The sequence below is a fragment of the Eleginops maclovinus genome, chromosome 10, assembly GCF_036324505.1.
Source record: "Eleginops maclovinus isolate JMC-PN-2008 ecotype Puerto Natales chromosome 10, JC_Emac_rtc_rv5, whole genome shotgun sequence".
Classification (NCBI taxonomy): Eukaryota; Metazoa; Chordata; class Actinopteri; order Perciformes; family Eleginopidae; genus Eleginops; species Eleginops maclovinus.
In genome coordinates this window covers 4,359,233-4,645,927 of record NC_086358.1, presented here as the reverse complement: position 1 = coordinate 4,645,927, position 286,695 = coordinate 4,359,233, and the positions used below count along the sequence as shown (strand labels likewise).

Sequence of the window (286,695 nt, the reverse complement as noted above, 5' to 3'; positions counted from 1 at the left end):
GACACTTTCTCATTTCAGCTACTGCCCTATGTGTGGAGGGGCATGTTTTGACTTGTTCTGAAGCAGAATCTCATTATTTAACTCAAATTTGTCTGGACCTTACATCCTCACAATGTCATTAGACCTGTGCAAATGTATTTGACAACCAGGACTTTGTATAAGATAATGGGTAAAGGGGCATTCGTTGTATTGTAATATATTAAATGTTGTCTTTACCTGTTTATAAAGGTTGCATTACGATAATGTACTTTTTGATAAATACCAGACTGTTCTAGCAGTTTTATTATTTGCTTTTACATGCTTAATCATTAAATGCACACTAGTGATGATTATATTTAAAAATTGTGTCATTATTTTGTAAAAGCATCAATGGTCAAACCCTGCAAAAATATATAATGAAAAAGAGGAGAGGGGTTTATAGTCATTGAAATCACGTGGCCTTTAATACTATAAATACGCCCCTGCATGTTCTTAAAATAAAAAAGTATTTAACTACTCATAATTTGACATTTTATTGAGGTATCATTGTGTCAGGTAATGTGGGATGACCATGCCAAGCTACCAAGGATCAACATTGCACAACATATGTCAGCTACATGAAGTAACATGAGGAAAAGCTGCTTACTGTCAAACTGGACTTCATCGTCCTCCTCGCTTGCCAGATTTAACAGACTAACGTTTATGTCCACCTCATGTCTCTGCAGGATCAACAAGTTACTGCTGCTTCCAGAACAATCCTCCGACCTCAGGTGCCCTTTTGATGACGAACTGTACATTATTGTGTGTGTGTAAAAAAAGATGGTGACTTGTCAAAATAAAGTACTTATTTTAAAACGCTGGTCACAGTCAATTCAACTATGTTATGTCTGCAGTAAGCGACGTTAAAATACTTGATCAATTCCGTGTTTAGATCATCTGAATGTTACATAAAACACAGTAAATGATTTCTCTATGAATTAGCAAACCGTCTTCATGTCCATAGACGGCCATGATTCAACAGCCGGTAAGGAACCGTCTGACAATGTATGCGATTCGGGTACAACAATAATAACTGATATAAAAAAAGTGAACATCAAAATCAAAGCACATACTTATTTTTGTGTTTTATAAAATACAATATTAATAATTCAGCCTCAAACTGGGGGGAAAGACCCTGCAACAAAAAGTTATTTGTTCGTTATTTACTATATGAGGTAAATGCACACGCTCTCTAACTCCCAACAGATTCCGGTAGATTAGGTGATGAAATGCTACAAAATCTGAGGCAATGGTTTGAACATAAGTTATTTATGTTCACGGATATTGATTTTGACAAGTTTTTCCTGCTTCAACTTGTGTTTGTTATGAGAGGTAAATATTTTGCACACTTTTCTTTATATTATTGCTTTTAGAAGTCGACATGCGCTGTTTTTGCGCACGTCTGAAGCTCGCGAGACGGTCTGCGCATTGGGCGCGATACAACCTTTGTGTTTACAACATTTGAAGCGGTTGCACTAACAGTTTTAGCACTACAAGATAGTAAAAAACGAACTTGTTTTATTTGCATGATATGTAGTTGGTGTCTCTTCCTTCTCTGTTTCCGTTGAAGTCACATTTCAGAATTTGAATGAGTTCCTCCTGAAGCTTGTCAGTCATTGAAGATGTCTGATGCTTGGTAAGTTAGCTGCCAAATTGTTGTTGTTTTTTTAACTTGCTGCTGAAGATGCATGTTATTTACATCATGCACATCTCAATGTAAGACACTTGTTTCATTTTAAGCACATTCGTTTCCGTTTTCATGTAGGTTTACGTGAACCTGTACCAAACGTCATTGAAACATCTTTACATTTATTTCTAATTATGTATATGTTTACATCCAAACAAACAAATATGCGAAGAAATACATATGCATGAAAACAAAGGATATACTGCACAATTCGGTATTGCAGCAAACTCTTCAACTTGCATAAAATTAATTAAAACTGTAAAACTGTAAGTTCACCTGACCCACATGTTTTCACCAGAGAGCACTCAGGGTCTAAGCAGCTTTTAACATGTTTGAATGTATGTGTTGTGCATGCATAGGTCTCTGCAATATGCATTTAGTTATACCATATCATTGTCACGGTGGGATTGTTTCTTTCTCAGCACTGCTGAACCTGCAGGAGCCATCAAGGCCATTGACAAGCAATCAGTGCATCAGATCTGCTCAGGACAGGTGGTGCTGACTTTGGCCACTGCTGTCAAAGAGCTGGTGGAGAACAGCATCGATGCAGGGGCCACCAACGTTGGTTAGAATTGATGCACATTGCCCATTCTTTCATATGTCTTTCTTAAAAAGCTGACACAATTTTAGGAAAAAATGTGGAATGAAATGATTCCGATACCGTGTTTCTGCCACTTGTTTCAGATGTCAGGCTGAAGGAGTGTGGAGCTGAACTAGTGGAAGTGTCAGACAATGGCAAAGGAGTAGAAGAGGCAAACTTTGAGGGATTGAGTAAGTGCCAGCTTTGATTATCTCCACCCTATGACTCCAAGCCTAATATTTTTGCTCAAGTGCAACCTATTCTATCTGTTCTGCAGCATTGAAGCATCACACGTCTAAGCTGAGGGACTTCTCCGATCTCATCCATGTGGAAACATTTGGCTTCAGAGGTGAAGCCCTCAGCTCTTTATGTGCTCTGAGGTAAAACTGCAACATTCATTCGGCACATACACATATTTGACCATCTCTCCGTCATATAAACGTACCTTTGACCCCCTGTTTTAGTGGCCTGAGTGTGGTGACATGCCATGAGTCCAGCCAGGTGGGCACCAAGCTGGTGTTTGATCTCAAAGGCCACCTGGTGCAGCAATCCCCTCATCCCCGGCAGCATGGCACCACCGTCAGTCTGCAGCAGCTCTTCTACACCCTGCCTGTTCGGTACAAGGAGTTCCAGCGCAATATTAAGAAGGTCAGTCATCAGAGGCGCGGTCTTATATTTCTGCTCCTTTATATTTACTATAACAAGTTTCTAGTCTTTGGGATTAGATTGTTATACCAAACATGGACCAAAATAGAGACTAGGTGAATAAAAAAATGTAACACTGTAAAAACTGAAACCCGGAGAGAACGTAATACAACTGGAATCCTAACTTTTATATTTTTTTATATATCTTTAACTTCTTGTTTTCGAGCTATAATCAGCTAATTCAATTCCCATCATATATAATCACTAATATTTCATTGTTCTGTATTTTCAGGAGTATGCCAAGATGATACATGTCCTACAGTCCTACTGTATCATCTCTACAGGAGTGCGGATCACCTGCTCCAACCAAAATGGGCAGGGGAAGCGTAGCACGGTGCTCAGCACCACTGGCAGCCAGAGTATGAGGGACAACATAGGGGCCATATTTGGACCAAAACAGGTTGGAACACTGGCGTGAATCAAGAAAATTAAAAGATCGTTCTTGCTTTTTGTGGAGCTGTGCAGTTGAAGTTTTAATCCAAATAGTTTTGTCAAATTAACCCTATTCGTTTTGCTAAATCTTTTCATTTGTCCCGTGTGTAGCTGCAGAGTCTTCTACCTTTTCAGCAAGTGTCTCCTGCAGAAAATATCATTGAGGAATATGGACTGACAGAGGCAGATCTACCCAAACAGCTTTTTACGTGAGTGACACCATCGCATGCAATACCTGTGCATGCTTTTCAAAAAATGCAGTTGATTTATTTTTCTTTCATGCTTTGTTTTGGCAGCATGTCAGGCTTTGTGTCCCGAGCGGACCATGGAGTTGGGAGGAGTTCGACAGACAGGCAGTTCTTTTTCATCAACAACCGGCCGTGTGATCCTGTTAAGGTAATTTAGGTTTAAATCCACCTATTTAGCATTTATAAGCAGTACACCATCATTGAATAACAATGTCATTTCGGCTGAAGGTGCATCCCTAGTCTCAAACACGCCATAGCCTCACGTCTGTTTTGTTTTTCTGGCAGGTGACCAAACTTGTGAATGAAGTGTATCACATGTACAACAGACATCAATATCCCTTTGTTGCCTTGAACATAGCTGTAGCCTCAGGTAGGTAAACAAATGTCTAGTTCTTCCTGAATCCCAGTGGTTACTATCAGTTCTAATGTGTGTTTTTGTGGTTTTACTTCAGAGTGTGTGGATGTGAACGTAACCCCAGACAAACGACAGATTTTCCTTCAGGAGGAGAAACTCCTGCTGGCTATTCTCAAGACCTCTCTCATCAACATGTATGAGTCCGGAGTCAATAAGATCAGCCTGAACTACACACTGAAAAGCATGAGTAAGAACATACGTTAAGCCTGCATAACAAAACATAATATATATTGATATAATAGTTAAGTTGTGTCCCAAAGAGAGATTTTTCAGCCCTTTTATTGACTGCTTTTCTATTTCTAGATACAAAGTCTGCGTCTGAAATCTGTCAGGTTTTCCCATCTAATGAGAACACGCCAGAGCCTGCAGAAGAGAAGGAACATGTGACTCGATGCCCAAAGTCGTCTGTAAACTTTGCCGGTCTAAAAGCTGCTTTTTCAAGTAATCACACATCAAGTCATGGGAACAAGACAAGTGTGGCCAAAGCTGCCAACAGTGGCCCGACACAAAAAACCCTGCAGACTTTTTTCAAGGACACAGTCAGACCTCCTACCTGCAACTCGAAAGCATCTCCTTTGAAAGCCACTAGAGATTTAGCTGAATTCTCCCCGGTGGGAAAGTCAGTGCTAGATGGGTTCAGGTACGGAAAAATGTCATGCAGTGATGCAGACTCTGAAAAAGACAGCACTGTCACTGTGCCATCAGCAGATATTCAGGTTTCTGGACTGGAGATCAGAACTTCTGAGCCAGACACTGACTGTGTTAAACACGAAGAAGAGTCAGATGATATTGACACTGTTCCTGAGCACCTAAAGACTGAGCCTCACACTTCCAATGAGGACTGTCCTGTTAGCCCAGATGCTAAGAGAGCCAGGAAAGAGAAACCAGATTCCCAAATAGAAGACAAATCCAACACTTTTTCAGAATCGGCCTCTACGGTGGATGCTCCAATGTCTCTACCGAAGAGGGCAGTGACCCTCCAGCTTCTCTTTACAAGATCTGTCGGGGAGGGTGAAGAGGTTACAGGACCTGCAGAGACAGAGGGACAGTGACGAGCTGCGCTATCGACGCTTCAGGGCCAAGATCAACCCCGGAGAAAACAACAGTGCAGAGGAAGAGCTGAAGAAAGAGATCAGGTGGGATTTTACTTCAATAGTTTTTGCATAAATGGCCGATATTAAAGCGTGATTGCTACAACATGACGCTTTTTATTTCCTCCCTTCAGTAAAGACATGTTTAAAGAGATGGAGATCATCGGTCAGTTTAACCTGGGCTTCATTATCGCCAAACTGAACTCTGACATCTTCATGATCGACCAGCACGCCACAGATGAGAAATACAACTTTGAGATGCTGCAGCAGCACACTGTGCTCCAGGGACAGAAACTCATAGTGTGAGAATCTGAATCCATTGATGAATTCTGCCTTGTGTTGTTTTACAAATCACTCTTTGACTGATCTATTTTTGTGTTCTCTTTATGTTTGCAGCCCTCAGAAGCTTCACCTCACTGCTGTCAGTGAAAATGTGCTCATGGAAAACATTGAGATTTTCAGGAAGAATGGCTTTGAGTTTCTTATTGATGAGGACGGTATGAACATTTACCTCAAAATGAAAGAGGTTAAACATTTATCTCAGACTCACAACAATTAAGAATGCTTCAAAAAACTAAACCAGCATGTTTCTATTGTGCCTGCAGGTCAGGTGATGGAGAGGGTAAAGCTGGTATCTCTGCCCACCAGTAAAAACTGGACCTTTGGCCCTGGCGACATAGAAGAGCTGATCTTCATGTTGAGTGACAGCCCGGGGGTCATGTGTCGACCGTCCCGCGTCAGGCAGATGTTTGCCTCCCGAGCTTGTCGGAAATCTGTGAGTTAATGCACTTTTAAGTATTAACAGATATTTACACAAACCAGGTCTTGGCTTTGAATCATCCCTATTCTATTATTTCCCTCCTTGGTCATTGGTAAGTAAATTATGCACACATTGTTGAATGTTTAGGCAATTTAGAACAACATTTTTATACCTATTACTTTAAAAAGAATAACATGTCTTTGCCTTTTTTTGTTTTCCAGTAGCGAATGGTTTCTCTTGATTTCCTTGTACTATTAAAAAGACAGAAGAACAGAAAGAAACAGAAATTATTTTCAGAGGCGCTGGATTAACTTGTATATAGACACATTAGATAACATTGCTATTTTCTTGGCACATTGTGTATTGTTTTGTTTGTGTCCATATTCAGGTGATGATCGGCACTGCTCTGAGCGTCACTGAGATGAAGAAGCTCCTGGTTCATATGGGGGAGATCGAGCAACCCTGGAACTGTCCTCACGGCAGGCCCACCATGAGACACCTCGCCAACCTGGACATCATCTCACAAGACTGACAACGAAACCACACTGGCTTAAAATGACTAGAACCCAGATCATTTCTGCTAAACATCACCCTTGCCCTTATTCACACAAGTGCAAACCATAGCTGCTGTATTTCTGTATGGTTCAAATTCTTGCTTTTTATAATGTTTTTCTCATTTTTGTTCTGATTGTATTTGTTATTGGCGTTAATAAACATAATGTGTCACTATTAGTGTTATTAGTTGTGTTCATTTAAGATTTGTACCTTCCGCTCTTTTGCCCTTTTTGACTGATATCTCTTGCCGTAGTTTGTGAGCGTTCGTTACCGTTGCTATGGTGAGGATCCTGGCTTGCGCGACAGACAGGTAAATAAACAGCGCAAAATGAAACGAGGGAAAGAAAACATAAATAAAAGTACGATAAAAAACACAAAGCAGAGCGGAAACGCAGACCTACCTCGCACAGCGGAAGAGACAAACATAAGGAAAGTAGTGCGCTGTCCCGCTCGTTTACCAGTGAATTCAGCGGATGTGGACCTCAAAGATGACGATATTTATGAACTTCCCACGTTTATTAACTTAATTGTACAAAGGTAAATCACTCTTACCATTCATGACTTTATTACTGTTTTAGTTCAATTATTTCGGTTGTCCAAACCCAGCTGGGAATTCATTTGTAGCATGTTGCTTTTGACAGATATGAAGGGGAAACCTGTGATGGCCCCTTTCATGGAGAAGGGGTTGCTTGTTTTGAAGGAGGCCATATGTACAAGGTACTGTTTTAAATAACGTCACATTTCTTCTTTGTGTAGTTTATTTCCGAGAAAGCTTCCTAAAGTAGATCAAAGCAAAAGCAATGGGACGCAATATGTTACAGAGCAGTCAATGAATACTTCAGCCTATTGATAAACATGTATAAATTGTCCATTCACTTCCATACACATACAGTATATTTGCAACCACTGCAAATATACTGTATTTTCATGAGGAAAGGGTTTATAATATGTTTCTTTAGTTGTATTATCTGTCACTCTCAAATCCCTAGTTATGTATAGTATTATTATGTATGTTTATCTATGCTCCAGTGTCTATAACTTCACATAAAAACTATTATAACTAACATATTTTTCGACTGAAGGGTATGTTTTCCAATGGACATATGGATGGACTTGGTGTCTTTACACAGGCAGGCGGATTAAAATATGAGGTATGGAAAACAATATTATTTAAAGTCGGTCAGTATGCAATTGCCATTCAAACTTTAAATAAAACTGAGTCTGGGAGCATACAACAATCAGTAGCTGACAGGGGATAATCACATTTTTTCATCTAAATTTATAATCCAAAAGGGACAATTTGTACACAACATGCTGGTGGGACAGGGCACCTTCACCTGGCAGGATGGCAGCTCCTATGTGGGGGAAGTACAAAATGCTATAAGACATGGGACTGGAACCTACACATGTCCAACCAATGGAGTGTCGTACACAGGGCAGTGGGACCAGGGCAAGAGGCACGGAAAGGTATGAACCACAAACTCAAATCAGGCATAGTCTTTTGAGATTTCCCCTCTGTGATTGGTTCTCTTTTTGTTAGGGTGAAGTGTATTATAACCAGGATAAGACATCTTGGTACAAAGGAGACTGGGTGAAGAACAACAGAGAAGGATGGGGAACAAGATGGTATGTATGCAGAACAGAGTTTAATATTTACCTCAGTGATATTTAAACCCGCTATAGATCATATCTGTGATTTTACAGCTACCCCTCTGGTAACACTTATTCCGGTGAGTGGAAGAACAACCTGAGACATGGAAAAGGCACCATGAGCTGGCTTAAACTCGGACAGCAGTATGTTGGGATGTGGCAGAATGGAGTCCAGGTATGACAGCGAACCATAACCTTTCCATATTGCACACATTTCAATATTTTTTTAACTTTTAAAAGAAGTAATCCTGTTAATGTTTTTGTTCTTGTAGCATGGGAGAGGCACGCAGGTCTGGATCCTGAGGCGCACGGATGCATCCCAGTATTCCCAGAGAAATCAGTACACTGGGGATTTCGATCTGGGTCAGAGGAGCGGTCAGGGTACCTTTAACTACGCTGGGGGTGCGATCTATGAAGGAGAATGGAGGAATAATAAAAAACATGGGAAGGTAAATCAATACAATATGATATATTTCCCCCCAAATCAGTAAAATGAAAAAAAGATTGGAAAAGTAGAAAATATTGTAAATGCTTTAAGAGTGCATTCGAAATAGGAGAACATACTCGTGGTACACAGTATTTAATAGTGTTTTTAAAAGAGACTTTATGCTTCATAGGGAATATTCACCTTTGAGGATGGACATGTTTTTGAAGGAGAGTTTGTGGACAATCAGATGGTGACAAACAACCTGAACGGAAACACAGCTCCCACTCCTCGACCTGGTGAAACACCTACAGCTATACAGTAATTAACCATGTGGTAGAATCTGAAATCCACAATTGCACAATTGCTGTTTTCTATCTTGTCACAGGCTCATCTATCTTAGGACCAGACATGGCTCTAAACATCGAATGTCTCCTGGAGAAAATCCCTGAGAGAAATCGTGACACCGAGCGCAGAGAGGTCGGGAGCCAATTCAGCTTTCAACATCCCCACACCTCCTCATTATTATCCCTGATACTGTGTCTCGTGTGTACCAGGTGGAGTGTGTGGTGCTGAGGCAGGCCAGAGAGCTGAGGTCCGTCTATAGTTTCTACAGCCGACTGGGCCATGCCCCCTCCCCAGATAACAGCTTCCTGATGTCGCGCCTGCAGCTCTGGCGCCTGCTCAAAGACTGCAACGTCCACCATCACGGCGTCACTCTCACACAGATAGACCATTTCATCAGAGGTGAAATCTCACTGACATACCATATAACATCAGTAGCTTTACAACTCGAGTAGTAGTTATGCTTGATGTGTGTTCTGTGTGTCTCAGGGGATGCTACAACAGCAGAGATCCACTCTCCTTTCACTCCCATGCTTCTGCGCAGGACCCTCAGCTGTCTAGTTGTTGTGGCCTATCACATCTACCACAAGGACATGGTGTAAGGAAGGACTTCTGACAGATGGACAGATTATTTCAGGAGTTGGAATTATCTCATTCATTTAGTAAAAAAGAGCAGATTTCTGTTTCTATTGACACTTTTCTCTTTATTCTGATATAACAGTTTGTGATCAACAAAAAAGTGAAATATTATCTACTAACAACTATCATGAACTTGCTAAATGAAAGTGTCAACTGCATTGTTTAATGAGCCTATTACCAGGCTAACATTTAGCTCAAAGCACAGTTTATCTAACCAAAAAGCAGCTCTATTGATGTTAGACATGCTAGCATTTTACTACGCAACATGGAGACTCAGAATAACTTCCCCAGCAAGGAATAAAACGGGGACACAATATCATATAAATGTTTCAATTATAAATACAAATACATTTTTATCCTTTGCAAGAGATTTTGAGCTGAACACACCAGTTCTGCTCCTCTTTTCACAGGTCACAAAACCACCTTCTGTCAGCCTGCTTTTCCAAACTGATGACGGACGACATCCTTCCTAACGCCACGAATGTGAAAGGTGCTTACAAAATAATATTAAAGACTCCACTGTACAAGTAAAGGATGATAAGGGACATGAAAACAGATTTTAACACAGCATCAGATGAGTTATTATTCTATCTGGTTATTATCAGTCTTCAGATTCCCAGACACGGGTTGCTTATATCTATATTATGCAACATATCTCATTCACTTTCTGTGTGGATCCAGGCTTCCTGTTTAGGCATCCAGATGGTGCAGTGGTGGCTGCCAGTTACTTAGAGAAGTGCTGGGAAGTCTATCAGGATTTCTGCAGAGTCAGGGCAGAACCCAGAGAGGACCGGACCGCGACCTGCCGACACCTGCTGTGGATGTTCAAGGTGCAACACACTGCAGCACAAAAATTACCAAACACATTTACCTCTTATTTCCTCTCTTAACGAGAAGACTGCAGGTGAATAGAATGGATGACCATGATCTCTCGTGTTACAAGTTTTAACAAAACACATGTAGGCCGTTTATCTACATCACATGAATAGAAAAACACATTTTAACCAGCTTCATTGTTAAAGACAGTGTGTTGATTTATTTTATTTGCCCTGCCAGGACCTCCATCTGCTGGACAGTAACCTGACCACAGGCAGATTGCTGCAGATCATCACTGCAGAGAACCAGGACCCCCTCAACCTGTCCTCCTGTCTGGATCTGGAGGTCAGATCAGGATTGGGTGCACTCATTCATTGTTTCTCTGCTCATCCTCATTGTGCATTCCTTCGCCCTCTCCTTATCGCTTTTGTTGTCCCCAATTTCAGATTACATTCCTGGAGTTTTTCGAGGTACTTCTGGGCTCTGCTGAAGTGAAGTGTCAGCAGGTTTCGCCATCCGGCGCTGAAATCAAACCAAGGAGCGATCTACCTCAGGTGGCGGTTTTCAGATGTCATTTTTTCTGATATTTTTCAACATACCATGCTATGGCATTATTTTACATAGACCCACCTTGATGTGAAAAGCTAAAACATTGTTTCCAATATTCAGTATTCTTATCAGTATTGTCTCACCCCTGTTGTTAATAAAGATGACACGTGCTGCGTGGCTGGCTGAAATCTTTAATAACAAAAAATGTCATTTATTTCTCACCGTAGACGAGTGACACGGCAGAAGTATCCACTGCTCAAGACGTGGAGGGTCAACAACAGGACAGAGAGAGACCTCAGTCTGCAGGTTGGTTTTCCTCGATTTTATTCTCTATCAAATAATGTTTTATATGTTTGTACTTGGATTTTAGTTTTGATATGAATGTACAAATCGTAGAAAAGAACATCAACACCCTTCATAGGTCCTTAGAGCGAAAGCCAGGACATTACATTCATTGCATTAACTCTATATTTAATACATCATGTGTTATATTACCTCTAGGTCCTATAGATGGAGGAAAGGGTGTTCAAACCACAGGGATGAGAGCCAAAGACCATGAGGGGGAGATCTGGAATCAGACGATACATAAATTCTTCAACCACTTCTTCTTCCCGGCTTTTGAACATTACCAGTTAGTGTCCAGAAACATGAAGCAGGAAAAGCTCCAGCAGGACTCCCAGAGACACATCGCTGTGGCCCAGGCCCGACAAACTGCCAGGTAGTACAGTATTATATAGGAAATGTCTATAAGTATAGTTTATATGTATCACCAGTGATTTTGTTCCTACCAAAGGACGATATTCTCATCTTCATGGAGCCGTTTTGGATTTCTTAACCCTTACATTGTGTGTAGAAATAGTCTGAGTGGAAAATACAATAGGAAAGATAACATGTTTTGATCGACTTAGGGAACTGCAGGTGTCAGAGCCAATAAGAGACAAGAAAACAAGCTAGGCCGGTAAGAGTAGAGATAATAAGACAGGATATATAACATCTATGTGCAAGTATGATATGTAATAAATATACATCCAATGTTGGAGTCTTTTGGGGATTTTACAAGGTGCTTTAATAAATGAAAGCCATACTTCTGATGCATAAACACAACCACCAGATGGCGCCTCATCACGCTCGCCTTTCCAGTTTTACCTCTGCCTTTTTGTCTTAAGTGATTCTGCTGCGGCTTTACTCACATTTTTGCTTTGCTATAGATATGCTAATGCTCATGTTTTGCTGTGTATTGTGTTACAGGTAGAGGAAGAGGAAGCTGATGATCGCGGCCAATAGATATAAAATATCCCAAACACAGCGAGTAAAACAATCATTGAGCCACTTCCTGGTTGTAACGAGAGCTTTATTCATTAAAGACTATTAATTTCCAGGAATCTAAAAAACAAAAAAGAATCACAGATTTTTTCTCCAAAGAGTAGAAGTCAATATATGTAAAAAGATAAAAATATAAATGTAAGTAAAATACACATTAGAGGGGAGGGGTGAAGACCATGAGGTCACTCGGACAGACCGACTGACGTATCCGGTCCTTCATGTCCGGGGTGAAGAGGAGCATGTCACACTCGGCCGCCTGCGTCTGTAGAAAAGGAACAAAAAATGCAGAATAAATATTCAGCAACGATAAAGCCGAAATAAAAAGAATGACTATTTAGAAGTATAGAAATAAAAGTACAAAAGGGGAAAATTGACCTGTGGTGACTGAAGACATAACAGTAAAGGCACCGCTGGACGTGCTGTGGTGAACATAAAACAAGTATAAGTTGGGGAGGGGGGGGGGGGACATTTTCAGATTAAATGTGCAGTTAAACAAAAACCAGAAGAGAGCACAGTGTGGTAATCCCGCACATCATAAAAACACTTCCTCTAAAAGCTGCAGCAGATATTTCAGAAGAGTGTTTTATATTTTTAGAGTCCAAAATAATTTACAATAATGATTTTATCTGGCTTATAGAAAATAGAAGTAGAAGTAGAAATCCGGCCTGCCGCAGCTTTAGTGTCCGTTAGTGTTGTTAGGGAATCAAACGCAGGTGTGCACAGCGCGAGTGCATGCACGGTACCTATGGGCATCAATCATACCTGGTTCCCCGTGAGAAAGCAGGTCCTCTGATGGACCTCCGGGACTCTCCATCTCTGCATCCACTGCCATGGGGGACACTGTCTCTATGGCAACTGAAGCCTGCGGCGACAGGCTGCATCTCAACGAGGGCTGGAGGTAACGCTCAAAGTCCAACTCGGGAATTTCCTGAAATAAAAAAAGAATAACTAGCGATTGTGCGGACGGGATTTTAGCCTCTGTAGACCATTTACATGCACAAAACATATATAACACACTACAGGGAAGCAGGAGAGGGCACCTTTAATATATAAAGAAGGAAAATGTGTTTACCTCCAAAACTGAGGCGTCAGGTGTCTGGCACACAGACTCTGGAGAAGGGAGGTCCACGTCTACGGCCTCAGCCGGTTCCTCCCGCTCCTCCACTACAGAAATGGACGGAACTGAGCATACAGGTGTGGGGGGGCTCACTTCAGGAACAGCTGTGTTTTCCTGCATGGAGACTGTTGGGGGTGCAGGGCTTTCTTCAGGCCGAGTGTCGTCTGAACGCACGTCCTGGACGGGGGAGAAACAGAGGGAGACGTCTTTGTTTTGGCTCCACGATGCCAGAGGAGTGCCGCGCTGAGACCTGGGTGTTTGTGCCGGGGTTTCTCTGAGGGTAAGACGGAGGAGGGCGGGAGTTTGGAGAGTATGAGCGGGAGAGGCGGCGGAGGGGACGGGGGTCTGTGCCAGAGCGAGGGACTGCCGAGGGACTCTTCTGGGGGTGAGGTAGTTGGAGGAGGGGGAGGCCTGAGGCTGCAAGGCGATGCTCGGGCGGCTGGATCTCCTCACTGAACCTACAGACAACATGAACATGTTTTTTTTAGCCATGGTTGTGTACTTATTGTCTTTAATGTAGGGGTAGGACTAAAAAGAATTCTGATTCTGAAAACGCTGACAAAACGACCTGAAAATCAAGTCATTTTCTCTCACCTCCTGGCGGTCGGGCCGGGCTCTCCACCTGGAAGAAACCTCCGTCGAACACCACCTGGTCGGCGGGTTTGGGCTCTGCTTCAGGCTGTGGTTCCTGAGAGTTTAAGGTTGGGCTTTCCTCATCGTTCCCAGCATCCTTTGCTGCTTTCGCGGCCTCGGCTGCCTGCTGTTTGGCTTTCATGGCCGCTTTCACAGCAGCCAGGCGAGACTTTGCTCCTGCTGCTTTGGTGCCGCCGGGTTTGGCAGGTGCAGCTGAGGGTTTCTATCAAAAACACATGAAGGGTTTAATGTCTTTCTATCCAAACAGCACACACTATTTGGTGTATATGCACAGCAAAGAGTCTTTACCTTCACTGCTTTCCTCTGTTGCGGTAATGGCTTGTGCTCCTCCACCCAGCCTCGGCTCTCTGCTGCTTTGAGAGCGTCAAACTTTTTGTACACATCCTCTACCTTGAAACAGCACAAGTACAACATATAAATAAATAGCATTCTTCTGACTTTGCTGAAATTGCTTGTGGTCTTGTGATGCACCCACCTGGTAGTACACCATGTCCCAGAATCCCTGCAGGTCGGTGCAGGTGGTGATCTTCTCGCCTCGGCCCAGGTCGCAGTCGTCCACCAGACCACCGAACTGTTTGAAACGCTCCTTCATCAGCAGCCTGGCCTGGCCTACGACTGTCCGCATACTGTCCCTCACTAACCAGGGAAGAGAAGGAAAGACACTGAATTAGAATTGCTTTTTAGGGAACAATTCTCCCAGTTAAAACCCCGACATTAAGTCACATATTCAGCCGTCACACTCACTCTCTTCTGGGATGGACTCGTCTTCCACTTTCGGCTCCCAGACGACACAGAGAGCTGTCAGTGCGTGTGTCTCTTTGGATATTTCAGATCTGAATAATACAAAAAAGAAATGTTTGACTTTGAATCACCTACAAAAATAAAATCAGAGATGCATATATTTTAAGTATTCTACCTGAAGTATGGGACGTCATGCTGTGTTTCCAGGGGGTTGCCTGGAGACGGAGGGGCCGTTGTTAGGGAGGTTTGAGGAGGAGAGAGTCGAGGGGATTTGGGGGGAGAGGGTCCGCTTAGCTCAGCCAGAGGCTCGATGTTGAAGGTGGGAACCTCTGGAATAAGGAAGCTTGGGCTAGGAAGAGACAACATGGCGTTTAGAGAGGAAACATCTCAAGGTTTTAAATCACACACATTTTTCAAGACAACTCCTAAGACAAAAGAAATCTCTGGTGCCATCAGGTTTAATATTTAATGCCATGTGCTTATATGCAAACACGTTCATGATTATTGAATGTTTAACCAACAGAGAAGAGGGAAAGCAGGCTGACCTCGGTGTGAGGAAAGCGTCTGCAGAGCGAGGAGTGAGAGGCTCGAACTTGAAGTTAGACCAGCTGGTAGGAGCCTTAAAAATAAAATCCGTCGGAGCAAAAGAAGACAAGGAGGGTGGCGCGTCGACGGGATCCTCGGCAGGGATGGAGTCGGCTGGAGCTTGGTCGACCACCATGTCTTCCTCTGGCTCCTGTTTTTCAGGCACCTACAGGCACCACACAGAAAGAGAAAACTAATTAATCAAAGTCATATCATAGTGGTAAAAACCAGGATTAAACAAGGGCTGCATCTTATTTTTTTGCATTCAGGGCTGCTACTGGTGGTTGTTAAACTAATTATCAGTCAGTTTCATTAGTGGGTAGCATTCAGAAGTTGATAGTCAAATTTTCAAACCATAAAAAAGGTACCAACTTCATTTACAGCTGTGTAAAACTCACAGAAAGGCTCACCTCGGGCACAGCAGGCTCCACAGTGTTTTCAGCTTCTGTAAATTAAAGGAGAAATACATTAAGTTAAACATTTATAGAATAAAAGAAAATTAAGCAACCGTCTGAGTAGTTCGATGGCTCTTTATCAAGATGTACTGGTACCTTTAAAGTTCTTTTCTTGGTCAGAAGGGGGGGCCACATGGTTGACAAACGCTCTGCTCCTTGTGGTTCTTACATCTGAGTGATGAGAAGAGAAATGAACATGGTTTACAGACCTCCCACCTGTAGCTCTGCTTGCTTTGATGCTCACATCTGAAGTGTTTTTAAAGTTTCAATGCCAATAAAACGTTCAGAAAATGTCCACGGCTCCGTGTTTACCTGCAGGCTTGCCCTTAGGTTTGTCTTTCACTACAGGAGCGGCTGTAACAGGAGGCCTGTTGGCTGATCTGGTCGACGTAGCTCGTACGACCGGCTCCACTACAGTAGGAATGACCGAGAGACTCAGAATGAGATGCAAATAAGGGAACACAATAGGGGGAAACCAATCCCAAAGCTGATCCTAGGGTCAGGTTTTGTGCTTTTTTTTGTATTGCTCACCTGCACAAACTTTGATCTTGGTAGCAGCCGGCGCCGGTGCAAGTGCAGGCTTGACAGGAGCGACCCGGCTCCTGGTTGATCTTTCCACAGCAGGTTGAACTAAAGGAGGAGAGGAAGGTCAGATCTTAAATACGACAAGTTACTGAAAACAATAGGTTTTAGTTAAAGCGTTGGGAGATCCGATTTATTTACCTTTCTTTGTTGCAGTGTGTGTGTTTTGCATCTTTAGAGGCTGTGGGAGATTTAGTGGGAGAAAAAGCACAACAAAGTTTATATTAGCTTCAGTTTTATGTAAGTTAATATGGGAACATATGAGAAGATATCTTATTACGTTTTGGACTTGCTGCTGCTGTTTCATTGATCGAGTGACTCTGATGCTCTGGGATGCCGTCGTGTTCAATTTTGCCTGGAATACAAGAACAGATTAGACATAGATCGCTGGGATCGTAAAAACAGCTGCCACAGGAGCTACAGTGTCGTGTACAGTTCAAGCTGGTGCTTTGATAACCCCCCCTCACCTCCTTAGCTCTGGTTGAGGCAGCTGGGACAGTGGGCAGAGGGGCGATGGTAAGACTGTCCTTTGGATGAAACAGACCCGTCTTAAAAACCCCTTTACGCTCCTTTTCCCTCATTTCCTTCTCCTTCTCGAGAGTCTTGCGCTCTTTCCAACGCTGGAGCTGTTTCAGCCTCTCTTCTACAGCCATATCTGTGAGGAAATTAAAGGGTTAGAGTCCCTTATTGTGAGCAAGTTAATATGCTTAAGTAGTAGCTATGATGATAACCAAAGCCATACTTTTAGCAGACGTTGCCTTGTTCACTGTCTTCTCCTGAATAATTGACATGCTGGTCATTGTGGTGGAGGCGTCCAGGGAAGACATCTCCAGCTCTGGGAGTTTATCCAGCTGTCTGCGTGTGTTCATGGTGCGTTGTCTGTTCTCCTTCTGGGACTGAGACCTCCTGCGCGACATTTTCACCCTAAGCATCGACACACTGGTGTCCCGCTGGCGCAGGTGAGCAAATCGAGAATCCATGTTCAGGTATCTGGAGTAAAGAGGACCAGAATACAAGGTGTTATGACAGGTATTGGAAGGGCCAACATGCACAAAAAGATTAATGATCAGGGTCTTAATAAAAACGAGAGGATTTAAAAACTAAAGATGTGTTAGCATCTGTTTTTAAACTGTGTCAAATATAATTACTCAACTGGTATAAAGAGATCAGACTAACTAAGATTAGATTGCTTTCATCACAGCAACATGTAAACAAATCATTGCACATAATGTGGTAATGAAAAATTGCTAAAAATAAACAAACAGAATATAAACATCTCAAAATATAAACTAATGTCTTGACTGACTGTGCATAGGAATTGGACACAAAATGCATGGCTTTACCTGACTATTATTCTCATATCCGATCAATTTCCTCTATGACTTTTTAGTCAGCTAAAGTCATTAACAATGAGGTGAAATGATCATCAGGATTTACCTGAAACTAGCAGCCCATTCTCAAAAAACACATGATGGTTTTTAAATCGTCTTAACGTTAACGATAAACTCCTCAGTGCTCAGCTGTCTGTTCCCTAACGTGTCTGACAGGTAACGTTGAGCTGACCTTCAAAGCTAAAGTTTACTTTAATATTAACCAAAACTAAAAACGGAAAACACAAAAGGGGAGAAAACACGTTGTAACGTTGATGTATGATGAAACCCTCTCCATGGACAAAGTACACACCAGTGTAACGTGACCTATCAAAAACCAGTGGTCCAAAATCCAACGCAAAGTAAAGTGGATTTAACCATCTTATCCCATTACCATGTGATTAATGTTACACATCCCGCACCAATTACTGTAACAGTTAACGTGAAGTTCGTTAGATGATATGGTTTAGAAAGGCAACATGTAGCTTACGTTAGCACAGTTAGCTAAAGGATCTAAACAAACGTTACCGCGGTAGTTCAGCTCGTCACGAAGAGGAGGAAATGTTCCGTTAGCAACGAAATATCTCCATACCTTTAAGGAATTATATAATAACATATCCATCTTACCTTGCTCTTCTGAAAAAAACACTTAAAAAAACTTCCTTTTCTGGTCGGCCAGTAAAAAAACTTACTGCTCAACGGACAGGCAGTCCAGTCAGAATAACACAACAAACATGGCGGGTGACTTTTTGAATTTCATCAAGGTTGATTCTGATTGGCTGAACATGGGATGGCGAGTGCTGATTGGTCCTTTCTTTGTTCCTCTTCTCTGATTTGTAAGTGTAGGATTTGCTGCCACCTATTGGAGTGGGAAGTGTCCATTTAACATGTTCTCTTTATTAGTCGTTGGGTCGAGAGGCTAAATATAAAAATAGCACTGCTCAATGGCCCGTGGAAGCAGAGTTTAAATGTGCTCCTTATTTTATTGAATCGATTATTGATTATGAAAAAATCCATTGGATTAGAATGGAACTGTAATTCTGATCTCCCCCCCAAAAATATTCAATCTGGGCCTTGAAACAGCAAATATTAATGATCCCTAGCATGTTAGAAGGGCCTTAATTCAACTAGTTTGAGACCAACCCTTTAATTATATATTTAGGTTGTTCACCTTTATTTTAGATGCATTCATTATTTGGAAATGCATAACTATGACAAATTCAAGCATATGGCCACAAAAATGTGTTCAGCGCCACACAGAGTGGCAGCCTGTTACAGCAGCTCCTACTCACCACTGAGTAATTTCCTTATATTTATATTTGTTGTATCTTGGGTGTGATATCATTAAGCTGTCTTTGGGTCTTTCTGCTGTACAAATGTGGGACAAATAAAGGAATTCTGAAAAAAACGACAACAGAGTTAATGTAAAACTTTATTTTGTCATCTGAAAATGTGTCCTATAAATAAACATGATCTCTGATGATACTACTTAACGTGAATCCTTAACTAAAATAAAGCATTACTTACACAGAGTAAATTGTGCGCAGTTGTTTGCAAACCACGATAGTTTTGAAACTATCACTGATGATCAAAGAAACCTGGGTCTGAAGTCAGTTTAATTCATTTGAGAAACTTGCATGATGTGTTCATTACAAATTACGAACAAATTGTTTTGAAAAATCCGAATGAAAATTTAACAAAATCCTTCAAGTATTTACAAAGAAAGAATGAAAGAACAGTACAACTCTGGATTTACATTTAATTACAAGAGAGATTTCATTTTTTAAGGTTAATTTAAAAAACAAACATGGTGAGAACGCGTGTAATTGTGTTTATTTTACAATGCAATTATTGCATTACGCTGATGCTGTCATGGCACCCTGCAACTCTGACAGTTTTTTAGTGTGAAACGGTCTCCGTCTTATCAGCGCCATCAGTCCAAGAAGAAGATGTTGTTGAACTGCGTCGCACAAAGCCTCTTAACCTCCTCTGTGGTGGAGAGAAGACGAAAAAGGACATTAGGGATGAGATAAAGGCAGTGTGTTTATTGTATAATGACGCAGGTTTACTCATCACAGGGGGGGGGCGGGGTGGACGACGACATACCGTTCACTTCGATCAGGTTGGCGTTCTTCTGATTCAGGATCACATACAGCTCTCTCTGGTCTGACTTCTTGCCGACTACCCAGTAGTCTGTCATCGCCTTTACGATGATTTCCTCATCCTCATCAACCCTGAGAGGGGGATAAAGAGGACAAAGCACCATCACATACACGCAACTACCACATTTAAAGCTGATTTATACGTCCAAAAAGTTCATATTTGTTATGGTTTGTCAGAAACGAGATACAGGTTCTTTTTTGAGATTCTAAAACATTGCATTTCATAATAAAATGACTTGCATTTCAATATGTTATTACAGAAATTGCACTGTATGTATGATTTTAGTGTGCTGACAAAGTAATGAGGCCTGCAGCATCCTCACAACATCTGCACTCAAAGAGGAACTGATAGTGATACTGGGATAAATACTGTGACTGAAAAGACTGAAAATGGGACCCACATGACTGCAGGCTCATGACTGCGTCAAATGGGAGCGAGTTAAAAATTAGAAGGAGCGTCACACTTCTGTATATGAAGCACACAGCTGTGGTGATATCCAAGGGAAAACATGAAGTTTTACTCATTTTATTCTTTCCTTTGTTTCCAGGGTTTGTGAAATTTGCTTTCCTTGCTAAAACTAAATGAAGTATTTCTATTCTGTGGATTCCATTGGATGCTATCAGGCTGATTTGTGGCCAGTCACTCTACAAATATACCAGTGGAGGCACATAGGGTTAATATAAATACAGCTACAGTTTGACGGTTCTCTGCTGCACCTGGCAAAGTCACAGTTGATGTCTCCCAGGATCTTCATGAGGTCGGGGTGGACAGAGGTGAGGCAGACGCTGGCCGTCTTCCTCATGTGGATGGTGCTCTTCTCCGCCAGGTTCATGTGGTTGAAGTAGATGAACTTAAACTGGGGCTCTTTCTCCGGCCTGAACACAAAACAAAAGAACATACACGTTTAAAAATGATTAAAAGCGAAGCAAAAATAAGCGCGGCAGCTTTCGTCCAATTCATGTTTACATAATCCTTTATATTTTTCTCAACCTGTGGTCTCTCTGGAGCCAAACATCCTGTAAACACACTTTATTAAAACATGATACAGTAAGCCAAATCACTTTAGATGATAACATCCAACAAAAGGCAGGCTGTGCATTTTAATTAAGCCTCCTCCATCGTCCACCCACGTGAAGGTGAGTCGAGGACACAGATATCCCCGTCCTCTCTAGAAGAGTCTATTTATGAAACAGACTACACAACTGATATATATCCTAATAATTTACTGTTCCTGCACACAAAATCAGGACACAGACCTGAAGGCCAGCTGAGGAATTTGGGACGGCTTTATTTATTCAGTGGATTCTTCACTAGGGTGATTAAAAAAGGAGCCCATCAAGTAGCCCCGGGTCAGGGACTCCAGTCTTGGATTACAGGCGGGGACGTATCTGAATCTACCTGACGGGGTTAAAGGATGCAGTCTTTAATGCTGCGCTGCTTGAGTTACCCCTAAGTAGTGCCCGACCATATCAAATGGTATTACAGTCTCCGCTGTCGTTGCCAGCGACGGAGTTAATAAAGCGTGACTGTAAAGTGCAGACTAACAACATGGCTGCTGTGACAATCGCAGCAGTACACTTTCGACTCAGGCAATAGAAGACGAACATGATAATGACTCCTGCTACTGCCTGTTCATGATGTAGCGCCAACATGACTTGATTGTTTAAATGGATTGAACAACTGATTACTCTAAAAAGTTGTAAAAAAACCCCCAAAAAACCCTCAATTCCTTTTAATAAAGACACAACAAATTAAGTAATTTAGCTAAAATTAAGTAAATTTAGCTGAAATTCTTAAATTTCATAGGCTTGTAAATATTTTGCAATTTTTCAAAAAAAAAAAGAGTAAAAAAGTGGATTATTTTCAGTCAATTTACAGAATCGTTTGTTGGACAACCGAAACATTTAGCTTTTTCCATTTTCTCGTGAACTTAAAGAGGAATTTTCCTTTTATTTTACAGTAAATTGAATTAGTGAAGGGAGGGAAATGATTGCTAATGACATCGTTAGTGTCAGCGATGATTACAGTCAGCTTGTTGACTTTCCTCAAAAATATGGGGAGGAATTTGGACAATTTGAGATTTTAACAATATGCCTTATACTGCAGGGTCTTCACAATGCTCCGTTCATTTGTAACATTCAATATTTTCTGTTGGCAAAAGTGACTATTAAAACAGAATCATACCTTCAACACATGAAAAACTTTGGACAATTTGACCAGTTAGTCGTCACGTAGAATAAACAATCTTCAGGCAGTGTGCTGAGTTGTTGAATAAAAGAGTGGTGGATGGTTAACTGACCCTGATATCCTGCGGTTCACTGTGAACTGTTCACATATATCAGACGCCAGCAGAGTAAGCTGAGGGCCCACCAAGGCGTCCAGCTGCTCGCAGAAATCCCTCGTCAGCTCCACAGAGGCTGGAAAGAGACAGGGGAGAGAAAAAGGTGAGGCATAATGGGAAGTGAGCTGAAGAAAAAGTCATATTTTAGCATTAAAACAGCTTAAAAAGCGGGAAAGTTTTCTTTATAATAGGTGCACACTCACCACTGATCATAAAACAAGCTGCCGCGCTCATCGCCTGGAAGAGAGCAGCTCATGTTTAATGCAGAGTCAAGGTCACACAGGTCAGAAATAACATTAGTGTGATGATGAGCATCGTGGGACACACCTCATCATTTTAAAACTCAGCTGTGTAATCCCAAAAAATCCTCATCATTTGACAGAGCAGCGGAATTAAAGTCACAGATTATGAAAATCATTCTGAAAAACTGCCCCCACTGTACGAATGATTAAGCCTGTCATATTTTGCTCTACCTCACCTTATAAACGATCAGGTGCAGCTCCTCATAGCCGTCCTCTGCGCTCACAAATATTTTAGGGAATCTGAATTTGGCCTCTGGATCTTTAAGATTTGTAGGTCCCGTCAGAAACCTGCAGAGAAAAGAGAGGGAGAATGTGTGAGAGGCTAAAAACTAAACGGCCAAATATTAAAGTTATTGTTGTTGGAGGACAAGCCATCAGGTGATTTAAATAAAGGTAATCCTTTCAGTAATAGATTTTACTCACTAAGTTTCATATGAATCCATCATTTTATAAAGATATCCTGTGGAAGTAGTGGATGTTTTGGCTTAACACAAGAAGAAATGCATGGAGTGGTTCCTAGGCCACACATGGGTAGTACTTAGAGACCCTACATCCACCATACCAACACCTAATGGATGGATTTGAATGGATTTAAAACCATTTATGACTTGTATACAAGTGTTGCTCACGTTGGATGATTCTGCCTGGATAGGTAAGAGGGGTTGCCAGAATGTGTACGAATAATCACCCTGAATCTTCATATTATACAGCAAAAGGGCCAGAAGTTGTTTCAATATCTGGGACCAAGGTGTAATCTGGACTGAAAATGGACCAGAACCCGTTGCCCCCGCACTCCTTCATGACTGATCCTAAAGATAAGCGACAAACTGAACAAGGGTTTTGTTGTTGTACCCTGGATTCCAAGGATGCCATTTACATTAAGTGGAACCGTTTGTCTTGCATGTGCCTCTCCTGCCTGGATCTATTCATCTTCAATATTTTACTTTTCACTAGTTGTGTTTCTTTTTCTGGCCTTCAAACATGAAAGTATTGTACTTAGAGCTTTAAAGCTGTTTCCAGTCCCATGATATGTCACCAGGAGTCAGCGTTGGACCACGCAGCAGCCCCACACTCATGCAGATGCAGAAGTTGTCAGACAGCAAACATCTGAGCAAACTTTCTGCTCGCTTGCTTAACAAGAAAAAGTGTTAGCCAAGGGAGTGACCTCCTTAAATATCGTGGTTGACTGCGAGCAGTGGGTCGAAACCACGCGTTGCTGGCACACAATAGTCTGCTTTTTGATGCCATAGTAACATTATTCCGCTGACTCAACAGACATTAAAATCCAACTGTTGTTTTTATCCTTTTCAGAGGAAGTGTGTACACAGGGACCAGGGACTCACCTCCCATAGTGCAACAGGTTCCCTGCCACCTCCGGCCTCAGAGGAGAGTCCCTGCCAGCCAGCTGAAGAGAGGAAAAGACGACAGACAGAAAGCATGATTAGTCGTGGTGAAAATGAGTGGCATAGCTTTAAAGGGAAAATCCTCAGCTCATGTTCAGGCCGGTAGCCGTGTACGCTGCGTCTGGATCATTAATATTAAGAACTGTGTAGATCACATTACATTTTGATGCCATCCATCATCAGGGAGAAGCACAGTTTTTGGAGTGCACACTATCGTCTCCCCTACTTTCTTTAGATTCCATTGGCTCTGTCCCAGATCATTTGCTACTAACCCCTCTCCGTCTCTATGGTTAAGACTATATAGTGAACTCACATACAGCTCAGGTCATTTTCTCAGGACCATTGAAGTCGTACAGTGAAAACATGCCAGAGAAACATCGGCTGGTGGATCAGCGCTTACAATCTTGCCTTCCTGTGATAAATACATGATACTGAGTGCACTTTTAGCAGGTTGTGTTGTGATACACTGCTCCAAAGTTCATGGATTTGTCTGAAAACAAAGTACCCTCTCATGGAACATGTGTGTTTTTATCTAACAGCTTCTCTTGTATGTCTGCCTCCAGCACAATGCAAAAATGCTCTTCTTTTTGAAATGCATCGTGGGATACTTTGAACCCTCTATACAGGCTATAAGAATTGTAACTCTGCTGTACATTCGGACATCACTAAGAAATAGCAAACCTGCTGTATATTGCACCATATAGTGGGTAGTGAGTGATTTTGGGCACAGTCTAAATGTGTCCTTTGTGCCTCCCCCTTCTCACCTCTGGTTCAGAGTGTCTGGGGAACAGTGAGGTGGTCAGGTACTTGTAGAGGATCCTCATATCATCTTGTTCCAGTCCGCTCCTGCAGACCCAACAAGGACAAAATGACATCATCACAACACACCTTTTAAAAAAGTATGTATGCATCAACATGGGCTAAATCATGCAACAGGCTTTAATGAACACTACAGATCAATAAAGCTTCATTTAGACAAAAATTAAATAGCTTTTCTGGATTCTCTGACACAAAGAAAGATCGCTCTGTTCTAAAGTCATTTCATTACAAATCCTGTAATCCCCCTGCGCTCACACACTGAGACAGGTGGCTGTCAGTGAAATTTAAAAGGCTTGTGACACATCAGGGAGCACAAAGAGGATTACAGGCTGTGTTTAAAGCCACCTCTGTTTACCCAGCATGCCACAATGTGCTTGTGGATGTTGCTTGTAGATACGTGAAAGGTTGTGGCCTGATTTAAACCACAGGTGGATTTAAAGCACAAGAACAAAGTCTGTACCAGATAAGCTGGTCGTTGTACAGGAAGGCCGTGTATTTGATCAGACTGAGGCTCTCCTCCACTCGGTTGACGAAGGACTGGATCTTCAGGTACGTCATCTTGTCCAGCGGGAAGAAGCTGATGCCTCCGAAAACGTCCAGCAAGTCGCAGGACTGCAAGTGGAGCGTCTGCAGATACTGGAAAACACAAAATATTGGGGCACAGCCAAGAGACACAGGAGAAAGGGGTTAGTTTACCCGCCTAATAAGTGCTTGCTTACAGTGTAATAAAGGCGGAGATATAAGAAGCTCTCGGACTGACGCGCTTTGCATCATCATGACATTCAACCTCTGATACGCACACCGCGGCCTCTCTCTTTCTCTGTCTTTGGGTTACATGGAGGGGAGGGAAGCCTGTGTTAACTTAAGAAGGGTATCCCCTAATTATAAATAAATGTTTTATACTCTTGCATAAGTGTAATGCAACACTGCACCGAGATGAAAGGAGACTGAGGCGGCCAGAAATAACCCAGGAAACGAGGCATGACTGCAAACATCTTCTCAGCACGTTTACCCAGGAGAGCATTTACAAAGAAACAATATCAATATCTCCAGCGGGGACCAGGCCTTCAGAAAACATTTACTCTCAGGCTTGACTGACTTTTTATAAATAACTATCTGTGCCATTTCAATAAAAAAGCTGTCAATGAACAGTCAACATACTGATGCAAAGTAGAGGAAATTAATTATGTGTTACCCTGTAGAAGAACTTTTCAAGCTTCTGGATGAGCAGCTCCACTCCCCCGGCCTCCATTGCTCTGCCAAACGTACCATTGAAGAGCTGCAAGACAATAATCACTGTTAAGATGATTTTTCAATAATCCCTGAAATTGATGTCATAAAGAGGTGTAATTATGAGGCTTCCACTAAGTTGGAATATGCAAAAAGAGCAAGAGATTTAAAGGGGTCATATTCTGCTCAATTTCAGGTTCATATTTGTATTTAGTGTCTTTACTGGGACATGTCTCCATGCTTTAATGTTCAAAAAGCTCTTTATTTTTCTCATCCTGCCTGTGCTGCAGCACCTCTTTTCACCCTCTGTCTGAAACCAGAGCCCAGTCTGCTCTGATTGGTTAGCTGGCCGGCTGTCCCGCCGCTTAGGCTATCACATAAAGGTGTTTGAGCGCTAGCCAATAGAAGCACCTCCAAAAAAGCATAATATGGCCCCTTTAAAACGCGATGGAACTCACCTTATACATACTGTAGCATTCTTTGACTACCGCTCCATATATAGTGTCCTGCAAAGTCAAGAGGGTATGATTAGAAACAAATTTCATCCGACCATATTCAATGAATTAAATACAGATGTTGATGAGTATCTCTCACAAGTATTTCCTCTTCCTGATATTCTACCGTTGGAGGTTTGCCATCTTTGTTTGGTTTCTCGATCATTGGGTTTCGAACCACCTGAGGAATTACCAGTGGATAAAATGGATTAGATACAAAATTCCAACAAAGTCGAGACAAACAACGTGAATACTGTGCAAGTAATGTAGTATTTGAGATTTCAAGATACCATGACCATCCAGAAATTGTCCTCTGGCTCAAAGAAAAACTGCCGGTTCTTCTGTGTGTGCAGGGATTTGGCTGGTTTTGTTGGACAGAACGTCCTGAAAGATAGAAGAAATTACCGTGAAGAGAAAGAACATGATCAACGCTCCTATTTTGTGTTTTAACAGACAGTGTATCACTGTGTATCTGACCACCTATTGCAACATTTCCCTATTTTGTGGTACTTCAGGTTCACAGAATGACTCGTTTATTTTACTTTTCTTTAACAGAGCTTGCCAAACTAAGCTATGCAATAATCTTAGACACTTTTTAATTCCATGGCAAGTCTTAATATGATGCCAAAGGGCTAAATAAACACACCAAAAATCTACCCAGTCAGTATAATTTCATGGGAAATGCTGCAGTGGCTTTAATACTCTGCTTCCGTTTCAAGTAGAGGACTGAACTCTTTACCTTGTGAACTGTACGATGGCTTCACAAAGACCCACATTACGGATCTTTTCGTTTTTCTCCACTTCACATGGGTGGTAAAACAAGATCTTCTTCTCTTCCTTTAAATGACAAATAGCCAACCTTGAATTAGCAGTAGAACTACCCGAGTAAACCGATACAGATGTAAAACATGTGCTTAGCATTTCTATATCTGCCAATCCACCTCACCTCTCCTTCCCGAGGTCCAAATGTGGGGTTGTAAACAAAGAAATTGAGCAGAGATGGCGTGAACTGTTTCTCTTGCATTCCGGAGGCCATCCTGGGACTGTAACGACACAAAGAGTGAGCTGACAGAAAGTGATACACAGATAAAGTCCACTATGTCAGCGTTGCATCATCACAATCACGTAGGCTATACTTTACCTAATCATCAACATTAGTGGAACTTGTCTCTGGATTTCCTTTGCTCCAAAGACTGTTTGGTTAGCATGCCGTGTGCCTGCAGAATGAAGAAAAATGACATCACATACCGTAACAAAACAGAGCTAGAAGATAATGACAAACCACTACTGGATAATAGGATTACAATTATTACCCTCAAATAAATTATTCAACTCATTCTTTTAGCTGCTATCAGATCTGCATTTGGTACGGGCTGATGTCTTGAACAAGAGTATTATAATTGGTGTTTCCAGACCCATGCTTCAGCGTGGAAGCGGGTTAGTAACTTGGGACTAAACATAATCCTATTTACCAGAATATTTAGTGCATAAGGGCAAAACTAAGGCAGTCTAAAATACTATAAAGTGTTTCTAATAAAGTCTAAATGTTATTAAGACGATACACCATTGTCAGTATAAGGCAAAACAATAAAGCTGCCTCACAATATGGCCTAAAAGGAAGACAACGTTGAATGTAAAACCAAATAGTGGCATAAGCATCAGGAAAGAAGGAGGTGTTATTGCAGGGCTGCTGTAATAGACTGAATTAGCTGTAGCTAAAGTTAACTGTAAATGTATTGCAGTTTTTTAGCAGTAAAATGCATCCAGGCTGCGTTAGAAATGCATTGCTACATAGGCAATATTTAAACGTTTTGCTGATCCAATCCAAATAAACCCAGTGTCAGACAACCTAACCACAACAACGAGGCTTTGTGAAGTTATTAAGGTTTTTAAATATCCACATGCAAGTAAGCTAGCAGCCATTAGACACATTAAGAGGAGGAAAGGGTTCAGTATGGTTGTCTTATGGTACAGTATCTTAATAACCACTATTCCATACGTTGTGCAACTGTATCAGATAAATGTGCTAGCTGCTTTATATTTTGCTATGGTCATTTTACTGTGAATGTAGCACCGTGACTGCTCTGGTTAAGCCTGTAACGTGTGTGCGAGCTAAGCTAAACCCTGAGGAGGAGAAACCCCTCTTTACACAGTGACTGCTTTCGTAAATTATGGCTTGAATACATTAAGTTATTTAATGTTAAATGTTTGCTTTCCTCGTATCTTGTCTGGATATTTGCCCTTGCTGAGCTGCTGTGATGCAGGTAAAATGTCAGACTTGATCTGACAATCAAACATGATTGCTGTATGTTGTATAAATACACATAAACACTCGGTAAGCGTAGTTTATGTATGTTAACAAAAACAACCAATTAACATGAACCGTTGAAAAGCAAGTTAACGGCCGTTGTTATGGCAATTCGACCGTTGAGCAGCTAGTTAGCCGGTTAGCTTCAATGCTAACATTGAGTTGTGTTTCGATGGGGGAAAACTCAGACACAGAAACACGCGGTAACACTCACCTAAAGGAGCCGAAACCCAACACCGTCAATTGCCTAAATTTAGAGCTTGCTTAAATAATAATACATAATGAGGAAGTGATATCAATGAGAAGGATGCCGCATTCTACTTTACATTCTTAACTTCCTGCTTTTGACAGCGCGGTGTCACTGGTTGTACTGTCCGGGTAGCATCGATGTAAAGATAAATAAAGGTTCCTATTGCATGTCAAGCAACATGTGTTTTTATTTCTAGTCTGTAGAGGGGAAGTCAAATGAGTTATGGGTTATACTATTTCGCCCAAATAATTTAGTATTGTATCAAAAAATGCCACAACATTTGTTCTGATTTGTCTAAAGTATTGGGGATGTATCCAACTGTATGACTTTGACATTTTGAGATCACATCAAAAATCAGACTTAATAATCAATAGTCAAAAAATAGGAAACACTTTAGCATTGTGTCAAATGTCTTGAATGATACATACATTTTCATATGAGCATAGGACCTGTTTCTTACCCTTAAATGAAATGAAATATACAGAAAAAAACAGTAGTCAAGGATGTGGTTTCATACAGTAATGTTTGGTTTAAACTGAAGCCTACCTAGCATTGGGTGTTGGTCATTCTCTTGTTTGCAAAGAGGTTGAAGTACTCACGTTACACTGTCGATTACAATGATGCTATTAACCCCTACTTAATCGTAACCAAGCTAAACATTTGTTTTGTATCGATATAACTTTGTCCTGGGCCTTTCTTGTTTGATCTTGCATTTGATTACATCTTACTGCAACTCTTCTAGTATGCTGTGTGCTGTTTGGTTGGATTTGTTAACAAAATCAATAATACTATACTTTTGAAAGGTCATGGTCATTTATTTTTAATTTCCTTGTTTAAATTATGCCACAACATACCCAGTTCGAGCATCTTGCACTGAAACATTTTATAAGTTATGTTTTATGTAGAAATGCAACACTTAAATAGCCCTAGGATGCTTTGTCCTTGCTCTCACTTTTAAGGATTATGCTCATGAGGAATCAGCTATTATTTATGGAGATTCATGCGTTATTGTTGCACATTAATGGAGTATTATAGGAGGGATGTTTCTATAATGTTAACTTGTATTACTAAGAAGAAGTAAGCACAAAGAGGTGATCTGTGTTTCCACACGTTTATTCATGTCATTCATTGATAGATGTGGGGTGTGCACAGTGTTTTCCAAGTGGAAAAACACACAATGAAAGTCTGTTGTCTTTAAATGGACAGCATGTCTGAAAAAAACAATTAGCCCACACATAATTAAGTAGAAAACAAAATAAATGACTGGGAGTGGAAGCTGGGATCAGAAGACTCCAGAGGTGGGGAGAGGCCTGCAGACCTGAAGACTTGAGCTCTTCTCATCTGTGAAACTCAGGACTGCACCATGATCTGGAATTCTAGAGGAAGAAAAGCATGTTAAAAGGGACATCAATGTTAAACACATTCAAAAATAATCATAGAATGCAATGGTCCAGATTTTTTGGATTGTCCAAATCGTTTATCCTGTTATGTAAGACAGCAGATTTTGCTGGTAACTGTATGATTGAAAAAACTAGAAGCATGGTATCATTGCAGATGTTTTCTGAAACTCATCCCCCTGATAAACACTGCTAAAGAAAGATCCACAGCATTCTGAATTACATTTTAAGTACTCACAAACGTTAAAGGAACATATACAATGAGCTCCAAAGACGGATTCTTTTTAAACAAAAACCGTTCAGAACAAACTGTGTCTTTAAACTAAATCTAATGGATCTGACTGAGGATTCAATCAGACCACAAACATTGGAGTAAAACACCCGGCTTTACGGATGTACATACTTAAACTGAACTATGCCTGTTATTCTTGGTCAGTCCTACTGTTAGTTTAGCCAACAGTGCTCAGTGTTTACATTCAATACAAACTTTTTTTTGCTTCAGGAGCAAATCCATCCCTCTCTCACCTGCATGAGTCAAGATGTCCAAAGTCTCAGTGTACTTTACTTACCAAAAGACTAGCTATATTAAACATATACATGGTTGCCTTTCCCCAGAAGTCACAGAGTTATCCTACATTTAAACCTGAGTGCTGCAGTACAGTGATGCCTAAAATGGTGTCTTTATTTTTAGTTTAGTCAATGTGAATAAAGAAAAATGTTCAAACATAAAACATACAATATCCAAGTTAATCTGCATTTTAAAAGCTGTCTCTGTTTGTTCCATTCACTGAGACTTAGTCCAATAATGAGATACTTCCTGCATGCATCATGAGTTTGTACAAATGCAATCTGAGAAATCAGACACCGACCCTCTGCTCCAATTCTGCCGTCACTGTCATCATCAGCTGCCGAGATGAAGCTCTTGGTTTCTGCCTCGGTCAGTGTCCGCGCCCCGGGGACAAACCGCTGCAGGAAGAACCTACACACACACACACACACACACACACACACACACACACACACACACACACACACACACACACACACACACACACACACACACACACACACACACACACACACACACACACATTTTCAGTGAGTTGAAAGTAGACAATTGCACGTTTTTGGAGTGCCTCCTGTGTTCAGTTCAAAGATAAATAGTTGGATACAAAAAGTGAAATGACTTTTTTCTAATTTTAAGAAGCAATTTGTTGTATTTCGTCAGCATAGTGACAGTAGCAGAACGGCAGAAATCTGATAAATTATCCTGACTCATACCCCATTTTTTCCTCACATCATGCCACCTTATCCCTGAATTGCACGGCTTGTCTCGACCTTTACGGTTGAATTACATAACACTAAGGCAATACAAATGCTTTGCTCATTGTGGTCAGCTTAATGGTGCCATTCCAATCCTACCACTGTGTGATGTCATGTACTAAATCCTTCTTTCTGTCAGACACACACATTTACTGAGGAAGTAACATGAGATATTTTTTCAGTGCATTTACTGTATCTGAAGTGAACGAAAGTACCAATCCATTGAATAATCAGAAGGTCGTCAATGGTTAAAGTGTATTACATCATCATAGATCCTATAACTCTATGTTTCACACACTTGAGCTCGGACTCCTCGATGAAGCCGCTGTTGTCCTCGTCGAGGATCTGGAAGACATCTTTGACTTCCTGGGGCGTTTTTGAGGACAGGCCGCACAGCTTGAAGAACTTTTTGTAGCAGAACGTGTCCGGAGCTGCAAAACACAAAGTCACCATAGACTTAAAAAAAGAAAATGCTGACCCACAACGTTCTGCAGGATGGGAAATGATGTGGAGATTAAACACATGGCTGCTGTCCAGGTGGGGGATTTTTTCTACCTGTGTTTTTATCTTTTAAATCCAGGAGACAGGAGATTTAAAACCCCTGAAAAATGCAGTATAAGCTTTGTATGGCTTTAGAGGAGAACATAATGTCCAATACTGGGAACAGTGCAGCCAAGAAGATAATGTCGAAGAGTGTTTCAAAGATCCAAGAGTGACTGAGATTAGAAGTAGGTTAACTTAACATTTGTGGTTGGGAAATGTTGTGCATTTCATTATAATTGAGTTTGATTTTAGTAAGTTAAAGATAAGAGAATTATATAATTTTGAAGTTGTGGATTCAGCAGTCATGAATTCAGCATAATTTGCTTGCACAGGGCACATCTATGAATAATAAGTGGTTTAAAGAATGGGTAGGGCAGGGACTGTGTGTGTGTGTGTGTGTGTGTGTGTGTGTGTGTGTGTGTGTGTGTGTGTGTGTGTGTGTGTGTGTGTGTGTGTGTGTGTGTGTGTGTGTGTGTGTGTGTGTGTGTGTGTGTGTGTGTGTGTGTGAGAGAGAGAGAGAGAGCGAGAGAGAGAGTGGAGATGCTACCTTGACAGTCCTTGACAGCGTTTTCAATGGCCTCAGCTGAAAGAATGGAGGTGAGCGACATGTTGGTCCTGTAGGGTCAAAGAAAAGCTCTGTAAATTATTCACACACACACACACACACACACACACACACACACACACACACACACACACACACACACACACACACACACACACACACACACACACACACACACACACACACACACACAGTCATGGTGATTTCCCCAAAAATGCTGAGGTCTCCAGGAAAGAACGGAATAAAGTCAAACTAACCATTCCTACATCTTGACTGCTTGCTACCAGTTTTTTTCCTTTTTATACATTCATAATATTATGTTATGTGCTGTGTATAATTCATTAGGCGTTCTGGTTGGATTTCCCCTGGCGCCTCATAATTACTGATGTTATTTGCTGCGCTTGATTGGATTTGCAAGGCTGTGCCGGATAATTGGCACTCAGGGACTGTATTGAAATGATTTGGGTGGGAAGGTGGGGCTGAGCTTATACTTAATCATATGGATAAAAATGCAAAACCTTTGACATACTGTAGTTATATCATTTAGTCCCTTCTCATAAAATATGTTTGCCCTAAAAATAATTTACAAATGAATAAATATAGAATCCGAAAGTGTTGAAGCATCCTCTCCTGCTCTCGTAACAATTATAGACGGCTCTTTCTTGAACAAGAAGTAAAAATACAATACATTTGCCAATCACAAAAACTCCTTTTGGTACAATCCCTTTAATTCTCAAGAGTTCAAACATAGGTGGCTAAACAGATGAAAACCTAACAATAAATCTTTGAAATAATGAGTTATTATCTCAAAGAATGACATTCTTTTAGATACCATGCTGTTACTTGGAGAATGATTCCCATTATAAGGAATAAAATGCTATTTTACATCACATTTGTTCAAGTATGATCTACATTTTTCTGTTATCACCTGTATCATCGTGTCGAAAAACCATATTATTGACCCTAAAACATTATTTAAGAAGTCATTAATCGATCAAATTGTCCTTTAGGTTGGTAGCTAGGAGAATTTGGTTGCAAAAAAATCAGTGATTTAGCTTAAAAAGATTTTTTAGACAATCTGGGCATGCGAAAAATGTACAAAAATGACAAATAAAGGAACAAAAGTCAATGGTTCCTCTGCAGGTAGCACACCTGGACTCACCGCTGTTTGCAGAGCCTTCCTGTGCATCCAGGTCTAGAGCAGCAGCTGCAGCAGATGGAGAGATAAGGCTTTGTGGTGCCGCTGACAGCTGCCTCTCTCTTATATACTCCGGGGTGGATGCACTGAAGGATGCTTGAGTTTCCAACCTGTGTGCAGATCAAATGTTCCCACAGCCGGCCGCCTCCTTCTCGAGTTCCTCACCTGCCCAATTAACCTTCACTGCCTCTATATCTGCAGCACATTGCTCTCTGTGTCCCTCTCTGCTGTCATAAAACTCTACTTTCTGTCCAATCAACTTTTCCCTCCTCTCTCTGCAGGTCACAGGTGCATGTGTGCAAGCTTAACCACATCTAAAATTTAATCAGACCTCCTTTCTCTCTTTGGTTTTAAACTGAATAATCTCCTAAATTCAGATGCCCTGAGCAGCAGGTCATAAATCTTCTTATGGCTCACCAGAGAGATGTTATCCTCATCTTACATTTTGTATCACCCTGATACCACCAGCTTTGTCAGGGAAAGACAAATGACTCCAAACATCACTGTTTTTGGGAAAGTATGGCTGCATTTTACCTGAGAAACCTGTTAAAACCTGTTAAAACACAAACAATGGATCCTATTCCAGAGGAAGCTGAAAAACAGGAAATGATTTATTGAATGTGTTCCTTATCAGAGCAGAACGGTGTCATGTTATTTCATCAAAAACCTGCTTTGGTAAAGGTTAATAAACCAAAAAACAGAGAGCTATTCAATTATTTACAAAGCACTTTTAATTTACAGGTTTAAGGCACTGTCCGAAAAAAAATAAACAGAACATAAAGTTTAAATAACATGATTTACACTAAAGAAATGACTGTTTAAAATAAAGAAATGAGAGGTAACTATTTAAAGAAATAAACAACCAAAAAGAATATATTTATATTATTATTATTATTGTTAGAAACTGCACTTAAGTATCCCAAAAACTAAAAATACATTATTGAATAAATAACAATAATTCGAAAAGGCAAAAAAGTATTTGCCTTAAAACAAAAATGTTCAAGTACAAGCTCAAATCCTTCTTAATTCATTTCTGAGTAACAGTGGTTAGACATCTGGTTTATTGAGTGTATTATGATGTATTTCATGTACACACACATGCACACACACCTGACCTGACCTACTGTAGGCTACCTTAGAGGTTGTGTGTTTCTAAGGTTTGCATCTGGTCTCCATGAGGACTGTCCACTTTGAGTTTGCTGTGTACAAGAGGAAGCTTCTCCAAGAATCTGACACAGCAGCGTCTCGTGTGAATCCACTCAGCACAGAGGGGAGGGAGGCTTTTTGTAACGAGAACCAGGGGAATAAATCTCATTATTCTCAAAAGTGGTCTCATGCACTGAAGCTGATTCAACACACTGTGAGTGACAGCACTGTAATTTGTCTAAAGCCCTTTGTCATACTACAACACTAAACTATTGAACTCAAGTGGAGCTCAGAGAACAAATCCAAAGCTGGAGATGTAAAAACCTTAAACTGAGAGACTTCTGACCTTTTGACGGATCAGAGGCGCCATCGTGTGGTCGCTTTACTTCACTGCAGAGACATCTTTACAACTCAATTAAAAAACACTGAAAGAGAGGAGAGCTGGATTAAGTAGGGCAGCAGTCAGGTGGGTATGAGACGGACGGGGTCTAGATTAAGAGGTGAAATCTGTGTTTTCTTCTTCTTCTTCTTCTTCTTCTTCTTCTTCTTCTTCTTCTTCTTCTTCTTACTCTCAGATATTGAAATGCATAAGAAATTAAATGCACTGGTTGCTTAATTCAACACCCTTCTTAGTCAATGTGCTGCTACCAACCATACCGTGTGTTAGAGTAGTAAACAGGGGCTACTGTGTCAGCTAACGTTAGCATGGTCAAAGGGGAACAGCACAGAAATTGTGTAAAGTCTGGAGCTTCTTCTGGAGATTTTATGAACCACCAAATGATTTGTTTGCTTTTCTTATAACCAAATATCCTTAAAGAGCTTACCTTATCCGTACCATTGAAGAGCTGCAAGACAATAATCACTGTTTTTTATCATAAATCCCTGAAATTGATGTCATAAAGAGGTGTAATTGTGAGGCCTTCATGAAGTGGGAATATGCAAAAAGAGCAAAAGACTTAAAGGGGTCCTATTCTGCTCATTTTCGGGTTCATATCAGTAGTTTGTGTCTCTACTGGGACATGTCTCCATGCTTTAATGTTCAAAAAGCTCTTATGTTTCTCATATTGCCTGTGCTGCAGCACCTCTTTTCACCCTCTGTCTGAAACCAGAGCCCAGTCTGCTCTGATTGGTTAGCTGGCCAGCTCTGTTGTGATTGGTCAGTATGAGACCCTTTAGAGTATCTTTGCTGACTTGCATTTTTTCTTCTGCTGTTGCATTTGATTAGCATTTGAGCTGATGGTTTAGATTTGCTGTTGCTTGTAGCCAAAGTGGTTTGGCTTTGTGGCGTTTTCATGAAAAATGCTTTTGAGATTTCCTTTGAAGACAGTTTAGGATCTCTTGCTGAGGTGCAGTTTGTAAAATGTGTTTTCTTTTCCCGTTATTCTTTTGCTTTCAAACCATTTGTTGATATTCTAATAGACAACCATATTGAAGACCAGGGTCAAACTTATTGAAAAAGAACCTTTATTATGATCTCATCGTCTGTCCGTTTTCCATAAAAGTGCATCATCGCTGATTTCACAATAAGCAAAACTCACATAGTAAAATGAGGACAGAAGCGAGAGAGAGAGAGAGAAAGACACAAGTCAACCAAGCTATACACTTCGAAAGGTACATTCATCGTGGACAGAGAGAGAGAGAGGAAGCTTGTTTTTTCGGTCGGGGGGGTGAGAGGTCAATTGTATAAAACTGGTGTAGTGAGTGGGAGAGAGAGTGAGAGGGAAAAGAGAGGACTATGTCTTGGCTCAAGTTGTTCCTTAAGTGAAGGGAAGAAAGATGTTGGTCTGTTTCTCCATTTAACCCTTGACCATGGCGGCGAACTCTGCAGGAAGACAAGGAAAGAAAGAGGTTCAAGGTATTTTTACATATATTCAAAGCTACTTCATTTGTTTTTTATTCCAGATAGGATTCCTATATTTCTTCTCACCATCCATGCCGATCATGCCATCACCATCGGAGTCACCGGCCTTGAGGAAAGCCTTGGTCTCAGCATCAGTCAGGGCTCTGGCAGAAGCAGAGAAGTTCTGCAGGAACAGCCTGGAGAGGAGGAGAGACACTCAGTATTACAGTAAATGATGCATTTAGAGAAAGTATTGGGTGTGATCATGATTGGTTTTGAGAGTCTGTAGGTGTCAGATAATCTCTTTAAATATCCCGCTTGTATTTCTTTCAGGATATACAATCATATCATGGATAATACATTTATAACCTGATATGCTTTTAGTTTAATTCTATGTTTTGTTGGACAATTTTTACTTTCAATTCTAATGTTTAATAATCTTGTTTCATTTAATTTGAATTAATCTATTGTTTTCTATGTATTTCTTTAATTGTCTCTTATTGTTATGCCAAAACTCAATTTTGTATCTATCGTTAAATGTGATCTTTTAAATGCTATCTTTTTTCTATTTGACAGTTTTACTTCACATTCTAATAATATTTGTATTTAATTTATTTTAATTTGAATGCATACGCTTATTGTATTTCGTCACAAACTCAATGTTTCAAAACTAAAAACTAATTTAGTTTTATTTCTATTTCTGATTTCAATTCTGATTCTGATGAATAAAAGCTCTTAATTAAGCTCAACATTTTCAGCTCGCTCTGTCTGTTCTGTTATCTGCTCTTAGTCAATCATAAAGTCGAGCTGAGATAGTATAGAGTTTCTTAAGGTAAGGTCTAAGAGGTGTTGCTCACTTCAGCTCCTCCTCCTCAATGAAGCCACTCTTGTCCTGGTCAATGACTCCGAAGGCCTTCTTGATGTCATCGGCGCTCTTGGCGGTCAGGCCGACCTTGGCGAAGAAGTCCTTGTACTTGAAAGACTCAGCAGCTGTGAGGAGGAATATATGAGAGCAGAAATGTTAGTAATGCAGAAACTGAAGTGTGTTTTGCCCTGGTATCGCTTGCAAGGTCTGGTGTTTCTTTTCTATTCATCCCTAACCCTCTGCACTGACTGTCATTCAGTGTTTAAAATGTGTGTTTCTTTACTGATACATATTCAAATAAGTGCTTTATGTGTTAAGAGATACAGAAAAGTTCAGAGTAATAAGATATTTCCTCAAGTGAAAGTAGTAATACCACTATATATAAGTGTTTAAAACCCTATATTTCAAATAAATGTCCTGCATTTGGATCTTACTTAAGAAAAGTACGGTAATATTAGCATCAAAAAGCCCATTTCAGAGTAATATATACATTATTTGAAGTATAAAATTGGATTATATATATTATATTAGATTGGATTGTGTATATTATTGCATGTTGCATCTGTAAAAGCTCATTTTAAATACTTCAGCTAAGAATCTTAAGCTTTTCAGAAGGTTTTGTTTCTATGATCGAGATCTGAGAGTAACTTAAGCTATCAAAAAGTTCAGTTAATGTAGTAAAGTAGAAGAAGTAAGTACTCTCTTTAGAAATTGTACTTATTTACTTCAAAAATTTCTTTAAAGTGAAGTTATGTTTTCTTTTAGATGTGTCAAATGCAGAAAATGTGTAAAGCTGTATTCTGGAAATGTAATTCTGCTGCAGGATATTCAGTTTTAAGTGAAATCTGAAATGTGATGAGTTGCATTTTTCTGTGCATGAGTGTGTCCTGAACAATGCTGTGTCATTTCATGCCGGGGTTTACCTTTGCAAGCTGCAAGGGCTGCAGTGATGTCAGCCTCCTTCAGGGTTCCTGCAAGTGCCATTTTTGTTTTTTACTGAGGGAGGAGAGCAGAGGACAAGTCATCAGTTCAGCTGCAGCGAATCAGACAGGGTTAAGCAGTTTGAGTCTTAGCATGTAAAGCCCCCCTCACTTTTAGATTACAGCAGTCAAAGTTAAAAAGCTACATGTTAACCTCTATTATGGCATGCAGTAATTCTTTTTCTGTTCCTCTCTGTGAGTATTCCTCTCTGGCAGCCTCAAAAAGACCAAATGATCAGAAAAAGGTAGTCCAATTTTCTCAAAATCAAAGCCCTCCAAGGCAAAATATCCTTTGGCTGCAATAGATTTTTTTTCCCATTTGGTTCCTCAGTTAGTCCAAACTCTGAGCTTCTGATTCTGGCCCTTTCCTCGATTTTTAAATCCCATTGCTTGGAGTTGAAGCCCCTGAAGCTCTCTTTGATTTCAGGCAGTAGACTTTTTAAGGTTTGCAGCTCCTCTGTGAAACTCACCTTGGGGTTTATCTCTAAGGCTAGAGTGGATTGCTCGGTTGAATCAGATCACTGCAGTGAACCCTTCAGCCTCTTCTGCGAGCTTATATACCTTCACGCGCCCGAAATATGATGCATAGGCTATGTAATTGACACTGTGTGCAAAGCAGTCAAAGCAGTCGGTCGAAAAATGTGTCCAGTAGACAGAGCTGATCTATTTATATGCACATAAATGAAGATGCTTAAATGGTAGGCTAAGTGTATGCCTATGCAAAAGTGCTTGATATTGCATAGGGCTAAGAATATACGCTGCTGATTTGGGTGAAACTAACCCTGTGGTCGTGTAGTTTTGACCTGTTTAACTGTGCAGAAGGCACTATGGAGTGAAAAATAAGGTTAACTATTTATTAAAAATGATCAGACAGTTAAAACAGGTTGGTATAGTGTGAGTTAATTCAGCTACTTGTCAGATATGTTTAAAAATGACACTATTTTCACTTTGTTATAAGTATTTAAAGACTTTTCTCATGATTATGTAAAGGTTTTTTTTGCAACTCCAATGTCTCTTTTACATTCCAAAAATAAATGGTGTGTATGGCCCTTTAAAAGGCAGTTTACATTGCCATGTCAGCTAAAAGAGGCTTCTCAGTGGTTCCTTGATAAATAAAACGGATTTGTGAAACAAAATGTAGTTGTTTCTGATTATGTAGTTAATCAAAAACCACAAACCATCCTTTCATAATCACCTATGATGATTAATTACCAACACGTGCCTCTGAACTGGACAGTTTTGGTGAAAACGAGCCTGTGCGTAATTGGCATGCGTAAAATGTCTGCAATGGCTTTGCTGGCATGCCACTCTCAGAAATATCTAGTTGTTGTGATTCATTATCGCAGGGAAATGTAATGTGGTGACCTAGTGCAAAAATCGACATGTGTTTTTATTTGTTTGTTGTTGTCATTGTACGTTTTTTACGCAGATCCAATGACTCTCTTTGCTCTGACGCGTTTGGCTCAACGTAATGTATGAAGCTGCAGGAAGTTACCGCGCATAGTTTAGCTATTTAGTCACAGTAAGGAGACTTCTTGCACAGTGTAATGCATTTTTTAATGGTGTTAACTCGGTTTTTGCCAGAGGGTGTAAATGGAGACCCGAACAGGGGAGGGGGTGTGATTGGAAGCAGGTCATTGAATTTATTTGCACATATAATCATAATCTGCTTACAAGCGGCTGAGCAGCGACAGCCAAGATTTATTTTAGGAGCTCTTAACCCATTCAGTCCATTTCTCATTATGGTGATGAAACTATTTGTGGGGCTATTTTGGGAAACATTAAAAACTGATATCGTGGGCATCATCATCATCCTCATCATCTTGTGGCGTCAGTGTTAATGGCACAGGGCGGTTGCGTAATCACCTCACAATTTAAATTAAAGTGTGCAGAGGGTCTTTCCATGCCCATATTTGATCTCATGACGGGTGGAAGCTGTTGTTTGTTTGTTAAACATGAGGTGGCAGTGTTGAGATGTGAGCAGTTACAGAGATGATATTAAAACATAAGCAGATTTTTGTTTTTTGTATCAAACCTGTATTATAAACGTTTGGTTGAACTGATCTCTTTGAGTCCCGTGGAGTCCCTCACTCCAGCGGCTTCAGATGTGAGCTTTCTCAGCTGCTTCTTACTGAAATACATTTCCATTTTTTAGTTCAAAACTGTGTGGCCTTTAACGTCTGCTGTGGTCAAGTGAGGTCTCTCACCTCAACCGACTCTGCCACGGATACTGGAACTATTCCTGCCCTTCTTCAATATCAGGTTTAAATTACACATATCTCACAGCGGGGATGAAACCCATCAAGCAAGGCAATGAAGCAGGACTGTAATTCGAGACGGAGACTCAGAACTTTACATTTAAAATGTACATTTGTAAGAAATATACAAACCCACATACAAAATGGAAATTGTGTAACATCTACAAAGCTTTATCTTAGTCTCCCTTATACCGAGCATCTGGGACCGCAGAAAAACACATTATTTAGGATGAAAATAACACACAATAAAAAGGAACTAGTGTGAATCCATGCTACCTGTATACATGTGATAAAGGAAAAACACATCTTATTTAACTATAAAGTATTATCAGCCTCAATATAGTATACTTAATGTCATTGTTCCCTGCAGGCTGTATGTTAAAATGCTGTAATAGGACATTTTTAGAAATCCACAACCACATTGAGATCCCCTTTAATGCTTCAATCTGCAGTACATTTTTATTTGTCTCTTCTTTGTCAACTAATTAATGAGTTAACATGCTTCTCTGGTGCTCCACCTGCTGCAGCATAAATAGCAGTGACCTACTTCCACTGCCACCTGAGAGAAAGTAGCAAATTAAATGTGCCTCATTGACAGAAGTCCAGCTAAAGTGCTGGCACTGAGAACCGGGTCACTGCAGGCTGAAGCTCTGCCAGACGCTTCCCATGGCAGAGCGTCTTTGCCAGCTGTGTGTGTCCACCCCCGTCCCCCTCCCCCCTCGACCACCCCGAGCTGCAGCTCCCACCAAATTACACTTCTGGTCTGTGGAGGTGGAGCACACGGTGCCATCGAGCCGAACCGTCCCTGATGCCATTTACTCAAGATAGTAAGACTCTTCTCATACGTTTTACCCATTTATCTGTTTCTAATTCTAGGCTGCATTGAACTTATTTAGACTGTTTAACTGCTGTGTGTATTTCCAGTTCTGTATGCAGCTTGTAAACTTCTTTTTTTTTATTAGTACTATATAAATAAAGTGTATTATTACTGAACAGCTTTCCTGGAAAGGCAAAGTATCCTCAAAGAAAGCACAAATGCTGTTGTGATCCTTCATCTGTTCTTACTGTACGTGCAGTTTTGAGGTAGTTGTATTTTGTATGAGCGTTTCCATTATTCAAATAGCTAGAAATAAGCGTCTGTTTCAGCCCTATAGTGGTCAAAACAACTACGACTTCCTTTATCCTTAAAGATACTTTAGCTTATATGTTAATGCATCAGTAATATAACACTCACATGAGCTTTACAGACTTCGTAGTAGTTCAATCTTCACTTTTAAGATTGTTTTGTTGCTAATACTTTGTCATTTTACTTATTTTAAAAGCAGGGCTTAACATTGTGATGCAGTATTGTATATTGTTGTATTGCAACTGAAGTAAATAATAATTAACTGATGAAAAAATGATGAATGAAGTACATAATATTGACAGATTGTGCCTTAAGCTAATACATTTGTTATTGTTTTAAGAGTCATGAAGTCCAAATTGAATTGGATTTATGATGAAAAACAATCCCTCAGTTGTCAGTGTATCTAAAAGAAGCATTTCAAAGACAATAGGTGAAATATTTACACATAATTCGCACCAAATGACCCCATCCATGGTGTCAAATTGACGTGACCGGATGGACAAACAGCTCATTTGCACAGAGGGAAAGCTGCTCGTGCCGTTAATTGGAGAAACCAAAGCCTGCCTGGACAGACGTGACCTTGCAGAGCTCAATATAACATCACAACACGACAACAACACAACACACGAGAGGATCATCTCGCTGCGTACGAGCAGCAAAAACACCCTCTGAAACACTTCACAGAGAAGAGTATATTTATTTGCGCACATTTCTGGCAGGGAAAGACACATAGCAGAAAGGCAACGGTATATTTAAGTTAATTTTTCTTTATTACATTACTTTCCGTTACAGCTACAACACACACGGTCCCTGGATGACTCCTTGTTGTTCACTTAAGAAAACCAACATTATTAAAAACAGAGAGAGAGCCCTGAGATTATCACCATAACACAAATCATAGGGGGTCCCGTACGAGTTATGAGGACTTGACCAGCGCAGAAAACTCTGGGAAAAGAAGAAAGACAGACTTTTAGACATCTTTTTATTATATTTTTTCACATTCAGTATCTAATATCTCTACAAAACACACTACAAAAATGTAAAGCTAGAGTGGTGGAAGTTGTAATTACACTTACTTTAGCAAAAAAGTGAAACAGCCGCAATAATTTGGCGTAAAACCGCATTTTTAAATCTGTAATTATTTGGTTTTCCATGATTTGTTTATGCATTGTGTTTATTAAATTGTATTTGGCAATATTTTCTTTATTTCTTAGATTTTATTGTTCATTTTTTTATTCACTTATTGCCTTTTATCTGCATTTTGTGCATTAAATAGGATGATGCATTTTCTGCAGGATGCAAAGACCGACAAAGCTGTGTTTGATTCGTTTTCAGTCATTTTCAATGCATCTTCATTTCCTGTGTTTGCTTTTTAAAAATAAACAAATCCCCGGATTATTCGTGTTTCTTCAATGAAGTGTCCGTCCTATTTTCTCTTCAGTAATTGCTTTCTGTTATTGTTCACAGCCTAGTTGCGGGTTGCTTCACAGATGTTTTTGTAGAGTAAATATCACTGAGTAAAATGTAAGGATTTATAGAAAAGAAGAATGAAGGACAGGTTAGATGTAGAGTAAGTTCTTGCACATGATTGGCTTCATATGCTCTTATAGAATGAACATAAAAGTGGTCTGATCCCTCCAGATTGCTCTTAAGTGTGACTCTTCAGTGAGTAAGACAAACGTGCTGTATTCCTCACACAATCTGACCCTGGTCACGGTCTCCTTTCAGCATTAAAGAAGTGCGTTCACCGTGCAACGTCGATACTTAATAAAACAAATAGAAAGCAGAGCCCCGATCCTCATCTGCAGTTAGACCTTCCTACCTTCCAAGCCGATCTTCCCGTCTCCATCCGAGTCTCCCTGCAGCAGGAAGCCTCTGGTCTCCGCTGCAGTCAGGGGCCTCGCTCCTTTGGAGAAGTTCTGCAGGAACAGTCTGCAGGAAGACCAAGGGAAAGCACCACATTGAGAAAAAAAGTCACCAAATACACAGGAAAAATAAAAGGGAACACAGCGTCTAACCACATTACATTTCATGCATTTGCAGGAAACTACCCACATGTGAATTATAATGGAACAGAGTTTTATTTGCTGTGTGTGAAACTCAACTGTAACTCATCCTGTTCTATGAAACCGCTTTTGTCCTGGTCCAAAATCGTGAAGATTCTCTTGATCTCTGTTGGATTTTTCTTGGATAAACCCACTGTTTTGAAGAACATCTTCGGGCTAAATGAGTCCTTTGCTGAAAGAGAAATCACAGATTGATTAGATCCAAATAGTTAACAAGATGATGAACTGAAACTAAAGTATAATGCAGTAAACAAAGGCCTTACATCCTGTGACAAATAGCAAGACTCACTTATTATTCACACAATCACGATCCACTATCCTCACCTTTACAAGCGTTGATGGCCAAAGCGATGTCCGAGGCTGCGAGGAAGTCGGTGACAGCCATGCTGATAGAGAATCTGTTGTGGTGTGTGTTGAGGTCTGGTGCAATATGTGACCGCAGAAGGGCAGAAAGACACTATGGGTGACAGCGAAAAGGCTTCTCCCCCCCCTTGGTGTCAAAAACCACCAGTGTCCTTCTGTCTGCTGTCCCCTGCAGCTGACCACTTCAGCCAACAGTGTGTGTGTGTGTTTGTGTGTTTTCTAAAGCGCTTTCTCCAGAGGTCAGAGGTTAGAGTGGATTTAAATCAACCTGAACCAACCGCAGTCATGTTTATATACAAACATATCAGTCAGTGAGGTTATTTTTGCAGAAAACCTTGGAAAAAAAGGTGTAAAACCGTGTGTATTTCCATGATGAGTATAATCGCTTAAATTCTTGTACTGTATGTCGACAAATATTTACTCCTGTGTGAGCGTGCCTAGATTTTGGCTCCTGCTTGACCTGTTTCAGAATAGTGCGATTGTCCTGATACGGCATGAATGTGACTGTCTGCTTACAGGAAAGAACAACACAAGAAATGTGGGATTAATTGATAAACCGGTTGGCTCGCGGTCGTCCCTGGCAGCCTTTCTGTAAACATCCTGTTGTTACGGCCTCTGTCACTTTCAGGCTGTGACTCCACTCCCAGTCCCCTTGTTACCACATGATGCTACATTTAGCATATGAAGCGTTCAAATGAGTGGGTGTTTATTTTAAAAGATGCTAAACACGCGACAAGGGTTGTGATGACAGTCAGCCTCACACACACAGTGGAGTTAATTGTATTGGAGTTCCCATTTTCCAGCTGGGACAGTGTTGCATTACGTGTTGAATTTCTTTTTATGTGACCCTGGAGCACCGAAGTTGGATATTTTCAATTACATACACAAAACAAATACATTTTTAGTCACTTCTTCTCAACAATCTGATCCCTTAACAGCAGATTTGGTCTTTCGACATGACTCCGAAGACAACCGTATAGCATACCAGGTTTAAATAAGTGGTGAACTTTGGGAATTGAAACAAAACTTTGTGCATAGCCTTTGTTTTCAGTGGGGGAGATTAGGCTGTATAGGGTTAAAGTCACGTGTCACCCTGCTAGAGACCTGTATGATTTTAAAAACGATCAAAATTGGAGAAGAATTCCCTGAGTGGGATTTCTTATTCAGTGATGTTCATTCCATGATTTGTATTCTTGATGATTACTAGGTTTTGCATTGAATCTGTAAACAGGAGATAGCATCTACTAGAAGCATACATATTTTTATTGAGCTATTTATAAAGCCAGGGTAATGTCTGGAAAACCACCTTCCAAGGAATTCCCACGCTTGCAGGAAATGGAGTGTGGTAAGCTGGCAAAGCTTTAAACTTTTGTCTGGGCAAAAATATCTCCCTCCACCACATGCACTGCTTTTGTGTAACAGAAAGGCACTTTGTGTCCGCTTTTCCTGCTTGTTAAAGCCTTTATGATTTGAGACGTTTTTTTCCACAGTTTCAATCCACACACGTCTTTATAGCTCCCGCGTGTGAGCGGCTGCAGAAGCTACTGCGTCACTCTGGCCTAAACAGGCAGCACGTGTTGGCCCAAGGCCTGGCGAGAGTGACGTGAGCCTGGCTTCCTCAGGATGGACGACGGTGAGGCCTGCAGCAAACCAGAAGAGGAAAAAGGAACGACAAAAACATCCTCTGCTCCCCCCATCACGCACCGACCCCCCCTCAGCCTTGTCCCTTTCGACGCTCCGATACTTGTTTTCAGGAAGAGCAGGCTTCCTGTGTGATGGAGCGGTGGATGAGAGGGGGAAGAGGGGGATGGGACAGAGAGGAAGAGACAGACAGGGAGATGCATAGGGATGGGGGTGATGGTCTCATTTGGGGGAGTTTGTTGGGTTGGTTGTTTTTCTTGACAGGCACAGTCACAGTAAAATGTGAACGGGGAAGTTTAAGGAACAAAGCTTTTGTTTTTATGTAAAACCTTTTGGGGTCTGAGATAAATATTGCACATGTGAGCAAAGCGTCCCGCTGCGCTACTGGACTTTATTTGAGAGAAACTAACATTACATGACATCTAATATAAAGAAATCATGCAGGTAGTTGGACCTTTATTTTGTACTTTTGCACGCCTGAACTTTAACTGTCCAGTTTATTCTTTCCATGTATGTTGGAAAATAGTAAACAATGGGTCAATGTTCAACACACATGGAAACCAGCAGATGTAAGTATTTAAGGACCTGATGGTAAGTTGCATTTCACACAAATGAAAAAAACTGCTGATTTGTGCAAGTCTGCATGTCAAGATACAAAGCTTATGAATGCATTCACACATACTGGCGTCTGTGGGGTTTGTTAGGTGTGATTGATTTGATTATCCCTCTCTACCATCAGTCATCCGTTTATCGATTTTAACAAGTTTCCAGTTACTTTGCTTTATTTATGCTTTAGGTAAAACCTTAAAAGATGACATTTTGTGAACAGAATGCATTTTACTTTTAAAAAACAGCCTGGATCTTTGCCTTTTTGACAGTCCTCATTTTTCCATCACAGTTTCAAGCTAAATGTTGAGCTTTCAGGTATATTTTTTGCAATGATTTTGAACATCTTTCTTGCTTTTCTGATAAGAAATGTTGCAGAAACAATTGATCTAAATTTGTTTTCTTGGATATTTCTCGGTGAACCTTTTCGTTAAATTGATCTTTTGGTTACTTGATAATGTGGTTGTTGTTGTTGTTGTTGTTGTTGTTGTAACATCTATACGCCTTTGGATTGTGGAAAAGGTCTTAACACCAATTATTGAATTATTGTGAGCTATTCATAAGACAACTAATCCCTTCCTTGAGTCCTTTAACCTTCTCTGTGTGGAAAGAATAAATATGAAACATGTTTCGAGCAGCGTGTGTCAGGCTTTCACCAGAAACCATTTATCCTGAGAGCCATCTTAATTCTGTTGAATGATAATATCGTCAGGTTAGACTAAATGTCCCGCTGCATGCTGAACTGAATCCCAGTCCCTCTCTAATGTCTGAAGTGACAGACACAGAGACAGACAGAGAGACCCGTTGCTCCATACATGCACCCCTGAGGAAAGTTGCTGCTCCTCCTTTCTCCCGGGCTCAGTTACTGCCTCTTCTATTTCTATCGGACCAGCTGTGGTGTGGGCATGCCAGTAACACTCTCAAATTCAGCCAAGACCTCCAACACTCACTTCTAAGCTCCACCCTGCACTCTGGCAAACAGATTTATCTTACTCATTTGTTGTGGCGCCAATCTTTCAATACGTCTGGGTTTCTGAGTCCGTGGCAATCAATATGCCAGTGCTCTCCTTTCCACTCTTTTCTGACATGAATCACTCAGTGTGGGAAACTTTGTCTGTACATGCATATGTTGGACTGTAAGTCAGTGCATGTGTGATTATGTGGGCCTCTGCATGTATCTGACGTGTGCATGGTGTTGCATTTTCAGTTCTTTAAAAAGAAAAGGACAAAACTGTCCACAGCACTGCCATGAAAAGCACACACTGAGTCAGAATCAGAGGTTTCCCCACTCATACAAACTACTACGAGACATTATGTGTAAATATGAATTTATGTTCCTGCGCTAAACATCATGGTTACGTTTTGATGACTTGTTTATTTTTGACAGTTATATAATACCATATTACTATTTAAATATAAGCTAAAAGAAATACTAACCAGTCCCCTTCCAAATCATGTTTAATGTTATTTGAGTTTTTTGACTAACCCTCTAACTACACAGCAATAGCACCTAATTACAACGTCTCATCAAAGCAAAGTTTTACATGTTGGGAAATACACTTCATTAGACAGGAGTCAACAATTAGACGATCTAATCCAGTCTTATGTCTGTTCTAGTTAAACGCACATAGCAACCTAGCTAGCATCCCTGGCTGAGTTAGCTAACTTAGTGTACAAAGATAAAGATACAGAGTAAATAAATCAAAGTGTAAAAACGATTTGCTGCTTTAACTGCAGGATATAATAATTCGTAGGCCAGGACCAGAAACACCCTAGTTGTCTAGAAACTGATCTGGTCATAGAAATAGTCTGATAAACCAGCATTGTACGAACACAAACCTAACCTCCTAGCTAAGTACAAAGCAATCGAAAAATCAAAGCATAACAAGATTTTCTGTTCTATCTGCAGTTATGTTTTTGCCCCATTCCCAGGACAGGACCACTACGGCCCCCTGGTTGTATAGCAACTGGTTCCTACAAAGACATACAAACAATGTAAGAGTTTGGCTATCGTCACAGATTCCAGAAAATAAAGACGTATCAAATAAAAATGTAAATAGAGAAAATCTTTTCAGCAACTTCAGAGACATGTATACTAAAGTCAGGAAAACAGCCTTGCCTGTATATTTGAGGGCATAGGGTTAAAGGAGTAACATCAGAAGGCCTTAGGCTTGGTTATTTCAACAAATTGACTCAGGGAAACACACACTGAACATTTGACTCAAGGGGAAAAATACTGCTGAGGACATAAAACCTTTGGAAAGATCTCCTTAATGTGTCATACATAGGTTACTGAGCCGGGAACATATGCACTCCCAAATAAAACCTGCTTTATGTTGCAGCCCAGTGGCAGGCAGCAATGCTCTGAGGTTCAGACCCTAGATAGAAAATACCCCTCCTCAGCAGGGGTAGATTAACAGCAAATATGAAATTCCTGTTAAATGCACAGCCATCTGTATCCTCTGTGTGGCCGTCGCTGTATTTCTGATCTGTTTGAACTGTAACTAAGGGGCAATCCTGACTCGTTACATTTTTGACTTAAATGTGGTGCATGTGCAACTGGATCAGGGCCTGATGAATACCAGCCAGCTTAGGACCCAAGTGATAGGATATGTGCTGCGGTGGTGGGTTTGGTAAGGGGGGAGTTAGGGACTCCCTCGGGTGTGTTTAAGGAGAAGAGGGTGTGTGGGGAGGGGGGCGGAGGGGGGGGGGTTGCTGCAAAGATGTCATGGGGCAAGGCATTGCCTGCATTCGGTGGTGGACATTTACTAAGTACTGTTCTTAAGCACACTTTTGAAGTATTTCACTTGAGTATTTCCATCTCTGGCTAATTTATATTTCTATTTGACCTTAATTCAGAGGCAAATATTTAACTCTACTACATACATGTGACTGCTTTAGTAACTTTAAGGATTCAATTTAAGACAAAATATCAAATCTATAATAAACAACTCATTTATTATGTACTATTAAAGGTTAGGATACCACTTTATTGATCCCTCAAGGAAATGTATAAGCTACACGACAGTATGTGTCGTATAGAAAGCTCAGATTATACCGGCTGCAACAATCATTTCTAATGTTCATTTAGATGCTAATCATATTTTGCCTTTTACTTAAGTAAAAACTTGAAACCACGTGTAACAGAGCACTATAGTATTACTAGTTTAAGTTAAAATACTAAGTGCTTCTGTCTAGAACCCTCTAGATTAATGTACAGATGGATGTTCGGAAAAGTAACCGCTTAGGTCTTCTTACTTTAAGTCTCCATTAAATCAAGGGTTTAACATGAAGGCATAAAAAGTGTCCTGTTTCGTTTTCCCTATAGTGTGCTGTAGTGCGATATACCCCGGGGCGTCGCCTGATCCCCAAATAAAGATATTTATGTTTATTCCACAGCCTCTGTAAACCTCATCACATTTAAGATTAGCCGCTGAAACAGATCTGCTCTTATCTGATCAGAGCTGTATGTGTGTATGTGTGTGTGTGTGTGTGTGTGTGTGTGTGTGTGTGTGTGTGTGTGTGTGTGTGTGTGTGTGTGTGTGTGTGTGTGTGTGTGTGTGTGTGTGTGTGTGTGTGTGTGTAAATGAGAGCTCTGTCAACGAGCGCTTGAACTCAGCTCCGCCATTAACACGTTAGTCGAAGGGTCCCACAGCTGTCCCGGCCTACTATTTGTCTCGGGTCAGAGGTCAGAGCCCCGCTTTTCAACACCTTCCCTGCGCTCTTTTTTGAAACGTCAGCACTCCTGATATTTCTACTCAATTCCTCTACACTCGTGTGTGTGTGTCAAACGTGTGTTAACTTTATGTTAGGGGCTGAAATATCCTTTTGCCTGCTAAGCTGCTCCCTCAGCAGTGGATTGGTTACAGGGTGGGATGAGGTAAGTGTGTACATTCATACGCAGTTGCAGTCGTTGCTCAATCCGCATGAAGTGACAGACAGGCACAGGCCTTTCCCCACTGGCTTTAGCAGCAGAATTATATAATAGTTTTTACATTTTAGTTTTCTTTTTCTTGCTCTGGTCTCTAGTTTTTAAATTTGGTTAGAGGACATATTTATTTTAAATGAAGGTCTTGCTCTTCCTTTATTTATTCTAACCAAGTTTACATTTATTTTGTGTGTGTGTGTGTGTGTGTGTGTTTGTGTGTGTGTGTGTGTGTGTGTGGTTGTGTGAGTGTGTGCTTGACAAATCCTCAACCCTATTACCAACACTGAGGCTGACTCTAGCACACTACTGCCGTCTAGTGGTAGACCACTGCAACGACATGCTGTAGAAAAAACACAATTTCTTCTATTAGTTGTTGATTTATTAGTGAGTTTTGTCTCGATTTTCATGATCTATTGTATACATTCAGACACTCCAAAACAACAAACAAATTGAAATTGAAATTCTGAGAGTTATAAAGTTTCTCAAACACAGTTCAACACATATTGAATATAAACTATGCATTGATACTGTTTATCTAAGTATATGAAATGTGCATTCATGTGTATTCCTTGTGTTTCTTACACAATGCCACAGCTGAAAGAAAACCAATGCTGATGAGAGCTTTAAGGGGACACGGAGTAGATTTTGTAAACACACATTTAGAGTTGGCTCGTCCTCTCGGCTCAGCGGGGGGGTGGAGCTCTCCAGCGAGCGAAAGCCAAACCCGATATTCACTCACGTCTGTTTTGGAACCATCTTTGTGTGCTTAGCGTTTAATGTGACATCGCCTCGCTTTATATGTGTTTCTTGCACCGTTGTCAAAGCTTACTATCCGATGCACGCTTATAATCTGGCACCTGGTCGCGATGGTTTAGAGGTTGACGGCCAGAAAAGTTCCCAAGAGAGAAATAGGTGAAGGGGTCATGCAGTTACAGACGCACGCCTCTAGTGGGTCGTAAGTGAGTATTGGGAGGATTGGAATACGTTTAAACATTGTTCTTTTAAGAAAATCACACACATTGTGTCTCGATTGAAGTTTTCACTGTACAATTTGATCAATTTGTTAATGAATGGCTGCATAATTATAAAAACGGATATTCTCTCTGATTCCAAATACAAATACCTTTGCTGAATGCCTTTTAAACCTCTGAAAAAAACTCATTTCTTTCTCCCATTAATGCAACAGAGCGCACCATTGAATGCCAACATGTACACTTTTGTCTTTCAGCAGGCTCTTGTTCTGCCAACTATGCTTTGCACAATATCCATTTCTCCCTCAGTGTGGAAGGGATTGTATATGGTGAATGATGGAGTAACAAATGACTTTCCCTAATCCCGCTCTTATACAGTAGCACTTGGAAATAATTAAAGATAGACTTACTTCCACCTATCCAAACTCCCCCTTACATACACACATTAGTCTCTCCTCCTGTCTCTGTCTGTGTGCTACAAACACACACTCTCCCCCTTTCTTTACAGACTCACACATCCCCCAATCTGGCGGTGCTTTTGGCAGCAGCGGTGCTAGTTCAGACGGGCAGAGTTCCCAGGTCTGGCCTAAGGAAGAGCAGGTGTACTGCTGTCAACAGAGGCTCATAAATATCCCACCAGTGATCCGAGATGGATTACATGTTCGTGTCATCATATTAAAGGGTCTTTGTCAGCAAACACTTCTAAGGAGATGTAATCTTCCGCCTATGCGAAAAGTCCCCTCTCCTTTCAAAGGGAGTTCACGGTTGCTCAACAAATTAGTCCCTCTATTCACAACCAGAGGATGTGTCCATCCCTCAGGGTGTGTGTGTGTTAGGTGCATTGATTTGTAAAGTGATTATTGGTTGTAATTGAAATTAATATGGCAAAAAAACAAACATATTCTACCCTTTGTGATACACGCTGCCCCTTTAGGTGTGTGTACAGTATTTCTGCATGTATAACTTCTGTTGTTTTTGTTACTTAATTTATATTTTCGGGTGTGCGATTACGTTTGTATTTATTTAAAAAAGTAAAATACTAAGCCTTTAATTACATTAAATGTAAAGCCTTGAAAACAGTTCCCTAGATAACCTTATGTCCTTGTAAAAAATCTTAAAACATTTAACAAGCTACTCCTAAAACCTCTTTAAAAATGTAATGTTTTGGGCGGCAGTACTGTAGCTCAGTCTGTATGGACTAGGCTCCTCCTGACCGGACCAAAATACAACTGGTGGACTGGTAGTTCATGAATGGCAGCCCTTTCGCTCTGCCACCTCTCCCCTACATTGCATGTGGTCCTGTTAGTGCATGTGCTCATGTGTATAAAAACTGAGTGTAATGCAAATAACTCCAGAGTGAGGTCTAACTATCCTATAATGACCACCATCATTACCCTGTATCTTTACTTCCTCTTCTTTAATTCCTCCTCAGGCTTTCCTCTGTGCCCCTTCTTTTGTATTGCCTTGTCTTCCATGTCTCGTCTGGTGTCACCTGTCATGTCTGACTCAAAAACAGTACAGCTTACGTAACATGCAGACTGAAGAGTGCATTACAATTTTATCACCGTTGAAGCTACACCTTGCTCAAATATGTACACAACAGTGACATGTTTACCACTCTGTAGTTGTTATTTTAGTGTCACGTTTCCCTCCCTCTGCCCCTCTCTCCTCTGCAGCCCCCCGAGACCCTGCTGTGTCCAAATAAAGGCTGCAAACAGCACCACCGGCGTCCTGACTGGATGTTTCCCCATATTACCCACAGCGCTTTGCAGAGCCCCTATCACCATTGGTGTTGCACAGAGACTCAGCAGCTCCACTCGTGTTCCTTCTTCAGGACTCGATCGGTGTGTTTCCCTGCATGCTCAGAATAAGCCCAGAGATCTCCAATTACCCTCCTCTCACGGATTGCTCGGTGTCACTCGCATCTGCCGGCTGGATCTGATGTTTCTGCGCCTGCAGTGTAAAAGGATAGTTGTTCAGTTCTCCTGGCGCACACTGTGCCCGTTACAACTCAATCGGAGCACTTTTAAGACATAGCAAAGTTACTAATTGAAAAAATTCAAGCTGGAGCGCTTGGGCTTGTTCTCACCCTCTTTAGCACAGCAGACACATTCCTTATTTTAGTTCACCTGTTAGAGCCCTGGAGGGTCAGTTTCCCTGCATGCATCCATGGTATGCAGCAGCATTGAGACATTTCTCCGGAGACTTGGCAGGCACACTTCTGACTAAAGGAGAACAGGAGATCAGTGGAGAAATGATATTCACCCTTACTTAAAGCAGAAGATAATTAATGGTGTTCTGATTGACGTTCTGTAATTTGTGTCCTGATGTTTAATTGCACTTATAGTAAATTGTTTTGGATCAAAGACGCTAAGTGTAATCATAAAATATAACTATAAGGCCTGATTCAGTCAGACAGCCTGAAACCGAACACGCATCACTCTATCCTCTGACACTTGGATGCAGAAGCTGTCGAGATATCAGATATTGAGAGAACCAGGCAGCACACATCACTCATTCCTCAGACGTGAAAATAGATTGTGCCAGAATAAGCTCCCATTTTGTGCCATGGAGAAGGCTTTCTGCTGCAGCGACTGTATGGCGTCCTCGCATGTACTGCTAAGTCCAGGGAAAAAAGAGTTGACTGTACAGAAACACAGTACTGTGAACAGGGCTCCGGCTAACCTGATATGGGCGCAGGTTGCCGGGGACAAGTTCACATTGAACTGAAGGGAGGGGGGGAGGTTTAGCAAAAAAAAAACAAAATGACAGGAAGAGTGAAGACACCATCCGTCCATCTCTTTTGTTTCAGAATCCTCCGTTTCTGACACTGTTTCTGTTATTGATAGCTCTTTTGGACACCAGAGGTGGACTGAATGGGGGTTATCTGTTGCCTCCTGGGAACAGCATCCTGATGCTGTCTGGGTGTGTGAAGCAGAACTCCAGCATCAGTGATTTTGTTGCCAGGGGGAGGACTGTACCAGCGGGAACTTATTAATAAATGTGGCTGTTTGGAAGTTACATGATGAAAGGGATGAATGTTACAGTGCAAATTACAGCAGCAGCTTAAGTACTGGAGCACATTAAGAGTAATTGTAGTATAGAAGTTGTAAGAATCTATTCTATTTGAATTAGTAAAAATCAGTGCTGGACAGCAATTAAGTACATTTACTCAAGTACTGTCCATAAGTAGAAGTGTAAGGTACTTTACTTTACTACTACTTTGTACTCTAAAGCTAAGAGGCAAATAATGGTCATTTATCTTCACTTCATTCGTTTCATAATGTTGGTTATACTTTGAAGACGCAGATTAATAAAACTAAATAAATGTATCATTTTATGTTACAGAGATTTAAAGTGGTAACATATTGTCTGGCAGTGGCTCAGTCATTAGGGACTTGGACTGGGAGCTTTAGGCTCGCCGGTTCAAGGCCCCGAACAGCCCTAAAATATGGAGTCTGGACTGCTTCTTGTAGAGGCCTCAGTTTACCTCCTGGGTGCTCTTGAACAAGCCCTTTGCTCCCTGGGCGCTGAACGATAGCTGCCCACTGCTCCTAGTACTAGGAAGGGTTAAATGCAGTGATCGAATTTCACTGTGTGTGCATGTATGTGTGACAAATAAACAGGGTTTCATCCTCCTATTGTAATATAATGTGCACAAACCACTAAATGTTATGATCAACTATGACTTTCTTTCCCTTAACAGTTCTCTTTGAGATGAACAAACTCATTGCACAATTCCAACGGGTTATAATGAAACTGCATTGACCCTCTGTTACCCAGCTGTATATTTAGTAAACTCCCAGCTGCCTTACCAGCTGCCACATAAAAGTGATGGACACATTGATCGCATCAATAATAAGAGTTTAATAATATATATTCTGAAAAAACATGTTGTGCAATAAGCGTGTTTGACCTGATGTCAACTCTGTAAGCTAACACTCTGTAAGGGATGAGCTCCTCCTGCAGGCAGGGATGTATGGGACATTTGATTTTTGCATGGTAAGAACATTTTGATGAATAGTTTTGTACTTTATAACTTCGGTATTACTACTTGTACTTAAGTAAAAGTAATGCATACTTTGTCCACCGATGTTACAAGTTGAAGTAGCTGCATCAATGGAAGAACAGTAATAGTCAAATGTGTACACAGAGTTATTGTTTCATACTTTATGGCAATGTATGTATAGACACCACATTTCAAAAGTGTAATTTCATGTTTGTTTTTGATCACCTGAGAATAAATGAAGAGCTGCTGCAGTTCTCTCCTCTGCCTCCGTGCTGCCTGCTGTTCTGCTGTCAGCCTCTAGAGGGAGCTAATGTTCACTGCTGCACCTGGTAAGACCATGCACCAAAAACAGTACGCAATTTTAATCTGATCAGTTTAGTGTATAAATAAATGTTCCAAATCGCTTTATCAAGAATAATATATTTACATCTTTATGGTCTAATTGACATCTAATAATGTCAAACACAACAAAAACCACTGTAACACCACACTCTAGTGTTCACAGTGGTATCACTTACATTTGAACCACCATTTATCCAACGAGTAAATACATAAAAAGTATAGGGTATTTATCTATTACTCAGTCCACTTGAGGAACTGGGTGACCGATCTCCATATTATCTTTTGTTGTGATGACAGCTCAGTATGAACTCATCATATAGTCATTTAAAAGCTGGTTTCTAGAGAATTCTGGAGAATGAAGAGCTTTATACTGTCATGGATTATCTGGTGCAATGGTGTTGAAGAGAGGTATAATTATCAAGTTGTGAAGGTAATGGGAAAAGGACTAGAAATAAAGCTCCTAAAATGACAAATAAAAAACGTATTAATGGCAACAACAAAACAAGAGGAATTCTTCAATTATTTTGAGTCCACTACATGGAAACCAAAAGATATGTTTGTTGTGCATTGCCACTGTCACTGCTCTTGTGTTTGAATGAATGTAGGCATGGTAAAACTGTTAAGAATTGTCACTGTGACATCCACTCTGCTGTTGTGTTGCATTAGCCCGGTAAGATATTGATCCCCTTCCTGCACTGTGCTGCTGCAGACAGGCCAGCAGCCTCCAGGGTGCTCGCTGTAAATCTGAGCTCTTTGTCCTTCCTCTGTCCTCACATCCTCTCTCTTCATCACCTCCACTCACTACCTCCTCTGATCTACTCTCCTTATTTCATTCCCCCCCTCCTCCTCCTCTCTTTTTCTGTGCATAACCTCCATCCCCTCTCTCCGTCCATATGGTTCCCCTCAATGCCTCAGCGTCCGCCGTGCAGTAAGAGTAAATGAGCGGGGCTCGCACAATGCAAGGTAGGAAAAAGAAATATGCTGGTGTCATGCGTGGTGAGGATGCAGGGGGTGTTGCAACACATTTTGCAGCGTCATGATGCAGCACATTTTGAAAGCAATGCATATCTGTTTAAAACATATGTTCCTCCCTTTCTTTTTGCAGAGTTAAAATACTTCAGGGATGGAGCTATGCTGGTGATTTCACTGGACGGTTTTAATTGGCTTTCTAAAAAGAGATGCAGTGACAAAGACATCAAGAAAAGGTATAATTTAGATGTTTTTATCACATTAACTTGGATGTTTCCGTCTTTTTTTCGGTGGACTAATGGATGTCTATTTGTGTACCGGCTGATTATAATCTGTTTTTACCCTGAGCCCCTCCACCTGTTACACAGTCGGGTGTTAATTTACCTGAAACTGGGCAGATTACAGGCTTCACGGCCTATTGCATGCATGCATGTGTGTGTGTGTGTGTGTGTGTGACCTACAGTAGTGTGTGTCCTTTCACATCCTTTACGTCACCGCTGCTGTGAGTCAGCTCCCCTCTTCCTTTCCTGAGTCACTCATCCAGCGGTTGCTTAGTTACTGCAGAGCGGTAAAAGTTTCCTATTGCGTCTTTGTCTCCGCGGATGGATGGGCCCCGATATTTATTCAGGCTCCGGAGTGAGTGGCCAAATAATGCATGTGTTTGTGTGCGCGCTGTTTCATCAGTTTTAGTACATCCTGTTCTTAACAGACACTTGAGGGGCTGTCTGTGCACTGCAGCTGACCTCTTACATTTCCAATGGATAAGACAGAAATGGAATAGTATTGTCGGCAACAGGAGATTATTTTAAGAAAAGCTGACTTATTATTTTTAATTAAAGAGCCAGTCAGTGGGCACCAGCGAAAAACCAAGAACCCTTTGACTAGGCCCTAAACAGTCACTAAAAACAATGACACATTTAACTAATGACATTATACTTCTTTTGCTACAGTGGGGCAAAAAAGTATTTAGTCAGCCACCAATTGTGCAAGTTCTCCCATTTAAAAAGATGAGAGAGGCCTGTAATTTTCATCATAGGTACACTTCAACTATGAGAGACAGAATGAGAAAAAAAATCCAGGAAATCACATTGTAGGATTTTTAATGAATTAATTGGTAAATTCCTCGGTAAAATAAGTATTTGGTCACCTACAAACAAGCAAGATTTCTGGCTCTCACAGACCTGTAACTTCTTCTTTAAGAGGCTCCTCTGTCCTCCACTCGTTACCTGTATTAATGGCACCTTTTTGAACTCGTTATCAGTATAAAAGACACCTGTCCACAACCTCAAACAGTCATACTCCAAACTCCACTATGGCCAAGACCAAAGAGCTGTCAAAGGAGACCAGAGACAAAATTGTAGACCTGCACCAGGCTGGGAAAACTGAATCTGCAATAGGTAAGCAGCTTGGTGTGAAGAAACCAACTGTGGGAGCAATTATTAGAAAATGGAAGACATACAAGACCACTGCTAATCTCCCTCCATCTGGGGCTCCACGCAAGATCTCACCCCGTGGGGTCAAAATGATCACAAGAACGGTGAGCAAAAATCCCAGAACCACACGGGGGGACCTAGTGAATGACCTGCAGAGAGCTGGGACCAAAGTAACAGAGGCTACCATCAGTAACACACTACGCCGCCAGGGAATTAAATCCTGCAGTTCCAGACGTGTCCCCCTGCTTAAGCCAGTACATGTCCAGGCCCGTCTGAAGTTTGCTAGAGGGCATTTGGATGATCCAGAAGAGAATTGGGAGAATGTCATATGGTCAGATGAAACCAAAATAGAACTTTTTGGTAAAAACTCAACTCGTCGTGTTTGGAGGAGAACGAATGCAGAGTTGCATCCAAAGAACACCATACCTACTGTGAAGCATGGGGGTGGAAACATCATGCTTTGGGGCTGTTTTTCTGCAAAGGGACCAGGACGACTGATCCGTGTAAAGGAAAGAATGAATGGGGCCATGTATCGTGAGATTTTGAGTGAAAACCTCCTTCCATCAGCAAGGGCACTGAAGATGAAGCGTGGCTGGGTCTTTCAGCATGACAGTGATCCCAAACACACTGCCAGGGCAACGAAGGAGTGGCTTCGTAAGAAGCATTTCAAGGTCCTGGAGTGGCCTAGCCAGTCTCCAGATCTCAACCCCATAGAAAATCTTTGGAGGGAGTTGAAAGTCCGTGTTGCCCAGCGACAGCCCCAAAACATCACTGCTTTAGAGGAGATCTGCATGGAGGAATGGGCCAAAATACCAGCAACAGTGTGTGAAAACCTTGTGAAGACTTACAGAAAACGTTTGACCTCTGTCATTGCCAACAAAGGGTATGTAACAAAGTATTGAGATGAACTTTTGTTATTGACCAAATACTTATTTTCCACAATAATTTGAAAATAAATTCATTAAAAATCCTACAATGTGATTTCCTGGATTTTTTTTTCTCATGTTGTCTCTCATAGTTGAGGTATACCTATGATGAAAATTACAGGCCTCTCTCATCTTTTTAAAAGGGAGAACTTGCACAATTGGTGGCTGACTAAATACTTTTTTGCCCCACTGTATATGCTCTTTCTGAATTTAGGGAGAAGACTTGTCACTCAAAGTATCAAACAGGTGGGGACTCAAAATGACCACAGGGAAACTGAAAATGATGACAAAGAAATGCAAAACAACTGCAAAGACACACAAACAGAACGACAACAACTAAAAGGGGAAAAACCTGCCACAAAGACACTGAGAACAACCACAAGCAAAGACAAAATTACTGCAAAAAGGGACCTCATTTTGAACAGAAACAATGGTAGTTAAAGAGAAACAGACTTTGTGATTCTACTTGAATTGTGTCTTGAGATACACATACGATGTTTTTCAATTTAAGATCATTTTGCAAGTTAGGGAGCCAAACATATTTGTAAAAGTATTGAATTATGAGGCTGTGAAACTACATAATTAGAAAGAGCATTCAACCACAACGTGCATAAATTGGCCTAATAACTTTCAGTGTCTTTTTGTAACGGGAAGTACAGTTCTCTCACAAGCAACGGATCTTGCTTATTCTTACACTTCCCAGGAAGATAAAGACATCAGAAGTCGCTGATAAAAAAAGACATGGTACCTAGCTAGCTTGTGCGTGACCAGAGATGTACTGTAAGTCAAATTTAAAACTCAATAGCGTTACAACAAACTGCGACTTACTCTTCGACAATTGTCTGATAAATGAATTAACATTATGCGTGTAATTCATTGCACGATTCAGATAGGATTATTTTCGGGGTTTTTTCCCATTGATTACCGTTTTTAACTTTTATCTGAAATAAGGTCCTATGAAGGAGAGTAGAAAGGGAGGAGCTTTGTCCATCTCTTCAGGACGTGCTTGTGCCCCTTCTTCTTGGGCTTTGTAGTGAGTCTTTGCACGTTTTGATTTGTTCATAATTACATAATCAACAGAACCAATGCATAAAATACTAATTTGAATATGCATTACCTTGCAGGAATGAAGAGCTCCAGCTGTTCATATCCTCAGGTCAGATGGTCCAGGCTGATGAAGAGCTGCAGTCCATCACCTGCATCCTCGATCAGAGAGGAACTGCATCCTCTGAGTTATGGAGGAACAGTGACTGCAGATCGAGTCGGGTAGCGCCGCCAAAACCTATCTCTACCCCTCCTCGACATCGGAATTCAACCCTCTCTTCCTTGGTTTCTTTTGTCCCAGATTACCCAAAGGAAACCCCATGGACTAGACTTATTCTAAACATGCAGGACATTTTCAGCTTGATCAAAAAGGATTCAAACATGGTGACCCAGCAGGACAGCGTCACGATGAATCAGCTTAATAGGTTTATTATTTTCTGTGATGAGGACATACCACTTCAGTGTTTAGGGGACATAACCTCTGAGGATTGTCGGACATCTAAAGGGGATACTGACTGGCATTTTAGTGACAACAACATGTTAGTCACCGCCCATGCTCCCAACACAAACAACTCTAACAGGAATAAATATGAACTGGTTATCAGAGACCATTTTAACAACCTTAAAAGTCTTCTGAAGTCTTGTCAAATCTACGGTGCACCAGGAGAACTTTCTGTTGTAAACGCGGATGGAGGAATAAGGAAGAGTGTTTCTTTTGATGATGAAGTCATTGTCTACCTGTTTGATCAGGTACTGGTTTCTTGTTTGGGTTTCTGACTTTCTTTTTCAGTGGGATATGCATGGTAAATATGCTTTTATAATTTAAACCTAGGCTTCATCTGTTTCCTGTTTAATCTATACTGACTTTCCACTCTTAGGAGAGTCCCACCATGGAGCTGCACCCTGAGGCCTGCCCATCTCTGCCTGATGTCACATTAGATGACACAGGTACTATTTTTAAATGATGACATGTATTTTATCCCTAATATTTCACATACTTTACACCTTTGCAGTTGTGGAAAGTCTCATTTAAGTACATTAACTCAGGTGTAAATTGAGTAAATTAGTATAAAATGTATTTTGTCCTGAAATTAGGATCTTCCTCCAATATTTGTTATTGATTTCAGGGTGAAATAGAGACAAGATGTTAGGAGGGATAATTTAAACATTAACAGTTACTGGTCAGAAATGCATTAAAAAAACTGAATAACATTTCATTTGAGATTACACATATGTAAAAACATATAATATATTAGCCATTTATCTTTCAGTAAAAAATGTCCTTTTGTTTGATTATATCACTAAATACTTCCAACTGAAATGCCTCTGACAGTGTACCGAGATCAAAGCGTGACACTAACTTTAATGTTCGATGCTGCAGGATATTGGCACTTCATCGTCACTAACTGTGTGTTTTACCTGCAGGCCTGGAGTGGGAAGACGACTTCTCAGCGTTGGAGAAGAACTGCCATTTTCAGTGTGTAACACACTCTCAGCAACACACCCTTCCCCTGCCGACACCGAGCACCGCTGCTTTATCCCGGCGTCTCTTTCTCTCACAAACCTGCCTTTTTCTCACCCATGTCACGGAGGCAGACCTTGAGCCATGAGATAAAAAGGTTATTTACACACAAATACAAACACATTGAGTTGAAGGTGCTGTTTTTGACACTGTGGTGGTCAAATGCAGCCAAAAGGCCAGCTTACTGTCACCGTGGCCTAATGTGACATCCACACTTGTTTTTCTTTCAGACAGCCAACCTTGGCCTAATGGAAAAACTGACTAATCGGGCTGATCTGGTCCTCTTCACCTTCTCCCTCCTCTTTTATGATGAGTCAGGGACTTTAATGGCTTTTTCTCCCTCTCTCTGCTTGAAAGCACCTGCCGTTCGTGACATCAGAGCCACGCAGGACTGTGTGACGGTGCATTCAGCTTTCACAGTTGTTGGTGTGACAAGATCGCTGGAAATTATGTGACAAAAAAACAGCCAGTTGCATAAAAGAGCTGGTACCTTTCCAGCTGTGGACCTCTTTGGAAGCTGCTTTCCATGCCAGGTCTTTTGACCTTATCTGTGAATGGAAACACGAATGTCAATTTCAATAAACATAATTGAATAAAATTGTGTCGGAAATCTCATTTAAGTTGCTGTTAGAACTCCAGATTAAGGAGTTGGTGTTGTTTATAGTTCAGTTTGTTGTCATGCTTGGGGAGGCCCTGTTTGCTCGTCTCATTACTAAAGTGTATTCAACTCAGAATTTATCAGCGGCTGTGACTGAATCAACAGAGTAAGCCTGAGGGCCAGTGGAGCCAGAAACTGAACAAACTAAAAAGTAAAAGATAATGTTTCCACAGTGCCAGCATCAGCGAGGTTTGGTTGATTAGATACAGTGTACCTGAGGAAACACACACACACACACACACACACACACACACACACACACACACACACACACACACACACACACACACACACACACACACACACACACACAAGCTGGTCAAGGACACCAAAGTGTTTGGTTCTTGCTGGGAGCGTCACACCTGGAATTTTGTTGTTGTTGCATATTTGTGATGTTTTCGCATTGATGATAATGATGCTTAAAGCTGTTATTTATTTACTTATATCCTAAAATACTCATTGGTAATGTCCTATTTTCAACAGTAGGCTTCTATTACATTCTTCAAATTATTACTGTTTAGGCATTTTCTTGTTTACAAACAGTCACATGCTATTACAGGTTTACCTTTAAGCTAACATGCCACTTAGCTTCATAATTGTAGCATTACAAGAGAAAGCATTTGAATTATTTACTAATACTCTGTGTTTTCGCATAGATTCATGTGGATTAATTAACACCTTTCCCTAACTCATTCATTACATATTTTACTCACCTCTGCTCTGCTACACGGATGCTACATTTTCTTTCTTGCTAGCTGCTAGCTTACATTTAGCTTATCCTCAGTTTGGCTCCTAAACATCCTGGATTTGGTATAAAACGTAAGGTAAATGTAAATGTCTAGTCTAGTTATGAACTTTAAAAATCATGAACACAATGTAAAGTATTAGTTCCATTAACTAACCTACTCTAAGTGAGGCTAATTTATGACGACAGAATATAAAAGGTCATGCTCTTTAGATGCTAGCTTAAATGTTGCTCAGTTTGGCTCCTGAAAATCATGGATATAGTATAAAACGATAGGAAATATAACTTTTTAGTTTAGTTTTGATCTCTATACATTTAAAAAACATTATTTCCAGACCATATTCTGGGGTTGTTTTAAATATGAGTAAATTAAGTGGAATCTGAATGTCTACAAACATTCAGATTAAAGAAAATGAAACACAAATGGGTCTGGATAGGACTAAGACAGTTTAGAAAGGTGGTCGAAATCCTGACTGCTACTTTACTTTTAAAGAAATACTCCTCATGGCAAACACACCACTCCTTAGTTATCACAGCAGGTAAGGGTCAATAATCCCAACTGCCAACATTGTGTCCAGGTCAAACAGACTTCAGATCATAGCCTACAAGTGGCTAAGGCGTGTTTGGGTGACTATTCAAAAAGCTCATTATGTTATTATGCTGTCTTCTTTTTCGTTTGGAATCGGTGTTCAGTTTCAATGTGTTGTGTGGGTACAACGCAAAGAGGTTAAAACCGTTTGTCTGTTCAACAATGGGATGAATGTGTCTCTGTACATTGAGGAGCAGCCTCCAGGACTGTATTCAAATGAAGCAGCTGAAGGTGATAAGCCACAATGGAAATTATGTTAACTGCCCGGAGTTAGAGGGACGGACGAGGAACCAAAGATGTACTGTAAGTGTTTTTCAGTTACGATTCAGAAAATCACAGAACCCATCCATCCATCCATCCATCCATCCATCCATCCAAGAACCCAAGAATCCATCCAGAACCCAAAAGCACAAATTCAGAGCAAGCTTTATGTCCAAAATCATTTTGCATCAGTCTCAAAAATCAGACAGAGGTTCCAAACTTTGCAGGAAGGTAGATAAGGCAGACACAACTGCCTTATCTAAATGGTTTAGTTTTTAAGTGTTACTATAATGTAGACTAAGTAGTTTAAATGATTTAAATACTGTACCACCAAATGATAGGTTAACTAACAAAATAAGGATGTATTATTATGCATTATTATTAATTATTTAGATTTGTTCTTTAGAATCATTTTAGACACTTTATATTTCCATTAAGACTTGATGTTTTTGGCAGTATTGTGACAGTGTGCAGCAGCAGCAGCAGCAGCAGTCTGTGGGCGGGGCACAGTGAGCTCGCTCTGTGATTGGCTGAGCAGCGCTACGTGTACATCAGTCCGCTACAGGTAGTTCGCATGTGACAGTTATCTGCGCGTGTGTGTGTGTGTGTGTTTGTCTGCTGCCCTCACAGCTCTTCACTTTATATGATGGTGCATTCAATGACCGGCTGCATGATGACGATTATCCCTTAAAAACTCAGGAGGAGGAAAGTTAGTTTAACGCAAGGTAAGACTTGATTTGATTTATTTAAGTTGTTTAAGTCACTTTAAGGGCTGCTGTTATTATTATTTACTACAATGAATGTTTATTTTATATCAGCAACAACAGATTAAACTTGGGTTAGGGATATAAGAGAGGGATGTTGATGGAGAAGTGTCTCTTCCTTTATATCGTGTGCATATCTACTGTATGTAAAACAGCTTAATCTGATTTTTCTTGGCAGTTTTTCTACATTAGCATATTTGATGATGTGGTTTATAGCTTGTGAACCTCCTTTAAACTACCCTCACTACAGGATACTTCAACCTAACTTCGGGGAGTTTATTCATCATTGCTTTTTTTTGGGTTAGTTAAAGAGCATTTGAGGTGAATTATGGAGAGCTGGTTAGTCTTGTGAGTGTAACCTTGAAATGGGCTTTATCGCAGGAACACGGGGGATAAGAGAGGCTAGACTAACAGAGCAACATCATGCAGTTTTCACACTGCAACAGGCTGATTAGATACAACAGGATGCTGGGCTGTTTGAGTTGGAGGGAGGCTCATTTAGCAAATGGGGATAACATGCTGCCTGGGCAAAGACTTTAATTTAATGTTAAGATGCCTTTGTGTAGTTAAGTTGTTCTTAGTCCTGTGAAGAGCTGATAACTCAGATATTTAAATCAAGTAAAAGTGGCAATATCAATTGTAAAAATACTCTGTTAAAGTAGAAGTTCTGCTTTTAAATCATAGTTTAAAAAAAGGATTGGCACAAATTTGTACTTAAAGTACAGTAAAAGTAATTTGTGTGGGCTATGACTCATTTCAGTTCAACTATGATTGTGGATGAATGTATGTGGAGGAAAAGGTGGAGCGAATTTATTTTACTTACTAATGCAGGATATAATACCCTATCATAATACGTTCATTTATATTTTGTATTAGATCATTTGAAACTGAGTAGTTATAGAACTGAAAAATACATGTCATGAAGTAAAAAGTACAATATCTTTAAAATGTATTGGAGAAGAAGCATAGCGAAGTATACAAGGATAAAGCTCAGGTGAATACCTTTAAATTGTACTTAGGTACAGTACACGAGTACATGTACTTCACCACAACCCACTGCTCCTCTGTAACACGCCCATCTTCTCTCCCAGGCCTGTTGAAGCTGTCAGATCTATAAACTGTCAGAGTGAGAAAGCTGAATCAGGATGAAGTCCAAAGGGAAGGCAGTAAAACCCTCCAGGAGGACGTGGTCTGACCCGAGCCAGAGCTTGAACCAGACACAGAACCAGAGCAGGGCTCCAGTGAGCAGGAGGGATCGGAGGCCTCAGTCCGGATCAGGGGCTCCTGGAGGGGGTCTCTGAGGGGCGGAGGGCGGCGGCGCAGGACCCGCGGCTCCAACACCAAGGAGCGCAGCAAGAGGCGCCTGGAAAGCAACGAGCGGGAGAGGCAACGCATGCACAAACTCAACAACGCCTTCCAAGCGCTACGTGAGGCCATCCCTCACGTGAACACCGAGAAGAAGCTGTCCAAGATTGAGACTCTGACCCTGGCGAAGAACTACATCAAAGCCCTGACCACCATCGTGGTGGACATGTCTGGGGCCGGCCTGCCTGCAGGGGGGGTTTCCTCAGAGGCTAACGCCGCCAAGCTGCTCCAGTGCTACCAAAAGCACCTGGAGGAGGAAGGGGAGGACGATCTCACCCAGTATCTCACCCACATGCACAGCTTCAGCCAGCGCAGCTAACAGAGGCTGCAGACCAGAGGAGTGTGTGGTGACCTTTAGGGCCAAATATCCCTGGGATCAGAAGTGGGTCTCTGCAGGAAGTGGGTGCTGTTCTCTGACAATAAACCCAACACTTGACCATCACAAAAGTGCCCTTCCTGCAAAATAAGGAATGATTACGGACCATTCTCAAAAGACTGCAGATCGTGGTTATGAAGAGTAAGGAGAGTCATGTGTTTTCGTACTCAGGAACGAATCTTCCGCAATTCTGTGTCTTTACTTGTCGTCGTGTATGGGCAGGAGCTTGTTCTCCTTTGTGTTATCTTGTGATCTCCTTGTGTGTTTTTCTGTTGAGGAACCTGCTGAGCGTAGCCTCTAGTCACAACTGTCAGGAGGAAAAGAAAGACAAGTGGTCGGCCTGAATATTGAAAATAAGTGAGAAACTGTGTTTGCTCACAACGACAATCTAACAGTCTTCTCATAGGGTGTGCACACGCCGCTGCAAGGCTCGGATAATATTGAAAGTGTGTGTTTTTTGACTATGTTCTGTCTCCATGTGTCTCCAACTGCAGACATAGTAGTGAATAAGACCAGGAAAAACTATTTGGAGAGTTGTTATCAATAAACACATTTATTTATTGACAGAAGGACTGTTACTTTGACCATGCACAACACTTGATAAATGTACTCCACTATGTCAACAGCAGGGATGTGTTGCACGCTACAGTAACACAACATGTTAGTTATTCACAGATAAAACCCACAGATATCTGTACACTTTCCACATTTCAACAAAGGCTGCATCATATTTAGACGATTCATTATGATACAGAGGAATTTAGACAGTTTTCAACATAAATAAAAGCCTGAATGGATATTTATGTTTTTAAATTAAACGCTCTGTCAAAAGTAGAAACACTATTCCAGCTTAATATTTTACCACAGCAGCACTACACTTTTGATATCTTACAGATTTTTAACAAAAATATAGTTGTTTTTAATATCTTCTTCTCATTGCTCAGTCATTGTACTACTGACTCTGTAAATGCCTACATGCAAATTCAAACATGCTCCTGAGAAAGAGGAAGGTTCAGTTTTAGCATTTTAACCACAGAACGTGTACAAGTAATCCACACTGTTACCTTATTTATAACTTATTGCACGTACTCCATGACAATGACATTCAAATTAAAAAAAATAAAAGCTTTATGAAACATCAGTCCACTGTTGGTACAAGGCAAGCAGCAACCACCACAGGAAGATAAAGCCAGTTAAAGCTGCTACACACAGGCTCCAAAAGCACTGTCAGTGTATTGAAGTCAACGGGAAGAACCCTAACATTTCCTGGTAAAATACAAAGCAAGTTTTTTTTTTACAAGAACTAATCGCCACATTTGTACCAATACACACTTAAGCTAAAAGAAAAGTGTGTGTGTGTGTGTGTGTGTGTGTTTGGGAACTTGCCTTGCTTCAAATAAGGCTTAGCGTCACACAGGTTTCACCCACATTTGGACCCAGATCTAGGCTTCAAAAAGGTCCATTTTAGAAGATTCTACAGCCATGCTTTTCTGCAGTCTGTCAGAACGGAATAAATCCCAGAGAAATCAGGCTTTATTCTGTTGGAAAATGTGTTAACCTGTTGCCTGTAAGATAATATTAAGCAGAAGTTTTAAATTAAAAGTCAGCTCTGTGACCGACAGCCGAGCAACTGTGATTCAAGTACATTCATTTCATTTTATCATAGAAAACCCTAACTTTCCAAGTTCATCTTAACCTAACATGAGGTACTCTATACAAAGAAACTACATAAACATGATGAATAAATAAGGACAAAATGCATTAAGACCATCAAGGTCAATGTCAGTGACTAAAGACACACAGCAAAGTTACACAAATGCCCATACCGATTGAAATAACATTAAAGTCAAGACAATAAATTGAAACAAATTCAGCTCATATGAGATTCTGAGAATCCAAACTGAGAACTTTCTGTGACCCTGACTGCAGGATCACTAAAGGCTGTCCTCCAGAGTTTAGAGTTCAATTATCAATGTTGCTACTCCTGTGTTAAAAGTAGAAGTACTTTAAAACAAAACAGACTAAATATTACTACGAAGGTACTATGGTTGAGGAAGGCTCTGTACAGTGTGTGTGTGTGTGTGCACGCGCGTGTCTAGCATCCCACAGCATCGCCGTTGACCTCTGTGCTGACGGGGAGGGGGCTCTGAGGGGCCAGGGCCGCCAGAGAAGGGAGACGTATGCGAGGCGGCTCCATGCAGTTCCCCCTCATTGTGATGTGGTCCCACCCACCCTAAAACACCAGAACAGAGGGAGAAAAATCAGCAGCGTGCGTTTGTGTTTGTTGCAAGAACATATATTTAGTTTGACACGTTGCAAACACACAACACACCAGCATGTTGTTAATAAAGTACATATCAAAGATGGTGAACTCACCCCAATGCCGTAGTCCCAGGTCTGTCCTTTAGGCTCCAAAGGTTCGACTCCCAGTCGATGGCACACCGTTCCACAGCTCAGACTATGGCTGCCCTGCACCTTGTCTGCTATGATCCACACCTACCCCACAACAACAAAAATCACCAAACAAACAACATGCAAGGGTTGTTTATAACCCCAACGTGTTATTTCTTACTGTGGATTCATGTGTTGAATGAACAAAAACGTTTTCCTGGTACTGACCTGGTCCAGAGGCCCCACAGAGACTTTGCGTACGTTATTAGAGATGTGTTCCCAGGAGGAGCCCTGAGGGTAGCTGGGGGTCACGTCCTGCCGGTACCACAGGTTACCTGCACAGGAAATGCTACTTAATGCTATGTAATTATTGAAATGAATGTGTGTCCAAAAGGTTGGCTCTAAGTAGAAATGCAATAGCCTCACCATTTTCATCTACAGTGTACACTGACGCCCGGCCGACAGACACCTGCTTCAGCTTCTGTTTGGCCGGGGAGGGAATGTGGTACCAGCTGTCTCCTGCAGAGGGAGACAAAACACAACATGCTGAATGGTAGGAAAGTAGAAATCATCTTTATTATACAGAATCTGACAAGTTTGGTTTCTGTAACCCTCCTCCTCATTTCAGATTATCCCAGTTTCTCCCTCTGACCTGCAGGGCTCTCTGCAGAGACAGATCCTCTGTAAAAGGCAGAACCATCCTTGGCGATGGCCCAGACCTGGCTGGCAGCTCCGATGGAGATGGACTTGAAAGGCTGGTCAGTTCCCACGTGGAGCCAAGAGGATCCCTAAGAGACAACCAGACGATGTTAGGATAGCTACCTCCAAAAGTACATTTTAAAATTGTCTTTGTTGCAGCTACACTGGAGGTGTTTATGCATCAGACTGAAAAGTGTCCTTCTGCACATTTGCATACAAGACATGAATGATGATGTGTCAGAAAAGAGGTGCATCTCCAAGGCAAGGATTGATTATGTTCTGCAGAGTATAAAACATAAATATCTCTAAATGTTTCTGGGTGTTTAACCTGTCCACGAGGAGTCTGTATCGGTACAGTAAAAGTGACTCACGGCAGGCGTCAGTGTGGTGACTCCCAGTCTGCAGAGCACGTCTCCCTTGTTGCTGATGGCCCACAGAGGAACCACGTCCACGCTGATCTGCGCCGCACACGGCAGGATGGTCACATCACTCAGGGAGATGGGAGGAACCTCCTGCCACGGTCCTGTGGTGGTCAGTTTACATTTCCTGTGCAGGAGGAGAAACACACGCCCTTAGCGGGAATATCTGAAGATGCTGCTGGAGAATGAGGTCTAGAAAAATAAACAAATAGCCATTGATAATGCACGTTATTGAGCTTCTATCAGGCTAAAATAATCTGTTTGTTCCCATACAATTAAATGAGTTTGTTGAAAGCTGTTAAGGATTGCTTTGTTAATCCTGGACGATATTATTTATGAAATACAGTACGCTCTTATTTTGAAAGGCAAAACCAAGACCAGTGAAAATTATTGGAAGAGTGCTGATCATGCAGTTTATGGCAACCCTCCCAGTTTGGGGCAATAACTTAATTTCTGCATCTGTGTATGTAGTTAGAGTATCAGCATTATTGATGGGATGTAAATAAATGTACAAAAATGACTAAAAATCACTTAAAAACATTGAATAATTGCTCCATTAGTCTTTAAACATCCAGAATATTCATTTTAAATAGTTTTATTGTAAGGCTTGGAAAAAAGTAGGATTGTAAAAATCTACCAAAAATATACTGTGATCATCTAATATAGTTTCCTGCTCTGACCAAAGATCAACACTTTCTCTCTGCTCCGTCAACTCTGCTAAAGTTCTGTTGACTTTTCTAAAAACCTTCCCACACAAACAAAAACTGCAAATGTCAAGTGCCCTGGCCCCCCTTTGTGACCGCTGTGCACTTGCTGATCCTGAGAGTAATGTGCCAGTGTTGCTTTTTATAGTACCTGGCCCATCGCCTGCGCCGCACAAAGTCCTTCAGCGTTTTATGGCCATGATACGACCTGCATGGATGGGGAGGAGGAAGACAGAAGTGCAGGAAACAATAAACATGTTAAAGTCAGAACTATTACAGCAGCACAGCTAAAAGAAATGACAGCAGGTGGGTTTGAGAAATGGAAACCTACGCTGGAAAATCAGCCGCGTACTGCCAGCCGTCTCTGTCCGCCCCCCCCGACACACTGTAGTCCACAGACCAGTCAGACATCTGAAAACAGCCAACACAGGAAGTGAAATACGGTGGAAGAACACGTCTTTATCTCTGGATACACACCTTGTTGTTTACTTAAGACTGAAAATATGAGTTTGGTCAGAATGGATGCATGGTGGTTCATTTGCTTACAGATCACAGAGTGTGTGTGTGTGTGTGTGTGTGTGTGTGTGTGTGTGTGTGTGTGTGTGTGTGTGTGTGTGTGTACTCACCCATGTCCACTGAGGGGAGGGGGGTTTCATATTTGTTTTGGTGCACTCTCGTAGTCCTGATGCATCACTCCACATGTAGCGGTCTGTGGGGAGTCCTCTGAAATAAATTAAAACAACAAATGTAATTAGAGTGACAGCTAAAGATAAAAGACTGCTTTCATGATTTCATCCATTAGTAGTTTGGCTGATACAATGTCCACTATGGTAATCATTGTTGCCTGAAAGCCCAAGATGACAATCTGAAAATGTGTTGCTTTCTCCGAACTCAAAGACAAGACTTGAATTAAGTGAATTTCACATTTCTAAATGATCCCTGGCGTTTGAATAGACACAGTTGGCCATTTGAATCTGGGGATTTCCAATTCAGCTCCCAAAGAGACTGTTTCTGCTCAACAAAAAATGGGTAGATGTATTTCCTGGATGAAAGTAACTACCTCCCCCAGCTCGAGTCTCACCTGTTGGTGTATCCGGTGACGGGGTTCCACCTCTGGTTCTCATAGATGTAGACGCTCTTGGAGTCTGACTGTGTGTAAATGTTATCCATGCTGCTGGCCATGCCCTGGAAGAATCCGCCTCCGTATCCTCCGGTGTGGACCCAGGCCGTGTGGTCGTAGCCGATCCCCCACACTATGCCCACACTGTTGCACTCCACGATACGGAGGTGACCTCCGACCTGCCGCCAGAACCTGCACAAAAGGAAAGAATGCTTCATAAAGGTGGAACGATTTAGATAAATATAGTACACCGCTTCTTTTTTACATCTGGTCGCAGGGCGTGGGGTAAGGCATGGCCTCCAGACTGGGGGAGGGCTCACTGACGAAGATGTCTCCTTTACAGGTGATGGACCAGGAGGCCTGTTTGGAGGGAGGACCCTGGATCCCTCTGGAGTCGCAGCAGGAGACGCTCAACAACGCCAGCTTCAGTCGGTAGAGAGGAGAAGGAAGACAGAGCGGATCGGAGAGGGACGGAGAGACAAATTATACACATTACTATTCACTGAGCATTTCCAGAGACTCTCTTGAGCCCTGTCCCAATTTGAAAACCTCTGAGCTAGCAGAACCCTATGCAACATTGTGTTTTAGTGCCAGTAATAAAAGCTGTGCAGTATTCATACTCACCCAGTCTTGCATCTCCAGCTCTGTGGCTGCTGAGAGTCTGATGGGCCACCTCTGTTTGGTCCGCTCAGGAGTGTAGATGGCAAAGGAGTGTTTGGAGTCATTCAGCACGGGGACCAGGATGTTGACCTCGTTGATGAAGGCGTGCAGGTACTACAGAGAGCAAATAGAGGAAGAAAGGATAAGAGAAAAGTTCTAGTGAGTTAAAACTGAAACAGCAGAACTGATTTTTTTTAAATGATTCATACCAGGTGTTTTGAAAATATGACCTTGAGACTACCAAAGAATATCTTCCTCAGTAATGCTTGCGGTCGAATGTTGTACTGACACTAGTCTAATCCACATCAACCTGAGAACACACACACTTTTCCTCACCTTCTTCTCCTCATAAAAGTTATAATAGATGAAGAGGATGCCGTCCTTGTTGCCCTCTGGTCCTGAGAACTGCTCCAAGGCAAAATGAACGTCGATCCACTTGTGAGGCTTCCAGTCTCTCCACCACTGCATGGTTCCCTTCTTCACCCACACTGACTGCGTTCAGACAGAAGAGAGAACAATTAGTGATGAATAGAAGAGGGGGGTAAGATGGAACAATACCACACAAAGACAGAGAAATAAGGACTTGAAAAAGAACAAATATTCTGAAAACCAAGTAGAAGAGCTCCTGATGTTGAGTAGGGTCACATCCTGTCGATATGTACCTGTTCTATGGCTTGTTCATAATGTCTGAAATTATCCATCTCTCTCTTGGTCCTCTCACTGAGCTGCTCAAAGATTTGTCTCCTCCAGGCTGCCGTCTGTGCCGGGCTGACGGACAGACTCATGGACTGGACTGACTGGACCAAAGCTGGGATGGAGACATAGGAAAATAATAATGGAACAAATGGACTTTAACCGAACCACATGTTTCTTAATGAAATGGAGTTATACTAGCCTTGACTTTGGAGCAGATATGTTACATGAAGAGTCACTGTGTGTTCTGGGTTTGGATGTTATTGAATAATTGGTACATGACTTCAGACAGTATGTAAGAAAGAGCTGCTCTGAGCAAAAGACTTGCTTACTGTTAGAGGAACATTTCACCCCAGATATGCAAATGTTTGATATCAATACCTCCCCCTGTGTTACCTTAATGTTTCAAGCAAACGCTATTTTTTCACTAGCTCCACAGTCAATGAACAATCCCAAAATGTAGGAAATGGTACATTGAAGATAGTTAAATCTACTTTGGGATGAACAACGAATAAACACTTTCATGCAGAGGATTGTATAAGTGAAACTCGTTGGCTTTAGTAAATAAACCCCCAATTACTTTTTCTTAGTTTTCCTCACATGCCTCCATAACTACATTTCCTTCAAGGATTCAAAGTATCACAAGGTTAGTAATTGATCTACAAATGATCATTTTGTGCGCTGACCTTATAGCTGTAAAGACGCAGAGTCTAATAGCTTAATCTAATACCACAAAGTGATCTAATTTAACTCACATGAGGCGTTCATGGAGTTGAACCAGTTGAGTTGGGAGTGGCTGTCCACGTTGCAGCCGCCCCCGCTGACCCAGGCCCACAGAGGGCGCTCATCCGTCCCGTACGGGTCCTCCATGGCCAGGGTGTAAGTGGCAACTGAGGACAGGCTGCAGGTGTCAGCAGAGTCCAACACGACTCCAGTCTGAGCCTGCTGACTCTGCGCCTCCTCCAGATCCACGTTACTCCACTGGGGGTCCAGAGGGGATATAGCTACACCTGCACAGGGGGCTTTGAGATCTTCCTCCAGGGCGAGGGGTTCCTCCTCCAGAACAGCAGGAGTTCCCTCTCTGGAGGTCTTTGCTGGTTCTCGGTCGGAGACGAGTTCAGAGATGAAGCTGTCGCTGGTGACTTTGGGGATGCGGGGTTTAGGGGCGTCGACAGGTTGTTCCGTGGGGGCATCGACGAAGGACTCGGGAGAGGAGGAGGTGATGAGGCCGGCGGCTCCGTCTGTAGATCCTCTCTCTGACTCCACGTCGCTCACTGCTGACTGAGCGCGCACCTCCCCACAGAAATAAATTCCAGCGCTGCGACGTGGAGGGAGAGGAGATCACAAGCATTTACATTTCATTTAGCTGTTTCATCCAAAGCGTCTTACAATAAGTGCAATCAAACATGGGGAGACACAATCAGAACAGAATAACCCTTCAAGAACATTTGCTTCAAATTTGACGAAAAATGTCAGTTTTTTTCATTTTTTTGTATAATTTCTTTATTATAGTCAACAGCAAGTATTTCAATCCTGGATATAATGGCCTGCTCTGGTAACATATGTCTGTAATTCTACTATTCCTGCATCTTCCAGTGATTAAAAACACCTTCCAACACCAGAAAATAAAACTAATCATGTAATAATAAAAGTTGGTTTGTTCTTAAACTGCAACTTAGTTTGAGCTCATCTCTTCATTCCATTAAAGTTTAACATTATCGTAAGGATTTGGCTCCTGCAAACACTAAAATCAATAACCAATATGTCTTCTAGTGTATGATAGTGTGTGTGTGTGTGTGTGTGTGTGTGTGTGTGTGTGTGTGTGTGTGTGTGTCCACTGAGACTCTCCACCTCTGCAGGGAGCTTGCGCTGGCACTGGAGTGGGATCTGTCTCCGTCTCGGGGGAGGGTGATGGCCCTCCAGGTTTTCCCGCTCAGCTCACTGGAGGTCACACCTTGTCTGAAGTACACCGCCCGATCCTCTGAGCTGATAGCCAACACCTACACACACAACAACAACAACAACAACAACAGGTTGATTTCAATTCGTCACAAACTTGGCGCTCGAATGCTAAAAGCAGCAGCAGTTTAGTGTGTTCGTGTGGCTCTCATTTACCTGATCGTTTAGTCCGACGTTGATCATTATCATTTCTCCCACCATGTTGATCCAGCCCGAGCCACAGGGGTTGTGGGAGTTAACGCCGCGCCTGAACCACACCTGGCACAGCAGGAGAGAGGGGAGACTTTTAGCTCGAAACACATCTCCTTAAATATAGTAATGGTTGATACCAGCAGAGTATTGTTCCTCTTTCATAGTGCAGCTAGAAGCAATGCTCTACTACTCATCTACTACACCGCGCACATCTGTTTGTAGTACACATATCTACATATTATACATTTGATTCTTGTCTAATTTTTGCATTATTTTATTTGCACTATGTATGTTGAGTTGTTGGAGGAGCCTGGGATATAAGATCTGCTGTGCATATGACAAATAAAACCTGTGAACCTTTAATCCCATCATTTTGTGTGTCTTTTATGATGCTTATTAGAGATTTCTCTCACTTTGTTGTCCTTGGTCAAAGCCCAAACGACGTTGACTCCCACGGCGACATGTGTGGCTCCCACATCAGGACTGGGAGACTCCACCGTGACCCAGGAGGTTCCTGACAAGCGAAAAATATTGATTTAGGTAACGATATTCAAAACAATCACATCCAAACCTCCATCAGTGAGCCGGTGTACCTTTGGGGCAGTCTCTGCTGACGCCCTCCCTGACGAGGAGCTGGCCCTCCCACAGCACCGCCCAGACCAGATCCCCGGGGCCACAGCTGATCTGGATCACCTCCCCGGGGAGAGACACCTCCTCCCACACAGAGCCCTCAGGATTCAGGTGATAGATTCCCTCTCTGAACCAAACCTGGAGAGAGAAGGAGGGATGCGGTACGTGAGGGAATAAATCTATCTGCAATATGAAAAGTTGCTATCAGATTTGTATTTTGTTGCTGTTATCATTTTTGTGTTTTATATATATTGTATATATAGGAGCTGTAGAAATATTCAAAGGGGTCATCAGGGTTTCCATTCAAACTGAAGCACTGTCAAATCTGGCAGAAAATATGAAGGAAACTAAGGTTGTGATGATTCAAAAACACCAGCTGGATATGTTTTATTTAATACTTTATTATCCTTTTTCATAAAATATCAGCTGTGTAATCAGTGGAAAATATTAAACACAACAGTCTTTGTGTTGTCCATTATTAACACTCCACCCCCCCAACAAACTAAATCTAAATTGTACAAAACAAAACTGAAATATTACAAACAAAATTGTAAAAAATAACAATAAAATGAAAAGCAGAAATATAAAATAATAATACAAATAATAAACTGAAAAAATATAAAAACATAAATATATATGCTTTAAAACATAGGCTACTAAGCAAAATAGGTCTTGGTATATAAATAGGTAAGGGGTAATGTGCAGCGAGACGGTTATTATAATGCTGAACGGCGGTCTGTACTACTCTCATATTGACCTCTGAAATGTCTGAATTGACCAATCAGAATCGAGTATTCAATAAGCCATGTAATAAATATAGGTAACGTCTATAATAAAATTAAAAGAATCAATACATCGGTCAGCAGTGCTCTATTACAGTCATACATAAAGAAGAACACAAGAACCTATTTGTTGTGCATGAGAAATAAAAACTCAGCTGTACCTTGCCCTGCAGGGAAACAGCCCAGAGTGACAGCCGGCCCCTGGGCTCCTCGTTGATCTCCCACCCTCCACAGCTGATGTCGCTGAAAGGATCTGGGAGAGTGGTATGCTGTGGGGGGATCTGTCACCACACACAGGGAGATATAGAGGTTAACACACAGAACGTTTTACACACACACAAATACAAAGACACAAAACAGTTTGACCCACCTTGGCCCAGGTGTCCATGGCTTTGTATGTCCTGTAGCGGAGCCATCGCCTGCGACGGACACAGGAGTTCCACTTCTTGTCTTTGGTGTAGTAGGCGGGAAAGTCAATGGCGTAGGTCCATCCCTGCAGATACAAACACCTCCATCAGTAAAATACTGAAAAGAAACACCCTGCCATGTTTACAGACGGTCACTCACCCCTTTCTCTGTGGGATCTCCCTCAAAGTTTTCATCCAGGTGCCATTCGCCCTCCCACCCCCAGCTGTCGGAGGGGAGCAGGAAGCCGTCCAGAGGTTGGTGCTGCAGCCCGGTGACATCACTCCACTGCCAGCGGTCGCTTGGCAACAGTCGATCCGAGAAACTATCCACGGGATTCCAGCGCTGAGGGGAAGAAAGACGGACGAACACGGGTGTCATGTCGGAGCAAAAACAGGGTCAAAATGTTTGTTAAGTCAAGGCAACAAACCTGAATTCTCTCTAATGTTCAAGAAGCCTGACTGTGTAGAAGTCTATGAGAAAATGACCCAATCCTCTCATGATTTATTACCAAAGTAAACAGTTTCCTAAAGAGCTAGTTTCAAATCTTCTTCAACAACCATGATGTTCCTTTTTTACATTATGGTTAAGAAATAGACAACAAAGTAGGGTGTGCTTTAGGGACTGGCTTGACGTGTTACTACCAAAAAGACGTCTGTCTAGGATGTTGTCTAGTATGGGTGGTGTTGTTGTTGTTGTTGTTGTTTTTCTTGGAGCTTTAACTCTTTCACAGATTGTTTTTATCTCATAAAATGCAGTTGTTACATGTTGTTCTCTCCATAAATGCTGCTCAGTTTTTACTATTGTATCATTTTCAGTTGTAGTAGAAACAAGATCGTGAGGCTTTGGAAAACAATTGATGTCGTGTATGAATTCCCCCTGGTTCCACACCATAATCTCTTTCCAATTTCACTGTGTTTGAACTGTGCACTAGTAAAGGGATTCACCCTGGAGAGGAAGTCGCTGAGTATTGACCTGATGCACATGAGCAGGCGGCTGTGTGACAACAGCATGAAGGTCCAATGGGCGACCACTCATTTAAAGCAAACATGGATCTCATGGGTATTTTTTCTGCCATTTGAGCTCAACATGAAGTAGAGGAAGCAACAGAGGAAGTGGGACCCTGCTGTATGAGGATGTTGCACTCAGTCACTCTATCGCACATAACACAACTCCAAGGGGAACTCCACATTTTAACTCATGACACTTGGAAATAATGGATAGTCCGAGAAAATGTAAGCACTTTTAACCTTGCATCATAAGGGAACAAATCCCATGGCTTTCTTTCTTAGTTCATTCAACAAGTTGACGCACCTGATTCTCGTAGGTCTCCTCCTGGTATCGTATGGGCAGGTCTGAAGCGTGGACGTTCAGGTAGATGTTGTTGTCGCAGGCGATGCCCCAGCAGCACTGCTGAGCGGCCGTCACACGCTTCAGCTCCATCTGAGCATCGCGACACTGCTCCCACAGCTGCCCCGCCGTGGACAGGCTGTAGACCCGGCCGTACACATCCACCGCCCACAGCAGGGAGACGGGCATGGCTGCACCGGGAGACCTGGAGAACAGGAAGAAGAGGGTGGGAGAGCATGGAGATAATGTAGCTTTAAAAAGACAAATTATAACAATAACATATCTTTCTGTATCTGTTAGTTACCGTGTCATATAACAGCATTATACATGCCTTTGAAAGCTTTGTGATCTTGCCATAAATAAAGGTTTTTATACATTCTTGTTGAACAAAATGATTGGTCAGAATGGTTGAGAAGTTAAGGAGGAAAGGATTGAAAGAGATCATAAAAATATATTAACTAGGTAAGTGAAATAAATGTATTATAATAATATAATAATATGATGTTATGTTGGAGATAGGTAAGTGAAAGGATACAATCGGATTTTGTAGTAAAATATCATACATTTGATCTTTGTGACACTAATATGCAAAGTGCTAGGAGGAGAATGTGTATTGTTTTTTATTTTCCCGATTATTTTTACTGCTCTCTTTAAATGTCTTACTATGTGAGTCCAAAATATCATAAAAATCGTACGCACAAAAGTGTCCTTTTTATACTTTGTTAAGAATAATGTAATCAGCAGCTCAAATGGCATAATAACACACTGATGTTTCCCCTCCTTTTGAAACAGCTGACTTCCACTTTAGAATATGATGAAATAATGACGGATTTATGATGTTTTTGAGTATGTCTTTGCCTAAATGTCTCAACAATTGTACAGTAAAACCTCAGGGAAATTTGACATGGACATAGTCAGGCTCAACCTGAACAGGAATCCTCTGAAATGTTCTTATAAAGATGAGGAAATAATACATGTTTTGTGTCCATAGTCTGTATATCTCACATAAATCATCGTCATGCGTTAAGGTGGCATTGACCCATGCTTACTGTGTGTGTGTATGTGTATTTACACCACTCAGGTCTGACCCCCTATCGTGTCAGTGACCGAGACTGACTTCATAACATTACAGCCTGCATGGTTAATGTGAAATGACAGACCAGTCCGTAAACAAAGCAAGGGTTGCTAAAAGCTTGCTGTCACTGGTCTCCATTTCACAACATTGCATAAGTAGCAAGGATGCTGCTGCTAAAAGCCCAATGTTTATCCATCTAATTTGGATTACAATGACTTAAAACACATACACCTCATTTTTAAGTAAGGATATACCGATGCTACAATAAAATCGTGACGTTTTACTGTATAACAAGGCAAGGCAGGTCCATATTAGCATGGTGTCAACTAGACTAGCTACACATTAGCCTCACTGTGCAGCAGGTGTGACTATTAAACGTAGTTAAGCTGTAAACAAACACAGTGTTCAATAAAAAGGCTTTAAAGACAACACTCGGCTCGCTTTTAGTGCAGGCTTACAGGCTTAGCTTTCTGGAAATAGCAAATTCACCAGAAGTTTAAACACACCAACCTTTAGCTTCCTCCCACAGAACCGTCAAACGGAGCCGGTGAAGTGTCCCCGCTGTTCATACGGTGAGTAGGAAGTAAACAGCTGTGTTTATCATAATGTGCGGTCTGGTAGCTTCATTTCACATCATAATTTCCTTCCTACGTGAAACCGGAAGTGTCGCTGTTTCTTGATTCCTATTGGCTGTTGGCGCGGCAGGTGTTTGAAGCGTTAACGTCCAGCAGGGGGCGCTGCTGGCTCATAAACCGATAGACTGACGTTTGATATATATTCATATTTGTTTTGTCATGTACAGTACTTCATACTTTTAACTCTAATGATTTCATCTGATAATTTTCAATTTTACTTACAAAGTCACGATCAGACAGTAGCAGGTGTTTGCAAGACTTCAAATTACAACAAAATATGTAGGAAAATAAATATATGATAAATAAATGAATAAATAATACAAAAAAAGGCTGTGTAAATTTTAAGAAAGCCAGATCGAAAAGACGAGTTTTGGATTTGTACTGCTGCTTATTTTTGAGAAATAGTAAATCACACCAAAGAAAGTCAGGTCAAACCAATAACAGTGGCCTGGTTATTCTCTTCTGAGGAAAGGGCTGATCAAAAGGTCTATGATTAAAAAAAACTAAGAATACTGAATTAAACATTTGAACTTAAAAAGTACATAGTAAAGAATTGCTGATTAGGTTGATTTCCTTTAGAACATCAGCTCCAACCTTTGCAGATAATAATCAGCTTCCTCTCTAACGGTCTTTGCTTGAAGTCCAAATTATGATAAAACAAAGGCCCATTTGGGTGTCAGTGTGCTGCCTCCTTCAGTTCATCAGAGTGCAGTAAGTGCTCTGGAAGTGTTCTTGTTAAGAATTCGCACAGCTGGCTGCAGCTTGTTAACCGTGAAATGTGGAAAAAAGCTCAGATTTAACAGCCTCATTAAAACATAAAATAGTAACTTATGAAATTGTCTTTCAGGGTGCAATCTGACCCTGATGACCCACTACTTTCCAACTTTTCGTTATTGCTAGTATTGTTTTGTGAAGCTCTTTATCCTTAATGTGTGCAATGTTACGTTACATGTGCCCGAAAGAATTTGAGATAAATCTGTTTCTGTAGTCTTTTATTTAAATGTGTGTAAAGAAGATGAAGATTGAAGAAGATTCAACTTTATTGTCATTGCACAGAGTACAAGTACTAGGACAACGAAATGTGGTCTCTGCATTTGACCCATCCTAGTGTTAGGAGCAGTGGGCTGCCATTATGTACGGCGCCCGGGGAGCAGTGTAGGTAACCAGTGTCTTGCTCAGGGACACCACGGTGGCACTTGGTCTTTCGGGGACTTGAACTGGTGACCTTCCAGTTCCCAGGCCAAGCCCCTATGGACTTTGCCACCACCGCAATCTGTTTGAAAATATCATATTCATATACGAGTAAAAATGAATAACAATTGATCCCAGTGTCCTTGTGAAGAAGCAACCTTTATCATATCATAACAGGAGTCACAATTGAATTTCCATCTGTTTTATTGAGAAAAAAAGACTACATTTGTCAACACAGTGGCAAGGTATACTCTGAAGAAAGCATGTGGCGATAACTATGACAGGTTCACTTACACACACGCGAGTGGGTCAATGAGGATCAATGAACTGTTCAGTTTCTCATTATATATTTTCACTCTCGTAAAGTCCGCGCAAAACAGTTAATACTTAGATTTGAACGACCCACTTTATCCATACAATCCAAATGTCTACCAGTACGGTACATTTTTTATCTTGTTTACACTGTGCATTTGTACACATTAAACATCAGTGTGAGGCGTGAAAAATAATCCTTGCATCAAAAAGGTAATTTAAAATACATACCATCAGTCAATTCAAAATGATATTAAAGGGGCGCCTTCACAGAATAACCTTCTGTACACATTTCCTTATTTAAATATCCTATACAAACATAGTATATATAAATAGCCTTCTCATTATTAACAGCGACAAACTGTTGTGCCTTCACTCAAATGACAATTTCCCAACACGTCACTCTCCCTTCATTCTCACAACCGGTGTCCATCATAAGAAAGACGAAAAATAATTATAATAAAAACAGAAAATAACAATATATATATATATTTGGGCAAGTCAGGTATAAGCAGCCTGAGTGCTAATCCTCTCCTTCAGATCCCTTTCATTTAAATCACTGCTCTGACTGAGCCTGGAAAGACCTCCTGACACAGTGAGCGTCTCGTTTGCATCCTAAAGGGACAGTTCACCCCAAAATGAAGATTCAGGTTTGTATCTCCTTGTTAGCATGTCTGTAGAAACTCCATTGGTGTCTATAAGCTTTTATCTCAGCCTTGTTTTACAATCCTGAAGTCAGTTTGAAATGAATGCATAAAATGTCTGTCAAGTTTCTGGAGAATTTAGAAGTTGAAAGGTTAACTATTTTAGTTTTCAGAGTTCCATTTTCATCGGTTAAACGTTGTTTTAAGTACTATGGGAAGAGTCTGTGTTTAAAGCTTTTGCTATTTTTCATTTTTTCCCAAGTTAGAAGTTATAATACATAAGAATTTAATTAAATTAAATGCCATTTTTGCACCGTTTAGAGTCTTGCAATAGCCATCCAACGTATTTACTGTACATTCAGTTTGTACCTCTCTACATAGCACTCTGGGTTTTATCAGTAGTCTGCAATGTAATCCAGTGCATTTTTATATCAGCAAAATATACACTTTATCACATGATATCAGCTTCATCATCATGCACTGTTCATTGTGTTTACTCTCTGTTAAAATGAAATGTACAGCAGGTACAAACTGCCACTGCTTTCCATTAAAAGCAATTAACTGCAGAAACTGTGGCCGCATTTCTTATGAAGTCACCACAGAAACACACAATGTGTCAGTCCAAATTACGATTCAAATAATCACTAAGTTAGTATTTAGACACAGACTAAATCTTCACTTTGGGGTGAATTATCACTTTAACTCCAAACACCTTGGCAGACCTCCTGATTCTGCGGTGTTTTTGTTTGTGGCTAAAGTAAAACGCACACCGGCACAGTCAAACACACGCCAAGAAACAATGGATCCCTTTAATAGAGCGGGCTGAGAGGGACTAGCATGCAGGCAGCTGAGATGGCGGGTTGGGGTGTTATTCGGTGTGTGTCGCTGGGCTCCCATGTTGCACGATTCCCCTAAAGGCATGACAGCGGTGAACATTTATTGTGTGTGTGTATTAGACGTGTGGTGCTGATCTGTCATTCGTGACTGTTGGTCTCAGCTTCACTGTGGCAAATGGATTCCCTCCCCTGCAAATGGAAAAAAACAAATCACAATTAATGCTGATAGCTTCAGATTCATCATCAAGCAAAGTTTGAATGAAGGGGAAATGTGTGAGTTTGTGTTAGTTGAGTTAGGTCACTCACCCTAGAAAGGGAGCTTTTGCAGTCCCATTGACTAAAGAAACCTGTAGTTGAAAAACACAGAAGAAGACACCCTTAAAGATCCAGTAGAGACACAACATTAAAAACACACCACCACACATCCCTCCCTCAAAGTCAGTGTTGTCAGACCGGTTTGTTAAGATTTTTCATCAACAGTTTTACCCCCCCTCCCGCCTCCCTCATTCCCAATCAGTGCAGTAGAGCTCAGATGTACACGTACTTAAGATACACGTACTTAACCTCAGACCTCACCTAGTCTGGAATCTGGATAATCTTGAAAGGCTCTCACCTGAGGACGATAATAATCTTATATCCTCCACAGAGCAATGTGACCATGAATTTACAGGGTCATAAATATTTGAGCTATGTCTCCCGAGGGCTTCCATAGCATACATATTATCTTATAAAGTGAAGCCTAGACAATTTTTGGAGACGCTACGACAGTAAATATACAATTCAGAGGAACTATTGTCAACCCAATGTATAGTTTGGGATGTGGTTTCCTTTTAGAACAAGAAAAAGTATTGAAAATAATATTTGATCACTTATTTCACAGAGCAGGACATAAAGTGAGGGAACTTATTTTAGTCAAATGAATGGAATTCAATTTGGGATTTTACTTCTGTTATCGTGCTTATAGGAATAAATACACATCCTGTAATGAGATAAGATAGGAATGGATGTCAATGCATTCCTTACTAATTACTAAACTCTTCCTTTAGAGAGCAGACAACATCCAGGAGTCACTGAACATGACTTTTATTCCCTGAATTCAGACTTTCAGGAAGAACCTTCTAATAAAAACAATTGTTACATTCCTCAAATAAGCTCTAACATAACACACTTCCACATTGGGCTTTAGCTAAGTTCCTGGTTCATCAGGTTACTATTTATTTCCCGTACAGACACTCTGAGTCAGATTATAAATGAAAATATTGAGAGATAAGAAATACTATCATAAGTCAATCAAAATAAAATGCTCTCAAAACACTCCTGAGCGTAAAGTCCCTCCTTTGCCTTTTTATTTCCGTGTCCACAAAGGAAATGTGACACTATTCTTTCTTCCTTAAATACTCCATCATAGATAATCATTTACTAAAGAAAACTAGATAAAATCCACTGTTGTATAATTACGTAGCCTAGTCAGTGCAGGAAAAGTGGTTGGGAAAAGATAAAGGCTTTCATTTAAATGATAGGTTATCTTTTAACTATTACACCAGAGCCAAAACAGTTTAAAGAGAAGGGATTTGAATGTTGCCTGAGAGGCTCGACTCAGGGAAAAAACGCCCTAAACAGCAATAGTGAAAACCTTCACCTTTGCCTCACAGTGACATCAACAAAGCTGAAGTGCACGATCAGCATTTAGCTCTCTGAAAACACCCTCAAAAAGGCAGGGAAATATACAGCTAAGTTATAAAATAATGTGTAAACTAATTATTCAAAAGCACTGTGATTCCTATAGTTGGCAAGGCACACCCTCACTGTGTTTTACTTCACGGTGTAACCCTGAGGCTGCAGATACAAAGGACACCGAGTACAGACGGAGCAGCGAGGAAGGTGATGATGAGGGAGAATTGAGTGTGCCCGGGCATGTCTTCTACTGGCTGGATAGCCACCAGTTCATTCTCAGTCCGCTGACACAGTGGAGGCACAAAATGAGATTGTTGCTCTACCCTTTGGCCTTTATGTAACTCTCTCCCTCTCCTCTAATCTCTCCATTCCTGAACAAACCTTGCAAAACCTGGCTGGGAGCATTTTGCGGATGTCTTTTAAAAAACAAAAATCTGAATTTTCTATCTGTGTGACATGTTTCTTCTTTGATAAATACCGTAACTTGATGACATCTGAAGTTCAAATATTCATGTATGGGAAGTAGTCGTCATGACAAAAATAGCATGTTTCCCCGAACTGGTTGGAGGCACTGAGGTGTGTTTCTGGCTGCGCTCCATCTTTAAGGGCGTGGAGGTGATGACTGTGCACTAAGCGGATTTGATAAGGCGCAATTAGCTAGACAAATGTGTGACGGCATTTTTTGGTGTGGCCTTTTAGACTGTGATGAATTAGGGGAGGCAATATATATATCCTATCAGGAAACAGAAGACCTTTGCTAGAACATGTGTGGTGCCCTGCTTTATACTGACATTTTAACATGGCAGCACAACCTGAATAACAAGGTATGCAAATACTGCTCCTTTTCATGTTTTATATTTGTATTTTGTGCCTTGGCATGCTTTATTGTTCAAAAAGCTCTTTATTTTTCTCATTCTCCCTGTGCCGCATCACCTTGTTTCACCCTCTGTCTGGAACCAGAGCCCAGTCTGCTGTGATTGGTTAGCTGGCAGGCTCTGTTGTGATTGGTTGATGCTTATAGATGACCCGCCCCTTAGTCTTTCCCCGCTAGCCAATAGCATCGCTTGTGTTACATGATAATGTCACAGTGTTACGAAGGTGAACAAAGGAGTTCAATGGAGGCATTTAAGGCAGGGGACGAGTTTCGCTCCTTTGCAATTCCCCCCCCCCCCCCCCCCCCCCAAACACAGGGATTTTAGCCTTTGCAGACCATCTACATGCACACAAACCTATGTAACACACTACAGGTGAAACTCCAAAAAGCATAACAGGGTTTCTTTACTTATAGCAGGTGGGTGCCTGCTGGTACTGACCGTGCTTTTTGGGGAGGGCGTTGAGGCGACGGGGCCGGAGGGGGTGTCGTCACTGTAGTCTGGGGGGGGCAGCAACACCGGCTCCTCCTCATCCTGCTCCTGCAGACTGGACACACTCAGACTGCGCACCGGCGTGCTCAGATTGCTGCAGATCACATAAACAGAATCAGCTTTTAAACCTCTGCTATAAAACACGCGATGGATTCCTAGCGTGCCGTAACGTTTTCTCACCTGTTTGATATCACTAGGTCAGAGTACGGTCTGCAGTAGGATGAGGGAAACCACCCACGCCTAATAAGGAAGACAAACACACCATGCTATCATAATCATCATAAAGGAACTTCATATAAACAGCAGTAAAAATACGTTGCTACCAAACGCCCACTCTTTATAGGAGAGGTTTCAACGTGGGAGAGGTATCGATCGTCTCCTCTGACTCCCGGCAATAATGTAGATAACTTCATTTTCTTAATGTCAAACTATTCACACAATGTTACAGTAAAACCCAACACTTTAAATACCAAAAGAAGATTAGAAATAGCAGCAATGTGCCAAATTCTGTTGGTGTAAATGACCATTACTTGGTGGAAAACAGCAATGATCGTCAATTGTCCCCTTCCAATTAATTTAAAAAAATCCAATAATAATAATTTAAATTAATTAATTAAATTGAAATAAATTAAATGAATACACTGAATAAAATAAATTAAATTAAATACATTTAAAAAGAAACACGCTTGTATTTTTTTTTTGTATTCAGCTTAGTTGGGATGCATGATACTTCATAATATATAAAAAATGCCTACCACTGAAATATATCCAGTTGCAGAACTTTTGATATTTATTTTAGTTGGATAAAAATAGTCCTATAAAAGACCCAGAGAGGAAAATCTGAAAATGATTTTGCCAATTTGTGAGCAATGGATTTGTTTTCTTTTGGTTCAAATTCTCTGACAGATTTTTTACTAAGACGCCAAGTTGTCTCAGAGCCACGTCTGGAGGAAAAATAGGGCTGATCACACCAGTGCGCTGGATTTGTTGCTAAGAAACAGAATGTGATGTGATTTATACAAACATGTCATCATCTTGACAAACTGCCACTGTCTTCATTTAAACCACTTTGATTCAAAAAGTCACTTAGAGACACATACGCACAAACACGCACACATGCACACACACACACGCGCGCACAGCAGGGAGATGAGGAGTGTTTCATTTTGTTTCAAAGGGGGAAATAATTTGTCGTGAATTATGAGTCCTAATTGAAATAGTGAGGTTGAAGATGACTACACAGGCAACGCCAGGCTACTCTATGCATTTGTACAGCTGTAGTTACACATACACACATGAGTTGGGTATATAAACACTTTCCAAGCTGATGTGATGAGCAAAAATGACTCAAAATGTGTTTGAACCTGAGAGTAAGAAGCAAGAGAGAATTTGCAGGGAACATTATTCCCTCTCCGTCGTCTGGAGGTGACACAGCTGTCGTTCAAAAGGTGTGATTTCATCCTGATTGCTTTTTTGAGTCCGCATATTAATTTCAGTCACTCATCATCGTGTGCCAGGGTGAAGGAAAATGATCCATTAAGTGTTCAGCGTTGAGGGAAATATAAAAGAGCAGATGTCTCTTGTTTGTAGTGTGCACCTGGACATTTTGCATCGTGTGTGTGTTGTTGTTGTTAGGCAGGGCGAGAGAGAGTGAGTAATAGAGAGAAGAAGAGGGAGTTTATGACTGTCGTGTCGAACATACCTGACATACTCTTTGTTTCTAGGCAGAGCACAGCTTGATATTAACACACACAAAGCAAGAAACAAGCACTGCTCACCTGAGTTATGTCAAACAAATGTGTGTGTGTGTGTGTGTGTGTGTGTGTGTGTGTGTGTGTGTGTGTGTGTGTGTGTGTGAGAGCACTGCTGCATATTTGTGGGAACGAAAGTACACTTCGTCTTTTGTGTGGGCCAAAGGTTGAATTTAGATTCTATTGGCGAAACAACAAGTTGTGTAAGACTAAACAAAACCCTTTTAACCTAACCTGCTTCCAAAATGTGAAGGGTAATGCCAACATATTTGTATTACTGTCAACCAGTCCCATCATTCTAAAATAAACTGCAGTGTGTGTGTTAATGACATAAGTCAGTAATCTCTGGCACAGAAATACTTGTGAGAAGGATTATTCCAAAGTAGGTTTTGGTCTTTTCATGGGATCTTTTGACACTAAGCCAAGAATATAACCACAAAACGTATCCATTAAAACCACACGTGCTGGGATGAATACAGGGGAACCACCAAAGAAAATAAAAAACACTTGAATTTCCTAGAATAAAACCTACTGCTGTGTCTTCTCCAGCTCTCCGTACAGCCAGCCGTCCTTCTCTTCGTGGATGAGCAGGGAGATGATCTCTCCTTCGTCGAAGCTGAGGAGTGTGTTGTTGTTTCCAGCCGTGTGGGGAAAGATGGTCCTCACCCGGGCCTTCCTGGCCACGTTGAGACCGGACGACTGGGACGTGGACCGGGACAGACTGAGCTCTCCGAAACTGTTCTGGTCTGTAGGAGAAAAGAGATGTTATTATATAAGAGGTCTTTCAGAGCGCTGTTACTTTCCATTGTCTCCTTATGTGCCGAAAAACAAATAAAAGACTGACAACTACAGACAATGAAACTTCCAAAACAAGTGCAAATCCAAGAAATAACAATGTCTTTGTTTCAAGTCTTAATGCTAAGCTAAGCTAAAGAGCAGCTAGCGATCCATACCTGAGATGGGGTCTGAAGAGGGTGGGAGCGAGAACCTGGGCTGCTGGTTGAACATGTCGGCGAGTGGACTGGTGTGTGCTTTCAGTGGCGGTGCTGGGGGAGGAACCCCTGACCCAACATTGTTCTGAGGGACAAAGAAGGACATGATTAGCAGGTGCAATTTGGGACAAAATATGAGAGGGCAATAAGGAAACTACCACACATTTTTCCTCTAAATGATCCGGTTAAAGTCCTTATCGAGGTAATTTGAACGCTCATTACAGTAATTTAAACTGAATCTCCTCCTCATCTGCTAAACAAACTGTGGACTTTACAAGATCAACACATTCGGGATTCCCCATGGCTGATACCAAGGTGATGATAAGCTTCAACAGCCTAAATCTGACACTTATCTGCCCCTTTGCAAGATTAAAAACAAGCAACGAAATCTGATAAGGGGCCACTCTTTTCTGCACCATTTGATCCATGTTATTTACTATTTGGAATGCTTTAATCCACAGCTCACATAAACATCCTCTTACATGAGATCAGTATCAAATTAAGTGAGGAAAAGCAACACGTAGTACAAGATAAATGTGTCATAGACCACGTTTACATACACAAGCAGCTAATTCTTACCCTGTTGTAGCGTTCAACCAGCGGCGATTGTTCTGGAGTGCTGGACAGCTCCTCTATCATGTTGGTCACCTTGTCTGGCACCTTGGTGATGTCGCTGCACTTCTCCTGCCAGCTGGGAAGCTTAATAGACAGCATGTCTTTGGCCTGGAAACACCAGAGAAAAAATAAGTTGTTAAGCAGAGCATAAACGGAGGGATCTGACTTGGGGAGATTAGCCAAAAGTGTTCATGCTTACTTTCTGGTGGAAGTTGCTGATTTGATCGGAGAACACGCAGTGTTTGTCCGCCAGGAAACAGAAGCGTCTCATTTCTTCCAGAAGGGCCTCTCTACAACCGTCAGCCATGAACTTCTGCATGTCCATCTGGCGCGACGAGATGGTCTCCACATACTGCAGACAGGGTCATAAGACAGTAGGAAACATAAATGTAACAGAGAAATCATAATAGAACATAATATGTTCAAAATATTTAATCGAAAAAAATCTAATAATATAAACATAAATTACAGAAAATGTATTGGAATAAATATGAATAATAAGAAGATTAATTGACATAAAAATAAAATGTAGAAAAGTAGGAATGAGTGAAAAGAAAATTAATAAATATTAAACAAATATTTATTATTTTATTATTATTTTCTCTGATAATAAAAGAAAAGGTAAAAGAAAAATGTGGATAAATATAAACTACAGGGAAATATTCAAAAGTAATAATAAAATAATAAATAAACTAAATTTTATTAACAAAATAAAGAAATAGAACAAAATTAAATAAAAACATCAAAAATAGCATTTCAATGTTTTTTACTTTCTCTTGTTTTACTTTGGTATTTATTTACTTTCACTTCACTTTTATATACTTTTTTTTTTCCTTTGGCAGCACCTCTCCCTGCAGTAGGCCGACAGGGCGAGCCACAGGTGATTCAGTAGGGAGGAATGTGCAGCTTTATCACCGTCGCCAGTGAAACACTCTCTGAGTAAAAGCTATCTCTGCGGCTGCCGCTTAATGTGTGTGTGCTCCAGTCAGACTCACAAATCAAGGCACTAAACAGCAAGTTTATTTGTGTCTCCTGCTGCTGCTTATGGATCGATCTTAGCGCAGCAGTAAACCAAATCAGTGTGCTGAGAGACACACCTTCCCCACCGAGAAACATTGTGCCTGTGACGCAGGATAGATTGGCCACTGGACCACACCAGACTTATAAAACTGACTTCTCAACCCACTCCTCCATCTTTTTTGTTGTACTCCCGATCCCCTCTCGTCCATTCTCCCATGTTGTCATAGTGACAGTAAAGCCACCTGTCTCTCGGTCAACGACCCTCCTCTACTGTCTGGTCTTTTAGACGCTGGATCAAGGCCCTTCAATTCCCATTTTCACAGCAAACAGTGCGCCAGACTCTCAGCGAGAGGTGGGAGAGCAGAAAGACACTCATCACTGGCAGCCGGCGTCACACGATTTCTCAGAAAACTGATTTGTATTTTGTAGGCGTCATGTTTCAACAGATAATGCAAAAGCCACTTCTGAAAGAGATGGGGCCCCAGATAAGAGGATTCATTGTGCGATTGTCTTTTAAAAGGTGGCATTCAAGTGAAAGGCAAACAGGAGATAGACTCTGATGCAGCTAAACAAACTACAACTCTTCCTGTTTGATAATTGTCTGGAAGAAAACCAGAGTTATACACTATTCATAATTTGATGGAAGCAATGAAAACAGTCGATAAATTATTACAGACAGGAGTGTTTACTCAGAATGTGCAGTTCCTCTATTGATTTACAAACCAAATTGCTGTCAGAGGTGTTATGTGCTTGTTGGTAATGGAAAGCATAACTTAAACCCCTGACATTAAGCAACACCCATTTTAATCTGTATACACTTCAACCTATACACTCAGGGTCACAGCCCACAGCACAATACTCAAGCAAAAGAGATGTTCTTCAAGGCCTTAAGATAACATGCAATGCAGGATGACACCCTGGATCATATACTTATATAATATATAAAGCTGGACACTTCCCATCCACAATAGTGACCATTCGGCTACTTGGCGCACCTAAACTTGTCAAAATGACAGCCAAAGAAGGTGTAGCCATGGCATGTCTCTGGTTCTAAGGCACACGTTTTCACTAACTAGCCAAGCACAATACTGTTGAAGCATAGGAGCCAACAGTTGCTACGTTTATTTGGGTAATTTAGCAGTCTGTAATGATTTGGTACGGAGAATGATAACGCAAATGCTAGCTAGCTAACAAAGGTATTCGACAAATATCATTTCTGGTAAGTGCACAAGGGCTGTTTTTCATCAGATACAACACTACTATGTTGAAATTCTCTAAATTAAGCATGTAAGTATATAGTGGACATGGTGTACTCTATGCAAGAAACTAAATGTTTGAAGTAGCATATAGCTAAAGAGTCTACGGCCATGCTAGCAGCTATGTGAGGCTATATTTAAGCTAACGGCAAATTACAGACATCCCCACAATGACATTTGAGGTGTAATTTATCAATGATCCTAATTTAGCGTGTCAGCTAGCCAACATTTGCAAATTGGCGTGAGCTTGTGGTTTCAGGTTTCAGGTTTCCTCATATCTTCTGTTGGCAGAGAATACCTAACAGCTAAATATGTCTTACTAGCTCTATGTTGCAATTCCTTTCATTGCGTAATATATTAACACAAAAACACAAGTCCATTTTGTAGACTTGCTATGACAACATCTTTGGTTACTAGAAATAAAGCCTTAAGGTAAATATTTTGTGTAATTCAAACCACATCACTGCATCCAATACTATGGATTCCACTCTGGTGCTTTCATGCGAGCATTCAAGTGTATATTTGTTCACATTTGGGTGTGTACGCCTTCAATAAAAAACACAATCTTTCGTCTGTATTTGAACGCAATGAGCCGTGGAATAATGGTCTCGACTTGTTGCGTGTAAAAGCAGAGACTCAGCTAACAGCCAAAGGCGTGGTGGCACCTTTTGATGCTTTTAGTCCATTGTCCTATCTAAAAAAAATAGTAAGGTATTAAGTGTTTGAACGCATATTTTGGGCGTCATTCATCAGTGCCCTTATGTAAGATCAAAATGTAACTCAGAAACACTTCCTTCTCACTCCTTTGCACTGGTATGCTATTATCATGACAACTCTCTTGGCCACTACTACCCAACCTGTCACATAAATTTCACATATGTCTTATTAGTTTCGCTGGCATCACAGCATAAGCATGCAACAGCACTGTGCTTGGAAAGCCATGCAATGCAGAAGTATCAGACATGCTTTGCTTTGAACAGTGGTGGAAGAAGAACTTGGAGCATTTACTCAAGCAAAAGCAGAAAATCTACAGTGTAGAAATACTCTGAGTAAGTATAACCCAAAACTACCCAAGTACTTAAGTAAAAGTTGCTTAGAATTGACCACAGCACAGTACCTGACTGTTAAATAAAGATAGTGGAATAAAAGCATATGTAGCATGAAGTAGTGAAAGTAAATGTACTTTGGTTTGGGCTCGGTTTATCAGTCTCACCTCATTTGTTTTGATCTCATACTTGGAGGATTGCTTGCCCTGGCTTTTCCTCTTGAGCTTCTTCAGTTCTGTCTGCGAGCGCTCCAGAGAGTCCAGCTTCACCTTGTGCTCCGACTGATAGCGCTTGAAGGTGGCCTAAAGGAGGTGTTTGAAAAGAGAGGCATGAGACAAGTGAAGGAAGGAACTGGTGAGCAGAAAATCTTATTCTAGAGGCTCTGCAATCCTGAAATATGTTTTTACTTTTTGTTTCTTAATTCTATGAAGTACTTTTATTCATGACTTGGTTTGTCCATGCATGTATTTTGCTCTAAATAAAATTAAATAAAAATCTTTAAAGACAGTATAAGTCAAACAAAACAAGGAAACATCCCTTAATTTATCCAAAAGCAGGTTTTTATGTTAATGAAAAAATAAAAAGATAAATAATGTAGTAATAAACAAATGTATAATTTCAAATAATAATAATATTAATAATATTACATTAAAAAAGAAATAAATAATAATAATAATATTAATAATATTACATTAAAAAAATAAAATAATAATAATAATATTAATAATATTACATTAAAAAATAAAATAATAATAATAATAATATTACATTAAAAAATAAAATAAAATAATAATAATAATAATATTACATTAAAAAATAAAATAATAATAATAATAATACCATTAAAAAGAGAAAAATAGTTATACTTATTTAAAAGCCTAAATAATTATTAAAACTTCAAAATAAATAATATTCATATGCATAATCATAGTCATAAACAGGGGGATTATATAGTAAAGTGACAATAAGATATGTTTGTAAGTGATGGCTCTATGACTTACATTCATGTACTTCACATCCATCTCTGTCTTCTTCTCCAGCTCGATGATGATCTCTCTGTGGAACCTCTTGAACTGCAGAGAGAAGAAAGCACACACCTTAAATTCATTACGACACACATCATGCTATAGCTGTTCTAAACACAGTGTACAGTTCAGACACATTGCTGAATGGAAATATTATCGCCCGATGATAGATTCTGAGAGCATGAGATTTCACCCATGAAGGATGTGTTATCAGCTTGTCGTGGTTAAAGATTTACAGCTTTTCCCAAATAAGTCCAAGCCGTTTTTCATGCAAACAGATCGTTTTTAGGGGATTGTGCTTTTTTTTTTCTTCCTGAAACCCTTTCTTGCGTCAGACTGAGTTTCGTGTTCCAGTCGGTGACACTTGACTTCAATTTAGTTCTTGTCACCAGCTGATATCTGAAGCGTTTCAGCCCGAGGCAGCAGGGTCAGGAATGATTCTGTGCTTTTTCCACTCTTGTCAGACTTACTCTCAAAAAATGTAAAAAATGAGCTCCAAAAGGTCACAGAGGTTCTGCGTCCAGAACGAACTGCGTAGAAAATGGATAATCTCAGTCTATTATGCGAAGGTAAAATGAGCGATGGCGGCCTGAGGGTACTTGTGGGAATGACAAGTGGTCACTGCAGGTGACTTGTAATTATTTTGATGACATAATTACAACACAGGAAATATTTAGTCTCTCTTTGCCTTTATTCTTTTTGATCTGGAGCAGACAGAATAGAGGAAAGATATAGGGTACAGCTTAAAGAGCTGTGAGAACAAATGGTGTCATTTAAAATAAAACATGTTGTTCATTTTGACAACAAATCCCATTAAAAAGACTGAAAGCTATTTGTCTGTATGCCTTCTCTTCTCTATATGTTGCTCTTCCCTGAAGACCATTTAATCCTACTTGAATATTTTCAAAACTGGTCACAAATACATCCTCCCATGAAAAATAAATGCTAAAGAGTTTCTAAAAACTTGCTGTAGTGTTTACCAAACACTGCTCAAAGATTAGTAAACTGTGTAAAATGAGCTACTTAGCCCATGGAGGAACATGTCAATCCAGTATCAGTGCATCTCATTCATGTGTTGTTCATATTTAATGGGAAAACAATGGGTGTCAATGGCAGGGAGGACGAAGATGAATAAGAGAGGTTTTGGCTCCACAGGAAGTAGTTATTTTTAGGAGGAATTCAAAGTTGGTTTTGGTATTTTCACGGGATTCACTGATGTAAAGGAAATACAAATATCACTAAACATTTTAAGGCTACTCACGTTCTCGTCCAGTTCACTGAAGACCTTCCTGTGAGCATCAGAGATCTCCATCAGAACCACACCTAGAAAGACATCAGGGACAACTTTTAGTCAAAGATCATTATAAAGACCAGAGTTACAAGCTATTTTTTGGGGAAATACATAATTAGATTTCTTGTTGTGGGTTAGAAAAGAAGAGGAGTACCAATTTAGGTAGTGTGTTGAACTAGAATGTGTTGTGTTGCACATCTCTGAACAGATCAAGATATAATATATGAGCTTTGGGAATGCTGGTACAGTACGTGATTGGGTTAACAGAAACACCAAGCCAGGCTAGCTGTTCCCCCATGTTTCCAGTCAGTGTGCTAAGCTAAGCTAATTTGCTGTTTGTATCTTTCATTTCTTTTTTTGTACAACTCTTGGCAAAGAAGTACTTTTGCCTATAATTTCCTTTAAGGGATGTAAGGAGGACATTTGGAAAATATAAACCACACGTAAAAAAAATCAATGTTTAACAAGTTGTTGATTCAGGAGCTGATACAATTGGTAAAAAAGCACAATCAATCCTAAACACTCTGGAAATTTCCTTTACAAACTATTAATTAATACGGCTTTCATCTTAACAGCCCATATTTTACACATGACTTGTCTCCCTTCAATATTTGAACAGCTGTCAATAAGTAATCTGCATGAAACGTTCTGGTATTGTGTGGTCAGATACAGAACAGTCTCCATTCACACACACTGGCCACGGCATAGATAGAGCAGCATATGACATGAGACAATGGGAATGAGTCAATACTGTAAACACCAGTGGACAATTGTAGCAGTTTATAGAGCTACCTACATCACAATGGGGTGAAATCTAGACTCAAGGTTTACTATAGGACAAGCTGTTCTGTCATACCCTGTAAAATACAGTGTGGGACATCACATAACAGTATCACAGTGAACGGGGAAAAGGGCAACAACCTGACAGAGTTTCAACATCTTGTGAAGAAAGTAAAGAAAACATAGGTGTGGGGCTTTAAAGGGGCCCTATAATGCTCATTTTCAGGTTCATATTTGGGATTTCTGCCTCCACTGGGACATGTCTCCATGCTTTAATGTTCAAAAAGCTCTTTATTTTTCTCATACTGCCTGTGCTGCAGCGGCTCTTTTCACCCTCTGTCTGAAACCAGAGCCCAGTTTAATCTTTTTAGGTATTGCAGACCATTTACATGCACAAAAACCTACAGGAAAGGGAAAACCCAAGAAGAATAACAGATCCTCTTAAATGAAACAGACAATACGATATGATACGATATCACTTTTCTTGTCAGATCAGGTGTGACATGTTTTGCTTCATATGAAACACCAAAAAGACTGACAATTAACACATGAAACAATGACTTCAAGTACTTTTAAAATGCATTTGATCTGGGGATTAACTTAATGATAGGTGGTTGGTCTAACCTACTTAAATGGCTTAACCCTGGATTTCCAATTTATGGAGAAAAACCCATATGATCTGTCCAGGTCAATGTTGATGGCCGGCCTCAATCTCTAATAGGATGATTCACAGAGCTTCTCAAAGGGTAAGGATTAGCCCCGACACCTGACATTCCTCCCTGTGCACGCCTCCACTCGGGAGGGGGCAAACAAATGTAATGACCTGCTGATACAGAGCTGCACTTCTGTGATCCAGCTACAACAACATTGCCCTCTGAAGGTCACCAGAACGTACTGGTAAATGCGGCCTTTGTGCTCCGGCCAGGGAGGGGTGGTGGCACTGCGCTCAGGGGGTTGTTTGTACAGCCACAACAACTGAGAGTAAAAGGGGGTGGGGGGGGGGGGCTGAGAAAGGGTGGGACGGGGTTCAAAGGGCTGGTTGTACACCTGCAGGTTTCACCTTTGGGGTTAACAAGGTGTGAAAGCCGGCTGCAAGGAGAGCAGATTGTTATCGCAGCTCGGTATGTACCAGACGGGGAATCATGAGCGTGTCACATGAGAGAGAGAGAGGCCCAGACCTGTGGTGTAAAAAAAGTCAAACACTAATGCTTGTATACTTTCCCTCCATAATCATAATGTGTGAAAGGCGTTAAAAGCACACAAATAGATTCTCTCTGGTTAAGGTGTGAATAAGAAAAGCTTTACATAGGGTTCTTTTTAGCATCTACTGGATTACCATTCAAGTTCATCACCAAGACAGCTTTTATCTCAGTGTATCTAATCTCCTATCTCCATCTGCTGCAGGCCATTTGTTCTCTTTTGAGGGTTTTTAAGTACCACGATAATCTAATCTAGTCTTGATGATTTCATACATACAGCACCGGGCTCCCATGCATTTCTATGCAGGATTGCACGGGGCTGAGAAAACAACACTGTATAATCCTCGCCATGATTCACTCACGTCTAATGAATACGAACACTTTGCCTTTCTCTCCTCCACTTCCAAATGCAATGCTCACATTCATCCTATGGGTCTGATACTGTAGCTCCATGAACTTTGACCTATGTAATCAACACATGTACGATCCGATGTATGGGAACTGAACAGAATTCTATATCTTCACACAAACTTGATGGGAGTTGTCTTACATATTATTGGTAGAAAAATAAAAATAGTGCATTATTTCAAGAAAGCTCTTTAAAAGTATGAGTCCATTCATTTATCTAGGGGGACCTTATGATTTAAGGTTTGGGATTGTTAGTTTTTTACCTTAAAAGAGGTCTGTGTGGTAAAGTTATCGTAGTATGTTTTAGTGCCATTTTAAGATAACAGTGACATTACATTTCCATTTAGTCCCATGCGGAAGTTCAGGCTTAAAATTCACAGCAAAGGCTAAAAAAATGCTGAAATAAACAAATGATTTGAATTTTTGCAAGACTGCAGATAGGACTCAGAGAAACGCCTTTGACATTCTCTACAGGTGAGGCCATTAAAGAGCTAGGTGTGCCTTGTGCCAACCTCGGCCGAATCATAGTTAGATAAGGAAGCCGTAGCATATAAGATCATGTTGGCAGAGCAAACACGGGCACCTCAGGCTCGCCTTTATTTCACAACCTCCTTCCTCGATTGTCTCCATCAAGCTGCGTCTGAGTTAACGTTTAACTTGGCAGTAGTCTAGGTCATCGTCTTGTTTTAACATTTCAATACTGGTGAGGAGCATCACAGGGCGTGTCCACGCAGGCTTCTGGTGTGTGTGTGTGTGTGTGTGTGTGTGTGTGTGTGTGTGTGTGTGTGTGTGTGTGTGATGACTTGTAGCCATATCTTACGTGACTCAAAAACTCAATTACACACATTCTTGTGCAGGTGGGGAGTGTTTGGAGGTTGCCATAGAGGATCTACACCCTTCCTGTTATCATGATGCCGTCACTGTAATCGATACTAAATTAGTCTGGACTCTGGCTGCTCTGGAAGATTTCAGACATGAGTAACTTGTCTGTCATTTGTTGTGGGGTAAAGGAATATTTTGTCACCTGGAGGATCACTATTAACATCATTTTGGGGTTGGAGTCGAACAAAACCAACCAAATCCTGAACTTAAAGACCTAAGGACACCTTTAACCGATATGATATGATCAAAAGATCTATCCTAAATTTCTCTTGAGATGTTTTGTTAAATGCTGTGATATAATCAAAAGCTCGGAAGTTTATAAAACAACAATTGCATAGGCATACATGCAAATAAATAACGTAATAGTTATTGCCCTTTGGAGGGAAAGCCGCAGTCATTATTACAAATCAAAGATGTCAACTTGATTATAGATCATCACCGTAATGATGATGAAAAGTGACCTTATTTGGTTAGTATGCATTCATTATTGTTCAGTGATGACATTCAGCATGTGTTTGCTGTAGATCAATAGCTGTGACAGCATCTTTAACACAGAGGGATGACCTGCCATCACACACAGCACATAACATTATTTATTATCCTACAACACATAAAAAGTACCTGCAGCCGCGAGCATCAACAATAAATCTATTTATACTTAATGCCGCACACTGAAAGCAACCTCGGATAACCTTAAACTCTGCATGTGTGCGTTTTATTGTTTATGTGAAAAATAACGTTTTCTAGACAGTGATTTTCTCCATTGGTTGAAATATATCAGCTGAGGACAGGTTCAATCGGGATAATGAAGAAGTAAGTAGTAATGAGAAGTGTGACGGGTTTTAGATGCTCCAACGTCATGGTTTATTGAACGGTAAGTGGGTCTCGGGTCTGTTTAGAGGTCCGTTGGAGGAAACTCACAGTAAACCGGGGAGCAAGTAGTTTAATAGTGGATGAAGAAGGAGGCTGTTTGAGCTTTGGGATCATTAGAAATCTGTGGAGTGTGACAGAACAAGTCATAACTGACTGAACAATGAGCGGACTCTTTGAAAACAACCTTCACTCTCCCCTTTGTTATTTATTTTCAACAGTTTTATGGCTGGTTTGGGAAAACAATGTTGATATTTCAGTGGCACCAACATGTATGGATATCATCTGGCAATATTTCTACCATGAGCAATACCACTTATTTAGGGTTAGGGGTTTAAAGTAATGGTTTACTATGATTGTGGCTATTTGGCTTGCGTACGAAATGTATGTGCCTGGAGACCGTTAGCTTATCGTAGCATAGTGACTAGAAAAAGGAGGCCACAGCTTAGCCAGTAAGTAACAACAATTGAAAAAAGGTTAAATTAATAAGAATTAATATAACAATTCATAGGTGATGATTTTTTTAACCTTTGGACAACCCCAAACAAGCCATTTCCCCGTACTTCCAGTCTTAATGCTAAGCTAAGCTAACTGTATCCTGCCTGGGGCCTCACACATTGAACATGCAGATATGAGCGTGTAATCAATCTAATCATCTTACTGTTGGTAGAAAACAAATATATCCCACAATGTCAAACCTTTAGTTCCACTTGTTCAAGGATTTAAAGCTTCATATGTCCTCATAATAACTTTGAAAGCTTTCTCGGAGCCAAAACAAATACGTCTGCTCCGGATTGTTCTCAGACACAAAATATAATGCAGAAAGAACGATTATTGGACGTGTTTAATGACTTCTGGGAACCATTTAAGGGTCCCCGAAGCCGCTGGTGATGTTGACTATGCAATGAAAGATAAATTACCCATCATGTTCTGATGATGCAGGCAATACTGTGTGTTGTGTCTAGAGAGAAAAACAGTCCCAGAAAATAGCAGATGTTTGAAAAATATCATAAACAAATCAGCGGTCTCCCAGTTCTGAATCCACATCTTTTGGGAGAAAAAGACTGCTCCGTCAGACATTACCATTTTTCACACGCTGACAGGGTACTTCAATATTTCAAAAAACTATTTCTACTGAGGCGTAGAGAAAAGGTGGAAGGGGTGGGGATGGTGCTATTCTTTCTCCTGTAACATTTCAGTCCCTAAATACCTGCTGCTTTTCAGAGTGGAATGGCAACTCCCTGTGGAGTCCAGCCATGCCCTAATGCACAGGAAGTTTCTAATTGTACGCCCACTGAAAACTATGACTTTAAAGTACACAGAGTGATAAATGGCACACCAGCACTGCTGCCATGCCAATGCATTAGAAAGGTGAATGACAACAAAAGAAAGCTATTTACTGATGTCAAGCGTAACTCATGTGAACTCTAGGAAAGTAGAAGCTTAAAAGTGGCAACTTTTGCTTAACTTTGGTCACACAAGATGGTTAGGGTTAGGAGACAAGTGCAAGAGCTTTTTGCAAATGAGGGATACAATCTAGATACTACCTACATTTTCAAAACAAAAATGCACGCTGAAAGTAGTCTTAAAAGTAAAAATGCTAACATGTAGCTTTCAATAGCACAAGTAAATAGCCAGCAAATACACAGCTATATCTTTCTCATATTAGCTAAAACTAGCATCTCTATGGTTACAAAGCTACATACGTTAGCTAACATAAGCCATTATTAGCTATGGTTACAAAGCAATGTATCTTAGCTAACATTAGCCACCATTAGCTATGGTTAAACAGCATTTTATCGAAGCTAACATTAGCCACCATTAGCTATGGTTAAACAGCATTTTATCTTAGCTAACATTAGCCACCATTAGCTATGGTTAAACAGCTATGTATCTTAGCTAACATTAGCCACCGTTAGCTATTCTTATACAGTGCGTGAGCCAACATTATAAACCATCAATCTATCATTTAAACTTTTATTTTGTAAGAAAGGGATGCATGTCATTCCTTCTTGGACAAACAACTTGAAGGTAATATTAGAATAAATGGTCATGTTGTTGGGATACGCAAGTGGTAGCAGTTAGCAGTATTAGTAGCCCAAATGTTCTAAAATAGAAAAGCTGGAACAATCAGCTGATTTAAATCAAAAAGATGGCTTTCATGAATAAATCTGCAAGTCACTAGCTGATAGAGTTACAATTCTTCCTAAATGAATGTTGTTGTTCTTTCAAGTCAAGAAAAGGGAGTTTAACCAGCACAGGTTTTCACTCATCTGTGTCTTCAAGCAGTTGTGAAGTTTCCTACACCTTCACCTCTATTACAGCATCAATTTTGCAAGAGAAAATGTGGACAAACTGTTGTCACGGAAAAAGGAGCCGTGCGGTATGAAGTAAAAGCCTCAGGTAACTTTCTGCAAATGCCTGCCAACCACAGTGACGCAAATGCTTTTAACGCCATACCATTTACAGCGGGAAGTACACAAAACAACTTTAGAGAAAAAAATCCATATGGGTGTCTGCAGCTGAGATTGAATCATTACAAAACAAAACACTTTTGTCTGTCTTTCTCAACAGTTTTGCAGTTTAAATGAAATTATTCTTAACTCTAGCCTTCAAAAATACAGTGAGTGATTTAAGATTATCTTCAGGCAATAATAAGATACCGTAAATCCTGCAGAAGCTTTTACAAGAAAGCCAACCTCTCTTAAAAGTGTCTGTCATTGTTTAACTCTGTCTTAGGTCTTTTGTTCTATTACATACATCTACCTTTGAAAAAAGTGAATGTTTGTCTATTTCCATTCAGTGTGAGCCTCCTAACAGACAGCAAAGCGGTGGGATTTTCAGTGAGGCAGATGGAGGAACAGGGGATGAGGAGGATCAGTGGTGGGAAGACTACTCTCCTCTGTCTTTCTGTTTGTTCAGCGTGTTTGCTACTCTGCTCGCTGCAATGAGAGAATTCACACAGTCTCGTTGTCTCAGGCACTCAAGGAATGACTGCCGAGCTAGGGGCTCAGACTTAATGTGCCTTTAACAGCCTTGTTAGTGGTGGCATTGCTTTTTATTATTAGGGTTCTTAATAATCACTTCTCTCCCTATAAACACACCTTTTTTTTTTTACCAAATCAACAGTTTTGTCTGGTCTTTAAAGTGGAATTCTTCTATTTAAATGTGCTAAAGTTGCACATATGCCAGGATCAACGTTAAAAAGCTCACTTTCCTATTATTATTTTTAACTAGCACCTGTTTCGGATTTGTAAGCATACCTGTCTGTACCGACTACCCAGGGAAAGGTCAGAGAAATTAAATTAATGTCTGTGTTTACGTATAATTTGCCAAGACTTGGAGGGAAAGGAGTATTGTATGTATGTGAGCAATAACATGTGGATTTCATGTATGTTATATATTTGTGGAATCACAAGTCAAGATGACGGAGCATTGCAACTAGCTCTTTCTAAAGGTTCTTTCACCCAATTGTTTTTGGTATGCAGTGAAAATGTTCCCAGCGCACCGTGTAACTTGAACATAATATTTTATGAAGAGGTGATGTAGCTGCATTGTTAGCTGACAGGTGCGGCCCTACAAACCCGACCAACATTGCGTCATAGCGTAGTTTTGAGATGGTTTCACTAGCTTGCAGCTGGGGGAACTACACTGTATACAGTACATCTTTCCCACCTGTCTTACTTGTGTATTTGTTTATGAAACCCTCAGTTTAACATTTTGGTTTTTTAAAGTTGTATAATGAGGTAGTATGAAATCTTTTTTGCATGTATTCATAGTTTCATTTCCAGACACTGCTCTTATGTTTAGATTTGATGCCTGGTCGTGTCTCTTTCACACAGTGGCAGCTTTGTGAAAATCACCTCACATAAACTGACATTTTAATAATTTTTGTTTCCAATGCAAATGCCATCTATAAAAAGAAAAATTTGTTTCACACCTAATCGTCACCGTGATCACAATGTTCCATTAAAAGGCCGAGGGCTGAACAACAGGGCATTATTTATTCCCTTTCCCTGCTGCGTGTTTCATCAACCTGAGATAGAGTATGCCAATTTGTTAACCCCTGCATTAGGGAGTGACGCAGCAGCATAAACAAAAAAATAAAAACGACATGATGAATAATAGCACTGATTACGGAGCTCTGAAAAAAGCACGCCAGCTCCAAATTTTAGCACTAATAGAATAATTGGAAATGGCTCACAGGATGAATAAAAAAACAAGCTTAATGGCAGCCGGAGAGAAGAGATAGCAGAAGCACTTCAATCTGAGTAATGCGTTTCCGCTGCTAGTGTGTTACAAAGGGTTCAATCAATGTCTTATCCAGATGTGAATGTAATTAACTCTGATGATGTCTGCAGGCTGTCAAATATATGTCACCGTGATGAAGTTGCATTGGAGCAGGATGTTGATGGTGTCCAGCTAGCATTATCAGTATGAACATTTTGGGAGATACACTTGCTCAGTTTCTTGCAAAGTGTTGAATGAGGAGACCAATCTTGTTTAAGTACAATATGTATTAGGCTACAGGAAGTTAGCTTAGCCAAGAAAATAACCCTTGCATCCTCACTTCACTTTTATTTGACTTCTTTTGAGTATAGTATAAACAAATGAATCATATCTCAGTGAGCTTTAGAGGAGATGGTTGGCAGATTTGGTTGCCTCCACAGAGATTCAGACGATTTATGCTAGTGTTGCTTAAAACACAGATGACTACAGTGGGGGAAAAACGTGCAAATCCAAGGAAAAAGATACAGTTAAATTCACAAGCGACAATATTTCTCCTTTCCAAAGATCCAAAAAACACACCTGCAATCACAGCTGATCACCACAGGTGCCATGAAGGCGAAATTGAAACAGAGATTGTAACTTTAAGTGCATTTTAACAGAAAAGAAAGCGATGAATCATTGTCTTATCAGGCTGTATCTTCATCACAGATCCATTTAAACACCGACATCAGGCACGCCCCCCTTGAGAGTTCACCCTCTGGAGGTGGATTCAAACCTGGACTCGCATGAAACTCACCGAGCTCTCTGGAGACTGGAGACACAATTGCATTCTCTCCGACCTTCGCTACTGCATCAAAATAGGTTTTCCCGGCAAGAGTCATCGCTGTGTAGGGGGAGACAGACAAACATCATCGTGTTACTGCCTGGGAATGTTGCTGGATCATTTTGTGCTCTGGTAAAACTTTATTCAAACCTTGATAAGTGGAGAAACTATGTAAGTTGAGGTCACATTAAACGCTGTGTTTACCTGTCACTGATTTCTCATAGTTCTTCCCGAGGGTGACAAGATTCCTCAGGCCTGGGTTGAACTGCTCCATCACATTCTGGGACAAAGAGCAAAGATGAAAGGTTATTGAGAAACAACTCTTCTATTTCCTGATCTAAATAATACCAACTATTTTCTTTACAAACATCTCTAATTTCCTTCACAAGAAAGAAACTCCTGCAGAGAATTATACAACTGTTTTTTGAAGGAGTGGGAGTAAGTGTTTGTGCTGTCGCTCTATAAATATCGACATGTGAGAGAACAATATAACTTTCAATCTTTAACTTGACCCCTCACGTATGCTTTTATAACTCAAAAGAGCGAAGTCCCACACAAAAGTTGCAGCTATTTGCAGCATGAACCTCATCCCTCTCCCTTCCCTTAACCCCCCCCCTTAACTCTCTATTGAAAGTCCTCAACAATCAAGTGCTGTTAGCCTCCCTGTCTCGATTCCCCTGGCACGCCCTCAATAGGACAATGAAGGGGGCAGGTATGACTTTACATGAAGAAAGGAAGAGAGGAGGAAGAGAGAGAAAAATGGAAACAGGTTCCTTGTTTTCTTTTTCTCAGTCTCTCTCCCAGCTGAAACTGTGGCACACTGTACACACACACAGACACAGACACAGACACAGACACAGACACACACACACACACACACACACACACACACACACACACACACACACACACACACACACACACACACACACACACACACACACTTTGCATTGCTAATCCAGGATGGAAATATCACTCCAAAATAAGAATAATCAACCCTAATTCTACAGCTGTCCATGAAATAACCTTTTAAAATGACTCTTTTTGGGGGGATTTAAAGAGGTGTTATCTTAACCGGAGACGGAAACACACACCCAGACACACTCTACCCTGCTGATCACATGTGAGTGTTGTTAATCTACGACTAAATCCAGATTAATCCCTTAATCAAACCACCAATGATCCAATCACTTCATGTCCATTGACAAGCTAGAGCCGGTCGATTGATGGGAGAAACTCTTGTCTCACTCACCACAGTCAGACAGACAGGAGACGGGCGCTTACTGCACCGTGGTTTGCTGTGTGTTATGATTTATAATTTTAAATACCTTGTTGTTTGACTTAAATCTGTTATCAGATTACACACATATCCAGTGTACGCCACAACAGGAAGTTTCAGTCATGTTGTGTGTATACAAAAGGTGATACAAGGAAAGAAAGCCAATACAGTTCACCCCAAAAACAAGAACAGTCTGAGTATTGTTATCTCTGTGATTTGAGGTCCGGATGAAAATGCAACAGACACGAGCCATAAATACATCTATTTCCCTCACCCTAGCATTCATTACCTTGCACATATCCCACTTCTGCGCTCAGCCTCCTCTGCTTTGTCACTTAAATTATTATTAGTTATACTACACTAGTTTTATTTTTCTGTGACCTGTCATATTCTTGTTGTATTAACCTGATATCTATATTTCTTGTAAATATTCTTATTACTTAAATAAAATGTAATAATTCTTGCTTTTTAAAGACTTATTTCATCTTACTGTGTTTAAGTATGCACCATGGTTCACCAAAGAAAGAATCCATGTATGAGTAAACCTCAGTGGTGTTAAGTAACTACGTACAAGAACTGTAGTTAAGTACAATTTTGAGGTACTTAAATCATGAACTTTTACTCCACTACATATATGAAGTACCTTCAGTTACCTTGCAGATTTATATTAATGATACATAATGGGATCAACACTTTGGATAAACGTGGATTAAATTCACAATTATAAGAAATGAGTTCCACCTTTACCAGCTTTGATAAACATATCAATAATTATATTAAAAAATAGAATATATTTATGATTTTTAGGTGGAGTACTTTGACTTTTGGTACTTTAAGTTTATTTTGATGCTAATACTTTTGTACTTTCACTTGAATGAGATTTTGATTGCAAGACTTTTACTTCAGAGTATCACTTCACTTTGGTACTTCTTTACTGAAGTACAAGATCTGAGTACTTCTCCCACCTCTGGCAATAAACCTGTTTCTGATCCTGATCCCCAACAAAGCATCCATCGATCAACGATTGATTACTTCTCCTTAAATTTGTTTAAGGACTTACCTTGTAAGTGCTCTCTGTAAGCTTGCTCACATCATCCGGAACGCGAGACATGGTGGCAGGTTTGTCGGTATGATAATAAAAAATGAAAGCAAATATAAAATACTTTGTTGTTAGTAATCCAGGTGTTCACTCCGAGAAATATATCCCACAGCAGCCGGTCCTGCTCGGTGCATGCGGGCAGAGAGACGCTGAGCAGCCGGGGACAGACGGACTGACTGACAGGGTGACTCACCGGAGAGACTTCCCCGCGAGGAGGAGGAGCGCGAGGGAGGGCCCCGTGACGTCACGATAGGTGATATACAGATTAATGTCCCTGTGTGATAATAAATGCTCAAATAAATACTTTAGCTATCACGTCCAAAGTGTAACCATGTCCTCAGAGAGATTCTCCGGGGTTTCACTTTGAGAAGGGATCAGTTTGGACAGAAATATGGCTAGCTGGCAGTTTATGTTCCCCAGTAATAAAGTTAAGGAGGTTTCATTCACACAAGATAGATGTAAAATTGATATGAACTATACTTGTCATTTCTTTAATTTATATTAACAAACAGTGTGTAATTTACGCTATCGCTCATCATGTACTCATTTTGGTATGATGTTGATTAGTTTTCAAAAGAAAAACGGGACACCCTTCAAAGGTGAAGCCATACAAATATTGGATTTTTTAAACAACTTGTTTCATTTTTGGGAACATTTCACATTCACAAGAAGAAATGGACTGACTCTAAAACTGCACACTTTTACTTGGAATTACAACAACAATGTTAGAAATACTAAAAATCAGAAGGCAATCAAAACCAAATGTAAATATTTTACTTTTTATAATTGTTTGAAAACCAAGCATTAATACCCAGTGCTAAATTAACCATGAACCTTTTTATGACACCTTAAAACTCACCTTTGAATGAATATTGAGTAACAAAATACATTTGGAACTTATAAATAACTAATAATAGCCTTCATAAATACAATATTGTAAAGAATTAGTTTTTTATGAATTTCAAAAAATATATTAGAATTCTCATCCTTATAAACTCTAAAAAAAAAGTAATAAAAACAATTCAATTTAATCTATTTTTAGTCAGCCAAAAGAGGGCACTGTAACACAAAGGTTTCTACCTACAGTGATTTTTTTTTGTATGCAAAGGTAGCAGTAAAATTACTCCATTTCAAGAAATCAAAGACACAAATTATGTATGTATTCATAAAATAAAATACCTAATTCTGATGAAGCCTTTAATAGCTTGATCAAACATATTGTAGTGTCCCTGTTCTTTCTCAAAGGACTACTAGTTAAAACAAAACAATTAATTATATAAAATAAATACTTTAGGACTAAAAACAGCTGGCAAAGATTTCCAAAAGCTTTCACAATTTAAGAAGACATTCAAAACAAGTTAAATGTATATATATGTTTGAACCAAAGGACTGTCACCCCTGTGTCTCAAACCTTGATCTGTAAAATAACTGTTACTTATACCTGTTATTTATTTTTGTGAACATATGTGAGGAATAGTCCCAATAACTTTGAATGACGTTGAGGTTTTTTGGGTAATTCTTAAGTTGCTAGCACCACCATGTGGCTATAGATGTACTTCCTGCGTGAAATCTGTTGTTATTTCAGCTTTCAAAGAAAGAAAACTCGATGAATCTTTCAAAGATGCCCTTCATCACTGCCAGCAATGTGTCCCAGGCAGGAGCAGCGATCTCAGAAGCTGAATGTTGCTGCAGAGCCACGTGATTGAAACGCATGGGGGCGATTTCAAGCCTATTTCAGCGGCTCATCTGCATCTGAATGTCACAGGCAGTCAGAAGATGCCACATTTCCCTCCCCATGCCCACACTCTGTGCTCTCAGTATTAACTTTACTTCTACTTGAGGTCCTCCTGAGGACCAGCAGATATGGACAGGTACATCCAAACCTCCTTTAAATAATACTTTTGATCATATAGATGTCTTTTTAAACTTTGTTTGCTTGCAGAAAAAATGTTCTGTGGATCCTGATGCTCCTTCCTTTGGTGGCCCTGGGTGAGGCAGAGATATCAGACCCTCTGACAGATTTGGGTAAGTCATCAAGTATTTCCACTTTGCTTACATGCTGTATGACTTCAGAACTAAGAAAATCCTTCTATGTTTATCAGAAAACATTGCTGGGAAGCTGGTTTTCTATCAGATGGAGGGAAATGCCACCTATGTGAGGGACACTGGGGAACTGGCTTCAGATATTCCCACTGAGACCATGTTCGAACTGTTCAATCCCCCGAAGAATTTCAGCTTGGCAAAGTTCACCTACACCTGGGACTTAGGGAACGGGTGCGAGAACTTTTCATATTTGAAAGATTAACAAAGTTTTAGGGTTCATTTCTTCGATTTCTGACACTTCTTTTGATGCAGAGAGGTGATCCAGGGCACTGAGCCGGTCATCCGCTATAATTACTCTGAATCTGGGAACTACACACTGCGGCTGAAAGTGGGAGGGAAGGTGACCACATTGTCACCTCTATTAACAGACGTCTACTCCACGGATGTCCAAGTGCTCGGTTAGTAGACTTATATTTCAGTTTATGAGCGGTTTACCTACATTTAAGACTTCATATATGAGTTAAAATCATTGAAAATAAGCTTTTATCTGTGAAATTATCCAATAAACAGTCAATAGACTATAATGATGACATCAACTAGACTCGGTCTGCAAATTGCCCCTCTGGGACATTAAAACCACTCTTATTAGTTTTAACTGTCAACGTGTATTTAAATGTGAAGTTGAGTTTAAATTAAACTAAGAAAGTGATGAATTGACTAATATATGAATTATTTTGTAGATGCCATCAAAAACATCGAGATGAAGGGGCCAGCAGATTACGAAGTGTCGCAGAACACCAGTTTGGCTTTTCATGTTGATGGAAGGTAAGGTGCTAGTATTTTGTGTGTGTGTGTGTGTGTGTGTGTGTGTGTGTGTGTGTGTGTGTGTGTGTGTGTGTGTGTGTGTGTGTGTGTGTGTGTGTGTGTGTGTGTGTGTGTGTGTGTGTGTGTGTGTGTGTGTGTGTGTGTGTGTGTGTTATCCTTTGAATTTCACACCTGTAAAACACCAATCTGATCAATGCTTGTTCAAAGTGACAAGAATGAGGAAGGATATTAGCGTATATGTTTATTTTCTCTTATTTCTTTCAAATTAAACCTATACAACTAAATGTACACTCCTCCGCTTCCACTGGACTCCTTTGTTTATTTATGTAATACAATGACATCACTGTGTTACACTCGCGCTTCTATTAGCTAGCGCTCCAACACATTGTACGTGATAGGCTAATGGGCGGGACAGCTCTAAGGAGTTGATCAGAACAAAGAAAGCCAGCTAACCAATCAGAGCAGACTGGGCTCTGGTTTCAGACAGAGGGTGGAAAGAGGTGCTGCAGCACAGACAGTATGAGAAAAATAAAGAGCTTTCTGAACATTAAAGCATGGAGACATGTCCCAGGAGAGAAAACATCAAAAAAAAGATCATTTATAGGGCTCCTTTAAACATTCTGACCCCTCTGTGTGTGTTTAGTCCTCCTATATGGGTGTGCTGGCGTTTCCTGCCCAACTGTGTGCCAGACCTGACGGGCGGCTGCACGCTGACCATGCTGTATGAAAACACGCTGCGCCTGAACCACACCTTCACCTCCACAGGTGTCCACTGCCTGGACATCAGCGTCCGCAATGAAATCAGCAAGCTGCAGACCTCCTTCAGCATTTATGTCAAGAGAAGCAGTGAGTGGTGACACAAACACACACACACACACACACACACACACACCAGGGGGAAACAGCGAATTTGCATAACAAAACGATGAGAGAAGATAGGGAAGGAGAGATAGAAACTAAGGTTGGCAAGGAAAGAAACAGCCAGGGGAAAATGCAGAGGATTGCTTTCTGATATTAATGATGTAACATCTTGACAGTCCAGTGATCATTATATGCTTTTTCTTGAAGGCTCTAAAAGAACTTTGTCCTTTCGGGGTTATGAAACCATTCCAACATTAGATAATGCCAAGAGTGCATTGTCATGAAGTTACGCAACAAGGTTCTTCACATTATCCTCTTAACTAAATTAGACTGGAAGACAAAAAATAAATTAGACTGGAAGACAAACATCCAGAGAATCACAACAATTGAGAACATTCTTGAGAAAATAACACATTTGATAACAGCAAAACATCCGTTGACCAATTCCTACATAAGTCTATGCTACATAACTTAAACTTTACCAAACACTTTTGCATAAAGAGTACTCAATATGATAAGTAGCGTGCCTGCAGAAGCATGTGATCGTTTTTGCTGATGTGTTTTAGTTTTACAAAAAATGCATGTACTGGAGTATACACCAGGAAAAAAACACTTGGATTACACTGCAAGTATATAAATGGCTCTTATAGTTTGCTTTTTACTTCAATTCATCAAGACGATTTCAGTTTTTCAGATTCTAAGTTCCCCCTGGAGGCATATGAGAAGGAAACACAAGTTGCTCTATGGTCAAAATGGATGGTTTGGAGGACTGGTCATGGAGGCCAACATGTCAAATCCAGAGAAACACTTGAACATGGGAGAACACAGTGAAACCACCTTTGATTTCGACCCTGCTAACACCTCTTTACACCTTGACCCATGTCACTGAACTCTCACAAGACTGACATGTGACCTTAATAACCCATGGACCACTCGCATGTTGCTTCATGCTGTGAACGACCCTGAGCCTTCACACCGTCAGGGTTATATATGTTGATTTGGGGAGAGAACATTAACACATGCACCCTCATGTAGACCTGAAAGTAGCAGAGGACTTTTATTTTGAAGAACTGCAGGGTGGGGCCACGATGCACAGTTCAAGCAGAGGGTACCATGACATTTCCGCCTTGAATGGATTCAGAAAAGACACAAATGAGTGTTTCACCAGGACAACAAACAATCCCTACGCCTGTGATAGTGAAGCAAGGTTAATGGCTGACAGTGACACCAAAGTCTCATGGCTATCAGTATTGTAAAAACATGCATAAGTTGCTGTGACTGACCTCAGCTAAAGGGGGGATGTTGTCACAGTAGTGGGCTGAATGGAAGACCGAAGTAACTTTGCTAAGGCTTTAAAATAAACTTGAGAAATAGGGTAAAAAAAACCCATTTTAACTGGGGGTAGAAGATTTGGTATATTGGTGAATACCATTTCAAATTGTCTGTCAGTGTAGTTGCTCTTTTAATATTTGATGCCCTTTCCTTATTTTTCTTCTGCATAATCACAATAAATAAGAACAGAAATTAGGAACAGCTGGGCGTTGGGTCATGAGGTGTTTCAGATAAAACGAACCATGTGCCGTTGGGCTGCGTTAGTTCCACAGGCGGAGAGGGAACAGGGGGAATTGAGGAATCCGGACACCACATGTCTGCTGTGCTCAATTGATTTACCTCTGATGTTATCAAACTGAAACTCATAACCAGCTCTCAGTGTCAGATTCTTATTAGATGGTAAGCAGGGACATTCAAGACTTAAAGACTTCTGTTGCTTAGGTCATATTTCAATAGAGAAAGTTATAAGGGTGGCAAATCAGAGATCATTCACATCAACATTACACACTTTATTTCACATGAGCTTTTTTCACATCTACTTCAAGCCTTACATGTAAAACAACCAAACCAAATGAAGTGTTCTTTAACAAAAATATGTATTTAATTAGTGAGAATGAATACTCCTAATACTATTTTTTAAAAAGGTAATAAGTTAGGAAAATCATCCCTGCAATCATTTATTCCCTCTGCCTTTTTCACATTTTTTAAAAAGGGAAGTAAAAAGATTCTCCTTGTAAAATAAATCAGAATTAAAGAATAAAACCCCAAAAATGGATGAACCTAACTGGGTTCCTCTCTTTCCTCTCATGGATTCAGTTTATTTATTTTCTGGTTGAAATCTAAAGCGCTGTCACACTGTGACTTTGATCACGCTCACAATAACGTGTTCTTTGTTCTGTGTGAGTCGCAGATAACGCCCACATGTTCTTCATCCTGTCATGCGCTGCCATTCTCATCGCTACCTTCTCCTTCATCGCAGTCATCGCCTGCCGCCCTCGCCATCAAAACAGAACTCAGGTACACCACGTCTATTGTATTTCAGTATCTCTTTTATTTCCCAGGGTTTAAAGCAGTAAGACGTGGTGACTAGGAGCTCAAAGAAGGACGTGAAAACAATAAATAGTGTGACATTATAGTTTTAAACTGGATTCATAATCCTAATCATTATCATAACCTTTATTTATATTGTAGATTTCAAACACAAGTACTGTTAAAAGCACATTTAAAACACACAGGGAATAAAATGACCAAATAACTGTTAATAACACAAAAAAAACCAACAGAGATAAATAATCTAAATGTAAAAAATAATAAACAAATAAAATAAAATAAATAAATAAAATGATTGGTGGATCCCAGGAGGATTTCTATTATTTTAGTAAAGTGATGTGCATATTCGCTTGAAAAATAAAATCATTTTAAATAAAAAATAATAAAATAAGCAAAAAAAGAAATAAATCGACAAAAAAGAATATATATAAAATAATAAAATATAAAATAATAAAATTAATACAATAAAATATAAAATAATAATATTTAAAATAATAAAATATAAAATAATAAAATATAAAATAATAAAATATAAAATAATAATATATAAAATAATAAAATATAATCAAATAAAATATAACATAATAATATATAAAATAATAAAATAATAAAATATAAAATAATAAAATATAATCAAATAAAATCACATGAAAGCAATTATTGCTGGATCTGAAGTGGATTTTTTTATTAGTTTAGTAAAGGGATGTTAAAAGTGATGTGCATTTGTTTTCTTCATTTAATGGATAAACTTGTAATCCAAACCTTCTTAAAGATTTTAAGTGTTTGCACTTTAATGCAGTTTCCAACCACAAGGAGGCTGTCTGTACCCAGAAATAAATCATACCTGAGCAACAGATTGTGTGGCACAAACAATTATGTAATTTCTTGCTTGTTTTAATACATCTAAAATCCATTTTGACACACATTTTACATCCTTTTTATGGATATATGTGATTTTTGCAGATTGCCACTTCCAGTAATGCTGTGTTTCTGAAGAACAACGACTCTGAAGGTCAAAGCAGGATCCTCTTTAACTTCCACGACGCCCAGAGGGGAGAGAAGGAGCCGCTCCTCCTGCAGTTTGGAGCTCCGTACTCTTCTTAACCATCATATCTGTACGCCAACATGCTGCGGATATATGCACATGTAGGTATTTGGCAGCAATCATGGCGTTACGTAACAATTCTCATCTCCTGTTTATAGCTACACTTTTTCTGTTGCATACACTTTATGTACTCAGGACTAGTGTCTATCTATGCTTTAGTCACCTTAGTGAGGAAGCCTGTTGTTCACATGGCTTCTGTATTTTCTAAAAACTAAATGGTGATCAATTAATGAGTCACAGAGCTTGGGCTGACATTCAAATGTACTCATAATAAATTAATAGCACAATTGCAGGTCATGTTTAAGCAATGAGTGTTGATTTAAGCGTGCTGAGAATGCATCATCCATCCATATTTTATTTATATTGGTGTATACATTTGAGCCTTGCTTTCCTTTTTTTGATTTTCTTTATCATGCACTTCTAAAAATTAAATACTTTATGATCCATTTTGTTCTCTGATCCTTGAGTCTGAACATTCTAACTTATACAACTCACTTATTGGCATAGTCTATACTTTGTAAGTGGTTAGCATACCAAAGAAAATCATCCTTTATTCTAACAGATGAGGATAAAGACAACACAAAGATGAGAATCCAACTTTCTAAATAACTTGATAACTTCTGAAGATTTAAAGTTTCTTATTTTCTCTCCTAGATTTCTTTGGAGTTCTTTCATATGTCACTTTTGTAAAGAAACCTTCCTTTGTGCATTGCATTGTGGGAGAACAGTATGCATAAACATCACATACAAAATTGACATAGTGTTAGTATGCTATAGTGGAAATATATTATGAATATTGTCTTCTTTGAGGACAATTTAAAACACCATATATTAAAAATGGAGTTTGAATTATTCCACATAAACAACAATCCTGTTGTCATGGTATAAACTCTTTAGCATTTAGTAAACACAATACACGTTTAAAACTAACAGATGACGATTAAGACAAAACAAAGGAATCAATCAAACGTTCTCAATGACTGAAATAGAAATTCAAAAGGTTTTTCCAAGATTTAAAGTTTCTTTGGAGCTGCTTTATACAAAATGTGTGTAAAAAATCTTCCTCTGTGCATCGTAGGACACAACAACAACAACAACACATCCCAAAATGACATACATGTAGTATTAGTATACTGTAGTTAGAATATATTAGTATGAATATTGTCTTCTTTGAGGATACTTTGACACATGATATATTAAATCCTGTTTGAATCAGTGTGCGTTATGACTTTGGGAGTAAAGAAAATTGATGTCATGTCAATCAGTCCAATGGAAGTCTAAATATTTTAGTTTCAACCAAAATAACATTCCACCCATAAAGCCTTTTTACACCAGGCTCTCTCAAAAGGAGTAATGTTTGGACTTGTGTAAACTGTGTAATCGAAGGATGAAAAATGAAGACAAAAGAAGTTGGAGAATGATAGATAATGAGTCATGTTTGGCACTGAGTAAAATGCTAATTAGTGACTGAGAAAACATAAGAGTGTTGAAGTTGAATACAACTGAACTGAGTCATTGTATATAACAGCTTCACACAAAGAGGATCCTTGAATCTTTCAAACCGTGCTGGCGTCAGTCAGATTATTTTTGTCCCGATAGTGTTTAATGATAGCTCGTCCTCTGAGAGAGATGTCTCAACATTATAAATGGTGAGTCTACTGATGAATGCCATCTGTCAGAAGACACTGTGGGGAGCGGCCGGTGAGGAGATGAAGACACCGCTCGAGTCAGACGAGCGACCTTGAGCTGATAAACAGCTGTGGTTAAGGTCAGCCCACAGATTTGAGTAGAATTTAACGTACCTTTTAAATTCTCTTACAGTCACTCACAACCACGCTGTGTGAAAATTCACACAGCAAATCTAAAAATACATCTCCTCTCACTGTTGGGTAGCTGTTAAAATTAGTCACATACATAACTTAGGGAAATGTAAGTAAACAAAGATTTACAAAAGTTTCTAATGTGCTTGTTTTAATGGGTTGCTGCTTGGCGATAAACAAGGTCCGAACTGTGGTGCAAAACAGGGTGAATTAACTAACCCCTGTTTATGTATTAACCCCCTGAAGCCCCCTTCACACACTCAAAAGTTAAAACAGCTTTGCACAACTACCTTATGCAAAAAGTTAGATGAAAGTTCCACTTCTTTTCTCTTTCTGAAGTAAACTGAAAAGATGCTGATGAATCATAACCTCAACAATGGCGTTGAAAACATCTGTCGTCTCTCTGACTTATAATGTCTTACCTAGAGTACAAAAACAAAACCACAGTATTTAAAACAACTATTAGGAGCAGACACAAGCTACATTTCCATTCATTTACAGTTCTGGGATCCTGATCAAAGTAAATGTTGTATATACTCTACTTATAGCTCACTATATGGCTTGTTAGCTACGTCATGCTACATCACGCTAGTTGCTATCTGTGTCAGTCTGCTGTTTGGTGCTGAGCAGGTAGGATTATTTAAAACGTATCAAGCTGCCTTCTGTGTTCAGAGACACTTCATATTTTTGAGCCAGAAAACCAAAACAAGGCTATTGAAAGACGCTAAAACGCCACTTGAAAATGCAGTCATATAGTTAAGCTTACTCCTTTATATCCACACACTCTTTCACTATGTTCTACCACCAATGTACAGTAGGTCCTTCAAGACACATGGCTGGGGGGTTATAAAGTAGGAATGGAAATAGACTGGCATTGACATCTTCTTCTTCATCTCCATTACTAATATTGATTGAATTTTGCCCCGCGTAGCCGGATAGAGATGTTTATGTAATTGCTTTTTCCCCCCCTTTTCATCCTATGTCATTACAAAGTGGCATGTTCTGAAGAAAGGAACAAAGAAGAGCCCGACACTGTGAACATTCATGCAGCATAAATTGAGTCCTCAGAGGAGCACCTGAAAACCTGGCCATGCATTTATGATAAAAATCAATCAGACGTGTTCACTGAGAGTACACCGTCAGCCACTACAACACCTTACTCCTTTCTCCAGAGACCCATACTAATGTCACCAGTTCTTTTCCTTGTATAATTCAAAGTAAGAGAACCAAAGAACATTAGTTTTTTAAACAAAAGGTGATGTAGGAAGAGTGGAAATGTATATTTAATAATAATAATAATAAAGTCAAACATTCAGTATATGTAGTATATAGTATTCTCAAAAGTTCCCATGTGATTACAATTTTTACAGTTCTATTTGCACCCGGGTAAAAATAGCATTGCTGACTATACTTACCCGGGTAAAAATAGCCTAGTTCAATGAAGCTCAGCGCAAGTTCATTAGGGAAGACTCTTACTACGCTCACCCCTCCCAATCAGCGATCGGGGGGGGGGGGCGTTTGCTCCCCAGCTAAACCCACCTCTATTCCCACAAGCCAACCACAGCACATCTTCAAACCTTTAAATCTGCTCTCTCCCCCCCTGACAGCTTTCATTGCAGGAGAGCCCTCCTCCACCACTTCCACTACCAGGGTTCACGTCAAGCTGAAGCCACTCCTCTTCAGACCGGCATCCATCAATCCCTTCATCCCTTTCAACTTCATTCTAGAAATGCGAGTTCTCTCCTTTTACCTGGCCTTAATGATCCTCCGTACATTTGATCGTCATATAGAAAAACTTCTCTGCACATTTGAACTGTTTTGATGAAGTTTAAAGGCTCATCCTGCCGGTACATCTTATTTTATTCATCTGGATTTGCTCATATTTTTTTTACGTAGAATCACTTTGTTCTGGGCAGAGTGAACATGCAAAGAGCTGCTTTGTCTGAGGGAGTGTGTAAGTGACCCCTGACCTTTAAGCCTCTGTTATCTGTTTAGTGTGGCTAATGCCGCGGAGCACACCTGTTGTTTTCTTGACCAAAGCCACTTGAGCCTAAAGATCAGCCTGCGTAATTAAATCAGGTCGTCCCTGTCACCAGCCTGACCAATACCGCTAACAAGAAGCGAATGGATTTCAAACTGGTGTTGATCTGTCATAAACAAAGAGTGTTGCTTAAATAATGGATTACAGAGAGTGTACTGATTATCTAAAGGCCTGGGAGATAAAGAAAACAGGATTTGGTGAATTTATTTTGCAGTCATTTCCTTTATTTCCCACATTTTCATTTATTGGCAAAGCAAATGGTTTTCAACACGTAGAAAACATTTGATGGCACTTAAGTGTGCATGACAAGGCCACCAGGACAAGATCGACAATGCCTCACATTACTAAAAATAGAGATTACAATTAAAAAACTATATTTGTTCTTGACGGTTACACTTGAGAACGGACAGTGACACTACACAAGTGATGGGTCTAATGTGTTACACTTTCTGTCAAATCACACGTAAAGATGCATCACAACATAAAGCTAAGAGTATTTTCCAGACCATTTAAATATCATTCAAATGAAAAGAAGGCAAGACAAAAAAGCACTGTGATAGACTCCTTAGTATCACCGGTATCCAAGAATGAAGCTTTACCACCGAAGGCTGCAAAATCAACAGTAGTGCTTCTACCATACAATAACTCACAGAACTACTACACGTAACAGGTAAAGTGCCATCTTTTTAATCCCCCTAACATGTCAGGGTAATAGGTTTGATTGGTGTTGGCTTTAAGCCCATTTCCTAGTTAAGGAATAGACATAACATGAGCCAGACCCTTAATCTTTCCTCCCTTCCCATGCTGCACGCAACATCAACTCACATGTCAGCGGCCAATCGTCTGGACCCTGCCGTAGTAGCGTGAGTCTGAGAGTGGATTTTCATTACTTGAAAGCTGTGTGGGCGTCTGTGATGGGATGAAGATGTACAGTAAATGATGTCCTAGCACCGAAACCTGAGGGGAACTTGAACCTTAGAGGTGGGTGTATTGAATTGTTTAAGTACCTCTCAAATACCTTTCCTTGGAGAGTCGAAAAAAGAACATGTTTTACGCGCTGATGTTCAACGTAAAGCCCACGAAGCAGACAATAAAAAAATAAAATGCTGAATGGATGGAAACACAAGTGAGGCACAAAAGTTTTTAAGCATTAGGCAGGCGCTCCTGACACGTCTCCAAGGGTCGCTTGAACGCTCCCCTCCCAAACACTTCCACGTTGGCTGCAAGCCAGGAGATCACGTTCCCGGGGATGTAAGAGCTGCAGTTAGCCATGGACTGGATCTCCACCGGCTTCAGGACGCGGTCCCAAATGTTCACCTGACTCAGCTCGCCCACGAAGGCCTGTCCGGCATCAAAGCGCCCGCCCACCACGTCCTGTAGGGGTGATAAACAGCGGGATGGTAATTAAAAAGCATCGACACTGTAAGGAGGAAGCACCCGGTGGGAGTGGAGTCATTAAACTTTATGGTTTATTGAGCATATAGATGACGTTCAGGGCCTCACCACGTTCATCCTCTGGGTAAAGTGGGCAACCGTTACAAGAGAAATTTAGAGACCACTCCTAATTTTTCAGTGGTCTCTTAATTTTTCCCAGGGCTGTGTATTTGATTGGATTTGTTGCTTTTCACTCATTGTATTGTATTGTAAAATACGATCATAATACTAAGCATATTTTATTCTTAATTCGGATTATAATTGACGTTGTGTGCAGACTGTCTGTGTCTGATGAATGACAGTTCAACAGTGAGAGAACACTACCATCTGATGTTGTTTATGCACAGCACACATAAAGTTTCATTCAAGTGACCTTCTCGTCAACCATGTGTGAGTCTATTGTGTTAGAGCTTGTTGAAACCAGTTTTGATCTGGAAATAATTCAACATTTTATGAACAATTCAGGACAAATGCTCTCCCTTTGCAGAAATCACAAGGTTGAGCTGTTTTTCTTTCCATGTAATGTGTAAGAAATCCTCTGATCGTACTCAGTCCCTCTGCAGAGGCGTTGTTATATTCTCCTTCTTTTATAAATATATAAAGACATTTTGTTTAAATGACTTGTTTCAGATTTCCATCGAAGTTGCAGGAAACTACATTTATGTAAACAAAAAGAAAAAATGAGATACCTGTTCTTCAGTATTTTCAAATTACGCTACTTTATACTTTTACTCCTCTACATTTCGTTGGCAAATGTTTCCAATTCCAAATAAAAATCAACTAGTATATTATCATATATTACTACAGATTGAGCTACCCAGTAGTATGCATTTAAATAATCTCCGTTTTTACCAAGTGCAACACTGAAAAGATGAACTCATTCATGCATCAATAATGTTTAAATGGGCTATTCTGCATAACGAGTGATTTTAACGTTGGTACTTATGCAGGAATTTGACTTGTAAGTGCGTTTTTTTACACTGTATTATTGCTACTTCTACTTAAGTAAATAATCTGAGTAATTCTTCCACATGTCCTATAATAGGAAAGGTTTCAAACACTGGTTTAATTTCCACAGAAGGTTTATCCTTCTTTTAATAATGCACATATTTCTCAGCATCAATGGGCAATGATTTGTATTTCTATTATCTTGTTAATTATTTTGTCATGCTAACCTGTCACTGTAATATTTCTGCTGCTTCAGGTGTTGTTGATATTCAATCTGCAGTTAGCAAAGGTATTCCAAAAATAACTCTTAACAGAACTGCTTGACATCACACCAAGAAGTGTTTGACCTGTGAGACGGTGAGAGGTGGTGCTCCATCATCAGAGGTGAGGCCCTTCCAGGTGAGTGCCTGCTATATTTGATCCCCACAAAGGACCTGGAATAGTAGATATTTGCTGCACTATCTTACCTGCTCCTGCCCCAGGATGATGACCCCCCCGGGTTTGATCGGGTGCCAGGCTGCCAGGTTGTCCCCGCTTCCCAGCTTGCCTCCGTCTTGGTAGGCGTCCCATTGGCCGTCCCGTGTGGTCCAGGCGATGCAGATGTGGTGCCACTTCCCATCCCGTACCTCCAAAGGTAGCTGGGCGACCTAGGGATAAAAAATCTAAGCAATTAGCTGTGGTCAGCATACATAAAACCACATTAGGCAAGAAAGAAGCAAGAAGTTCTGCTTTATGTAAAACATTTGGATTAATCCAACTCCTTTTTAACAATCTGAGAATTTGGGAAATGGGAAAAGGGGCCACTAGATCAATATAATTGGAACCACTAGGTCTTTAATCATAAACAATGCATAATAATAAATAGGCTTGTTATTTCCTGTCAAATATGGGGTTGAAAGTATCTGACATGTGAATGCAGTGGAGTATTAGATGATGTTTGACCTTGAACTGTATTGAAAATAAGTATAAAATGGAAATACTCAAGAAAAAACTTTGCTTGAGTTCAGTTTTCTTGATGGTGTAAGGTGGATATGAAAGGAAACATTAAACAGAACAATAACAAACCTTGGAGAGTGTTACTGATGAATAGTGATGGATATGTGCTTTCTAATCCGCAGATGCAATGCAGTGCAACTTAGCTGTGTTTTTCCTCCATAAAACCAAGTGTAAAGTATGGCTGCTGGTTGGCTTGCCTTGTCATTGATGAGCAGCTCTATCGGGTTATTGCCCCACTCGATCAGCACAATCTCGTTAGCCTGGCCCGGCACACCATAGGAGAAGGGCGTCCCGATGCCAGGACTGGCGCTGGACTTGATCCACATGCAGAGCGTGAAAGCGTACATCTCCGGGAGGGTCTTGGTGACGCGGCCGTACAGGTAGTTGGTCCGCTGGGGGAGGGACAGCTTAAACTGCTCTGGGGACTTGAAGTCTCCCCCTCCTGTAATGAGACAGAGAGACATAGTGGGAAAGGTGAGAGGGGACACATGAGTTGTTTCATAAAAAAAACATACAGGAATCAACAAAATTAGAAACACTTCTGCTGATCAGTGCAATAAAAACACAAAGGAAGAACGCCTAAAAATCAAATCAACTTCAGCAAGCAGACATCTACATCCAACAGGCTCAAAAATAAGGACTGAAATAAACAAAAACTAGGACATGGTGCAGTAGAATTATCACCATTATTTCTATTAGCTTCAATATGATTATGGCAGTAGAATACAGATGTTTATTGAACTTGTATTCATGTAATTATTGCACCCAGATAAGAGCATTTATTCCATCTTAAAAACATAGTTATTCCACAAGTAGAAATATCAGTATCACATGCAAGTTTAATGTGATATTAAACTAAAATAGGAACTTTTATCGCACTAGAATATATTGCATTTATTGCACATGATTTATAGTAAGTATTGCAATAGAATAAGAACATTTATTGTACTAGAATACATTTAATTAGTGCACTAGACTAAGAAAATGTATTGCTCTAGAATACATTATTGCAGTAGCTCTTTGTTAGTTTGCCGTTGAACAGCTGCTTTCTTTTAATGACGTGCTAGGTAAGTTTGATAACGAGCCAAGTTGCTTCAACATGTTCATAGTTTCCTTGGAATGAATACAAGGGAAAAGCATCCCATCAGCCTCTTTATGTTGATACTCAGACGTAATGGAAAACCTCAACAAAAGTAGCTTTTATGTTAAAAACGTCTGTCACTTTGTCTCTGATTCATCAGACCCTCTTTTATTCCCCTGAGTGCCTTCCTCTGCCTCCTCTCCATTAGTGTAGTAGATGCTTTATTATATGCATTTTCCACCATGTACCATATTCCAGCTGACTCATCCTACCAGATCACCTCTAAACAACCTCGAATCTGGATTTTAGGATTTGAATTGAACCGTTTCCCTTCACCTTTCTCCAGCTCACTGATCCTGTCCACCAGAGCGCTCAGAGTGCTCTCCGTCTTCAGCCTGTAGGCGGCCGTGGCGTTGGACAGCATGCTCTTCTCCTCCTCCAGGGTGCTGACTTTCTTCAGGAGCTGCTTCTCCAGCTCCCCGAGGCGACGCTGCAGGAGGTCCCGGAGCTCGCTGGGGAACGACGCTCCCGATACGTTGGCCCGCAGCTGCTGTTGCTAAGGAAGGATGGACGGGACAACATGAGCAGGAAGAGCACACTGAGGATCATCAGGCCCCCACAGAGCTGCATAGACTTACATCAGCGCTCTATGATGGACCGGCCCAGGGTCAGGGTCAGGGTTGCATAAGGCTTTGGTTTTCCACTTGTGTGGTTTGATTAAACGTATTTGGACTTGGTTTGAGAATGAACTGTGGCACTTAACAATAAAATGGGAAGGTGATTTCTTGGACACACAAAATGTTTTTACACACATATTTGAACCCCAAATCTGTAGGTAGGTCCTCTGCCTTCTGTTGAATCAAATACATTTTCCCATCTTACACTGCACTGTAACTTTTAATCTTCTAATTTATTCTATTTCAGCTTGTTCAGATTTATATTTGTTGTAATTTCTCAGGTTTTAACTTTTAAAAATGTACCTAAGTATAATTTTAGAATGAGTTGCACTGCAACTTCATGCTTTTTGTTGAAATATGCTATACATATAAACTTGCCTTGCCTCGAAACCATATATTTATGAAGTCAAAACAGTTCCCTGTGTGCAGTATCACATAAAATCCCTCCAAATTCAGTGTCTATAGAGAGGCTTCAGACACTATACCTGATGACATCATACGTCTAGTTTTTCATTTTCACTAATACTTCTGGATTGTCTTATCCCACATTGGTCAGAAATGTTGCGTAATTAACCTTTAACACTGACAAAAATATAGCTCATCCTCGTGTTAGCACTTACATAGCAAACTCCCAGGAAACACAACGGGTCCTGCGTAAATGGAAGAGTAAAGCTTTCCAAATTGATTATTATTATCGTTCTCAGACAAACCTGTGATTTGAACAGCGTTAATTGATTCTCAAGAGTGCCATTAAGGTGCCAAGTTTAACGGCAGCAGTGAATAGACAAGGTGAGGTAATCCTATAATTCCTAGAAGTCAAACTGTTTTTTACGCATGGCTTTGGCACAGAGGCTTGCATTGCGCATTTCCTTACCTCCAAATTTTCCAACCGGTCCTTCAGCCCTTGCATGGTTTTCCCGAGACTGTCGATGGAGTCATTTGGATCCCTGGGAACATCCCCCATTGTGTTTTGCTTCTCTTTCCCCCAGGAAGCCCCCTTGTCGTACTTCCTATCGTCGGTGGTTGAGGCACAGAGGGACAGCTTGGTGGTGAGCTCGTTGATGGTGCCTATCTGTTTGGAAATCGTTTCTTTCTGCTGTAGAATTGTCTCTCGGAGCTGCATGACGGTGTTTCTGAGTTCCTCTTCCTGGCCCCCCACGTTTAGCTCGGGTAACAATGTCACCGGGCAGGTGGGATCTCCGCTGAGGGGAATTGCGCGGCAGATGTACCGCTTTCCATCGTCCAACTGTCCATTAGTGGCTAACTGAGCGCAGCCCAGCGCACACAAACACAGCAATCCGCACAAGAGTAAAAACATACCGGCAGAGTTAGAATAAAAGTGAAAGACAAACCTTAAACCCTCTCTAAAAACACCCACTGGTTAGTTTAGTGCGTAAAAGTGCAGGTTTACCCAAGAAACATCACGTAAAACTATCTGTACAAGGTAGCGCCATGCCTGAGCAGCAATAGGAAGATAGATCTGAGCAGAGAATCCGATCACGTAAGCCCGGTTAATGAGGCTTGTGTTAGGAACTATTTGTGGCTCTAACAGAGAGCACTGCGCGGTGCTGACCGGACAGCTCCTCTTAGGAAAGAGGATTACCAAAAAAAAAAGGTGTCTGTGGAGCTCTTGGATTGGCTGTAGTAGGCTGACGTCAGCACCTGGGTCAAACATTTGTTGGTTAATTTATTTGCAAAGTTAATTATTAAGCAATGCAGGAGTTTATTAATTACAACATTTAAGCTGACGGTGTGATACAACACAAATCAGTTCTCAGTTTGCTGTTTGTTTTGTTTATGTTTTATGTTCCCATAATTCATTCATTGTTGCATAGAGCAGTTTTTAATTCAACATTAAGTCAGAATTCTGAGAAAAAAGTCAAAATCCTGAGATTAAATCTAGAATTTTAAAGTCTGAACTAAAACAAATAACACCTTCAGTGCTACTTCAAATGTCTTTACACATGTGGCTCTAATTCTCTTGCGTATAACATCTCACAGTTTTATAAGAAACATGCCTGTGAATCACTAGTGTTATGTTTTCATTAAAGGACCAACGTTAAATCGATATTGTCATAACATGCCTACTCTTTCTTTCTCTCCAAAACACTCAAATCAACTGAGGATTGGGCAGAAAAACTGCCAACAGGGGGTCAGTTCACTAGACAAAATGTGATGCAGTGCCCTCTAACCTGTCAAAAAACAATTAAAAAATCCATCTAATTCCCACAGCTCTCAATTGGCTGCTCCACATGATGGTCTGGTTTCCATGTAAGAACGATATTCATCAAAATGTTGTATGAATTGAGTAAATGTCATGTAAGGTGGTACAAGAGTGTACCATAGTTTCATAACATCAAAATAAATTCTCATTTTGAGAAGGAAAAATGTATTCAACATTTCAGCTTAGTTTCAATTTCAGGCATCAATGTGGATTCAATACTTTCGTCTGATGATATTTGACTGTTGATTAAATCCAATTTGGCTGTCTGGGTGATGGAAAAACAAAGGAGTTTTTTAGTAACAATCAGAAAAGCAAGTGCACATATCCAAGCAGGTCATTAATACATGTTGTACCAAGATTCAAGACCACCACTTGCCCAGCCGTGAACAACATGAGAAATCGTTATGAATGCAGGTGAGTCCCTTCAATAAAGGAAGCGTTGAGGAAGAAACAGGATGTGGTGGTAAACAATTAGCCACAGCTGCCTGTCTGGCTGTGAAAGGTCAATAAAGCCCGGTGTGCAGACTGGAAGACATACCACTGTGCTTTGAACACCGCTCCAAATCACACTGTTATTCAGGGATCGTTCTTTTTAATGAGAGGAGAAACAGTTTGGTTTCATTCACTGACAACACAATGATAAATGTCGATGGTTAAAACACAGCAAGGATTTCAGCTGCAGGACTTCTTTTTTGCTCTAAATGAATGATCAGATAAAGACGCTTCCACTCAAGTGATCACATAGAAAAGTTTGTTACTAGGTTACTATCCCTACAGGCAGCTTCAGACCAACGTCAATGCACCACATCAGCATCATGTCAACAAAAAAAAACACATCTGCAAAATCAGACGGGTTTAACAAGTTTGTGCCTTCCAGAATGGAAAGCCTATTTCAGTAGCTTCTCATTCCCCTGAAAATAATGGGTTTTTTCCAGTGGTGGATGAAGTAAAAGTAGGAATTAATAAACACATTTTAAACCGAGCAGGATTCGGGCCACATCTAGAAGGTCATGAAGTAAACTTGGGGTGTTGAGATCAAAGTATTAAGAACATAAAGAAGAAAAACAGTTCAGTTTTATATGAAATATTTGGATAAACTGAGTGTTTCAGAGGGGAAGTATCCCTTTGTTGGAACTGATCTAAAATAATGACAAGTGGCCCAAAATGGACACCAATTTTCATGAGACGTCATAAGCCAAACATGATTGGAACAAGTAGTCCTAAATCTTAAAAGTATATTTATATTTAATAAGCAAGTAGTATCTTAATTTCACCTTTTTAAATTACATTAAATGTCCATTTTTAGACACTTTTATCCAACTTACATTCATTCAGTGCTGTAGACGATCCCCACAGGGGCAGTGTCTTGCCCAAGGACACAACGACATGCTGACTGCAGTGGGGATTGAAGTAGGGATGCGAAAATCAGCGCACTCACTCACTGAGCCACACCCTACCCTGTGTAATGTTAAATATTCAGTTGACAGTAAATACATCTGACAAATAAAGAAGCAGAGTTTAGGTTGAATATTTCCACCTGTAATGTATTGGAAAATATGTATAAAGTAGCAAAAATTGGAAATGTTGAACTGAAGTACTTTGATGAATAGTCTTGCTGTTAGTTTAAGTGGTTTGGAAAGGAAAATGTAAAAGGAAAAATAAAAAATGTGAAGGACTTAGGCTGACTTCTCTGATAAATGGTATTTGGATCACTTCAAATTTGCAAATTCAATACTTTGATCAGATTCATTTTAAGCAGATTTGTTGTAAAGCATGTTTGGTCATAAATGATATGACTTGTATGTGACAGGACAACTTCCCAACAAATGTAAATAGAAGCTATATTAAAGACAAAATACAGGGAAAGATTTATGAGAATATCACAGCAGAGGTTTAAGGTGATGTGAGTGGATGAAGGAAGACAGAAATAGGGCAAGCAGGATCTTGCTGTGCTGTTTGAGCATCAGAACGTTCAGTTTGCTGTACACAGGGTTTTGTAGCTTTGCAAAACCGGTGCAACACCAATTATCATCATGGGTAACAAAATCTGCCTCAGTTAAACCCAGAATGTTTACTTTGACATCACATCTTCTTTCTGCTACCGAGGTGAGAAAGACAAAAGGTATCTGCCAGTCCAATCTCAACTCATGATGATTAAATCACCTCATAACAATACTAACAACAAGCATATTCACAAAGCATGGAAGGCTGACTAAACTGAGTCTTTTCACAGATGTTTATCTGGCAGGTTTACAGAGAATATGTCCTCTTATTCTGCAGACCTCATGGATGGAAAGAGTGAATCTGGACGCAGAGCTTGAATAGATTTCCAGGGTATTGTTGAGGATTCAAGCTCAAGGAAAGTGCACTTTTTTTTCTATATGAGAAATAATAATGCAGGGGTGATCAGGCTTCACCATAAGGGTACATCAGTAGCTGGAGAAGAGCACTGGGGAAAAAAACACACACACAAATCTAATGGAAACATGAGTGGTTTCTGGAAAGCGGGAACTATAGCGTGTCATCCACTCTCAGGATAAAGCCCCTGTTACACAAAAAAACCTTGCTAATGAAACGAACAGGACAGTGCAATAAGCCTGAGACAAATATCTTTTAGCAGATCCTTATTACTCAGGGAACAGAGAGCGAGGGGGAGAATGAGAATGTCACATTATATGTCAAATTATCTTGTACATTTGGATGACATTAACTGAAAGGGACATCTCATACTGCAGTATTTCACCGGTGGGTTCACTCTATGGAAAGAGGAGGTTGTGAATTAGAGAAATATCAATCAAACCCATTAGTAATGAATACAGTCAGGACACAGGACATGATAAATAATGACCATCTTTCAACCTGACTTCATTATTTGCAAAGCTATGGAAACAACCATAGTGTAAAAGAAAGAACATCACATCTGTATGCCTTTTGCACATTCATTTGAATCCATAAAAGCATCTTAATATAATGTCAATGAACAACCTTTAAATGATCGTGAAAGGTAATATACTCTAATTTGCCCAGAGATCTACAGTATGTAAACCAGATAAAGCCATTGCAAAATGTTCTTTGGCACCCATCATCTTAATGTTTTCCAACATTAATAAAAGAACAACAAGATGTACAAAAAAAAGGATCAATAATTGACCACGGCTATGACCTATTATTTCCTAAGCCATAACCTTACAACATATTTAAAAACACAGTCTCTGGTGTTTTATTATAAACCTGTTCATTTTGAGGGGGTTTACCCACTTTCCTACATTGGACTGCCATCTTGTGGACAAACCATGCTAACTAATACAACAAGAAATGATTTAAAACAGTGAATAAAGTACCTTTATTCCAAGGGAATGTTGTGGCAGGAACATCAGAGTTATTCATGCATACGTTTTTATCGAGCTTTATTTCCAACTCCTCAGTTTCAGTTCTTTAAGGTTGCCAGGTTATGAAATATCCCTCTAAATTGGCAATTGCATGGCGTTAAAGCTCTTTAATTTATTAAAATGGATGAATAATGAATCCTATAATACATTTCTGACTTAAAACAGGGGTTTACTAAAAATTAAATCAGACCGATAAACCACACTGTCCATGGAAGTGACTGTGCGCAGGTACCCGCAAATGTACCTCTTCTGCAAACAACGCGGGGAGCCAGAAGACCATCGAAAATGATGGTCATATAACCACTGATTGCATTGTGTATCGTTCCGATGGTACTAGAAAGAAAACGTAAGACCAAGAAAACCTATTTTCACAAAGTTGTCGATCATTTTTATCACTTCCTTGACTATGAATATGGCAATACAAAATCACAACAGTTGTATTCCTTCATAGAGGAAAATGCATAGGGAAACTTTGATGCACAATACGCGGAGCGATACCACACATCTTTGCTAGGCGCCGCAAACCCTCTACAGCAGTGTGAGCGCGGCGGATACCGAGCGACGGTTTCCTGTCTGTGGTGTTGGGTGAGTGCAACATTTTCGCTTTTTTGTATAGAATGAGACAAAATAGTAGGAGTTTTTAATAGCCTAATGTGAACTGATAACTTTAAACCCGGTTTTCTCTGAGAAAATGTGCTTTCTCCCTCTGGTTTGTGTTTATTCCCTCCTTTAAGTTTCAGAGCAACGGGCGCTTTCTTTCTTTGGGAAAGCTAGCTTATTAGCTCGCGGTTGCTAACGTGTTCTGCAGATAATTATCAAATGTGCATTTGTTGGCTTCACTGAGTGGATGCATTAGAGTGTTACGCCTCTTAATAATAGAGTAGTTTTCACTTTGCACCTAAAAACAGTTTTTAATTCACAAATACGATCGGGGGATACAAAAGTCGTGCTAACCTGTGCCTGTGATGATGTCATCAATGTGCGTCCGTTAAGTGGCATGTTTGGATATGTTACATGGTATGTTTTGCTTGTCAAACGCTGACGTTTTATTGTAACAAATGAGATGTTTCCTTACTTTTTCAGCATACATTTTATATCTGAAGTTACATTAAGTAGTCATACTTAGTCAACTCTATTGTCAATTTCTGTGTACATGTGTGATACAAACAGTGATGGAAATGTCGTCTCTCACCGTCCCAAAGAATACAGCTATATTCATATACATATACCTATATATTTATACATATACACACCTGAACAACCAACATTATGTATGGGTATACTATGAATATATAGACACATATTTCTTCTTAGTGAGATTGTATATTGTAGAGTATTCCACTTATTCAATATTTTTGTTGTATTGTGTATTATTCAGATACTCTAGTGATATGTGTCCTTTATGAGACACATATATACATATACACAAATTAATAATGGTATAAATAAGTCAAATTTAGGAAAGTGGGTCTCATTATTCCCTCTTTTTCCCCCACAGTGTACATGCTATCTCTCTAAGATCTGTGCAGACTGCTGTCTGCCCATTCCCCGCTTCAGCCCTGTCGGTCCCATCGGCCACCATGGCCTTTGTGCCGGCGCCCAGCCCCACTGTGGTGGACCAGACCACACTGATGAAGAAGTACCTGCAGTTTGTGGCAGCACTCACAGACGCCAACACACGTGAGTCTATAGACCCCTACACTGTATTCGTGTTCGTGATGTCTAAAAAATGATTCAGTTACTTACTAAATCTATCCGTGTTTAAACAGATTAAATGTATCGAGTGCAGGAACCTCGGTTCCTGCATATTGCTGTTAGCCAAATAAATGAGGGTGTAGGAGAGGTACTTGTGCACAGCAGGGGCGATGTGATGAGAGCGATGTTCTTTAGTCCAGTCAGAGGTACGTGTGTCTGAGAGAGCGCTTGTCAGAGTAAGTATGAGTAAATGTGAGTGTGGGTGTGATGTACCTCTTGAACCACCTGGATGCTGTAAGCCAAACTGATAAGATCTGAGCGTCCCTGCTGAGCACAAGGACATGGCCATGAACATTTAGACTGCATCTTTAAGCAAGTTTGATTGATGGCTACGTTTCTGTCCTTCAACTCCCAGCCGATGAAACAAAGCTGAAGATGATGCAAGAGGTCAGCGAGAACTTTGAGGTAAGTCTGATGAATGTTGTATCTCTTTTGATGGGTTTTAAGACGTTTTGTGGAGTTCATTCAAGTGGGGATGTTTTTGACCTTGGAAAAAGTGTTTCATGCAACAGCCCGCAGCAGCAAAGAACAGTCTTTGATGAAGTTTTGCACGTTGCCTACACAGGACTGCGGGATCCACCGAGTAACTACGTGATATAAAATGTCTTAAACTTTTAATTTCAGAATGTGACATCCTCGCCTCAGTACTCCACCTTCTTGGAGCACATCATCCCTCGCTTCCTCACGTTCCTGCAGGACGGAGAGGTGCAGTTCCTCCAAGAGAAACCTACACAGGTGTGTGAAGCTTTAGTCTGGAGTTTGGTAGAAGCATCACTGTAGGTGTGGACTGCTTGCTGTGATTATAATGTCAAACTCCCACTTCTGAGTTAACCAGTTACTTTGATCATATTATTATGGTATCAGTTTGTGCACATTTGGATCGTCTGCTTGAAGAAATTGTCTCTTTTTTTTTTCAGCAATTGCGGAAGCTGGTGCTGGAAATCATCCACCGTATTCCTACCAATGAACACCTTCGACCGCACACCAAAAACATCCTGTCTGTGATGTTCCGCTTCCTGGAGGTATGAGTCCGATTCTCCTACAACAGAACATCTTATCATGTTGCATCAATCAGTTATTTAAATCCATGTTTTTACTGCTTATTTTGGATTTGATTAGAAGCATTATTTGTCGTTATGCAGGTAAAATGAAAATAGATAGAAAGCTTCTCCTTTTTAAGGTGCCATCAAAATTCAGAATAGACAACATACAACAACAAAGACACATACACTGACCGGCCAAAAAAAAAGGTGCTATGATCTGGGGTTGCTGCAGTTGGTCTGGTCTAGGTTCAGCAATGTGCCCAAAGAATGAGGTCAGCTGACTACCTGAATATACTGAAGGACCAGGTTATTCCATCAATGGATTTCTTCTTCCCTGATGGCACGGGCATGTTCCAAGATGACAATGCCAGGATCCATCGGGCTCAGATTGTGAAAGAGTGGTTCAGGGAGCATGAGACATCATTTTCACACATGGATTGGCCCCCACAGAGTCCAGACCTGAACCCGATTGAGAGTCTTTGGGATGTGCTGGAGAAGACTTTGCGCAGTGGTCCGAATCTCCCGTCATCAATACGAGATCTTGGCGAAAAATGAATGCAAGACAGAAATAAATGCTGTGACGTTGCAGAAGCTTGTGGAAACGATGCCACAGCGAATGCGTGCCGTAATCAAAGCTAAAGGCGGTCCAACGAATATTAGAGTGTGTGACCTTTTTTTTGGCCGGGCAGTGAATTAACATACATACATACATTTGCCCAACTTCGTAAACATTAATCAGCTTCTAATGTTCAGTAAATGCATATAAAGTCCTGGAAAACACGTGTTAACTACTACCCCAAATCTTCCACGTACATGTGGTGGGAATCATTGTCTTTAGTAGCATTTTCCAAACAATTATCTCAGCTTGGGTTCATTTTTCTGGTCTGGTAGATGAGATGATGTGATTTCACTTTGATCTGAAATATTTTTGCAGTTATTCTAAAGATACAGCAGGTTTTTCTGTGGCTCTCTCACATTCATGCTGGTTTTTCTTCACAGATTGAGAGTGAGGAGAATGTGCTGATATGCCTCCGCATCATCATCGAGCTTCACAAACAGTTCCGCCCGCCCATCTCTCAGGAGGTGAGAATCTCAGCGTGATGCCGGCAGAAAAAGTGACTTGTGATATAGATAAATCCGTCCTCAAATCGTGTCTCTGTGTTGGGGTTTAGTTCTTATCAATGTTTCTGTGATGCTTCAGAAGAGTCAATATCAATGATTGGTTCCCTCTCTTTCATCCTAAAAACAAATAGACACATTTGAACATTTTCTTGAAGCCTTGGTTTGACACGTTTCCCATAATCCTCTCTTCTCAGATTCACCACTTTCTGGACTTTGTGAAGCAGATTTACAAAGACCTTCCCAAAGTGGTTGTAAGTACAGCCTTCTTTGCCGGTTTCAAGTGTTTGGTTCTGTGATTTAAAGCCGTATATTTTCCATTTTATCCAGTTTTTGTTGCCTCTGTTACACCAAACCCTAGCCAGATTGTTTTCTCTCCATTTATGCAGAAAAAGGATGGTACATTTTGACAATTATACCAGCTGTAAGAATATTTTTTAACGGACATATTTCTTATACAAAATGAACTGAATGCAACCTTTAAATTTCATTGAACTCGGTTCTGCTTATTGCTGTTAGCCAAATAAATGAGGGTGTAGGAGAGGTGCTCAGCAGGGGCGATGTGATGAGAGCGATGTTCTTTAGTCCAGTCAGAGGTACGTGTGTCTGAGAGAGCGCTTGTCAGAGTAAGTATGAGTAAATGTGAGTGTGGGTGTGATGTACCTTTTGAACCACCTGGATGCTGTAAGCCAAACTGATAAGATCTGAGCGTCCCTGCTGAGCACATTGACATTCAAACTGATGTTTAGTGTCTTTTGTTTCCTCTAACCACAGTTTTTCTCTGCTCCTCTCAGACCAGGTACTTTGAGAGCCCGCAGGTGATAGCGGAGAACACTGTCCCCTCCCCTGAAATGGTCGGGATGATCACGTCGGTGTTGGTCAAGACGGCACCTGAGAGGGAAGACAGCGAAACACGAACAGTAAGAGTTTCTATCTCCCATAAATCCATGCTGCTTACTTTTATCAGTACAGTCTGCAACCACCGGATGGGAGCAGAGCACCACGGCAGATCAGAAATCCCTTCCTCGTCCAACAGTAGAGACATGTACAAATCTGTGACATTTTGTAATGGAAAGAACTGACGAAGATTAAACCTGAATACTCTCTAAAACTTCAACTTGTTTACCTCTTTGTCACTGTGTACATACCTGTCTTTATTCGAGGGTTTCAGATGTCGAAGCAGGTAGCATTCAGTCTTCCTCACGGTGTTTCTCTCCTTGTTTCTGCCTCCAGCACACCATCATCCCACGGGGGTCTCTGTCCCTCAAAGTGCTGGCTGAGCTGCCCATCATCGTGGTGCTGATGTATCAGGTAAGAGACATTAAAACCTCTCTTAAGTATGACTTTAAAACAGTTATGGGATGTATTTCTTCAGTTGTAACCATGCTTGTGTATTAAAACAAAGCCTGTGTTTATCCTCAGCTTTACAAACTGAACATTCACAATGTGGTGTCGGAGTTCGTGCCCCTCATCATGAACACCATCATGCTGCAGGTGTCTCCTCAGGCCAGGTAAGACGACTCTCCGTGTCTTGCGTTTTAAAACTTGAAATGTCCCTTTACAGCCATCAAAAAGCTTACATAGAATGACTCTGAGTCCTCCATCTTTTCTTTACTACTAACTTTCTTGTTGCTGAACAAAGCTCGAGTTAAAATCAATTTTCGGGAAGTTAAAAATGTGGAAATTGGCTAAGCAGCAGGAGGTAAAGCTTTCGGGGTTGGTGGAGTGTGAAGCATTCGAAACACGACAGAAATGGAGTTCATCAGCGAAAAACTCCTCAGCCGTCTCAGATACAAATCCCATATGTAGACCCACCTCTGTAATCCCCACCCACTGCAGGTAGACGCCATCAGGAGTGCCTTCTATGGGACTGAATGAGCTTAATGTGTACATTGTTTCCTCCGCAGGCAACACAAGCTTTACAACAAGGAGCTGTACGCAGACTTCATCGCTGCACAGATCAAGACTCTGTCCTTCCTGGCCTACATCATCCGCATCTACCAGGTACACCGGCTGGATTTGAGTTTCCACTATTAACAGTGTTGGGAAGGTGACTTTTAAAATGTAGGTTACAGATTAGTAGTTACCCTGTTGAAAATGTAACTTACTAATGTTTAGATAAAGCTGAAAAGTCCTAAACAATTATCAACACCGATTACTAATAATAATAAGCTTTATATAGCACCTTTCATGCTTGCCGCAGCCCAAAGTGCTTTACAGAGTATCACAATAAAAATGGAGAAACATAATTAAAGACAAACTGAAAGAGTTATATCATGAAACAATAAAACAGGAACAGTGAAACTACTAAAGTTACAATTACCCCAAATAAAAAAACAAGGTCTTTAATTTACTTCCAATAAATTCCAATTACTGTCCAACGTGTATTAATAGTTCTGCAGTATAACTGGACTTAAGATTGGATCATTTAATTTACAATCTTACAATAACCAAAACGAATCAGCAGTATGCAGATCACCAAAAAACAAACACTGACCGCAGCAAAGGAAACCCGAACCCGAACCTCAAACCAAGTCCCGTTCAGGTCCACCCCCTGCTGCGTGGTGACAGAACTACAAATAAGGCTCGGTACTGTTCATACGTTTGTTGAATCTTCTCTTGCATCATCTCACCAGTATCCTCCAACTTGTAATACATACACATCATTTTAAAATTCACGTTTTCTTGTAGCATCGTCTCGTCAAAACCCCCAGAATATAAATAAGTGGATGTTTCGTTAATCAAACGGTGATTGACAGGAAGCAGAGTGTATTATAAAGACACCGGCGCTCGGAAGAATAAAGATAAAGGAAGACAATTAGGAAATGAAATGTTTATTTACTTTCATATGTAGTTTTTCAGACGGCACCAGAATGGAAGCACAAATAACTTCCTCTGAAGATAAAGAGTGAAGACAGTCAAACTCAGTTAATACCAGAAATAATTCCATTCTGGGATTTAGTGAACAGTTGTTTGTGTTCTTATTGACCCCCTGTCCGTGCAAATGAAATGAAAAAGATATCAAAATATTGAATAACGGCTCAAACATTTGGCGCGATTGATGTTTCTTTAGCTCATGTCTCTGCTCTGTGTCTCTGATCAGGACCTGGTGGGGAAGTACTCCCAGCAGATGGTGAAGGGCATGCTGCAGCTGCTGACCAACTGCCCCTCCGAGACCGCCCACCTCCGCAAGGAACTGCTCATCGCCGCCAAGCACATCCTCACCACGGACCTACGCAGCCGTATGTACACACACACACACACACACACACACACACCTCACACACTGACAGAAAGAACAGAATAGGAAAACTAAAAGGCTAGAATGTTTGCACCCGTGACAAAATCGGCCATAAGCTTTATGTTCTTTAAAATGTATTCGTCCCATTTTCTTAAACCAAATATCTCAGAAAAGCTCGGCTGAAATATCTGTATATTTTCTTTAACTATTTCAGGAAAGCCTGGCAGAATTTCCTTGAAATAAAAACGATCAAATCAAACGTTTATTCTTTAAATATGGCAGTAACTTTGACTAAGACTCCAGGCTGCATTTGGTGGTCAGCGTCACTGTGAAGTTGCATAACGTCTCTTTTGCCACAACTTAGTAATTCACAATTATGCCAATTTCCCTCAAATGTCTGGTAGGATATGATCATACTTTTATGAGCTGTTGGACAGACATGTATTCAAACTGGGACTTGATTACTTGGCTAAGGCAAATGTCAGTGTGGCGGTAATTCTAGTTTTAATAGGAGTTTTTAATATCCTTACCGATCCCAATTAATTATGTCCAACACTTATTTTGTCTAACAGCTGGAGACATTTTAGGATAATATAGTTTAATATATTCCTCCTGGTCAAGACATAATCAGCCTACATTTTTTGTCCAGAATGTCAAACTCAATTTTGCACATCTCACACTGAAACACATTTCTTATTAGCTGTCAAACCGGCTGCAGAAAAAAACAATTTTTGATTCTGTGACCGAGCGCTGAGCGGTGGTGAGACTGAATGAAATGGAATAAAAGCTAAACCATCCATCAGGGGAATCTTGAGACAACGATAACACATTTTGGACAATTCTTCTACTTTATACCTTGAATTACTTCTGCGGCTCGCACCATTTTCAGTGGTTTGGATCAATTTCTACAAGAGATTTGACATTTGGGAGTTGCAGAAAACAGAGGAAACTGTCTAACCAGGAAGTGGCATCGATACAGTTACTGTTATATTTAATAAAACACATCTTTATCTTCATGCACGATTCTTATTCTTTCGTCTTAAAACCATTTATAGCAACAACGGTTTTAAAGATGCAGAATTAATCCAAATGCATTGAAATCGCAATATTCAAAACTTAGGAACCACAATATTTCGTAGTTAAAATACCATTTTGAAAGAAGTTGCATATAAATCTTGGCTTCTACAGACTTACTGAAGAAAACCGGTTTAGTAGAAACCCTTTGCAAATCAAATCGGGATCGAAATGTCATATTTTTCAATAATAAAGATGAGAAATTGATCAAAATATGCACCCTTTTGTGAAGAAAATCTCTCCCTCATTTCATTTTTGTCTCTCACCTAAAATAATGTAATAATGAACATCTACGTTTCTGTTTTTCAGAGTTTATTCCCTGCATGGACAAACTCTTCGATGAGTCCATCCTGATCGGCTCTGGTTACACCGCACGGGAGACTCTAAGGTGAGGGTTTCTCCATCATTTTGATCTGAACAGTGTCAGTACCTCTCTCTGTCTCGAGGTTGGTTCCTCAGCCAGGTGCATGTTAAGTGTCCCGGCATATTAATCAGACGTTTCTCCTTGCTGCTGGAAGCTCACCCGGAGCCTGCAGCACAGATCTCCCTGTCAATTTGTCACGTACACCTGCATCTCCGGAGGGCATGCTGACATCCCTCCTCAGGTCGATTTCAAAGCCTTGTTGACCCTCTTCAGATGCCAAACTGGCTCACCTCATCAACAAAATAGCTGTCATTTCACATTAGCGCTGAAATGGAAACACGGCAGTTGGCAGGACTATTAGTGTCAGTCATTAGCTCCCTTTCTCCTCCACATCTCCCTCTCAGTTTGTTGCATCCCAGAGCTGCTTTCCATATCTGTCAAACCTTTCCAGACATATCCTTTCCTAAAAACTTGTTTCTTTTTAGAAAATGTCAGGTCACTGGAGCAGTCTGTTCAGTTTTTAACTACCATTAAGTCATGAGGTATCATTAAGAAGGACATATTCTGCTCATTTTCAGGTTCATAGTTGTATATTGTCTCTCCTGTGACATGTCTCCATGCTTTAATGTTCAAAAAGCTCTTTATTTTTCGAGTTGCAAGTGACTGTTACTTAGGAACCTTTTAGCCTTTGCAGACCATTTACATGCACACAAACTTAAACAACACACTACAGGAAAGGGGAGACACAATAAACTGTGCTCTACGTCAGAGGTCGCGTTAACCGACAAATGTCCGTCATTGACGGATATTTTTTAGCTATGACGGAAAAATCTGAAGGCCGTCCGTCATTTTGACAGATTTTTACAATGATCATTACCAATAATAAACACAACAATAAAAATCACAATTGAAATACCAGGCAAGTTGTGACAGTTTTCTTACTCTGCATAAGCTTCATTGCCGACACCAACTTTCAATCTGAGCCGACGTTACGGCTGTTCTGGTGTTCAGTGGGTCGATACATTGTAGCCAGCTGCGCAAGTTCAGCTCCATCGCACTCAAAGCCATGCTCCGATTTAAAACCATTAGCGGTCTGTGCCATTAGCACAGTCTGAGATGTAGCCTATGGCTGCAGTAGTGTAGGCTATCTACCTGTTTCAGTGGGCTGTTTCCCCTTCTCAATCATCTGCAGAAAGCATGTGGGCGTAATTTTGCTATTTAAAAGAGATGCATTGAGTCGTTTGTGTCACTTCGCTGTCTCCTGTACCGCATGCAGAGGGATTTTCTCCCGATGAAGAGAGTGCTGGCAGGGTCGGGAAATCCCTCGTTCAGGGGCTCCTGTCGGCTACTCATCACTTCGCTAGGGGAAATGTTTCCCGATTTTAGAGCGTTGGCTGAGGTGGCGCTGGTTATCCCAGTGTCTAGTGTTGCAGCTGAGCGGGGGTTCAGCCTTCAAAATAAAATAAAAACCGCCACGAGAAGTCGTCTGTCGGAGGCAAAGGCGCAGCATTTAATGTCAATCGCCTCGGCAGCAGAATCCATTGACACTTTTGATTACACGCAGGCAAGCGCACTGTTCAAATCCATGCGGCCAAGAAGGAAAGTTTGAGCTGCTTGAGCTGTTTGTATTTTCACTATAATTGACTTCGTTCGGCTAAAATAGCCCATCGTTCTAAGGCACAGCCGCTATGTTTTCACAGCTGAAAAAGTTCTGATCGTCAGAAAAGAAATGCATAATAAATAATTATTATTAAAACACGCTTGTTCTGTGAATTATTTTTTTTATGACAATAAGTCAATAAAAAACAATTGAGGCTATTAAATATAAGCATTATGGCTTAGGCCTAATATAACCATTTAAAAGTTAAAATACATGACAGATAATAATGGACAATGACGGATTTTTTACGACCCTGCCCGTCAAAATGACGGACAATGAAAAAGTCTAGCGCAACCTCTGCTCTACGTCATAGTTACATGTCTCCCTTTCTCCCCAGACCCCTGGCCTACAGCACACTGGCAGACCTGGTGCATCACGTCCGGCAGAACTTGCCCCTGACAGATCTGTCCCTGGCGGTACAGCTCTTCGCCAAGAACATCGACGACGAGTCCCTGCCCAGCAACATCCAGACCATGTCCTGCAAGCTGCTGCTCAACCTGGTGGACTGCATCCGCTCAAAGTCGGAGCAGGAGAACGGCAATGGGCGGGACATCCTGATGAGGATGCTGGAGGTACGCGACACCGAGCTCGAATCAGTAAAGAAATAACAAAGAAATGTTGAGTCACTCCCCCCCCCCCCCCTTGTCCCCTCAGGTGTTTGTGCTGAAGTTCCACACCATCGCACGCTACCAGCTCGTCTCCATCTTCAAAAAGTGCAAGCCCCAGTCGGAGATGGGTGTGGTCGACCCGGGAGTGTTACCAGGGGTACCGGCCACCCCCACTCCATCCACCACCCCGGCCATCTTACCTCCCGCTCCTCCCACACCCGTCGCCGCGCCGCCTCCTCCCCCATCCACGTCCTTCGACCGTGCTGGGGAGAAGGAAGACAAGCAGACGTTCCAGGTGTCTGACTGCCGGAGCTTAGTGAAGACTCTGGTGTGCGGGGTGAAGACCATCACTTGGGGCATCACGTCGTGCAAAGCTCCAGGAGGTGAGAGGACACGGAGGCATGAGGCATCCACATGCATATCTGTCTTTAAAAGTTTGAAACTTCCCCACGTGCCGTCTCTAACTCCTGTCTTCCTTAAAACCCTCTTTTCCCAGAGGCCCAATTCATTCCTAACAAGCAGCTTCAACCGAAGGAGACCCAGATCTACATCAAGCTGGTGAAATACGCCATGCAGGCCCTGGACATCTACCAGGTACAGACAATGACTCGTTTACCATCACTAACTTTGTCTCATATTAAAATCCTTCACATATGCGTTCGGTAAGACATGTCTCTGGTAACGAGAGTGCTTCTCCTCCCCAGGTTCAGGTCGCCAACAATCAGCAGACGTACATCAGGGTGGCAAACTGTCAGACTGTTCGCATGAAGGAGGAGAAAGAAGTCCTGGAGCATTTCGCCGGAGTCTTCACCATGATGAACCCCCTCACGTTCAAGGAGATCTTCCAGACCACCGTGCCGTACATGGTGGAGAGGATCTCCAAGAACTACGCCCTGCAGGTAGATAATAATTTGCATACAAAGAAGGAATGGGGTGCTGTTGTATCATTTTTTTGTACAGGAGATTATCGATTGTCTTCTTCTGTTGTCTCCCAGATTGTGGCGAACTCGTTCCTGGCCAACCTGTCGACGTCGGCTCTGTTTGCCACCATCCTCGTGGAGTATCTCCTGGAGAGACTGCCAGAGATGGGCTCTAATGTCGAGCTTTCAAACCTTTACCTCAAGCTTTTCAAACTCGTGTTTGGCTCAGTGTCGCTGTTTGCTGCCGAGAACGAGCAGATGCTAAAGGTAGGAGGATTTTTTTTGTCTTTATTTCCGAGGCAGTGTCTTTCTGTGACTCTCTGTGACTCTTTACTAATATTAAACTGTCCCTGCTTCCTCAGCCACACCTCCACAAGATCGTGAACAGCTCCATGGAGCTCGCCCAATCAGCTAAGGAACCTTACAACTACTTCCTGCTTCTGCGTGCTCTCTTCCGCTCCATTGGTGGAGGCAGCCATGACCTGCTCTACCAGGAGTTCCTCCCGCTTCTGCCCAACCTGCTGCAAGGTAACGCCTCACCCACTCTGAATTAAAGATGGAAGAAGAACTCCATTAATACTCCCCCCCCCTCTCTCCATGCTATTAGGTCTGAACATGCTTCAGAGTGGGCTCCACAAGCAGCACATGAAGGACCTGTTTGTGGAGCTGTGTCTGACGGTGCCGGTGCGTCTGAGCTCCTTGCTACCGTACCTACCCATGCTGATGGACCCGCTGGTGTCGGCCCTCAACGGCTCGCAGACTCTGGTCAGCCAGGGCCTCCGCACCCTGGAGCTGTGTGTGGACAACCTGCAGCCAGACTTCCTGTACGACCACATCCAGCCCGTCAGAGCCGAGCTCATGCAGGTCAGAGCTGTTCTCCTCATCCTAATGCCAAGTGAAGCTGACACTGTAGATCCAACAGCTGATGTTATGGCAGCAGTTCTGGAGATCTTCTTTCTAAATCTGACCTCAATGTTTCCTCTACTGTGTTTATGTCTTAAGAGGAGGTGTTTCTGCAAGGATACACATTTTAAAACTCCTAATTGATCTTGTGTGTGTTGTTTTAATACTCGTGTTGGCCACCATAGAGTGCACCACTACTTTATCTTATAAGTATGACCCAAATGTATTCCCTTTCATGTTTCTCCAGCTTAGTTTCAATTTCTCCATGTACTCTTTAATTAACCCAAGGTACTTTATAGTGTGTTTTATCACCTGTTTTCATAGATGAAAGAAAGGTGACTTGAAAAGGTCCTGGACACACTTTACCCCCACTTTCCTCACATATTTTAAAGAAATATATAAAAGTTATCCTTGCAAAACTCTTTGTTTAAGTCAACATAGGAGACAAACACATAGATCAGACAGAAAAGAAAACAAGCATTTTAGATAAGTCACTTAAAAGCACTTGGCATATTTACCCTCTAGTGGTAAATAGTGGGTATTACAATGTATCCAGACATGATCCCCTGTTTTAAATGATAGTTTACCCCCTTATTCTCTTTCCTATCAACTCCTCTCGTTCTCCTCCTGCAGGCGCTGTGGCGTACCCTTCGTAACCCGGCTGAGAGCATCTCTCACGTGGCCTACCGGGTGTTGGGGAAGTTCGGTGGCAGCAACAGGAAGATGCTGAAGGAGTCCCAGAGGTTGCATTACGTGGTGACCGAGGTCCAGGGCCCGAGCATCAAGGCCGAATTCACCGACTGCAAGGCGTCCATACAGCTGCCCATGGAGAAGGTAGGAACACACACACCCCAGCTTCAACCTGTCTGTCATCAGGCTAAATAAGCAGTTTTGTTTGGAGGATTTCACTGAGTCTGTCTTCCCTTTATCCGTTCTATTTTAGAAAAGGAATTAAACTCTTGATACTCCTCATTATTGTGCTCCATTGAGAGCAATACATCCTTGTCAGAGGGTGTGTGTGTGTGAGATAGAGAGCGAGTGAGTAGACGTGTGTCCTCTAGGTAATTAAATTCATCTCCTGTTTCTCCTCCTCAGCCCCAGTCAGTAATCATCAATCTAGTGTGGGCCACCATGACGGCATTATTTACTCTCACTAATGGCTGCTCCTTCTTTCTGGCTATCCATCTGTGTGTTTGCCATCATCATCCTGGGCAGAGGCAACACACACACACACACACACACACACACACACACACACACACACACACACACACACACACACACACACACACACACACACACACACACACACACACACACACACACACACACACACACACACACACACACACACACACACACACACACACTCTCTCACTCGCTGCTCACACGCAGGCTGAAGGCTTGAATCTCTAGGCTTATGATTCAGCCATATGGATAGTTGGCACATTGAGGGATTCGGGGGGTGGGGGGGGGGGCTTAAAGTGCTGTGAGGTAACGGAGAGACCACATAACTGTGGTTTGGAAAACTTCGATCTCTTCAGGGTAAAGTAAAACATCCTAAAGGGATTCAAGCAGAATACTTCACTTTTAAGCCTTTTTCTAATTCGGTTTTACTTCTCCAATCTCATTTTCTTTAACTGAAATATTTCCTGTACAAAACATGTCAGTGTTTTGCATTTAAAATCTCCTGTTTCTCTTTCAATTCACTTCTAAATTCAAGTAATAGAGTACTTCCCTGACAGAAATATCGTAAAACACTGACAACTCATCTCTGCTCTGGTCTTATCTCCCCCCTCTACTCCCCGACACTCATCGTCTCCCCTCCGCTCTGAGTGGCATTAATTAGCTCATTTTCTCCCTTTTTTAAGTGCCTGTGTGGGCTTGTCAAGCCGTAATGTAGGAATCATAATGACCTTTGCTTGGCCAGATGGCGCCCTGTGTTACTTCCTGCACATTAATCAGATGCTAGTCGTGAATCGCAGTTTAATTCCCCGGTGAATCGTATGGATTTTCGCTACATGGGAACTTCAGAATAATTAAACGGTTTGTCTGGTGTGTTTCTTTTTCAAGGCGATAGAGACGGCTCTGGACTGCCTGAAGAGCGCCAACACGGAGCCGTACTACAGACGGCAGGCTTGGGAGGTCATCAAGTGCTTCTTGGTGGCCATGACCAGCCTGGACGACAACAAGCACGCCCTCTACCAGCTCCTGTCTCATCCCAAGTAAGAAACGTCTGGCTTTGACTGCGGCACATGGTGGTTATGTGGTATTTGCACCTCACAGTATGTAGGGAATATGCACATTTTCCGGGGCCATCAGATCGTTTTTGTCACCAAATGTAAAGCAGTGAAGTCACTGGGCACTTAAAGGTGATGACGCACTAGACAGAAGCTTTCTGTGCAGAAAAGATCCATTTATCCACATAACCTTTTTAATACACACACATATATGTAAAGGTGCATTGCTCAAGGGCACTTCTACACCTACCAGTCCACACTCTGAATTCGTTGGTCTGATTGGGACTTGAACCGGCGACCCTATGGTTACAAAGCCAAGTCCCTACAGCCTGAGCTACTAGCATATGACGGTCATTTAAACCAGGGGTGTCCAAAGTTATAAGTTAGCAAAATCAATCAAACAAAGGTCAATTATTCTTGATACTTGAATATGCTTTAAGAAAAATAAATCAAACTCTCCAGAGGGTTTCATTTCTTTTGTTAGCAGCTCATCCCTTCAAACAGGAGCCTCAGACTGCTGGTAATAAGAGGAAATATGAAGGGAACATTTCCAGCTGGTTATGGAAATATGTTATTGAGCTTTTTTTTTTATCAACCAAGATTTCTTTGAAAATGTTTTTGATTCACTGAATTTATTAGAAAATTGGGCTTATTAACATATGTAATATATTTAAGGAGAACACTATAAGACAAGCAGACGTTTCAGGTGTGGGCCGTATTCCATTGTACTTTTAGAGTCTGAAAAGCAATCGTAGTTTCAATTAAATATTAAAGATGGATTTGAGATGTGTCAGATAGTCCTTGACATTTCTGAACACACATCGAGCGGAAATGCACTCAAGTCGTCACAAGAGGATACAATCTCATGTTTCTGATCCCCTCTTTAACCTTGACTTGCTCCACCTTGACATACATCCCCCGCCGTCGGCTCTCTCCACCTCACCGGTATATCGTCACACCTCCACCCCCCCTCCCTCCACCTGCTCTCACATCACGTCTTCACCCTTGTCCCCACCGCACACACACACACACACCTCATCAATTCCTTCTCAGAGTTGCTAATTACCCGCCCCCCCCCCCCCCCTCTGGCGGGCTTCGCTGCGAGGCGGAGACACACACATGAACAGACAAACAGGAAGCTGGGTGGTAGGGGGGTGGGTTGGTTGTCGGGTGGTTTGTCACATTACCATCATTGATCCCGAGGCGGGGGGGGGGTTAATTGACTTTCCGCTGTCTGTTGATGCTTCACCACGGCCCTTACACCCTCCTGTCATCAAGCACTGAATCACACACACACACACACACACACACACACACACACACACACACACACACACACACACACACACACACACACACACACACCACATATACATTCTGCGGGATAATGAAGTGTGTCAGTTATGATCAGGAGGCCTGCCCCTTCCTCTGTAAGATCTTGGGTTTTGCAGTTTCTCTCTTTTGAAATATTTTGTCTCCCTTAATCTCCTGAACCGATCCCTGCTCAGTTTCTGCTCACTGTGTGGTCACCATTTCAGTTTTAAAAGACATAAACACCGAGCAAACCATCAAATGCCTTCTATCTGACAAAGCAGAGGGCGGCTCGCTTTCCCTTCCTCTCCTCTTCCTCCTCCTCCGCCTCCTCCTCCTCCGCAGAGCAGGTCTTTTAAATGGCAGTAATGAAATGAAGCGATCCATCAGGTCTGCCCCTGGCGTGTGGCATTATAAAACACAAGCTCAAGCATGGAGAAAACAGCTGTTCAATCACACCAAGGCCCTGTTGCCTTCAGCTGCAGTAAATAACAAAAATACCAACTGGGGGGGTCAGAGAGGGAGGTAGAGGGAGAGAAAGCAGAGGGAGCTATTTTCCAGAAAAAGCCACCTGGATCTACATTTTCAAAGAAAGTCCCATCTCTACATGTCATACAGCGCTTCTTAATCTGTAATCCTCCTCATTGTGTGTTTTCCCCCCCACTAGCTTCGCTGATAAGTGGATCCCCAATGTCATCATCTCTCACCGCTACAAAGCTCAGGACACGCCGGCCCGCAGGACTTTTGAGCAGGCACTGACCGGGGCCTTCATGTCGGCCGTGATAAAGGACCTGAGGCCCAGCGCGCTGCCATTCGTCGCCAGCCTGATCCGCCACTACACCATGGTGGCCGTGGCCCAGCAGTGTGGTGAGGGGCTCTGCTGCTCTACATCCAATATTAGCTCTCTGTTTCAGCACTCAGTCCCTGCTGCACCACAAGATCCGTCTCTTTCCAGCTGTGTCCTCTGGTTAACAGAAGATTTACTTTATTGATCCCAAAGGGCCTTTGTATCAGACACAACATTTTGCAGCCCACTTCAGATCCACTCATTTAAATTATATCATAATTCCCCCCCCCCCCCCCGTGATCCTAGGTCCCTTCCTGCTGCCGAGCTACCAGCTGGGCAGCCAGCCGAGCACCGCCATGTTCCACAGCGAGGAGAACGGCTCCAAGGGCATGGACCCGCTGGTTCTGATCGACGCCATCGCTATCTGCATGGCCTACGAGGAGAAGGAGCTGTGCAAGATCGGAGAGGTGGCCCTGGCCGTCATCTTCGACGTGGCCAGCATCATCCTCGGCTCCAAAGAGAGGGTAAGTCACCGGGAGAGGGGGGGGGGTTCAGTCGGTTGTCAATGCAGTAAAGATGTTGGCTCTTATGCTTAACTATGCTATCAACCAAGCTTCCTTTTAATAAATTATCAATGTACGTAGTTGTCTATAAGTCCTAAAATCAGGATCATTTTATCACCATGGCCTCTTCTCCTCCTCTCCAGGCGTGCCAGCTGCCCTTGTTCTCCTACATCGTGGAGCGTCTGTGCGCCTGCTGCTATGAGCAGGCCTGGTATGCCAAGCTGGGCGGTGTGGTGTCCATCAAGTTCCTGATGGAGAGGCTGCCTCTGATCTGGGTCCTGCAGAACCAGCTCACCTTCCTCAAGGCTCTGCTCTTCGTCATGATGGACCTCACAGGAGAGGTGAGGGGAAATAACTGGAAATATATATTCAGCAAATCATTGACTCTTGATGTTCACGAAAGAGATATTACAGGTGGAATTAAACACCACACTCTCTCTTAATGGCTGTTTATTTACTAATCTGTTGATTCTTTAACCACAAGGTGTCAAACGGAGCTGTAGCCATGGCTAAGACGACCCTGGAGCAGCTGCTCGTGCGCTGTGCCACCCCTCTGAAGGATGAGGAAAAGACGGAGGAGCTGCTCGCCGCCCAGGACAAGTCCTTCCATATGGTCACACACGACCTGGTGCGAGAGGTCACCTCCCCCAACTCCACCGTCAGGAAGCAGGCCATGCACTCCCTGCAGGTGCTCGCCCAGGTCACCGGCAAGAGTGTGACTGTCATCATGGAACCACACAAAGAGGTGAAGCCAAGGACTAAAGTTCTCTTACACTACATAGAAGCGCTGTGCTACATAAAACTTAATGGAAAATGCATCAAATTGAGCTACAACCAGGGAGGGGGTCTAACTATTCACTATTATTTACTTCGGTTGTCTTTCTTTCTTCAGGTGTTGCAAGACATGGTTCCCCCGAAGAAGCACCTGCTCCGCCACCAGCCTGCCAACGCCCAGATTGGCCTGATGGAGGGCAACACCTTCTGCACCACCCTGCAGCCCCGCCTCTTCACCATGGACCTCAATGTCATGGAGCACAAGGTCTTCTACACAGAAGTATGCAACATGTTAAAATATCCTACTTTCCCTTTTCACAATACGTACATTCAAAGAAGTCTGAAACCAAATAGTTTTACCTCCTGATTTTCACTTTTTCTCTCCTCTTCCTCCAGCTGTTGAACCTGTGTGAGGCAGAGGATGCTGCTCTGATGAAGCTGCCCTGTTACAAGAGCCTCCCCTCCCTGGTTCCCCTCCGTATCGCTGCTCTGAGTGAGTACTCCTGCTCAACGTTCCTATGTATTGTTTGAATTGTGCAATTTATGTCCTCTTTTGTGCAATTTGCAATTTATTCTGGGTCAAGATAAGTCCCTATATTTTGCAAACTTTCCATAATTCATGCAAACTAAAATCCTCAACCTGGAGAAAACTGAAACAACAAATGAACTACTACTACTTTCATATATCAAGAAGCTGTTTTCATTTCTGACCATATTTTGTCATTTTATCTTGGTTATACATAAGTTAAAAACCCTACTCAAACTGTGTTACTGATTTATTCAGTTGTCCTTTAATGAATGTAACTTTTCCTCCCCATTTAGACGCCCTTGCAGCTTGTAATTACCTGCCGCAGTCCAGAGAGAAGATCATCGCCGCACTGTTCAAAGCTCTCAACTCCACCAACAATGAGCTGCAAGAAGCAGGGGAGGCGTGCATGAGGAAGGTCAGTGCAACACCTGATAGTTCTTGGGTAATAACACTACATACATCATTATTTAAAGGAAATATATTGCTTAAATGTGTTGCACTTCAAAGAATCTCACCACATGTCAAAATGTCACCTGTCACTGGGTTCCTTTCCTCTCTGAGCGTCGTACATCGGCTCAAAACATTGATTTGGAATTTATTCCAGGACCTAATCGATGACTCAGAGCTGTGTAACATCACTCACTTCAACAGCAGCTCCCTTTTGAGCGAGAAAGACAGACGTGACCTTTCCTAATCTGGATTAAAGACCGTGCCCTTAGGCTTTGAAGTGATCTGCTCAAAATCAAACCAGTGAATTTGTTGGCACCTTTTTAAATATCTTCCAAACATGCACCTCTTCTCCTGAGCTCTCCCTTCTTAATTAAGTTTCTTTTTCTCTATTCTTTCATCTGTATGTCATTTGAGACCCTATTGTTAAACCTCTCCTCCCCGCCCACCTTCACACGGACCTCCCTCCGCTTTATCATACTCTCCATGAACCTGTCCCCCCTCCTATTCATCACAACATCCATCCCATCCGTCCCTTCACCTCCAGCTCTTTGTCCTCTTTTCCTTCCATTCCTGTGTCCTTCATTTTTCTTTCTTCAGCTCCATCACTCCTTTTCACTATCCAGTGATTTTCTTATTTTTTTGGGGGGGGGGGTGGCTAGCCATTCTCTCGCCCTCTCCATTCTTTCCTCTCCACCCTGCTAGTACTAATGAGCGTTGCCATGGCCAGATCGATACAGGATGGAGTGTTTGTTCTCAGCACTGAGAGGAAAATTAATGTGGCTGCCATGCATCATTCCCTCCTGTCCCTGTCTGTGTGTGTGGTGTGTGTGTGTGTATGTGTGTGTGTGTGTGCATCATCAGTGTTTGCTCTTAGCATGGGTGCTTGTTTATGGCTGGTCATGCCCTCATTTGAGTGGCCTTAGTTCCTTAACGGAGACACAAGGGGTAGCGAGCAGTTCATGGGGCTGGAAACCCTGACAAGGCCAGGTCTAATGTGGAGGAAATATGGTGTGCGTGTCAGGGAAATGAAAATGATTTAAAAATACGGGCTGGGGGGGAATATCTGGTGACAGATTTTGGTAATATTTTAAAGCTAAAGCATAAGTGTTATAAAGGTTTGGCGTCTGTGCATGTTTTAATACCAACATCTAATGATTATATAGATTTAAAGTTAGTTGTATTGTGGTCTGTATATGTGTTTGTCTGACATTTATTTTCTGTTTCTCTTGTATTATATTATAATTTCAGCACCTGTTCATGACTTTGTTACATTTTCACTATAAGAACTTTAAATATTTCAGGATTTTTTTTACTTTTTAAAGCTTTTTTAATCATAAAGTTTGTTGTTGATTTGCCAAAAGATAACAGAATAACTCACGGAGCAGCTATTTATTCAAATGATTTATTATAAGCTGTTCTACCCAGAGTACCTTTGTCTTCTTGAACCTTGAACTGTATATAAAAATGTTGAATGAATTGAAAAATAAGTGAACTCACTATATATAATATTTCTAGATCGTTACAAACCTTTATTTAAGTTTTTTCTAAATGCACATAATGTTTCCCTGTGTTTTACTTAAGTTCCTGGAGGGCGCCACCATCGAGGTGGATCAGATCCACACTCACATGCGCCCCCTGCTGATGATGCTGGGGGATTACCGCAGCCTGACGCTGAACGTGGTGAACCGCCTCACCTCCGTCACGCGCCTCTTCCCAAACTCCTTCAACGACAAGTTCTGTGATCAGATGATGGTGAGGAACTCCAGCCTCCTCATCTCCCAACATAGTTGATTTAAAACACCAGATTTTTAGGGAATTTATTGTGGCATCAAAACAAATTCCTCTTTGTGGCAGTGTTGGTGCTAGGCTATCAATTTCAGATGATTTTTGGGTATCTGAAGCTGAATATTGAATATTGTGCAGGTTTAAGTTAAGAAAACATGTGTATATGTGAGAAATTGCATGCATACATTTAAATATTTAGTATTTTTTCAAAGATTTATAATTAAAACAGGTAGTAAAAGTAAAAATGTGATCATAAAAACCCAACATAAGCGAATGTATCTCGGGATGTGCATTCCCGTAGCACATTTGAGCTGAGATGCAGCCGAGATTAAGCTTTAAAGTTGTTATTTAATACTTAATTCATCTCTTGAGTAAATATCCAGTTCCATTTTCTACCTAATAATAAGCAGAAGTGCACACACACACATACTTCACAAACACACACACTCATTATAATGTCTCTGTGTCTCATAGCAACACTTGAGGAAATGGATGGAGGTGGTGGTAATAACACACAAGGGAGGCCAGCGAAGCGATGGCAGTGTAAGTATAAAACACACATACACACACACACACGCACACACACACACACACACCTCACAACACTGAGAAATTGAATACTAACTCTTAATAACACGTAGACTTCTCTTATTATAGCCATCCACTCTCACCTTACTTAGTTCTGTTAAACGTCCAAACACACACTTGAAATCGCCCCTTTTACACAAAGCCATCCGTCACATGTTGCAACACCTCCTCTCAGTGGCCCCCACCTCCCCGATGAATTGTGAGTGGCCATATTACAATCAATGATTAATTAGGCGCCAGGCAGGCGGTGGTGGGCCCAGCGCTGCGTCTCCTCATTATCTCCCCGACAGATAACCTTGTAAAGGCAGAGAAAAGGTGAGAGAGAAAGAGGGGGAGTGAGTTAAAAAAAAAACAGCTGCCTTTCCCTCACAGATTTCTTTTTACCTCCCTTCTCTTAATGCGGGTTCATCCTGTCCCGTTGCAAAATAGTGTTTAATGAGATGCAAATTGCCCCTTTTGTCTTTCCTTCCCTCCGAACCGGTAGTCTTTGTGCGTGTTGGCAGCAACAATAAAGCCCGGGTCAGGGGGGGGGTCAATTAAGCTGATGAAGACAGAAAGTGAGAAGGGAAATGGAGCACGCACGAGAAACAGAGACTACAGACATGTAGGCGAGAAAGTAGAGAGGATAGAAGAAAGTAAAACAAAGAGGATTTTCAAAATAAAATGTCAGCTGTTGTATCGCTGACCTATAATCTGTCAGAAGAGCGTTTTTCCTCCAAATGCCATCGTTTCAGACAATCCAATATGGCCCCTGCCCCGATTATCCTCCTGAGAAAAGTTCTTCCTCCTCCTCCTGAGGTCACTCGTAAAGGTTGCCGCTGTCGGCCCGCTCACTTCATACACACCCTGTCTAATCCACTCACCTTCCACTCAAAAATACACACATGCTATTCTGCTGACTCTGACCATTGTCTCCCGTTCCGGCACAGCCTGCGTTGGAGGGCGTTGAGGTGAGATGTGACCCGGTGTTGCGCCCTCTGTTGGTGACTCTCCGTCAGTGATTTCTTTCTTAGTCAAACCGATGTCGTGGTAGTAGTGGTGCTGTTAAAGTATTTCCTTGTCCCTTGTCTGTCTTTAGAAATGTCACCCCAGTTCTAACCCCTACCTGTTTTTAGAAACCCTCACCGTTTCCCCTTTGCACCTTTTTTAGAATATCCCCAATAGAGCGGTGCAGGGATGACGTATTTTTGTTGGCAGACCCGGAAGTAAGCTGCACATGGGTTCCCTCAATGCTGATGTATTTAATGTCGTAGAACGAAACGTGATCCGTCTCTTAAATTTGTGTCAACCACAGACCTTATTTCAAGCTATTTTCCAAAATCCTACGGAGAAATCCCATTCACTCTGAGAAGGGAACCGGAAGTGGTAAAATGCTAACTTACTTCCGGGTTTTAGGACTCGTTCCTGCACCGCTCTATACAAGATGTAAGCACAGGATCATGCAAGGTGTTCTGTGGGAAGTAAACCGAACACAGGTTGCATTTTCTCACTGAGATTATCTCTCCACAGTTGACTGTCAATCAAGAAATGATGTCCCCTTCCTTGTCTACTTCCTTCATGTTTCCTTAAAACTCACCTTGTCTCCTTCTCTCCTCTGTTCTGTCTCTCTGACTCTCTCCAGGAGATGAAGATCTGCTCCGCCATCATCAACCTTTTCCACCTGATCCCGGCCGCGCCTCAGACCCTGGTGAAGCCTCTGCTGGAGGTGGTCATGAAGACGGAGAGGGCCATGCTCATCGAGGTAGGACCCCCACTTCTTCATCATAGCGTTCCATGTAGTTGTGCAGATAAAAGATCTCCCAGGGTTTTATGTTCATTTTTTGGTGCAGTAAAAAAAGATGCATGAAAAGGACCTCAGTTCTACAACACTCATAACCCTGCACATGAATATTTAACGCGTTTTATGCAGGTATGCAATGGATTGGAGTCAGATTTATTTGCCCCACAGCAGGGAGGTTAACAGTGCAGATAAAAGGCAAAATTACAAAACAGTAGACCAACTTATTACAAAAATAGTGAAGCACATGATAATACCAGCCATGGTAGAAAGAAATAAGTGATCAAATTCACTTTTACATCTTCCAATAAACATCCAAATCCTAATTGATCTAGTTTATAGCACTTTAAACCTCTCTTATTCAGCGCCGATCTTCACAGATACGTGCTTTTGCTTTCATGAAATTCGCACCTTTTGTTCCTGTTTTTAAAATGTCTCTTCTTCTGCCTCCCTCCTCCCTCTCGCTCCAGGCCGGCAGTCCTTTCAGGGAGCCTCTGATCAAGTTCCTGACACGCCACCCATCTCAGACGGTGGAGCTGTTCATGATGGAGGCTACGCTCAACGACCCCCAGTGGAGCCGCATGTTCATGGTGAGACCCTGGCAGCTTTTACTTGCACATTTTGCTGCTTCTTTAATCGGCTATAATTGGGAATATATCGGGTGTTTTTAGGCTTGTTAACACCATATTGAGACGATATTAAACATCCTTTATTTCCTGTATCTTTTTTAAATGCAGTGGTTGCAGCTTTGGATCCAATAAAGTAAACATGGTTCCCTCTACTCGTACTTACGATACGTCATTTTACTTACATCATTGATCTATTCCTCGTACAGAGTTTCCTGAAACACAAAGATGCCAAGCCTCTGAGAGACGTGCTGGCCTCTAATCCGAACCGCTTCGTCCCCCTGCTGGTTCCCGCTGGCACTGCAGCCACCGTCCGACCCGGCTCTCCCTCCACCACCACAGCCCGACTGGACCTGCAGTTCCAGGCTATCAAGGTATACAAATGTGTATATTTCCTTTACACTCTATCAATTTATTCTTCCACGACACCACAAAAGACTACGCCATATGGAATCAATTCAGTATTACAACATTTCTGATCAAATACCTCAATATTAACCTCGAAAAATGACATCTAATGACACTAATGGTTGATCCTACTCTGAATACTCCATAACTCTCAGTAAATCCATCAAACAACCTCTAACCTCCTTCTCTCTCTTCTTCTCCGTCCCCTCCCCGCAGATTATCAGCATCATAGTGAAGAACGACGAGGGCTGGCTGGCCGGGCAGCACTCCCTGGTCAGTCAGCTGAGGCGAGTGTGGGTCAGCGAGGCCTTCCAGGAAAGACATCGCAAAGACAACATGGCCGCCACCAACTGGAAGGAGCCCAAGTTGCTGGCCTTCTGCCTGCTCAGCTACTGCAAGTATGTAGAATCATTAAATGGTAGGAAAATGCCTAATTATTGGAGGAAATTGATCTGAAAATGGACATCTGCGATAGGCAGGAACATCAAACCCTCTCTCTGGACTATTATTGCTGAAGAACTACTCTAGAATAAGAGGAAATGATGACTAAGTGCCTCTTGAGCTCCATATTTTAGTCTTTAGCTTGTGTAAGGACTGGAAACTTCGGTAACACTTTACTTGAATGGGTTTTCATAAGACTGACACATTAATGAATACTTATGACAGTTGTCGTTAAGTGTCATTCGGTAAGTTATGTCACTTTTGATGCAAAGGTGACATTGTTTGAGATGTCCTTGTTATGACAACTCGACATAAACCAAGACAACATAAACATGTCATAGCAGACCTAACTGTCAAACTTAAGGAAAACGTGTAGCTTGATATCTTAGCGCGACATTAAACCGTCATATATGGATGGTTTTGACACTCGCTGTCACAAAACCATTACAACTGTGTCATAAATATTGTCCTTTTCATTAAGATATCAAGCTAAACGTTTTCCTTAAGTTTGACAGTTAGGTCTCCTATGACATGTTTATGTTGTCTTGGTTTATGTCAAGTTGTCATAACAAGGACATCTCAAACAATGTCACCTTTACATCAAAAGTGACATAACTTACCGAATGACACTTAACGACAACTGTCATAAGTATTCATTAATGTTTAAGACAGGTGTCATGTCATTGTTATGACAATGTTATGTCAGTCTTATGAACACCCATTCAAGTAAAGTGTTACCGAAACTTCTAAGGCATTCCTATGACCTCTCACCCCACCTCACTGTCTGTGCACAAACTCACAGCAGATGTTTATTTCAGACCCTACAATTAACTCAGACCTCTCCTGCCACTGATTTTGAAGCATGTGTAACCTTCTAGTGATTAAAAATAAGGAGGTTTTTAAGCGTAAAACTGGCTAATTCCTCCGAGTCACATTGGATCTTTTTTGAAACGTCCCACGTTCAGGATGGTTGTGGACATATCTCTCTCGGTACATTGAACTCGTTGACCTCCCCTCTCCTCTGCAGGCGTAACTACTCGGAGATCGAGCTGCTCTTCCAGCTGCTGCGGGCCTTCACAGGACGCTTCCTCTGCAACATGACCTTCCTGAAAGAGTACATGGAGGAGGAGATCCCCAAGAACTACTCCATCGCCCAGAAACGAGCACTGTTCTTCCGCTTCGTGGAGTTCAACGACCCGCACTTCAACGATGAGCTTAAAGCTAAGGTACGAGCTACAGGGACCTGAAACTTGGCTTTTGACAACCTTCTTTTGGACTAAACATCAAGTGATATTCAGGGGTTTAATACACAGTCTCACTAAAACAGTATTTGTCTTGCGGGGGTCAAAACCAGCCGACCATTCCACCTCGACTGAATGCATGGATATATTTGTAATCTCTGTTTTCCTACAATGTGCAAAAGGTCGACATTTGGAGATAGAGTTCTTACTTCCAGACACAATAACACTCAAAGGGAGGGATTAATGTGTCTGTGCAGCCTGCGAGCACAGCAGTTATTGCTCATTTTTGGTTTTATATAGCCTGCTTAAGAAAGAAATGTTGATATGAATATGCTGATTTGAAACAGAGGCTACATTCTGTGGAAACGATTTGCTGTAAAACTATATTAAATCTTAGATTGTGCATTGTTGCCCAGTCCTATACTTAGTGATGAACTATAATTATGTAAACTTCTTTGAGCTGTGTGGGACCTGGTCTCTGTGTGTTTCCTGGTCGGTGTGTGTTTCTCGGTCGGTGTTTTTTGCAGCAGAAGTTTTTTGAAAGAGTCACGAAGGTCACTCTGTGTGAAGTCAGACCCTCAGAGGCTCACAGATGAATGGTTGTGTCCCCTCCACCTGACCGGCTGCTGCTGCTGCTGCAAGCATTACAATCGTTCAGACTGCGTTTTAATTAAGCTCATTCTCCCACACACACTGAAACATATACGCACGCACACACACTCAAACATATGCACACACACACATTTTTTTTTGCCCAGCTGTAATAGGCTCACAACCTGGCACAGAAACGCAACAGCACTGCTGTTAAGTACAAACGGGTCAGTGGGGAAGGCCTGGCCTGGCTGCCACTCACGAGCACAATGCCAAAATGGCTGTTAGAAGAACACACACACACACACACACACACACACACACACACACACACACACACACACACACACACACACACACACACACACACACACACACACACACACACACACACACACACACACACACAGAAGAAGCTGGCAAGTGCACCCTCACTCCCAAGGACATATGTTTAGGATGCTACCCTACCCCTTTTCTGCTCAGTTGGCCTCAGTGACATACAGTATGGACAAGGGGAAGAAAAGCGACAATTACCTCTGCGGCGTGTTTCCAAAAACCCAACTCTGCGTTTGACTTTCTAGCTGAGCAGGTTTGAGTCCCTCAGATTGCAGACCCTCCATCAGAACGTGGCTCATATTGTTGTTTGTCCCTTAATTGTCCTCCTCTGGTGCACAGGCAGATGCTCATTGTGTATGTGAGGCTGAGGGTGTGTGTGTGTGTGTGTGTGTGTGTTGATCAGAATCGTGAGCAAGAGAATGTGTGGCAGTCATCTGACATTTGAGTAATTGCCTTTAGCATTTTCCCAGGGGCATACTATCACAGGAAAGTGTGTGTGTGTTAGGTAGAGGGTCAGGTTCTTGCATCACTCTGAGAATATTTCACTTCAAGGCAGGGTGGAGTGTGTGTGTGTGTGTGCGAGGGAGAGAGTAAAGAGACAGCAGCAATGAGTCATCCGTGATAGAGCAGAATGACCTCACGCTGCTCCGGCATTCTCTCGTTTTGTTTCCTCCAGAAAGTTTTCCTGCTTTTTTTCTGTTTAAAAGTGTTTTGACAATTCATGGAGTAGATTCCAGGCAAACAAAGGAGTGTGTGAAGCACAGCGCGTCTGTCTCGCACTCTGCTGTTACATTTCGTGCTCCCGACATGATGTACAGTGCAGCAGAAGTTCTCCACTACGTTGAGTGAGTCTTCCCGCTGCGCCGGTATCCGCTCCTCACCGGCGATGGGAATCAAACGGGGGTGTGAGGATGAAACAAATGCATGTTGTTGCCCTTGTTATACACCTCTTCTGCATCAACAAATGTACCTGTGTGAGGTCTGGGTGAAGAGGAAAAGGTTTTCACTCACATTAACAGTTGTTTTACTTCTTTACTACAGAGACGAGTAAATAGGAGGTACAGCAGATTAACATCTAAGTGCGTTTTTATTATCAACACAAATGAAGTGCCATTTATATTCCTGTCCAAGCATTAAACCAAACGAGCTGAATAAAATCACGTTATTGATGCAGAGTTCTTACCTTAAAGTGGCGCTATTATGCTAATTGTGAGGTTTATAGTAGTATTTTGTGCCTCTACTGTGACATTTAATGTTCAAAAAGCTCTTTATTGTTCTCATACTGCCTGTGCTGCAGCGCCTCTTTTCACCCTCTGTCTGAAACCAGAGCCCAGTCTGCTCTGCTGGACCGCTCTGTTGGGATTGGTCGACCGCTTAGAGATGTCCCGCCACTTAGCCTGGAGGGAACGTTAGGATTTTAGCCTTTGCAGACCATTTACATGCACACAAATCTGTATAACACACTACAGGAAAGAGAAAAGCATAAAAGGGCCTCTTTAGAGTTTGAATGAGTGAGATCCAGCAGCTGTTATCCTATGTAAAACTAAAGCACTGAGAGAAAAAGTAGAAATATGTGCTTCAAATAGACAGAGTACTCTAAGAACAATTCAAGAATGCAACTGGGAGTGGCTCAAGACGTACATTATTTGCACACTCCTGGTGCGAATGGAGTTATTAAACACAACCCAGTCCATCTCCCTCCTTTCTGAAGGAACAAACTGGATTTAATATTTGATCTTAACTCTTACATTCTGGTGTTGTATATTTAATTCTACTACCTGTACATAGAGTCCTGCATATACTTGATCACTTCAAACACTCCATGCATCATTTAGCTTATTGTGTTTATATTCTACTCACTATTTTACTGTAATCTAAACGACTCTGTTTCATTTTGCGCTTCTTTTTAGTTTTATTTTGTTATTTGTATTGTATTATTATTTAGTCCTTTTTATAATATGTTGCATTGTTGGAAGACCTAAGATTTTCTGTAGCTGCAGAGGAACCCTACTGCTGCTGCAACACAGTCATGCTGTTTGTTGGATGTATGGAAATGGAATTAAAGATAATTACCACACATGCAGAGCCAGATATCGGCTCCTTGACCAGAGGTAAAGTGTGTGTGCGTGTGTGTGCATATGCACTAACACTCACAGCCTGCAGGAGCCCAGCTTCTAACAGCATTATAGAAATACACTGCCATCCTGCAGTGATTGATGTCACAGAGCTCAGAATTAATAGGAACAGATGAAGCCGGTGCTCCGCGCTCGTTCTTTGCGTCTTAATTTAGTTGTGCGCGTGTTTCTGCATGCGTGTGTGTGTGCGTCTATCGGCCATGCATGTGCACTGTGCATGTGAATAATGTGCTAATGGAGGAGCTTGAACATATGCCGCCACAGCTCGTTCTCCGCTGAGCGATGCCCCGTCCTCCCCAGTGATGGATGGAATAGAGGGTTCATTAACAGATAGCAGCTTTGTTATTAAATGCAGTCGTTAGCTGTAATGTCGCAGTGCTTTTTACCGGCTAATCAAACCCTTTTATTCAGTTTTACTGTTTCAATTGCATTTAAGCCTTTCTTTCTTTCAGCAATGTTTTATTTTTGCTTAATGCTCCCTATTCTGCTCATTTTCACGTTTCATATTTGTATTTTGTGTCTAATGTGACAAGTTAACATGCTTTAATGTCCAAAAAGCTCGATCTTTTTCTCTTAGCTTCCAATTTCTTATGGATTTCTAAAACAGATGGCAGCTTCTTTGTTAAATGCAGTCATTAGCTGTATTGTCCCAGTGCTTTTTACCGGCTAATCAAGCCTTTTCTTCATTTATAAATAACAATCCCTTCAGTTTTTAGTGTTTAAATTGCGTTTTAAGCCTTTCTCTCTTCAGCAATGTGTTGTTTTTTTCTTAAAATTCTTTGTGTGTGTATTAAAAGGGCCCCATTCTGCTTATTTTCAGGTTCTACTGCGACAAATTAACATGCTCAGATGTTCAAAAAGCTGTTTATTTTTCACTTTGCTTCCAATTTCTTTTGGATTTCTGAGGGAAAATGATGTTAAGAGTAGAAAGTCGTTTTCATCTGATTGTTGAAATGCCACGTTTTGTATAACCGCTGTTATTTGTGGCCTTTGACACTGACTCTGTTCCTCAAGTGTCTTTTATGCTCCTAGTTATTTTTCACTCTCAAAAAATCCTCCTCTGTCATCAACTTGAAAAGGACTCGTGTCGCTCTGATTTTTTGAATAGACCTTAGAGTAAATACTATTTCATCACTCAATTATTTGTTGTGAAGACTTGACACAGATTTTTTCTTTTAAGCAGCTTTTGAAAGACCACACAAGATAACTCAGTGATTTTCTCCTTTGTTAGCGGCCTCCTACCAGCCAAATCACCCATTGTGACTCTTTGAAAACCTGACAGACTCGAGGTTGCATGTCCTCCTTTAGTAAAAGGAATTCATTTTGTGTGTTTTCCTTGTTTCATAGGTGCTGCAGCACATCTTGAATCTAGCCTTCCTGCACAGCTTTGAGAAGGGGGAAGGTGAGCAGCTGCTTGGACCCCCGAACCCTGAAGGAGACAATCCAGAAAGCATCACCAGTGTCTTCATCACCAAGGTACACACACACACACACACACACACACACACACACACACACACACACACACACACACACACACACACACACACACACACACACACACACACACACACACACACACACTTAGGCTTGCAGGTATTCTCTTCAAATTCAATCTGCTCTCTTCCTCCGTTTGATCATTACTCACCAGCTTTGTCTCTCTATCCATCTCCCTGATTTCATTATCTGCTGCATTTCCTCTCATAATGTCTGATCAGTTCAGCACATCTCCATACCCTCAGTCATCATCAACTACATCCCCTTTAGTCTTCTTCTTCTCCAGCGGCCTGCACACATTACCTGACTGCTTAATTTCGGTTGTTCTATCTTTCTCTTCTTCCTCTCTTTTCCATCTGTCTCTGTTTTTTTTTTATCTCCCCCTCCCACCATCACATTTCATCCATCAGACGGGGCTATAATTCCCGGTGTAAATGTCATGTTGTGACCATGGGGAAAGGTCAGCATGTGTGTTTGTGCTGCGGCGGATCTCATCACTGACTAACACCGGGCCTAATGGCGGCTAATGGATCCTCTACGCGCCGGCTGAGACACATTTCCTCACTCCGCTCCCTCCCTCTCAGATGGGGATGCATTGTGGTGCTACGTCATTCAAATGTTGTCTTGGGAACATTTAGTGAGCATCATGTTCAAAGAATGTGTTTGTCTTTATAACGCCGTATGGTGTGCTGAGTCATCCAAGACTTCTTCTCTCTCTGTCGGGGAAGATGAAAGACTCACCAACAGGTGCCGGGCACATTTGTGTCTACACTCAGTAAAATGTGTTTCATTCACCAAACATTTAAAAACTGGGAAAAATAACATTTAATTCATCTCAAAATGAGAGCGGACTCGAAATACACTATACACAAAGATATTGGGACACTGGTATAGGGGGGATGTTTTTCTGGGGTTGGCCTTTGTTCCAGTGAAGGGGATTCTTAATGCTTCATCTCACCGAGTCATTCTGGACTATTCCATGCTTCCAACTTTGTGGAAACAGTTTGTGGAAGGCCCTTTCCTGTTCCAGCATGACTGTGCCCAACTGCACAAAGCAAGGTCCATAAAGGCCTGGTTGGATGAGTCTGGTGTGGAAGAACTTGACTGGCCCGCACAGAGCCCCGACCTCAACCCCACTGAACACCTCTGGGATGAACTAGAATGGATAGCTAGGCCCTCTCGTCCAACATCAGGGTCTGACCTCACACATGTTCTTCTGGATGAGTGGGACACACTCCCAACATCTTGTAGGAAGCCTTCCCAGAAGAGAGGAAGCTCTTACAGGGGGGACCAAATTCATATTAATGCCTAAGAATTTTGAATGTGGGTGTAGTGTGCAGGTGTCCCAATACTTTTGTCTATACAGTGTATGTACGAGAGCAAAGAAATGAACTTGAAAAAAATTGTAATACAGCTTTGAAAATTAAGAGACCACTTCAGCATTATCAGTTTTAATATTTATAGGTATGTCTTTGAGTTGAATGCATTTTTTCTATTATTGTATTCTATAAACTACTGACAACATTCCTCTGTGTTGCAATTCAACAGACACTGGAATGTCTGCCATAAATTTAGAGATAAAGATTTAAGAAAAATTTGGAGTGGTCTCTTAATTTTGTACGGCGCTCTATGTCCTTTTTAAGACGAGGGAACTTTGAGGGATAACATGCTAACTCATTCCCTGGTATAGGACTCTCTCCTGCACCACTCTATTGGATGAAATATAATTATTATATAATATATTGTAGATTATATTATTACAAAATAATACTCAAAACGCATTAAGCGCAACCTTTGGTGAAGACAAAATATGTAAAAATATCTGAGAGAAACAGTATGGTCTTGCAGAGAAGTCCCAGCCTACATACGGTACTCTACAGACTTAATATTAAAGTATTATTTTGTAAAAATCTGATTTAAAAAGTCACACAATGATCATCTTATCAATAACATCAGTATGTTTTAATGATAATGTGAATTATGTTTCAATAAGGATCATTATCTCCTATAAAGTTATTGCAATATCAGCGCATTTCTCCAAATCATGCAACCTAAGATTCATTGTTACTGACTGGTCACATATACTGTACTCCGCCACAAAAGCACTTGTCTCCCTCTCACTCAACCATCTCTAACCCCACATTTGTTCCATCCCTCTCCAAGGTTCTGGACCCAGAGAAGCAGGCCGATCTGCTGGACTCGCTGAGGATCTGCCTGCTGCAGTTCTCCACCCTGCTGGTGGAGCACGCCCCGCACCACATCCATGACAACAACAAGTCACGCAACAGCAAACTGCGCCGCCTCATGACCTTCGCCTGGCCCTGCTTGCTGCCCAAAGCCTGCGTTGACCCCGCCTGCAAATACAGCGGACACCTGCTCCTGGCGCACATCATCGCCAAGTTCGCCATTCACAAGAAGATCGTGCTGCAGGTGAGGAGACGTGGAAAGAGGGAAGAGAGGGGGGATAGGAGCTAAAGAGATTCCACATCCATTGTTTCTTTACAGTAGTGTAATGGATCTATACATAACCCCTCCTCTGCACAGGTGTTCCACAGCCTGCTGAAGGCCCACACCATGGAGGCCCGCGCCATCGTGCGGCAGGCGATGGCCATCCTGACCCCGGCCGTGCCCGCCCGCATGGAGGACGGCCACCAGATGTTGACGCACTGGACTCGCAAAATCATCGTGGAGGAGGGACACACTGTACCGCAGCTGGTCCACATACTGCACCTCATCGTGCAGCACTTCAGGGTGAGCACCTTCTGACAGCCCAACACTATAGAGGGGGGCCGGGATGTATTTATTGTAAGCCAACCCAGACGATAGCAACAAAGGAATCCCCCCAAGTCTTTCTTTGGAATTTAATATTGAAGCATAAATGCAATCGCCAGAAGAAAAGCAAGTCACCAATGCTAAGCTAATGGCGGCTAATGTAGCTTTTGTATTTTGCTACCTATAAGGAACGCCTTTTTTTAAGACACGTCAAATTTGATAATCTTGTTAGCCTGTGTTCCTGGATCTTATTTCAGAGAAAACGAGTAAAGGGAGCCTGGAAGTGCTAAAATGCTGACTCATTCCTGAGTTAAGACTCCTTCCTACTCTCTCTATTGGATTTATTGATACCTGGCATTTTTCATCGAGGCTGGTTGGGGCATACGGAATAATCCCCCAAAAAATCTGCCCTATTCATCCCATCTTTCCAAGGATGACCAATTACTGACTATCAAATGTCACCGTGTTATTCTCACTTCCTGTAAACCAGGGTGAGCCGCCTCCACTCGGAGTTAAATGTAAATCCCCAGCCATGTGTTGCTGTTGCACGCCTCTCTGCTCAGTGTGGCAATTTCAGAGAACCACATGGGGGGGACAGCTGAGGAGCTATTTTTACTGATTATCTGAGTGCCCTGAATTAAATGATGCCTCTTAACCGGTCCTAATAGGAACGGAGCATCGTCATTAAAAGTTGGATCATCTTGTATGACCCAGTTTTTTTTTGTTGATTCTCTCAATGTTAGTTTCATATCGTCAGTTCACATGTTGTGCCTCCTAATCAAAAGTAGGATCATTCATGGCTGGACAGTGGAGCTTTTAATTGCCTTTCATTCAGACACTTCGAACTGTCAACACCAGCTAAAGGATCGTTGGCCCGTCGCCTATCTCCTCAAACTTCACACACGCTCTCTGCCCTCTAGCTCGTTGTCAGTCGGCTCGCTGGGTCAGAGAGCGGCGGTCTCTCAACAGAAGACTGACGCCTCCCTCCGCTCCCCTCTCCGTCTCGCTGACAGGCTGCTCTCACTGGGCCAGATGACTAATCTAATGTAATCACATCAGCATAATTACACTGGGGAGCTGATAATGACAGACAGATGAGGAACTTAGTGTGTGTGTGTGTTTGATAAAGAAACGTGTGTGTTTGTCTGTGCGAACGTGATGGACAGGGCTTAGCCGCGCTGTCATTAAGGGCCTGTGAAGTCGCGCTTTATCGACTGTAATCACCCTCAAAGTGAGAAGCTTTAATATTCTCTGACACCGGCAGATAGACATCTCATCTCCTGCTCTCTTGTCGGCACGTTCCCAGAGTCCCGGTTGAGTTTGCGATGAAGCCAAGTGACTCTTGAGTGTGTTGCTTGAGAGTCTGAATCCTCGGGGCTAAGTGTGTGTCATCATGTCCTTGAGACTAAGTGGGAATACCACTTCAGAGTTTCGCCTCTTCTGACTCAGTGGCTCAGAGTGATTGGGAATGTGTGATCACCCGAAAATCTGGAGAGAAGAATCGGGGGGAAAATTCCACTTTTCGATTTAGAGTTGTGGTTATGGTGCTCCGCGGTGCAGGCTGACGACTGATTATCTGACATTTAGACGATCAAATGCTTGGAAGAATTACCCCTAAAAACTCCCCTCTTAATTGCTTTTTGGATGGTTGCTAAGGCAGTGGAAGCTATTCTCATTTATTTGTGATAATACTGGTAGAACAGTCCATTTAACACAGTTCTCTTTGCCAAACAGGAAATAGAATAAAATAGCAAAACAAAAGTAAATTAAGATAAGAGAAGAATTACTTTATTAATCCCAAACTGGGAAATGTTTGTGTTGCAGTAACATAATACAATACAAAGCAAGAAAATAATTAGAAATAAATAAGCAATGCTAAAGTGTAGACATCTCAAATAAAAATAGACCGGCATTAGAGAAAAGATATATTCACAGTCGACTAGGAAGATAAATAATCAATACACTGTCAGACATTAAACAAAATATAAAGCAAGATATTATATTCAGTGAATGGAATATTAAATGTACAATTTAAAGTGTAAACAGTGAATGCTATGTTACAGTTAACAAGAGAGCAATATGCCCTCTTTATTAGTCACATACATGCACACAGCAGAGCACACACAGTGAAATTGGTCCTCTGCATTTAACCCATCCTAGTACTAGGAGCAGTGGGCAGCTATTGTGCAGCGCCCGGGGGAGCAATGGGGAGGGGGGATTGGAGGTGTCCCTTGCTCAAGGGCACCACAGCGGGGCCTAGGAGGTGAACTGGGACCTCTCCAAGTAGCAGTCCACTTTCCATATTTCTAAGTCTGTTCGGGGACTTGAACCGGCAACCCTACGGTTCCTAGTCCAAGCCCCTACTGACTGAGCCACTGCTGGACAACAGGGGGAAGGATGAATCCCACATGTTCCTCTTATGCATAACAGGATTATTTCATTGTAAAATCTTATCTTGTACGGTATTTTCCCATTTTTCTACACCTATTATTGCAGTGTAGAGGCGTATGTTGTGCCTGTTTGTAAAGTAAGGAATGTAAAAGAATGTCCTCAAGCTACTTTTTAGGTGGAGGTGTGTGTTCTTTAAGTACTGCTCTTTCATCTGTTCAGCCCTGCTCACCATCATTGCTTTTATAAATTTGAACTCCGTGCCATCTGGTATCGGAGCTTTAGGAAAACAAAATGCAGTCAAGTCCAACAAGACCCTTTGTGTTTAGAATACCAAACATGGAAGCAGATTTTCTTTTGAAGTTGAATCACTTTTTATTATTATATTATCCGACTGATTGAACGTTTAATTTATTTCTCTTTAATTAACTTCCTGCTGTCTCCTCCCAGGTGTACTACCCCGTGCGCCACCACCTGGTGCAGCACATGATCAGTGCCATGCAGCGCCTCGGCTTCACCCCCAGTGTGACCATCGAGCAGAGGAAGCTGGCGGTGGATCTGGCCGAGGTCGTCATCAAATGGGAGCTCCAGAGGATCAAAGACCAGCAGGTGTGTGTGTGTCCTGAATTGGCATTACAATATCTCATAGCCAGAGTTTTAGTAATAGAGTTTGTATTGCCCTTGTTGAATTGGCTCCTACTTCTCTCAATGCTTTATTTTAAAAGTTTCTAAAGAAGCATGGTTATTATTCCACAAGAAAAGTCCTTTTATCAGAGAGATTAAAACATTTTTCTTCGTCCATAATCAGCGCTGAGGGCAGACACCGGAGATCATACACTCTTTAAGTTTCATTCCTAACGTAAAGCTCCTCTTCTCTTCCTGTCCAGCCGGACTCTGATGCTGAAGCAGTGGCCGGGGGCGAAGGGACGAGCGGGGGGGCAGTGAAAAGAGCTCTGTCTCTGGAAGCTGCTTCTGCTCCCTCTGCTACCGGAGGAGCTACGGCGGGACCGGACGCCAAGAGGTTCCGCACGGCAACCGGCGCTCCATCCGCGGTGAGTCCAGGATCCAGTGGCCAGGGATTCCTAGCTCTCTGGCCCAATTCCAAACCGGCCCCGACACACTCCCACTCCTTAAGAAGGGTGCACTCCATCTTTAGTGACAGTAGTGGCTCCTTCCTTAAGATGTAGGGTGTGCAGCAGGAAGCTTTGGGACACATTTCCTGGCTTTTGTTACCTTTTCTGGGTCTTTTAATTGGAGACTGACAGAGTTGAAAGGGGAAGAGAGGGGACAAAACTCCCCAAAAATCTTAGTAGCGTTTTTTTTAAGCCTCTTCTTCCTCTTAAATCCGGTGTTTCATAAGCTGCTTGGTTTCTGTTACAGTCCCTGTAAACATAACAACTATAAGACACAGGAATACATCTTTACGTCTTCCTGCTGTCCCTCTGCTCCTCCTGAATTATTGCAGAACGGTTTGAGAGATACTTTGATCAAACAGCCTTTCTGCATCTGTCTGAGACTGAAACTGCCAACAGGAGGTGACAGCCGGGTGGTTGTAGTTATTGTTGTTGCCTTAATCCATTTTTCCTTACAACAGAAAATCCTCCTCACATCTGTCTCATCTCACATCCCTCTGTGATCTGTTGTTCCTCCAGCCTCAAACTCAGATGAGATGCTTTTGTTTCAAGGAGAGTTGTTGAGTTAGTCTGTCTCTAATAAAGTGTATTTATTCTCCTTATCTATTGTACAATGATCTTTATCCTGGTCATTTCACTATTCCAAATACATTTAATGTGATGTGAACATCCGTTTTTATACATTTTGAACAACTCATCCATTTGTCAGGTGTAAATCAACATATTGTCAAATTATTTTCTATTCTACGTGACAAATATTTAAATCATTGGCATCACACACAAGTTTTAGGCTAATAAAATGTGTATTTCTTCACCAAAACTCAATATTTATTAAATCACCATCGTCCTGTAAGGCTATTAAAATAACAGACTGCACATTTTAGGATGGATTGTTTTTATTATTGCTGTTTTACTTTCTGAGGCACAACTCTTTCACCGGTGTTACAGCAGCGTTTGTTTCTGCTTAAGATGAGAACTTTTTAATTAGTCTAACAAGTTGGCAGGATTATTTTCAGAAGATCCTAGTTGCAGCCTACTATTATAGCAAAGCAGAAAAAAGAAAAACGTTACACACACTCTTTGATATTCCGTCCTACATACAGACCATGCAGCGTCTGCACTGCTGTCCCTGAGTTAGAGGATGAAGTCCTTCTGGTTCTTTTGTCTGTTATTCTTTATGTTTAATTGAATATGCTATTCCTTGCACAATAATATCCTTCTTTTACAATTTCTTAGCTGTATATTGGCCCTTCATAGTGTTTATTGGACATATTTTTAACCTTCACTGTCAACATGTATACATTTTATTTTTCTATTTCGAGACATTTATTTCTACTGTGTGTGCAATGCCTTGTTTTAACTTGCTGCAGGGATGAAAAAATGTCCCTAATTCGAATCAACAAAGTAAATCTTATCTTACAAAACAAAAAGGATCTGTAATATTAAAACCTCAAATGTTTTTTCGGTGTTTAGGTGTTTGGCCGCAGCCAGTCCATGCCAGGAACTGAGACCATGCTCACCAAGCCCGTCGAGAAACAACATACGGACACCGTGGTCAACTTCCTCATCAGGATCGCATGCCAGGTAACACCTTCACACACACAACTCGCACTCAACATCTCTCTCTCACACACACTAGGTCCAGTTCTGTCAACCATAGTAGGACACAGGCATCGTAGCCCCTCTGTTGTGAAGGTAGGACACACCTGGTGGCTGTGTGTGTGTGTGTAGGGATACGTTTAGACACACGCACAGTCATTTATGCGTCTCCTCACACAGCTGGTTTAGTGGCAGCGATGACCTTGCTGGAAATAGACTGCTGAGGTTTCACTCACCTTGACTTTTCCTACTTTCTTTCTTTTTTGGGGGGGAGCCCAGCCTTCCCTCCTCACTGCTCATCCAACCATCTCTGCTGATTATAACCTTCTGTAAAACCGCCGGGGATGAATCGCTGCTCCCTGAACAGGCTAAAGAAACATAATCCTCTCTTTGTATTCCGCTCGATAACGGTGTATTGTCATACTGAATCGATCCCTGCAGGAAAAATTGTATCTCCCCCCCCCCTCCTGGCCCCCCGGAGGATTAACATCAACCAAAGAGCAGCACACCTGCAGCTGATAGGGATCCAGGGACTCGCTTAGTCCAGGATGCCTCTGAACATGCAGGGCTTTCAGATTGAAGAACAGTCTCCATCCCGCTGTAGCTGCATGGGATTCCTCACCTCGTTACCCCATTATATCTCTTCAAATATTGTTCAGCAGTTGTTGTGTAAACATCGAGGAGAAAAAACATTCTATTAAAGATGAAGACACTTGTGAATGATAATGATACCGAGCTTCTTCCCTGTCTGCTGTCCAGGTGAACGACAGCACCAACGTGGCGGGGTCTCCGGGGGAGCTGCTGTCCCGCCGCTGCGTCAGCCTCATGAAGTCCGCTCTCAGGCCCGACATGTGGCCTCGCGCCGAGCTAAAGTTACAGTGGTTCGACAAGCTGCTTATGACCGTGGTAAGAACACATTATGCAACAACATTCATGCTTTTGTTAGTTATGTTTTTGATGCTAAATGTCTGTTACTGCTGCATTATTTACGCTTCCTTAGGTTTCCATTGATACATTATTATTAAAGGGGCCCTATAATAATAATTATCAGGGTTTTATTTCATTTTCCATACTTTAATGTTCTTTATTTTTCTCATACTGCCTGTGCTGCAGCTCTTCTTTTCACCCTCTGTCTGAAACCAGAGCCCAGTCTGCTCTGATTGGTTAGCTGGCCCGCTCTGTTGTTATTGTTCAACTGTTTAGAGATGTCCCGCCCCTTAGTTTATCACGTACAATGTGTTGGAGCATTGGCCAATAGAAGCACGAGTGTTACATAGTTGTGTAACTGTGTTTCGGGAGTAAACAAAGGAGTCCAATGGAGAGGTTTTTACCATTAACATGCACAAAACCCTATATAACACACAAAGGAAAAACCCCAATAAACATACGTTGTAGGGTATGTTTCTGCCTTATCGTTTCGTTTTGCTATGGAGACTTTTGTTGTTTTCCCAGAAATACAGTACTCTCCTTTGAAAGCCTTCCACAGATTCTTCTGAAGTCGCCTTTGCATGTCTTCAAAAGCGTTTTTGGGAGTCTGAATGAAAACGATTAATATTCCTGCTTGTTGTTACAGCTCCAAGCAGTAATCAACAAACAGTAAAAGGATAACTAATGCGCCCCCGCCGCACGCTTTTCCAGAGAGCGCAGAAGTTGCCCTGCCCCCACCTCAGCTCTGTCTCAGTGTTTGCTCCGACACCTCCAAGTCCTTTGTCTGTTATCAGCAATACATGAAGTGAGGCGCCAACCGCCGTAATGACAAAATAATGACAGCGGCGAGATAACAGGAGTCTATCCGGGTTGGCCTGTGCTTCCTCACCCCCACCCTCCGCCCTTCTCCATCCTAAAATCCTCATCCTGTGCCTCTCTGCATCTCTCTCTCCTCCGTCCTTTATTCTCTTCAGCCTCTTATCTTCCTGTTTTTATCCTCTCCTCCTCTGCTCATCTCCCCACGGTCTGATTCAGCGCCGCTGTTCAGACGAGGTTATCGCCCCGCGCCGGCAACCGTCACGTACTTCCTCTGTTCCTTGTTTGGGGAATCACTGCTGTGCGTTTTTCTCCAGCTACTCTCACACAAACCCAATCAGCCCCGCCAGGTCCCGTGGGGGGAAATGGTCTGACAAACAAGGCTTTCTGCAGGTCTTACGCAGATGCAAACACACAAGTCCTTCGCCCCCCGGGAGCATGCTCTACCTGCCTAGCCGTCTTACTCCCACTAATGAACAATGCTCCAAATCGGATTACCTTTTTATCATGTCGTTGAACCGGCATGGCAGTGATTAAGAGGCGGCGTGAGAGGGCAAATGAGCAACAAAAAAACCCGTCACATACGTGTAATCGGTCGATCTGCATGGCTCCAGAGACCGGGTCCCCGTTCTGTTAATACAGCGCCAAATCAATAGCAGCCTAATATCTACCAGGGGCCTTATCACAGGAGTCACCTTGTTCATTAGCGGAGATTAGTGCTATGGATCCGTCCCAGATTATCCTCCTGGCCCCACTGTCGTTGTAAACCTCGACTGCAATTTAGGCAAAATTAGGCCCTGATGTTGTCCATTGATCTTTGGTTTAGCAGCGGGGCCTCGGTGCTTTCTGTGTGAGAAATACCTCTGTGCGTAGAATATTGATTCCAGAGTTGTCTGGAGTTTGTGGACAATAAAAACTTCAGTAATTAATGCCTCCGCTGATGAATTCGCACAATATCTGTTCTTGCTTGTTCTCGGGTTGTACTCTAATGTCTAGACTTATAAGCCTGGATATTTACCGTGATATGAAGGCCAGCATAAAAGGGGCATTTGTTACAAAGAAAATAATTGAACTCACTCCTGTTCTCCTCCTTCTCCTCTCAGGAGCAGCCAGCCGCAGCTAACATCTCTAACATCTGCACGGGTCTGGAGATCCTGTGCTTCCTGCTCACAGTGCTGCAGTCCCCGGCCATCCTGGCTCATTTTAAACCCCTCCAGAGAGGCATCGCTGCGTGCATGACCTGCGGAAACACCAAAGTCCTGCGGGCTGTTCACTCGCTCCTCTCCCGCCTCATGAGCATCTTCCCCACTGAGCCTAGTAAGTGCAAAAGGCCTTCATTTAAACCCTTTCTATCCAGCTTTACTTATAAACCCAGGAACTATATGTGCTGATGAGGAGGCAGGGCTTATCTCCATGTATACACCAACAGAATAAACATATTTTACCGTGATGTAATACACGTGATGTAATACACGTTTCAATATGATGCATACTGATAGTGGTTAGTAGAGTCAATGCTTTGGAAAGTGTGCTTACCAGACGGCCGGCAAAACCATTTTAAAATGTGTGTTTTCTGAAAGGAGGACGGCTCGATCAGCATAGGCTAAGCTAGCACTGTAGCTGCTCTGTAGAGACTCACAGTAACGCCATACAGACATATATAAAGTAGCGTCCATCTGCGTTTTTGCATTGGCTTTACATGTAATCGCGACGTGCAACAAATTAGCTTAGCATCCGGTGTGAACGCTCCTTAAGTCTCTTTAATGTGGAAATATTCAGACCATTGATTGATGACGCATTGATTTCGATTCTCTGGTTTTCCCCCTCCTTCTAGGCACATCCACAGTGGCTTCTAAGTATGAGGAACTGGAGTGTCTGTACGCTGCTGTGGGCAAGGTCATCTACGAGGGGCTCACCAACTATGAGAAAGCCACGAGCAACACTAACCCCACACAGCTCTTCGGTAAGACCTTTAGCTCTCGCTCTTCCCTCTTTCTCATTTATCCCCTGTGCTCTGGTAGCTTCCCTTTGTTGCTCATAAACTCTGCATTAAAGAAATATAATCATTTTCCCACTCCCACTCCATCCCTACAATACCAAGCCACCTTAGCAATTAAGCCGCTGATTGGGTCGTTAAAATGTGAGCCGATGAGCCCTGCTGCCCGGGCTAACATCTGGTCTTTTTAAACCCAGGCCACAGTCCAGTGGTTTCGGGGAAGGTTGTCCCGGGGAAGGTTGTCCCGGGTAGGATTCTTGTCCACCCTCCCTGTTTGAACATTATCTTCCCAGATGTCAGACAGTATATATATATATAGATATTACAGCTTATTCCAAGGAGACAGTGATGAGAATTCTCTCTTGCTTTTATTTGAAATGTGCTGTAGCTTGCCAAATAGAGAGCCCTCACGGTGATAAACGGTTATTGGAGAGGACTGTAAAGGTAATGCCGCTTTTATAGGGTTCCCACAATGGCAGTCAATAAAACGCATGTGGTATCCTGCTGTCACAGAGAGGGAGAGCTGATGTGATAGGTGGGGGTTGGGATGTTTAAAAAGGGGCCTTATTTTTAAAATGTTCTGTAGTGTGTTATATAGGTTTTGATGCATGTCAATGGTCTGCAGAGGCTAAAATCCCCAAAAAGCTTCCATTGCACTCCTTTGTTTTCTTCTGTAACAAGTGACATCAATATGTAACAATCATGCTTCTATTGGCATGATAGGGTTAGGGGCGGGACGTTTCTAAGCAGTCGACCAATCAGAACAGAGCTAACCAATCAGAGCAGACTGGGCTCTGGTTTGAGACAGAGGGTGTTTGAGACAGAGAAGTGCTGCAGCACAGGCGGTATGAGAAAAATAAAGAGCTTTTTGAACTTTCGAGTCACAGGAGAGGCACAAAATAGAAATATGAACCTCAAAAAGAGCAGAATATGGCCCCTATAAGACTAGTACCCACTCTAAGTAGCAGCCTCTGTGACAACCTTTTCTTAAATTGCCTCAAAAAAACCTTAGTTGTCATGCTTTCTGTTTCCCCCGGGACCGTCTCTTATCATATGTTGTATTTCCCCTTTCCCCCCTTCTTCATCCTCCTCTCTCCGCCCTTTCCTTCGTCTCCCAGGAACCCTGATGATCCTGAAGTCGGCCTGCAGCTACAACGCCAGCTACATCGACCGGCTCATCTCGGTGTTCATGCGCTCACTGCAGAAGATGGTGCGGGAACACCTGAGCCCCGCCCAGGCCACCCCGGGGGTCACTGAAACCAGCACGGGTACAAAGCACAGTCTGACAAATCCACTCCTACTTCTTCAGTTCACCCCAGTCACCATCAGTGCTCCAGACATCCCTCACCTTCAGCTGAGCGTAATCTGCAGTTACAGCTGACATTATCAGGAAGCCTAGTGTGTGTACTTACCCTAACCCTCATTCAACAACGGGTTGGCTGTGTGTGAGGTCACTTGTACACCACACACTCGGATGTTGACCTTCCTCTGACTCAGTTAGAGCTCAGATATCCCAGGTTCCTCAGCAGTATCAGACTCCATTCAAAGAGCATCAAAGGTTCTGTATCACTGATCTCAGGAACTGTGGTCAGATACTGTCCAGGTTCACAGGGAACGCTCCTCTGCTCTGGTTCCCACCCTGTATTCTCTCTAAAGCAAACAGATGGTAACCTTGTGCTGTTTTGCTACAGAGCAGACGCTGTTTGAAGCCTTCTGTGTCAAACAGCAAAGAAGTATTGTTTCAGTTCTTCATGACTATTACAAAAGGAATCGCGGTTCATTGTCAACTCTAGATTTACAGAAGGCAGTCTGTAGATCTCCTGTTGCTTCTCAGAGGGAGGTAATGGCTGTAAGATGCTATCAGGGCTTTAAATTGGCCCCTAATGACTAAATCAGGAAACAGAGACATTTAACCTCTAGCAGGCGCAGTCAGGACACCAGAGGCTATCTGACCAGAGAGGCTGTCCCCTCTGAGGACGGTGCTTGCATTGCTCATCTAATTAATTTACCTGAAGTAGCTCCTTCCTGTTCGTTTTGATACTATTTATATGCTATCACATTCAAAAAACTCAGCTTTATTATTGAGAAAATAACATATGGCCCCCTTTAAATGCAAAATATGTGGAAATATCATTCTATATTTTTATTTTTGTGCTCCAGAGAAGTCCTGCCTAACAAATCAGATCCTACATCCTCAAGACAATCATCTTAATATATTTTTTAATGAGAATAGTGATGCGAAAATGATAAATCCCTTGACTATTGTGAATGATATTGCAACTGTAATACAGTAATGTGTATTACTCCATATGATGGTTGCGTATCTAGCCGTTATTTAAAAATACCTAACTTTTAAGCCTATTTATGCAAAAACATGCACGAAAACTAATCCACACACCTCAGTAAATACTTTACATCAATATTAATACTCCAAAATCTAATATTTCAACTATATTTTAGTAGCTTTTTTTTGTCTTCGTCCTGCTTCTGATCGCTAAACCCTCTGTTCCCATAGTGACCAGTGAGCTCGTGATGCTCAGTCTGGACCTAGTGAAGACTCGCCTGTCCGTCATGAGCATGGAAATGAGGAAGAACTTCATCCAGGTCATCCTCACCTCGCTGATCGAGAAGTCCCCCGACCCCAAAATCCTCCGCGCCGTCGTCAAGATCGTGGAGGAGTGGGTGAAGAACAACTCCCCCATGGCGGCCAATCAGGTGAGAACAGGCTTGTCTGTTAAAAAATATATCATGTTTTCATACGAGTAGAAAGTAGAGACTCTGCAGGCCGTCGCATTATTTCTTTGATACCAGCAGGTGTGAATCAGAGACCTGAATCAGCAATTTTTCCACATGTGAGACCTCCAGACAAACAACAAGCCAAGCGCATTTTCTAAACCCAGCGAGGGTAGCATTAGCATAAGACCCTCAGAGGTGTCTTTATTTTCTTTAGAGCTTTCAAAGGACAGCATGCAGTAAACGCCTGAGCTACAAACCCAAATAGATTATCTGTCTCCCCTCTTCCTCCCCTCTGTCACTTTTCCTCTGTGTCTCTTTTCTAATCGACACCTCCCACTCCTCTAGATGCCCAACCTCCGCGAGAAGTCCATCCTGCTGGTGAAGATGATGACCTACATAGAGAAGCGTTTCCCCGATGAACTTGAGTTAAACGGCCAGTTCCTGGACCTCGTTAATTACGTCTACAGGTAATCACCGCCATTCATCACCTGGCCAAATGGCCGTGCCGCTGACGCCGTGCCGCCCTTGCATCCGTCTTGACGGGAGGGATGAAGGTCGGGTGGGTGAGGCGGGGAAAGACGCGGGAGGTTGGATTGAGGAGTGATGGAAAAAAGGGAATAGGAGGAGGGGGCGTTTGAGGCATAAGCAGTCTACCATTTATCTTTTTTGTTAGTATGAAAGTAGGAGCTTATTTATCCAGGGGAGAATTTGATGAATACGAGCTTAATTTATTTTAAAATAAGATAATTTAATTTATATGAACATGAGAAGTTAGATATATAGTTAGAATATAAGAATAATTAGGATTTTGTTTAAATTATTAATAAATATAAAAAACCAAGATAAAATGAAAATATGTAAAAAAATATGTAATGCAATTAAATCATAAAAGCATGAAATATTTAGAAAAACGTAAGAAATCAAAGTAAGAATCTGCACTAAAATACAAAATAAAATAACACAGATAAAAATGAACATAAGAAGTTGAAGTAGCAACAATAATACGTACAAATGTGTGTTAAAAAGATATATATTTGCAGTGGTTCAGATTAATTCATCCTAAATTAGGGTTTTTCCTTTATTTATTATTCTAAATTGTTATTTTAATTAAGATGTTAATGCTGAATTGCACAGTTAGAGGTGGTTTTAGCTGCTATTGGTGATCAAAGCTAAATAAAGGTAAAGTTGGAGATGTGCCATCGTGCAGGAAGGGTCAGACAGACAGCCGGTGGAGATGGAGATACAGTAGATAGCGTGCCAGGCTTTTTCCTAGCGCTCCAGTAGTGCGAGGACTCGGCCAACTCCTGACAGGACACCCAGCAGGGGGCGGGGGCAGAGGGGAGACACCGCCCTACTGCCCGCTATTCATCAAACCTGGCATCCCTTTGTCTTTTTGTCTTACACACACAAACACACCCGCACCCACACACACACATATTTAATTAGCCAAATGCATCCTCTATGCCTCCAACACATCTGCCTTTCATGTCAGAAGATTGAAAAGGAGCCGTAAAGCCCTGATGGACAGCGAGTGATGATAATGGGAATGATAAAGCAGCTGTGCCAGAACAATGTGTGATCAAGAGACATTGCAAATAGGGGCCGCATGCAGCGCTGCCTCCGTGGTGCTTTCATCCCACCTTCCCCGTCTCCCTCTGTGAATCAGACCCAGACCCGTTTAGAGCAGAGAGATGAAGTAGAAATAAAGACATTTGTTATTTACTTTTTTAATGCATGATGGTTTGGACTTCAGTATCCACACGAAAGAGGCTTAATATCCCAGAATATTCAGCGTTAACCGCCGTCCCCTGACACTTCTGTGATCCTGTGTTGCACGACGCATGCTGGCACCTTGTTGCCATGGAATCATTTTCAGACTGCAGTATTTTTAAATTAGCCCTTAATCACAAACAAGACTGCATTCTGCTTATAAGAAGTTTGTGTCATTAGGTAACATTGACATAACAATGCAAGGAAAAAGGATCTGCCTATATATATATATATATATATATATATATATATATATATATATATATATATATATATATATATATATATATATATATATATATATATATATATATATATATATATATATATATATATATATATATATATATATATATATATATATATATATATACAGAGAGGATTTCAACTTATTCAATTGACCTGAATAAAATACTTTTGCAGCAGCGATGACGGCTTCAGACCGGCCAAAGGGTCAGCACATCTCTATAGAAACACTCAACAATAACTGATATAATAAGCTTCATAACTCTGGCCTTTTTGCAGGGTGTAGGTGCTCCCAATTTTATATTTCTGTGCTTTTTAAAGGATATTGACACTTTTCTCCACAGTGTCTTACTCGTTTTAGCTCATGCTTCCTGCCTGCTCAGCGACAGCTGCAAAGTTACATTGTGTACGAGTCAGCATCTAAACGTTTCGTCCCACTCATAATCCAGGGATGAGAGCCTCTCAGGAAGTGACATCACGTCCAAGTTGGAGCCCGCCTTCCTGTCGGGGCTCCGCTGCACTCAGCCGCTGATCAGAGCCAAGTTCTTCGAGGTGTTCGACGCTTCCATGAAGCGGCGCGTCTACGAGCGGCTGCTCTACATCTGCTGCTCTCAGAACTGGGAGGCCATGGGCAGCCACTTCTGGATCAAACAGTGCATCGAGGTAAAGCCAGCTCTCCAGCCTGTCGACCAGGGCTGCACGATTATGGACCAGTGCAATAGTTTGGGGTTATCCCTTTCCTGTAGTGTGTTTATATAACTTTTTGAACATTAAAGCATGCAAACACATCCCAGTAGAGGCACTAAATGCAACTATGACCCTGAAAATGAGCAGAATATGGCTCCTTTAAATGCAAATTATGTGGAAATATCACGCTGTATATATATTTTTGTGCTCCAGAGAAGTCCTGCCTAACAAATCCAATCCTACATCCTTAAGACAATCCTCTCAATATATTTTTAAATGAGAATAGTGATGCAAAAATGATCAAACCCATGAATATTGCGAATGATATTGCCACTAAATGTGTGTATTACTCCAAAATTGTGCTTATGTTCCTTTTTCTGTGATGCGTTTCCTCCACACTAACACAGTAACAGTGGGACCGTGTCAGTGTGTTGCTATGTGAAATCTGATAATGTAACCTGTGTGTGTGCGTGCTCCCATTAGCTGCTGCTGGCAGTGTGTGAGCGAAACACCATTATCGGCACCAGCTGCCAGGGCTCCATGCTGCCGTCCATCACCAACGTCATCAACCTCGCTGACAGCCACGACCGCGCCGCCTTCGCCATGGCAACGCATGTCAAGCAGGAGCCGCGTGAGAGGGAGAACAGCGAGACCAAGGAGGAGGTGAGAGACACACCCACCACAAAAAAAGACACCTTTACCAACACAAATGAACAGCTAATCGCCCGTGTGTGTTGCATACTGAAAGTCTTGCCTCTTTGCTGCTTATGTTTCCTCACAATACACACTCGCGTCCTTCCCTTCTCCTGCAGGATGTGGAGATAGACATAGAGTTGGCACCAGGTGATCAAACAGCCATCCCAAAGAGTAAGGAGCAGGCGGAGAGGGACGCAGGAAACCAGCTTCACATGCTGACCAACCGCCACGACAAGTTCCTCGACTCACTGCGGGAGGTCAAGGTGAGATTTGTCTCTCGAAAACCAGCATGTGCTTTGAGGGGCTGATTGGATTTTGATAGGACTGCAGGGAATGATTTATTGTGTGGTTTCCAGATGTACCCTGATTACCCAGCAGCTACTATTAAAGATATTGAACTCTTCATAAAACAGTTCCCCTCATCTCTACGTTTGTCCTGATATAGAAACCTGCTTGTTTTATGTAGCTATAAACTAAAACTGAATTTAACCTGGAACTTCAGTCGAAAACAATTAACCACCCAGTAGGAAAGTAAATCAGCATAAATTCTGAGTCCCGTAGACCAGGATCCAGAGCCTCGCTGAGTCAGCAGCTGTCCTTTGCTTCTTTCAGACGGGGGCTCTGCTGAACGCTCTGGTGCAGCTCTGCCACATCTCCACCCCGCTGGCCGAGAGGACCTGGGTGCAGCTCTTCCCTCGCCTCTGGAAGATCCTCTCCGACAGGCAGCAGCATGTGAGTACCACTTCCAACACCCAGAGTGAAGGAGGGGAGCTGGGAACTCGGTATATCACAGTATTATCTGGTATCATGAGGATCGGGCTCTACAGAATAGTCTGAAGCATTCAAATCCTAAATCAACATTTGAACGTCGTGCAGCTTTTCATTTGATTTAAACCCCATACTTCTGCGTCGTTGCAGGTGGAGATTAGGCGACACTTATATTATTAGTTTTATACGATGAGGAGAATTACATCCAGTGTTGTAAAGACCAAAATACCACATTGTTATAGCCATGTATTCCAAAATTCTTAGAAAATACAAAATGCTCTGCTTTAATTTCGGCTTTAATCCATGTTTGGGGGGTTTTGCCTTTCAATTTGAACACTTTCACTTTGGTTTGCATCGACATGTTGTATTCATTTATGAGAAAAAAGACGAACTCCTTTAATCCGACGAATCACTCTGTTCAAATTGAGGATTTCATTTCAAGATTAAAAAAGATTAAATCAGGAAAAAAAACACGCACATTCAAAACTCCCTCAAAACTACCTGAATAGAAGCTTTTGATGTTAGAAAAAAGGACATCCTGTGCAGCCAGAACAGGACAGTATACTCACATCAATCATGACGTGCGTAAACAATTAAGGAACATATTGTAAGTCATTCTGAATATACAATAAGAATATCGTTTGTATAAACACGCTTCGAAATCTGCGACTCATACACAGATATTTATACACTTAGACGGTATTACAGCTTTGTAACTCACGCACTTCTGGTTGCTGCAAACTGCATTTCGTGCTGTGCAATGACAATAAAGTTGAGTCTTGAATCGTAAATAAGAACAAGAATTGCATGCTTGACAAATACGCATCATAAAGGGATGACCATCGAGCCTTGTGGTCATTTTTACTGTTAGGTATTTTATGTCTGCATGCACAGATTGCGCTCATACAGCATAAAGACAGATGCACACTTATCTCCTCCAAGTATTTCTTCTTTACATATTGCTTATTTTTCCCCATTGTGTTCAAACTCGTCCTGATTTCCTTTCCTGCATCTTATCAAGCAGAAAGTAACTCTGACCTTGGCCATGCCATTCTTGTCTCCCAACATGCAATTCCACTTAATGAGAACAGATTCATTTATGCTAAATACAGAGACGAGAGAAGCAGAGAGAGGAAAGCCGTAATGAGTTTAATGAACCAGATGCATATAGAGTATTTTTGAGGCTCGTTGGAAAGCATGATTTGCAGTGATTGAGCTCTTAAACATGTCGTCAATAGACAGACGTCTTCAAAAATGGTGATTTTTTTTTTCTTCCACGGTGTCACAAATATGTCGCATGTGTTTATCCTGATGCCTGCGTTGCATGCCTCTGTCACAGCGTGTGCATTAATGGTGGAAATGGAGTGATTGCTGGAGCTCAGGCTCTGTATCTCCGGGGGGATTATCACAAGGTAATGAACGAAAAGCATATTCTTCTGAGGAAGGAATTTGATGACTTATTGGCCTTCTCCACCACCAGGCTAATTAAAGTGACCATCAAGGCATTCATTATACTAAGCCGTGGACGGGCAGTGGAAATTATATTCATTACCAGTTCATCATTTATTTCTGAGTGTGTGTCAGTCATAATTATCAGAGCACCCACTCTGCGGTCATACTCTAAAGTCTGTCGGTCCAAGTGTGGAGGTCTGAGAGGCTTTGATTGAGTAGAGGGATCCAGTGCAGTTCAAACAAGTAAATAATAAGGCTTTTTTGCATTGTTTATATAAAACAAGAGGGATTTAGTCTGAATTCATTTAAAAATAAGGGACAATGAATGGGGTAAACTGTTGAAATGATTTACATATGGTTTTCCAACATTGCCTGGTTTTGAAGTCATTTAAATACAACATCAAATTACAAATCAAAAAATACAGAAACCAAAGCACAAAAAATATAGACACAAAAAAGTATATTGAAAAGGGCATCACATTGCATCCCATACATGCAACTAAATGCCTTTATCAATATGCTGCATCAGTGCAACGCCACTGAAGTAAAACAGTGTACTTGATGAGCTCTCTCTCTCTCTCCCCCCTCCCCTCTCCCCTCCAGGCTCTGTCTGGAGAAATGAGTCCCTTCCTGTGCAGCGGCAGCCACCAGGCCCAGCGTGACTGTCAGCCCAGCGCCCTCAACTGCTTTGTGGAGGCCATGTCTCAGTGCGTGCCGCCCATCCCCATCCGGCCCTGCGTGCTGAAGTACCTGGGGAAGACGCACAACCTGTGGCTGCGCTCCACCCTGATGCTGGAGCAGCAGGCCTTCGAGAAGGGCCTCAGCCTGCACAGCAAACCCAAGCAGAGCACCGAGTTCTACGAGCAGGAGAGCATCACACCCCCGCAGCAGGTAAGGTGTTTGGATTTCGTCTTAGAAGTGGTTACTGTGACCACGCTAAAACAATGAAGTGTTATCTCCAGGTCATCGCTGCCATTCACCTTCTGTTCTCCTTCTCTTCAGGAGATCCTCGACTCCCTGGCAGAACTCTACTCTCTGCTCCAGGAGGAGGATATGTGGGCCGGTCTGTGGCAGAAGAGGTGCAAGTTTCCTGAGACCGCCACGGCCATCGCCTACGAGCAGCACGGCTTCTTTGAGCAGGTGAGAGATAGCAAGAAATAATAATCTATACGTACAATACTGCTGAGTAAGACCTCGTCTGTGGGGTTGAATTAGGGATTCAAAATAAATACTATTTTATGAATTCACACTTTGTAGTTGTTCAATATTCAAATGCAGGAAATCCAGAACTAGTTTAAGGCTAAATTAAAATGCTATTTTGAGTATAGTTTTATGGTCCTGCAGAGAAGTCCTGTCCTACAAATTGTTTTCTAGTCTTAACCACATAGTTGTTTGGTACAGACTCTCATACCATAATCGTTTCATATATTTAAGTCACTATTGGTCACAAAATACTCCCATTAGAGTGTGTTTTTCCCAAATCATGCAGCCCTAGTTCCTGCAGATAAATCCCACCTCCATTAAGGTGTTATTTAACTTTATGGGGTGTAATTTGCAGGGCAGTTAAATTATACTGCATGTTTTTATCTTATCGGCCCCATTTACACATCAAATGTATCCCCAAGTTCCACCGAGGTATGCATGTCCCCTGATCTTTTCACTACCTTGCGTTTAAATGTCTCGTGTGTCTGTCCAGGCCCAGGAGAGCTACGAGAAGGCCATGGAGAAGGCGAGGAAAGATCACGAGAGGAGCAACGTCTCCCCCGCCATCTTCCCCGAATACCAGCTGTGGGAGGATCACTGGATACGGTGAGATTTCCCGGACTCTCGTGTCGCACATCCTTTCTCTGCTTTTAATGCCTTCATATATATACCGTGCAGCATTGATCGATCAAACTAGATTACCTTTATTTTTATTCATGGCAGGAATTATACAGCAGGAGTCCAGAAACCACCATATAAGAAGAATGTATCATATGTGCAGTTTTACTTTTAGAATCTGTCCGTCTGTTTCTCTGCAGGCTTTAATCTAATTTGTCTGCATATATGGGTGTAGAATAGATGCTGTTTCTGGGAAAATATGTATCTGTCAGCAGGGAAACTTTCCTTCAAATCCATTTTAGTTGTATCTGATATTAAATAACTTGCTACAGTTTAGGACAACCTCCCTGCAGAGATCACTCTCCCAGCTGTACGCCCGCCTGTTACAGCCCATTATTGTCATTTTTCCACTGTTTGGGGAATTTGCCTCCATCGCAAAACAGTCATAGCAAAACTTAAAAAGTTCTAAATGAAAAACAGTGAACTTCCATCCTTTCAATCCTGCTCTATTGGACCAATAAAGGATTGCATTTATTGCTTAAATTACATTTACCTCATTTGTGACCCACTCAAAACAGTCTGTATCCCTATAGTATTAAGCCTGGAGGACCCTCTTAAGGGACCCTATTATTTGTAGGGTTTTCCTTTCCTGTAGTGTCTTTATATAGGTTTTGGTGCATGTAAATGGTCTGCAAAGGCTAAAATCCCTGTATTCCCTCCAGAGGGAGTTAGGCTAAGGGGCGGTTGACCAATCACAGCAGAGCTGGCCAGCTAACCTATCAGAGCAGACTGGGCTCTGGTTTCAGACAGAGGGTGAAAAGAGGAGCTGCAGCACAGGCAGTATGAGAACAATAAAGAGCTTTTTGAACATTAAAGCAAGGAGACATGTCCCAGGAGAGACACTAAATACTAATTATGAACATATTAGGGACCCTTTAAAACCTCTGGCTACAGACCTTTTTCTCATAATCGTGTTTTTGTAACAGTCCTTATTTTATGTCTTAATTTAAGATACAATGGAAAGCTAGGACCTCCTGCAAGTAACAACATTTGTGGCATATTTAAGAGAAAGATCTGTTTAACTGTGCCTTAACTCTTCCCCTCCTATCTTCTTGTCCAGCTGTTCTAAGGAGCTGAACCAGTGGGAGCCTCTGACAGAATATGGCCAATCCAAAGGCCACTCCAACCCTTACCTGATGCTCGAGTGTGCCTGGAGGGTTTCCAATTGGGCCGCCATGAAGGAGGCTCTGGTGCAGGTGAGGAGTGCTCAGTATATTCATGTATGGATTTATGGACGCATAAAGAACACAGCAGAAGTGCTCTCCCCGTATCCCAGGGGGTTGCAGGCACCCTTTTTTCTGTCAACAGTTCGACTGAAAATAGAAACTACGACCACAAGCTCCTCGCTAACACAATCACAGACACGGCGGAGCCTCTGGGGTTGAACTCAGTGACCCAGAGCCTGGGCTGTATTTCTGTTCTCCGGTACAGTGCTGTATATTCAGCGCAGGCCTCGTGTCAGTGCGTGGTAACTTGATATCGTCCTGACCCTCAACTCCCACAGGGGGACGAGCCGGGGAACTGCAGCTAGCTGTTAGCGCTGTTAATTTATTTGCCTAAAACAAAGTGAAGACGGGTGGGCAAGGCGTGATAGCACCTGACACATAACAAATACTCCTGGTGTGCTCTTTCAAGGAGACTTGGAACCAATCCATTGAGCCGCTCTGTCCTGAGGTGACACCTAATTAAATTGTCTGGATGGCAGCAGCAGCTCCGCTACACCTCCATGTTTCATCCCTTCCTTCCTTTGTGTAGCCGTTTCTTTCTCTTTCTTTTTCCCAGTACTACCTCCTCTACCTCCCCTTCCATCCCTCGCTCCGCAGCTCCGGTGTTAGCGGCTAATATTTACGACAACTGTGCGTCTGAATAATTACCCGGGCATCTGCTGCGGGGTGATTTGTTTTATGGCAGAGGAGAGGCGCGAGGCTTTCAGTCGCCGCTCACGAGGGAAAGTCCAAATGTACCCCCTTTCAATTAAAGCTTCCTCTTGATAAGGGCAGCTCTGTCTCCGGGATATTCATCAAGTGTCACCTCCTGATAAGTGTGCTCCGACCTATAACTGTAATTCTCTCCAGCATTCGGAGGAGCATACGCAAATACTCACACATTAACCAGCTCTTAGAGTCCTATTGAGATCCAGGAAATGTAAAAATACCCCAAAGTTTTATGTTAGAGGTGTATAGTACGGGACCCCAGCACAAAGAAAGTGCCAGATGCTAACTTGCATACTGTATGTTGGGCCATTTGCGCAATTAGCATAAGTTGCATGAATTAGCATATGCAGACAATAGTTTAAAAATGGCTTGGATGATTTGGACCCTTTTGGTGTAGTTTTGGAGGTTATTGAGGATTTTGATATTTGTACTCCCAGTGGCTGATTAAAATATTTTGGGTTGGTTTCAAAGTTTTAGGGGACTGAAAACTGCAATTGTTTACCCTAAAAATGTATTCAAAATCCTCAAAAATCCCCCCAATGTTCTCCCAATTGACCAAGCTATTTTGTAGGTATTGCTTGCGTATGCTGATAAATGTAACTAGTGCTAATTGTGCAAATTGCCATACATATGCAAGTTAGCATCCGGCAGTTTCCACGTGCATTTGTAACCTAAAACTTCGGGGTACTTCAGGGTCCACTCTGCTGGAAAGTAGTCTATATGCCTTCTCATTTTATTGCATTTCTACCTCTTCCCCTCTCTTATCACTGTCTATCTTTCTCTCTTATAATCACAAACTGCAGGTGCCATAGCAACCCCCCTCCCTCCAGCTATTGTTTGTTTAGTGTTAATGCACTCAGGGTTTTAATCAATACCCGAGCCTTCTCCTCTCTCCGCCTGCGTGTCAGACTCGTCAGGTTGATTTGTCATGAGGACAAAAGTCCTGCTGAAACCATTTGGAGAAAGAACTGCAAACAATGTTATTGTGTGTTTGTGCTAAATTATGCAAGAGAAGTGTAATAGGCCCCCTTCCCCTCGGATGTTTTCATTTAATTAAAACGACCAAATTCCCAACGCTGTGAAGAACGCGTGTTCCCTGACATCCTGCGGACAAACAGTACACCAACTGCGAGTCAGTTTCTACAGAATAAATCTCCAATTTCACTTTTATTTTAGTGTTCATTCTAATCTTTCCTAGCTAAGTAACATCTACTGTCCGCCAGTGATTAAGGCTTTTATTTAAACGGCTGCTAATTTCCCACAACGACGCATAGATAAACAACTTCTGTACAAAGCAGAAAGTGGGTTAGAAGAAACACCATCTGTATTTACACCTTATTATTATGTATTGGAATGATTTGCCTTGTCAATATTTAATCTCTACCATTATGGATTCTGCAGGAAAACTGATCGATTGCTTCATATCCTACAAAAGCAAGATTAAGCTGTTGTTTGCAAACATAATTAAAACGTAATTGCATAAAGACGGCAGAAGGTAGAATAGGTGAAGGAGGGATGAAAAGACCCATTTATTTTACTTTGTATTATCATTTTTCACAATACATACCAGACATATCTACGAAACAAAAAGTGTAAGCAACTCACACAAGGAATGCATACATATAAAAAAGACAAAGATGAATAAACAACAAGGAGGAAAACAGACGGTGTGCACTTTAGGGATAAGCGTCTGGCCAAGCTGGTGTACAGAGGAATCCGCTCTGGGTGTTCTGCAGGACCAAGAAATCACACATTTCTGCTCTTCAGATAAATATACACTATCAAAACTAATTTCCATCAGCAGCAGTGCTCTTGCTAATCATCTAACCTTAAATTAACCTTATGTGTGTGTCCAGGTGGAGCTGAGCTGTCCTAAGGAGATGGCGTGGAAGGTGAACATGCACCGTGGCTACCTGGCCATCTGCCACCCGGAGGAGCAGCAGCTCAACTTCATCGAGCGGCTGGTGGAGATGGCCTCCAGCCTGGCCATCCGCGAGTGGAGGCGGCTGCCGCACATCGTGTCCCACGTGCACACGCCGCTGCTGCAGGTCAGTAGGAAATGCACCAGGGGTTTTAATGTTGAAAGGCTCCAGTTACTGATCAGGAAGCAAGGATGAGGAGTGTAGAGAAGTCAGTTGATCATGAGAAGCACAAGAAGGCTCAATGCCAAGCCGGCCTCTAAACGTATGTTGTCATACAGACGGTTAAAGAAGTGAAATTACTTGAAGGTTGTGTTATATGTATTCTCTTTTTGCTTAGGATCAAATATACCCTTGTCAAGTCTAGAAAAGTTGACTTTATTTTACAGTTTGTCATATTTACAGGGACAGTTGCAAAAACCAAGCAGCTTTTGAACATCAGATAAATAAATAAAAATGTGGTTTCAGAAAAAATAAATATAAATATATTTTTTATTATTTTTATTTAAAATATATATATTAGTATTTGTTTTTATTATAATTTATTATTATTAATTCTATTATTATTTTGTACTATTTATTATTATTTTTAAATGTTTATTATTCTTTTTTTTTATATTTTCTTTTTTTTTATTGTTTCAAAAGAAAAAAACTTATTAGCAGGACGTCTTAAAGTTTTGTCGGAGGAGATCGTGTTCTAGCTGCCATCTCGGACGGTGGCGGAACCGCGTTTATTATTCTTATACATTTTTATATAATTTCTGCCAGAAGATGCTGATGCCAGGCTATGATTACCAAAAGTTAAGACAGTTAGTTCCTGTGAAGTCCTGAAGTGTCATGTATGAGTGTGTAGGGGTCAGTTTGGAAGAGTTGTCAGTAGATCATCTGTAGCCCGGAGAAATCTTTGAGTTCCACTGATACTGCCTCCCTCCCTCAATTCATTTTGTAAAAAAATTGAGGTAGATGATACAAAAAAAATCCCCAAAACCTTTGAGCCCCTTTGAATCCCCCCGAGAGATTACAATAGACGGGGGCAGAGATGAGAAAGGCGAAGGAGAAAAATTGAAAAAGGTAGAGAGAGCCGAAGATGAGGAGGGGAGAAAGAGTTAGGTTAGAATAGCTGTAATTACTTCCCTGCCATCAGATAGCGTTTGATTAAATACCTGCAGCGGAATTACATCTGCATGATGAATGGGGTGCTCTGAACGCGGGTCAGAACCGGGCCATCAGCTGATACTAACTGATAATTGTGAAAAATATTGTATTGCCTAATTTATTTTGTTTTGGGAGATTTGACTCCGGAGCAAGGGATGGGGGGGGTTAAGTCTTCAGCACCGCTCCGATTCACCACATTTATCTTTTCAAAATGGGTATTTGAATTGGACTCTTTTCTTATAGTGCGTGTGTGTGTGTGTGTGTGTGTGTGTGTATGCGTGCGCAGTCCAATTATTTACCCTCGCCGAAGGAAAACAAGCTATTTATTCCTCCGAGCCCGAGCGGCCGACTGTAAATCTCCATCCACAAACTCTCTGTATCTCACGCTCACGACTTCGTGAGCCTCGCAGAACCAAAAGCCAAGACTCCAGAACTACAGGAGGGTTCAAAAAGCATTTGGATCAAGTCATCATGAAACCCCGGCTCTGAGCGGTGACTGGCGGTCGATGGATTATCACCCGCTGGATCGATGGCGAGGCTCGGCATTAATATTGATCGATGAGCCGTTATAATGGAGTGATTGATTATGTGTTCACAAAGCAGCTTTGGGCCAATCAATGAGGCTTTCTATCTCAGGGAATGAGATAGAAACCCTCGCTTATCATCCTCACATTTTCCCATCTCCATGTCCTCTTCTTCTTCGGTGCCATATCGGAGATATTGGATTAACGGAGAGAGATTTCCCCCTCCAAATTATTTATGTGGCTTCAAATCCTATCGACTGTATTTTTTATGATGAGTGTTTGGGTTTCTTAGTCAGTCAAGGTGTCCTTAATATAAATCAAAAAGGGTCCAAAGTTAACAATCATAGTAAATATGTTTCATTAGAAGAGGCTATTGCTTTTCCTCAGGGTAATGTTAGAGAGGTAAATGTGCTTCGGTTGCTTTGATCCGTCTCGTTGGTGAAGGCTTTCAGCAGCGGGATAGTTGAGTATGAGTCTGAAGCTCAGGCATCATCTTTAGTCTTCATTTCTGTCATTACCCCGACAGTAACAGTCCTCTTTCTCTCACCCATTTCTCTCTGCCTTTTACTTTGGTACTCTTGATGCTTTTAGTCATTTTATCCATTACAGTCTCTCTCCGTCCTTCTGGCTATTACCTTTCCTCCTTCTATCTCCTGACTGTTGTTCTGTACATCTCTTACGCCATCTCTGTTCCTCCATCCCTTAACTATAGACAAACACTCCGTATCCATCTATCCACACAAGGATGATAAGAATAATAGAATTCAAGAAATGAAATTCCCAAGTTTAACTTCCTTGTCACCCTATATTTCTGATCTTCCCTCTTTTCCTTACATTACATTCATTCAAAACAATCAAATCCATTTCAATCTGATATTTTAGGGAAATTCTGCGTCATTGTCCGGTACCCAACGCACTGAATACCAGAAACACTGGGAGAAAATATGTTTAAAAGGAGCACAAGAAGGCTCAATGCAGAGCAGGCCTCTTCACAAAAGAGACAACTAATTCTGTCATACAGATTAAATGTTAATGAGGTGAAATGACTTCATGGTTTAATGAATACATTTTATTGGTTTAAAATACAAGCATCTTATGAAAATCAGACTTAAAAAAACGCGGTTTCACAAAATCAGGAAAGGCCACTATATATTATAAACATTATCATTATTTTTATTATTTTTGTAAATAATTTTTTTAACAATTTTTTTAAGTTATTAGTTTTTTCTAATTATTTTTGGATCCTTTTTTTTTAAATGTTGATTTTTTTTTTTTATTATTATTTTACTATTTTTTATAATCATTATTTTATATTTTTGTTTTACAATTTATAATATTATTTTTAAAATTAATTTTGGATCCTTTTTAAACAATTTTATGATTTTTATTATTATTATTATTATTATTATTACTATTTTTATAATCATTATTTATATTTTTGTTTTACAATTATAATATTATTTTTAATTATTTTGATTATTATTATTGAGCAGCAATCTTGACAGTGTAGAGAAGTGACCCGTCTCTGGCTGACAGCAGATGGACGTCATGTGTGTTTCGTGGCGGTAGGTTTGGCTTGCAGCGTACATTTGTTGATCTGTGTTGACAGAATATTAACCAGATTAAGTGCAGATGGCACACAGTCTGGACCAAATCTTAGTCTGGGAACAGGAATTGCGAACTGTAAATAAAAGAGTTATCCATTGCAAGCACACGCAGCATTAGGCTGTAATTCTGCCACCTTGCACGCATCATAAAAGTTTGCAGTCGGAGTCAAGTGAGTGTGGTGCAAGTCATCCAGACACTATATTAAGATGATAAAAAGGTCAAGAGCATCATTTTTTACTTCTTATTCCCCCTTCAGGCGGCGCAGCAGATCATCGAGCTGCAGGAGGCGGCTCAGATCAACTCGGGGCTGCAGCCGGCCAACCTGGGCCGCAACACCAGCCTCCACGACATGAAGACGGTGGTGAAGACCTGGAGGAACCGCCTGCCCATCGTGTCCGACGACCTGTCCCACTGGAGCAGCATCTTCATGTGGCGCCAGCACCACTACCAAGGTACGCACGTGCGCACACACACACACACACACACACACACACACACACACACACACACACACACACACACACGTGACTTCTTACTCATGGTGCATTAATGACCACTTTATGCTGACGCTTCCTCAGACGGCTGCTGTCACTAGTTCCAGGTCTTCTTTAAAAGGCCAAGAGTTGCAGAACCCCCCTCAGGGTCTCTCTGCATTTCCAAATGTCAGCTCGCTAAAGTACTCCCTCTTTGCTGCAGGACATAACACACACTCGCTCTCACACACACACACACACACACACACACACACACACACACACACACACACACACGCACACATATTTACCTTGCTCTCTCCCGCAGTGACTTTGAAACCATTCAGAGACGCAGCCACTGCAAAATGTGATGTCTCGAGCGACTTGAGCTCCAACTCACACCCGAGAAATGATAGCACTGCATCAAGGCGCCAATAAAAAATCACTTCATTTATACGTGACAGCCTTCAAACTTATGGAATGGAGTTTTCTTGATGAAATTCCCCACCCTGGCCCATTTATTGTTCGATGCGTTCAGTGTCCCCGCCGCCCTCCTCTGCATTCTGACAGCTGTCAGAGCGCTGGAAGATCCCCAGTGTTCTTACATGCTTAACCTCTCGTTGCTAACTTTTTCACTCATGACACCTCAATAATTAAGCCGTTGTTTATGTGTTTGTCCGTAGCCATAGTGACGGCGTATGAGACGAACACACAGCATGATCCAAACAACAACAACGCCATGCTGGGAGTGCACGCCTCGGCCTCTGCTATCATTCAGTACGGCAAGATCGGACGCAAACAGGTACTGGGCTTTGCTCGTCAGAATAGTTGTGCACCCTAACCTTCAAACTGCGTCTTAGATCCTTTTTCTAATTGGGTTCTCTATCTCCCCCAGGGCCTGGTGAATGTGGCGCTGGATATTCTGAGTCGTATCCACACCATCCCCACAGTGCCCATCGTGGACTGCTTCCAGAAGATCCGACAGCAGGTCAAATGCTACCTGCAGCTGGCCGGGGTCATGGGGAAGAACGAGTGCATGCAGGTAAGGAGGGAACATCTCTACTGTAGTAAATGCTTTCAATTACAGAATCACATTTAATTACCGACTTACTTAATTGTTTGCATTCTTACATACATACTTACTTACCTACTTTTTCCCTTATCTTCTCACTTACCTACTTACTTGCTTGCCTTCTTGCTTACTCACTCACTCACTCACTCACTCACTCACTCACTCACTCACTCACTCACTCACTCACTCACTCACTCACTCACTCACTCACTCACTCACTCACTCACTCACTCTCTTACTTACTTACCTCCTTATTCACTCACTCACTCTCTCTCTCTTACTCACTCACTCACTCACTCACTCACTCACTCTCTCTCTTACTTACCTCCTTGCTTACTCACTCACTCACTCACTCACTCACTCTCTTACTTACCTCCTTGCTTACTCACTCACTCACTCACTCACTCACTCACTCACTCACTCACTCACTCTCTCTCTCTCTCTCTTACTTACCTCCTTGCCTACTTACTTACTTACCTCTTTACTCACTCACTCACTCACTCACTCACTCACTCACTCACTCACTCACTCACTCACTCACTCTCTCTTACCTCCTTGCTTACTCACTCACTCACTCACTCACTCACTCACTCACTCACTCACTCTCTCTCTCTCTCTCTACTTACCTCCTTGCTTACTTACTACTACCTCTTACTCACTCACTCACTCACTCACTCACTCACTCACTCACTCACTCACTCACTCACTCACTCACTCTCTCTCTCTCTTACTTACTCACTTTCTTACTTACTGGCTTGTTTACTTGCTACTTAACTTATTGCGACTATTTATTGACTGATACAGCAATTGTGGTATGAGTTACGACATTGGAAGGAATAAAACTTTATTATTGTTATTATTTATTTTAAGAATATCTGTGGCAACTACGTGTTTTTTATAAATTCAGTTAAAGGCAGTTTAAAGGCAGCTCTGTAAGACTTAATTCAGTATGTTTTCCCTCACATATTTAGCCCTCACTACAGTTTGGGTACAGCACCGGTCTATATTACAGTTTGTATTAATCGTGCTGTCCTTATAAAGAGCCCTGTATGTGATGCTTTGCTTAATGAAAAGATGCTTTATTCAGAAGACTTTCCATAATAACAGCAATAGTTATACCTCCAATACATTTTAATGCCCAGGATTGTTTTGGTGGAACTCATAATTAATAACGCTTTACAAATGCCTGCGTGTTAACGAGTGTGTTGTCATGTTTAAAATCACTCTTGGTTTTATAAGCTTGTAAGTAACTCATTAAATATTTTATTAGCAAAATCACTCTCCACTGAGTTCAATCTAATTACGGCTGTTCGAAACACGATAAATATATGGTGTCCCTGTAACACCTCTCCCATAATGCACTGCAGCTGCTTGGACCCTGGTAATGCATGCTTCAATTTGAAATATCTACCGAATGGAAAACAACAGCTTTTATGATTTTAGTTTGATTTAAGGACGTGTGTTGATTTCTGCTGCAGGCGTAGTTAGCGGCACTCGGAGTGGGAGAGGTAGTGAGAGCCGGGAGTGTTTGGGGGACGCTCTAGGTGACAACTTATAGCAGGGAGACGTGTAAGAGAGTGTAACTCAGGAGCTGGCTCTTAAGCCCGTGGAGTACTCTGATTAATAGACGCCGTTCAGCACACCACAAGTCATTAAAAGTGCCAGTGGACACTCTTCTCTCCGCCTCTCTCTTTTCTATCTGTGCTTCTCTCTCCGGCTACACATCGTTTGTCACAGCAGCACATAGGGGACACCTAATCAGAGGCTCACCATAATGGAAGTGTAGTTCCCTGAACACCTCTTTTCTTACTTCTTAATGAACAGCCAGCAGACTGTTTGTTTTTCACCTGTGATTATGGCCCTGTCCAAATCACAAGGTATCTTTTCTCCGCGATTCTCCTCTCCGTCACGACAACAAAAGTTTCTGAAGTTAACATCTTTGTTTCATTTCTTTGTATTTTAAGGGTTTGGAGGTGATCGAGTCGACCAACCTGAAGTACTTCACCAAGGAGATGACGGCTGAGTTCTACGCGCTGAAGGGCATGTTCCTGGCACAAATCAACAAGTACGTCCATCTGGTCTCCAGCTGTTCTCTATTCACTATATCTGCTCACATTGTCACAAAATAGACAACTTTAGATTCATTTTTGTACAACTTTTTAAAGAGATTACAAATTAAAACAAGTTCAAATAGAATAAGACGAGTATGAAAAGCAATCATTTATTTGGGAATAACAAAAAGTCTGGATTTAAAGGGACAGTTGCAGCATTTTCTGGGAGTTTGTTTCAGATATAAGGAGCATAAAAACTAAACCATGCTTTTCCATGGTACGTCTTGATGGTATTTTGGCCCTTAACTATTCAGGCTTAAGAACCCCACAGTCATTCTTTTACAGCCAGTTTAAAGGCTTCAAAACCAAAGTGACATGATCCACTTTCTTGATTCCTTTTTCAGGTATAGTCACTTAAAAACAACAAGAGTCTCCCCTGAGGTCAGACGTTTAAGAGCAGTTCAGATCCATTCAGCACAGCAGCAAAGTATAACATGTTAGCCGTGTAAGAGCTGCATCCTAGTGAAGGTATGGTAATATAATAATACCATTATTAAAAGTTCAACTTAAAAGGAATGTCGCTATTAAAACTGTTGCATAAATAATACAAATTAAGACCAATAAAATGAATAAAAGTAGGTCAATAATAAAGGCTAAAAGACCATTTAAAGGAGTGCGCCGCTAATAAAAAGCGATTCTAAAGAAATGTGTCTTTTAGCCTCTCTGATATTTCCACTTCTATTAGATAGCGCTCCAACACATTGTACGTGAAAGGCTAAGGGCGGGACCTGTCTAAGTGGTTGACCGATCACAACAGAGCCGGCCAGCTAACCAATCAGAGCAGACTGGGCTCTGGTTTCAGACAGAGGGTGAAAAGAGGTGCTGCAGCACAGGCAGTATGAGAAAAACAAAAGAGCTTTTTGGACAATAAATGCCACAGCAGAGGCTCTAAATACAAACTTAAAGCTGATTAAAGATTAGACTTCAGGTAATCAACGAGCATCATGACATCTGAGTCCACCTTTTTGTGTAGAATTCTTCCTGTCCTACTTTCCTTCAACCTCAAACTGTCAGAGGTCCCTGAACACTGCGTGGGTGTTTTATATTTAATCACCTCTTCTTGCATCAAGCCAACTCACCTCTGAGATTGCATTGCTAGGTAACCCCGGTGACGTGTCTCAGATGTGTTTTATGCTGCAGGGGGGGGAGCCTGTGAACCATGCACACCCACAACACCCTTTTCCCCTTCAGCACCCCCTTTTACACTCGTCAACTTTTGACGTGACATGGCGTCCTGAGGGGTGAAAGACAAATTAAGGAAGGCTTATTAAATGTGTATGCGGCTCAATAATTAGCTCCAGGCAATTTACAGGAATCTCCGCGATCAGCAGAACTCGCCTCCACCTCAGCAGGTTTATTGCAATCATTAAGTTTCCCCTACACCGGGGGGGGGAGGGGATTAACAGCAGAGTGGGGGTGAGGCGTAGGGAGGGACTGTATGCAACCACATGTGCAAAGGATTTTGGGATCATTCAATTAAACGGGTGTCAGAGATCTGACAGTCTGCTCCTGTTGAGCCGGGCAGTAGAAACTGTTAATGTGCTTCACCCAGTGACGGAGGAGACCCCATTAAGCATTACTGCGGGGTCCCGGCTCTGACTCCCATAGCAATCAAGCTCCCATTTCTTAATCATATGCCAAAATGCCTTTTATAATAACACTTTTTAATTGATTGGCTGGGGAGGGACGTCACCGTAAAGAAGTCGAGAGAAGAGTTCTGGAAGCAGTCCTAAAATCGGAGCTCCATTTACCAACTGTTGCTCCTCGACAGACCCCGTCTCCTGCGCCTGCATGTTATTTATTAATCAAAGGCTGAAAGGTGGGTAACAATTATTCAGATTGCGTGCCAAAGTGAGGTTAGGAGCTGTGGTGGAAACTGCTGATGATCCAGAATATATCTCCCTGTCAGCATAAAGGAACAGTCGAACCCCCGGGTCTGCTGCCAGATCTCCCCGTGTCTATTTGCTCGCTATTTTCTGAATCCAATATTCAAAGTGCCACTTCCAGAGTGCTGTAACAAGTTTTTCTAAATCCAAAAGATTCTTAAGTTTATCAGCTCGTAGAATTCACAGCAGGTAATAAAGTCATGCAATAATGAAGGGTAAGCTCACTTATTAAATGGCTAAAAAATGGGTTTAATAGAGAGGTTTATAGGAGCAGAAAGTGGTTATCTTCAAGCACCCACTTAAGTTCAGAAGATGAGTAAAGTGATGGCAAATTAAGAGACGTCCTTGGTTAGTTTTGCTTCATTAAAGCGCTTTAGCAAACTGGAGCTTTACATATATTATTTATGAATGAGCGGGAGGGACGTGAGAGAAAAAAGACTCCACTTCCTGCTGGGACTCCACTTTCTCTGGGTACTTCTCACTTCTCTTATTTGTCATGTCCTCGCTCCTCGGTCTCACCGGAAGTTGATTTGTGTGCGCCATCTTAAGGAGCCTCCCATGGCGCTTATTTGTGCCGGAGAACCGAGGATCGAGGAGCAGCCACTCGCCCCGCCCCCTTTACTGTGTATCCGTCACTGATTGGATGCTGCAGCGCATGCATTGATCTGATGCTTCTTAACCTGAGGGCAGTTTAACAGCTGAGTGAAGACATTAAACTCGAGGGAATCACTCCTCAGTTTTATACAGTGTTTTGTTTCAATGAATCTATCATATCTGAACAAGAAAGTGGAAAAAATCAGTTCATTCATTTATTGGAAATATTTTTCATGATCTCCAATTCGCGTCAGGTGGGGGGGGGGTGTTTGTCTGTGGGAATAAAATGGGGACAGAGCTGGCTGCTGTCAGACGATCCAGCTGTAGCGGCGTCATCACAAACGGGCGTCGCTTTCCGAGGAAAGGACGTCCCATTGCTCTTAAAACTAATTTCCATACTTCCTCTCTCTTCCCATGGTTTCCTTGCGTCTCTCCGTGCATCCCTGGTGGGAAGGACTAATGTGCAAGTGAAGAGAAGTGTGAAGTACCCAAAGAGTCGTAGAGTCAGAGTAGAGAGACTCGTCCACAGGCTGGTTAAATAAATATCAGGAAGGACACAACCGTGGCTCAAAATGAGTTTAGAGGAAGGGACATAAGTAGCATATTAAGGTGATGAGGCGTCATACCAGTGTATGTTTTTAGTCACATAAAGAGTAATAATTGCAAAAGTGTCTGTATTGCACAAGATTGTATTTCTTTAAGGATGTTCTACCGATAGATGTTTGAGATTTTGTTCACCTGTAACATAGGAACACGCTAAGCTCCTGTGATGTCAGCCAGCATTAGTACGGGGGTTTGGGTTCAGCTCTTTATACAGGAGTACGCCTCAGTGACACTAATTCATGCCGGGTTAAACGCTCACTCTGTAATGCCGGGGGGAGGGAAAGGGAGCGGGGAGGCCTTGAAGTTTACAGCAAATGAAATATGGTGCTTAGTGATGTGTGGTACATCATTCAGAATGTGATCATCATAATCTGTGTCTCGCACACTCCATCTTCCTCCTTTTTCTTTTGCTCCTTCCACCCCCCCCCCTCTTTCGACCTACTTTGTATATATTTGTTCTGATTTCACTTCCACTCAATCCTCCCTTCTCCCTCCCGCTGTAACACTTCTCCTCCTCCCGTCAGGTCAGAGGAGGCCAATAAAGCCTTCTCCGCGGCGGTGCAGATGCACGACGTCCTGGTGAAGGCCTGGGCCATGTGGGGGGATTACCTGGAGAACATCTTCGTCAAGGACCGGCAGCTCCACCTCGGGGTCTCCGCCATCACCTGCTACCTGCACGCCTGCCGCCACCAGAACGAGAGCAAGTCCCGCAAATACCTGGCGAAGGTGAGGGGGGTTGAAGAGGGTGTTCGGGATCCATTTCACTCAGGACTTTAGAATAAGACGCAGTAGAGACGTTCGCCACTTCAGCCGAGAGTGTAGTAGTGATTCTGGCAGCCAAATGACATATTTACATGTCAACGTGGCACTGGACTGTCATCCTCAAGCAGGAAAACACACTTATAGTAAAAAACCAAACACTCTTGGTTCAATTGAAGGTAATCCTAGATGATCTGATGACTAAAGTAGCATTAAAGATAACATCTACAAGGTTAGGGTGGGCTAAATGTGAAGACTTATGGTAAAAAGATAATAAATCACTGGTGTTCATTCATCTCTGTCCTGAGATGTGGAGGATTTATAATAATAATAATAATACTACGTTGTATTTCTTTAAAAACAACGTGCTTCACAATGATATGAGGGAGGAAAAAAACAAAAATAAATAAATAAAATTATATAGAAATGTATCTAAGGAACATATTTAATAAAGTAGTTTTAAAGAAATCAAACCAGGGAGCTGAGTTTTAAAAAGCTAAATAGGATTTGTGGAGTTTGCTTATAAAACTTGCATGTCAACAACCACTCAGCCAAGGCACGGCAAGTTTATTTCTACAGCATATTTCCTCAATTAGGCAGTTCAGAGTGCCTTAAAAAAACACATGTAAAGCATTAAGACCTATTCCAAAAGGAAGACTTTATAACATTACTTTTAAATGCATTTGAAAAAGTCATTAAAATGCCAAAATAATTCAAATTAAAACCGGTTCAAATGAAATAAGACGGGTATGAAAAGCAATAATACATTTTTAAGTAACAAAAGAAGCAGCAGCAAACTGAAAAGTCTGGATTTAAAGGGACAGTTGCAGCATTTTCTGGGAGTTTGTGTCAAATATACGGAGCAGAAAAACTAAACGATGCTTTTCCGTGGCAAGTCTTGATGGTATTTCGGCCCTTAAGTATTCAGTGCTTTAAAACCCACAGCCATTTTTTTGACAGCCAGTTTAAAGGCCCCAAAGCCAAAGTGACATGATCCACTTTCTTGATTCCTTTTTCATGTAGCTATAGTCACTTAAAATTCCCCCCGTTCCCCGACCCCACTCCAGCCTGTACATTATTGCTCCAGACGAGGAGACTTTAATTCCCCCCCTCGTCAGACTGAGCCACAGGTGCAGGAAGAGCGTTGTGATTCATTACAGTGTGCAGGTAGAAGGTGCGGATGTGTTGCCACGGCAGATCGACGGAGGAGTGAAGGCCGTTCTCTGGCAGGGTGGTGTTAACAGACTAATGACCTCCCCTGATACTTCCACCTCTCGACCCTCTGCACCTTTCTCCAGCAGTCAGACCCGTTCTGCCGCACTTACCAGCTGATTAAGCCCTGTGTGGGAGCTAAAGAGCTGGATCCTTGCTAACAAGCAGCCCACCTTCCCTCTCTCTCTCGCACACACACACACACACACACACACACACACACACACACACACACACACACACACACACACACACACACACTTACTCATTCATAAAAACCCCTCCAGTCCGTACAGAGGTTAACAGAAAGACCTTTAGTTGGTAAAGACCTGCTGTACGATCGCTTATCCTTCATATTAAATCAGATGATCAGAGCACAAAATGTAAGAAGTAACAGCGGAGGAAGACGTATTTATATATTTAAAAGTAAAAACTACTACTTTATATACTTCTTTACCTCATTTCAGAGGCACATGTAGTATTACTTGCCCCTCCACTTCATTCGTTTAACACTAATAATATATAAAAGCATGTAATGTGTGATAGGATGAGTCGTGTCATTATGTTTATTTATTGGTTCATTCTTATTTTGATTTAGCTAATAATCTGATTCTGTAAAGCAACTGGTAACTAAAGCTGTCAGATAAATGTAGAGGAGTAAAAAGGACAACATTGCCTTCCTAACTGTAGAGAGCAGAAAATGGCACCCATAGAGTGCACTTCAGTTCAGAAGATGAGTAAAATGATGGCACATTGAAGGACGTTCTTGGTGCGTTTTGCTTCATTAAAGTGCATTAGCAAACTGGAGCTTTCCTTACATTATTTATGAATGAGCGGGGGGATGTAAGAGAAAAAAGGACTCCACTGACTCCGATTTAAAGAGTCATAGAGTCGGACAGGAGAGACTCGTCCACAGGCTGGTTAATAACACATGTGATAGCATCTCTACCATTATCTAGCTTCACATCCCAGTGAAATGTTTATTTCTGAGTCCCCCCCCCCCCCCCCCCCTCTGGTAGTGTGCTGGCAGGCCTGGTTGGCAGTGCTGACTCCTGGGGGGTGAAGTATGATGCCCGGTCATTATCAGTAATTATACACAGTCTGTGTGGAGGGCCGGCTTGAGTGGGGTTAATGTCTTCATCATTCCACATTGCTTTGATCAGAACGACGATGCCAGGATGTTCTTGTTCTTTTCTCTCCTGCTGTGACAGAGCCGGGGTGGGCGTGGGGGGGGGAGAGCTCTTTATACACTGTGTCTGTTGACAGCTTTGTTAATGTTAATGTTTCTGCCGTGAATGCCGGGTTTCTTATTTGCATTCATTCCACAATTGAGTGTCGGTATGGGGCTCTTTACCAAACTACAATCCATGTTTGCTAAGAGTTCGAGGCCTTTTGTTTTATTCCTTTAAAGACTCAATCATGTTGGTATCTGTGAACCTCCTCACACAGCCTCTCTTTAAACAAACAGTAGTGGTCGTCTTCGACAAACAAACCACCGTGCATACCTCGATAACTGGACTGAGGTGTGGTAAAGGGCTGCACAGTTAATCCCAGTTTGATCAAATGTGCTATTTGGACCAGCCCGAATCACAGTAAGCATAATAATTGGTAACGGCAAAATATGTAAACAGAAGTGCCAACCTACAAATGCTTTTATCCAGACTTAAATCAAAACCTTGACTGGTACAGATCCTCCTAAATCCACCACACAATGAACATTTTAATATTACTTTTAATGGAAAATGATCAGTGTCTCTAATTTTGGCTGTTGCAATATTGGTCAAAACACTCTAAATGTGTTATTCATTCCCAATCATGAAGTGTGGAATGAAACGACAGTGTGCAAAGTTGGCTGTAACGTCACGGGAACTGGTGCGAAAGTTAATGTGCATAAAATATAAACTGCCTTTACCTGTCATCTTCCTCCTTTTCTCACGTGTCGTCTCGTCTTCCTCCGTCTGTAGGTGTTGTGGCTGCTCAGCTTCGACGACAAGAACACCCTGGCGGACGCTGTGGACAAATACTGCATCGGTGTCCCACCCATCCAGTGGCTGGCGTGGATCCCGCAGCTCCTGACCTGCCTGGTGGGATCGGAAGGAAAACCTCTGCTCAACTTAATCAGCCAGGTGAGGCTTTCACAAAATCACATGTATAAATCTCCAGGCCAAAACGCTCTTGGTTTTCAACTCAATGGAAACACAGCTTCGTAAAGTCATCTTCCCCTTTCTCTTCCTTTGTTGCTTTTTCAATTAATGATGGGCATCACATCTGGCTGTGCATTAGTGCCCATGCACGTCTTTCTAATCAAGATAAATTAACCGCTTTCACGCCAAAGTGGCCTCTCCCCTGCTCCCTATTTACCAAATTAAGCGTTCAGATTCTCCCACTGTCCCTTTCACAGGGATTTATTGGTTTCCATCAGTCCCCCCGGTGAATTGGTTTTTAAATTATTTGTTCTAGAAATGATTATAAAGTTAATACCGTACACAGCCGCACTGCGGGAACAGAGCTGGTAATTAAACCCAGGACTAATTTGCTTTGCTTAATGGAGTATTATTTCCGCACAATTTGAAGAGGGTGATCTTCAAAGAGTAGTGCGCTAAAGCAAACAGCCGTCCCCTCAGCAGAGCAGGGATATAGTGGGGAGGATGAGAGAGAAGGGGGAGGAGGAAGGTGAAGAGAAGAAGTGTGAAATGTACAGTAGGAGGTGGATGTGGGGCGTAGAGAAACACTGTAGGAGCCAAATGCACGGTGTTTTGTTTTGTTATTCTCACATTTTTCTCTCATTATTGGGGGTGGGCGTGCACTGGAGCTTGGGGCAGAGCTGGTGGTTGTTGAACCTGGTTGTGTTCACCTGCTCACTGGTGGTTTTGTATGGAAAGAGAGGGAGGGGAGGATCTGTTGACTGCATTTTCCATCGCATTTTTTGCCATTTTTCACTGCAATCACATCGCAATTTCCATTGCAAGGCCATCAAACTGAAGATCAACACACTTCATTTGAAAGAGTAAAAAATGGATTTTGATTTTTTTCTTTAAATGATTGTTTTTGTGTCTAATTTGTTTGGTTGGAATATGGAAAAAAACCCTCTTTTTTTGATTCAGTAAGCAATTTGTTGTAGAAAAGCAGCAGGAAAACACAAATAGAACATACATCTCTCTATTTTCCCACTAGTGACATCACCAGTATGATATTTGACGTCATTATCACATTTATCCCCCATATCACGCAATCAATAAGTCTGATAAAAAGATGGTTTGGATCTGAAGTCTGTCATGATTTATTAAGGAATCATCTTCACATTTGAGCATTCAGATAAAGAGGAAGCATCACACTGATTGTTGGATAAGTTAATTGCATTGAAATAAATACAAACGGTCAAACATCCAGAAATTCCTGTTTTATCTTGGATTTTTATATAAGCTATTAATCTTTGGTGTTTCATCCAACATCTAACTAGGACATATGGTTGTGACAAGGCTTGGTGACCTCTTTGTCACAGCTGGGTTAGATAACCAGAACCTTTCTGCATATTTATGAATGAATGTCAATGGGTGACTGTAGAGATTTCCCCCTCTATAAAGAACCCGTCCTTCCTTTGGTCTTCCTCGTCACCCTCTAATGAGTTGAGGCTAAAAGGTTGACTCCTCTTTCTTCCTCCTTCATCTCTTTTTCCATCTTAAGGGTAAACCACATCTCAATGCACGGCAGGCTTTGTCTCTGCCCCCCCCCCCCACCCCCCCTGAATTATTCAGAGTTTCTCTATGGCGGCGGGATGTTTAAAAAACGTATGTTGAAATATTGATGAAGGTGAGAAGAAGAGCGCCCGGGGGCAGGCGGGGAGATGAATCAGAAGTTAACGTTGTATCTCAGCACTCCCCCGTCCTCTCTCGCTGTCTACCCCCTCACCCTCTCCCCCCTTCAGCCGTGCCAAAATATGACATTTCTTATCTTCCCATTAGCGGGTTGATCTCTGGTTCCTCCTCTTCCTCTCTGCCTCCCTTCCTCTTTCATCTTGAATGCTGCTGTTGGCTTCCACTTAGAACTCCCAGTTATCCCTCACTCTGGTCCTGCAACCTTTTAGACTGTTTCTGCTTTAAATATGTCGGTTTTTCAGCACTAATGAACTGAAATGACTTAATATGCAACATCTAAAATATTATGGATAGAAAGGAGTGCATGATATGTTAGGGTGTGCAAGTGTCCGTATATTCACCTAACAGTTACGAGTAGCTTATATATTCTTACAAATTTGCAGGAGGAGCTCGTAACAATATTTTTTATGAGCTTGCTTTTTCTACTAGAAGCTGTGCCACAAAAATAGGCTAACAGTGTAATAGGGGTGTAATAACAGTGTTGTATGGGTGTTATGTAGACAATAGCAATTGTTTAATCTTCCTAAATATTTATGTGGGTGGTTTATTTAAGGGTTAAACCATTTGCTGGTGGCTGAAGGTGCTCCACAGCTGCATTAACCCCCACTAAGACATAGAAAGTGTTTTCCTAGATGGAGTTCATCATCTCCACTCTGCCCGGGCTTATTCCTACTAGAGCAGCAGCCTCTTTCAGCAGAGTTAATACCCTCCGTCTCCCTGCTGACTCTCCATGAACCGTCCTGAGTTATGTGGTTTTGAGGAAGATGAGGCTCTTTGGGGAAAAAAATTAAGAGCTGCCGAGATCTTGGATATGTGCAGTTTGAGAATCTGACCTGAGATGGATGTCAGAGGAAGATTACAGCTTCCAAAAATCCATTTGGCCTGAGGCGGAAATATGAAGAAAGCGGCTTCTCTTTCTCTCTATCCACCACCATCACCACCATCCAACCTCGAACCCACTTTAAGTCGTATTGAGCTCAGTTTTGTTGTTGAAATGTGGAGGTATCTCTTTTCTTCCCTGCAGGCGTACAGAGGGATCAAGTAGCTTTGTAACTTCAGCCTGCCACAAAACCTGAGAGACCGTGTGGTTCGGTCCTCACAGGCTTAAAACCAGGCTAGAATGACAGGAAATAACATCAGCTTTTATTTGTTTGTCTTGTCATTTCACTCATCATTTCTGAGTTTTGATAACATTTGACATCCCTACAATATGGTGTATCATGTCAAAAAGATATGTTAATAGTCAGAAAAGCCCACATTTGTATTATTTTATGCCAGTTTAGCCTTTATCAGAGAGCAACAGGGTTGAAATTGGAAGATAAATGGGATGACATGCCACTCCCACAAGCATTTTCTTGGATGTGAGACTTAGAGTAAGCATTAAGAACGATTATACTTTCACACAGTTCTATACACATGCCCTCTATTAGATCATGTAAATATAATAAGCTTTTGCTCGAGCCTTGTTACCTCTGCTTATAGTTTTAGAACATATCTCTGGTCTCGCCTCTGTTGAATTTTAGGGATCTTGTCACAGCTCATGTTCCTCCTTAAGGCGTCTGCTTTGTGCAGTCACAGAGATAGCCAAATGTCACACACACAAATATATCAGTGTCGAGTTGAGTCTACCTCTCGTATTCAAGAGGTGATTCCTTTACAGTGTCTGTGGGCGACGTGTCGCAGTGGTCGCCCTCTTATGAATTAGAATGTCAGTTGGTGACAGGTTTAGAAGAAGTAGGTATTTGCAGCCACATAAAGCATCTGGGAATCTGTTCAGAGCTACTGCTGGATGTGTTGACTCTACTCCGACACGTCTCCATGTTTAATGTTGAAAAAGCTCTTTACTTTTCTCATACTGCCTCTGCTGCAGCACCTCTTTTCACCCTCTGAAACCAGAGCCCAGTCTAGCTGGTTTAGTTTATCTGATTGACTCTGTTGTGATTGGACAGCGGCTTACAGATGTCCCGCCTCTTAACCCTATCATGTGCAGTGCTGTGTGAGTGTTATGTCATCATGTTACGGAAGTAGACAAATCAGTCCAATGGAGGCGTTTCAGGCAGGCCACGTGTGTGGAAAGATGGAGATTTTAGCCTTTGCAGACCATTTACATGCACTAAAACCTGTAGAACACACTACAGGAAAAGGGAAAGCATAATAGGGCCCCTTTAACTAAAAAGCACTAATTAAAAACCGAAATGAGTTAAATTAGCTGTATATATAAACCTTATTCCTTACCTAATGCCATTTAAACAGCCGTTCAGACCATATCAACAAACATTTTGAAACATAGAAATTTCTTTATGGATGTGGTGCAAAATGCCATGCTGCTAACTAATCCTGCCATCTCGATGCACTGTGACCCACGTCAGGTTTATGTAGATCACTCACCACCCTGCACCCACCTGCTGCGTCACCTATCAAAGGATCCTCCTCCACCGAGATGGAGAGGGTCGATTTCGCAATGTGTTGCAAAACTTTAAATCTTTTATCGTCCCCGACTTCAACCGTTAAGCCTTCCACCGCTGTCAGTGACTTCTCTTAAAAGTCTTCAGGGTGATTTCATCATCAGTCACATTGTAATTCAGCCATGGCGTGTTTTTAACTCCGCTAACTCCCCTGACTTCGGAGCTTCAAACACTCCCTGTGTTCCAGCAGAGCTCTCTGGCTGTATCGGTATGATCTCTCGCACATGCACACACTGTATCTCCCTCTCTCCCTGTCTCTCTCTCCCCCCTTTGTGGTCCTGAGGGGAGTCTTTGAAATGTAATCTGTGACCCTCTTTTATCTGCTAGGTGGGACGAGTGTACCCGCAGGCTGTCTACTTCCCCATCCGCACCCTCTACCTGACGCTCAAGATCGAGCAGAGGGAGCGCTACAAAAGCGGTAAGCTAACAGTGTTGACTCTTTACCGATCTGAACATCAGAAACTATTTTATTCACATAGGGCAACGTCACATTTAAAGGTTCACTGCAAACTACCCCCTCTGTCCTCAGACCCTCAATCTCTTCCTCCACCGCTCATCCTCATCTCCTCTTCCTCCCCAGATTCATCCGGACAGCAGCAGCCCAGTTCAGTGGGGGCCCAGCCTCACTCGGGGGCCTCGGACCCGGGGCCGATCCGTGCCACGGCTCCCATGTGGCGCTGCAGCCGCATCATGCACATGCAGCGCGAGCTCCACCCCACCCTGCTCTCCTCCCTGGAGGGCATCGTGGACCAGATGGTGTGGTTCAGGGAGAACTGGCACGAGGAGGTGAGAAGAACAGAGCTGCTGTTTCCTTTTTATGTGTGTGTGTGTGTGTCTGACAACGTGTGTGTGTGTCTGACAACGTGTGTGTTTTCATATGGTGAGAAATTAATACAGCAGGTTGTGAGACTTTTTATGCGTCTGTGTGTAAGTGTGAAAGCAGGAGCGTGTGTGTGTAGGTGTGTCACGCCACCTGGTGAACCAGACGACCCCGGTGTCTCTGAGGTGGGCCGACACATCTGTTGGATTGGAGGTGTGGTGCTTACCTGACTGTGCATAGGTCCTCTCCATCTCCCGTTCTCAGACTCACACACACACACACACACACACACACACACACACACATAATGGCAGAATCTGTTCTTTACATTCCAGATAAAAGATTCATTATTTATTGGTTTGTTTTTTCTCAAATCCCTTTTTGTGTAAGTCAACTTGAATCACCCTTTCCCTTCCCCTGCTGATTGTGTTGATGTTAGTGTATTTTGCACATTGATACCTATGTTAAAAGGGCAACTCTACACTCTAAATTATTATATACTGTGCAGATCTTTATTGTTCAAAGGCATTTGTCCTCCCCTTATTGTACTTTTTTAATTTAGATTTATTGTAGATAATTGTATTTTATTTTTTTCAAAATGTTTATAATAGTTGGATATCTGCTTCATTTTTTTTAATGTAGCACATTTCAACACGTCGCAATTCAGAGTGCTTTAAAAAAACGACAACTTTATAATCATAAAGATAAAGTGCAACAGAAACACAATACAACATTACATCAAATACATCTAAAAACAATTATTAAAAAGCCAAGAAACTACAAATAAAACAATTTTAAATAGAATAAGTAATTATAGCGAATACCCAAAAATAAGATTCTGTGCTTTTTCAAATATTAATATTATTGATTTAGTGGAATAAAAAAAGTCTTCAGCCTTGATTTTAAAGTTGCGTCAAACCTGCAACTTCCTGGGAGTTGTCTCCAGATATCCGGAGGAAATGCACCTCTGATTTTGTAGGATGTAGGCCGGACACGATGATCCAAACTGAGCTTGATCCTGCTTGCAAACACTTTGAGCCGCGCTCGGCAGAATATCTGTTTTCTGTGGGTGGAGGGGAGGACTGGGAGAAGGAGGCGGCAGGAGAGCAGGCTGAGACAGGTGATGGATGGCGGCGGTGAGCGCGTGAGATGGGGAAAGGGATTTAGGGCCGGAAGTTTGTCAGTGTGTGTGAGTGTGTGTGTGATTATCTGTGATGGTTTGGGGCACTCGGCAGCAGCTGCAGGCTCTATGCTTCGTTCCACCGGGCTCACAGGGGCCCGCAAAGCCATCATCACCTTCCCTGCTTCCCTTTCTCTGGGTACTGTAAGGACATCGCTGCACCTTTTGTTCCTGTTGCAGCATTTCTATTTAGTTTTTCTGCAGCTATATTTAGAATTCCAAATAATTATACATATGTTTTTAACCCAATAACTCTTCCCACTCTTTCTCCACCTCGCTCCTCTCTGCAGGTGCTGAGGCAGCTCCAGCAGGGTCTGGCTAAATGCTACTCCGTTGCCTTCGAGAAGAGCGGCGCCGTGTCCGACGCCAAGATCACTCCGCACACTCTGAACTTTGTGAAGAAGCTGGTCAGCACCTTCGGAGTGGGCTTGGAGAACGTCCCGAACGTCTCCACCATGTTCTCCAGCGCCGCCTCCGAGTCTCTCGCCCGCAGAGCCAAGGCCACGGCGCAGGACCCCCGTTTTCCAGAAGATGAAGGGGCAGTTCACTACAGGTCGGTCGGCTTTTAAAGTAATATAAAACCTAAGGCTGGACAATTTACTTAGGGAATTAAACATGGAAAATAGTCTAATTTGGAGTAGGTATTTCTGCAGAGAGGTCCAGGCCTTAAAGCGGTATTGTAATATCTTTTAAATGATGTAACAAAGTGATCACTCCCATTATCAGTCAAAATAGCTATTTTCAAATCATGCAGCCCTAAATAAAACCAAACAGAAGTGTTGAAGAGCCCTTTTTTATTTTGATATTACTCTTTACAAACACCTCTCTTCTGTGTTTACTTTAACACTTTAGTTTCATGGCTGTCAGCTCTGTTAACTTTCAGCATCCCCGCTGTACCTCTCTGCATCTTCGTCATACTGTACCACCTGGAAATTGTGAGAGACATGAGCGTACATTTTCAAGCGGCGTAGTGTTTGACAAGGTAGGACGATTGCCTAGGTAGTGAAAACAGCAGCACCTATTTTGCTTTTCACCCTAATGCCAGACTCCAGCCACCGTACAGTTAACTAGAGCAGTGTTTGGTTCCTTTGTTTGGTGTTTCACAATGGGTAAGAGTCAAACACGTCACTCTGTTACCACAGAACCGAGGTTACGTTGTTAGGTGTTTCATTTTTGACCTAATTGTCTCCTTCCTTTGTCCCTATTCCCATAGCATAGTTCTTTGGCCTTTGGAGTTGCTGTAATCTCCCTTAAGGAGGGGCAGCTATGGCGTTTTGTGGTTGCCAGTTTCTGACCGAGCACAAACTGACCTGAGATAGTTTATTGTTTAGGGACGTCTAGAAGCCCGTCTTATCTGGAACGTAGCTTCCCTGACGTACATTATTTTCTCGTGTGCGACAGCTCTAGTTAGATTTAGGATCCATATTTGTTTAGTCTGGGGACTGACGCATGTAGATTGTCCATTCGTAAACAAAAAAAAACCTCGGACTGCAGGAGAGATCTTCAGAAATGGTCGGCCAACCGCTGTGTCAACTCAGCAGCAAATGTGTTGTCAATTCTCCAGCCGTTAACTTCATAATAGGTGAAATGATGAAACACTGTTGTAAAAGTTCATTCTTCAGTCTCTAGGGTTTAAAAGTCTGTAAAGCATTATTTCTTACAGCACATCTCCATTCTGAAGCTGTAAGGAAATGTCTTGGCAGCTGCAAGGGTTTCTCAAAGCAGGTTTTAGAGAGAAAATGACTTCCACCATTCTGGCACTGGGCATTTTTGGCCCTTTTTGTATTGAAATGTAAAGTGAAAGCCCAGTTAGGCTAAGCATCACTAGCACCAGTGAAGTGCTGTGTCACTGTGGTTGGAGCTGGATGTCGCGCCTACAGTTTTTATCCTCTCTGTCAGTGAACCGAGCGTTGTTAACGGGCTGTTTGCTGTTCCGAAAGTGAATATAGTTCATAAAACATTGGAAGGGCATAGAGTTTTGAGAGTGTATTGCTACTAAAGCTACTGTGGCATAGAGATGGAACTCTCTCCCTGTCATATGTTGGTTCACAACAATTTGAGGGGAGCGATTGTGTTCTCGTTACGGAGAAAACCGTTGCACTGCCAGCATTAACTACCCTCGTCGTTGTAGGTAATATAGACGCCTATAAATGTTTGTTCAATGTGAAATGCCTCGTTGCCTTTGAGGTGACCCTTTGACAGTGGGAATTTGACTAGCATGTGACTTAAATTAACTATATTTTTTAATCCTGATAGCTTAGAAAATACCCCATAGCACACCTGGATCTGTTATGGAAGAACTAAGGTTGCGTTAGGTAACAAAAACGCTCGTTTAAAAAAATGCAGCTATATATTGAACCTGTTGCATTATTTCTAAACTTGTGCTGTTCATCGAGTCTCTGAGGTGTTGATGTAACATCTAAACTCAGGAGCTGTAAGACCCAATTCTGGATGAAACATTTCAAAATCAAAAACATGCTGTCTTTGATTGTACACCATTCATGAGGCCTCGAGTGTGTTTTGGCCTGCATGAATCCAACAGGACAGGTGCAGCTCTATCTCCGCCAAAATCCACCCCCCCCCCCCCTCTTTGAGACATTTTCCTCTCCACAATCATTCCCCTGTTTTTGGAAGCCGCGTGTCTTGTTTTCCTACGTTACATAAGGGAGTTGAAGCACAGTTCACTAGACTGGGTTTAAACAAGACCCGTCTGCAGCGTTCAAATAAACTCTGCTCCCTCCCACGGACCGACTGCACATACGTGTTCGCTGGACTCGGGCCGCCTCTGCTTTTTATTGCATTTCCACACAGACACTCCTCCCCCTCTTCCTCCCCCTCTGTCCTATGCTTTTCCACCTCCACTAGTCCTCAAGTGGCCAATAGAGCTAATATGTTTGGCCCCGGGAGGACAAGGACTGAGAGTGAATGAAAAGCAGGGAGGAAATGATCACCTGACTTGGAGAAAAAAGCCATATATGGGCGTACCAAATCATATACAATCACAGAGAGGAGCCTGGAGATGAAAGAGTAGATTAAAAGATGGTAATGGATGGGAATTAGAGTCTCTTGTCGCAGGTGTGGTGGTATGAACAACACAACAGTGAGCGTCCCCGCTGATGGATCTTCCCAGATGTTGCGGTGCCAGCTGTGCTCACGTCACCCGCCGACCATCGCTACCCAGCTGCATCATGGGAGCAGGGCCCGACAGAGACCTGAAACCACTCAAGCTTGGCCGAGCAGAACAAACAGGGTTTACAGAGCCGAGCTCCCAGTCCCCACCCACCGAAACCGAGTTAGTGGCTCACGCGCTTTCACAGGGTTTGTGGGCCGGAAAATGTGGGTTTATGTGCGCACATGTAACGATTGGCAACAGGGAGGCATTCAAATCCAATTACGGCAGATGCTATTTGCATGAGTTACTGTTTTAGCAGCGGATGTGTTCCAGAGACCTTTGTCAGAAGAGCTTCTTCTTCTTTCTGTGCGTATTAAACAGTCGTTTGTTATGCTGGGACGACGTTCACCATAGTTAAATGTAATTCTGTTAAGCAGTTTGGCTAAGCACCTGCAGCTGGTTGTTATTCGTACGGTTTGAAAAACCCCGTTCTTCCGCTGTGATGACCTTTTGTTGCGCTCAAAACTTCCACACACCAATCAGATAAAGTTGAGTTGGATCTATCCCTGCACACACAACCCCACAATGAGTCAGAAAACCAGGGCAGCCCATTAGGGAGCGCTGCTTCTTTATACAGAGGTGACCCACCTCCAGAGTGTGGATCCATAATTTGCTCCTGAAGTGCGGAGCGTCTGCTGTGGTCTATCAGGTAAGGGCAGAGAAGCGACGCTGGGTTTCTGCACACAGGTCAAAGGTCAACCTGGAGGCTTTCCACACTGCACTGTGTGTCTCAGCATCCTATTCCCACGGCTCACTCACAGGGCAGGGGGTCAGATATGAGTTTGCTGCGACTGAAAATAACTGTCTTCTGCTCCTGTGGCTGCACCGCACTTCCAACAAAACACCTCTGTACTTCATCTCAGAAGCTTTAGTGTTTAACTTCATATTCAAACACTATGTTAACTACAGTCAGAGCTCAAAAGAAGGGGAAATAATGGTTAGGACTGCACCACTATCGAAACAATACAGACTAGGGCAACATTTAAATCGCTGCAAGCACAATAACTCTAAAAGCTGAATTCCCTATAATGCTTTTTGGGGTTTGACCTTTCCCATAGTGTGTTATGGTGGTTTGTGTGCATGTAAATGGTCTGCAAAGGCTAAAGTCTGCAAGCTTCTCAGAGTTTCTCTCCCTGAATAGAGGAACAAACAAAATGGAGGAACAAAAGTAACTGAACCTAAAAACGAGCACAATCAGCTCTTTTTTTAAATACGATTTTAAGTATTCTGGAGCTGCAGATGTATCCAGGTCTACAAATGTTATCCTACAGACCAGGGGCGCCAACTCATATTAGTGCAGGGGCCACATACAGCCCAATTGGATCTCAAGTGGGCTGGACCAGTAAATTCGCAGCATATATAATACTATAAATAATGACAAATTGTTCCCTTTGTTTCAGTGCAAAAAAGTACTTCCTGATTATGAATTAAACATTATGAACGACCCTAAATTTCTCAGGAAAATGAATGCAATTTCAACAATTGTATGCCTCAGTTTATAATGTGCATTACACCTTACAGATCAGTGTCTACAAAAACATTTAGTGAGTGTTATCTGGAACTGAACAAGATAGTACTTTTTGATAAAAACAACTTTAGAAGTACTTGTCAACATAAATCATGACGCACCTCAACACAATACAAACTAAATTGAGGCTATTAAGGAAGAAGACTTTGTAAATGAAATGCATACATAAAAAAATACATAACAGTTGTGGCAGTGCTTGAACAATAGGGTTCCCCCAAACCAAACTCTTCCGCACCAAAGCTCCGATTTTATTGCACAATTACATTTTAACAGTCATCTCGCAGGCCGGATTGGACCCTCTGGCGGGCCTGTATTGGGCCCCCGGGCCGCATGTTTGACACCCCTGCTATAGACTAGGATCCGCTTAAAAACATTAGAATACTTTCATATGTTTCAATGAAAATAGTTATGCAGTAGTTTCCCATATCAGCAGCTCTAATATTGACTTTTTGTTTACTAAAAGCCGTTCTTTGCTCTTGTTTCCTACTTTTAATACATGTTATGAGTTGTAATCATGCTGAGTCATACGCGCAGCCATCATCTAAACAGCTAACATGCTATACATCTGATACAGAATGATATTACTTTCTCTCCTCATGTCTCGCTTTGTCTATTTGTACGCGTTATACCCTTTTATGGTGCCGAATGGTTGTCGGGTTGCAATTCTTGGGAGCGTTTCAATTTTCCCTCCGCTATCGAGGCGGCTGAATTGCAGGCAGGCGGACGGATGGCGAAATAGGGGCTGCGGCGAAAAGAACATTGGCTGTTTTAAAGGGCTTATTTAAAGTATTAGGAGGTCTCACTCTGGGAGAGATTGAGCGGTTTGAAATGGCAAGGCCTTGCAGTTTCATGGATTCATTATAACAGGCAGCACAACAGGGTGTACTGAAATAGGAGAGGTGTGTGTGTGTGAGTTTGAGCAGTCATGTTACAGAGATGTCCTGGGGGCTTTACTCTAAAATGGAAAACCTGCCTGGCTCCCCTCCTCCCGTTGTTATTGCTGCGACCCATCACAATACGTTACGTGCAGTATGAGTTGTGACTTGAAACGGGAATTTAATACTTTAAAACTCTCGTTTTTATAGCTCTAATTTAATCAGCTCCCAGCCTGCATGGGGGGGGGGGGGGGGTTTAAGCTGATGGAGCAAACAGTTTCTCCTCGAGCCTGCAATGAATAACTTAAACGTGAAGTTCCCCTTAAGCAAGGCACTTCCCCACGCAGCTGCAGCGCCGTGGCCGACAGTGAAGCAGCGTATTCACATCGGACATTTCCCAGATGTGAGGTTCTGTAACCGCCTCCCTCCCCGAGGCCGTCACTGTAAGAAAAACAAGGTGTTCTGAGTCCGTCTGACTAAAGCAAACACCCTGATCTCACTTTAATTAATCTCGCTTCACACAGGCCCTGCAGCGTGTCGGCTTCCCAATAAGCGTTCAATATAATATTTATTTCCGTTCTGTTTTGCTTGATCATATTTGACTCCTTTTTAAATACAGTCCCTTGTGCGTGTGCTGCTTTTGCATGTGTTTTAAAATGTATGTTATGTGGCAAGGTTACCTAGAAACACATTGGTAGTTATAGCACAGCTCTGGGAGCCTATAGCCGCAGGGGAGGTCAAGGGTCAAACACACACAAAAACACACGGGGGAGCTTTTGTTACAGTGTTGTACTGTTGGCAGCTAATGCAGCTCCACTGGAACATTTACGGGGTTAGTGTCACGCTGAAGGGCATTTTAAGAATAGTTGATTAGGTAGGGGAGAGGGGAACACGTTGACTCCCCCTCAAGTTTCACATTTTTTCCCCTTTTCACAATTTAATATCACAGTGTGCTTTTAAGCCATTGATACTTAATCATCAAGTTCACCAGGCCAAGCTCGGGCTGCCGGAGAGCTCCATGGCTGGCGCTGGCAGCCCGTATGCAGGGTCCGCTGCCAAGCACACGCTTTTCCACTCCCTAGCCGGTGGGAAAAGAGCCAATAAAGCCACTGCCTAGCCCAGAAAAAACAGCTTTAAGAAAGACAAATCACTGGGCCGCTATTCCTAAAATATTTGGGTAGTATTCCTCCCTTCTTTCGGGCCGTGCAGTGTGTCGATATTAGTTTGATGTTGTGCTGTGAGACTAGATATTGTGTGAAATGTATTAGAGCAGAGAGTTATTTTTGGACACCTGCAGAGAGGAGGAAGGAGAAACAGTCAGGAGAACTTAAACATATAAAAAAGCTCATTAAAAACGTGTTGATTTTCAGGATTGGTTGATTTTTGAAGGCATCTGTTGAACTCAAAATTCAGGTCGAGCAATAAATCAATAAATGCATCAACGGTTAAACTTGGAAATAAGGAGTTTCCCGTTGTAACATCGACCGTTCTCTTCTGTCATTCCAGACTTTGACTTCAGCGTGCCGGGCTCCATGAAGCTCCACAATCTCATCTCCAAGCTGAAGAAGTGGATCAAGATCCTGGAGGCCAAGACCAAGCAGCTGCCCAAGTTCTTCCTCATCGAGGAGAAGTGCCGCTTCCTCAGCAACTTCTCCGCTCAGACGGCCGAGGTGGAGATCCCCGGGGAGTTCCTCATGCCCAAACCCACGCACTACTACATCAAGATCGCACGGTAAGGGACTCCAGTACAACATACCAATTATATAAAGGAGTTCTTCTTCGTCTTCGTCTTCTTCTTCTTCTTCTTCTTCTTCTTCTTCTTCTTCTTCTTCTCCTCCTTCTCCTCCTCCTCCTCCTCGTCTTCGTCCTTCTTCTACCTCTCCTTCTTCTGCTTTACTTCTACCTCTTCTTCTCATTCCTCACTCCTCCTCCTTCATCTCCTCTAACCGGTCCCTCCGCTCCTCTCTCCAGGTTCATGCCCCGGGTGGAGATCGTTCAGAAACACAACACCGCGGCGCGCCGTCTCTACATCCGCGGCCACAACGGAAAGATCTACCCGTACCTGGTGATGAACGACGCCTGCCTGACCGAGTCCCGCCGAGAGGAGAGGGTCCTGCAGCTTCTCCGCCTCCTCAACCCCTGTCTGGAGAAGAGGAAGGAGACCACCAAGAGGCACCTCTTCTTCACCGGTACGACCAGGAATCAGAGACATAGTGTGTGCATCGGGTTGATATCCTAAATAGTGATTAAAGGAGGAACTTTGGCTAAAATTATGGGTTTTTTTGTATGTTTTTATGAGTTACTTCTTCACCATGTGGGTTTTTTCTCAACAAAATAGGAAAATCCGTTATTTTTTACACGTACATGTCCTTCTGATAAAGGCTTCCTGTGGTTAGTGGTGCTGTAAACTAAAAACAATCAACTCTATAATTCCCCTTCTCTTTGTTACCGCACAAACACAATCTCAATCCCCTCTCAAGCACCATTTCCTCTCCTGTCAGCCCCTTGTGGTTTCCCTCCGCCCAGATGTTTGCCCACTCTCAATTTCTGCACTTGATTGGTTTGTTAAGGGGGAAATATGGACGGGGAATTCAGCGGTCCCTTCCAACCCATGGTGCCAGTGTATGTAAATGTTTAGACTGTCTTTTTCTTTTCACCCTGGTTGTTGTGGAGTGACGCCTTCACTGCAGCTGTTTTTACCAGAGTATTTTAGTGGTAGGTTTTGACCTGTGGTTCACACTGTGGCACCAATGTTTACAATTGTGTCACTGACTTCCCTCCTATTTCTTCCCTCTTCTCTTTCCCACCTGTGTCCTCTCCTCCCTCCGCTCTCCCTCCCTCCTTCCCTCCCTCAGTGCCCCGAGTGGTGGCAGTGTCGCCTCAGATGCGTCTGGTGGAGGACAACCCTTCGTCTCTGTCTCTGGTGGAGATCTACAAACAGCGCTGTGCAAAGAAGGGCATCGAACATGACAACCCCATCTCCAGATACTACGACCGCCTGGCCACGGTGCAGGCCAGGGGCACGCAGGCCAGCCACCAGGTACCCTAACAACACATCTGTGACCCAATTTGTGGCCCGCATTGATATCCATCCCGGGAGATTTGAATTGTAATTTAACAGCAGCTTCATGCAGCCATGACATGAAGGACAGCTTTGTACCTCCAACACCTCAGCTTTTCATTAGCTGAGGAAAATAGCTTTTATTCAGTCTTTAATTTGAAATATTAAGAACAATCAGATTTAAAGATGTACGGTTTGTCCTGGGACAGTTTGCTCTCGTTAGTGGTCAATCAAAGTTAATTTGCAAGGTGGTAAAATAATGGTAATTGTTTGTAGTCACTGTTTATGACCTTAATCATCTTTTATATTATTATTGAGTACTTAGTAGTTGCATTAGGCAATAGGGACACCTTTTTTTGGATTTTCAGATTTAAGTGTCTTGATTGATTGATTGATTGATTGATCTAAATGTAAGACACAAAAACCTAAAAATAAATGCTGCTAATATTTTAAAAAGCTGTAAATGACCTGCTTCAAAGTCATCTACTTTTGGCCTCTGCAATAAAATAAAGTCTGAACTTTGAAATTGGCGGCTCTTTTAGCTGTACAAATATTGAATCGACTGCCAAAATCCTCTGACCTCTCCTCTCCCCCCTCCTCTCTACTCCAGGTCCTGCGGGACATCCTGAAGGAGGTGCAGGGGAACATGGTGCCCCGCAGCATGCTGAAGGAGTGGGCCCTGCACACCTTCCCCAACGCCACCGACTACTGGACATTCCGGAAGATGTTCACCATCCAGCTGGCCCTCATCGGCTTGGCCGAGTTCATGCTGCACCTCAACCGGCTGAACCCCGAGATGCTGCAGATAGCTCAGGTAGGAGAAACGTGTCTCTCCGTCAAGGGCGAGTGGCATCCATGTGATAGGGGGGGTGCTAATTCAGTAGATATACCCCCTCATAGATGCATTAAGAGATCACCATTACCTCTCCGTATCTGGCCGTGTGAATTACCATTCTCCCCCGTGACATTCACGCTCGGCCTATTCGTCAGCCAGCCGCTGTCGGGCGCAGGATGTTTTGACAGAACGCTATATTCAGTCCCTCTGCTCGACAGCTATCAAAGACGTTTCAATTTGAGACGGGCCGTGTTGCTGTGTGCGCCTCCTCCCACCGCAGACAGCTTTCTGAAAGTCATTATTAAAGATGATTGTGTCAGTCGGCCACCCCACCCCTCTGATCCTAATCGGCCTTTGCTGACAGGCGTTCCTCCGGGCAGCTAAGCGCTGGTATTAAGCCCCCTCTCTGCCTGTTCCACTCCGCAGATCCCATTAGACACAGCAGGATTACGGTACACGCACACAAAGATCACACACACGCACACACACACACATCACACACACACAGAGAGTGCAAGGACAGGACATCACAGCAGCAGCACTGTGCCCCACCCTGGATAAAGAGAGACCCTCGGTTCCTTCAGGTCGGGGCTGTGAGAGCTCTCTGATGTCTGCAGGCGTCGATTAAAAGCTCCTGCTATGAGGCGTTCACAAGTCAAAGAATTATGAGCAAGAATACCTTTTTTTTGGTCTGTTTCTTCCTGTAAGGGTTTGTCTTTTATGCACTGGAAGGTGTCATATAGGGTCATAATATACACCATAATACAGCCCCCCCTGTTGTGTATACCATACAGTGGGGCAAAAAAGTATTTAGTCAGCCACCAATTGTGCAAGTTCTCCCATTTAAAAAGATGAGAGAGGCCTGTAATTTTTATCATAGGTATACCTCAACTATGAGAGACAAAATGAGAAAAAAAAATCAAATTATTGTGGAAAATAAGTATTTGGTCAATAACAAAAGTTAATCTCAATACTTTGTTATATACCCTTTGTTGGCAATGACAGAGGTCAAACGTTTTCTGTAAGTCTTCACAAGGTTTTCACACACTGTTGCTGGTATTTTGGCCCATTCCTCCATGCAGATCTCCTCTAAAGCAGTGATGTTTTGGGGCTGTCGCTGGGCAACACGGACTTTCAACTCCCTCCAAAGATTTTCTATGGGGTTGAGATCTGGAGACTGGTTAGGCCACTCCAGGACCTTGAAATGCTTCTTACGAAGCCACTCCTTCGTTGCCCTGGCGGTGTGTTTGGGATCATTGTCATGCTGAAAGACCCAGCCACGCTTCATCTTCAGTGCCCTTGCTGATGGAAGGAGGTTTTCACTCAAAATCTCACGATACATGGCCCCATTCATTCTTTCCTTTACAGGCATAGCTCCTGGTCCTTTTGCAGAAAAAGCCCCAAAGCTTGATGTTTCACCCATGCTTCAAGTAGTATGGATGACTTCTAGATGAACTGCTATTTTTTAACTTCAAAGACCTGTCAAGTTATTATTTGGCCTCGCAAAAATAAGTCTAATTTGATGGGTCTTTACTGTACAAATTGAATTCGACTGCCAAATCCTCTGACTGATCATCCCCCCTCTGCAATTTTCAGAAGTCCTGCATGTACTCCTAAGGAGGGCGGGGAACATGTGCCCGCGATGACTGAAGGATGTAAGTCCCTCACGCAAGATATGGACATCGGAGTTCACTCAGTGTCAGCTTGGTCCGAGTCTCTGCAGCTCAACGCTAGAACCCCGATGCTGGTTCAGGTGGAATTTGCTCCGTACTTGTGTCATTTGACGGGGGTGGAATTCTTGAGTAGACCCCATGATGAAGAGATTCACTCGTCTTCGTATGCATTCCATTCTTCCGTAATTCAGCTCGCCTATCGAGCAGGCTGTCGGCCGCAGTGCTTATTTGACAGAACCTTTTCTCCCGCTGCTCGACAGGTCTACAAATTTTTGGCTTGGTCCTCCTGTGACAGCTTCTTGAAGTCTTATAGTGATTGTGTAGTAATTGACTATGTTTGGTGTGGACAGGTGTCCTTCGATGCGCTAACGTGTAAAGTCTCGCTTCATCCAGATAAGACAGAGGAAGGACAAGGAGCCCAAAGAAACAAACATCAAGCCAGATAAACATGCTGAGTAGTGCCAAGAAGACTATACTGAAGAACTTTCCCATGATACATAAAACTCTTCCATTAGTTCCGGATTTGATTTTTGTCTGCAGGCTCATAGTTGATAGGTTACCTAAGTAAAATTTACAGACTCTACTTTTTTTAATGGGGTAAGGTTTGTCTTTATGACGAAGGTGCTATGGGACTAATATACCATTTGCCCCACTGTTAATATATATTACAGTCCATTATTATTTAAATTCTTTATATACTTGCACAGTATTTATAGTCATCAGTTATTGGTTATGTTAGACATAAGCAACAAAAATAACAACATGACAAAGTGGTGTTTTCTGTTTTGAAAGATATCTTTTAATTGTATTTTCTATAAATATATCTTTTTTATTTAATTTCCTATAGCACACATCCTAAGGGAAACATCTGGTTCTTTTCCTCCTTTTTGTCAAATCATTTTCTTATTTTTAATTCAATTTAATTCTTATTTTTATATAAATATTAGTATTTTATTTAATCCTTGTTTTTTTCTATAATCACACAACTGTCACGAAGCCTAACCTTCTCCTAGATATATATAGAGTATTAAGAACTTTATTAATCCCCTAGTGGACGCTCAGTTCAGCGCCTGTCTTCAGAAGCCATCTCTTAAAGAATCCCGTTGAATCTCCTCTCATAAGAATATCTCTATCTCCTCTCATCTCGTTGCAATTCCTTCTAAAAATCCTCCAGTATCTGTCAATTCTCACACTCAGGTTCACAGCCCCGAGGTCACTGAATGCATCTCGTTAGCGCTGCGTCACTCAGCTCTCACCGGCCCCAAACTGAAGCCATCGCCGGCCACTAGCGTGCGGATTTAGCATTCTGCCTGCTGCCTCCACAGCTAACTGTCTGCGGGCTTATCAGAGCCTCCGGGGGGTTTGTGGTGTCTCAGCCCACTTCATCGAGGGCCTTTGCCGGGGCCCGGAGGAGCAAATGACAGTAGGGGAGAGAGAGGGGGGGAATTAAGGAAGAAGGGAGGGAAAGAGGAGAGGCAGAGGAAGGGAGCTGGGATGAAATGTTGGGCTATAAAGCTGTCGGAGCTGCTCACCTTTTCTTATGAGGGAGCTTATCTCCCGGCGGTGGGTGCTCGTGGAGCCGGCCTCTCGCGCGTAAACGCGGCTTAAAGATGAAAACGCTGCTGTATATATTTAAGTCGGCGGGGAGCGGGAGTGAAGCGAGGATTATAGATGTTCTGGGTCTGATAGTTTGACGTGTTGCTGCATCTGGTCCACGCAGATCAATAAATGAAGCCGTTTGTTGGGGGAGCTGCTTTTGTTACTCCCCCTTTCTGAAGGAGAGTTATTTATTGCAGGGCTAATGCAGTCTGAGGACTCAGGGGGACGGAAAGAAGATGTATATGTTTATTTGACTTTTTATGTGTCGTCTTATATTATTCATACTTGTTCAGATTTCTTTTCATTTACAAACCGAATAGAAAAATGTTTGAGTGACTTATTGTTCTCCGTAAATCTGAAAGCAGATGCATTTGTTTACTATAAATATTTATATCTATTATTTTATTGCACACTTCTTGAGTTTAACACTTTACATTCTTTAGTTTTACTTCATCTTTATTTATTTTTTATGGAGCAACTGTCAAAAAATAAATAAATTCTGATAAATAATCAACGTTTTTTACGTGAAGCATAAATCAGAGTTTTAACAGAAAATAAAAGTAAAACCTAAATGATATTCGTATAAAGGGGGATTAAAACTCTTACAGATTAAGCATAAGATTTACACAACAGTGACATATGAAGGAGGTTATGATATGTCCTCTTAACGACCTCAAAGTGAAGCGTTATGTTTTCTGTAATTGGTTTTAGACCACTGACTCTAACCTTTATTCCACTCTCTGTTTTCAGGACACGGGGAAGCTGAACGTCTCCTACTTCCGCTTCGACATCAACGACGCCACGGGCGACCTGGACGCTAACCGCCCCGTTCCATTCCGCCTGACGCCCAACATCTCCGAGTTCCTGACCACCATCGGCGTCTCCGGCCCGCTCACCGCCTCCATGATAGCCGTGGCTCGATGCTTCGCTCAGCCGAACTTCAAGGTACTTTCTTAGGATTATCCAGCGTGTTTGAGGAAACTACAGCCCAGAATTACATTGTTTGTACAAATGAATAAACCAGATAATAAGAGGCATGGATATTCCCCATTTTTCAGTTTTTAAAGCTAGCGACCTCGCTGTTTTGGTATTCTATGAGCACAATTTGACCCAAAACACTGTGCTCAAATCGTCAAAGCTGGCCCTTCTCTTGGCACGGTTCAAGGAGAAGTGTTTTCATATTTTTCAGCGAGGATACACATCATTCTTTCAAAGTTCTGACGTGGTTTGTTTTGAATCTAAGCTCCTGCTGATTCAGTTTAGCCCTCAAACTTAAATAAACCCAGAGAGGAAGTGCAGCAAAACAAAAACAATGTCATAAAAGCGCGAGCAGGCACGGGGTCGTATAATCTGCAGCAGGGCTGTAATTACAGACCTGTGGAGTCTGTGGATAGGTCCGACTCGTACTCACTGTCTGACTTATGTGGAGTGCTTAAGATGCAAATAAACAAAACACTCGACCATGTGAACGAGCCGGGGGCCGAGAGCCAGCGGACGTTTCCAGGAAACGCAACAAAACGTAGCAGTCATACACTCGGATGAACCGACTGTAAACGCTTACGGTAAGAAGAGGGGAACCGAGGAGCTCGTTAGGGGATGATTGCCGGCGTCGTGGTTTAGATGGTTGTGTGTTTCGGCTCAGTGTCACCATAATGGGCTGCTAACAACACGCAGATATCTCCTGGAGGATGATTGACACACTCTTAATTGGAGCGAGCCGCTTTGCTTTGTGTGTGTTTGAGGTCGGCAGAGACTCGATATAAACTGAGGTTCCACTTTGCTGTTATTGCCAGGACACTTTCAGAGGGATTGGCACATTGTGTATCATTTACTCGGATAGATGCTTTGTTTATCTAATGAGCTACGACTGGACTGAGCACCTATAATCTGTCTGCTGCCATCTTTGTTTTGTTGCTATACCACAGCGCTATAAAATGGTTTATACACCAATTTGCTTCTTTTTTTTTCTTGCAATATAAAGTAAATGAAACACGTCTGGGAAGTCTTTAAAAAGAAATACAAATGGTTTTTTAACAACAATCCAATTATATATGTTCCCGCTCTTTTGGATTTAAAAAAAATATTTACTTTTTTACATATTTATTTTTTCAACCAGTTTTTTTTTTTTTAAGCAAAACAAATATTTGTGTAAATTAAATCAGTTTGAAAGATATACTGTTATTAGAATATTTCTAATAAAGTTACTTATATTTTTAACAACTTCTTTAAATTGAGGGAGGTGCTCTCAAGAAGCTAACCACAATTATCTGAGAAATATTTCAAAATAGAAGCATTGGTTCATCAGTTACTCACTAAATGCTGTATATTTGATTTAAATGTTTTCTGTCCCACTTATTCTCGAATCTGACGTCCACATCCCCTCCGTCTCCCCCAGGTTGACGGCATCCTGAAGGCCGTGCTCCGCGACGAGATCATAGCGTGGCACAAGAAGACGCAGGAGGACACGTCCATGCCTCTGTCGCCCGCCGGCCAACCGGAGAACATGGACTCCCAGCAGCTCGTCTCATTGGTCCAGAAGGCCGTCACCGCCATCATGACCCGCCTCCACAACCTGGCTCAGTTCGAGGGCGGGGAGAGCAAAGTGAACACGCTGGTGGCCGCCGCTAACAGCCTGGACAACCTGTGCCGGATGGACCCGGCCTGGCACCCCTGGCTCTGAGGAGGAGGGAGAAGAAGAAGAAGAAGAAGAAGAAGAAGAAGAAGAGATCCAGGGATTTGTTTTTGTTTACTTTCATCTGACAACAGAAAACCTGAAGGACTCTCAATCAAAGTACACTGAAATAGTTCAATCAGGTGGAAACAAAAGGCTGTCACATTGACGGTTATATCTGGATTTGTTTTTAAATCAAAACACAATTTTCTCCCTCACCTCCTATTTATTTTTATAACTCAATGACGGGGACTTTCTGTGTGATGCCAGTAGAAATATCTCACTCGAGCTTTATTTCTGATCGCTCTGTGGTGATTTCTCCTGCATCAGTCTGACGTTTCTCCTCCTGAAACAGCCCTTTGTCCTCTTGAATGAGTATTTAAGCCGACAACTGTGTAGCCTCTTTTGTATCGGTGCAGTTTGAGGGATTTTATTGTCCTGTGAAACAGATTATGCTCTTTATTTTTTATTCAAAAAGCCATGTTATATCTCTTTTGTTTTCCCCTCAGCCCTGTCGTGATGTAACGATGTGAAACTTCAGGGCGTGTTGACACCGTACTAAGCTGTCACTGGCTTTAATGCAAATATGTCATTCCTCAGTCAGCTGTGTATGCATATCTTCCTCTTTTTGTAAAGGTACAATGCTTTTTTCCACAGAAGTGTTATCTCTTGCCATGTAAATAAGCATTTTGTTTTAATAAAGTGCTCTTTTTTAATACAGAACCTGCATTTGCTCTTCTATGAAAACCTCCAGTCTGTTTAATATGTTTATTTAAGGGATCCTTTTATGCTTCTTGGGGTTTTCCCTTTCCTGTAGTGTGTAATACAGGTTTTAGTGCATGTAAATGGTCTGCAAAGGCTAAAATCCCTGTGTTGCCTGAAATGCCTCCATTGGACTCCTCTGTTTACTTCTTTAACATAGTGACATCACTATCCAACACTCATGCTTCTATCGGCTAGCGCTAACACATTGTACCTGATAGGCTAAGGGGCGGGACGTCTCTAAATGTTTGACCAATCACAACAGAGCCGGCCAGCTAACCAATCAGAGCAGACTCTGGTTCTGGGCTCTGGTTTCAGACAGAGGGTGAAAAGATGGGGTGCAGTACAGGCGGTATGAGAAAAATAAAGAGCTTTTTGAACATTAAAGCATGGAGACATGTCACAGTAGAGACACAAAATAAACTATGGACCTGAGCATTAGAAAAATAGGGCCCCTATAACATCATTTCAACCAGTGAATCTCAACTTTGCTCATTCCCATAAAGTTTGTATTCCTGAATTGTATATTTTAGCAGCTGTAAAGCAGCAATAATAGCCAGTAATCCCCCCCCCCCCTGCCTCTCCCATCTACTGCATCACTGTCACAGCCATAATCACCCTGAAGGACGCACTCTTGGATATTATTGCGTCAATAACTCATGCTGTGAAATGACTCCAGACGATCCGTTCTCCGGCGTTAAAAAGTCTATTGCCGGCCTCCTCGCGGCGCACAGTTAGCAGACATTTATGGAGAGGCGTCTGTTGAATCAAAGCTCTGCTCCGTCTCGTGGAGGTATGATAACCTTGTGGTCATCCCTCCCTTTGGTTAGAAAGTCCTGCGGAGGTGTGAGGAGGCGTCCCTCTCCTCCCCCGCTGTTTGATTAATGCCTGCCAGTAGATCTCCGAGTGGGCCGGCCTCCGTTGACTTATACACGCTGTCAGTCGGCCCGCCTGCACTCGTAAACAAAGGTTATATCTCTGTTCGCCTCCGTACTATCCACACACCCAGCCTCTCGGCATGTGTACACACACACACTCTTAACATTTCTCTCCCCCGGTGAGTCAGTCCACAGCTGGTAGTTACTAACATTAACCTCCTAGTTTTACAAATGTCTTGCTTTTTTATTTGCAGGGTTTTTATAGGGTGCATGTGCTGGAAAAACCTGTGTTTTATACAAATGCTTCACAGATTGTTTCTCTATCTCACATTTATATTTACTCTGAATGGAAATCAAAGCAAATTCAAGTCGTCCTGTTGCCTGGGAAAGTGAGTCAGGAGTTTAGGCTTTTCATGTTTGGACATTTTTATACAATACTTTGTTTTTATGAGTACAAACCATGCCTTGAGGGTGGGAAAAAGTAGTGAGTAATGGATTAAATTTGACTGAAAATAGTCAGTGTCCATTGGGCAAATGTCCAGCATGGCAACAGCCTGTTGAAAGCCCTCCAGATAAATCACACGTAGCATCAGCATTATGATGGTCACCATTAGCTTGTTAGCATGCTAAGACATTAGCTTAAAGACTTGGTATGAACCCAGGTAGACATTTGACAAGTTTGTGTGATCTGTAGAAAGTTTAGAAATCCCCCGAACCCTTATGATTCATCGTCTGGGGAACATGAACGTCTGCAGCCCATTCATGGAAAACCTTTCATCTTGCAACAGGTCTAAATATAGGGTTCAAGTTCCTTTCTGCATCTACAAAAAACACTCTTTTGAATACAGTATTCATTCAATGGACACATGAAGAACTTTTGGATGTTTTCCTCTGAATGAAACCTGTCTTTCTTGTTCTTAATGTTGTTTCTAGATGCCTTCACTTCCCCAGCAGAGTGACGTGGGTACAAACAGAACCCCAGGCTGACCCCTGTGACCTGGAACCCACATCTCTGCAGAAACAAATGACATGCCATGCCTAAGAGCAAAGCATGATGGGAAGGATTTAGTTTCTCCGTGAAGGGAAAACACATCCAGTCCATCCAGAGTCCTTTTTGAACGACTGTGTTTGAAGTTCTGGGTGCCCTCTGTTGGGACAGGCATCCATTTCACGCCTCAGGTGTCCCGATTTGAGAGCGATTAGGTGAAATATATGAAATCCGCAACACCCACACACACACACACACACACACACACACACACACCACACACGCTCTCCCCATAATATCACAGCTTGCCTTCTGGGGTCTTTTCTTGGCATCATGCGACTGCAGACAGATAAGACCCTCCGCAGCGACCCATAACCTCCACCTCCTCCCTTTTCTTTCCTACTCTCTTTGCTTGAGTGAAGAGGATGGGAAGGCGTCACCCCCTCCCTCACCCCCTTTCTCTCTGGAGGTGATTGATGTGCTCCGGTGGGGGGTGTGGAGCCTGGATCATCATCAGCCGTGGCACCGAGCAGAGATCTCAGAGGACACACCAAGGCAGGAATAGAGCCTGGCAGGACCGGATGATCGAATCTCCCCCCTCCAATGATCCTCATCCCCACGGAGGATGGCTGAGGGGGGAAGGAGGAAAGGCTTAAGGGAGGAGCAGAGGAGGGAGACTTCTTCAGAAAATGTCTGTTTGGTTTATGTGGCAACTAAGCTGTCAAATTTCTCCGGGTGTAATGAAAACTTACAGTAGACGTGCGAGAACCCAGATCAGTGGTGTAACGGCGACTCAATCACAGGAGAAACAGAAAGAGCACTTCCAATCCTAATCCACTTCTTTCCTCTCTTAGCAATTCATCATTCAAGCCTCTTTTTTCTTCCTGCTTTCACATCCAGCAATTACACACGGCATTGTATCCGGCCTGGCAGCGCAGTAGGGGGAGACGCTGTCTTTGTATCCCCGTGTAAACAAACAGTATTAATCAAATAACGATGTGTGAGGATCTCTGGGCTTTATTTGGAAGCGGCACATCTCATATCTTAGCAGCCGAGGATTTGTTTTGTTACCCGGCGAAGGAGTCCCATTAGGACTTCTAATGGCATTTCCACTCAGAGGAGTCGAGCTCATTAGTTTGGTGTCTAAAATCTGCCATTATGATTTTAATTGCCCGAGCTGTACCCAGCAGTATGGGAAGCAATCAAAGACACTCTTTTTCAGTTTTTGGATGACAGCAATGCAGCAGCACGGCCCACATGCTGGTTTTAATATGTACTGATTTACTTTGTGTACAAAACTTTGAGTGATCTGATATTCTGAAATGTGAATTATAATGGGACTCATCATGTATTTACTCTGAAATATGACTTTCTAGATTGTACGCTTCAGTTCCAATTTTAAAAAATCCAGTTTGAACCTTAAAGGAACATTTCGGAAACTCTCCTTTTGAGCAGAGATTAAGATAAAAATAATCAAAACCAATCTCATATAAAGAACATTTATAGCTTATCATAAGGACTAGAACCAAGCATGTGTCTGAAAAGTGAATTCAATACATAAGTGCCTTAAATCTGTGTTATTGCTAATGGCCAGCAGGAGGCGACCTTGGGAGATTGCATAGAAGCCTACAAGAAAATTACCCTACTTCTCCGCTTGATTTTTTACCTCAGTGAACATTTTCCTGACGTGTTTATGGTCTCAATTGATAGTCACAGGTGTTGCTTAATGTAGCATGTTGGGTTTTTTTTTTGTACATTATGATCCCGATAAATTAGGGAATGCTTTCGGGCGGGGCTTGTTATTGGTTGCTTCCACGGCATGGATCAGTGTAGGGTTGGACTCTTCGATCCATGGCATAAACCTCTTTGATTGAGCATTTTAAAACACTTGAAGTGGGGATGAAATGACAATAGCTTTCTTATTCGTTGCTGTTTATTTCCTGTTGGCACCATCAGCTGTACTGGAGCAGTGGACCGTGAATGATTATGTACTCTTGTCGCTGAACACCATGCTGAAGTGGTATTAGTGTGTGCATGAAGTGTTGGTTAAGGGTTTTACAAACTGTCGTTATTAAATATGTGATACGTTTTATTGCAGAAGCTATTCATCTCAAAATTGACAAAAGTGTGTATTTATTGAAGTTGTCTTAATTCACAGTACTGTACAAGGCTCATTTTCAATGCAATATAGTGCATGTTAATGGGTTGCAGGTGAACAGCTTAGGAAAAGAAGATGAAAGTGAGCTTCAAGTCGGAGGAGTTTGAGTCTTGTGTTGCAGTACTTTTTCTTTGATTGTACTTGCTGCTCTGTAACTTCCCCCACTTGTTCTTTTCCATTCTTCAGAGTCTTTTAACTAGGAGTGTAAGCTATTTCCTGCTTAAATCAAATGCCCTAATCACACGAGTGGCTGGCTGAGTGGTGTTCACATGATTCCCGGTGTCTAATCGTTTTTAGCACATCACAGCCCTGCAGAAATCAATTCCTGTGCGGTAGGGCTCGGTGAGAACCTTTCTGCTCCTGCTGCTCACATTGATTCAGTGCTAGCAATCTGGAAAAGTGCCGACCGGTTGTCAATGTTTCTGCATGAGGAGATCAAGGAGGGCCTGAAACAGTCAATTCCCAATGTTGGGTTTTGGATTTGAGGAGGGTGGGTCAGTGGGCACACTAAATCACTCCCAGGACCAGTTAAAGGTGGTGTTGCTTCACAGACTACAATCATAAGTCTGTGGCGTGTGTACACAATTCAGATGCTGCAGAGGTTCAGTAGAACAACAGGTTTAGATATAAAAGTTGTCATTTTTAAAAGAGTCACAAATTGAGCCATTTGAGATACTTAAAGTTAGCTTAGTGCTGGTTGCTAATTATCATTAAATCTAGGGGCAACCTCAAGGTCTGGTTAAGCCAATACAGAAGTGCCTTAAACCTGCATTTTATCCAGTGACCTGCAGGGGGCGAGTGCACGGATTGTAGAGAAGTCTATGAAAATATTACAATAAATCTCACTTGATTTGTGACCCCATTAAAACATTTTCCTAAAGAGTTTATTTTTTCAATTGTTAGTGTTAAGTCTAAGTCAATACAGCATGATGTTGATTTTGTAAATGATGGTCCCACTTGGAGTAAAAAGTGACGGTAAAACCAAAATATTTTAGGTTGGGTGTCAATGCTTCCCATGGTGTTTTCATTTAAACAAAATACGACGATGGGAAGGTCATTAGTTGTGCAGGGATTTAGGAATTTCAAAAATGTTCCAAATTGGGATCAATAAAGTACTTCTATCTATCTAAAGGAAAAGTATTCTTCACCCAGTGATAGCTTGGAATAAAAAGTTAGGGGATAACCAAAGCTAAGGAGACCATGGATGATGGTCTCCAAAAGTCATGGCAAGTCATCCAACATCTGTTGAAGTGTTTTATTTGGGTTAGAAAATGTAAAATCAGGTACCATAGACGTGTCTGTGTCCAGGATACACACACGCAATGGTTTTCAAAGCAAGCAGTGTTCAAACCAAACATAAACTTCACTCAGTCGATCATTTTAAAAGGTTCTCTAGCAGCAAACGTTAAATAAAATGTAGTAAAAAAGGCTGATAAGTTCACTTGGGAGTTAGTTGAAAAAGTATTACAGGGAATGTATAACATATGCCAGCAGGACTAAATCAGCGAATGAGTTTAATTTTAAGAAAAGTCCGACCCCCCGACGCTCTTGCTCTTATGATCATTTCATTCCAGGAGGTATTCTGTGATGAAGTGTTGCAATATTCTTTATGCTGCACCAGTTTTCCCGCAGCCTGCCTTACCCACGTCTACTGAAGTTGGATATTTCCCACCTTTCCCATAATCACTCTCAACAGCAATCTCCCCGTACCTGAACGTGTTGCATTGACCCAAGGGCGGAAAAAGTAGTAGTGATGGTAAAGAGTGAAGTTTTCTTACTTGTTATTCTAAATGCAGCCTGACTGAGGCTAACACTGCTCACCAACTTGAATCCTTTAACAAGTTAGTGAATTCACCTGGCGTCCCCGGTCTAAATCACTCCTTATTAGACGTGTCAAAGGAAAAGCAGCAGGATTGGAGTCAGGAAGCTCTGCTCCGGTCGATCGAGGACACTGTTGGTGGGGAAATTGGCAGCTCTGTTTCTTGGGTAATGGATTTCACCCTGTATGATAGTCAGGAAGAAAACAACATCATATGATTATGAGGCTTTGATGCCAGAAGTTGCTCTGCCCTGTTGATGCTTTTAATATAATCCCTCACATTAAACCATACCAGCAACTTTAGGGGTGGCTGCATCTGTTGGTTCACCTTTTATTTCCAGACTGAAATATTTCAATGGCTATAAGATGGATTGCAATTAAATTTGGTGCAGACTTTTATAGTCTCCAGAGGACGACTCATAATGACTTTGTTGACTCCTTGACGTTTTATCAAGTGCCACAGACGCTGACTTTTTAAGCTCCCTAAGAGGCAATTTTTAAGATGATGAATTTGAACTCGCTTCAACGATCCTTCACTTTTCATCCAGTGACTTCTTCACTCGCATTATCTACTTGTCCAGGTGGTGGTGGTTGATTTGGTTTATGATAAGATAATTGCTCGGTTGTACTTTGTGTTTTTAATAAGCAATGTTTCCATTCTTACACGCCAACGATAGTGAGGCATTGTCAATGACATAGGCATTGTCGTTGATTGTATTCCAAAAGTGGACGTGTTCATGTCATGGCACCAATTGGTTTGTGGATATTCTGATTCAAGTGGTACAGTTTTAAGGCCTTTAGTTTAGCCTTTAGCCATCTCGGTTTTGATACAAGAGGGTGGTGAAAATGAATTGAGAGGTAAGAAATACTGAAGGTGAAACATTTTTACAATTCCCTTACATTAACTGAAAACAAACGGTGAAAAGTATGAATTAAAACCCAAATTAGACAAACCCGTTTGCAGTGAACTGTCAATCACAAGGTAGCTGAGCTTAGATAAAACGTATAATATTTACTTTTAATGTGAGTATAATTTACTTAATGAACATCACACTTCATTGACGTTAACAAATGTAACAAATGAGGCCATACACTTGTTGAGGAGATGTTAAACGAGCTAACAAAATAAGAAGTAGGATCATTTTCTCGTAGACTTCTACACAACTGGACTTCTCTTCCAGTGGAGTCGCCCCCTGCTGTCTGTTAGAGAGAATGGAGGTTCAAGAACGTTTGTTTCTCGGCCACTTATAGTTGATCTAATCCATAGAAATGTGATTTTAAAGATGACAAAACAACAGCAGATGCCCAGAATTTCTAGGTTACATCGCCCAAACCAGGTGGCTGATATTCTCTCTCAGCGTGACGGTGGTGTTCTCACTCTACCTGCAGCTCCTGTAGTCTCCTCATGTCTAATAAGGCCTTTAATTGCCGACCATCATGGCATTGTCATGGACATGGCCGGCAGCAACAGAGCTGTCTCCCACCAGCGCTGCCCTCCCCTCCCGAGCCAATTAATGATTCTCCTGCTAGGATGTCCTGATCAGACCAGGCAGAGAGCTGCTCAGCCCTGACAACTGTTCCCTCCCTCCCTCACCCATCTATCCCGGCATCCTCAGCACTCTCCCTCTCCTCTGCGCCCAACCGCGTGATTTAATTTGTTTGGTAATATCAGGATTGGCATGTTCAGCCCAGCTTCACTCCAAAGTGAAATTGGACAAGGGCATTGGAGCCTCACCATGTAAAACCGCCTCACCTTGACAGCTGCTTGAGTGGGCAGCGGATTGCAGTGGAGGAGGAGGAGGGGGAGGGGGGGTTGGGGTTGAAGGATGTACCTGAAAGGAAGGCAGACACCAATTCACTTCTCTCCTTTCCACAGGGGAGTTTAGTGTCAGAAAGGGAGCCAGCTCTGGAGGCGGAAGCTGTTTAAAGTGGAGACAAAGCACCAGGTGCCGATCTGCTGCACAACAACGTGCTGGAGCTCCTCCAATCCGTCCAATCAGCTTCCAGCGAGGCTCTGGCAAGACAGCTTGTCCTGTAGTGTGTGTGATAGATCTCGTTCTACTATGTCACATCTATTTTGTTAAGTCAGCTCTTCAAACTCTGCATTTGATTGGGCTGATCACAGACATTTGCTCAAGCGAGACATTATTCCAAATCCTCCCAAAACCAACAAGCTTTGTTTGGCAACGTTGTTGTTCGTGTTCACTGTCTTTCTCTTTTTCCAACTAATTTCCTGTGAATAAGGGAAGTCCATTACAAGCATTTTTAGGACAAATATTACAGTAATTCTTGTGTGACTCGCTGTATACTTTTCAGATAGTCGTAAAGATGCTACTCTTGTGTCTGTTTCTGAGGTATTAAGCTGGAGGTAGTTAGCTTAGCTTAGCTTAAAGACTGTAATCATGGGGAAACAGTTAGCCTGCCGCTAATAAAACAATAGGCCTTCAACCACTTTTAAAGCGTTTTACTATTACATAAAGGTGCAATGTGTGACATCAGGTAATAATTGATGTACTATTATGTTAAACTTTGAAACACTGATTGTAAGGACATTCAAGTGTTATGATTAAAAGTTTGGCTAGCAAATACTGTAGCCGATCATAGATATTGTGATGTCTATTAAAACAGTTACAGAATATTTACAGTGGAGTTAGCTCACAACATAGTAAACCAGGTTATAAAAGGCTTTCTGAACTCACCATTTTTGCAGCAGCTTTCCATTTCTGAGTCCCGCTGTGTAGATTAGTTAACCAGCCTTTAACACATGTACATTTGACTGTTGGTACATGTTGGTCCATTTTGACTATGGAAACTCATCCTAGGTGTCTTTGGAAGTCACCAAATGAAAAATAACATGACGTTGTTTGAGGGAAATGGTTGAAAAACATACTTCAATCAACAAACACTAGTTAAACCAAATATTTGAATGTTTCTGTGTTTTATGGCAGCTTCATTTTGAGCGAGGCCAACTCAACGTTATTTCCTCGCACAGCAGCCCACCTGAAGGAGGTTTAATAAAAGAGTGCAGAGAGTGGAGGCCTTGTCTGAAGTGACAGCTAGACAACCCGGCAGACAGACAGCACAACCCAGAGCCTTATTACATGTATATATGGAGAGTCCATGTCTCTGCTTCTCCACTGTGTGAAAACAGCAAGAGCTCCTGGAGAGAAACATGCTGAGGCAGCGAGGAGAGATGCTAATCAGATTAGTTTCCTCCAGAAAATGTTCATGCAAGGCAGAAGATGGCCATCATTTGTGACGATGTCACTCTGTCAAGGCCTCGGTTGATCCTGATAAATGGCGGCGGCTTGACGGACAGTGATGAAGAGCAGGAAAAGTGCGAGTCCCTGAGCAGTTCAGCTGACTCTGCTGCTTCAGGGCATCGAATGAGCCGCAGAAAGGATTAAAAGTTGTTGGATTGAATGAAATCCTGCTGATCAATGTGTAGTTTTAGAAAGTTGAGGCACACATGTGCGCCCACACACAGACAGATATCCGCTTCCACGTCAAATGAAAAGTGAGATGGTCTAGATAGGTGGATGGGGAGACAGGCAGGGTGTTAGTGGGAGCAGAAAGGAGAAGGGATCTCAGGCCAGATTCATTTCCACCTCCAGTGGAGGGAGACCACCTATTTAGCCTGTCTGCGAGAGGCCGGGCCACGGGGACGATAACAGATCACAGCCCATCAGCCGCAGGAGCTCAGATCTAACTGATGGCCTTGAGAGGAGAGCTCACGACTGCGTTTCACGAACTTACGACTTCAATTTCCATATCATTAAGCTTGTCTGCGTTAGTGCATCTCCGTGCTAGTTTCCATTAATCCACAGCAATGCATAACAAATAACAGTTTGTGTTGTCATGTAGAAAAATACATGTGTTTTGTCACCCCTCTGAGCTCTTGCCTGCTTTATTATCCAAATGTAACCTAGTTGCAGCTCTGGGGGACATTCTGATGTGTTGTTTATAGAAACAGCATTATTCTGCTCTCTTGTTTAGCCAGTGAAAAAATGGAGGAGGAGCCACCGATATCCACTCTTCCCACCTCATTACCCCCACCTGGATAGGACTGCAGGGGATCCTAATTGAAGTCACTCGTTAGCAACGTCCTAATGCGTTCTGACAGCAACAAGAGAGGGGGATGAAGGTAAAAGAGAAAGATCGAAGGAGAAGTAGGGCGAGGGAGGGAAAATGAGGCCGTCTTAATAGACAACTGCTGCTGGGACAGAAAACCACGAGGAGGGGGAGGCGTCGTTGCGTTACAAGAACTGTTCTTATTTCTTGCTTTGATTTCCATAAAATGAGCATCATCCTAAATCATCCGAGCCCTCCGCTGTTGGCCTCGTATGCATAAACCATTAGCTTCCTCTCCTAATGCACACAAACTAATGAACACAATATCAGTCCTCCGCTACTGTACGCTGCAGCAGCACAACAGGAAATCAAATCAAAGCTTGTTTACCAAATAAATTCTTCTGCGTCTGTAACTTCTGCCTCTGGTTGATTGCATGTTTTTGCAGCTGCACGTTAGTTGCAAACACATCAGCATGCTGGGTAATGGATCGTAGAGGAATTACCCTGGGAGTTGGGGTAAATTTGACTTGTGAGAGTGAAGCGTGGTGAATTTACACCTCCAAATGGGTTCGGAACAAGGTCGGAAACGGTTTTCAGTGAAAGCAAATCCTTTTTTCTGCCTGAGATGTGGAAGGATATATCCTCCATTACCTCACGATTGCAGGAAACAATGTTCACTTCGCACACAAATCCCATTTTGATGCCCCCAGTGAAAACGTTTTACAAGATTTCCATATTAGGCCAGTTATCTCTCATATCTAGTAATTGAAAGTCAATGAATGTCTCTTCCAACAGACTGCTGGTAGAATACAATCGTGTGATTCATTCAAGGCTGGAAAAAAGGGGCTGTTTAGGTATTTACCAAATGGGGGGGAAAGATATTTCCTTCAAAATTGGGATGAAAAGCTTTGTTTGTGTTAATTATTTCTTGATTTTACAGACTCAAGAAGTGTCAAAAAAAGATTGAACTCTCAGGATGTAGTTCAGCCCCAGGTCACCTGCAGGATAATCATTATTTCTTCACATAACCTTCGAAAATGTTCATGTTTCTGTGATTTAAAAAGTAAAGTTTGTGTCTGAAGCCCGACAGTGAGGTTGAGTCTGAGTCAGAGCGAGCATCGAATCCGTCAAAGAACTCGAGCTAACAAACGGAACAACAGAGAAGGTTGGAGAGGCAGCGGATCGGCGGGATCATCTTGATAAATATGAGAAAAACTCTTCCAACCCCACTCATTAGTCCTGACCTGGTGTATAATTCTGTCTTGGCAGCTTGTCAGAGTAGAGGCAGGAAAAAGAGACGTGAGAAGAGAAGCAAAGAGAATGAGGAGAGCCGGTGACAATACGTTAGCATTTGGAGATGAGAAGACACCTTCTGACTTTAAAGGCTCTGGAAAATGAGAAAAAAGAGCAAGGAATAAGAAAGTGTCAGAATTAATGGACCTGCAGCAGACTTTGACATTTGTTTTGTTTATACCAAGAACTGAAAACCATGGGGCCGGGAGGGAACTGAAAGGTTTTGTTTAAAGCAGTCTATTTTACAGACATTAACTTTGATGAAAATCGGATTTGTCCCAGGGTTTGTGAGTCACACAACCTGATTAAAGATCTGCTGGTGACGATGGAAGATTGTTTAAAATAACATACCAGTTAAGAGGACAAATTCCCTCCTCATCTCTTACAGATAAGCGCACAAGACTTAATTAAAAGAGACAAAAACAAACCGAGTAGATGAACATTGGTTTTATTTTCTCAGAGCTCTGAATCATTCATGTTTAATTTCCTCACCCTGATTCTTTCCAAGGGGCAAGACAAATAAGGTTAGAATTCAGACATCAAGGACAGCATAAGGAAAAAACCAACAACAATGGTATTAAATTCTTTGCTACTGAGCAATTAATTCCGGCTGTGTGTTGGGAGTGATTTTAAACACGTGTTTATGTATTTCAATTCCTCTACTTCTCCTTGTGAGATGTCCAGGTTAAGTTCTCTTTCATATCAGACCATAATTTGCCTAGGAATTGCCTACATATCTTAAAATGCAACACTTCCTCAATACAAATTGATAGCAACATGATTATATTTCCTCGATGATTCATTTGGACCCTTTTCTTTACTTCTGTGTGTGTGCAAAATCTAACAGGTCGAATAAAAAGGTAACATTTATAAGGGCAACTTGAAATGAGATTGCTGGCCTGCTGAACCATGTACAAACCTCCCTGGTGCAGCTAAATAAAGACCCAGTTGTGTGTCAAACGTACAACATTTGACCCTCATCTATCACTGAATGAATATCTAGCAGGTGGGGAAGGCAGTGTGTGTGACCTGCCTTCTTAAAATCCCGTGTGAATGATGGCACCAAAATGACCAGCTTTTGGGTTTGCTCATAATGTTCAGCTATACCGTGTGAAACTTTTATAAGTAAACTTTAAAATGATTTAGTTCAGACTGACATGTGTTCAATGCTGATATGTTTTCTGCTCTTACAGAAATGAGGGCTCTGCGTGCATTGCGGCAGGTGGGATAATTATGAATATGCAGTATAAATAACTTTATATATATTTAATCTTCTCCCCTTACTGCACCCTCACGGATCTCTCATGTAACAGATCGCTGAATATATTTCTCCCTGATTGGAAGTAATATTGGGCAGCCTGGAGCACAAAGATATGAGTTTTAATTTGGTTTGCTGATGCATTCTGAGGGATAAACAAATAGATAGCGGCGTGATCTTAAACAGGCAGAGATGGATTCCCTGGTGGACTCTGTGTGTGTGTGTGTGTGTGTAGCATGTAGTTACACACCGGTAATGAGATTCCTTAAGCTGAAATGATATTCCGAGATGGATAAGGGAATATTTAAAAATGAATTGGTTAGTTATAGTTTTGTATGTTGAAGTTGTCGAAAGGGAATTTTCAATTGACTCTTAGCTAAGCCTGCGATTACCTGATAGCATAGCAACTTTAATACTTGACATTAAAAGAGTTTGGTGGGTGGGTTGGATTTTTTCTCGCCAACTAAATACACAACCAAAAGTATCAGGTGGATTTGTTACGATTTGTATTTAGTGTCCAGTTTTATTTCGACATGTAGTTTCCCCTGGTAATGTCACTTCCTGTGTCTGATTGCTTCATTGTTGTCAACCTGTTGCCCTCGTGTTTCTGCGTCCCCTCCCCAGCTGTGTCTTGTCTTGTGATTAATCCCTGCGTATTTAGTCTTGTCTTCCCTTGTGTTCCTTGTTGGGTCGTCTCTTGTCCTGTGATTCGGTTCCTCGTGTACCTTGGATGTCCCTCCTTTGTCCACCTGCGTCCTTCTGGTTTGTGTTCAGTTTTGTTTTGCTTCTTTTCCTTTTTGTTGTACCTTGTATCCCTCCTCCTTATATTGTGCATGGGTCCTATTTTCCCCCAACCCTGACAGGATTAATCCGTATGTTTAGCTGCCAAATCAAATATAAGGCTAACTGTCCGTAGCTGATGAGCATTAGCTTTTATTCTAAAAGAGTTTTCATTTGTAATGTTAAAAGGAAATCAAATTGTGTTTGTTTTGAATTGTATTTCTTTATTTCCATGTCTTCAACATTAGGTATGATGATGCCTTTTTGTCCAGGACATGTAGCTCTAGTCTCATATAGAGCAAAACCATTTAAATAGTAGTCATCAGGTGCTTATTTCAGACATCTTCTACAGGAATATTGTCTTTTAAGTTATAAAAAGTAAGCTGAAGACATAGTTTTCAGACACGTTAGTTTAACTAGCTAGCTACACAACATGTGCTTATAACTGTTGTCCTCTGAGATGTCCAAATGAACGTAATGTTGTGCTAACGTTATTTTGAAATGAGAAATGTGGTTTGCGAGACTGTATTGACAAACTAGCAATGGTCTCTGTGAATTCAGAGCTTCTTTGGATTCATCAAGTCTTCAAAATTAGAGTTTGATGCCACTTTGATGTCACGCTGATAACCTCTGCTTTTATCCATTGTTCAGGAACACCTTTCAGGGACATTCACAGTCAATGACATGAGCCATATTCTGCTTTGTCCTTGTCCGGCGTAGCAGAGCGTGTTTCCAGCTTGTTGACCTCTACCACTGCTTAAAAGGCGCTTTCCAGCTATTAGACTAATTTGTTCTGGGCTCCTGCCGTCCTGCAAGAGGAGCAGTGAAAAGGTTTCGGAGTACAGTGTACCTTCACAGCATGGTTGTAATTAGCACAGATTGAAACGCTGTGTCTTAGCTACAACCTGTGCTGCGTGACAGATGCCTCGAATGATCCACACGGTGTGCCGCCACGTTAGGATGCATTTAAACTCTAAGTAAACATGAAATATGAAGAGTGTTGACATTCGGTTTTATGAAAGGATATTACAGTGTGAGTGGGATCACTTAACCTTTCCATTTAACCTTTCATTCAGTCAAATGGAAGTGCAATTTAAAAGGGGTCACACATTGACCTTCATCTCCTGTAATAGTGTCAGTATCTCAATAAGAGGACTCGCTGGAAGATTAAATGTGTGTGTGCAGCTCGTGTTTGTGTGTGAGAACATGTTCTTTCCAGTAAGGCGGGTCAATGTCAGCGGCTCACCGGGAATAGCCTCCTTATCTACCTGCCGTGGCTTTTCCACTTGACACAAGGGACGGTTGTCAAATGAATCAAAGTGTAAGGGCCGCGCCACAACAAATAACCCCATTACCTTTGTGGAAGGATTGAGAGATGACTCCCATGGACTCGTGCCTATTAATAATTAAAAACACTGATGCTGTTGTCAGTTTTCATAAATCAAATTTAACAGTATGGCCACGGAGGGTCTGTGTGTGCGCCGAGAGGTCTGAACCGCACAGGAAATGACTTCCAACGACCTTAGCGGTTTGATGGATTGTTGTTTAACAGAATTATTTTGATGAGCTGCAGACAACAGTTGTCAACAACAATAATCTCGCCTGGTTTCTTGTGGAACTACTTGTTAATGTTACACTCAATAAATATGAGTCTGTAAATGAATAGCAATGGCCAAAACATAATTTGTGTAATCGTTTTTTAAGCTAATGTAGCGTAGCGACAAGAAGTGAGAGGTTTGTTTGCCTGCAAAAAGAAAACTAATATAATACAAAAAAAGGGAAAACATGATATTTATAGAAACTAATTTGCTGGCCACTCTACAAGCAAGTAAGTCAATAATGACTCTGTGTGTGTGTGTGTGTGTGTGTGTGTGTGTGTGTGTGTGTGTGTGTGTGTGTGTGTGTGTGTGTGTGTGTGTGTGTGTGTGTGTGTGTGTGTGTGTGTGTGTGTGTGTGCGCGCGCGTCTCTAAAAGAGCCATACAAACCTTCCTGGAGGCACTCTGCGTTATCACGAAGGACACAGAGGTGATGCACGTCACGCTGACACCTGTGTGTCAAGCGGTACATTTGTGTCTGTACTTTCATGACTATGTGTGTGTGTGTGTGTGTGTGTGTGTGTGTGTGTGTGTGTGTGTGTGTGTGTGTGTGTGTGTGTGTGTGTGTGTGTGTGTGTGTGTGTGTGTGTGTGTGTGTGAGTTCACGTCCAGCTTCTGTGCCGGAGCCCACGGGACCTCCTCTGTGATAAATTGTTGACAACCTGCAGTAATTACTGATCTGCGCTCTGATAGCTTCAGCCACCATGTCCGAGGAGGAGAGATAAAGCAACTGTTTTTAAATCTACCACTTGGTCAAATGTAAAAATAAGAAATAAAGGTTGTTCCTGTTTGATGATTTCAGAAATCAGCTCAAGCAAATTAAGACTCGACTCCAGAGAGCAGTTCTTGTTTGGGGGAAGAAATGGAATACTTTTCTTCGGCTGTGACTTTTAACTTTGCAATTTGAGTCTGTGAGTCACGTCCCTTTGACAGAGTTATAATGGCGCTCGAATGAAAATAGATGAAAAATAATGAATTCACTGTGCCCACACGAGGCTCTGCAGCCACAGTACGCGTGATGACATTTAGATAGCATTTGTGTTTCTCTGTGGGTGACCCGTGTCAAAGAGCAAATCTTCTCTTTTCATCTGGCAGAATCTCTAATTACAGTGCAGTGAATCATGTTATTTCCTGCTATTGATATCCTCTCTCTGACTCAAGCTCATTCGATTGCAGGAGGACGAGGAAATCAAGTAAATTGTGATGTTCGGTATGGGGTGCTTTTCTCCTAGCATCTGTTTGCATTATCAGACCGCATGTTTTTTCTTTTGAAACCATGGCTATTTTGGCAGCGTGTGATAGCTACCATGCTAACAAGCTAGCATAATGAGGGAAATTATCCCCTCGAGGCAGAGAAAACACTAATGAGGCATTCATAACGTAGTTTGGACATGAATGAGTTAATTGTGATGATTTCTAACTGTGCATTCACACTCCTCTAATGTGTTGTGATGAAATGTGTAAATGGTAGGTGTTAGAAGTTGCTTATAATTTTATCCACAGCCACAAGGTTTTGGACATATCATGTATTTATTACGGCCTTTTTTTCTTTCATGACTTAATTTAATGTGTGAATCACCCCCCAGTGATGCAACCATTGCACAAGCATTATCTAACTCTACCTTTTAGCTGTTCATATCAAAGTGGAAGGTATTTAATGGCTGTAATCAACCTCTGAAGGCTTTCAGATGGGAATGTTTTCAGTGTAAGGCCACTATACTCTTTCCTTTTTGCTCTGCTTTGGTCTCCACCGGTTCCTGAGTGAAACATTTGTCTCTTAAACTGCTCATGCTCCACAGTCTGCTGTTTGGTGCTAGCCAGGTAGCTTACAGTACATTCATCAGAGCTTCATTGCTAAAAGAACAACTGTTAGCAGCCGGAAACAACCCGGATGAATGCGCTACAGTGAATTAGAATAGTGAAAGTTGCTTAACTAAAACCAAAACAGTAAGCTGAAAGATGCTAAAATGCTCCTCCAGAGGTGAGCACTAATATTCTGACTATGAGGGACAGATTAAGGGCTAAATGTAACTATTTTTCTTTTATATTAGGAATCATCAGATTGTTTTTAAGGTTGATCTACCATTTGAACAGTCTAGAAAGTTAAAAAAAATAGTGAGACAAATACTCATGATAACTTTCCCAGAGCCCAAGGTGACACAGCCAAACAAAAACAGACAGAGGATAAAGATCCTGGACGCTTGTTTGGAAGTGTTTGTGCGGAGCCAGTTGCATCAGTAAGGGGAAGGCAACAGCCCTGTCAAAATAGATGTTGTCACTTTTAGAACACACACACGCACGCACGCACGCACGCACGCACGCACGCACACACACACACACACACACACACACACTCAAACTCAAACAGCTAAAGGTATTTTCACTTTCCTGAAAAGTATGTTTCCCCACAACATCAGAGGTGCCGTCTCTACAAGGACTTAGTTATCGACTTGGCACCCTCGGGTGTGATGTTCACCTGAGAGGACGTTTGAGAGGTCCGTTAGAGTCTATCCGGAGCACGGAGAGAAGTAGCAGGGCTGGGAGTGAAGGGAGTGCAGAGGAATGTTTAGTGTCATGTAGGAAGGCCAGAGACATCATTATCCTTTCATGCCTTAGGAAACGAGTTCTGCAAGGTCACAGAGGTTACGTTACCTAATGTAAATGTGGTTGGCACTCTGTCAAATATGTGGGTGCTGTTTCGCTCGGTGTAATATTCATGTTTGGATTTTAATACGTGGTCTTAAGAGCTCGTGGGCAGTGAGCTCATCATACAAAATCTGCTTGAATGGTTAATTTTTCAGCCGTTTATTTAACAAAATTGCCAGAAATGTTCACTTTTCGAATGCTGATATGTGATAATGGTAATTATTTGACGTTAAAGTAAAACAGAGGCAATACTGACACATATATTCTGCATTCAAATGTGGTGTGTATGTAATGTGTTTAGGAGAAAAATGTATAAAAAGAGTGGAAGATTCTACAAGTTGTGACGTGTTAGCAGATGTTTTCAGACATAAAAAGGCCATGGGCATTTTTCAGTGCATAGCAAGGTATTGTAATTTCAGTCACATAAAGTCCATAATTGTACAAATTGTTCGAGGAAAATGTATTTCCAACAGCTTCCTCTCTTTCCTTTTTAAGTATGCCTTTCAATTTCCTGCGTTACATCACCTGCTCACCAGGTTGTAAGCACCACTGTGATATCTGAAAAACAAATGCAGAAACACAGTGACCTTTTTTCTAATCCGATTATGTTGGTGCAACATGCTTCTCTCAGTTGTCTCAGATGTTGCCATATGTTCCCACTGTGAGCAACGTGATCAACAAGTCACCAGAGGCCCATTCGTTTCCTACAGAGCTCAGTGAGCGGGGAAACTCAGCCAACCCGGAGACAGACAACAGACTAACGGGCCAAAAATAGTTGGCCACAACGAGGCAGAAGAAAATGAATGATAATAACAGACTTGATGAAAGTATAACTGAATTTTGAAATTGTTTAGTTCTTTCATTAAAAGACAGAACCCATCCATCCATCCATCTTCTCCCGCTTTTCCGTCAGGGTCGCGGAGGTAACAGCTCCAGCAGAGAGCCCCAAACTTTCCTTTCCCTAGCCACATCAACCAGCTCTGACTGGGGGATTCCAAGAAGCTCCCAGGCCAGCGAAGAGATGTAATCCCTCCACCTGGCCCTGGGTCTAACCCTCAGTCTCTTCCCAGCTGGACGTGCCTGGAACACCTCCCTAGGGATGCGCCCAGGTGGCATCCTCACTAGGTGCCGAACCACCTCCTTTCAACGCGAAGGAGCAGCGGTTCTACTCCGAGTCCCTCCCGGATGACTGAACTTCTCACCTTATCCCTAAGGGAGATGCCAGCCACCCTGCGGAGAAATCCCATTTCGGCCGCTTGTATCCGCGATCTCGTTCTTTCGGTCATGACCCATCCTTCATGACCATAGGTGAGGGTAGGAACAAAAATGGCCCGGTAGACAGAGAGCTTTGCCTTCTGGCTCAGCTGTCTTTTCGTCACAACGGTGCGGTAAAGCGACTGCAGTACCGCTCCCGCTGCTCCGATTCTCCGGCCTATCTCACACTCCATTGTTCCCTCACTCGAGAACAAGACCCCGAGATACTTGAACTCTTTCACTTGGGGTAAAGCTTCATTCCCTACCTGGAGTGGATAGTCCATCGGTTTCCTGCTGAGAACAATGGCCTCAGATTTGGAAGTGCTGATCCCAGCCGCTTCACACTCGGCTGCGAACCGATCCAGTGAGTGCTGAAGGTCACAAACCGATGAAGCCATTAGGACCACATCATCTGCAAAAAGCCGTGGTGCAATCCTTAGCCCACGGAACTGCAGACCCCCTCCCCCACGACTACGCCTCGAAATCCTGTCCATGAATATCACAAACAAGATTGGTGACAAAGCGCAGCCTTGGCGGAGGCCAACCCTCACCGGAAATCGGTCCGACGTGCTACCGAGGACCCGGACACAGCTCTCGCTTTGGGAGTTCAGAGATTGGATGGCCCTGAATAGAGACCCCCTCAGCCCATACTCCCGCAGCACCTCCCACAGTATCTCCCTGGGAACCCGGTCATACGCCTTCTCCAAATCCACAAAGCACATGTAGACCGGAAGAGAGTACTCCCAGGCCCCCTCCAGGATCCTTGCGAGAGTAAAAAGCTGGTCCGTCGTTCCACGACCAGGACGAAAGCCGCATTGTTCCTCCTCAATCTGAGTTTTGACAATCGGCCGGACCCTCCTTTCCAGCACCTTAGAGTAAACTTTCCCAGGGAGGCTGAGTAATGTGATTACCTCTAATTGTGAGTCTTAATTATTGTTAACAAACATAGTTCCTTCAGCTTTCTTCTGATTTCCCTCAAATGTTATACTTAGCATGTGCTTGATTGCACTGGTTTATTGGCATTTTGTTTTCTTTGTAAACTCAACAAAGAAAGTGGATTATTTGATAAGGACGATAGATTCGGCCTCAACCCTTATCTTTCACCAATAGCATGGTTTATTGGTGATTATCAGGCACATTTACACATGTTTTGTAGCACTGGATGTGTGCACACATTGCTATAGGTGCGTAGTAACAGCCACAGCTCAGGTGGCAGACGGAGCATAGGAATTTTAATGCCTACTGTTTATCCTCCATCTTTCTGATGGTACAGCTGCTGTGAGCCGAGGCGTGATACAGCGGCTAATTGGACGCGATGGTTTAATCAGATCAACGAGCCACAGTCAGTCAGTCACTCCGACCGGATCCTAATGAACCAACAAGTGTTTGTAGTGAAAATAAACCTGATGCTGTGTGTGAAACGCCTCTCAGCCATGTGAATGGATGCAGAATAGAAGTATTTTTCCGTAGTCGCATCACTGAAAGATAATTGACAAAGATAAGGCTGTAAAAACACAGAAAGAGGACTCTGATTCTTGATCAGCGAGCGAGAAGAGGAATAATGCAGACACCTACATAATTCAATATAATAACGGCAGATGTCATAGAGAATGTCCTTCGCTTTAAGGAGGGCTATTTGAATAAATCCCATTATCAATATGCTGATTCAGTTTTTACATCACAGAGAAAAAGGGAAAAGTGTAGCGCGAGGAGCAAAGAGTGAATGACAAAGAGGAGACGGAGATGTAAAATAGTGTCTAACAGAGAGGAGAAACAAAGAAGGCGGGGTGAGGAGATATGATAATAGATTCACTACAGAGCCAAACCAATTTCCATTCTTAACCTCATCCGGACCACAAGATGATTAAGAACAAAGGCGGGGTCACCTTGCTCCCCGCTCTCCTTTCTCCATCCAAAATTAGAGACACTTATGGATTCATGACATGCACACGGTGGATAGAGTCGGTCTGACTGATATACCAATATATAATTCAAGATGCTCCTAGTTAATAAGTGGGACCGGCCAAGATAGCATATGTATGAGGGTGTGTTGAGCAGGCAGAGTGCACTGGCTTGATCTTTCCTTGTGCTGTATGAGGAAGAGTCAGAGGTTAGACGTACAGAGTTCTCTTTCTGGGTTATGTTCAAGAAGTGTTGAAGTTCACTTGCGTCTGAACTTAGAGCTCGGGTTACTTAAGCACTTATCATGCTGATCTTAAAGTGGTGATCTAGTAGTTGAAGTTAAAGAAACTTGTGTGAGGGACAGATTTAAAAAGAAAAGAAAAACACTTCTTTATTGCAGAGAGTTTGGCTTGATGAGAAGATTGATATCACCTAGTTTGACGCAGTGGCGAGCTCTCTGAGGGCCTAAGATATTCGAAAAAATAATATTTAAAAATGATATATATTTAAAAAAATATTTTTTAGTTATATTTTTCATTAGTTTTACCAAAAATAACTTGACTTAATTGTATTTAAAATAACATTTCCAAAGAAATAAATCCTTGGAATCTGTCTATTCAGTTTCTGTGAAGGGTTAAATGAAAGAAGCTCCTTTGGCCTCTCTGGAGTTACTGGCAAGATAGCTATGTCAAATGACAGTACAATTGACCAATCATATCTTCCCTGTAAATGAGTGGGCTTTATTATCGCGGACTTTACGACAAGTTCCGCCCGCTGTCAAACTAGTGTAGCTAGTTAGCATCAAAGCTAACGTCAACGGCTCCGCCCACTTTGGAGGCAAAACAACGCTGTCATTTGATCAGCGGTAAATACAAATTCTGAAGTCTCACAAATGTAAGGAAACCGTGGATTTTTGTATCTTCAAGGAGTTTTGCGAAGTATTTAAAATCAGCAGTTCTACCCGATACAACCAGATGACAGGATCGACAAGGGTAGGCCAAAGTTATTTTTAATGTAGGCCGCCGTGCCGACTTCCTTCATTCTGCCTATAAATGTATCTCCAAATGAATTAATATATTTTGAATTAGCTGTGCTGGTTTTAACAAAATTGCCTGTGTTGTGTTCCAAAATGCAAGGCTCGCAGTCCATTGAGACTTGGCTTGTTATGATAGGTGTTCATACATTGTGTTTTTGTGTGGTATAGGAGGGGGGGCTGTCGTTCATGCGTTTTGCACCCCGGGCGGTTGTTTCAATATATCGCTGAAGTACACGCAGCTTGTGTGATGATATCATTATATTTTTAATTAGTAAATAAAACGGTTTGCTTAGTAAATAAGTCGGGTTTTTTGTAATACGAGGGGAGGGGGGGGTCAGAGGGCATAGGTATAAAAGTCACGGCCACTGGTTTGACGCTACCATCAGCAGCTTAGCTTAGCTTAGCTTAGCTTAGCTTAGCTTAGCTTAGCTTAGCATAAAGACTGAGAGCTAGCTGGATTCGCCAAAGGCAACAACATCCATCTACCAGCACCTCTGAAGCTTCAAACTAAACTAAATGTTAAATCGTGTTTGTTTAATCTGCGTAAAACCTAAAAAAAGAGTAACTTTTTACATTTTAAATGTTTGTTTATCTGTGATTTAACTTCCTGGATATAACTGTGTCTTGCCAATGAATAATCTGGGTCATGATCCCTCATTTGACCCATTCTTTGGTAGGTTTATGTATCAAACAAACAGGATAAAAATGAATAAGTAACAGGTGCTTTCTACTTCTATAGAGATTTTTTGCAAAGGTGGAACCAGGCTAGCAGTCTCCATACTTTGTGTTTTAGCTAAGCTACACTAGATTTGAATGAACTGTACCGACATGAGAATGCTATCGATCTTTTATTCTTACTGTAAACCAGCAAATAAGCCTGGTTTACCCGATATCCGACGTCTAAAAACAATGGTCTGGAATAAAGTAGCAGAGGAAAATTCCTATACTGCTTCATACCAAATCAGCCTGATGAAAACCCAGTTCCATCCAACTCTTCAATCACCATCCTCTTAAGTGTATACTGTTTACATTCCAGTCAGTTTGACAGTTTTTCACTTCCCTCTGACCCATTCTCCAAGCCCAATCATTGCCATTTCCTGTCCAATCACAAGATGTCCTGTACTCTCCCTCCTCTCCCCATCACCGGAGTGCCTCGCCCACCACTTCCATTCCTCATCAGCCCCCAAACTTGACCTCCCACGCCCCCTGGTCACCTATTCCCCCCTCCCTCTTCAGTCCTGAAGTTGTTTAATCAGCTGTTTTCCACTCAGTCTTTGCTAGTTTGTCAAAGTTGCAATCTGAGTTTGAATTCCTGATTTACTTTTCCATCACTCTGTTCATAAAACCATCCATTTCTTCATGTAAATACTCAAATAACCACTATAGTTCTTTTGAAACTCCTGCAGTTTTAACTCGATGAGCGTCTATATTTCTTGCATCACTTTTCAGAAGCAGGATTTATTTTTCTCGGGACACATTCAAAAGCTATTTCAGTGAAATCTCACACCGCACTGATCTGAGGAAGGTCTGTGTTGCAACCATCAGACCCTCCCCTCCTTTCATCAGCTCCTCCACTGACATCCTTTCCCTCTGTAGGCTCATTTATCCCATTGGAGTGTAGCCTAGTGTAATTGACTCTAAAGTAGAGCTGAAATGGTTCACAGTAGCACCATAAATCCCAGCATTATTGCAGGAAAATGGCACAGTTCTTTTGTTTTGGCTTCTTTACTGCATTCATTTACATTGCATTTGGCTTAATGGCTTAATGTGAGCTCTCTTTAACTCTGAGGAATATTTTATACACAGTTGGCTATAAAATCTCTCTTTAGAACCTTGTAAGCTTTAGCCTTCGATGTTGTAAGATTATTGTATAACAGGGGCTGACATTTAGCTTTCCTGACTGTAGCATACATTATCTTTGCAAAGCCATTAGGGAACATTGCTCGTATCTGTAATATTATAATTAGCTGAGAATATTCAAATAATCCCTGTAATGCTGTAAAAAACATGCAAAGGTAAAGATTGCAGAAACAGCATAATCAAGGGGTCTTAAGCTAATTGCTGTCTGTTCTTGTTGGCTCTGTTATCACAAGGAGGTAAACACTGTACACTGATTCCTGTTTTAGATGTGTTTCCCATTATGTTGCAGGGGAAAGGGACCTTGATCCAAAGAGTTTGGATAACAGAAAACAGTATTAGGTAACAGAAAATTAAGTGTGAGGCTCTGAGAGAGAAAGAAGATAATCTCTATGGTGCTGTTGATTTCTGTAACCATACACACCACCTCTAGATCTTATTTTGCTCCACCTGAAGGGCGCACATGACTTGATTTCCATTAGAAAAACACCACATCGAATCCTTCCTTCAGCGGCATCCAATTTCCCCGCGGGTGGCTGTGCACACTAACAGGTTAATAGGTGCGGTGGTAACCCCGTGGTAAATTGTTGCTGTGCAGTGGTTAAGGGAGTAATCAAAGTGGCTGATTGCAGCCCACTCACCTGACCTGATCCCCAGGGGTCGCACCATCAAAGTGGCCGGTCACACCGCTTCTGCTGCTGCGGGGCCAGGCTAGCAGATGGCTAATTGAACCGGCTTTCAGGTGGGAGTTAGACGAAATGGAAGGGGAGATAAAGCAGAGTGAGGTATGGACAAAGGACAGAGGAAGGGAGGAATGAAAGCATGGATATTCGACAAGGAGCCGATTGTAAGAAACCAAACATGGCACCAAACTGTGAATCATGTTGTGAATAAGAGACCTGAATGCTTTTGAAGGTCGTTTCCAAAGCTCTGGAGTTGTAAAGCTTGTTTTTGGATAACAGGGAACCAGGGTTTTGTTGAATTAGTTTGTTTTATAACCCTGTATTTTTATATTATTGGCATTTATCTATTATTAGTGACTTCAAGGATAACAAGGTCACTTTATACAAGCAATACAAATACTGCCTGTAATAAATACAATTCTTAGCTGCCTTTCAATTTCTTAGACACTTTCCAATTTCACTATCATGGTATATTATTTATATTTTAAGTAGCAATTCTACACAAAATAACAATGTAAGACTGGTGATTCTAGATTTTCCACAAATCACACAATCCCACTTTGAATTGATGTGTAGATTACTATCCATCGATAGGAATATAGGTTCCTCTGTAGAAACGTCTTCAAAAAGCAAATTTGTTCACTAAGGATCAATAAAGGATCTTAGAAAATAGGAATCTTTGTTCTTCTTTGATTGGATTTCCCCCCCTAGAGGTAAGAAAGGAAGACAGGCAGCAAATTGGGGACCAATACAGAAAAAAAGTGAAGGGATTCAAAGTTTAGAAAGTAAAATAGAGGATACTTAAAAATATTATGTACAGAAGCAAAGAGTCAAGCTGACGGGTCGCTCAGTCAACATGACCCGCATCAACCTTTAGCAACACGGCAGCAAAACGCTGTTTGAATAACCACTGCTTTCCTTTCGCCCAACATGACCCCTGGACCGTGGGTCTGAATATTTATAGAGACAACATGCAGAGGAAGAAGCTCTGCTGCACATTATCCCAGTGAGAGAGGCATATGCTTTTTGCCTCTCAGTGCAATAAATGCTTTACAAAGCAGTTTTAAACGAATACAAAAAGAAATAATAATAATAATGCACCACATGCCATTTTTTTCCCCAGCGAGAGATCCACTTTCGCTGCTAGCTCAGGCCGGTCTGCCTCGCCCTGATTATCACAGCGGCTCTCATATTTCACCTTGACTGTCCGGTAATGGCTGCAGTGAAGTTGTTAATAAGTTTCAGTTTGAAGGACAAAAAGTCTCTGAAAAAAAGGCTGATTTGTAAAGAACTACCTGACACTTCTGCCAAATGTTTGACCTCCCCAGGTACTTATGATCACCATTTGATGGTTGATGGCAGGTTGTCTTAATAACTGTCCAAAGAGAATGTAAAGGATAAGTAACACACCGTAAAGCCAGCCAATGTTATACTAACACATGTCCCTGCTAGGGTCTGTGGAGTACATTTCACTATCAGAGTAAAGATTCTGTTTGCTTTCTGCCATTTGTTGTGACCACACAAACTGTCCGCCTGGCTACTCCACTGTGCATATGTGGATCCTCAAAGCGGACAGTATGAACAGAACTACAATTTTTTTGGGAGTCTAACCTATGCTTATGGAATGCAAGAGAGTTGCAAGCCTGCAATGTTGGAGTTATTCAGAAATTTCAAATGTGTCAATTGGGGTTCTGTAGGAGTGTTACGGCAAATCCCAAAGGTTGCCCTGATCTGTGATGTTTGGAGCCAATATATAACATATTTTAACGTGGCCCAAAACTTCTCTTGGTGCCCCTGGACAGGTAGTCAGCTTTGCAGAAACTCAAATGGCCAAGGTTTCAGACACAGGCAGATACTTAGTAAATTCTTGATCCCAGTAAGACACATCAAGTGTTCAGACAGGTGGTTGGTCAGATCAGCAGTCAGGCAGACAGACAAGCAGTCAGACCGGTAGGTGTGCTGCTGTGTAGGGAATACAAAATTAACATTCAGCCGGCGCTGTTACAGCCCTACAAAACACAGACAGCATGGCAGATTAGCCACTCTCCACTGACCAGAAGCTCCGGACGAGCCAACGGAGCCACAGAGAATGAACGGATCATTTAACAATAGTTTTGTCTTCCTGGAAATGGCTGGAGGGTGGAGAGAAGGGAGGGGTAAAACGACCAATATGGCTGCCAGAAAGACAACTGTGAGCACGGGAGGATTGAGCGTGCAAATGGTTTGTCTTGGTTAGGGACACATGATGATGAAATCGCCGTTGCTGTCCAGTGAGCTTCACAGTGAAAACCTTGAGCGTTGGCGAATGTACATGAAGAGCTATGAGGTGTGTTTTGCTTTTGGACGTGATCGCAATGCAAACGCAGGGCCGACTGCTCGGTTAAATTGACTGGAATGGTGCAGTTTCAGCCTCATTAGCTCATCGCTGCCCATTAATTCTATTAGATTCAGTGTTGTGATGCAGAGTTTCGGATGTGGACGTTATCTATGACCTTCTCTTCGACAACATTAGTCACCAGGCTTTCTTATTATAGATCACCTTTGTAGCTTTAGTGCAGGAGGCGGAGATGGTGACGGCTCAGTAAGAGCAGAACAGCAGGTTATTGTATATCATTTATTAAAAATTCAACATGACCTGTGGTTTCCCTGCATCGTGGGTGGAGAAATGGATATCTTTGTCTTTGAATCTGTGGTGTTTCTTTTGTGAAACCTGACTTGACACTTCGATTGCAGTATCATATATTGATACACATGAAATATGCATGAATATATTCTAACACCATGGTTTAACCACCAAAGACGTTGCAGTGGATGTTTCCGCAAAATCAGGCTCACACTGGAGATAGTTACACCACCTGCTCTTTGGCTCTTATTTCTAGTAGATATAACATTAATGTAAAATGGAAAGCATCCCTAATTCAAAACATCTTTCACCACAAAAGAGTTATTTTTGTTACTTATATAATTGCACCAGAAACTGTCCGGTTTACCGTCGCTAACTCTATTAGCAGAGTGACAAAACGTTAGCTTGCTAATGTAGGTCACCTGTTCAGAATGAGGAGCAAAAAAAACAACCACATCTGATCTGGAATTTCATCACAATGCTGCTTCATAATGCTACTACGTGTGGAAGAATATTTGACATTGAATAGAATTGGAATAAGGAGATATTCCTCAAATTGCAAATAACTATGTCTAGCGTTGATTTCGTTTTCAAAGCATGGATACTACTATCTCTGAGATGCAACTATTTACTCATGCCCACTTTACAAATAATATATTGATATTGCGTTTCCGCTGGCGCCAGTCAAACTGTGTTTTTGGTTTATTGCAGGTCTGTTGCAGCTGGTGCTAGTTCGTGTTTAGATGGTCATTTGAGAAACTCTACATTTGATGGTAAGGTTTCGGCATGTCCTGAGAGAGTTTTGCAAGTTTGAGCTCTAGATAGGACTGTTGTGTTGCTGCAGTGCAGATTTATATGCTAGTTTAAGTGCAGGCAAATGAAGTCATCAGTTAATGGAAACTAGCCTGTTGAGAAGGGCTCTTGTTTCAAAGGAACTAGACTGACAATCACCTGATGCAACCTGGACCAGTTTGGTAAGCTATCGTGTCAAACAAAATGGCATTTCAGTCAGACAAGGTTTGTATGTGGTGTAGTAGGAAAAGCACAGATGTTGCTAACTATCACTATTGATGTCACAGTCAGCTATGACTGTGTGACAAAATTGAATTCAGCCAAGATAATTGTGATTATTCACACCTTTTTTTTGTGTCCTGTGAAAAAAGGATAAGGTGCCATGGCACAGCAAAATGCTTCACTAGCTGTCTGTTGTTTTCTGTTCTTTGGATCTGCATAGTTAGCATAGACCCTTTTCAAATGTGTTCAAACTCTATTAGCTCCTCTAAATTCTCCTCACACAACTGCCTCTGCCAGGTTGTTTGTTAAGGTTTCCTGCCTGCTCACAGCCACTAAATGATAAAGAGAGATTTATTTCAACTCCTGCTCGGGTCAAAAGCCTTGTTTTGCTTCCGGATGCAGTTTAATAATGCCCATAACGAGGGCTGACTAATTAATATAAATTAAAATGGACCAAAGCGTACCTGCAAACTTGTCTTCATTAATAGTTAAGTGACTATATCATTTTTGCGCGGTACTTTTGCCAAAGGGCTCATACAATAAGCTCCGTGCAGGCGGCCGTCCTGTGAGTTATTTCATTGTTTTTGAGCATAATTAGCTTTTGATGAAGCTTCATGACGAGGGTGTAGACGCAGACAGGGAAGAGGAAGGGTAAAATAAAACTGCTCTAACAGGATTTCAGCCTCTGGGCTCGGTCCTGTTATTGTGGGGTCTGGAGGCTCCTCGTTGTGTATCAGGTTATATTAATTTTGAAAAGTGGTATCTCTTGCAGGGGAAGAGGGGGCCTCTCTTTGGTGCGCTCGCTGTGGTTTTCCCCTGAACCATTTTTCATCTAGGTGCTCCACTCCGTATTGATTAGGCATCATAAATTGTGAAAGAGTAGAGGGGCGATGGAGAGGCCTAAAAGCCACCCTAAATAGGTTAATGCTGGGTAGCGGGAGCCAGCAGGGAGTAGAGCTGCCTCATCTCGGAGTGGCTCATTTGAAGGCACTGCTGGGACCATGCATAATCCCCTTATGAAATTAACTAAACGTGCAAGGAGCTCTTTATCCTCGTCTGCCTTTGTTTCATACGAATACAGATGTGTGCACGCTGCTGCTGCCGCTGCAGAACGTCTAAGATTGGACGTTATCATCGGTTTGAAAAGGAAAAATGATGCATGGAGTTTTAGTTCTTCAACTCCATGAGTGATAATCACTCCTTTGTTCACTGATTCACACGTCCCCATGTCATAAAAGTGCTCTATATTCTGCAGTTATTTGAGATTTTGTGCCATCACTCATCTATTAAATGGGACACATTTCAAGTAGGCCTCTTGCAACAACTTTATGTTAAATGTTATAAAAATAAATAAACTAGTCTGTAGATCCAACAAGACACAGATTGTGTGCTCGGGGAAAGATACTAAACCTGAAATGGCTCCAGATAGCATGGCCACCTTGTATGGCAGCCTAGCTCTTTATAATTTAGCATGAATGCTGAAGGCTTGTATACAAAAGTACTTTGAGGGGTGGGAAAGAGTTGAAAAGGTTACTGGATATGCAGTCCATTTACCATGCAAATCTGCTCTTCACAAGGTTTGCTTAATGCTGAAACCCACTTGATCATACATTAGAGGAAGCTTATGTGTATTATTATAAGTCAGTCATGCTTCTTAACACTACACATATTTAAAGGCAGGTGTTGTGCCATGTGCAAAAACTTGCCCAAGAGTTGGAGAAATGATGCCAAATGAAGACTGTCAGAAGAAGAACTTCAGCAGTCGGGAGATTGAGTTACTGTCGAGTAAAGTTCAACAACCTGGGATTAGTACTGGCATTATATATGGGAACGTAGGCACAGTGTATACAGAACATCTCCTATAGATTGCCTCAACCTCAGGAGAGATGGAGAAGGAGAAGGTTGTCAAAATGTTATCATCCCCAGTCTGTGAAGAGAGGGTTTCTCCTATTTTGTTGGAGGAGGAAATCATTTCTGGCTTCATGAAAATCATGTGGAATTTATTTAGACAGGTTATTTTACAGGTGGGTACACTCCCTATCTTTCTTAAAGTTATTATGGACTGGATTATTACATTTCCTGCTGGGTTTAATGTTATTAAAGGTTATAAAATGATGGTATTGGTGGGTCTTCATACCAGCGTTAGCACAGGAGGATTGCAATAGGGGAAAATACATTAAAATAAACGCCATTAATATCAACTGATCACCTATTTTCTGCATCCTTTCCAAATAATATAAAGTATGCTGTTGAATAGATCAGTCGCTCAGAGTCAGGAAGTGAGCTGTGAGCGAAGCCGTAGATACATGTGTGTATGCTAACACACTCCCTCGTGTACTACAGTATATCTTCCCCGCTGAATATATGCTCACAGTCGTGTGTTCTGATCCCGCAGATACTGACGCCTTGAGATTAAAACCGCCTCTCTCCGCTCCCATTCATCACACCTGTCAGTGCTGTGATACTGTGGTGGTGCGCACAGAGAGATAAATGTCTGTGTTACCGTGTGTTTGTTTTGTACAGTACTTGGGAATATGTTTGCTGAATTTCCCACATTTTCTGCGAGTCCTCAACCTCATCACACGCATGGAAAAAAGGCGTTGAGGAGTTGGGAGTCATCTGTCTTTGTTCCACGCTGATGTCCTGTTATATATCAGAGGCAAAAGATGAATGCAGTTAATAGACTGTGACACAGCCATTAACCACAGCTGTAATGGAATCAAACAGCCATTCCTCTCCTCAGCATAGGCAGGCACAGGTAAATGTTTAAAGAGCAGTCGCTGTCCAGGCACCTGTCTCTTCACTGTCTTTTATCTCATCCCGTCCTCTTTTCTCTTGCATACGTGGCCACTTTTTCTCCCCACGTACCCATCCCATTCATCAGCCCCAACCTCCCCTCTCTCTCCGATGGTGTTTCAGTCGTCCTTGAACCTCCATCAGCCTCCTCACCAACATCAAAGCCTGCAGATAAAAGTGTCCAGTTGTCCATTTTCCTGCTGCTGCCAGACAGATCCTCTGATGTCTGCTTTTATCCGGTGTCTTGGGGATAAAATGTGACATCTCTCCCCCACATACCACCCCCCCACCCTCCCCCCCACACACACACCCTACCCCATCTGTAACCCCATTTGTTACTCCATGTATATTCCTGTATGAAATTACCGTATTGATCGGCGAAATTGTCGTTTATGGTCGAGATCTTGAGTTTCAGGAGGTAATGGAAGGCGTGTGATGCACCGGTGATGACGGAAAATCGTTGGAAATTGGAGAGCAGTCATATCTGCACGATGATATTATCCATGTACGGACAGTGCGGGGGGAATCATTGAAAGCATATGCGACAATTCCACTTTTTCCTGCATCATTATAGTTTAATGTGATTTTGACTGGATGTTGATCCCATAAGCCATTAGCATTAGCTCACTAGTTGCACAGTTATGGCAAAACACAGAGTTTCCTCTCCTTCGTTTACCATCTAAAGATTTAAACTCAGAAGTCACCATGTTTATTTAAGAGGACATATTCGGCTTATTTTCAGGCTCATATTTATTGTCTGTTCTGATTGGTCAACTGCTTAGCGATGTCCCGCCCCTTAGCCTATCATGTACAATGTGCTGGAGTGCGAGCAGATAGAAAAGCGAGTATTACACAGTGATGTCAAGGAGTAATGACTCCTTGACATCACTGTGTAATACTCGCCTTTTAGTCCTGTACGGGAAAAAGATGCACATTAGCTGCCTTTTTCCAAATGAACCAGCCGCACCTTGCCTCTAAATGAGATTGGTGACATGTTGCTTATTTCCTGTGCCTAATCCTCAATTATCTGATTTTTCTTGACAAAAGAGTCGTACTTGTTTTAGGCTTCTATGTAGAATGGAGTAGCACTGAGCGTGCCGACGTGCATACGGAGTAGCAGTGATGTAGGTTTGCATGTATGACCCATGCGTACTGATAGAGAAGAAGACAGGAACAACATTTTCCACCTGTTCCCTGTTTTCCGTACCTTCTCTCGCTCACACCAATCGATTTCTACCAAATTGTCATTTGCCAGACCTGCTTGCGTTCACATCTCTCCAATACAGCACAAAATCAATCCCGTCTCCTAAACATATCGACCTTACCTCTGTAATGAGATGTGCCTTCGACCTTTGACTTCTGCCTCGGCTCTTGTCAGCTCATTGATGACCTGAGGAATATTTTTCTAACTGATGTTGATATGCCTCGTATGGCTGTCACCTATGCTTGGTATAATAATAACCTCAGTTCGACTTTGTATGCAAGTCGTTACCATATGAGAAACAAAAAGTGCTGAAAACCTCAGATGTGTGTGTGACGCCTTTGGCCTTGAAGGACAGTTTCGGATGTCAGTGACTTGTGTAGCAGTTGATGAGATTTTTGTCATGGCTTGATAAGAAAATATAATCAGAAACGCTCTAAAGTTACGCTTTAAGAGCAAACAAAACTCCACAAGCAGAGATTTTAATCTTTGCATGCCAACAGGGACATATTTCAGAAATGATTAAGGGTGAATAAGCTCCATCCTGTCCAGCTGAAAACAATCACACAGTGAAATATGAATTCTGTCTGCTCGGTGTTTACCAGAGCTGTGTGTCTGCTCCCGACTAATCAGACTCACCTGTTCTGGGCCCCGTCTGGGACAGGACAAACTGAGCAGTGCATCATTACCTGGTCTGATTAGAGCTGGACGGCTGCAGACGGCCCCGCGGGACTGTGCACCTGCCTCACCTGCCAGGTTTAGAGGCATCATAACTTTCTCTCTGTCCGTCTCTCTCTTTCCTTTTGTTAAACTCCAAACTATTTCCAGAATCTATGGAAGCCCCAATAAGCAAATAATTAAAAGAAACCTCTGGTGATGCATTTTTTTTTTGTCTGTTCTAAATGAAATCTTTTCTGTTTTTGTAAATTGGATAGAGGATTTGGTAGGAAATACTGTTCTTGTCAAGGAAACAGTCTGGAGAAAAAGTTATCCCAGGTAAAGAAGAAAGAATCTTGCAAACATAATTAATTAAATGTTGCCAGTGAAACACGAAGAATGAAGTTTTTGCAGGAGAACTGTTTTCTAGTAAACTAAAATCTGTTTCTTTAAGGTGAGTTTAAAAATGTCCTTGAACTCGTGGTAATTATAAACGTCAGCCTCTTGTCAGCCAAATTACATCAGCAAAATTGGAAAAACTAAAAGGAATTCACCTCTAAAACCATGGATAAAAATTGGCAGATATTTTGTGAGGAAAACAATGAAGAAAGATTAACCTGTCACCATTTATTCACCTGGTCATACGTCATAAACAAAAAGGAGAAAACATTTTAGATCACACTCAATAGATCACCAGGATTGTTTCCCTCCCTTTCCTCTCGGGGCTTCCATACCTCTTTTTTTTTTTAATGTGAACATCCTACCAGGCAGAGCGGCTGCACTGTTAGCCCCGGAGTAAATCAAGCTCAACTTGTCCTTCCACCTACTGTCCCCCCATCAGTTGTTACGAGTCATTGCTCTCCGGAGCACAATCCAGCATTCTGGCTGCTTATGTGGCTGCCTGCTTGGTTGGGATTTAGTAGTCTTGTAAATGGTGTCATCCGTAGCACTCACACACACAACATATACACACACACATACACACTCAAGGCCTCTTGTGTCGGAGAGTCCTGTTAGTCAGACAGATGGAGAATTACAGCCCTGAAAACTCTGGTTTGCTCTCATTCTGCAAACAATCACTCGCACGAAAACACACGCTTCCTCTCGCACTCACAGGTGGAGCCAGAATAAGATGTTTTTGTGCACTTAAACACGGGGTTTGAAGGGTACAGGAATGCCCTTGAGTGAGATGCCACTTTATTAATAGGAATTAGCCCCTTTCCATTACTGCTTTTTCATATTTTATTCATTAAGGTGTTAATATTTACATCAGGTAAGTCAGCTGAGCCTCTATAATCCATGGCTTCTCTCTGCAGGGGCCGTTTTTTAAATTAGAGAACAACTGAGTATGCAGTCTGAAGTAGTGGGAAACGTTGGCACCACTGCAGTAGAAAGAACAAAAATGCAAAGTCGACACTTTTAGAGCAAAAAATAACCAACCGGTACGGTTATAAAAGTTTAAGAAGAAAGTGAGGCAGCGAAAAAACAACAGCTGCCTTTTCTAGAAAGGGCTGCTGGGAGAGGAACCTTCACCCAATGTGTACATGTATTAAATCATATTGTGAGTCTTTTAAAAAAAACCTGTAGCTTTGGTGCATACACACACACACACACACATAAGAGAGGAGACTTAATATAGAGAATGAACAGGACACGCACGCTCAGAAAGCAGCAGCGAGGCAGGCAGGCTCACCTCGCCTTGTACCCTGTGAATGAGATGTAAATGTGCCGCTCACCTTGCCGCCGCGAGATCCCGCTGTGATCAAAGAGCTTTTTTTTAGAGACATGACTCGTCTGCTCACTGTGAGAATCTGCTCTGAAGAATAGCACTGCAGGTGTAGACATTGGTACTTTAATTACATCACTCTTGTACTGTTTGTATTTTTTAATGTTCACAGTTGTTTGCAATTGAGCATTTCTTGTGTAGTGCATCTGTGAGTGAGTACGTGCATATGTTAGCAGGCTGAAGGGCGACTCCTGACTTCCAAATGTATCTGAAATAGGCAGGTAGATACATGATAGAGTGTGGAGGCTTGCCATGTAAACAGCAGGTGGCCGAGCCTCTGAGCCATGTAGCTGCTACTGCAAAAATAAAAAAGTCTTCTAAGAGATTGGGCGTGTTTGCCCCTGTGAGACACTGTAGATAACTAAGGGGGCCGACAAGGGCCAAACACTTACATTAGGAGAAACGTGCAGCACCCAAAAATATCCAAATGTGCCAGAAAACGTCCCCATCTTGACAACACATGTGCAGCGTTTACTTAAAGCGTTGCGTAAAACGAAACACTGCATATAAAAAATGCTGCAAGAAGCTCAAACACAACAGAAACTGGGACACTAAAAGTGACCGGACCAGACCACTTGTTGACAGTGGGGGGTTATAAAGGTGGCAAGGAATCAGTGTCACTGGAAACCTACCGAACTGGTTTTATCGTCTTATTTTAACGTGATCACATGATTCCTTCCAATATTATCGCAGATCTGCTGTAAGCTAGCTAGCTAACGTAGCTAACCTAGTCATTTCAAATATACTGACTCAACACCTACAATAATGAAACAGGTTAACTCTGCCAACAGTGACAGCTGGCCAACTTAAAAATCCATGAAAGTCAACAATCGTTCCAATTTCAGACGTGTGGATCACTTTTTAGTGTCCAAGTTTTTGTTGCATTTTGAGCTTCTTGCAGGGTTTTATATTAGCAGTGCTTTTAGTAAAGTGTTGATGTTTCCTCAGTCTGTTTTGGCACATTATTGTTTTTATATTTGCATGTTTTTTTAGCATGATTCTCCAAATGAACGTTATTTGGGCCGTTTCCCTCTGTCGGCCACCGTAGCTAGATCTCTTAAAACAACATTTTTATATTTGCAGTAGCGGCTACACTGCTCTGAAGCTCAACCACATGGCAAGCCTCCAGACCATATCATGTAGGTCTTTGTGTCAGCGTATTTTACAACATCTCAGGCTGCTCAACATGCTGCATCGTTTGCCCCTTTTACATACGCCGTAGCCAACCTTTGCGAATTCATTTGAGTGTGAAAGATTGTGTGAAAATACATCAGGGAGGCGATGGATATTAGCGACTTCATAAATGTTTTATGACACCGACACAACAGCAGTATGTGAAGCCCATGATTCAGAGGGAGCCCAGAGAGAGAGAGAGAGAGAGAGAGAGAGAGAGAGAGAGAGAGAGCCGCCACACAACTGAGGAAAGTCAAAAATGTTCAAGACCAGCAACTTTCAAGTCTATAAAAATTGATCTGTTTGTCATGAGAGGAGACCCATTTGGGATTTCTCAAGCATGAAATCTTCGTGAAATGGGTGTATCAATCAGAAAAACAGAGAGACAGAGATTGAAAGATGATAGAGGGAATGAGAGAGATGAGAAAATAGTGAGTGGAAGAGCCAGAGAGAGAGAGGGACGATAACGATTTAATTTAGTCATTGTTTCGGCTTTCCTAAATCCTTCCAGCCGTCTCTCTCTGAGCTGAGAGGGAGCGGAATATCGCTGCGCTGTCAGAGCAAATATGAAATGCAATTTGCTCCTGTTACATGTTCAGGTGCATGATATCGTGTATCTTTATGCTCCTAATAACATATGGCTGCTGTCAGATAAAGGCTTTGTTTTCTACCGTACAGCGTCTGTTTTGCAATCTTCAGCGTCCCGTAGGAGACACATTGTCAACATTTCCTTTGTGCGTTTGCTAAATAACTTCATCATGTTTCATATAGCGTATGACTCTCGCTACAACACATTTTCACATTATTCAACAAGCCCACATGAGTGTTGGTTTTGTAAAGTTAGAAATTTCGACGCCCCTCAGGAAGCAATCTCAGAACCCGTCGGCTATCGGTCTGAAGACGTTGATTGTTTCACGGTTTCCAGTTTAGATCAAAGATGCTGGTTGTTGTTCATAGTTAAATTGGCATTTCTAGATGACATTTTGGTTCATCTCTAAGACAATAATTTGAAAAGCATAATCAAGTGTTAGCCAATGGGTTCCAAGATTGCATTTATGGCCAGTTCTGCTCCTACAAGGTGAGCAATGGTGCAAGGTGAGAAATACAACGTCATATCCAGACTGACACGTTTATTTATTGGCACTTTGTTTTCGATATTAATATTATTATATAATAATATTAAGATTTCTAAATTTGATTTAAAATAATTGAATCAAAAATCAAGAGTTTTTTTGTGTTTTCTTCAACATCTTTTTTCTTCAGATTGATTAAAACGAATGACATATCCATAGTATTTACACTTATGGCTGTCCTTTCCCTCCGATAAATGAGGAATCTGCTGATCAAATGACAGGGAAGTAAATTAGGTATAGTAGAGGGTTCTTAGCCACCAAAACAGAAACAGATTTCTGAATGGTACGGATAACAAATTCATGTCCAATGCCCTACAAATTCAGCCTTCATATGCCTATATCTTTTTATGGAGATGCAGGAAGTGGAAGCAAGTTACCTAGTGTTTAATATCAACTTGTGCTGCACATTTTAGGTAATCAAGGTTTCTAAAGTTTGCGTTCTGCTCCTCAAACTCAGTATTTGTCCCATTTTATAAAAAATGATGAAAAGGTTCTCTCTTTAAAATGTCCAAATGTGATGATGGGTAACCACAAGACGTATACAACAGAGCACTTTACAAACTACTGTACGAGTGAGACTAAATTCCATTAAGGTTACTGAGAATCTAATGTGTTTTATATATTCTGGGTGAACAGACAGTCCTATTTGTGAGCAGAGTCACTTTCAGGGCAGAAAAGTTTCACAGCGACACCAGAAAAACATCTCAGGAAGCGCAGTATGACCGGTTGCTGCATCGCTCTAAAATGTCTCCATTAAGTCTGATTGTGTGACGAGTGGCAGCTAAAAGCCTCAAAATGCTTGTGGTCAGTGTTGCTCCTCCACCATACCATGAACTGAAATGAAGCATGATCCCCCCCCCCCCCACAACCCACCCACCACCATCACACACACCATCAGCACCTGCAGCTCTGCTTCTCTTCCTCCATTTGTCATCAGCCGGGGAGAACAGAGAGAGGGAGGAGAGAGAGTACCTGAAAATGAGTGTGGCGGTCGAGATATAATTGCTTTCTTGTCTTTTTCGGTTCCTTCCCAAAAGGAGAGGAGGCATAGCTGTGAGTGACTGGGGTTATCTTATCTGCTGAAGAAGCACATTAATGAATAGTGCATTAAAAGTTAGAGTCTGCGCTGCACAAAAAAAAAAAAACCACTACCCTGCAACTACGGTAATTTAAACCCCCCCACAATAGCCACTATGCAATTTTGAAAAATAAAGGCCCTCAGGCATTGTGCACCGAACTTCCTTTTATTCAAACAAAGCTGAGTAAAAAGTTATCTGTTGTTGCAGACTAATTGATTCATTTCACAGCTCTTTAGTTATTTCACAAGTGCACACTTTCCCCGGAGAAACACACGGCATGTAAGGAAATATATACACGGCTAAACACGGAGATTACAGTAAGCGAGAGAGGCAAATCATTCAAAACAGACTCGGTTGCAGTGTCGGGTCTGGGTAAAATAAATAAAAAGTAAAAAGCATGATTAAGAAGTCAGTGTGCTGGTGTAAAGTACATTTACTTAAGCACAATTTTGAGTTATAAGTACTTCACTTGAGTATTGTTTTGCTACCCCACCACAATTCAGAGGTACATATTGTACTTTTACTCGACTACATCTACTTGTTTCTTTGAAGATTTAGTTTAATGATATGAAATATAATCAACACTTATATAAGACCGTCGTTACGACACGTTAAACGCAGAGATGCATTATTAGTGAAATATATTACTTGAAAAATGGTACAATTAGAACTTTTACTTTTTGCACTTTAAGTATATTTTGATGCTAATACTTTTGTACTTTTCCTTGAGTAACATTTGATTTCAAGTACAAGATCTGAGTTCTTCTACAGTGGTACAGGAACTAGTCGGATGGCTCCCTCGACAAAAGAAACCAAACACTTACTGTAGCATGAACGCTTGTTTAATTAGCCTTATATGATAGGCTGCCCATCCATTACGTGGCTAATTGCCGTCCTATCAGACCAAATAAAACACGCCATCACACTCTGCAGTCTGCATCGTTGCGCCACATGATATAATTTCCCCCGGAATCATCTGGATGACCAAATGAGGAGTGACTGACTCCAGGGGGGGGCCGTGTGTGTGTGTGTGTGTGTGTGTGTGTGTGTGTGTGTGTGTGTGTGTGTGTGTGTGTGTGGTGTGTGTGTGTGTGTGTGTGTGTGTGTGTGTGTGTGTGTGTGTGTGTGTGTGTGTGTGTGTGTGTGTGTGTGTGTGTGTGTGTGTGTGTGTGTGTGTGTGTGTGTGTGTGTGTGTGTGTGTGTGTGTGTGTGTGTGGGTGGGTGTGAACACAGAGGGAATTCAGTGCTATAATTCAAACCTTTTGAGCTGGTTTGACAAAGAAGCCATATATAGCAACAGCTAGCAAGAGATGTTCATCACTCGAGGATTGGCTGTGTTTTCGGTGTGTGTGTGTGTATGTGTGTTCAACAGAAGACCACTCCCTTCTTCTCAGCTCCCTGTTGAGGAAAGTAGATTCAATATTCAAAAGCCTTATCGTCATATGCACAGTACAGTGTAGTTCTGGCAATGAGAGTCCCAGGCTCCTCCTTTTAAGATGTAAAACAATAAAAATAGTGCAAGAAGAAACCGAATATAAATAAAAAAGTGCAAGGATAATGTGCAGGAGACGTGAAATATATATAGAAGTAAAATAGAATAAGATGAGCTAACAATAGAGTGTAAAATGTAGGGCTGACCTCAAATAATCGATTAATCGTTGGTCGACCAAAAAAAATACTTGTCGACCAAATTCCATTGGTCGATTGGTCGCAGGGGAAAAAAGCCGCGTCTCGTCAAAGGGCTTCCGGGACTTTTAATTTGAAGGGCGTGACAAGAAAGACGTTAAACGGTTTTGATTTGTTTGACAAGGACAGCATCGACTTATTTGGCTATCATGTCTGGAAGGAGCTCTAAGATATGGGAGCATTTCGAAAAGGATAGAGATGACCCAAAGAGGGTTATATGCCAAATTTGCAGAAAAACATTTGCCTATCATTCGTCCACGACGAACATGATTTACCACCTCAAGAATGTAAGTAGCTTAGCCTACTAGCCTAGCTATCCTATGCGATGAAGTTAATGCAATTAGGCCTATTATAAATATATATAAATTATAAATAATACATTGAATTAATAAATAATGAATTAAGTACATTTAGTTTTGTCGCTAGTATTGGTAAGGCTAAATTATCCAGCTCACTGGTTAACTTATTATTTAAATCTCTACAGGCGCATCCACTTTATTGCAATCTAGCCCCCTCCACCTCCACGTCATCCTCATCATCCTCCTCATCCTCCTCATCATTAACGCAGCAGAAGCTCACAATGAAAGCCCCTCTGTCTGAAAAAAGGAAGAGAGACATAACTGACAAAATAGCTGACTTCATAGCGCTGGACATGCGACCTGTGAATATCGTCAGTGGTGAGGGATTTAAAGATCTAATTAATTGCCTCGAGCCCGGATACAGCCTGCCAAAACGTGAAACAGTGATGCACGCGATTACAAACAAATACAGCACAATAAAACAAACACTCCAGGGCAAGATCGATAACTGCAAAGCACTCAGCTTCACAACAGATGCATGGACATCTAACCAGATGGAAAGTTACATGACGGTCACAGCGCATTTTATTTCGGATAACTGGCAACTGCATTCATTCGTGCTGGAAACGAAAGAGTTGGGAGTGAGCCACACAGCTGTCAACATAGCAGAGCGACTCAGCGAAGTCATGGCAGACTTTAAAATCCCCGCGGAAAAAAGGGTCGCTCTTGTACATGACAATGCCGCGAACATGGTGCTGTGCGCCCATCAGTTAGCGCGTAACCCGTCCTGGGGTAACGTCCAAGGAGTTCGTTGCGCAGGGCACACTTTGCAGCTGTGCATCAATGCGGCTCTTAAAAAAGATCCCATTTGCCGTGTCATAGCAGCTGCCAGACGTCTTGTTGGACATTTTAAGAAAAGTGCCAAGGCTACAGCGGCTCTCACTGAAAAACAAACACAACAGAACGTGGTTGAACACAAACTCATCCAGGATGTCTCCACGAGATGGAACTCCACTCACTGCATGTTGGAGCGCCTTCTGGAACAGAGGTGGCCGGTCACCGCTGTACTTTCCGACCCCGTTAGCGTTACCACACACAGATCTGACCGCGATTTGGATCTCACCACGGTCCAATGGAGGATAACAGAAGACATAGTGTCGGTGTTGAAGCCGATGGTCACACTTACAGAGTTGCTTTCACAAGATCTTAATGCATCTCTCTCTGCCACGCTGCCCATGCTCATAAACATGAAAAGACGTCACCTGTTGCTGCGCGAGGATGACAGCGCGGCCGTGACAGCACTGAAGAAAACACTTGGTGAGGAAATTGACAAGAGGTGGGAGCTAAACAAGGAGCTGCAGTCCAGCATTTACATCAAAGCTGCTGTCTTGGACCCACGCTTTAAAAGCTTATCGTTTATGGAGGAAGAGAAACGCAACCAGGCATACACTACGGTGTTGGATTTAGCTGAGAGTCTATCTCCAGCAGAAGAGCCTGCCCAGACACAGCACGCCAGTGGGGACGACAACGAACCCGGGCCTGTACCACAGAAGAAAACAAAAAAGAATGAAAAGCAGGACGAAATATCCATGCTGATGGGTACAGATGAGGAGCTGCAGACAGAAGAACAGAACAATGAAATGAAATGGTACTTGGAGGATAAAACAAAAGTTGAGTCGGGACCGCTAGCATGGTGGCAAAAAAACGAGGAGCGTTACCCGAAGCTGGCCAGAGCAGCCATGCGTATTCACTCCATCCCATCCACGTCCACACCATCGGAGCGCATCTTCTCTAAGGCCGGCTTCATTGTTAGCAAGACGCGGAGTTCACTTCTCCCTGACAATGTGGACAAATTGGTCTTCCTTTCTCACAATTTGAGAAAACTCAGAGCCGAGGACAAATCACTGTGAGCTTCAGGTTTTTTATGCAAGTCTACCTCGTTGGTCTGTTAATCTGCACTGTCTGTTTCAAATTAGGCCTATTTATTAGTTTAGGGCTATTCATGTTTGCCTATTTTACAGCAATCATATTTTTTTTCGTTATGTACATTTCCAAAAGAAACGAAAATAATAATATGTTTTTTTTTTTAATTAGTTTAAGGCTGTATTATTATTTTTGGTTTTGTTGAATTGTTGCATCATCATTCAGTACGTGTGTGGCGCCTGTTTAAAATAAATAATCAGAATGTTCAAACTCCGTCTGTCTTTCTGCGAACGTCGGGTTTTTTTCTCACTCTCCGACTGAGAGAAGAACTTGTGTAGGCTATAGGCCTAGTGTTTAGATGAACCAGGAAACATTTTGTTAGTAGTCACACAAGGTTACTCCCGGCGTTAGTGGTAAATGTGAATAGATGCGGTAGCCGGGCATTAAAGGTAAAACTTCACAGATGTGTATCCCGGTCAAAATTGTAAAAAAAAAAAAAAAAAAAAAAAAAAAAAAATTGGGGGGGGGGGGGGGGGGGGGGGGGCGATTAGTCGATTAGTCGGAGTAAATGACGACCACTGGTCGACCAACAAAATCCTTGGTCGGGGACAGCCCTAGTAAAATGAAATACTGTACAGGCAACACACCACTACAGATGAATGCTATGGAGTCGTGTAGGCTAATCTGAACACACTCTCACACACACTGCAGCCAGCGTTACAGCTCCTACAGAAGAACTGCGCCTTTCTGTTCATTTACCCTCATGTAGACACAATCCAAAGTGTGCCGTGAACAGCTTACTTAGCCAAAGAAAAAAAATGTCCTCCTCCTTTAGCCCTGCAGTCATTCACTCCCCTATTTGCTCCCCTAAGGGGCTCGCCGGCACAGTGTATTCTCCTGATGAAATTGAAGGGAGAAAAACCCGACTAGGAGTAGATTTTCACATCGGCCGGCCCATGTGAAGTAGAAGAGACTGTCATTATGCTGTTCAGTGGAGCAGCAATATCTCTAGCTGCTCGGGGACATTGGGAGCCTGAGCGTAGCCGACCTGCCCTCCTGCCTGTCTGCCTGCCTGCACGTCTACCTGTCTGTCTGGGTGCATGTGCGCCTCTCTGCTTGTCAGATTATCCGTTTGTCTCTGAGTCATTCCCCTTTTGTGTAGTTGTGGGTTTACCTGTGGTGTGTAGCATGTGTGTGTTCCCCAGGGATTGAACTCTGGGACAGATAATGGGAGCTTCTCCGGTAGATTACTGGGCCTTGTTCTGTCCCCATCAGCCCCTCTCCTCCTCCATCCCGTCTCCTGTTTTAAACCCGTACGGTAAGGTTGTCGAAGCAATTAAACTGCCTCCTTCTCCTCCTTTATTTTTATTTTTCCCCCATCTTGCTCCTCCTCTTCTGCTTCCTTTATCCAAGTACTGAAATATTGAAGGGTGTATAAAATGGCAAAGGTTTCAGGAAAGTAGATATTGGACGTCAGCCACATCATCCTCCTTTCCCCAGTTCCTTCCTTATCATACCTCACTCTCTCCCCTATCAGTCTATCTGTCCTATCCTTTATGTAAGACCTTGACACTGTCCTCATAGAGAGAGCTGCAGCTCACTCCAAGACAAATACAGATCCTGTCCTGTCCAGAGATGCATTCTGTGGTTAAAGACTCACTGCTTAGGTTATTAATGACCATTTATTGAGTTTAATGTCTGTTGATGTGACGGATCCTGCTTTGGATAATTCCATTGGTATAAGCTAGCACTCCTACAAGCAAAATGAGCTAAAAAGGATATCATACAAGTGTACTCGGTTAGCAATCAACTAGCGAAAGTAGTTCATAATATAGCATTGTAAGAGCCAGGTTTTTTGTTTCAAGAGGTGGTGGAGACCAAAAAGGAGAGTGAATTTCACACTTATATTAATTAGGTGGCCAGAAACACAGCTCCCAAGTCTCCCAATTTGCTTTAAACCTGCATTCTTTCAATAGCTAATAGGAGGAGACTTCACTAGTTGCAAAGAGATGTCAGATTATATAGAAGTCTATGAGAAGATTACCCTACTTCCCACTTGATTTATTACCTCAGGCGTCAATCCGTAGTTTTAAGTGTTCATGAATATAGCATGATGTTCCTTTTGTAAATTATGGTTCCATTTAACGTAAAATAGTCGATAAAGAAGGGTAAACGTTAACTTGTGATTGACAGGTTGCTCCCATGGCATTGTCTGGCTGATTTCACGAGTTGCTCGCTAGGTTTACGTGATGCTGCACATGTCCACTTCTTTATACAGTTTATGGTCTGTGCATCAAATATGGAGTTTGTTAGCTTAGCTTAGCATAAAGACTGGAAGTAGACGGCAGCATGGTTTTTTTCCAATGTTCAAAATGTCGTATTTTAAGGTTTATTTCATCGCTAACCCAAACATACTGAGTTAAATAGTCACTATAACTAAAATATATTTACATGAAATAACACTGGCTCCTCCTGAATGCACTTCACTCTGAGCAGTGTTACATGTCTCCGGTACAAGCTGACGGGTCTGTCAATCAATCAATAAAGCTATCAGTTGCTGAAGAAATAAACACCTGCATAAATTAAATGACATACAACGCAAATGTATACAGAATTGAGCAAAAATAATACCAATGTCAGGACAAATAATTTGATTAAATGGTGCATCAACAAATCAATCATCCTAAAGAGGAGGTATTAACCGTTCTGATCCCTAAAAAGCAAAGGCCGTGGATAATCTGATTATATAAGATCCCTCATCCCGACCTGTCAATTTAATTTACTGTATATTAGAAACACTTAGTGGAATGAGGATTAACTAATGAAACTTAAATTATGTAAAATCTGCGCCCGCGGCCTTCACAAAGTCAATTGTTTATCCACCGGGGCTGAGATTACATTAAACGGATGATGTGGTTTGAACACAGCTAATGGAGGTACTTTTTAGTTGGATTAAAAAAAAACAGCCTTTATTAAAACAGCCTTTAATTCTTAGGAAGCTTTTTAGTTTTTAAAAAACCTCCAACCCCTGTGCTAATCCTGGCCCGGTGCTCCTCATCTTGACATTCAATGAAATCAGACCTGGCACCTTCAGCCCAACATTATTAGCAAATGCACAAAAAACTCTGCCTCTGCCTGCTGGGTCTGTCCCTCCCTCCGTCTTACTCTCACTCAACGCACCAGCGCCACAATTTCCTCTGACAGCGTTTTACATTCTATCCCCTGTGTGTGTGTGTGTGTGTGTGTGTGTGTGTGTGTGGCGGACAGTCTGAGTGTCATGCGTGCTCTTTGGCTAATTGCAGCTATTAGGCCTCCAGGGACCGTCTCAGAGTGTAGCGTGGTTAATGAGGAGAGCACAGCGAGATAAATGGGACATTGTATATCTCATGTTTGAACAATGATGGAGTGACGGTGTGCAGTCGAGGGCCCGGTTGGAGCGGATGTGTTTCTCGTGACCCTCGTCCTCAGGGCACCCGAAGAGGTGTCACTTAGCCGTCTATGAATGCCAATAATTAAGGATATTATTACATTTCCTGGCCACTGATTAGATCTTTGTCCTTTGTCAGAGGCTAGTTTTTTTCTCACTGTGGTAACCATGTCCTGCAAAGTTTATCTGTATAGCCCAATATCACGAAGTCTCAGCGGGCTTTACAGATTAATAAACATAGATGACAGGGTCAAATATAATTGAATTTACAAGAAAATTATAAAAGATATGATAGAACTTGAAATACAAATAAAATAGATAAAATAAAACAACATAAAAATACAACAAAAAGAATAAAGTAAAATACCATGAAATGTATTACTGAGGAGGACAAACCGGCTTTATTAAAAAGGAAAGTCTTCAAGACACTCTTAACATTTTGGACACTATCTGCCTCCCGAATAAGAGCAGGAAGCTTATATATAGCTTGACACTTTCCACTTTTTCATATGGTTTCAGACGCCATGAGCTGTATATTTCTGAAACTACAGGTGAGTGAGCAGTCCTTCAATTAATGATGACATATTCTCCCTGTCGTGGAAAGAAAATGCTCCTTTTCAGGCAGTGAAATAATAGCTCTTTTCTCATTTTACCTTGAGTTCAAGGTAGTTTGAGTCTATTTAGTGAATGAATAATAAGGATAATAATAACAATGAGTGAAACCCTGGATTTCTCATCTCATAAAGTGGCATATGATCCTTCAGTTTAAGTGAAAAGCTGCTGTACAAAACACTCAAGGTTTCCACCCAGAAGTAGCATCACCCGATGAGTAAGTGTGTTTTATTTATTGTTGGACTGATGCTGCCTGGGAAAAATGAAAGAGTGACCTTTAGTATTTCTCCCAGGAAATGAATGTTCTCTGTGATCGAATTATCCCGATGCTCGCTGTGTGAACACGTGGTAGACTATGCGAAGGTGCAGTGTGTTGGTGGGGTGCAGGCGTTGACATGTGTAGGACTAACAAGCAGAGAAAGCGGCGGTTGCTGGATGTACAGTCGAGCCCTCGGGTGCTGTCTTCTGCTTTAAATCAATGACTCCCAGTGCCAGTTTGGTAACCTGACGACATGCGCACCTGACCTTCTTTATACAACATCCAAACACGGTTTGTAAATGCAGTAAGAGCACACAACTACAGTATATAGACCTACTGTATTATCTCTGTGTTTAGCTTAAGGGAAAACATGTGAAAGTTTGACCAATGTAGAGATTTTGGCGTGAGATAATACAACAAATCTTTTCAAACGCTGGTAAACAGTTTTGGAAAATTGTGGTTAGTATGACACCTCTAAAAGGACGTTTCTCAGCAAGTTTCAGCTGTATGTTTTAACATTTTACTACATTATCAACCCCGAGTGATTTAAGACAACGTCGCCTTTACACCATTCAGAATTTAGAACTACGAGGGACAGTAGTCCGGCATTTTACTCGCACAAGCCTTTGGACCTTTTCAACCTTTGAGTGCTTTAATCTTAGCCCTCCATGTGTCAAAATCTGCGATTTACATCAGGGATCTTCGCCTCTTGCCTGATTTTGCACCACAAGACTTACAGCTCTGCAAGAAGATGTGTGTGGTGTGAGTAGATGGAGCAGAAGTAGGATTATACTTATTGAACCGTGTGAGAATAAATCAATATATTGAAACAGAACTTTAAGCGGCATAATTCACTGTTTCCGGACGGGCCAGACCTCGAACTTTCAGTAGTACCAGATGTAATTGTTTTTAGCCTCAGGTAGCATGTAGCTAATGGAATATGGAGTATGTGAGTATAACAAGAATGACGCGTGGATATAGGCTACATCCTAAACACACCGTCTCCAACTCCTACTCATTGACGCTCCGACATCATGTATTATTGTGTGTTTAATCATGTAACATTCCCAACAAATATTGTGTTACAAGGATATCATAAGAGACGTGATATGGTCACGTTACAAGAGAGCGACAGAAGAAGATGACGAAGTCAGATGTGCCGAAGACCCGCCCCGTCGCCTCTAACCAGTAAGAGAAGACGTGACGGAAGGAAACAACTTGAAAAGTTTTAGATCACCCCTTCTTCCTACGACGCTTTACAGCTAACCAGTCCTAAGGGGACTGTGGACCAGTTAAATAAGAGAAGATCTCGGCCGAGTGTCTTTTGTCAAGTTATCATATCATTGTGTTCATAAATCCTGTTAAATTTAGATGAGAAGCTTCTTGGATTCTTTTAGACCATCCTACTGTAATATTTAGAACCCGTACAACCGGTCTTGATTTTATTTTCCGGCTGATCCCATTGCAAGATAATCTGTAGTATGAACTATTTTCAGTGCTTGTGAACACTAATATTGCACTCTGAACTAACAGGGCCAACATTGTCTCTGTGTACCCAAAAGAAAAAACGTGAGAAATGCAATAGGGAACACCATAACAGAAAAATACATGAAATTACTTTCTGGGCAATTTTACAACAAGTGGATTCATGGATAAGTGGAGATAAGAGTGAGGATAAAAGACTACCTTGTATTTCCAGGTAGCAGAAAAGGTGCGTCTTTCCTCGCACTACCTCGTCGATTCCCGTCAGCGCAGTGTTTGCCATTAGCGAGACGGGATAAAATGAGAGCTTGTTGTCTAAACGAGGCGATGTGTCTTTTAATCTGAGACTCGCTATGGCTCTCACAACCTGTTAGGTGAATCATGGCAGCACATGCAGACACCAACGGCAGGACACATTCTGCCCCGAGATATGTGACTTAAATATTTGTATTGACACCTTTAGCGTATGCGCTTCCAAAATAAACGTTATAAATATGCTTAAATATGTGGGAAACGAATGACTCTGCTGGGACCGATCGGCTGTAATTTTAACAGCGTGCGGTGGCTGCTCTCAGGGATGATAGCCACATGTTAGAGGAGCCATTCATCCCTGTTTCTATCGTCAGTCATAATGAAGTTATACTCTTCATTGTAACCGTGGAGATTGAGAAACATCAAAGATCTGTCCTTCTCAACTCCAGATGAATATATGCAGTCCTTCCCTCTCAATCTCCTCCTTTTCTCTGTTGGCACTCCCTCTCTGTTCTGCTTCTCTTTAAGGCTTAAATCGTTCTCTTGCTTGCTGATGCTTTTTTTTCATCTCCATTTGGGATTTCTTGAACAAATCCCTCTTTCCCATCGAGCACCACCTTCTTCTGTCTCTCTTTTCGAGACGGAATCAATACCTGGACATCACGGGAGGTGAAAAAACCAACCGCTGGCAGCAACAGACAGACTATTTGTTTCTCTTAATTTAACTAAGAGGTGATTGGCCTGGGATTTTTCATCCTCTGGACAAACAAACCGATCCGTTTAAAGGCTGGTTTGACAGGCGGGTCTGCTGTTGATCAAAAGGCCTCATTTACATTTCAATCTGCCGCTGCCCAGATAAGACGGCGACGGCCATTTTGAGATGGCCGCCGTCTGTCAGATGTGCCGGGCGTCTAATAATGACGGTGATATTTCATGTATGCTATCACCATCTCCATGCGTCTATCTTTCACATAACAGACGCCAAAGTTAATGTGTCCACCTTGCATTTTAATAAAAACATCGCATACTGCAGGACTTGAGATTTCTTTGCAAATTTTAGAAGATAAATTGAGCAATCACTGCTTTGAGGCTGAGGTGGAAATTGACCTAAAAAGAGGATCAATAATCCACATCCTGACAGTAAACCGTAGGATGTACTTTCTTAGTGATATAGCATTTTTTAAATGTCGCTTTTACTATAATATCTCTATTTCTCATGTGAATGTGATTCCTGATTTATGTATGAAGATGGCAGTGTACATGACACACATAGCCCTTTCAAAAGACCACTTCTATTTCATCCCATAACAGCCTGTTCAAACACAGCACGTGACTGTGCTATCGAGTCTTTTCCCCTTTCAGCACCAGATCAAGCGCCAGTAATTGCGAGGAAAAAGAGGAGGCATGTGAAAAATGGCAAAGAGAGAGGGGGTGGGATTATGAGCAGAGGAGAGGAAAAAGGGAAGGAAATGTGTCTAATTTTCTCTAAAGTTAAAGGAACAACAACAAGGTAAATCAACTCCAGATGCACCTAATGTTCTTAAACATTCAAATCTGCTCAGGTGTCATAAATTAAGTGAATGCTGTCTGATCATAAATTGAAAGTGTGTTGAGGACTCTTTATTTTAACCATAGGTAACAACCCATTAACATTATTGAAAGGCAGGTGTAGTGCCGTGTGCAAATACTCTGAAACCTGCCGAAGAATTGGAGAGATGACACCGGGAAAAAAAGACTGTAAGAAGAAGAAAAAATCAAGATGCTGTTCAGCAAAAATCAACAATGCACATGTGATTTCTGAGACCATCAGTAGTGATGTTGGACGAAAATCAAGAAGCATCAGAGCAGTATTGCTTTCCGATGCTTTTTGATTTTCTGAAAGGCATACAGTACATGTACTATCATCCTCCAAGGGTTGTTTGGTCTTCTTAAGGTTTCTTAAAGGGAAAACAAAAGGTTTTTCTCCATATCTTGGCAAGAGTGCTCTCAATCACTCGTAAAATGTAAAAAAATGATTAGGGTAGATTTTGGTCCACAATAAGTATAAATCATGCTAAGAAACAAAAATAGGATGTGAGTAAGGCCTGAAACCAAAACCTCTTATTGCGTTGGACTGGACTTCCAACAACCCAGCCCTGTGAGTAATAATCATATGATTTCACCATGATATCTCTGTCTTTGCTCATGTGACTGCATGCCTGCTGTTCAGCTAAAATAAACAAGACTCTGACACACAATAAGAGCATGAAGACAGGGCTGCAGATTTAAAGGCTGCAGCTCAACTCGTCCAACCAGTCAGTGTTCACTTCCTGCTACACAGCAACAACCAGGGAGAAAATGAGAACAACGTTATACAATCTGGCATATGGGTTAGTTAACTGGACTTTAAAGGGACAAGAAGTGAGACTTTTCACTGCCCCTTAGAACAAAATGACCTGATCTAATAAGGGTTGTTGCTCAATACCAGTGACTCAATCATTTGCTCAACCACGGAGGCTGAAAAGTATTTTTGTCCAGCCAAAAACTCCTGTCTTTTATTCCATGTTGTTGAAATACCTTGCGGTGTTTGTCTGAAGGAATAAGTGACTCAGAGCCCACGTTAACTCGCTAATATAGTGTATGTCATACTCTTTTATGGGCTAAAAGAACAATAGAGATCCAATAATTACAAGAGGCTGAACCATTATAAGCCTTTAGACCAATTTTGCCGTCCTTTCTACAATAAATGACGTCCATACCGTGAGGATTAGGGATTGTTCTTCTTTAAATACCTTGTTGTACTCATTATTCTGCTGGGAAAAGCATTGCTTTGTCATGCCAGGTGTATTTTCTCCGCACCTAAGTATGCTGTTTGGATGAGCGGCCCTCTATAAATCCCTGCAGGCCTCGGCACGACTCAAATAAATGTTGATCAGCGGCATTCATATGATCAAAGATGTTTCGTGAAGACACTTTTATTGGTTTAGTTTGGATGGTTGAAGTTCAACATCTAGCTCTAACCAAACCCCGGGAAACACATCAAACCTAGAATTGGTCTTGATTGCCCCCCCCTCACAACACAATCAGTCCAATCAGACCGGTTTGCAGCAGGAAAGCATTTAGAGTTTTTATTCTTTACTTGAATCATAGGAGCTTCTGTAACCAGCATCCAGGGTTTAGTAAGAAGAAGTCTAAGCTATTACATTTATTCAATATCACAAATTTTCGAGTGTGTGTGTGTGTGTGTCTGTGGGGCTCACAAGCACACACAGCTCTTTTGTTGCCTTCTAAGATTGCATCTGTTGATCATACGGCTAAATTCGGGAGACAGATTGTGCAAGATGCTGAGGAATCAACACATTTTTCAACTTGTGAGTTTTTATTGATCTCTGCAGGGATGCTAAAGGCTGTTTTTTGGTAAACTGCACGCTGAGTGTTCATGTACATATCAGCAATTACTTTTTACTCCAACCATCTCTATGAAAGTTGCCTTGAAACTACTCCAACTCTTCCACACACCACATGCTTTCTTGGTGTAGAACTCCAAAACGACATACACCATTTTTTCATCTTCAAGAAAGTAAATTTCTGGTTTAAAAAAAGCAACCTTGTGGTCTATTACTTCCCAGTACTACAAACCTATATTGAAGTATTAGTAGATGTTGTTTGTGTTGACGTGAACACATTATGTCCATTGAAAGTCAGTAGAAATCTGTGCAGAGGGAAGGACAATGAGGGTCATTGATTAAACCAAACAAAGGAAAATGTCAGGAATTGGACCCAGGTGCAGTTAAAAAAAGAAATGACTATATAGCTTCTGTATCAGCTTTATTTACAAAAAGCTGATACAGAAGGAAACCAAGAAGAACTAAATATCCACAAACCGGGGAGAACGAGGAAGGATCACTGGAAAACGTCCAGGAACCAACACAATGCATTGTATGTCTCAATACAAGACACGGCTGGAGAGGGGAAGTGAAACACAATCACACAATCAGGCACTGTGAGGGAAAACACAGGAAGTCAAGACACAAGAAGAACGGAATTTCAAAATAAAACAGGAAACTAAAAACACCAAAACTAAAATCATGACAGAATTTCACCTAGCTCTTTGTGTCCCTTAAAACCTTTATTGACTTGAAGGTACTTCTGAGAGTCAAATAACCCGATGAACATACTTATTTTAAGCCCAAACATGATGTTTCATTCCCTCACAAAGTAGTTTAGATGCCTAAACAAAATCAAGTCGTTTATTTGTGATTCTACGGTAAACATGTATTCTGGTAGAACAATAAGTCCCTTAAAGCGTGATGGAGAATGCAGTTTAGCTGTTTGCGAACTTCCTTTTGTAAGGGAGGCATGGTTTGTTAACAGAAACTTAGTCTTGATTTAAAGTTGTTGTGTTTGGGTTTGTGTATTTAAGGGGTGAAAAGAGTTGTGTGTTTGTGGAAGTGATTGGATGCATCAACTAACTCAGCTCCTGTCCGTCCTGTTTTCCCTATCAATCCCACTTTGGATACTGCAGCAGCCCTCCAGATATTTCCTCTGTCCGGGGATCAATACTTGGATTGAGTGATTGAAGACTACTAATTCAATTTACCTTTTTCCTTCCATTTGCCCTCGATCTATTCAGAGGTCCTCGAATTGTTTACCCTTGCTTTCTTTAATTTAAATGGGTTAAATAACAGATAGAAAAAGAGGGTATAAGTGTCTTTGGCCTGATTGTGATCACTGGCCTCAGAGTACATCCATGCTTGGTTTGAATTTGTCATTGTACACAGACTCGGCTTTTCAGTGGTATCCATTTAGGTGAGTGCTGTTACAAATCAGCTGGCTTTCCACCGTATTTACCTTGGCACAGCATCCATTTCTCTGAGATATGCCGGACGCTGTAGGCACTTCCTTTGAACTCAAGGCTCTTTGAAAGTCTGGGCCACGGAACACAACAGAGCCCTGAATCTATTATGTTCAACAAACAAGAAGCAAATGTGCGCCGTGCCGAGTAGCGTTTCATACTACAAGTGATCGCTGGAGTCCGTATCTGCGTCGATGGAGCGCAAAAAAGCTTGGCAGCCATTGTTGTGTGCTATTTAGACGGATTCACAATCACCAAAACAGTCAGAGAGACCTTGGGCTCCGTAGAAACGTTGTTGGACTACTTGGCATTCAAGAGAAGACCCTGAATGCACCACTTCAAGAGCCACCATTGTTGAAACCCTGTCATAATCTTCGACCTTTTAGTGTTCCGCGTGCGTCTCGGTGGTGGTGAACCTTTGACGGTAGAAAATGAGATGCAGCGGGAAGCCTGAGAGAAAGCCTTTTACCGGTTTAAGATCAGCCACAGGTATTAAGCTGCTCTACGTGCCCAACAAAACCCTGGCAAAAAGCCCAGGCAGGTGGGAGCTCAGACAACAGGATATCAGATCACTGAGATACACCGTAATCTGGAGAAAACAGAAAACCAAGGCTTGTGTTGCTATTTGATGTCAGAAAAAGGGATCATGAGATGCTGATACCCCATTCATATTTTCTGATTTGTCCTCCTTCATGTTCCAATTATAATGTGTATCTCAGCTTCATCCGACTGCTCCTTTTAATCCCACCTCCATCCCCTCCCTTGTACCTCTCTGATTCTCACATATTTTATCCCTGTAAAACCCAAATATAGAAAATCTTTCTTTTTGACCTTTCAGATGTTGTTGCAGGAAGCTTCTGGTGCAGAAATGAAAGTGTTTTGACATTTCTTATGTTTTTGTAAGGTTTTATGGAGATGTTGTAATATTGCAATGTAAAATAAAATAAATCTAAATAAAATGTGATTCATGTATTCCACAATAACCAATTATGTACATGTTCTAGACCTGTACTTCTCAACTGTTGGGTCGCAACCCAAAAGTGGGTTGCAGCCCCATTTTGAGTGGGTCGCAGATATGCAAGTGGAAAAAAAAAGTTGAGAAAAAAAAAAGAATTACGGAAAAAAGTTCAACTTTTATTTTGAAGGCCAATGATGCGCGTGCAGTAGCCGTTTCATTAGAAATGTCGGAAAACCAGAAACGGTTTTGAAAACTGCTGTCACGTAGTGATCCAGGATTGGCTCCAAGTCTGTCTTTTTATTTAATACAAAAATATGTGCTCTCTCTCTCTCTATATACAGTATATATATATCTATATATATATATATATCTATATCTATGAAAAAATAAAGAGAGCACTCCAAATTCTTCTTAATTCTTTATTTCTACATGTATGGCAGCCATTCCAGTGTCTGTTGAATTCCAACACAGAGAACAAGTTTTGAACCACTGCAGTAATATATATATATGGTTCAAAACTTTGGGTCTTGATTTATTGACTAAGGAAAAAGTGGGTCCTGGGGCTTGACCAGTTGAGAACCAGTGTTCTAGACATTGTAATAATCACAAAAAATGACCTATTTCACTTACTTGAATCCGACAAATCCAATAAAACAAAGAGATGTTGCTTGGTTTTGAGATTTGGAAGTTGTGTGAGTCTATGGCCAGAGGACGGGACCAATAAACACATTTATTACCCAATAGCTTGTGAGGCTGAACAAAAGGACCTTTTTGACTCTGTAAATGTAGTCTTTAAAAAAACAAACATTCACTGACTGTTTTAGGATAACTCAAAGTGATGCTGTAAAATTACAACCGGGGGGGCCTTACAGGGTTAAGAGTGTTTTCCCTGGGAAACCACTGGAAGGTGTCAGGAAACAAATCCTCTGCCTTCTTCTTTCTCCTCTGACGTTTCGCACACGTCATATTCTTAATGCAATCATGACCGGCCACCTGCCCAATCCACACAACAGCGCTTTTGTCTCTACCCACAAAGACACAGGGCCTCTGTTTTAAGAAGGACTGGAATGGAGAAATGAAATGAAAGAATGACAGATGGGAAGGAAAGCAATGTGACAGAAACGGGTTTGAGTCGCTTTTTTGTTTGACCAAAAGTTATTCTGTTAAAACACGTTTACTAATTCACCAGTTTTAATTTCAAAGCTCTCCTGTTGTCATTTGAAAACCCTACTCATGTTTTAAATTCAATCAAAGGATTACACGGTTCTTTATAGTTTTTAGAGAATTCAACACCCCACGGCGTATGAGGCCATTTCAAAGAGAGAACAGGTGCTACCACGCTGAGAAATTAGCATGTTCTTATACGTGATGTCCTGACGGATGACGTTTCCTTTGGGTTATAGTTAAGCCAAAGGTGTGTGTTGTAACTCCAATACAAGCACACGGGGCTTTAGTCCTTGCTGTCTTGAGGGAAATAAGACCGAAAGGATTTTGTGTAAAGCTAAATCAATACCTCCTTTGAATAGGTCATGCTCTGTCCATTTGATAGTGTTAGCAGTAATAGAGTCTGATGTAGTAATAATACTTCAAGGGTTGTAGTATTTTACTGATCATACCCTCCGCTGCCTGTATTGCAGCCGTAAAATCACGAAAACAATAAAATGAAGCATGCATACAGTAAAGGCATGCGTGTTTCATGGCTCATATCACCCAGCATTAGGGAGCGCATTGGAACATGGCCCACACCCTGAATGGTTTCAGTCCTTAATACACTTCCCAAATGCATTTGCATGGTGAGGCATTCCCGTAAAACACCATAAAGTCTCCAAGGTTGAGAAATGGATGAAGGCCGACATTCGATAAGGAGAATCAGCCGTCCTTTTTTCTCTCACTCCAGCGTTTAATAAAGCTTCCATTGAAGGGGAGGAGGACAGCACCTCTTTCTCTACCCTGAGGGGAAAGTACCTCGCGTTGAGGCGATCACTGAAAGGTCAAGCCTCTCCGAATCCCATGGAAACTCCATTCAGGACACCCTCCCCGTGCCACACTGGGCCACGTCCAGCTATCATCTCTTTAAAAAAAAATAACATTTCCGCGACCCGGCGGGGGTGATATGAGCTCCAGAGGAGTAGAGAATGTCAGAACAACGCTTTGACCTTCTGATCGCCTTGAATATAGATGGGCATCTAACACTCTGGTGATGTCAGAAATGCAACCTGTGTCTTTCGCATTAACAGTGCCCTTTCCCTCCGTCACCGCTCTGTGTGTGTCCTTCCTCAACACACCCGACTTTAACATTTAAGCATATTTATAAAGCACCTTTTCAACAAAATGGGATTACAGAGTGCATTACAAAATATGTCAACACACAGATCAGATCCTGACATTTCATCTAGCGCCATTATGAGGGTGGCATTTGTAGTTTTTAGTGAATTGTCTAGACGCCTGTTGAATGGACTGCCATGAAATTTGGCACAGACAACCATGTAGACTTGTTTTCTTTGCTTGTGCTAATCAGAAACTCTTGCATGCTAACACGTTGGTCGATGTCATACTTGCTATCCACTGTCGAACATCAGCATATAAGCACTGTCACTTTGAGCGTATTAGCAAACTGATGTTAGCATTAAAGGCAAAGTAGCATTTGAGAGAATAAATCAATATATTAAAACGGAGCATTAAATGATATAATTCACTGAGTTTCCAGACGGACCAGACTTTTAATTTCGGTCACACCGGATGTTATTGTTTTTAGCCTCAGTTAGCATGTAGCTTATATTGTATCGTGTATGAGTAGAGGGAGAATGACGCGTGGAGTGACATACTAAACACACCGCCTCTACCTCTCACTCATTGATGCTGCAATAATTCTATTATGTGTTTAATAACCAATAAACCTCAAAAGAATTGTATAATAACACATCATAAATAGAGGCGTCATGAGAGGGCTAAGCAGAACGTGCCATGGACCCGCCTCCGTCGACGTCAGCCAATGAGACAGGACGAGACCTTAGAGTAGAAAATAACTTGAAAAGTTTGAGAACGGCCCTTCTTCCTACGACGCTGTAGACAGCTAACCAGTCAAAAGGGGACTGTGGACGAGTTCAAATGGAGAAGATCTCGGTCGAGTGTCTTTTGCAAATGTACCATATCATTGTGTTCATAACTCCTCTTAAATTTAGATGAGAAGTCTCTTGGATTGGCCTATTCCTACTATAGTATTTAGAACCCTACACACTATGCCTAGAGTAGGTAGATCCTGATTGAGCTGCTAGAATGGTTATAAACCCATGGCTTCCACAAGCTTTGTTTAGAGTTGCCCCAATCAGCTCGTAGATTGCAGCCGGACGTGGCAAAGCTGGAGTCCAGATATTAGTTTTAGCTGACAGGAAGGCCAAGTTTGAGGCATTTTTGGAGATATTTGGCATAAATTAGAAGAAACAACCTTTGAGTTTGCATAAAAACATCCACAAAGATGTACAATAACTAGTCACAGCCTGAATATGTACACTTATGCTCCAAAACAGGTAGTAGGAGTCGTTGTCTGATGGGAAATCACCATCATAAAGAAAGGAGAGGCTTGATGAAGCTAAAACATAAAGACAGAAAGACAGAAATTACAAGAGTTTCCTGTAAAAAGGCACTCAAAGTTGTTTTGATATATTTGCAAGTCAGCAAATGTTGGCAGTGAGACAGACCCTGAATGAACGGTGCAATAATAATCAACTAGTCATCGATTATATAGATACCGTTTCGTTGCACTGGCGTATAAAACTGACCATAAAGGAGCTACAATACACCGTTGTGATAAGTGTTTTGTATGAATAACAATATCTCCCTGAAACAACATCCATTGAAATCCTTCCTGTGGCTTTGTGGACACTTGGATGTTTTGCAATGAGTGTGTGTGTGAGTCCAAAGCCACACACGCACACACGCACACACACACGCACTGAGAAGACAGGGCAGCGTTGCCAAGTGGAGCTCGCTACCTCTTAAAAACCTCATGTTAATGGAGACATTTTGTGTGTTTCTGGCTGACAGTGACAGGACTTTGTTGACAAGCCGCAGCGTGTAGTGGAAGTGAGAGGCAGGCAACGACGAGATTATGTGAGGCAGAAGAAGAAATGGGAGGATAATGAGAGGAGCTCCGTTGCAAGAGAAAAAAGTAAAAGGTGAAGAGGTGGAGAAAAACTCAGAAGAGGGAGGTATTAGTTGCAAAGTCAGCAGTCACGATGTGTGTGTGTGTGTGTGTGTGTGTGTGTGTGTGTGTGTGTGTGTGTGTGTGAGAACCAGTGGTAAAGGAAAGGTAGGTAGTGTGTGTGTGTATTGTCCACTATGAGTTAAGATCCCAGATGGAATAGGTTCATATATCATTCTCTAATGGTGTTGGCCCCGAGTCAAATCTCTGAGATATCCCCCTTTCTCTCTCATTATGACTTAACGACTTCAGGATCTATCTCCATTTAGCTCTTTTTTTAGCTGCGCTGTCATAACTGTTTAGATTTACCGTGACTCCCTCTGCATTCAGCAACCCAAACATGTCTCGGCCGAGCAGACGGTGGGATTAATAGTGAGATTTCAGTGTTTTCCAGCCATCAGGACGTTAATATGTTCTCCAGGCCCCAACAGGAGGCTTTGCTCATGCTGCACACACGCTGTACCTGGGAAGCTCTGCAGTAAACCCAAAAAAATGTTCTAATATAAATGTTGATTTTGTGAGATGGTATCGGTAAAAGAGGTCGTGTAAAAAGCGTAGAGGCAGCAAAGATTTGTTTATGTTTTACTCAAAAGGTGGTTACAGTGATTTATTCAAATATGTAGGCATGCTGGAAAATAAATAACATTTAGTATGAGAGGGATGAGAGTCAGAGAGGTTTAGCAAGGACTGGAAAAAGTATCCTTAGAGTGAACTGCAGTCATAATGATCATTTTGCTTCAACATTTTTAAGTATCCTAAGTAGGTGTGGTTCAAATTTGTTCAAAAATAAGTTATTCCTCATTTATAAAGTATCCCTATAACAGTAGAGTAATCAGTATGTGAAAGCAATTGATGAAAATGACCTAATCCTAAACAGATTTCCTTTGAAATACTTGAAAACATTTGTCCAAAACCCTAAAGATATTATGTTTACCCTCAAACATAGTGAAAACATTTCTAACTGGAGCATTTTTGTCTCTAAAACTTGTGTATTTTGGCACAACAGCAGCTCTATTGGGGAGATAAGCTTGCCTTAATATAAATTAGAAGAAAATAGCTTGATGTTTTTGAGTTGAAGTCCTTGAGCTTTGCCAAAAAAGTGTCCGGTACGAACCCCACTGTGAAAACAAAGCTAAGAAAACAAGAATAAGTGACTTCCCGATGCAGCATGACGTTTACGCTACAGCTCAGGGAGCATATCAGGCAATCAGAGTGAAAGGTAACAAACAAATTGACCACAGATGATTATTATTTGTCGAGGAATCGGAGGGAGTGCTGTATCTGGACCTGTGCGGCGAGCGCCATAGAGGGGAGGCCATGCGGTCGATGGAGCCGCAGTCTTAAATAAACTCCCGCTCGTTCCAAAATGATCCAAATAGGAACGCTCATCCATCCATGCCAGCCTTCATTAAAATGGACCCGCCAAAGCTCTAATTATAGGATTACAGGGCAGCCAGCAGGACAAACACAGCAAGAGCTTCTGGTTGGACGCTGCTGCCCCAAAACACACTGATCACTGTACCTAGTGACCCAGGTATCCACCCACAGGCTCACACACACACTCCTGCACAAACCCCAAACACTCATTTGCACAGGGCTCGTCTTTCTCTCCCTCGCCACGGGAGCTGTGCACACTCAGTTTGAACCAGCGCACCATCAGACATATACCTGGGTAAGTATAGTGCTGATCGTGCACCTCCCAAAACAGACTTAAAAATAACCCCAAGGTGGAGTGGAGAGGAGTCAGCCCCGCAGTCTGATAGCAGACAGGAGAACTCCTCTCAATAACAGCTTATTATAGCCACAGACAGTCTGGGCTTTTAAGATGTTTTAAGAGATGACCCAGGGGAGAGCCCGAATCACCACTTAAGAGTTCTGCTTGGAGAGGGAACGTGCATCCTTTCCCTCTCTCTAGATATTCGGTCATCTGCAGGCAGCTCAGGATCTCCCTCTATTTCAGTGCCTCTACTCTTTTCAGTCCTCCAGTCATTTCCTCTGGGGCTAGATCTGAAAATCAGTTTTCTGGCTGCTGATGTGTTTGAAATGAGGAAATGAAGGCACCTTCGAGGCTTGCTGCGTTAGTCGTTTTTTACCCATGTGGCCGGGCATACATTGAAAATACAACATGCCTACCGTCTCCTACAGTTCCAGGTAGGCCACAGGCACCAACGTTCATTAAAGGTATCAAGTAAATATCTAACTTGAAAAGGTATTCTCAATACTTGTGGGACAAAGTGTTTGCAGGTAGAGCAGATGTAGCATTTTCCTTACTGTCGCAATCCTACTACTCCAGATTTGGCATTCGAAAAACTGTGAAGTCAAACTCTTAGTTTCCTCAATTTTTATTTGCATGGCATGCAATGGCAGTAATGGCCGTGTTGGATCAGGCTGCAGTATCTAAACGACTATTTAATGGATCTGCATTTCATTTATACAGCCAATCATGGTCCTCAGAGTTTGAATCCTACTTACATTTCGTCTCAGCAGGACAAAAAAAAACACTTATCCGGTAAAATATCTCAACATTCATGGTCCTCAGAGGATGAATCCTACAAACGCTAGTCATCCTTAGGACCAGGCCTCAGTATCTTGAATGAATCGGCATTTCATTTATATAGCCAATCATGGTCCTCAGAGTTTGAATCCTACTTACATTTCCTCTCGTTCCTTCAGCAGGATAAAATAACCACTTATCCTGTAAAATATCTCAACATTCATGGTTCCCAGAGGATGAACCCTACTGACTTTGATGATCCACTTACATTTCCTTTCAGTAGGACAACATTTCCACTTATCCTGTCAAATGTATCATTATCGACTTGATGGATTTGCGACACTTTGAAGACATTCATGGTTCCTAGAGGTTAAATCCTTCAGACTTCGATAATCCCTTGATAATGTTCTTTAGTCCCAGCATGAGGTAAACAGTTGAGGGTTTTGTCACAACAACTTTAGGATGGACTATTTGATCGCAACTAAATTTGGTAGGAAAATCCATGGTCCCCAGAGGATAAACCCTAATGAATAAGGTGGCATCGTTGGGTTGACATTTGTCGTTCTTAGCGAAATTTCTATTCAACTATTTGATGGATTTCGATGAAATTCAGTACAGACATTCATATCCCCCTAAGGATAAAGTGTAATGTCTTTGGGGAATCCTAAACAAAATCATTTAACCAATACTTTGGTTTATGTAACATTTGATTCTATTTTTATGTTTCAACTAACTGACTGCAATTATACTAATGAGAACAAAACAGTCTACTTTAATTTACTGTTTGGTCGTAATTAATTCCTGAAGGAACACAATGTACCTTTTGGAGATCCACGATAACTAATGTAGAGTTACTGATCTGTAAAGAGCTGCCGAGATTAGTTTTTTAAGCCCTTGGGCATCATCTTGAGGAACAATGAATGTTCTGTCTAGTACATTCAGTCTAAATGAGATGCCAATTATTTTTTATCAACAACTTCCATCCTTTTGTAAGTAAGAACAAAGTGCCAAACTCAAAGGGAACACACATCTCTGTCTCACGTCTCTAATACGCAATCAAGCAGAATGTCAGCCTCGCTTTGTGCTGACACCCACAAGTGATAATTGCGTAAACAAAAGGCACATCATTTATTCAAACATTATAAGAAAACAGATGAAAGGGGATAACAAAAGAATGCAAACAGTATCAAGAAGAGCCACGCAGGGAAAATAAAAGCAAGAGCTGCTTTGGATTAAAGCGACAAACATTTCAACGTGTCACCGGGTCTCCAGTGGTTGTGGATGTTACAGAAGTGATTATCATGCCAGTTTAAATGTGGCTGTGTTTACACATCTGGCTTCTGAACCCAGCAAGTGTAAATGGAAGTGAGGAGGGGCTGAAGAGGAGTAGGAGGAGGAGGAGGGTCGAGGAGCGGCGTGAGGCTTATTGGGGCCAACAGAGGGCATTGTTATCTGTAATATCCATTCAAATGTGCCGTATCAGATGCAGAGAGTGCGCCGCTGCTCGGGGATGGAAATTAGTCTTGTTCTCCACTCAGCCCTGGTCACGCCAAGGGCAAATTCAGACAAATGAATTTACTCTGACAATACATATGGACTGCTGAAGATACAGAGGGATGTATGAATGGGGGAAACAGGACATATGTGGAGCAGAGAGATCCAACATGTCTTCATTTTCTTACAGAACTAAACATCTCTCAGCATTTTGTTTCTTCACGCAGCTTCAGGGTGACTTTCACATTTCATTTTGTACATTTTTAAAAGCTGTTTACAACTCTGAACTGCGCCATGTGGTTATTATAATACACTGGGATGAACAAAAATATATGCTTTAGCCCCAAAATGATCATTTGTACATTACATACTCACACAGTATTACCTTGACTTATTGAAGAAAACTTTGTTCTGCTCACATGCCTCGAAGGTGAGCAAGTAATCAAGCTGTTATTTAAATTCACAATGAAGCACCAACAGAACTCGCATGGACCAGTATCCACCCTGGGCGAGCGTGAGGCTGTTTGTAAGGAAGTGATTTAAATAGTTTTAAGTGAACATGCATATGTTTAGGAAGTAGGGAGCATATGGCTTGATATATCCCATGGGACTTGGACAATAGTGCAGCAGTTGTATGACAGTTTTGCTGTAGCGTGGCCCCCAATTACTTTCATTACTCAAAAGACTTTATTCTGTTTTGTAATTTGTATTCCTCGTGGAGGCATGAGAGAAAAACGAATGGTTATTTTTAAAGAACTATAAGGAAACCATCCACAGCAACAATCATTTCTGAATGAAGAAATGTGTGGATCATTTGAAGCCAATGCACTAGCACTTACAATGGTTTGGCTTAGTTCGATCTAATGCACCTGCAGGATTGTTGCTTTTCTGACTATAAATGCAGGGTTAGATTCACTTATTGTGTGCATTGAGCTGTCTCTTCCTGATTCTTGGACATGAATGCAACACCACAATTAAATGCAACCAAACCTGTTTGTATTAGTAATCGAGAACAGCATAAAGTCAATGCTACAAAAATAACAATAGCATCCAAAAACTGTTCAACTAAATAGAGGTACGTTATGATAGGACAGCCAACGAAATAGAAACATCGCTCTCCATTTAGACTCGAATGGTCTCTTGCTTCAATCTATTCTGCGGACTTTGTACAGTAGCAGAGCTCACCCTGACACCGTGAGCTTCATGTGCAGATAGGAACAAGGATAGTGTTATCTTGCTATCCCCCCCTCGTGCTATCTCACTGAGAGACACTGTGAAGTGTAGAGGACATAAATCTTGTGTATTTACGACCTGTGCTGTAGTCAGCTATCTGTTTGGATGCCCTGCCCTCCTCTTCCTCCTCCTCTTCCTGATCTTGTCTGTGCAACGTCTAGGTGCTTTTAATACTGCTGTCATATGGGAAATGGAAGGGTGGTGTTTCTCAATCAGCCGGTTATGTAACAGATTTTGATCAGAAGGAGCTTTGTGAGAAAAAAGGCTTGGTCATAGAAAATATCAAGTTGTGCACAAAGGGTGGAATAGGACACTGGGAGACCTAGATCCTTTTGTCTGTGGTAATCTTGCACTGCGCTTTGTCATTGTGCCGAGCATTTCTGCCCAGTAATAGAGTGAGATTATTCATTTGGAGTTGCAAATTGTCATCTCACAACAGTCCGCTTCTATTAGCCGTTGTGAAGCGCTAATGTCATTTGACAGCGTATGAAATGAGAGTTAAAAAACGAAACAAATATAGCGAGGCTAGAGCTGAAAATCCCGGCTTCAATTGCACAAGACAGCGCTTGTGAGGAGCCATTGACCCATCGACTGCTGTGATCCATGTCTGACTGACATCAATACACATTCATCTCAGCTTGTTTCACCTCGGGCTAGAATAGGGCCGAGGGCTACAGTGGCTGGCGTGAGATCTGGACAGGCAACAAGCATCACTTTGTCTTCGCACTATCACTGACATCAAACACCGAGGAGGCGATCTGATGGACCTTTCGCTTTGTTGGGAATTAGTCACTGTTAAAGGGCTTTGAAATGTCAGCAGTCGCTAAACCCTCTATTACACCAACATTTAGGGGAAACACATCAACGTTTCCTCTGTCTGACACAATAGACAATGGAGCTGAATTTATTGATGGTTGCGTGACACCCTACCAGTACAAATCAGAGAGGCCAACTCAGTGGACATCCAAAGACATGTCCTTTTAGTTGGTCTTTTATTTCTATTAATTTATTTTATAGGTTTTTAGGAATATGTATTTATTATTAATGACGTCCCATTTAATTTGGTCTTTTAATCTTTATTATTCTTATAGTTGTTTTGTTTTTTATTCATTAAATAGGTTTTAATTTTTTAATTGTATTTATTCATTTTCACAGTATTTTTTTTAATTATTATCATCACATCCCCCCCCCCCCCAGATTATAGCAAAGATGTCAACGCTGCTGTTTTTAATTTTACCTCTACATCACCTTCATTAACAATCACAAACTATGATTTGTTCCACTGAGTAAACCCCCCCACATCGCCTATCTTAAACCACTCTGCTCTCTTTATTCTGTGTTAGAACAAGAACCACCCTCACCCCCCCCTCCCCTCCATCTTTCTCTGTTTTTTAATTATAAACTAATCTGTGGAGGTAATCACAGACAGCATGATCACTTACTCCTGCATATATATGCCGTACTATGTAATGCAAGCATTTTATTACCCTGACTCTCCTGCGTATTTACAAGCACCGGGAAGCATGCATGCAGACATGATGCTGTGCCAATCAGCTGTTGAAGAGAAAAATGCACTCACTGGATATGTCTTGCTTTTATTGCAGGTTATGTGCTTCATGTGGTAGGTAGGTCAGAGGGCAACACAGCAGAAAAGAGAGGAGTCAGTTTATTTATCCCTTACTATTTTCCAAAGCGCAGCGCTGAAAGACGCCTTGTGGTTTTCATTTCATGCAGCCTTTAAACATTATTGAAGATGCGATTGGCGCTGAGTGGCAGCAGTGCAGGATGGAACTGGATCCTCAGACTGATGAGCGCTCTAATAGGCCTGTCTAATGTATCAGCGATGGATTGACTGCCGTCTCCG

General features: G+C 41.8%; 15 protein-coding genes and 1 long non-coding RNA gene across 28 annotated transcripts in view; 6 read left to right on the top strand and 10 right to left on the bottom strand.

Moving 5' to 3' along the window:
* Positions 1-998, bottom strand: part of eif2ak1 (eukaryotic translation initiation factor 2-alpha kinase 1) — a 13,409-nt gene extending 12,411 nt beyond the window's left edge. The window contains exon 1 of the mRNA XM_063893138.1: positions 626-998. Within this exon, the coding sequence (XP_063749208.1) occupies positions 626-776 (151 nt within the window). The 5' untranslated portion in view covers positions 777-998. The remainder of the gene's footprint in view (positions 1-625) is intronic.
* A 441-nt stretch (positions 999-1,439) lies between these two features.
* Positions 1,440-6,653, top strand: pms2 (PMS1 homolog 2, mismatch repair system component). The gene is given in 16 exon segments (XM_063893135.1): positions 1,440-1,654; positions 2,128-2,270; positions 2,390-2,476; positions 2,563-2,665; positions 2,750-2,933; positions 3,223-3,390; positions 3,534-3,631; positions 3,719-3,818; positions 3,956-4,040; positions 4,123-4,272; positions 4,389-5,059; positions 5,061-5,221; positions 5,311-5,478; positions 5,573-5,673; positions 5,782-5,951; positions 6,325-6,653. Coding segments are annotated over 16 exon segments (2,547 nt in total). The 5' UTR covers positions 1,440-1,640; the 3' UTR covers positions 6,469-6,653.
* A 127-nt stretch (positions 6,654-6,780) lies between these two features.
* rsph10b (radial spoke head 10 homolog B) lies at positions 6,781-12,668 on the top strand. Its single transcript, XM_063892371.1, has 18 exons — positions 6,781-7,028; positions 7,133-7,208; positions 7,574-7,642; positions 7,785-7,958; positions 8,032-8,117; positions 8,196-8,316; positions 8,414-8,590; positions 8,759-8,864; positions 8,954-9,045; positions 9,123-9,312; positions 9,400-9,508; positions 9,960-10,039; positions 10,231-10,379; positions 10,606-10,710; positions 10,812-10,919; positions 11,142-11,220; positions 11,416-11,632; positions 12,163-12,668. The coding sequence occupies exons 1-18, from the start codon at positions 6,820-6,822 to the stop codon at positions 12,164-12,166; spliced, it is 2,151 nt and encodes a 716-aa protein (XP_063748441.1). The 5' UTR covers positions 6,781-6,819; the 3' UTR covers positions 12,167-12,668.
* On the bottom strand, positions 12,074-18,476 carry dlgap5 (discs, large (Drosophila) homolog-associated protein 5). 2 transcript variants are annotated; one of them, XM_063892369.1, is made up of 19 exons: positions 18,369-18,476; positions 17,114-17,361; positions 16,839-17,026; positions 16,652-16,726; positions 16,513-16,552; positions 16,321-16,419; positions 16,102-16,200; positions 15,886-15,960; positions 15,733-15,779; positions 15,295-15,500; positions 14,925-15,098; positions 14,753-14,841; positions 14,484-14,644; positions 14,297-14,398; positions 13,949-14,210; positions 13,310-13,812; positions 13,000-13,165; positions 12,613-12,656; positions 12,076-12,499 (listed from the first exon to the last, which is right to left on the bottom strand). In XM_063892369.1, the coding sequence occupies exons 2-19, from the start codon at positions 17,349-17,351 to the stop codon at positions 12,392-12,394; spliced, it is 2,676 nt and encodes an 891-aa protein (XP_063748439.1). In that variant the 5' UTR covers positions 17,352-17,361; positions 18,369-18,476; the 3' UTR covers positions 12,076-12,391. The 2 variants fall into 2 exon arrangements, with proteins under 2 accessions (XP_063748440.1, XP_063748439.1); XM_063892370.1 differs by lacking the exon at positions 12,613-12,656 and having other exon boundaries at positions 12,074-12,499.
* A 684-nt stretch (positions 18,477-19,160) lies between these two features.
* ccz1 (CCZ1 homolog, vacuolar protein trafficking and biogenesis associated) lies at positions 19,161-29,180 on the bottom strand. The gene is made up of 17 exons (XM_063893343.1): positions 29,016-29,180; positions 27,635-27,710; positions 27,440-27,536; positions 27,233-27,330; positions 26,784-26,877; positions 26,594-26,674; positions 26,458-26,505; positions 25,965-26,048; positions 25,230-25,405; positions 24,715-24,796; positions 23,891-23,952; positions 22,724-22,835; positions 22,449-22,482; positions 22,204-22,321; positions 20,621-20,779; positions 19,848-19,975; positions 19,161-19,730 (listed from the first exon to the last, which is right to left on the bottom strand). The coding sequence occupies exons 2-17, from the start codon at positions 27,646-27,648 to the stop codon at positions 19,675-19,677; spliced, it is 1,443 nt and encodes a 480-aa protein (XP_063749413.1). The 5' UTR covers positions 27,649-27,710; positions 29,016-29,180; the 3' UTR covers positions 19,161-19,674.
* A 968-nt stretch (positions 29,181-30,148) lies between these two features.
* Positions 30,149-34,360, bottom strand: pvalb9 (parvalbumin 9). 3 transcript variants are annotated; one of them, XM_063893345.1, is made up of 5 exons: positions 34,042-34,360; positions 32,862-32,950; positions 32,070-32,202; positions 31,318-31,427; positions 30,149-30,427 (listed from the first exon to the last, which is right to left on the bottom strand). In XM_063893345.1, exons 2-5 carry the CDS (start codon positions 32,920-32,922, stop codon positions 30,402-30,404), a joined length of 330 nt encoding a protein of 109 aa, XP_063749415.1. In that variant the 5' UTR covers positions 32,923-32,950; positions 34,042-34,360; the 3' UTR covers positions 30,149-30,401. The 3 variants fall into 3 exon arrangements, with proteins under 3 accessions (XP_063749415.1, XP_063749416.1, XP_063749414.1); XM_063893346.1 differs by having other exon boundaries at positions 32,862-32,929; positions 34,032-34,359; XM_063893344.1 differs by having other exon boundaries at positions 32,862-32,929; positions 34,042-34,343.
* Positions 34,361-36,780: 2,420 nt separating this feature from the next.
* On the bottom strand, positions 36,781-39,558 carry LOC134871368 (parvalbumin beta 3-like). Its single transcript, XM_063894126.1, has 5 exons — positions 39,379-39,558; positions 38,852-38,924; positions 37,921-38,053; positions 37,151-37,260; positions 36,781-37,045 (listed from the first exon to the last, which is right to left on the bottom strand). The coding sequence occupies exons 2-5, from the start codon at positions 38,910-38,912 to the stop codon at positions 37,020-37,022; spliced, it is 330 nt and encodes a 109-aa protein (XP_063750196.1). The 5' UTR covers positions 38,913-38,924; positions 39,379-39,558; the 3' UTR covers positions 36,781-37,019.
* A 3,485-nt stretch (positions 39,559-43,043) lies between these two features.
* On the bottom strand, positions 43,044-44,925 carry LOC134870327 (parvalbumin, thymic-like). The gene is made up of 4 exons (XM_063892460.1): positions 44,683-44,925; positions 44,398-44,530; positions 44,115-44,224; positions 43,044-43,237 (listed from the first exon to the last, which is right to left on the bottom strand). Exons 1-4 carry the CDS (start codon positions 44,741-44,743, stop codon positions 43,209-43,211), a joined length of 333 nt encoding a protein of 110 aa, XP_063748530.1. The 5' UTR covers positions 44,744-44,925; the 3' UTR covers positions 43,044-43,208.
* Positions 44,926-51,425: 6,500 nt separating this feature from the next.
* LOC134871327 (uncharacterized) lies at positions 51,426-57,008 on the bottom strand. Its single transcript, XR_010166675.1, has 3 exons — positions 56,102-57,008; positions 53,997-54,092; positions 51,426-53,820 (listed from the first exon to the last, which is right to left on the bottom strand). It is a non-coding gene; the product is annotated as an uncharacterized LOC134871327 (long non-coding RNA).
* Positions 52,464-62,686, top strand: LOC134871326 (uncharacterized). 8 transcript variants are annotated; one of them, XM_063894050.1, is made up of 7 exons: positions 52,470-56,205; positions 57,134-57,181; positions 57,324-57,423; positions 60,671-61,340; positions 61,469-61,538; positions 62,016-62,209; positions 62,343-62,686. In XM_063894050.1, exons 2-6 carry the CDS (start codon positions 57,157-57,159, stop codon positions 62,198-62,200), a joined length of 1,050 nt encoding a protein of 349 aa, XP_063750120.1. In that variant the 5' UTR covers positions 52,470-56,205; positions 57,134-57,156; the 3' UTR covers positions 62,201-62,209; positions 62,343-62,686. The 8 variants fall into 8 exon arrangements, 4 of the variants coding, with proteins under 4 accessions (XP_063750122.1, XP_063750120.1, XP_063750121.1 ...); XM_063894051.1 differs by having other exon boundaries at positions 52,470-56,227; XM_063894052.1 differs by lacking the exon at positions 57,134-57,181 and having other exon boundaries at positions 52,468-56,205.
* A 3,588-nt stretch (positions 62,687-66,274) lies between these two features.
* Positions 66,275-67,439, top strand: bhlha15 (basic helix-loop-helix family, member a15). Its single transcript, XM_063893263.1, is given in 2 exon segments — positions 66,275-66,337; positions 66,340-67,439. Coding segments are annotated over 2 exon segments (537 nt in total). The 3' UTR covers positions 66,814-67,439.
* Positions 67,396-80,593, bottom strand: tecpr1a (tectonin beta-propeller repeat containing 1a). 2 transcript variants are annotated; one of them, XR_010166610.1, is made up of 25 exons: positions 80,460-80,593; positions 78,839-79,079; positions 77,687-77,869; positions 77,490-77,612; positions 77,281-77,400; positions 76,301-76,475; positions 76,121-76,221; positions 75,672-75,773; positions 75,408-75,556; positions 74,312-74,874; positions 73,526-73,671; positions 73,200-73,355; positions 72,828-72,977; positions 72,469-72,626; positions 72,165-72,395; positions 71,710-71,806; positions 71,415-71,494; positions 71,235-71,291; positions 70,332-70,506; positions 69,914-70,049; positions 69,688-69,780; positions 69,490-69,596; positions 69,247-69,366; positions 68,257-69,103; positions 67,396-68,136 (listed from the first exon to the last, which is right to left on the bottom strand). XR_010166610.1 is itself a non-coding variant. In XM_063893262.1 (24 exons), the coding sequence occupies exons 2-24, from the start codon at positions 79,061-79,063 to the stop codon at positions 68,966-68,968; spliced, it is 3,585 nt and encodes a 1,194-aa protein (XP_063749332.1). In that variant the 5' UTR covers positions 79,064-79,079; positions 80,460-80,593; the 3' UTR covers positions 67,396-68,965. The 2 variants fall into 2 exon arrangements, 1 of the variants encoding a protein (XP_063749332.1); XM_063893262.1 differs by having other exon boundaries at positions 67,396-69,103.
* A 1,368-nt stretch (positions 80,594-81,961) lies between these two features.
* Positions 81,962-107,366, bottom strand: baiap2l1a (BAR/IMD domain containing adaptor protein 2 like 1a). Of its 2 annotated transcripts, XM_063893594.1 has the most exons (14): positions 107,133-107,366; positions 104,998-105,073; positions 104,767-104,853; positions 95,572-95,633; positions 94,287-94,358; positions 93,453-93,587; positions 90,163-90,315; positions 89,928-90,071; positions 89,310-89,433; positions 88,889-89,102; positions 86,786-86,845; positions 86,555-86,699; positions 83,874-83,914; positions 81,962-83,756 (listed from the first exon to the last, which is right to left on the bottom strand). In XM_063893594.1, the coding sequence occupies exons 1-14, from the start codon at positions 107,181-107,183 to the stop codon at positions 83,684-83,686; spliced, it is 1,437 nt and encodes a 478-aa protein (XP_063749664.1). In that variant the 5' UTR covers positions 107,184-107,366; the 3' UTR covers positions 81,962-83,683. The 2 variants fall into 2 exon arrangements, with proteins under 2 accessions (XP_063749664.1, XP_063749665.1); XM_063893595.1 differs by lacking the exon at positions 83,874-83,914.
* A 1,466-nt stretch (positions 107,367-108,832) lies between these two features.
* Positions 108,833-114,750, top strand: tmem130 (transmembrane protein 130). Its single transcript, XM_063893982.1, has 8 exons — positions 108,833-109,042; positions 109,114-109,196; positions 109,274-109,445; positions 109,527-109,672; positions 109,955-110,039; positions 110,683-110,885; positions 113,143-113,249; positions 114,246-114,750. Exons 1-8 carry the CDS (start codon positions 109,035-109,037, stop codon positions 114,384-114,386), a joined length of 945 nt encoding a protein of 314 aa, XP_063750052.1. The 5' UTR covers positions 108,833-109,034; the 3' UTR covers positions 114,387-114,750.
* A 3,733-nt stretch (positions 114,751-118,483) lies between these two features.
* Positions 118,484-124,922, bottom strand: nptx2b (neuronal pentraxin IIb). The gene is made up of 5 exons (XM_063893557.1): positions 124,259-124,922; positions 123,044-123,263; positions 121,824-122,068; positions 121,098-121,277; positions 118,484-119,622 (listed from the first exon to the last, which is right to left on the bottom strand). The coding sequence occupies exons 1-5, from the start codon at positions 124,700-124,702 to the stop codon at positions 119,392-119,394; spliced, it is 1,320 nt and encodes a 439-aa protein (XP_063749627.1). The 5' UTR covers positions 124,703-124,922; the 3' UTR covers positions 118,484-119,391.
* A 4,625-nt stretch (positions 124,923-129,547) lies between these two features.
* On the top strand, positions 129,548-221,957 carry trrap (transformation/transcription domain-associated protein). Its single transcript, XM_063893640.1, is given in 74 exon segments — positions 129,548-129,582; positions 130,496-130,677; positions 131,108-131,157; positions 131,377-131,487; positions 131,670-131,774; positions 132,795-132,878; positions 133,112-133,168; positions 133,709-133,834; positions 134,148-134,225; positions 134,337-134,425; positions 134,822-134,918; positions 136,018-136,156; positions 137,539-137,617; positions 139,591-139,825; positions 139,908-140,244; positions 140,358-140,455; positions 140,566-140,760; positions 140,857-141,048; positions 141,144-141,309; positions 141,389-141,645; positions 142,318-142,518; positions 143,758-143,909; positions 145,903-146,102; positions 146,329-146,546; positions 146,729-146,926; positions 147,070-147,330; positions 147,478-147,639; positions 147,756-147,852; positions 148,182-148,303; positions 149,920-150,090; positions 150,598-150,666; positions 151,641-151,661; positions 152,333-152,452; positions 152,959-153,078; positions 153,324-153,488; positions 153,739-153,920; positions 154,991-155,189; positions 159,614-159,742; positions 161,927-162,193; positions 162,308-162,514; positions 165,374-165,532; positions 165,811-165,975; positions 167,530-167,640; positions 168,415-168,561; positions 170,502-170,715; positions 171,233-171,361; positions 172,513-172,662; positions 173,910-174,109; positions 174,476-174,597; positions 176,596-176,809; positions 177,317-177,496; positions 177,646-177,792; positions 178,142-178,261; positions 180,353-180,640; positions 180,752-180,889; positions 181,446-181,558; positions 182,691-182,826; positions 185,421-185,612; positions 189,027-189,222; positions 189,927-190,045; positions 190,139-190,285; positions 192,280-192,380; positions 196,034-196,235; positions 199,445-199,606; positions 204,148-204,238; positions 204,401-204,606; positions 206,111-206,335; positions 206,337-206,373; positions 212,902-213,127; positions 213,367-213,584; positions 214,251-214,435; positions 215,067-215,270; positions 219,314-219,508; positions 220,959-221,957. Coding segments are annotated over 73 exon segments (11,580 nt in total). The 5' UTR covers positions 129,548-129,582; positions 130,496-130,577; the 3' UTR covers positions 221,244-221,957.
* Positions 221,958-286,695: the final 64,738 nt, after the last annotated feature.

Coding starts and splice junctions, on each gene's coding strand:
- rsph10b (XM_063892371.1), top strand. CDS start 6,820: ATGAAACGAGGGAAAGAAAACATAAATAAAAGTACGATAAAAAACACA. Junction 7,643..7,784: donor CAGGCGGATTAAAATATGAG/GTATGGAAAACA, acceptor ATAATCCAAAAG/GGACAATTTGTACACAACAT. Junction 8,118..8,195: donor GAAGGATGGGGAACAAGATG/GTATGTATGCAG, acceptor GTGATTTTACAG/CTACCCCTCTGGTAACACTT.
- dlgap5 (XM_063892369.1), bottom strand. CDS start 17,351: ATGGATTCTCGATTTGCTCACCTGCGCCAGCGGGACACCAGTGTGTCG. Junction 15,501..15,732: donor TGCCCGAGGTGAGCCTTTCT/GTGAGTTTTACA, acceptor TGGTGCCTGTAG/GTGCCTGAAAAACAGGAGCC. Junction 14,399..14,483: donor GGGACATGGTGTACTACCAG/GTGGGTGCATCA, acceptor TGCTGTTTCAAG/GTAGAGGATGTGTACAAAAA.
- ccz1 (XM_063893343.1), bottom strand. Junction 25,406..25,964: donor TTGAAAAGTTCTTCTACAGG/GTAACACATAAT, acceptor TGTGTTTTCCAG/TATCTGCAGACGCTCCACTT. Junction 20,780..22,203: donor GTGAACCGCAGGATATCAGG/GTCAGTTAACCA, acceptor TTTTGTGTTCAG/GCCGGAGAAAGAGCCCCAGT.
- pvalb9 (XM_063893345.1), bottom strand. CDS start 32,922: ATGTCGCTCACCTCCATTCTTTCAGCTGAGGCCATTGAAAACGCTGTC. Junction 32,203..32,861: donor CGCTGTCAAGGACTGTCAAG/GTAGCATCTCCA, acceptor TGTGTTTTGCAG/CTCCGGACACGTTCTGCTAC. Junction 30,428..31,317: donor CGGCAGAATTGGAGCAGAGG/GTCGGTGTCTGA, acceptor TTCTTCCTCTAG/AATTCCAGATCATGGTGCAG.
- LOC134871368 (XM_063894126.1), bottom strand. CDS start 38,912: ATGGCACTTGCAGGAACCCTGAAGGAGGCTGACATCACTGCAGCCCTT. Junction 37,261..37,920: donor ATTGAGGAGGAGGAGCTGAA/GTGAGCAACACC, acceptor CCTCCTCTCCAG/GCTGTTCCTGCAGAACTTCT. Junction 37,046..37,150: donor TGGCATGATCGGCATGGATG/GTGAGAAGAAAT, acceptor GTCTTCCTGCAG/AGTTCGCCGCCATGGTCAAG.
- LOC134870327 (XM_063892460.1), bottom strand. CDS start 44,743: ATGGCTGTCACCGACTTCCTCGCAGCCTCGGACATCGCTTTGGCCATC. Junction 44,225..44,397: donor ATAGAACAGGATGAGTTACA/GTTGAGTTTCAC, acceptor GTCTTCCTGCAG/ACTGTTCCTGCAGAACTTCT. Junction 43,238..44,114: donor CGGGAAGATCGGCTTGGAAG/GTAGGAAGGTCT, acceptor TTCTTTTCCCAG/AGTTTTCTGCGCTGGTCAAG.
- LOC134871326 (XM_063894050.1), top strand. CDS start 57,157: ATGAGCGGGGCTCGCACAATGCAAG. Junction 61,341..61,468: donor TTGTCTACCTGTTTGATCAG/GTACTGGTTTCT, acceptor TTCCACTCTTAG/GAGAGTCCCACCATGGAGCT. Junction 61,539..62,015: donor TGTCACATTAGATGACACAG/GTACTATTTTTA, acceptor TTTTACCTGCAG/GCCTGGAGTGGGAAGACGAC.
- tecpr1a (XM_063893262.1), bottom strand. CDS start 79,063: ATGCCCGTCTCCCTGCTGTGGGCGGTGGATGTGTACGGCCGGGTCTAC. Junction 73,672..74,311: donor CAACTCCATGAACGCCTCAT/GTGAGTTAAATT, acceptor TCTCCATCCCAG/CTTTGGTCCAGTCAGTCCAG. Junction 69,104..69,246: donor CCTGGGACTACGGCATTGGG/GTGAGTTCACCA, acceptor CTGGTGTTTTAG/GGTGGGTGGGACCACATCAC.
- baiap2l1a (XM_063893594.1), bottom strand. CDS start 107,183: ATGTCTCGCGTTCCGGATGATGTGAGCAAGCTTACAGAGAGCACTTAC. Junction 105,074..107,132: donor TTACAGAGAGCACTTACAAG/GTAAGTCCTTAA, acceptor TCTTTGTCCCAG/AATGTGATGGAGCAGTTCAA. Junction 95,634..104,766: donor TCCAGTCTCCAGAGAGCTCG/GTGAGTTTCATG, acceptor ATGTCTTTCTAG/GTGTGGTTCTGATGGAGATC.
- tmem130 (XM_063893982.1), top strand. Junction 109,446..109,526: donor ACCTGGGACTTAGGGAACGG/GTGCGAGAACTT, acceptor CTTTTGATGCAG/AGAGGTGATCCAGGGCACTG. Junction 113,250..114,245: donor GCCATCAAAACAGAACTCAG/GTACACCACGTC, acceptor TGATTTTTGCAG/ATTGCCACTTCCAGTAATGC.
- nptx2b (XM_063893557.1), bottom strand. CDS start 124,702: ATGTTTTTACTCTTGTGCGGATTGCTGTGTTTGTGTGCGCTGGGCTGC. Junction 122,069..123,043: donor GATCAGTGAGCTGGAGAAAG/GTGAAGGGAAAC, acceptor GTCTCATTACAG/GAGGGGGAGACTTCAAGTCC. Junction 121,278..121,823: donor AGCTGCTCATCAATGACAAG/GCAAGCCAACCA, acceptor TTTTATCCCTAG/GTCGCCCAGCTACCTTTGGA.